The sequence below is a fragment of the Doryrhamphus excisus genome, chromosome 4 (genome assembly GCF_030265055.1).
Source record: "Doryrhamphus excisus isolate RoL2022-K1 chromosome 4, RoL_Dexc_1.0, whole genome shotgun sequence".
Lineage (NCBI taxonomy): Eukaryota > Metazoa > Chordata > Actinopteri > Syngnathiformes > Syngnathidae > Doryrhamphus > Doryrhamphus excisus.
In genome coordinates, this window is record NC_080469.1 from 13,531,912 (window position 1) to 13,820,269 (window position 288,358).

The following is a 288,358-nucleotide window of genomic DNA, read 5'->3' on the forward strand; positions in this document are numbered from 1 at the left end:
TGCAATACATCAAAAAACAGTACACTGCATAGTAGAGCTTGGGTGGCAGCAATAACAAACAAAGTGTTCCTTATATAAGAGGGAAGGTACACAATCCTCCTCATCTTATCTACGTGCACAATTTAAGACAGGATGTCTGGCAGAGATGAGTGGGCTGTATTTATGGCGCTGCTGTAAACATGACGGTTGAGCATTAGATCAGGGTTCAGAAAATTCACATACAAGACAAAGTATGACATTTTTTTTTTAATCGAGACTACTCAAACAGAAAATGATATGGCACTTACAGAGAAAATACTGAATATGATCATAATTTGGAATCACCTATGCAAGCACCATCCAGGTACTGCAAGTGTCTCCCTATGACAGGTACTATTTCATTGTCTGATTAAAAAGTATTACATCACACACGCTAAAGACATTACACAGGCTGTACAAAGTCATGCGTGTAAAAAATGTTTCTGGCGGGCGACTTTAACCAACTGTGTACACTCAAATGGTAGATGGGGCTTGCACACTAAGCAGAGAAGCCACGCTGACGGTGACCTCACCTTGGGTTTCTGCCATATAAATGATCAGGAAATCTGCCCATTCAAAAAATGTTTAAAATGATTCTAATCATACAGAACATACATGTATAATGAAGTTAAATGGACAAACGTGAATATTTACTAATTTTTGTACTCTTCATCATACCTGCCTCCACTGACTGCAGGTCACTGATTCAAGCTGATACTAGTCACAATCGCACTACACAGTAAATGATGATTTCAAACCGCAAATGTCCACTTGTGCAGGTCTGTGTCTCTTGCAGTTTGTCTTGTCACCTGGAAGCTCAAGCTGATCCTAGAACTGTACGACTTATGCACCAACCACAAGCACATCCCATTTGCATTATAGGGAACGTCAGCACTTTGGGGGTGGGAAACTTGATCACTGCAAAATAAGGGTTCCAATAAGTCCAAAAAAACACGTATACTGCATACAGTCAAACTGTACAAAAACAGTGCATTTACTATTCAGATATCGTCTGAGGTTCAGCTTGCAACATCCAATTTAGATGAGCTCTGATATGATTTGCTGAAGTCATTATTTCACAATGATAATCATGTCAGGCTTTTCCATTTGTGCATCATAATTGCGCATGGTGCCACAATGAAAAATGATGACTACATTATCGCTTATCTGCTCATCTGGATGTTCTAAACACACGTAGCGGGAGTTACAATGAACACTGCTCATTTTGTGTTTATCGACAGTCACAAAGTGGTCATACACAACATCTAGTGATGTTTACACAGGGAATGATGATCTCTGAATCTCAGTAAGTTGTAAACATTTCCACCCCCATGGCAGTGAGTACACTATACTGATTATATAACTTATATTGGTACAGGAAATGTGTAAAACCACACATATTTCCTTCTACAAGAGAAGGACAGACAAGACACCCGACAAATGTGACGCACCTGGCACTCATTGTTCTGAGCAGGAGTCTCCACTTCACCAGCTTGGCTGAGGGATGCTGCTCTGCTTGGCTGTGCTCCTCGAAGCATCACTGTTATGGATGCAGGGGCTTTCTGCCCTAATGACAACACACAAATACAAACACTCAGCACTAAATGTTATTTCACCATGACACAAAATTGCCTTTTTTGTTCAATGCAAGGCAAACTGATAACTTGACAAAAAAGAGAATCAATGCAAATGTGTAGGTTGTAGTTGAGTGGGAAAGAAATGCGGCCAATGCAATTGATGCAAACTGAAGATAAAGTCGGGGGAAACAACACAGAAGCAATTAACGACCAGGAAGATTCCAGTTTTTATTGTTACTTCAGGGACAAGTTGTGAAAGGTCAATACATCTTGGCATGTGTACTTTTTGGGATATTACATGCAGGTGATTCAGTGGAAGGTTTACAAAATATTATGGAATGATGAGGCAAATAAAAAAGAATAACAAACCAGACAACAAAAACATAATGACCAACTTGACACGCAATTATTCTCTATCATACAGTTTCATACATTTTCTACATAGACATAGTATGTAAAACCTAAGCCAGACTTTTTCAAATGCTGTGTGGCTGGCCTGTTATTTGACAACAGTCAAACATGCTACACACATACACACACACACGCTTTGTCATCAGAGCTGCCCTCTTACACAACCACGCTCATCTAGCATTTCCAGCAACAAAAGATGGAAAAAAACAAAAAAAACTCAGTTGTTCATCGCGGTCGTCGTGCTTTGGCAGTTCTAGACATACCAGCGGTCTGGTTGGTGATGTGGGCCAAGCCTGGCAAACTGCTGGCGAGCTTGGCCAGTCCACCATTTGTTAGGAGTTGGTGAATGGCGTTGGTTTTAGCTATACCCCCTGTCGTGACCACAGGCACCGCGCGGAGAAGAGTGCTGCTGCTGGTGGTCGAGACAGTGCTCAAGACCTGACCCTGGGGCTTGCCACAGAACACCTTAGGATGGAAAAAGCAGACAAAAATGAACTAAAATACAAAGTGCAGCATAAGTTGTTGCTGTGAAAGGGCCTATGCTTTTCAAGCTTGTGGCTCAATTGCTGCCATACCTGTGTGCTTCCTGTGTTGGCTTCTGCAGAGGGCAAGCTAGGTGTTTTGGTGACGATCTCCTGAAGACTGAAACTTAGGCCTTGAAGCAGACTGCTTGCGGAAGATGCTGCACACACACAAACAAAAGCAGTGAAACAATAAGAGATCAAACTATTCTATTCAAAAATAAAATGTCAAAATCTCAATCCCAGCCCATATGGCTGTGCGGACACGACAACCTCAAACACACAACACACACACACCACAAGTCCAAAGGGTAAAGTTTAGGACAAGTGACACACAGCGATGGCGCAAGAGGTCAATGACATTTGCTTAAATATGTTCAATCTCACTCCAAAATGGTCACAATTGCTCTTTGTGGTGGCGATGGTGAGGCAAGTGCGCGGCGGAGGCTAGAGCAGCACAGTTGAGAGTACAATTAAGCGTGCAGGGCGGGGGCAAGGCAGGGCAGAGATACCTTGGGCAGTAGCCGGAGCTTGCGCCTGGAATGGTGTGGACGACCCTGACACCATGCAAGGTTGCACGCTGTTGAAGGAGCTGGAGCCTGGGGACAGGGCACCAGACACCTCTGAGAGACTACCAGACCTGCAGTGACAGACATAACCACCAGTCTACTGAAGAGCCACCTCAGCAAGTGCTCTGTGGTCAAACTCTCAGCTCTCAAACTCTGTGCGCAACAGCCCCTCTGCACTAGACACACTCTTGTCCGACTAGGTGGAAGTGGGGCGTGGGTATGGTTAGGGGTTTAGTTTTACGCTGGTCATTATGGCCATGTATAGCTGGGCAGGCTAGCTTACCGCTGGCCTGTGAGAAGTCCAGAGAGCTCTTTGGCTCCAGCCACAGTCTGTCCCATTGATAATGCAAGAGGCTTTCCAGAGACCCCAACTGCAAAAGAGAGCATTGAATGTAATTCAAGTCTGATACGAATTTGGAACATTACTCACGTCTATATAAAAAGCAAATTGGTCAGAATTAGCAGGTTTACAAGACAAGATGTACCTATGACTATTTATATATATACACACACACACACATTTACATTTATTAGCTAACTATCAATTATTGGTAACTTAATATAGATTGCAGATTGCAATATAGTTTTTTACACTAAAGAACTACAGTTCCCATGATGCTTAGAGTGTAGAAGCAAAAAGCAGGTCCAGACTCTACTATAACACGTTTTGATAGAAGTCTTATGCAGCTATGGTGTTTTGATCTAACAAATCAGAATTACATGTAGACAGCGGATCACCGCATGATGGAGGAGTGGTTAGCATGTCGGGAGATCTGGAAGACCTGGATTTGAATCTCCGCTTGAGCATCTGTGTGGAGTTTGCATGTTCTCCCGGTGCGTGGGTTTTCTCCGGGTACTCCGGTTTCTTCCCACACTCTAAATTGTGCATAAGTATGAATGTGAGTGTGAATGGTTGTTGGTCTATATGTGCGATTGGCTGGCGACCGTAGGTGCCCAAAGACAGCTGGGATAGGCTCCAGCATACCTGCGACCCTAGAGTACAAGATAACTAACCTTCCTGTGCAGCTTGACTCATGCTGCCCCCTGCTGACTCGCTTTGGGAAACAATCGTGACCTTGATCTTGGCCCGCTTTGACGCTTTACTCTGTGTAGGACTTGGTGTTTGCCTCCTCTTGCCACGAGGCCTCATTTCATCTCTGTCCAATGCCTCCACCTGATCACTTGTCACTACAGAGCAGGACATGGATGGTTACTGATGTGACGGTACAGGGTGAACGAAAAGTGAAATAGCATTATCTGTCTGCCAAAATCAGTCAACAGAATATGTGCAAGTTAAAACAGAGTCAAAAGCAACAGTAAAATGTGGACAGCATACATACACAACAATAATAATAATATTTGAGTAAGGCTGCTTCAAGTACTGGGAGGGTACGCCTGGGTGAGATCAAGCAGTGGGTTACAGAGCGTATCTGTCATTTATGAAAGAGGTCTTCGTAGAAATGCATTTTATATACTTATTAAAATACACAAAAAAAACTTCAGACAAAAGATTGATTTTTTTAATGTATTTTTCAATTTTGAAAAAAGACTAAAAAAGATATTTAAAGACAGCTTTCTTTTATTTTTCATTCACATTTCAGCTTCTCTTTACATTTTGTCCTTTTGTTATTCTTTGATGAGGCATTTATTTGCTCCAGTGGATGACACGGAACATCTATTAAAGCGGTGGAAATCTGTTAAATTGCTTTGTCTGGATTTGACATATTTGTGTCAGTATGGAAACAATGGGGCCTGTGGACGCCAAAGAAAGGCGGGAAGAGAGACAGGACAGTGAGAAAAGGGGATAGGCTACTTACCAAAAATACAGGGAGGAGTACCTGGAGGAAGGTTTTTCCTCACAAGCATGTTTTGTTTCATAAAAGCAGCAAACTGAGCTGGAATGAATCGGAAAAAGAGGGGAAAGTAGGCCAGAGAGGGAAATTGAAGAAAGAGGAGAGACAAGAGTATTTCAGTCACGTTCCATCTTGCCCCATCAGATGTCGTGACATGATTCCCCCCCCCCCCAAATATTCATCTACAAATCACTTATACCCCTGTTTTCACACACCATCATGTCTCCTCAGCTACGCTACACGCTTTAATATTAAAAGATTAGTTTCAGGTTGTGAGGGGACGCTAGCTTTGCACATGCGTATGTGACTGTGTACTTCAGTGTTGGTCTTGTCTTACCTTGGGCCTGCTTGTGAGAGAGCACTGTGCCTGAGCGCTGCATGTGAGTCTTCAGGAGCTGTGTGGCTGTAATCAGACTGGACTTCTGAGCTGGTGAGAGACCAGCCTTGGGTTTTGGACTTGATGTGGGACTACTGCAGACACTGGACAGATCCTGTAGAAAAAAAAAAAGCAAAGATTGTGACACTGTTATTCTCAATGTGCGCTGATATGAAGGAGTGGAAAAAGCTACTTCAAACACAAATTATGGGCTGTTGTGTTTCTATATTATATTAATTGTGATGCAGACAAAAATGTGAATTAATCTATAAAAACTGCCACAAAGTGATAACTGACTGACCTCTGACCCCGATGGGGAGATGGGGACTCTCATAGCGGGCGAGGAAGGTCGTCCTCGCTCCATGTCAAAGGGGACTTCTCGTCGAGGCCTTCTCTTCTTCTCTGTGTCCATGTCTCTCGTCTCCCCTGAGCCATGGCTGTGGCTCTCTGCTCTTGTGAGGACGCCTGACAAGAAGTCTGCAATCTCATCCTGTTAAGCAACAACAAAAAAATATTTCTGTTTGGGTTTCCAGAGTTTTGTAGAAACATAAAACTGGAGAATAAGAGTAAAATATGGTTTTCAAGAACCGACCTGAATGCAGCGGTCAACCATTGTCTGCGTCAGTCCCTCGGATTTCATTTTGGCAGAATTGATTCTGCAGAGAGAATATTTATTGTTACCACCAAACGCCATACTTATTTTAGAGGTTATATACAGTATCAGATACCGTGACTCACCTGATGTTATCATCAGCTCCTCCCACCACCACCATGCTGTTATCTGCCCTCAGTTTCTCTCTGAACTCCTCCATTCCTTCGACGCTACACTGCAGTGCGTTTTGACCGACCACAAACAACACTGGAGTCTTCATGTCCAGCAGTGGGTCATCCACATCCTACAAGACAGTCCCACAATGACATCACAACTACTGACAACAAACCTTGGACAGCAAGGCATTAAAAATATACAATAAATTCTTTGAGGCCTTACCCCTCTTGGACCGTTGACTGTCAGCAGGGGGAAGCCGAGACAAACCACAGCGGTCAGATATTCCATGAGGGACACCTGTTGAAATGTTACTATTAAATCAGCTGATGATCTTTTCCATTTGTGTGGGAGCAAAACATGAAAATACGACAAAAGATAATAATGTCACAAATATACAGTAAGAATCCTTACATGACAAGCTATGAGCGCACCAGCGTTCCAACCAACCAAGATGATGGGTTTGTGGGGGAAGTGACTGTGAACCTGGGTGTGAAATTGATTGAAATAGGAAACATCAATACACAGCAGGAACATTTGACAGTGTTCCTTTTTTTTCCTGAGAAACAATATATTACCTGTGTAATAACCTTTCAACATGGAAACACAATATCATAGGGTCAACGTTAAAATATCCGAGTACATGTCAAAATGATGTAACTTATCCTACATTCTTAAATAGTAATAATTTAATCTTGAGTAGGAGCTTTTTGGTTTTCAAGCACATTCTTTCCATGCAAATAAACAGAAAATAGTGCAGCTACATGAAACCCCTAGTTTTAATGGCAGGTTTTCACATGACTATGCACTATTAAAATAAATCTCATGATAAACAGGAAACATTCTGAAAATAGAAACAATAAAGGCAGCAGAAATGGGCCTAAAACGCTATGCCAGCATAACAAATGAATAGCAACTCTACCTCAATGACCTTGGCCCTTACGGTTCCCAGCATGTGCTCCAGACACTGTGTGATGCCGATATTGGCCCCGCTGGTGACATGAGTGTGTATGGGGATGACCTGATATAGAAGTAACTGACATCAGCACTTTGAGAGAAAACAAGAACAGAATTGTTGGCATGGTATGTTATAGTATGCAAGTGTCACCTTTCCCAGACATGAAAGCTGCGACTGCCAGAATCTCATTCGCCGGGATGTCGACAGGGCCGGATTTGTTGGACTTGATGGTGCAATGAGGATGAGTGGTGACCCAGGGAGCTTGCTCTGAAACATGGTAGAATACAGGCAGATTTTGGAGTTTAAGCTCTAACAAACCACAAACTGAAATTAAACGGTCTTTCTTTGAAAGGTGGAATTTTACCGGTTTGTTTTGAGACAGAACCCCAACAGCTGGGTCCCAGGGACGTTTCAGTAACAATGACAGGGCCTCAGCACTGGGGGCACCCGTCTTTGCAGACGGCAGCAACATTCTGTCAATGAGTGAGGGCAACTTCCCAGATAGAGAGGAAAAAAAGCATCATAAATCCCAAATCTGAGACAGACAGTGGCCTATTCATCTGACATACCTTGCTTTTCAGAGTTTGCAGAACATCCAAGTAGGCTGCAAGCATGGCAAGACTCAGCGATTCAATTAGAATGGTATGTAACCACTGTGTCAGCTTGGTGTCCCAGTTAACGCTTGCTAAGGCATGCCGCACCTTTCTGGCACATTTGTCCACAGCTATTCTACGTAATATTGGCTCGTTGGGTGCCTGGGGAAGATCACACAACCATAAGGCAATGATGTTTTGAATTATTGTAATGCAAAGGCTGAATTATACTATTGCAAAGTCACTACGCCAGCCTTTCTGATGGCGTCATTGTCCATTTATAGCTATTCAGCAAAGGGCAAGAGCTTGATGCCAGGGTCATTGTTTTTCAACAATCCTCATCTGTTTGACTATCTATTTAGCTTCTGGTGTCGTAAAAAATAGCGACCGAAGTGACATCTACATTTAACTTAAGGCTTGCTGCTAAAAATGCATGTCCATGCAATCATGCTTTGTCTTGGGCCACCTATTCCACTCATGCTCTTCTGAAGTTGAGCATGGATGAGGGCAGTCACACTAGCCAAATGTGTCCGACTTCACATTACAAACTTACAACCGGTGACTTTGTGTTAAATTCTTCACATTAAAGCAGGGCAACTTACATTTTCATTTGCCAAGCGAGCTAGCCTCTCGATTTGAAGTGCTTTAAGGACTTTATTGAACAATTTGGTCTGAGCGACTGACCATGCCGTCCTGTAAGAACAATGATAATGTCAAAACGATTAACTTTGACAGGGAACCTGGATTGCTCGATGTGGTTGGCTTACTTGTTTATGTGCTCGTCCCAGTCATCAGGGGGTGGCGGACTATCCGCTACAGTTCGAGCAAAAAGAACATGTCGCTCACACTCTTTCATTACGCTCAGAGCTTTGTTGTTATCATACAGAGGCACCGGTTTGGGTGTGATTGTCTCCACATCTATTAAACCTTCAGAGTCTCTGCAAAAGAACACACATTATTGCAAGTAGATCAGTTTAAAAATAGAATCTGTACAGACTGAATGTGTAGACACTACGATAAGAACTCACGGTGAAACTTCAGGCTGTCGTCGAGGGGTGACAAAGAGCGTTCTGGTGGGACGGGCGCTGCTGGCATCTGGGTGAGCATTCCACGGTTTGGCGTAGCTATGGTCCAGACACACCAAATCCAGCTCCCTCTCATGAGCTGACAACTGGAAGAGCAAGGACGTAGCCATCTTTCTTGCCGAGATCTGGTAGTCCTTATCCCCACCACGATGCATCGTCCCGTTGGACCTAAACAATTTAGGTTTAAGAGCTACAGGGGAGGTACACTGATTATTAATAAGCACAGAATACATTTATTTCCGTTTTTATCGTTTTCAAAGCAAAATCACGTTACACGGCCGCCAACTCAGAATTGGTTTATTATCATCTAATTGACTTGCATGGCAATTGTTGATCGCTCATTCAGGTTTCTGTATCATTGCAGTAATACTTGAACAGGAATCGCACGAACACGTCCACAATTTATTAATTCAGAAGCAGGCAAGAGGCGAGAATGTGACTGATGTCTAAGCATAATTAACGGACATTTCAGTTATGTCATATATTTCTTTTCCGAAGCTTGCAGGTGCTTTGTGTCATACACTGAGCACCACCCGTGACTCTCATCAATCTCACGCCATATTTGAATGTTTTGTGAAGGCCGTGATGTCTTAAACGTACATATCGTGTAACGCATCTAATTAAATCGTTAAGATATGTCGAAAAAGACTTCACATTAGCGAGGAATGTACAAGCTTTGAGACTCCAGTGGTTGCAGCGGGTGGGTTGGCCTAGCATGCTAACGTTAGCTTTGTTAGCTACAAGCTAAAAGAAACACTATGTAGCTCACCTTTGGCTTTATCCACCCATTTGTTGCCGTTGCGGTTTAAAGTGTCGCTGTCTACCCAACGAGGATGAACAAACACATATTTATTCTCAATTAACTGAAGTTACATAAACTACATATGTAGTGCGTGTTCATGTCCCTTGTTTTTGTTGTGTGCACTGTTGCCAGGTAAGCGCTCCACCGCCCCCCTTGGGCTTCGTGTATAGAAATCGCCTAACTAAGCTGGGTGTGTAACAAAACTGGCAACCCAGGCTGTGGCGCGTTATTTAAGTGAATCGTGCACTTCTCGGCTGCAGTCTGGCTGCGCAATTCCGTGACTATCTGAGGCTTAACTTTGCCACACTACATTTAATTCATATTTAATTTATTGTCCAAGCCAAGTTTGCAAAGCCTGATTTCGCATTCAGGACATGAATAAAATAAAATATAAAAGCAGGACTAAACTAATCTGGTTGATATAATTCCGTCATAAATCCGTCAACAGCGACTCACTCCCCACTTCGTGTTCTGAGCCGAGTTCTAGTCTAGTCAAGAGTTTGGCTTCTCAAAACAATACCCCTTCAAAAGCACGATACTTTGCATCACAAAAATGCCTACTAGAAAAAAATCAGACCTGACAAATAGCTCGCTCTTTATATTCTGTCCATTGTTATGCACATTTGCTTCACCAGTTTCACCAGTGTTTACTGCCGTTATAGTGAAAGTAAACATGTCTGACTACAAAACAAGTAAGGACAACATTCCTTTGAGCGTGAAGCCAAAGGTGCTAATGGGCGGCACAAATGAGCTAGTTCTTACCTGTGGTACTGGAACAGCAGAACTACTCAAAACACGTCTCATCTTCTGTCCCCAGGACAGAGGAACATAATCAACATAACAAACAAATATCCAGCTTAAGAGTTAGACTGTGTACTTTTTCATACAGGGGAGTTGTAGCTTACACCTTTCATGACAGAGCAAATCTGTTTAGCATGTAAGGGCATTTAGATCAACAATACTATCTGCCTCAATGGCTGGACGGGACACACACACAAAAAAAGGCATTGTCTATTCTGCATCGTGAGACACTCTCCAACACAAACAAATAAAAAATAAAAATAAAATTGTGTGCTCCTCTGTAAAGAGACTTCAAAACATTTAGCTTCAAGTTCAATGGTTATTACTAGTGTGTGCAACTGGAGTTTTACCCCTGATGACAAAAATGGGAAAAAAAAGATAATAAAGGATATTATTTCCAAGTAATTGATCCATACAAACATCATGATTCAACCACAGAAACCAAAAAAAGAAATGAATGGATCGCAATTTTGCATAAATAGAACTCAAATGAAAAAGTAAACAACATGACCATTCAACAACTTCAGGTAAGACTGATTTATTTTTTAAATATATTGTTTTAATTATCTGTGGTGTCATGATTGTACTATTCACTCGCTTTGAAATGTGTACCTTCTGTCTGTATGGGAAACTAGATATGCTCCTTGTGGAGTAATGATGTGCCCAATGAACTTTAACTTCTTTTGTCAATGTCTTTCCTGCAAATGAATGTGTAATGTTTGTTTTCCCTCTTTTTTTCCCTTCTATTCCCTCTATTGACCTTCAGGAGGTGGTGACCACAAGGTGAACACCCTTAACTTGTCCCTATTTAATACCAAAGGCTTGAGGCAGAAGCTATAGTCGTTCACGTTAATCATTCGTGGCTTGATCATTTTCTTGTCTTAAATGAAACCAACAGCAACTATGGTAAGTTTATTTATTTTACAAATTTGGGATAGTAAGTTAACAGCTATGGTTTAAAATATGCTGATAGAAGGATGTATTTTTGTTCCTCTAAGACAACTTATCTGTGTCTGGCTTTGCTGCTATTTGCCCTGCTGCCACCATCACATGCAGCATGCAGCCGACGGTCGGTCAGAGGTAATAAAAAAATATATATATATTTGTTACCCTGCACACATGAAATAATGTTCTTTTCACATCTCATATTGTGAATGAAAAAGATAGCTTTCATTCAGTATGTTTGGAGAAAGATTACTGTTCTTTCTACCCTTGAAGCCGATGCGACACATTGCTTTGATGAGGCGGACAATAAGTGGTACCCCATTGGATCAAGTTGGAGGAACAGTGCCTGCATGGATTGCACTTGCGATGAATGTTGTGATGCGTAAGTCCAAAGGCCACACATGTCCAAGTCTTTCATTGTTTAAAATGTCTCTATGTTGATTGTGTGTCTATTGCTTATTGACAGGTATTCCACTCCCAGGCACTACCCTGAAGATTGTGTGTCAGTTTTTGACCGTGTGGCATGTAAATACAATGTTCACAAGAGGGATAACCCTAATGAACCATGTCCGATTTTCGGGTCAGTTGGGAAGTGATGAAGAAAACGACATCCTTCACTCAGCCTTTTATACATTTGCCACACAAAGAGCCAAGCTCACGGAAGGAGAACGTGTGATGTACTTACAAATGTATAAGGTGAAAAGTGGAAACAATAAAACATACAATACCATATCGAGTATTTTTGGGGAAATCTTTGATCATTTCATTTGATTGTGCTATGTTTTTGTCAATAATAAATGAATAAATTATTTAGCCCTGCAGGGGAAATAGCATGCAATGGAAAATAAGAACACAACCAAAAGTATAATATAAAAGGATCATATCTAAAATTTGTACAACATTTTTAAATATAAAATATTCAAAAGACAAAAAGTTGACAAAATATACATTTTAAATGGCATCAAAGAGGAACTCATGTACATTTAAGTTGAGGCTCAAACATAATATACTGTGCATTAGTTTAGCAGATTCATCTAACCTCCAGTTTCAAGACAAAAAAAAGTGTTGTAAGGTTTCAGAAGTGTTTCTAAGGTGGATGTCTCACATGTGGAGGAGAATCTGTTGGTTTTCATGACATCATTTTGACATGGGAATGTTGTTTGCCTATGCTATCTGCAATCTGTTGACTTGCCTTTTTGACTAGTTTAGGCATTTAAAAACACTAAATCAACAACGCCCTTTCAACTCACCTTGAATGTGTATTTGTACACTCAGTTTTGGTGAAACAAACCTGATAATGTGTCTTCTTACACCGGTTCTTATCAAAAAGACACAATACTATGATAGTCCTAATGGATCAAAAATGCTGTATTGCCTATAAAAACACAGCAAAATCAATGTCCTCATTCAGTCCTGAGTATATTGTGGCTTGCAGTTTATAAATCCAAAAGATCTGATGTTGTTTCAAGTCTTTAATTTTTCATTTCCATTTCCATCTGATGACTCAGATTGGGTGAGATTTTTAAAGGAGACCTATGATACTCATTTTTCAGTCCTTCATATTGAGTTGTGACTCCTACGGAGCAGCTATACACACAATAATCAGCACAGAAAGCGTTCTTGTTCTTCCAGAATCCCCACCTATTCCAGATGTATTTACCGTGCATCCGGAAAGTATTCACAGCGCTTCACTTTTTCCACATTTTGTCATGTTACAGCCTCATTCCAAATTGTATTAATTTAATCTCTTACCTCAAAATTCTACACAAAATACTTCATTATGACAATGTGAAAAAGTTTTTTTTTTTACTTTTTTGAATTTATTAAAAATAGAAAACTAAGAAATCACATTTACATAAGTATTCACAGCCTTTGCCATGAAGCTCAAAATTGAGCTCAGGTGCATCTTTTTTCCACTGATCATCCTTGAGATCTTTCTACAGCTTAATTGGAGTCCACCTGCAGTAAATTTAGCTGATTGGACATGATTTGGAGAGGCACACACCTGTCTATATAAGGTCCCACAGTTGACTGTGCATGTCAGAGCACAAACACCAAGCATGAAGTCAAAAGAACTGTCTGTAGACCTACGAGACAGGATTGTCTTGAGGCACAAATCTGGGGAAGGATACAGAAAAAATTCTGCTGCTTTGAAGGTCCCAATGAGCACAGTGGCCTCCATTATTCGTAAATGGAAGACGTTTGGAACCACCAGGACTCTTCCTAGAGCTGGCCGGCCTTCTAAACTGAGCGATCGGGGAAGAAGGGCCTTAGTCAGGGAGGTGACCAAGGCCCCGATGGTCACTCTGTCAGAGCTCCAGCGTTCCTCTGTGGAGAGAGGAGAGCCTTCCAGAAGGACAACCATCTCTGCAGCAATCCACCAATCAGGCCTGTATGGTAGAGTGGCCAGACGAAAGCCACTCCTTAGTAAAAGGAACATGGCAGCCCGTCTGGAATTTGCCAAAAAGCACCTGAATGACTCTCAGACCATGAGAAACAAAATTCTCTGGTCTGATGAGACAAAGATTGAACTCTTTGGTGTGAATGCCAGGCGCCATGTTTGGAGGAAACCAAGCACTGCTCATCACCAGGCCAATACCATCCCTACAGTGAAGCATGGTGGTGGCAGCATCATGCTGTGGGGATGTTTTTCAGCAGCAGGAACTGGCAGACTAGTCAGGATAGAAGGAAAAATGAATGCAGCAATATATAGAGATATCCTAGATGAAAACCTGCTCCAGAGCGCTCTTGACCTCAGGCTGGGGCGAAGGTTCATTTTTCAGCAGGACAACGACCCGAAGCACACAGCCAAGATCTCAAAAGATTGGCTTCAGAACCACTCCGTGAATGTCCTGGAGTGGCCCAGCCAGAGTCCAGACTTGAATCCGATCGAACATCTCTGGAGAGATCTGAAAATGGCTGTGCACAGACGTCTCCCATCCAACCTGATGGAGCTTGAGACTTATTGCAAAGAAGAATGGGCAAAACTGCCTAAAGATAGGTGTGCTAAACTTGTGGGATCATATTCAAAAAGACTTGAGGCTGTAATTGCTGCCAAAGGTGGATCAACAAAGTATTAAGCAAAGGCTGTGAATACTTATGTAAATGTGATTTTTTTTGTTTTCTATTTTTAATAAATTCAAAACATGTCAAAAAAACCTTTTTTCACATTGTCATAATGGAGTATTTTGTGTAGAATTTTGAGGTAAGAGATTAATTTAATACAGTTTGGAATGAGGCTGTAACATGACAAAATGTAGAAAAAGTGAAGCGCTGTGAATACTTTCCGGATGCACTGCATTAGGAGTTCAAGATGTCTCTCAAGTAGTGTCAGCATTTTAGCTTCTGTAACATGTAATGTTGTGGAATGATTGTGGTGGGAAATGGCTATTAGCAACCTCGCTCCTGTATGCACACTCTATAATGCTACACAGACAAGCACTTTTGTTCCATTACTTAAACAAAATAAACACAGTTAGAGCAAGCACTTACTGCTTGCTCATCTGACACTTCGCGACAACGTTGGAAAGGCGGTCGGGCTTCAGCAACAGTTCATGTTCATAAAACAGTCCAGTGTGAACTGCCATTGACAAGGATGTATTTCTATTCCTCTAAGGCAACGTATCTGTCTCTGGCTTTGTTGCTATGTGTGTGCTCTGTTGCCACTATATGCGGCATGCAGCCGATGGTCGGCCATAACAACAACAACATAGTAATAATCTAATGGTTTTCATGAGATCATTTTGATATGGGTTTGCCTATGCTATCTGGGATCAGTTGGGTTTGCCTTTTTGACTAGTTTAGGCATTTAAAAACACACAAAATCAACAAAACTAACCTTCAGTGTGTATTTGCACACTGAAGTTTCACAATTTTGGTGACGCAAGATATTATCTCACTTACCAGACAGACTAAAATCCGTATTCAAACGGGAAAGGTGCTTGATTCAGTGAAATCATGTTTGCACATACTTCAAAATCAATAACCTTTAACAGGAATATGGTAGAATGTAAATGTAATTATTATATAATGTTAATTATTTACTCTTATATAATGACCTTTTACTTTATGGTGCTAAATGCACAATTAAAATCTCTTTTTTGTACTCCAAACATGAGGATTGCTTACCTTAATAGCCGTTAACTTCTAACAACTGTAGCTCATACCTGGTGGTAACTTCTGACATACTAGCATGTATCCTTTGGCGACACACGCGCTGCTAAGATCACCACCACCAAAGTGAGACAAGAAACTCCTGTAGAGAGATGGATAAATATCACTGTAGTGAACAAGATTATGGAAGAATCACATGAAGCTTTCATGGTGGAATGCAAACTCTTGAAAGCCGTCAGAGAAAGATCTAAGTGATTAGGTGTTGTAATCACCAGGATGTTAAACATACTGTAGTTGTCATGGCGGAGCAGAGGTAACCATGGTGATAGGAGGCAGCAGTCAAGCCGCTGTTCTAGTTGATTGGTAGAGGATGAGACGTTGGACACAAGCTGGCAAGTGTTGACCTGTGAAGACAATCTGGCAAGCTGGCGTGCAAACAAAAGCGAATGGACAAAAACAGGCCATGAGAGTAAAAAATAAAAATAAAAAATATGACTTTTATTCACTTGCAAACGTGTTGCTGTTTCAGTGCTGGCATATCAAAATAAATAGGTGGCATGAGCTCAAAAAATAAAACAAACTCAAAAGCGTGATGAAAAGAACACAACAGGCCAGTGTAACATAAATGGTGAGCAATGCCCATACAATCGTTTTGATAACACAACACATGAAATCTTGCAGTAGTATGAGACCTGGGCCTCTTTAGTGACTGATACAAAAGTAAAGTGCTGGTGTGATACAGGTGGTTTGTCGTTGAGGCCAACAGATGAGTGAAGAAGCACTTTGAGAGAGACAGACCAGACCAACGTGGCAGTGCGCGGCAAACCTTAAGAGGAATGTTCTTTAATGGCGGCGCTCTGTGGTTACATTGAATGACGTGTTCATGTTTGTTTGTTTGTTTGTTTTGTGTGCACCTTTTTTTGTCTTTGTGGCCTGGTGGCAAAACAACACAACTATGCTCTAAACATCTGAGAATCTCTGTTGTGATGACAAAACGCACATTTCAAATTACAAAGCAAAAATCGAAAACAACAAATACACAGTATCATGTCTGCACCACAGACCTCCATTAAGACACCCCTGATGTAAAAAAAGGGATGCTTGGATAAATAAAAACAGATGAAATTACCACCGTTCATGTCTTTTTTGCTATACACAAACAAAGACATCCGGCGCTACACAATCAGTGGCCAGTTTAAAAGGCGGTTGGACCGGTCGACAATTAGTACCACCGTGTGTTCAAGGCCAAACAAGTCTCCATATGCCATCCACAACAACAAAAAAAGCTGTTTATTTTTTAAGTAATTAATGGGCGGAAATCTGCCGCCCTAATTCAACAACGCAGGAAGCGATGATGTCCAATCAAGTCTTTTGTTATGTGGCCATTCCCTGCTCCCATGCTGATCTGAGTAATACGTAGTGTAAACACCCACCACCAGAGGGCGACAGAGACCCACATGCACCTACAGACCCACACATGGCAAAGAAGCAAACCCGGGAAGCTTTTCTGATCTTTAAAGTTTTCTTGCCTTCATCCAGATGAACACAGCCGCCCCTTAGCAAATCGTGCATGGCAGCGAGAAATTTGGGTAAACAAAGCAAGATGGTGCTATATGATGGGGATGACAGGATGTTGGGTTAATCCCTCTTGCTATTTTGCTCCTTTCTTGGCCGCCGTGCTCCTCTTGGTTTGCCACAGGTGGTTGTGGATGGTCAGAGCGTCCACACTGACTGACACAGTCTTTGCGGGGATTACGGTGAATTGCTTGCGGTCCGAGCTGTACTTGTACAGCTTGTCGATCATTTTCTTGCTGATGCTTTTAGGCCCTGTGCCTGTCAGCTTGTGGATCTCCTCCGTGTCGGGGAAGTAGGAGTAGAGTGCCCGGAACTGGCAGCCACCATCGCGAAATAGAATCATCATGTGATTGGACTCGCACTTCTCCAACTCCTGAGGAGAAAGACCTCAGTTACCAAGGTGTAAGCAAATTGAATTGAAATCCAGGTAGGACTTAAGACATGTCATTGGACCTCGTTAAGAAGGGAACTGACCTCTAGGATCTGGTTCTTCTGCGGCTCATTGACTTTCCCAGCCAGACAGCAATGTGATATGGCGTTGTGGATGATTGGCTTGTTTGATTTGGCACTTGGCTCCTTGAAGAGTTTTGGGCCTGGGTAAGTAGAGCGGTTAACAATATTATATATTATATTATTTGTTATTACACAAATATATACAATAGGAAATTGGACAGAAATACAACAAAATAGAACAGGCTTATTCGACTGGTGGCCTGTTGGCCAAAATTGGTCCCCAAAAATGACATCGGACCGACCTGAAAGTTAATCTCTAAATAATTTTGCAACCAATTGACACTTAAAAAGAGCAGAGAGCTCTTGTCAAAAAATAATATCTTTGAATGGTCATAACTTTATTCATGACCATATGTGCTGTGTTTTGATGAAATCCTAGTCCAATATTGTTGTCTACAATACATATATATTGGATATAAACAAAGTGAAGCGTTTAGCTTTACAGCATGAACTAACCAGTGTACTCAGCCATAGAAGTGATGGAAGATGCAGTGGAGCCGTTGTCCCAGTCTCTTTCTGCAGCCCGACTGTTGTTACGACTTCCTGGAAACGACTCTACAGAATCACAGCTGAAACGTACACCAAGCAGACCGACTTTACTTGATGAGCAAAGACATACTATGTCGAAGTGTATATAAGGTGTGAGCAACTTACCGGTGGGAACCTGCCCCCCCTGAGTTGACGCTGTCAGCTTCATTGGTGGCAGCAGAGGCCAGCGACAGACTAGATCCTGACTGGGCTGTACTCAGGTTGTCCGCTAAAAACAGAACACATTTCCTTGATCAAATGGGGAAAATAACTATTTACAGATTTGATGGGACACAGAATCCGCTGTCATACTGAGAAAGTGAATGTTACCCTGAGTAGGAAGTTGTGGATGCCTTGGTTTTCTCATTAAACCAAACTAGTTGAGACTGAATTCACAGCGTCTATGCTGATTGCCGCAAAGTAGTGAACTATAATTTGCCTCAACAGCTCCACAAGGCAATTAACAAAGCAATAATTGTGTGATATGTTAGGCTACCGGGAAACCAATTGTGTCAGAGTTTGGCACAGTTCAAATGACATTCATCTTTACAATAAGACGTAGTGCACAGTACACACCAGCAAAGGTCGGTGTCTACCTATGGTGGATGGTAAAATGTCAAGATAAGATTAAAAGAAGATGTACTGAGGTAAAATATGAGCCAATCCTACGTGTCGAAGAAGAACACTTTGAGAAGTTCTCGCTGGAAGACTCCTCTCTGAAGACAGCCTTGGGTCTGTGCTTCTGCTTGGGTTTGGGTGTTTTGGGCTTCACAAGGCCTTGCTCCTCAAACATCTCTTGCTGCTTCCTCCGCAGGTATTCCTGCTTTATTAGCTCCCGCCGTGTTTTCTCTTCCTCTTTACGCATGCGGTCCTCCTCAGCCTTTCGCCTGGTGTTGATCAACCACATATAAAGTGAGCATTTTGTGTGCCAACATCAATAATCTGGATTGTGAAGAATTGCATAAAAAAACAAGATACCTGGCCTCATCTCGCTTGAGTTCAGATTCTGCTTCCAGCTGCTGTTTCCGCAGCCGAGCTTCCTCAGCTTTCTTCTGCTGCTTCAGCAAGAATGCTGCTCTCTTCTTGGCAAGCTCGTCCTCTGCTTTCTGCTCATCCTGGAACATGTACCACAGAACATGTACAACTGACCAATGTACTAGCTAAACCAAATGTTAATGGAAAATTGTAGTTTTCCTTACTAAATGTGTTTAATATGTACAAATGAACATACAAAGGCACGTTTCCCTACTTATAAGTAAAGTACAAAAAAAAATCCATGTACAGTGCACATGTAAAATGTTCAGCGACTGCGAGTTTTATTCTAGCTAATCAGAAGCCTGAAGGCACATTCTGGAGTAGGAATAATAACAACAGAGAAGATATGGGGAGCCACTGTTTGTGGGTTGATAGTTACGCGAAATTACACCTAAATATCATGACAATATCATCGTGTCCCCCAACCTTGTATTATATTAGTATATAGTATATAGTATTAGTATATAGTATAGTATTAGTAGTATACATTGTTAGCACAAGAGGCTGCAAATGGTATCACAACATGGATTTTGGGTGTGACCCATGTGACCCATCCCTAACATCAGGTCATTTTGTATTTCTATAGCGTCAATTTACCCCAAATGTGGTTGGTAAAGTACCTTGAAGAAGAAGCCCATGACTGACTTTTGCTCTCCGTCTCCATCTGTTGTTCCGTCACCAGCAGCCTCCTCTTCTTCGGGGTCCTTCAACTCTGACATATCCACCTCAATCAAGTGAGCTTTGCTGCGCTGCGCTTCCTCTGAGAGTATGTTCTCTTTCCCCGAGCCGTCTGAGGAGTTGAGCTGTGAGTCTCTCAGGGTGCTGGACATGCACTCATCAAATGACACTTCTGGAGCAGCCAGAGCAGTCAGGTCCACTCTTGTCGGTATTCGCACATTCGCCTCATCATGAAGCCTAAAGGCACCTCCCCGGGAGCCTGCTCTGCTGATCATCTCTCCTGCTGCAGGGTTTCTGAGGCTGTGAGTGTCGGGCTGCTCGTTTCTGGGGGACCTGCCCCCAGATGTCTGTCGTGAGTGTGTTTCGGGTCCACTCTGGGAGGGGGTCAGGGTCCTGGAGCTGTGCCGGCTTTGCTCCTTGCTTATTTTCAGCTCAGATGGTTTGGATCTGGCGCTTCGGCCTGAGTTCAGTTTGGGGGGTTTCCTCACAGGAGCGGTGCCACTGCCGGAGAGGTGCTCCACATAGTGAAAACTGGCTCCAGCCTTAGAGTCACTGTTTTTGTCAGTTGTGAGAGGCTGATGAGTAGCACCAGGAGGGGACTGCACATTTTGCTTCATCATCATCTCCTGCTGAAGGGACAGTTGCATCATCTGCTGCTGGATGTTGCCAATGGCTTCATGCAGCAGTTCGATAGAGCGGTTGCACTCATTGAGGTCCAACTCTTCTTCTACGTAGAAGCTGCCATTATTTCCCTTCTTGTCTGCTTCTGAGGCACCTGGGGTGGCGATTCCCTCCAGTTCTTTGTCCCCTCTCAGGGCATCAACACACATATCGTCTTTCGCTGATGATGTTCCTTTCCCTCCATTGAGCTCATCTTTGGATTGGTCCCCTTTAAGTGGGTTGGGTAACGTACCACCCTTGCCACCACCTTTCTTTACTATATGCAGGAATGCAGCCTTACCTAGCTTCTGCCTCTGCCGGGCTGACAGAACTTCCATCTTCTTCTTCTGATGCTCAATGGCACGTCGCTTCTCCTCCAGTTGCATACGCAGCTGGACAATTTCGGATGCAAGAACATTGGCACCTCCACTACCATCCCCAGTACGATTGCAACCTCCTAATGGCGAGGAAGGACTCTGGTCTCTTTTGAGCCTCCATGAAGAGGCCAGGGGCCCACTACTCTCTGAGCCATCTGGAGTGGTCCTTTGTGAACTGGAGGCACTGGAGCGTAGGTCATGGTTGCTGCCAAAGCGCTGCTGCTGGGCTTTACGCTCAGCAAAAGAGGTCATACGGATGCTTCCGCTGGCCACACTACTGGCCTGGGAGTAAGCGCTAAGGCAGGGGCTGGAGCGACCACTGCAGCCGTTCATGTCTTTGTCCTCATGCTCTTTGACATTCATGTCCTCCTGGAGTTTCGCAGATTCCTCCTCATTCTCTTCATTAAAGCTTTTTCTCGGCCAAGCGAGGTCTTTTGTGGTAACAGCCTCATCCAAATCCTCATCCTCCTCATCCAGGTCTTCTAGGTCTGCATCAAGAATTTGGCAAGGCTTTGTCTCCTCAGAATCTGAATGCAGGTAGAAGCCTCCCTCTGGCTCTTTTGATGAGGTGTCTACACTGCTGGTGGCACTGGGCCTGGCACCTGTCTGAGGCTGTGGAGGCTCCTCTGATAAGACAGCCTCCTCCTCACTCATAGAGGTAAAGGTTTGGTTAAGGATGAAGGGAATTTTCCTTGGAACTACAGAAGACGATCCATCTCCTCGGCGTAAAGAGCCTCTTCCTGACGGACAGGGCCCCTCTCCACTCTCCTCCTCCTTGTTTAGACATACAGACTTCTCTTTAGCTGGTTTCAGTACAGCAGGCATCAGCGGTTCTAGGTAAAAGCCTTCTGGTGTAGGTTGGGACTTTGTCTCGGGTTCTACTACTCCAGCTGCTTGGCTACCATCAAGTTGTTTAGCGACAGAAGCAGACTCCATCCTGGCGACTGCCACCAAAGATTCCTCTTCATGGTCAAGGTTGACTTTCCCCAACAGGCTGTGGCCATTAACTCTGCGCATCTGAGCTTGTGAGGATTGGTGAAGTGAAGTCTGGTGCTTTGGCGTGACATTGATGACATTGGATGCCAGGCTGTCTTTACTAATTGAGCGGGCCAAGCTAACACTGTCACCAGATGCAACATCAGCATCACTGTCTGCAGCTGAATGGCACATGAAGGGGCTCAGCGTGGACACAGGCCTGAAGAAAGAATGAGGTTCATCTTGCATTAAAATTATTTGTCAAGAAAGATAGATGGGTCTATGAGCTTCTTTTATTTACTAAATTTACTTAAGGATAAGGACGTGGGCCTCTTCATTGTTGACTTTCTGCAATATGATAATTTATATTTACCGCTGTCTCTTGTCGGGCCAAGCGACAACAGACCCTCGGGCCTGTTTGTCCATCTGTGTCAAGGAGTTGGAGCGGTTTCTTAGGCCTTAAAGTGAACAATATTAATCTTAAATATGATATGAAGAGGATGTTGATGCTGAAACATGCAATGTGAGGCTGTTACAAATGTCTTTACCCGCACTTTCATCCCCTTGATTCTTCTGCTGCCTCTGACGCAAAGGCAAAAGTGGGTGGGAAGGACTGAACGAGGGACCACCTCTGCTAAGGAAAACAAAAAACTAACTGCAATTACTTTATAACATTTTTTAAATCAATTGAGTATGGTATGATGCTACCTGTGACAGATTTCAGGGCTGCTCTGGTTTTCACCCGGACCGGCCAAGAAGCTGCGCTTGGTTGCATTAGAGATGGGCACTGATGGGCGGGTACTCTTTGGCTGAGCAATGGCTCGAGCTACAGGGATGAACATTGAAATATAGGCAAGTTGCATAAAAAAGCATTTTAAGATGCAACAATTGAGCAAACACACCATCTTTTGACTCTTGCAGATCTCTGGGAAGGACAAATTCTGGCTTGACGGTCTCAAACCACCAGAAGAGTTCAGCAATGAACACCATGACATTGTGCTGCAAAAAGTACCCATAATTATTAGTGATACCGGTGATGACGAGCTTTGTCTTCAGAGTTAATATTTTCAAATGCTTATATATAAAATCTTAAAAACAAAGCAAGTCATTATACCTTGAGCACAAGAGGTGAGTAAAGTATGTCCTCCGTCGTCAGATAGAAACTTTTATTCAGATACTCATTCGCAAACTCTCTGAGCAGGTGGATGTTGTACAGGCTATCAGCAATGGAGGGAACTTCCTTCAGGCAAATATCTGATCAGACAGGAAGAGAGTATATCAGATAAGAACATGACTCAACGACATATGCTGGGAGTAAATGTCAACTAGCAGGACAACAACAGTCATGTCAGGGATCTGTATGTTTTTATACGAGTCACCCAGCGTGTTCATTTGCATGTACGGCTTACCCTCCAACTTCATGAGGTCTGGGCAGTAGTAGTGGACGACTGTGAGCAATGCACCTCCATCACAAACATCTCTCATCAAATCCTCAAGAAGTGGAAAGAAGGGTAGATGGCGTCCAGAGGCATGCTCCCGACGATACCTTACCTGACCATAATATTAAGAAAATCTAATCAAATCAAATTATTACGCAAATCGGACAAATCCCCATAATACTAAGGGGAAACAAAATGAAACATCCAAAAAACAATGACCAGAGCCACAAAGCGCAGCTCATTTGTACTTGCATCTGACCTAGTCAAAGCACAGGTCACCCAAGAATATTTCACTTAAGTTGTGTCGCTAAAGTTAAGCATCAGTCAAGGTTCTCCCTAGGAATTTCAAATCACAATAATAATGTATTGGTTTAACTATTTGGACTGAATTTGAGGTTCATTTACTTCTCCAGGATGGAGCTAAATGAAGGCACAGTAACGTTACTTTAGAGAGAACCCTGAAGAGCAGGTTACTTATGGCGAGATGGAGGTGTTACAGTAAATAAAGAGTGGACGGTCAGTTTTTTTCAGTTAGTGAAGCAATCTGGTAGACTTAGGCAAAAAGAACCAGCAAAGCAGGGGGGGAAACTGAAGTGATCACTGGTGGCCCATGGAAAATGAGTGCAGTTTTAAGCAAAAAAACAAAACAAAACACAAACACAAAAATTCCTGACCACTGTAGCATTCAATTTTGATAGGTAGATAGATACATCTCCTTGACTTTACAATATTTACTTAACACTCACCTAATGAAAACTTGGGCTGCAGCATGCTTTGAGCCAGCATTTCAAATACACAAAGACAGCAGACACCAGGGATGGGCATCTAAGCAGAAAATATCACTCCAGTATATATAAAGTATATATAAATAAAGTATCTACCAATTGTAGTCATTACTCTCAGTGCAAATAAGTAAGAACCTATGTATGACGTCAACATTTTCACATGAAAATGCATAAGTCAACAAAGCAACTCTGGCCTGATGAGATGAGTTGTGACAGTGTGACCTGCTCTGAAGGAAACAATGTTTTTGCTTCAAAAAAGGTTGCAAAAATCCTGGCAGTCATGTAGTCAAATCCAAATCCACCGATTTGCTTCCAGACATGACCTACTACACAACACAACCCTTCCATGACTCCTATCAGTTATCGTTAACTGATTCAACCCATCCCTAGCAGCAATATGCAGAGTGAAAAGTGTGTGGGTCAGGAGAGTGAGATTAAGGAAGATGATAAAGCAGGTCAGTGAGGGGGTGCCTAGAACTGGGGTGCACTGCAAAGAAAAGGTGATGTGTAGAGGCAATGGGTTTCATAAAAGTCTAATTGAAGCAAGTACAAAAATAGAAAATTACACAATTTGCTTAAGCTTGAAATGAGATTGAACACATTGTTACATAAAGGAATGCCACAAAGCCATTCCAAAGCTCGCAATAACCTTGGAGGAGGATTATATGTGGAAAAAAAAAGTAAGAAGGAATCAGTTTTCTCCTCCTTGGCTACAAGCAGCACAGAATGAGCTTTGATGGGCCTGTGTGGTTTTGCGCACAAATAAACACAAAACTATGCGTGCAGTGAGGGGAGAGTATGGGGGGGGGGGGGGGGGGTGCTGGCTTCCAACTTACGGGGACTAGCTTCCAATACCATTTGGAGGGAGACTATCCAGTTTGCAGGGATAAGAGATGCAAGGAGGAATAAATGGGGAACAGGAGCAGAGATTAATAGGTCAAAGGTCATGGACAAAGGATAGGCTCTGCATCCATTTTACAGATAGAAACAGAAAAGGGTCACAGCAGAAAGCGTTATTAAGAAGAAACAAGTGGTAGGAGACCGTTTACCTTTTGGTGACTGGGGGATTCTAAAAGGTGGTGTTTGACTTTGTGCTCCTTTTCGGCTATTTCTCTCATCTTTGTGTTCACCTGCAGAAAATGTGAACAAGAACATGTGTCTAGAAAATGGAGTAATCTTATTAGGGTGAGTGATCATTCTTCATACCTTGTTGATCCAGAAAACCATAGCATCCTCCATGTCAAAGGGAAGCTCCTTGGAGGGATTGAAGGTAGAGAAGCGCTCCACAGAAGCCACCACTTTCTCAATGCTGATCATCTCCACTGTGTAAGCCATCATCAGGGCATCGATCATGGGAATGTGAGCACTCTGGATGAGTGAGGGATGAACATATGACAATTCTGTGCAACTGGAAACATTCTGTAAATGCGCTGTGTTGTGTTGTGTTGTGTTCAGGCTGACAGTGTAAGTAACAATCAAGCAGATGGCTGATTCTTACAAATAAACACTGTAGCCCTAATCAGGTGCGGAGGGGCTGTTTGCAGGAGTAGCTCAGTTTCTTTCAATGTTTCTTTGAAAATGCTATCCGTCAGCAAAGTGGGAGGGGCCTTCCATTAGCCATAGAGCAAGTGCTGTCCTGCACAAGATTTTCCATCTTGTCAACAGGCTTTGTGTGGCTGCAGGGATTACCGAGTCAGGCCACAAGCAAAAAGCACATCCCTGGCGTTCAAGCCTAACGTGACGAGGCCCATTCTATGGCACAGATGGTTTCCATGGTAACAAACAGGAAGGAAGATTGCCGAAAGCAACTGGGTTGGTGGTTAATGTTCATTCTAGCTGGTGTGAATTGGACATAGATCTCCATTTCATGAGACATGTCATTGTTATACATAAACAGGGTTTCCGCTACATGTAATGGATTGTGATGCAGTGCTACAGTAAAATAAAAGCTGCCACACCTTGGAAATGAGTTGTTTTTTCACGTGAAAACAAAGTTAAGTAATACATTGTATGAATGGGGATCTAGGCTACATCAGGGGTGTCCATTGGGAAAGTAGTCTGGGTCTCGTGTAACCTATGTCATATGACATGAGTCAGTCGACATTAAGCCCCCTCCTGATTCGTCCTCTGGTGGCAAAAAAAACAGTGCACAACAGATGTTGGCAGCCACACGTGGATAATGCAACATTAATCTTTATTATTCCAATTAAGGATAAACTAACTCAGCGGTAAGATGGCTATATCTGTAACAAAAGTTCAGTACAGTTTATGTACACAATTCTTGAGGAATTATGTGCCATTATCTTACTGCCATATTTATTTGAATTGTGAATTACATCAACTACTTTGATGACCTGTAAACCAGGAATGTGAAATACTAATCATTAATATTTAGTATAGTAGTTGCAAAGTTTAGCAATTAGATTGTATATGTGCTATATGTTTGATAGTAACAGATCATTTTGATTGTGTGCACGTCTACAATGTACATAAATACTCATACATTATTTATAAATATACTCTCTCTAAATATATATTTTCTCTATGTTCATAGTCTGAGCTACATCTTTGAGACATGGTCATTAAAAGTAGCCCACAGGCTGAAAAGGTGTGAGCATCTCTGTGCTATATCGATACATGTACAGCCTATTTACACATTGACCACAATTGGTTTGAAATAAAATATCAAATATCATAAAAATGTTTCACTGTGCATTATTTTGAAAAACCTGCACCAGAATCACTTTCTGCCCTGTTGGCGCTTGAAAGATTAGAATAGGAAGAAAAATCAGACAGAAACGTGTTTAAAGTGAATTGATGCCTTTCTTGCTCAAGCCTGTGAAAATAACCTGAATGTTGACATTATTACCCACAGTAAATTTAAATATTTAAAATAAAATTGCTGTCACGGTGACGTGGTAGTGTCACTACACAGCGGCAGCAGCCCACCATCACATCTTAAAAATAATCGTCGGGGAAACACTGATAAAATAAAGCATACTTGTTTTTTTATATCAGATGTCCTCTTACTAATGTCTTGTCTTTCCAAACTCACCATCTTGATGGGTACAGAAGCCAGGTCCTCCTCTGTTACGGCTGTGTCGTCACTCTCCACAACATAAATGCCCTTCCTGTCAAGAGATTGGATGACGGAGTGGTGCGACTGGAGAGACGCTGCCTGCTCTGTCTTGAGGATGAGGGCGCAGACACGACAGTAAAGCTCGCTGGACAGCAGCAGGTGGATGACAGGTGGCTTGATGTGTTCCTGGTCATACTGGTCTGTGTAGAAGGGATCCCTCAAGTCCTCTGGTATATGGTCTGCAATGACCAGACAAATGTTTAGACAATGCAACACATTAAAAAGTAACATAAAACAAACAAATAGCATTTGACATGACGTAATGCAATGCAATATTACTGCTCCAACTTGACAACCAACTACTGGAATGCAAACACGCTATAGCCTTGTGTGTAATCTTTGTTCAGTTTCAGTCAGTCAACATTTACACATGTAAGTTGCTACTTATTGCTTGAGAGAGCTCTTGGTCTGAAAACAGGCACCACAGCTGCTATGTTTAGCTTTATTAGCGATCCAAAGAACTAGAGGGACTCCAAGTACAAGAATAGACAATGACCTAAACAAGAGATTATGTACTCTAGATGTGAAGTTACCCAAACACAATGACCTAATAAGGAGCTGAGACAAAGCACTGGCCGTTTGCTATGCTAAAATCAAATGGGCAAACTAAACAGAAACTTTAAAGTAAGTCTGAAAAACCTTTCCAAATCCTTTCACCTCCCCAAACAGAACAGTGAGGGGAAAAATAACCTTGCTCCACTAAATGTGAGCGTGTCAGTAGCACTGCATAAGCCGAGTGTGTGTGACATGCTCTGTTCTGACGGGATAAAGGAAGCCCGCCGTCAGCAATCTCACATTCACAAAAGTACAGAGGCAGCTTCTCCCTGCATGTCCCCAAAAGCACTGTGGTATGGGGATGATAATGTGTAAGGGTGCACAGTCAATCAAAACAGTACCAAAATCCATACATGTATGTCATAAATACAAGGGATGACCTGATCCCATATAGATATCGGGCCGATATCGGCAAAATAACAACCAATTTGGAATTATATTGGCCTTCATCTCAGATCTTCGATATTGGCACTACTATACAAGCAGTGGGTTGCAGATGTTGCACGTGCATGTCTTTGTAGCAGCGACCAAAATACAGCCCATGTGATCACAACAGCAGTGTTTGCATGCGTGCTAACAAAGTAGCAAGTTAAAGCAGATACCTTAGCCCAAGCATCTACAATGGTAGATTAACTTAACTTGCCCGGCGCCTAACTCGCCTGGCGCTGCCTCCCAGTCTTAGTAAAGGTGTGTTCTCTGTCTCGCATCCATTGCTCTGAGACGGCCTGTTTACACCAATGTCAAGCGGTTGGAGTTCTTTTGTTAATCCTCCCGGAATGATGGCAAGCTCTGAATTCATTTGTGTCACTTGTTTTTTCAGTAGCGGTGAGATGGACACAATGTTGTTTTGCCTTACCTACCGGAGGTGTGGCAGACGCAAATGTACGTACTGTGCATGTTACGCAATAATTTCTGAATGGTTTATTGCTGCCAGCGTACGTATTACTTCCCTTAAAAATGTCAAATTAATAAATGTGATATTACAAAATCTGTCTCACGGGAAGACAGAAGCTAATAGTCTGTGAACTATGGCATGGCTCCTGTGAATGATAATACACTAGGGTAGGGCAATATGGACCTTAGCATATATCACAATATTTTTTAGGATGTATCATGATATGAGGATAGAAAACGATATTAAATCTAAATTCATCAATCATTCATCATATAAACAAACGAGGGCTTTGTGGGTTCTTGTGAATGTGATAATGAAAGGAGTCTAGACTGTTCACGTTTGACTTAATTCCACAGATGATGACAATGTGTGGCAGCTGCACCCTTCCCTCTCTGATCCCATTAGGAACTAGGTTGTGCAAGTGTAGCGCTTACTGGGATGATAGCATCAGCTAACACAAGAAGAGCTACATGCAGCAGCAGTTAGCACAAGCAGGATACAAAAACAAGGCTGTGATAAACCATGACAGGTACCCACACTGCCTGACAGCATGTCTGGCTGTCTGCCACTCAGGATGAGAGCAGCTGTGACAGCCTGAAGCCAGTTAGACAGGAAATAATTACATAAACATTTATATATCAATGCCATATTTAAAAGAACAAAATGAATACCTGAAACAAAAAAAAATCCTGCAGAGTTCTTCAATACCACATGACCTCCAACATCACAAGGCACAAAAAACTACAACGGAGCATTTTTGCTTGAATGTGTTGTTGCTGTTAAAAACAACAACAGCATAGACCTATTCCCAAACACCACAGGAACCACTGTGCAAAGTGCCATCCCAAGTGGGCCACTAAAGCTTGGAGGCTTTGCCCACCGAGGGCTCCTCAATTGATACATGATGTGCTTTTGTCCTCTATGCCTGAATCATTAGTGGACAGACCCGCCAAACACCTAAAATTTGTGTAAATTTCTGTGAGGATTTGTAAACTTGCTCAGTTTCCCTTTTTGCTTATGGTCGAAAAAAATCCAATACAAAACCAAAAGGCATCACATCAATCGATGTAAGAATGGGAAGAAAGTACGCAGTGTGGACTAGTGAGTCAAGGAGTACTAGTCACTGGCTAGTCATTCAATGTTACAATAGCAAAGATGAGGGGGGCTAGGATTTAATAAGCTTTGCTTCTTCCTCCTCCTACCGCACATGTGGATCTGTGAATTGAATTAGGTGATGTATTCCATTGTAACTTGATGCATGTTCAAATAAAATTAAACCATTACCATCACATCTCTTTCAGACAGTGAAAGGAAAACATGGCACTATAACCCCACCCAAAAGCTGTTGTGATGATGTGGTACAGGAGATGTGTGTGTGATGTTAATCCTGCGACTTTGTAGTGTTGATTAAAACTCTGCTCGGCAGTCAAGAAAAGACGTTGGTACGTCTGGGTAATGGATGGAATGTGTTATGTCAGCAATGGCACAGAAAAAGAACAGGTCAACACTCTCACAATAGCTTAATTTTCCATTTTAATTATTGGAATGTCATAGATATTCGATGAATGCTAATTCTGCGTCCTGTCACTGTGTACAGCTGCACAGTGATGTAACAGACAAGAGTACTGTGCCTGTAACTGCTTCGTATTGACGTTTGCATTAATGAGATAGCCAGCACAGTGAGGCAGCTCATTTTACACATCAGTTATTTTCTATTTATTTGAACTTCAACTCCTGCTAACCTATCCATCCATCCATCTGCTGGAGCCTATCCCAGCTGACATCGGGCAAGAGGCGGGGTACACACTGGACTGGCTGCTACCTTATCTTAAACCCAAATTTGAGTGAAACCGCATTGCCCACTTTAATACTTTAAGAGCCAAGGGGGGTTGCCAAATGTCAAGAGGGAATTAGCGTTGGCTTGAGTGCAATACTTATTTCCATGGATGCTGATGTTTCACCACAAAAGCTCAACACATTCTGCTGACTGTGAGGGGCTGTGAGAAGAACATTCCGATTGGTCGAACATAAACCTGATCCACACCAATGTAAAAACTCCTTGTCATATTATTGCTCATTTGCTTGGCTCACATGACACTATTCAACCAAATTTGTTCAAACAAATTAATCAACACATCAGTATGGTCAAAACGCAATCCATTCTAGGAAGCGCCAATTTGTTCGGATTTTGAAACTATTTTTGCAGGAACGTGCATTAGCAATGTTGTTGTCAACTAATGATAGAGATTTGGCAAATTAGCTATCATTATATGTATAGCTCAGGGGTCAGCAACCTTTACCATCAAAAGAGACATTTTGCCTCCTCTTCTGGCAAAGAAAAATATTCTGAAGCCACAAAACATTACACAGTTAATAAACGTGTAACATTTTAATCTTTTAAAAATTGTACCCGTTACCAGAATTGTAGAGTGCATGTGTAAGGCCTACTTTGAAATGAGTGAATGTCAGTTCAATTACTCACCAATGCCATAGGCTTTAGCAAACAACCATCGCAGGTTGGCAGCTATTTTCGCTCTGGCAGAGTCATACATCTCTAAGGGAATGACATCCATGGTACCTTCTGCAGAGCCAGTCAAGTCCACTTTCCTTCTGGTACTGTCCCCCGCACACAAATCAACATCCATCCTTTGGGGAGGTGGAACAGAGAGACAGTTATGTTAAAGTGAGGATACACACCACATGGTACGAGATGCAAATATTGAATTTGCTGAATTAGCTGTGAGTGTTTCGTCTGTGAATATTCAGTGCAAAATATCTTGTATGCTATAGGTACTATATAGGCCCAAAGTATGAGGCAGAAGACTTCGAGGGGAGCTCAGCAGCTTCAGAAAAATAAACATTTACAAACCTGCGACGCAAACGTCAGTTATGGGCGAGTCTTGGGTGAGCAGAAAACTCCATAAATTATTAATATTTTTTGTGGAGTAGGGGAGGCCCCAGCTGTATTATATTCTCTGAGAGGAGGCTCACTGTTCAACATGCTGCTTTATACATATACAAAACTACTGAGTGGGACAATATGCACGACTAACAACTAAAACCACAATAATACATATATTGTGACATGCATACCTCTCCGATTGTGTCATTCACAATTAACCAACTGCGAATGTGTGCAGCCCTTGTATGCAGGTGTTCCTAATAAAGTGAGTGTATAATTCAATTCTCTACACAGACAGACCTTGTTCATTGACCAGTTCGTTTAGAGCACTGACTATATGGCCAATGGTGTCTGTTAACTTATGTATGATAAGAGCAATGTCAAACAGTTGGCCTTGGCTAAGTTACTGCTACATTACCTGTAGCGTGAACTCAACCTAGTCTGTATTTCAGGATCGGAAGGTAGGTCATTGAGCAATCGGTCATTTCTGCTGGGCTTAAATAACTATAACTAAAGCATTTGCCCATGGCGTTAATTTAAAAATGTGCCTATTGCTATAGCTATAGCAGTTGGCTAGCAATGAATTAGCTAAAGCATGCATTCAAACACTGTATACAACGACCAATTGACGTCCGAGCTAACTGTAATACTAGTTAGCACGTACAACACCTCAAAATGTTCGCTAGCGAGAAACACTTTACCTGAAAAGGGTATCCGAGTCCAATTTCACTTCCACTGAGGCAAATAATCAACAAAGAACCCGCCGAGCTTCACAGTGGGCCACTGCGTTGAAAACAGCCCATTGCCAGCCGCACATCTTAGCCAGCTAATGATGCTAGCAGGGGCAGGCGAGTCAGGATGGTCTCCCAGCAACAACACACGATTCGCGGCCTTATTGACAACGGCTCCGCGGTAGAATTTCAGCTGAAAGAAAAAAACAGAGGCGCTGGACTGAAGAGGTGCGACTGACAATAAGATCCACTGGTGTAAAATATACGTCTGTATTAGACGCAACATGCCAGTTAACATTTATTCACATAGCTTGAAGACTGGGGTGAAGCAACGACAAACAGTAGGGCGTTCGCGCTCTGCTCCTAAAAAAACGTATCATAGCTGGTATGCGCATGCGTGATTACTTCAAAGACTCGGGAAACAACAATCTTTATATATAAACAGTATACTGTTTTTTTATTACGTCTATCACCTTGTTAGAATTAAAGATGCCTGATATTCGACAAAAAATCACCACTGTAAGACCTAAGAGTTCAAAGTTTCAGAATTTGATTAGGTAACCCATCCGACCACGAGAGGGCGTACTAGTAAAAAGTCGAGAACCACAAGGCCTGACATCATTTTGAGATGCCAATTTAATACGTTGTTATTATGTATTCAGTATTCATACATTCACCACACAGTCATTTTACCCCTATATTTATTATTCATAAATAAAGAATCTATCCATTATTGGAAGTGCAAGTGTAAACAATTGATGTTCCTTGGTATATTTTATTTCATTATAGCAAACAGCTTTATTGTCATGCAGTGCAACATGAATAAAATAAGAGGTGCATTGTTTCATGCCGAAACTTATCACATGGATGACCTCCTGATGTTTATTTATTTACCAGAACATTCTATAGCTTTGCTGTACTCGTGTTCGTTTGGCTGTTTTTGTATACAAGCTTGATTTAATTATAGCAAAATGTTTTTTTTCTTTGGTCCTGTCCAGTAATTGGGGCAGACAATGTTGTTCATCTCGATGTCCTTACGTGCTAAACAGATATTCTCTGTCAGGTAAGTTTGTTTAAAATGTTAATTAAACATTGCCTGTATTACATGACTTTGAGTACTGCAAAAACACTATTGTCAAAGATCCTCTATGACAGGAGTGCTCTGCCATTTTTAAAGACCTATTGCGTACATAATAAAATAAACATGATGACTGGAGGCGGCTGCATGCAGCTTTTATTTGTTCATGACCTTCAAGTTACCTGTCTTTCCATCGTTAGAAATTGAGTACAAAATGGATCTTCAGGAACATAAAAGAGGTGGTAAACAACATGCATGTTCCATTCATAGAAAGTATCACACATTCCTGATGAAAGTGTACAGTGTGTTCTTGGCGAGCTTGTATTATCAAAACATGCTTCTTTTTCCAAATCTTATTTCTTAAAACATGCCCATTGGGGTTTAACATGTAGACAGAAGCACAGCTGATATGGATCACTATGGAATGTTGGGAGGATTTCAGCTCCTCAGGTCCCAAAACATTTGTTCAAATGGACAAACGACAGAGTGGTGATGAGTTGGAGGTTAAAGGGTCATGCCATAATATTCCACAAGTCTTAGTGCAAAAATAGTCCTCTTTCACATCTCATCACAGGACAAACAGGGAAAGAGCGCATATAGAAAGTTATTATTTACACCGATGGGGGAGACCATTGTTCAAAAAAACGGACGATCAAAGTGCGGGGTCACAATAAATAACAAATAAGTCATCAATCCCGATGAATTCAAGTTAAAAATGCAGTGAAAATGTAAGAGCCTGACCGCGACAACCACTGCTAGTCAAGAGGCAAATAAACTCAAAGACATGCTCATCATTTTTAGCTAAGGGCTAAAGTGACTACAGGCATTCACAGATACTGTTAGGTGAACATAAAAGGTAATGACCACTGATGGCTAATAAAACAAGCTACATGTGGGTGTTTTTCTAGGAAACACGGGTATTTCAACATCTGAAATAGTTTTTGTTTTTTTAAGCTACTAAACTCTTAAAAGTTTGACAAAGTAATTAACGTGTAGGATTTGTGCTGACTAATAACCAATAAGCATATACTTTAAAACCTATTGACCCAAATATAAGACGACCCCTATTTACAAAACAGGTTTTGAAATATTTAAGGAAAAATCAATGTTTTTTCTTCTTTGATTACTATTATCATACAACTGGCGTCATAACTTATATCCCAGACAACCTCTGGGATACGTTTTTCTGCAAGTGACATGTATGTGTGTGTGAGTGCATGAAGAAAAGCTCCAAATTGCTTGGGGAGAAGTCATTGAGCACTACCTGTTGGTTTGCACGTATGACTCTCTGGACCCCTCTTCTTCAGTTTTGGAGGGGAAAAAAAAATCTTATATTTGGGTCAATGCGGTATGTTTGACGTTTTTTTCGTATAATACAGTGGAACCACAGAGTTGAACAGCAAGGTCAATGTAATCATCATCATGCATAACATAAGCATGATTAGCTTTTTTTGGTGATGCCATCACAGAAAGCTCCCAATTATGGGAAGAAGGTGCTAATGTTTTAATAACAGCTCATTTTAAATTAGTTCCTAAGTGCGGAAAAATACTTGTGAAATTATGATGTCAAACATCACAGATCACTTTCTGTTTATTGTTTCCTTTGAGAGGTTCCACTGTATTAGTTCGATTGACTAAAAGCTACAACTGTCTTAACAATGTCGGCCAAGCTCCTGGATAAATGGCACATAGTGTACTCAAAGGTATTTACAAACAAATAATGGCACAATTGCTGATTAAAACCTATTTGGAGGACACTTAAAATATTGAAATGAATGATTAATACTGACTTTAAAAAGCCTCCACCAAGGTGGCTGATAGAAACAGTCTTAATCGCTCCCCCCATTATTATATAAAGTGGCATTCATTCCAACAGCCAGCAGGGGACAGCAGACAGAAGTACGTAAACATTTTCACTACAGCTCTGTCATTTCAAGTCAAATACGGCAGCTGGTCGCCTCGGCAACCAGTCACAACAACAACAACCAAAATGGCCCTACCATGATGATGATAATGATGGCTATATCCACTTCTTTTATAGTCTGATGCCCCCACACAGATACTTGTGCTCATAAAGAAAGTGAAACCATGTGTACCACTAACCAAAGACATGAAAAAAAAGTTGATCATGTGATCACATGATAGCATGTTGACTGCCCTGATGCTTGGCCCAGGAACGCAAGGCACGAGGGCACAAAGTGTGTGTGAGTGTGTGTGCACTACAGAGTAAAACTAGTCTTAGACGACAACGTCCTCCAGTGTTAATTTGCTAAGTGAGCTGTGTTAGACATGAGGGTTGATGATGAGGCACTCTTCATGCGTCCTCCTGCAGCAGCTCTGTGGAATAGAAGCAGCAGAATGACACCAACAGTCCTGTGCGATGGTGGCTCTGAGGTCAAATGTAATACAGGAAGGAGCGGGGCTCATAGGTGAGTCTCGTTTCTGGTCTCTGAGCCAAAGCGCGTCTGGTTCCTGGTGCCTCGACTCTGGCCCACCTGTGACTCCTCTGGCATGTGGGCCAGTGGGTCAGACCGGATGATGTACCTGACGAAAGACAATAGTACTTTAGTCAGCATTTGTTTCAAAGACCATGGCCTTTTGGAGTCTGCAACATACAATATGGAAAATCAAAAGCCTCTGAGCTGGTCTAAAAAAGGCCACCAGGGTCTCTCTCACATTAATGGCTGTGGATGTAGCTTTTAATTAACTCCAATAAACGACAGTAGCTGCATAGGTATAAATGTGAGTGTGAATGGTTGTTTGTCTACGTATATGTGCCCTGTGATTGGCTGGCGACCAGTCCAGGGTGTACACCGCCTCTCGCCCGAACACAGCTGGGATAGGCTCCAGCACCCCTGCGACCCGAGTGACGATAAGCGGCACAAAAAATGAAATAATGGAGTAAATGAAGTTGTTATATATAAGATGAGTTAATCTTTGCAACTTTGACAAATAAACACTGTGATTATGACTATAGCATTTATGCTACATTTATGGACCATAACCAAAACCAGCAATGGTGAACTGAAGAGGTTCAGAGTTTCTTCTACTCCGACCAGTGGCATTTATTAACAGGTGTTTAGTATTAGAGGTGATGCGTATACAGCAGAATGAAATATTTGAGACGAATGACAGCCGAATGACTGACTTAGCAAAAGGCCACTATTTGAGAATGTGTATTTTTTTACATTTACTTGGTCATCATGTAATGGTAATGGTAATGGTAATATTTCATTTGAACATGCATCAGATTACAATTGAGTGCATCACATAATCGGTTCAGTTCCACATGTCCAAAAGGAGTAGGAAGAAGCAAAGCTTATTAAATCCTACCCCTCCATCTGGTACTTTTACAATCAGTAACTGTTACATTTGTTCACTTCCTGCTTTCCATAAAACATTTTAAGTTTTTTTCTTTTTTTTTATCTATAAATTTATTTTTTTTAAATAATGTTTAATAATGTACCTCGTACCGAAGTACGAGGTGATATGACCATACAATGACATAATGACACATGTAATTGTGATGTACTTCCAGTTACTAAAACGTTCAAATAATAATAATAAATCCTTGCCGCTTCTTACACAATATCATTGAGTTCCAACATGGTGTCTGGAGGCGGGTTGATGAGGACGTAGGACAGCGTGTTCTGGTGGTCGTTCATCTCGTCTGTGGATGAAAAACACAGTGAGAAGTTCAGGACAGCTCACAAGGCCCTTCCTTCGTCCTGTTTGCCACCCTCCTTTTCCAACTGAGGTACCACCAAAGCAACGACAACCATGTTTAATGATGAATAGTGACCTGAACAAATTACAATGAACATAACAAACAAACATAACTAGGAGTTGTTATTATTAAGGACATTAATCAGAACCACGAGTATCCCTAAAAATATTAATACAGGAATCCCACAAATGTATTTATTTATTTATATTTTATTGCCAGAAATGACAGCCTGTTAATAAATTGGTATTATCACCCAATAATGTAGTTTTACAGTATTATAGTGAGGGGGAGTTGGGTCATATAGCCAACAGAACACCAGTAAAAAATTTTTTGCATATTGTTTATGCTGGTTTAAATTGACAACTCAGTTTTATTTTTAATTTGATCCCCTATTTAAAATATATGTTATTATTTATTATATCGCTATTTTTTAAAGTGAAAACATTGAGGTGTGTTTGCTCTTTTGTGATAAGTAGGTCCCATGTGTCTCCATGACAACCCACCTGCTTGTGGCTCTTTACAAACATGGGGCAGGAGAGAGAGAAGGGCCAAGCGTTACTGATGGAAACTGTACCAAGGGCCGGGGCCATGCTGCCTGCTGGCCAAGTGGGGACAGCGGTGCATGCGCAGCTGCAAACATGCACGCAGCATCCGCAACCGCGCAGCGCAACACATCATCATCATCACCATCATCTCCATGGCATTCAAACACTGGACCGACGCGAGCTGGTGAGGCAGGTGGTTGCCATGCCGACAGACAGCCCCCATGGCGCCCCAGCGACATACACTCACGCACAAACATCAAGAGAACATGCTCCAGCATCCGTCAGACTGAACCAAACGTAACCACAGCGGTACGGTGGAGCAGGACGCATCATGAGTGTGAGAGTGGAAGATGCCAACTTGGATCAGGGTGTTCAAACTCAACAGCAACTATCTGCTAATCCACTTTATTATTAATGAAGCATGATTATAGTGTCAACTTACAGTACAAACAGTGGACAGAAAGGTGAGGCAATTGGTGACATACCATAGACAGAGTACATATCCCCACCCAGATGTGCCTTGTTTTTAGCTCTGAATGTTGTATTTTAATGTTCTTTTCTACTCTGTTTTCAGCTTTATTTTGTTTTTATCTCACTGTTAAGTGTATCCTGAAAAACAAATAAAATGCATTATTATTATTATTAGATGCAGGCTGCACGGTGGACTGGTGGTTAGCGCGCAGGCCACACAGCTAGAAGACCAGAGTTCAATACCGCCCTCGGGCACCTCTGTGTGGAGTTCTCCCCGTGCATACGTGGGTTTTCTCCGGGTACTCCGGTTTCCTCCCACATTCCAAAAACATGCTAGGCTAATTGGCGACTCCAAATTGTCCATAGGTATGAATGTGAGTGTGAATGGTTGTTTGTCTATATGTGCCCTGTGATTGGCTGGCAACCAGTCCAGGGTGTACCCCGCCTCTTGCCCGAAGACAGCTGAGATAGGCTCCAGCACGCCTGTGACTCTCGTAACTCTCGCCTGTGGGACAAAATGAATGAATTAATTATTGGATGCGACCCGAAAGCCCTCCTCAGCTGCATCCTCACTGGGCACACCGCTTCCTAGGCCTGATGTCAAGGTCCAGTGCATCTGTTTTTGAAGACTTCACCACCATAAGGGGACAAACATGAGTGCATAAGATGAAAGCAGTGTTCTGTCTTTGTTCAGATGAGATGAGAACGGTGTTGCACGCTGCAACTATTGACACTGCACTTGAGGTAAGTAAGTTTACTAAATAGCACAGAGTCACAAAAGGCAGTTCTTTTCTGCATGCAGCATTGTACTGGCAACACTGACGGCACTGGAACCATGTGGTGTAGAAAATGGATGGATGGACAAAGTTTGACAAATCAATAATGCATATAGACAAACACCAACATGACGCATCCGACCAGACATCTTCTTGGATACAAGAGTAAATTTGTCTAAAAATGTGGCTATGTTGACAAGAAAATTGTACATAAAACCACTACAAATCCAATGAGCCCGAGTAAGCCCGGATAAGCTTTCTGTAAACTGAGATTTGGGTTACCGTAGCAACAGTGCATCACTACTACCGGCCATGATATAAGCACATAAATGCGTCCTGAAGTGTGAAGGATGGATGATGGCTGCTGCTCGGTCAGTGTGTACACTAAATGTGAGATCCAAGATGGACACTTCACTCCACAGACATGATGCGTTCTGCTCCGGTCGAGAAGCCAAACTGACGCCCTGCGGAACCTCTACTTTTTTGGGACGCCACCTCACATTTGCATGATGCAGAGAAGGCCAGAGAGAGTGAGAGTGTGACAGAAGAGTAAGAGACTGGCTGCTGGTTGAATAACTCTAGCTGGAGACGCTTCACTCCCACACACACACATGCAGTACAATAGAGTGGATGGACCCGCTAACCTGACGGCCGGGTCCCGTCTGTATACGGCTGCTCTGATATGTCCTGCAACTCTGAGCAACGGTATTCATACTGTTAACTTCACCACACATTGTGAGTGAGAAGCAAATACATCTAGAAAAGGAGGATGCTGGTGAAAGGACGAGCTCCTTTCGCCACACACTGGGACATCACCAGTCACACGCTGCACACCAGTGACAAAGTGCACACACATTACCTTGCAAATATCCTAGATTTACTCGATTCATGACATCGCTTGCAGTGAGATTAGAAACATCCTCTACAAAGCCAGAAGGGGGGAAAATAGAAGAGTCAAGAGAGAGAAAAAGAAGGGAGGAAAAAGGAAACAAACCAATCAGGCAGGCAGCGAATGCATTTGCAGTTTTAGAAAATAAATATTCACCAAGGTGAGAAGATGCAAAAAGTCAAAGTACAAAACAATAAGAAGCCATGCTTTATTTAGTGTGCACAGAATCACTTCCAAATGATTCCCCTGTCACATTACGTTGATGCTCACTCAGGAGATCTGGAGCGTTTGGGCTTCTCCCTGGAAGCAGTGTGATTGAAACAGTACATATTGAATATTCACCCAGCGCCACACATCTGGATCATGATTCTGCTTTTTTTGGTTGTTGTTGTGGAAGCATGACTCGCAAGAACTGAAAATGTGAGCGGATGCAAATGCAAGCAAATGGAGAGGCGTGGCACACTCACATGTTGCAGGGTTTCTCCAGGTATCAATATACTGTGTAACTACTGTATTATTTTTTTTAAACATACATACTCATATGTATCTATTGTAATTTAAGATTATTATGCAGTCATTATTTACGATAGTTCTACTAAGTTTATTGTGTTCCCATGTTTTGACTTTGCATTAGTGCAAATAATACAATAAAGCCACCACAAGTGCTAAAACATGTTGTCCACTATAATAACTACAAGTTCTAATTGGGGAAATCAACTACTAAAATGGTGATAAAATTCAACTTCCTATTATGAAATGTAACTTTTCAACTGCGGACTACTATAAAGTATGTAGACCCGTGGAAACCCTGAGTGTGCATGACTGTGAATGATGGCATAAAATTGTGGAGACTTTGATGATATTGATGTAGGACTGCATGATGTAAATGGTCTTATATTATTATGACCGTGTTCGTGTTGTGTACCATTATAAGACACACAGTTGGAATGTCGGGGTGATGAGGTGGTACAAATAACACAAACTGAGATTGGAGTTCCTCTACAACACAGGAAAATAAGACTATTACATTGTGGGTGGAGCCAAAGCATCACCTGAATGAACTCTGTTAATTTATACGTATGTATGGTAAATATGAGTGGATTGAAAAATGTTCAATTACTCCAGGGACTATTGTGAAACCCATAGTTACTCTTAATATGACTAAAATGACTATTATCACATACAGTGGAACATGGTTGAACACAATAAGGCTGACCTTTGTTTTATTTTTGGCTTTCTAAACAATTTCCCGCATATAAAGTAATGGAAAAAGAAAGTCAAACTGTGCAGCCAATTTATCTTAACTGTTGGGAAGGTCACAACAACATCACATTTATTACCATTGTAACACAAGTGTAAAAAGAAGTTAAGCACTGCTTAAAAGCAATGAAACTACATTAAATGAATGCTGATGTTTCACACAATGCTATATACTGGGAGGTAGATGTTTAGTGTGATCTGAGACACACATTTTTGTCATAATTTTGGTCAAATTCAACCTCAGGAGGGTTCCACTGTATAGTGATGTTCGTAAATATATTTGTGTCATTGTCCACTTTTATAAACATTTATAACATTTAAACATTTTATAACATTTAAATGAAACTCCAATCTTAAATAACAAAACATAATTTTTGTCCTAATGTGAATTATGAATGACGATGTGTAAATAAAAGCAACACCATGCATTCATTAGATCACACATGTATAGAATATATGTGCTAAAAATGTGCTATAATTTCTATTTAAAGCAGTTGCTTGACTGACCGTATCCCACGGTGGGCAGGCCTAGGTGCTTCATACGGTTCTTGACCAGCTCAGATAGCTCCTGGCGCTCCGAGCGGCGGTAGAGGTTGAGGCGCTGCTGCGAGATGCGCTCTGCCCGACTGGAGGGCTTCGTGTTCTTCCTGCTCAGACGCCGCGCCCACTGCATACTCTTCTTCCTCAGCAGCGGGTGCTCCGACTGCTCGCTGGCGCTAGAGTTCCTGTGGGCTGTCTTTTCCTTCCAGGATTCTTTGCGGTCGCGATGCTCCTCCCCCTGCTCCACGTTGATCGAGACCTGAGACTGTGAGGCATAAGAACACACTATTTCTACTGCACTATTTAACCAACATAACCATGATGTAAAGTTCAATGCTTAGCCGGGTTGATATGGGGGGGAGGGGCAGTTTGATCTTACCTGCACATAACTGTCCTTGCACTGAAACAAGAGAGGAACAAACGCACATCCAAAAAAAAAGAAAAGATGGGTGCATACCAAGCAAATTATATATTAAAAAAAATAATTCCCAAAAGTGCATCACAATTTTTGGTAATACAAATGAAAATTTTGCAAGGGATGACAGCAAAAGTCAACACAAGCTATCAGGTGTCAGAGGTAACTTGCCTCCGAAGTTGAGAACATATGCGACTCTGTGCGGTAAATCCCGATGGGGATCTCAGCACTGGAGGAACAGAGCTTTTGGAAGAGTCTGCCGTATGTCCTGATCCACAGGTCCTCCTCCGTGATCTTCATCTGGAATGGGAGACAGTTGTGTCACTGCAGTGATTTAAACACCAACTGAGGATGCTGTATTATGTTCTACTTACAACGCACAGGTACCCAGAGCCTGGTGTTGTGTCCAGACCGAGAAGAAGCCGAGCAATAGCGATCATGTAGTCCTTCACAAATGACTGTCAAAGCAGAGGGAAAGGCTGCTGTGAAAAAAAGCTCAAGTACAGTTTAGTAATTTGGGAAACACAAAAGTGGCATTGAACATGACAGCCATGCTGACAATAGAGAAAATAGAAGATTTACTTGTATTTACTTTATATGTTACTACAAATATGATCCAAGAGGAGAAAACAAAACCTCTGTGGCAAAGCGGAGACTGTGAAGTATGATGATATCATACAATATAACAATATAAGCTAGTGTTTGTCTTATTTTTGTCTTTTCTAGCTGTGTATCCTCAAATGAGCATTGAGTGACCATCGGTGCTCGACCCAGCATACATGGAATTCTAATTGGAAGAGTCAAGGATGTAGTATGCAGTGCAAAAGGCTGTTATATTTCTCTTCACACACCCATAAACCATTGTTTGTTTGTCCTACCTGGTAGAGCAGTGTATCCAGCATGCTGATACTGAAGACCCTGCCTGCTGCGAATGGCAAGCGGAACATGAATGCTAAATTGGAGCCCTTATCTCGTTCTATCTATAAAAAAAAACAAGGGAAAAAATATATAGGTTAGTCTCCATCTGGTATGGTCCTTCTACAACAGGGGTCGCAAACACGCGGCCCGCGGGCCAAATGTAGTTTGAGGCCCCCGCCTTGATATGAAAGTTTAATGTTAGTGCGGCCACCGCAAGTTAGATATGGATGCTGTATGGTATCATGTACCCAGAAAAAAATATTACGTTTGATTAATGTTCATGTTAAAGGTTAAATAACTGTTAATAGTTATCCTATTATAAGTTTTTGGCTATTTAAGTCTAAAGGAAATAACTTGAAGGCTACCGAGTTTGCGAGTTAACATGTGTCTCAAGACCCTGCAGTTGCGCAATATGTTGTAAATAAAAAAAGTATAAATGTGACTATAGTCGTGTTTTGTCATGTCTACAGGGCTTTAATAAGGCTTTGTTAATTTTAATCTGAAAAAAATAATTTGTCTACCCACCAACTATATGTGGTTTCTTAAGTTTTTATTATTTGCCGTTTTATTATTATTATTTATTTATTTATTAGTGATTGATTGATTTTCTTTATTCTTGATTTGTTTATTTATTTTTCATCTTATTTTGTGCAGAACAATAAAAATTAAGATATTTGAGAACAGTGGAATGTTTTATCAGAGCTTTTATTGTAGAAAATCGGAACCAAAGCACTGAAAAAGTTTGTATATTTTTCTGTTTTTTTTTGTTTTTTTTTTGGAAAACCTGATGCGGCCCAGCCTTGCCCAGACCGGAGCTCCAGTGGCCCCCAGGTAAATTGAGTTTGAAACCCCTGTTCTACAATATGCTTGGCTTGCTCTATGTTGAGGTGGACGACTCACCTTCTCCAGCTTGGAAAGAGCAAGCGAGTAGCAGTCCTTTGCTCTGAACTGCATGAACCTCATGTTTGATGGATGTGTGAGCTCAGTAATGATGCTGAGGCTGGGGAACAGTCTTGACAATAACACATCACAAAGGTGAAGCCAAGCAGTGCGAAATAAAATACAGCACTGTCGTAACATTCTCTCTTCCTGCTACCTGAACATAGTCTGGACATTGACAATGGTCTTGGCGTCTGCCATGTAGTCTTCTTCAGCACTCATGGTACTTTCCTTGTCCACAACCACCAAGTTGTCAGCATAGATGATTCCACACTGCAGCAAGTTGTCCAAGCTGAGCCATTAAAAGAAGAAAAAAAAACCCTGCATCAATTTAACATAATTCAACTACATCAAATGATGATGAATTCTATAATTATTTCAACACACGAACATTATGTTTAAGATTAAATATCACCTTAGCTTTAAAAACTATGATAATTAGTTAGAAATGTTAGTGTAAAAAGTCAACATTCTGTTCGAAACATCACTGTATAACTCTGTAAAAGATAAAAACAACCATTCAAAAAGTTAATGGCTTCAGATTTTCACCATTAGCTGACGTCAGAATGGAGGTTTTGCTCTCAAAGAGCCATTAAGACTGAGTTCACTAACATCTTCCAATGACTGTGACTCAACCACGTACTTATCGATGGTGCCGGCCATGAAGTAAACCATTGGGAAGCAGCAAATGGCCTCTAAGAAGTGGTTGTCTGGCCTGCGGGAAACAGGAAACATCACTGGTTAGCATCCCACATGCATCACTACTGAACCCAGATAGAGATCATGACATCGTGGGATGGGATTTCCCAAAGTAAATTTGTAGGGATGGTAGCAGCGCGGTTGCTGATATATTATTAATTAGTCATGTATTATGTATTTCAAAATAAAGAGGGTCAGGATAGCAAGCAGTTGTATGACCATGACATCTTAAAAAAAAAAAAACTTACTGGTAGTCCAGAAGAAGCACAATAGGGTTGAGCTCCTTCCGGGGTCGATAGTATGCTCGCAGTGGGACAATGAAGTTGTACAAACCGTTGCCTGCTGTTTCTGCAGACACTATAATCAGTTTGTTCTTGAAGCCATACGCTTTGGCGTCTTCAAAGCTGTTGTGAGTACAGCCCTGTCATTAGATAGGAAGTGTTAATTCGACGGAGGTGCTACATGGTGTGTGTTTGTGTTCGTCCGTGTTAGAGGACACACCTTGTCCAAACGCAGGCAGCAAAATGGAGCTTTCTGTGGAAGGAGATGGCACAAGGTTGGAGAGCTCCCGATGTAGGGAGAGTTAGGGGGGTAGCCCTTCACAAAACTGCCAAGACATAAAAAGAACAATTTAATAGTACTATCAATTAACTATAACTTGCATCATAAAATGTAGACTTATCCGAACAAATATGCATAGAGGATATAGTCACCGTTTTGACTTTACTGTATTACTGCATCACTACCTAATCACCACAAGATGGCACTGTGGTACTTTCACGCACGTGCACGAGAACTACTCTACTGATGTATGACTTGGAAAGTGCTAAAGTAAAAAAATAAAATAAAATAAAAAGAAACCGACTCACTATACTTTGATTAACAAACAGGTTGGACTAATGAGATTTTATACACCTTGCAAAACATTTACTCTGATGTTTGCCCACCTAAATGAACAATTACAATCTATGGACACAATCAAAGAGCCATTAAATGTTCACTATTATGCAAAATGTATTTTTTAATCTAGTTCTAACAGTAATAGTCCCAAATGTCTGTTAATGACCACCAAACATGAGAAAAATCTTGTTAAAACATGACTGAAACGTTAGCGATTAGCTCACACAGCTATGCTAGCATTGCTAATGTTTGTGCCCTCCTGTGCCTCCTTAGTTATATGTTGTTGAAAACACAATCATGGGACGTCTGAGACCTATTTAAAATAGTTAAGATATGTGGCCTTTAAAACCTTAAAAAAATCATAGTAGTAATAGTTTGCAGTATGTTAGCATGAGTGATATTGGAAAGGTACGTGTGCAAGAATGGTGGTGACCTGCTGAAGCCTCATGACCACTGAGAGAGTGTATGGTGAACTACACACATGATGGAAAGTGCTGACCTCCCCTGCATGCCACACCATGTTCATCATTGTCACGTCCACCCCATTCACCATCATGACACACTGATTACATGTCAAGTTCATCTATCTCCCTTTACGGCCGGAGAGACATCAAGTAGGCGTGGGAACAGGTGACATCAATCCTTAAGAGAGTCCATTATGTTATAGCGAGGCCTATTCGGAGTGAATGATCAGACGCAGTGGCTGCATCACCGCAGCAGGATTTATTCACATCTCACACGGCATCACTTACTCAGACCCAACAGAACCCTCCTCGTCTGATTGATTGGTCTCATCCTCCGATTGGTCGCTGAGGAGGTCACAGGGAAGAATGGCAGAGGAGTCTGCGATTTCCAGGACTGGCGCGATGCTCGGCCTGCGGCTTCCTGCGCCGTTCTCCGTCGGCAAGGTCAGTTTGCCGGTTTCCTCCGGGGGATCGGGGTTCTGGAGGTCGATGGCCACAGTACCTGAATGCAACACAGAAGACCATATCTAGTAAATTGGATCCAAAGGGGGTTGGATAGTCTTTCAACAAGATGATACAGAGTATAGCATGTAGCATCGGCCTGCACCAAGGAGGTAATGATTTCATAACCTTAGGCTTTGCTTGTATGCAGCATCCTGTTGCAGTTTTTTTTTATCCTCTTACTCATTTCGTTTCAGCGGTTGTTGGTAAAATGCTTTATAAATAAAGTTGTTGTCATATGGTAAGGTAATTATAAACTCTTACTTTTGTTTATGCCAGGGGTTTTCAAAGTACATTCAGTCAAGACAAAAGAAGAATGTTTTGTGACATTTTCTGTTCATCCCTTATCATCCTAGGAACTAAAATCAATGCATATTGCCTTTCGACATAGCTTAGGCTAGCCTAGCAAGTCTTCCTTTCAAGTCGTTGGGAGTCTCCCACTTTGAAAGTGGGGTCAGAAACTAAAATTAAAATTCAAGTTCCATTAAAATCAAATCAAAAATGTTCCTCAAAGATGCAGAACTCTATTACACTTGATTTCAAACAAAAAGTACTACAACTACAAATAACCCCACACCAGTGTTGCTTGTGCACCTCAATTGTCCGCCTTTTTGTGCAAATCAGAAGCAGCATGACATGCATTTCCCAACAAATGTGCCACTGATATAACAAACCAGCCATTTTGTACAACGACGTGTGATATATGCACAACACATATATCAGATACGTACATGACATTGTTAATACCATCTGCTAAGTCGATTAGTACACTTGTGTAGAAGGTGATATGTCATGCACAAACTTACCATACGAAGTGGCCTGATCAACTTTTACAGGTCAAAGAAAAAAAAAGCACAACACAGTAAAGTCAGCCAGGAAAGTAAAAGAAACACGTAAGGAAAACAATCATGCACAACTGTTAGCATAAAGCGCTTGCAGCAGCCATTCAATGCCATTTCGAGTGAGTAGACATCAACATCTTTTCATGAGTCATGTACTGTATCATTCCTTCCTGCTCTCACCCATGCTGGCAATGATGCTGTGCACGGGCAGCCGGGAGGGGGCGTCGTATAGGCCGGTGACGGGCAGGCTCTTGTTGTGCTTCTCTTCCTGTTTGAAGATGAAAGCTGAGTTCTCCTCCTTGGTGATGTTGATGTAATAGCAGGTGTCGGTGGCAGCCATGATGTGACGGGGGCCGGGGTTTAACAGGATGCTCTTGTTGTCATCCCGCCTTACGCCGATCAGACAAACACCGTACCTGGCAGACAACCAGAAAACCGGTTTATTAATGCATGAGGTACTCCTGCAACAGAGGTGGATGAAACTCCTTTAAAAAAGCTTTATTATCTTTGTAAGGTAGTTGTAAATTATACAAATGTTGCATTGCATTTAATTTGACTGTGCATAAAGAGGTTTGTGGCGACTGTATAATCTGCTATATTGTACAATGTACACCCGTAGAGATTTTGCTTACTTCTTATGAGCATGGAAAGAGGCGTAAGTGAAGCTTTTCCCATCATACTCTCCAAAAAACTTGCTGTCACACAATCGAATGTGGTAGACTTCGTTCCCGGAGCAGCGTCCGTACATTCTTTGCCACTGCTCAGGTGACAACTGTCCTTCCCTGTAGAAGTAATAGCAGAACAATGGATCACATGGATTGATTTCTGTACAATAGTAAAGATGGGAAATTAAGTGCTACTATATATTCAGCAATCAGTTTTCTAAGTCATTTAATTAGCATTTCTGTTTAGTCCTGTCATGACAGCAGAAGTTATACGGTCTAGCTTTAGTGGACTGCAGATAAGATGTATCGGTCACCTTGTACAGACTGTGAGACCCAGCCAAATTTATAACCTAACTAACAAGGAACAGTGGATGGTTTGCGTTGACAAGATAACTGTATGATGTGTTAATACTCTGCTGATGCAATGAATATTTGCCATTGATCAACAATATATGTGCATAATAATGAGTGTGGCTTCTAAAAGACAAAACACTGGCAGGTACAGACTATAATCCTTACAAATATGTACAACTAATCACAGTTGTCAGAGCACACCAGTTAGTTAAGTTGCAGTTGACATGACATGAGCATTAGTTCCACCCCGCTTGTCCTCATTGGAACACAAAACAATGCAAGCAACAGCCCCCAGTGGGATAAGTTAAACAGTTGTATGTGAAACTCACTGTCCTCTGGAGGTGTGGACGAGGAGTGTGACGAGGGTGGACATGGCCGGGCACACGCAGTTCAGTGCAAGCATGGCGTATTTGAACTCCTCCTCACATACTACATGGTCTGTTTTAAATGGGATATTTTTGGTAGACATACATATATTAGATCTCAGGAATTGTTAAGCAAATATGTCAAGATTCTTGATAATTTAATTGAATGATGATGTCCCAAGACTTTTGCCCAAAAAGTGTAACAGAACCTTATGTACTGTACTTACCAGCAAATTTAACATGGAATTTGTTTTCCGGTTTGAGAATCTGGACATAGAGAGGACAGTTGGGAGCAAAGTCCTTTGCGGCCCAAGCTCTCAAAATAGTCTGATGATCCTGTGGGGGAACATTTTCATCAAATTGTAGTTAAAATCACAAACTTTTATTGAAAGACAAAATACTGCACATTAAAAGAATGCTAAAGGGGACCTATTGTGCTCACTTTCTACCCTTTGTATTGAGTTGTGGACTCCAACAGAGCAGCTACAAATGATAACCCGCAAAGAAAGCTTTCTAGATCTTCCAAAATCTGCACCTATTCCAGCTGTATTTCCTGTTTTAAATTATTCCACCCGCCCACTTCTGGGCACGCCCACTCTGTTGTGATTGGTCCCACTTGTACAGCTAACCATGCTGCCTGTTGGATGTTTGGGAAGTGAGTAGTTAAGTCATTTGATGCTTGACCGATGATGCATTTATGGGTGAGCAGAGGGATTTTGTATTCAATCCAGGATGAGAAAAAGCGCCAATGCAGTGATTTTAGGGTGGGAGTTCTGTGTTGATATTTATGGATTTTAGCAGTTTTTATTTATGGATATAATGTTTGGATGCCCTTGCCTGAGAGTCCATTGAAGGTGAACTAGAATATAGAAGAGGAGCGGATCAGGTGACGGGTGTTAACAAGGAGTTCCATGGTTTTGTAGCTGATAAGGTGGAGGACGTTATTGCTCATGAGTCTGAGCTACAGAGGGGTTTTGGGGCAGTTTTTATGTATAGTTATGTGTCATCGGAACAGCAGTGAAAAGACAACCCAAGTTTGTTGATGATGCGGACTTCAGCTCACGGAAGAGGAGGACGTATAGTGTATACCAGAAAATGACAAATACGGGTGTAACTTACAGCAGCAGTTCGGTCACCCTCGTTCCTGCTGCTGAGGATGAAACAGGCCTCAGCATCGTCCATTCTGTAGCATTGCAACACAGATGAAGGCAGAGTCAGCTGTACCTAAGACAGACTATAAGCTATATTCTGTAGAAGCTAAAACAAAGGTATTGCGGTTACTGTATATAGTATTTGTAAGGGATTATCGCTGGGTTTGCAATATTTGGTATGAAAAAATTAAGGTCGCAAATTTGTGTTAAATTATAAATATACTCACAAATATAACAAAACATTAAAAAACATACATTTCCATATTTTTGAGAGTTAGCAGCTACCCACTTGGCTCTCATCAGGTCCTGGTCTTTGAGAGCTGACCCTTGAAGATAGATGACCCTCTGAGACCATAGAGGTATCTGGAGGATACGGCGAACTTGAATGTCTATATCAGTTGGACACAGGATCACCACATAATAATCCTACAAAACAGAGGACCATAGGATCACTGACTTAAATAGTGTGTACAGTCCAAAGATCCAAAAAGACAAGATGTGTTCTCTCATGTATACCTGTAATCTGGGGTGAGCATAGAACTCATTGAGAAAATCCATCAGCAGGTCTATCTTCAGTGAGCTGACACACAACACCACATGCTTCTCTGTTTGTGCTCGGTGGCGACTGTAGTTTCCTCCCAGTTTTTGGCTCTCCATCCACAAGTAGGCTAGTTCTTCAAACTGAAACAACGAAAATCAAATACATCACAACAAAAGAAGCTTCGTAATAATGAATAGTACTTCTGTTCATTTCAACATTCTTACCTGCAACGGGAGCACCACCAGCGCCACACAGATGAGGATGACCACCAGCAGTTGCGAGGGCCAGATCTGTGGCGTAACATCTCCATAGCCCACAGTGGAGAAGGTAACGATGCAGAAGTAGAAGGAGTCAAACAAGGTCAAGTTCTTTCCAGCCCTCTCAAGGTGCTGGATGCCACATGCTCTGCAAAAACAAAAGAAGAACTAGGGCTCTCAATCGATTAAAATATTTGATCATGATTAATCACATTTCTTGTCCGCAGTTAACTCAAAATGAATCACATTTAACCAGAACCACAACCATAACCATTAACTATAATGAGTGGGGAAATCTCTTTGAGGGAAATTCGAGATTAGATGTGCAACTATAACAATAACTTGATCAATTTTTTTTGGATTTTTTGGATTTTGGAAATATGGGCCCATCCATCCATTTTCTACGCCGCTTATCCTCACTAGGGTTGCGGGGGTATGCCTATCCCAACTGACTTCAGGTGAGGAGCGGGGTACACCCTGGACTGGTTGCCAGCCAATCACAGGGCACATATAGACAAACAACCATTCATACTCAGATTCATACCTATGGACAATTTGGAGTCACCAATTAATCTAGCATGTTTTTGGAATGTGGGAGGAAACTGGAGTACCTGGAGAAAACCTATGCATGCACGGGGAGAACATGCAAATAGACAGAAATTATTAATTACATTAAAGTAAATTTTATTTGATTAAAATACTGTTACTATCAGTGAGAAATCCCCCAGTTTTTGAATGTCTAATATGAGCGGTGATTTGTCCTACTTTGTTTGATGGTCTTTGAACGCACCATCAACAGTTCTCCCGTGCACAGATGGATGTATTTTGGTTGTATAAATATACAACAAGAACCAACAAAAGAGAACAATAATTCACTTTGGTGAACATTAAAAAAAAACAATGTTAGACTGAGTACTTTATAAACTGAAAAAGATTTGTGTTCTTACCTTTTATTATTATTCTACCAGCCTTCTTTTGATACCTAAAGAAGTCTGGTATGTATATATAATCCTCCATGCTGACAGTAAAATTCATTCACTCATTCAGCAGAGCATGAAAATACATATCTTGACTGCATTTTCTGCTAGCACTAAGTGGTACAAAGTTCTCTTAAGTAGAATGACGATTCACTTACCCAGTGAAGACCAGACACAGTAAAGTGCAGATGAGGATAAACACCTGGTTGAACATGGCCGAGTGAGTCCTCTGAATGGCACGATGGAAATCATTCTAGGAGCAGGACACACAATCAGTTTATACAGTATGTGGGTATATCAATAATTATTGTTAATAGTTGTTCCTTTTAGTATGTACTGCATGTCTCCATCTCTCCGGCTTGTTCCTGTTCTAACTCCGAGTGCCAGTCTGCTTGGCACCAGACAAGGCCATCTGCTCAATGGCAGGAAGCACTTCCTCTAACAAGGACACCTCTGATTCTTATGACATGTTCTATCTACATAACAACCTGGATGACCATGTAGTATGATGTACTTCACATTAAACAAAAATACAGCTTACTGTTTCTTTTTGGGACGTATATAAGAACGTCAACATGAAAGCAGCCTGAGCTACTATGCTACTATGAATGATAATAAACGTAATATGGAAGTAGCAGTGTGCTAGGCGTTACTTGAAGCGTGTTAAATGATGACAAAGAGTCAGATAATGAGGCTTACACATTTGGAAGTGAGCCCTGAAAAAAGCTTTGGGTTACTCTGAACCCTGAGTTCTACTGATGTCAATGTGAGCCAGACTTTCTTATATGGGTTGTAAAGTGTCTGCACCCACTAAAAACAGACCAATGTATTTGGAAGTCATTGGGAGCGCTTGGGAGTGTGACCAATCACAGCGAAGTGGGTGTACCTAGAGGAGGGCCGGGGGTGGAGTAAATTAGACAGTTTAGGTGAAAGGCAGGAAATCCATGAAAACACTGCAGAAAGAGGTGCAGAATCTGGAAGATCAAAAAAGCTGTCTGTGAGGGTTATTGTGTGTAGCTGCTCTATAGGAGTCTCCAACTCAATATAAAGCGCCAAACAGAAGCATAATGGTGCTTTACACACTCTTCAAACCCTGCAATCCAACCTACTTTGGTGTTGCCAGCATCACTGTCAGTGAGTGACGTGTTGATTTTTTCAAGTTCAACTGTTGCCGTGGGCGTTAATAATCATTTGACATTTGATTGGAGTTTTGTCAGATTAAAACACGTACTGATGTTTCGGACTTGTCCAGAACCTTAATCGCTTTTATCATTAACATCATCAACGTTACCAATGGCAGGGTCTGTTTAGAGCAGGTGTCCGACTACAGTGCACCATGGCAGCCACAGCAGGTGGTTCCATACGCTCTAGGGTGTACCCCGCCTCTCGGCCGAAGGGGATAGGCGGCAAAGAAAATCACGGATGGCTAGAATTTCCTATTTATGTCTCTGGTGGGTGTGTCCTCTGTGGGAGATCACAGTTGGCTTGCTGTTGTTACTGTTGCCCAGCGTGAATGACCATCCTGCATAACAAGAGGTCGGTTTCCAGCCTGGTGGCAAAACAGCTCATTAGCGGCCACTCTTCCAGTGGAATGAGACAATCTCTGGGGAAGAGATGTCAGGACTTTGTTGTTCAAAGTGATGTAGTCATATAAAGTAACTTGCCATTTTTATTAACCAATAGGTCTAGTCTTTATTAAGAATTTATGGTCTGTTAAATTGCACTCCAACAAGCGGCTGGTGAAATATGCATTTCATATCAGCAAACAGAAGCCGCAGCTGGTTGCACACAGGGTTCTTTAAATTCAAAGACATGAACACACGTCTTGCTTCTGTCACCAAGCCTTCTAATCTCTATTCTAAACAAAGACTTAACTGGGCTAACTTGAACAAATGGTATTGGATGAGCGAGTACACCACTCTCTATATCTGTATCTGTTCACCCATCTGAATTATCTGTATACGTATCTGTCGCTGGAGTGGACGGGGCATAAACCAGAGGTGGGCGTGGTTTGACTGAAAATGGGTGGGATTTATATCAGTACATTATTTTAAGTCTGAAATTGACATGGATTGATCAGAAGGTGCAATATTTATTATTATTTCACGATATGTGTTCTGTGCATGTGTATAAGCGATCTGTAAGACTTTTGTAAGACTGAAGTTGGTGATGTGTGCATTCAAGCGAGGTTTGGAAAAAAAAAAACACCACCAGACACAATGAGTTGTTTGCAGCTCTCTTGTGAAATGCACCGCCTACAAAACAAGTTTAGGACGCGCATACTGCAACAGGTTGAGTGGGGTGTAATATACGACCATAGCCATACAGTGTTTGATGCCGGTAATGTGCAGGTATTCCTAATGTTGTGGCCAGTCAATGCGGCAGTCAATCAGTTATGTTACCACTGCCTGTGCAGTCGTTATAAACGAGTATCTGACACATCCCTAGTATTCACTGTGGAAAGCCAACTCATTTGCTGCCAGCATCAGAGGAACACACACGTATGTTGGTGGAACAATGTGTTTTGGTCTAAAACGTATACTTACAATCATATTTTCCAGGGCCCCTTTGGCTAACCAGCAGTTAAGAAAAACAGGAACAAATATATTTCTTAATGGAGGCCAGAAGATCTGAAAGGAAAAACAGAGTGATATTACGAGTCAATGCAACTGATCACCATCAAGAGAGCACGTGGGAGGTAAATCAGTCAGCTGTAGGCTATTTTCATCCTTCAGCTGAATAACAAATTGATTTTGAACAGAATAGGAAGGTGCCCCTTGTAACAAGCAACACCCAAGGAATGTCTAATCAATTAGTAAATTACTTACTGTGATAATAAATGGCACTGTATTGATCATCTCCAATATGAAGGATATCTGGAATATCTGCTCCCAAATGTTGCCCTGAAGAGGAAATTGATTAGATGTCAGCAACATTTATACTCACATTCCAATGTATGGTAGGAATAAAAACACCCCGCCTGTCATTATCATAAAGTTCACCAACAGAAAAAAACAACATGGGATCGATGAGGCGGAAAAGCTGAAACAAACAAAACGCACACAACCTTGCCAAGAAGTTACGCAGGTTCAGGGAAAATTCAAAAGTTAAATGAGTACTTAAGTTGTTGTAACTTGCTGTCAGAGACATTAAGGAACTGGACAAATATTGCCTGCACTTAAAAAACACAGTGCCCTCATGTCCAGCTTCTGAGCTCCGCGGCACTAGCGGTGCCTCTGACAAAGTGTGTCCGACAATGAGTGCTCCTTCTCGGGCAGGTGAGGTTGGAGGAGCACTAGCAGTGCCAAATCTTTGAATTCATACAAGTCTTCAGCAGCTCCTAAACACTCCTCAATTAGCTTGCCAAAAACGTTATTAATTTATTATCAACTCCTACAACCGCTATATTAGGTCACTAAACAGACTGTTTTGGCTGGAATCACAAATCCAAGGAAATACAGCTGGAAAAGGTGCAGATTCTGGAAGATCTAGAAAGTTTTCTGTGTGGCTTATTGTGTTCTTTACCTTGTAGCTGAGATATGTGATGAGCATGGTTTCCAAGAAACTGATTAAAGCCACTGTCACCTGAGATAGAGCACAAAATAAGATTGGTGAAAGCTTGGAAATGGCAAGACTTGCTGCTCTCTCCTTGAATCTAACAGTAAAAAAAGTAGATCCAATTCTAAAAATTGGGTACAAATTATATATACTCACTTGTATGCCCCACAAGGGATCAGGTCTGGTAACCCACAAAATCAACTTCCTTTTAAAAAGAGTGCATATGAAATCTAAAGTCAGTAGGGACAATGAGGCTTGGTCATTTTTTAAAAACAGGAACTTACCAGTGGATTTCTGGCGACTCTGTTGATGAATTTGGCCAGCTAGAGTTTCTAAAGATTGTACTGTGGTTCAAAAATAGAAAATCAAAATTATTGATTCCCATGAATCAATAATATAAATAGATTAATGGTGTGGTGAATGACGCAACTCTCACCATGGATTGCCATTGGTGTCATTGGGGTTGTCCAGGGTGACTCTCACTGTGTAGAGGACACAGGTGAGAATCTTCAGGGAGAAATTGAAAAGGCGGATCCTCAAACCTGTGGAAAGACAACATTTTCTGTAACGACTAATTTTCCTCAAGACAGCAGATTCCAAATCCTGAAAGAATAACACAGAATAACACCAGAGCTTTCCTGGGATGAATACTGCAGCGCTGCACTTGCAAAAATTAAAGGGATAGTTTGGATTTTTTGACATGAAGTTGTGTGACCCCCATCAGCAGCATAGTGTATCAACGGTGACTTACCCCCACTTAGTCTAGTGCGCCAAGTTCTGGTCTGGTTTGGTGTTGAAGAAAGTAGTTGAGGCTAGTTGGTGGGTTCAGAAAAGCAAAACCGCTGGACACAACAAAGTGAGACCTTACAATCACTCTGTGTTGTTTTCTTCTCTTCCTTAGTATCAATGTGTGCTCCGTATGTGTTTCACAGTGCTCTCACTTTAGCTGTCTTGCGTCGCAACATTCTTAATCCCCACATGTAAAAACTGTGACCAAACTGACCAGAACTCGGCTCATGGGATGGAATGGACTAAAAGTCACTGTTGATGCACTACACTTTCTTTACCAGAGGCACAGTCTAAAATTAAAATTTAACAAGCAAACTAAAATCCACCCTCTGCCATCTCTGTGTGGAGTTTGCATGTTCTCCTCGTGCATGCGTGGGTTTTCTCCCGTACTCCGGTTTCCTCCCACATTCCAAAAACATGCTAGGTTAATTGGCCACTCCAAAGTGTCCATATGTATGAATGTGAGTGTGAATGGTTGTTTGTCTATATGTGCCCTGTGATTGGCTGGCGACCAGTCCAGGGTGTATCCTGCCTCTCGCCTGAAGACAGCTGGGATAGGCTCCAGCACCCCGTGACCCTTGTGAGGAAAAGCGGTAGAAAATGAAAGAATGAATGAAGAAAAAACCCCCCAAAAAAGTCATAATAGAAAGTCTAGTCTCGTCTAATAGAATCTGCAGTAATTTTGCAAAAATTAATGTAAAATATTAAGAGAAAAAAATTCTAACGTGAAAAAGCTGCTGAAAAAGCTTAATTTTTTGATTATATGGCCCTGGTGGAAAAAGTTTGGATGCATCTGTTCATGAGAAACTTTGCTGTAATTGCTCGAGGGAGGTGCTAGCTCCACGTGTTATCATCAATGTTAAAATGATCTGACACAAGCCACAATGTTACCTGCTGAGCATTGATAGGGAGCAACCTGCCCCTGCAGCAAAGTGACATTTTCATTTAATTCTGTTATCTTTCTTAATAGTGGTGTCACAACACTGACAGGAAAAAAAAAGAGAACAAGCCCAAATGGACAGCGATGGTCTGCTCATCCTTGTATTTCCTCATTAGAAAAATCTGCAGCTTGCCACTTTCAATGTGAGGCCTAATAAGAGAGTTAATGTAATCACCAAAACCACATCTGAACAGAAATTGGATATATCATCAGTGAGTGTACTTTCCTGCACAATACTCTGCTCATCAGTTCCGAGCATCTTACCATTTGCATGATCAGATATTGGTGGTGTAGTGCTGGGTGTACTTACTTGACCTTTGGTTTTTGATGAAGAAAAGCTTCAGCCTCTCCTTGAAGGTGTTTTCGTTTACGTAGAACTCCACCTGAACCCTGCGGGAACAGTCACATTCTCTCTGAAATGTTTATATTCATAAAAAGTTGGTAAGTGAAGCATGTCAGGATGCCGAGTGTTCACAACACAACTTCCATTTCTTCCTGTACTCCCCAAATACCCTAAAACTGACATGGCATCAGTGCAGACAGCAGCTGAGCTACAATCACGTAAATTAACCCCAAACATTTCTCCTGTTTACAGTATGATTACTATGCTAGCCACAAATTGCATTGATATATAATAATATACCTCCTAGATATGGTTTTTAAGATTATTAGTGCATCATATAAACTTACACATTAGCATCAGGGGAGTTCCTGAATGGTGCTACTGTCACATAAATGTGAAAATGCTTAATGTCGGCCAAAAATATGTATACTTTGCCTAAACATGCATTTGTTTTTGACTAATAAAATGCTGCCGTCAACCACAAACCAGTGATGATTTATTAATACATTTTGAAAAGGTGCAAATTCCAAACTCAATGTGACAAAGGACGACTGTAGTATTTTTTTTAATTACTTTTTAAGTCCTTGGGGACTCATTCTACCTCTCTTTCTTTACCTCTTGCGGGTTTCACAATAAGGTTGCCCAGAGGAGTTAGGTTGGTAGCGTAGTAAGTCTGCTTGGTGTAGACCAACTTCCCAAAGCTGACATCATGTTATTCTTCTTCTTTTAAAAATCAATGCATATGAAACAGCATCCATAAATGAAGGCTGAAGGGAAAGCACCTGGTGGACCAAATGACCATTTAAGCTGGGATGATGATATCGTAGGTAGCTCAAATGAATACCGATTATGTAACGTAGTGTCCTTATGTCGTTAATGAACACAGAGGGAGTTATTAAAGGAACACAGAGCTGACAAAAAGAATACGTGAGGGCACAACAGAGCTGTGGAGAAGATGAGTGAGCGGAAGGGCAATTGCAGCCGCCGACATAAGGAGTCTGAGTAGGAGGAAGGTAATAAGAAATGCAGCATCCCCCCGCTAATTCCCCCCTTGCATCTGAGTGGGTCGGTCGCCATGGATACAGCTTCCAGAGCAGGAAATGCTAAATCACGTGTCTGTGCACTTTCAAAACAAGGAATTAACCTCAAGATGACATGCTCTAACCCACAGTCACCATTATCACAGTCACACAAACACATCGCTGTGGGTAAGGCATGAGAACAATCAGAGGCATGGACTTTGCTTGATTACATGATGGCAGAGATTTGCAGGTGAGTCAGAGGATCAATAATTGATATGCTCCGGGTGGTCTCTGATGAAAACAGATGTCACATCGGACACAGGTGAGAGTGGGTCAATGTTTACCCAGCTTGCCTACAGCGGCGTGAATGTTCTTAGACAACACGCTACAACTTGTAATGCGACTCCAAAATAAACCCACATCTAATAATAATTGCTGTGATGTCACACTTTGTTTGAACTGGCTTATACACTGCGCCTCGTGTTTGTTTGTCTGCGTTGCTGTGTGGGCGGGTGAGATGAGAGTAGTAGCACAATGCCTCCAACAATAAAACAGCGCTTATTGTTGTGTTATGTTTCAAATGGGCTATCAGCAATAGGATGCATCAATGTGCTTATTGGCTGTACAGCTGAGAGTGACAGAATGGGCTGGAGCCAGAGGCAATCAAACGCACTTGGTAGGAATAGAACGGAGTGAAAAAAATCTATATAGCGAAACCCTGATGCTGAGCCTTTATCCTGGTCTGCACCAAAAATGAAGATTATTTCTTTACATTCCCTAACTATTCACACACTTCTATGTGTAACAAACAAATCACAATTAATCTTAGATATTCCTTGATGGAGGTAAATACCTCATTGTGAATACACCAGCAGGGATTTTGTCCATCATCCCGAAATTGTTATTGCTGAGAATGTATTTTATTTACATCTCACAGTTGCCATCGTGTTCACAATTACCGCAGTAATTAAGGAGTCCGACTGCTGCTGTTAACAGCCACTGTCTCACAGCAAGACATCACAATTCGGCATGATCACAAATTGAATCATCTCACAGTGCCTTGTATGCAGTATAGAATAAAGTTTCATAGAAACATTTGCAGGCACTGGAAGTCACCCTAAAACTACGCCTTTCTATCATGAATATTCACTAGGCTGTATTGTCGTTTGTCATGTTCAGAAACTGGCCTAAGTCCACACAAGAAGCAAAAATACTGAAGAGGGAACTGCATAGGTTTGCTATAATCATCAAGAATGGAGTTGGTTGTCCAGCGGCTAAAGGAAAAATCAACAAAGATTAATTTCAGAACATAGAAAACACAAGAAGCAAGGAGCTCTGGTGAAGGTCCAAACACTACAAGGAACACAAAATGCTATATTTCTGTTTTTCTCAAATGGTGGGGAGGCCGCCCCCCCGGGGATGAGAGGCAGAATATACTTTCAGTGTTACTGCAGACCTGCCAACATCTACAAATGTATTGCACTCAACATGCAATTTTACTCTTGAATATGCTTGTATGCTTCACAGCTCTCCGTTCTGTTGCATTTTCATGGTTTCCGTTTTGAGTTCAGTCTGTACAGACCACATAAATAAATATACATTATCAGTTTCTCAATAGTATATTAAATCTTTCACAGGGTGGCGTGGAAACATTTCTGTCCCCTGGGGAGGAGGGCATGACAGAAAATAATTGAGAACCACTGCTGTATTTATGCATGCTGACAAACTTTAGAGTAGTTTCTTCTTGATGATTCAGCATTTAAAAGCTGACTGATATAATGCAGTCTTCTGTGAAGCCTTTTAGACTCAAAGGAATGTGCAGATGTAGCACCAAAGTGGATGTGGGAAATTTCTATGACATCTCCATACATCAAGTGGCAACTGGCACTGGGATGACACCAGACTGGCACACCAGTGCTTCCTGTTGACCATTGCAAATATGAAAATCTCGAAAAAAGACTTGAGAATGTCCTTGTTTTTCTTGCTATGACTAACAAACTAACATACTGTAGATCCTTAAACACAGAGGAAATAAAAGATTGGTCGCAGCCTTTCATAGTGTTGTGCCAGTAGCACAGACATGCCATTGTCCATCCATCCAATTTCTATGACACTTATCCTCACTAGGTTAGCCGGGGTATGCTGAAGCCTATCCCAGCTGACTTCTCGTGAAAGGCTGGTTGCCAGCCAATCGCAAGGCATTGCTCCTTCTGATAAATGACATACATGGTCGTCAGACTCGCTTGCTACCTGCTAACAATGCACTTAGCGCACTAGTTTATTGAAATGATTACGACAGCTTTCCCGAAGGCTTTGGATTATGAACATGGAATAAAAACCTGATTGCTTCCTGTGATGTTTAATGACAGCTGAGGCTTTTATCTGCTGGTAACCACAGGAAATACTTAAGTGAGATATCAGGTGTTTGGGTGGCGCTTGTTGCAAAAGAACAAACTCACTGCAGCAGATGGGTTAAAATATTTATGGGACGGATTCTAATTGTTTCTGGGCTTCACTGAGAAAATAAGGTGTCAACAACCTCTGCAAAGCATTTTACTGAATCAGCACAAGACTAGAGATGGCAGTAATGCGTGTACATCAACATGCTTATAGGCCAGGCCTTGCTATGTCCCCACGGATGAAAATCCATTTTCCAACAGTAGCACAGGATTGTAAACACATAAATATTAACTACATGGTTAATGATTGGTGTGACTACATCACATGAAGAACCCCTCCCAGACCCTGCTTCCTTTATGTATGACCGTATAATCTTAGCATGCACAATGTACACACCTACAATATATGTTTTACCAGTGTGTCATATACAGGGTTATATTGGCAGTAGTGATATATGGATCCGAAGACAGACAAGTCAACAAGCCATTAATGATACATCAGCTGCCTTTTCACCATTTGCTGTAGTGTGATTCTCCCTGGAGGTGTTGCCACAACAACTGTTGAAAAGGTAGCCATAAATGCAATATGGAACAGTATCATTGCCCAGGTGAATGATTATAAAACCACCAAACATGGTTGTGACGGTACTGTGTAATGTAAACAGTGCCACATGTGCTTTAGTGTTGTTTTCCCAAACCATCCTTTGTGCCGTAAAGACTGGAAGACAAAACCCATGCCATGCAAGCATGATGCCGCCTGAGACTTACTGGGCATTGGTTGAGTCCATACTGTACTCCTCCTGATACCTGGATGCAGCACACATGGACACAGATAGGCGTGGGTTAGGAAAGCAAAAAAAGAGGAAGGAAATGAGGAGAAAAGAAGAGAAAAAGATTCCACAGCACATTGCTTATGTTGGCTTGGCATCAAGTATCAACAAATGACGATTGATGCCGATGAGGAGAAAGACGAATAGATGCTATACTTTATGCAAACCATGGGAGACCAGTGGAGACACCTTGAACAAATATCATCTATTTAGAAATACGCAATTCTTCATTCACATTCACACTAATTGCAGATTGCAAATAGGCTGTTTTCCTACAGAGAACACACCTCATTCAAGTAAAATGTACAGTATCATGTACCACTGTTCAAAAAGCCCACTATTTGTACATTTTTATGTTGTTATGTTTCACTGACAAATGTTTTTATTCAACTGATGAGATTTTTCGCAGCGACACTGTAAGCATGTAGGTAAATACATAACTTCTACACCGAGATGCATTCAATTTGTTCATGCACTGTATACTTTGAAAAGGTTGTGAGGTATTTTGAAGCGAGAAAGGGGAGGGTTCTGGAGCTGAATAAATATATTGCAATAGTGAACTGAAATCGGAGGGGGATGCCATTGTCAAGTTAGCAGGAGTGCCTGGAACGGTAGGTTATAGCTGTGTGTGACAAATAGACATATTGATGGGCTTATTAATCACTGAAGGGATTAATAACAACAAGGATCCACTCTATTGCAAAAAGGTGATCGTCTGCAGTAAAGGCTGCTTTGTGTAAAGGTTTCTGAGAGAAAGTCAATGCCATTGCTGCATTCACGCCTTTCTAAATGGGCTAATGGAACGTCCATTAAAGCCAGGGAGACCTGCATATTCTATTAATCAAACATTTTGCCATTTCAACAAGTAAATTACTCAAGCCACAGCGATTAAAGTTGTGGTTATGTAGTTATGACCAAAAGCTGCTTTTAGTGAAGTTCCAGCGGCATAAAAACAAGGGATGGTTATGGAGTACATACTGTAGCAACAACAATGTCTCTGAGCTTACTGGTGGTAATTTGACAGCACTTCCTTTTGCAATAAATATGCTATCTGGCTGCAAAAGCATTAGCAGTGGAGACGTTGACAATCAGAAATGATGTCCACATTAGAGCACGTATTACGATTAAGATTATATAAGATAAGATTACCGTTGCATGTCCATCACATACAGTATCAAATCAAATGTTGATATGACCGAGACATTTAACAAAGGATATGATGCTCACCTCTGTGCAGCCGATGTAAAATCCCATATGGGAACTGAGCGAGCAAGACAACAAGTGGAAAGCATCACTTTGGAAGCATGCTTTCAACCACATTCTCTGCAATGGACTGACTGATGTGAAGAGGGAGGGCGTTGGGCACATGGGCATTATCTCAGCAGCAATTTGAAGGTGAAATGGGATTTGTAGTTTAACTCACAAGATTGCCACTTCATATTTTCTCTTCAGCTAGAGATTGATGCAAAAAAAATCTCATCTGTCAGTGGGTGATTCTCCTAAAAAGGGTTCCAGAGTCGCTACCGTCACTTCGAGGGGCATGACGCACACACTACAGCTACTATATACAAATAAAAATATAATGCAAACACTTTGAATAAACAGGAGAAACTGTCAGATAGTTTCTTAGGGTCAGTTGTGTATAAACACGATCTGATAAAAATGTCAGCCAGTTTGCGCGTCGCCATTTTGTGACATGTAAAAGTATGTCAGACATAAGGATTGTGAATGATGGTCAAAATACCCCCAAAAGTGCAGTTCCCCTATTATAACATGCGTTAATAAATGCATATAAGATGCATTTTGTTTATACAATTTGTGTATTGTTTCAAAAGATGACAATTACAAATAATGGAAATTTTAAAAAAGTGGGTCACGACTAAATCCCGGGTTGAGACCACATTTGAACCCCTGAATTACAACATATTTTAATGTAAATGTTACATTTGAGATTCATCCATCCATCCATTCTATGCCGCTTATCCTCACTAGGGTCGGGCAGGTACGCTAGAGCCTATCCCAGCTGACTAGGGGCACCCCCCAATCGGCATAAGACGGATGATGTGAGACTAGTAGTGTAAAAATATTTGTGCCAATAGTTTCTAAGAAGCTATGACATCTTTAAAATGTCATAGCTGTGTTTTACTTTTTTCCCTGTGTGGTCTGCTACATATCCCATTTCTCCAAAACATTCACACTTTTTTAAAATACACTTAAAGGGGACCTATTATGCTCATTTTTTGACCCTTTGTATTGAGTTGTTGACTCCAATAGAGCAGCTACACACAATAACCAGCACAAAAAACGTTATTTCAGCTGTATTTCCTTGGATTTGTGCTTACTGCCAAAACGGTCTGTTTTAATTTATTCCACCCACGGCCCAACTCCCGGGGCACCCAATCCGCTGTGATTGGTCACACGCCCCAAAGTGCTTCCTAACTTTGAACAAACCCCACTTTTGAATAAAGTAGGTATAGGACTCGATAATGGATGAATAAAGTCTTTGGCGAGCTAATTGAAAAGTGTTTAGGAGCTATTGGCAGCTCATGATCTACTGGCTGGAGACCCCTGACATACCGTGTGTGAAGAGTGGCAGGATTTACTATCCACTGGAAATATGTCAACATAGCCATAATTGTCTCAATATCTTGCAACACAAGTGAGTACCAAGACTGTTGTTGTTGTTTCGCCGACAGTTAAGCATGACGGTGGCACTGTCACAGTCTGAGGCTACAAGAGTGCTACCTGCACTAGGGAGCTGTGGTTCATTTAGGGACACATTTCAACATGTACTGTCTCATTCTGATGCACTGAATGATCCCCCTCCCCTTCTGGAAAAACTGCGCTGCAGTTTCAAGATCATTAGTGCATTGCTGAGGAAGCTGAATCTAATGGATTAGCCAAGTATGCATCCATACATGAACCCAACTGAGCCCCTGTGGGACATCTGCAAGAGGAGAGAAGATGGAGATGTGTGAGAAGATGTGTCTGGCATCCACCACCTCCACCCGTGATGACATTATGGAGGAGTGGAAGAGGATTCCAGTAACAACTAGTGCAGCCCTGGTGAATTCCAGATGCCCAAGGAGATTAAGTGCATACAGTAATTATTGACACTTTGGACATGGTCACTGTGAGTACACACTTTTGTGTGATATTTGCAACAATTTGCATCTGTATTTGCAAGAAGGAGCACTGACACTTCTGTTTCTCTAGTTAGAACAACCCAGGGTGGCATTATCCAGGGGGTGCCACAGAGGGGGAATGCTCAGCGCTCACCAAATCCTCATTGAGTCAGCACATGGCAGACGGGCACTCTCTACAGGTGTGATACTCACACCCCCAAACATGATCAAACATCTACCACGTGATGTGGAGGAAAACAAAGAAGTTTTGCAAGGGGGTGGGTGCCGCTGGACCCCACCCTTCAGGTTAATTAGAAGGTCAAATTTGAACATACAACAGTAATTGCTCAAAAATAGGAATTGGATTAGCCTTGGCTGCTAATTGGGTGACGGAAGGAGATGCTGATAATCGTGATGTTCATTTGTCTACAAAATATGGAAAAGACAAAATCAAAGCCAACAGGTGCACAATCTACAAAGAAGATACAGGTGTGTAGGTATAGCATCACTTTATGTACGCCAAATTATGGAATGTATATGATCAAAGAAAGATGACTTGGTGGTCACTATTTAGACTAACTGCTGTTCATTTGTTTTCTTGAATGAGAGTTTTAATTGTGTAAATGTGGATTTGAGTCAAATGCAATTCAAGGGAAACTTGAGCTTGTGAAACCAGCACCTTTCAGTATTTGGGAAAACGTTGAGGTTTGTTGTGGTGGGTAGAAGGGGAGTTGGGGGGGGGGGGGGGGGTCTGTCCAGGGTTCTGCCTCATTCAAGCCAGAACCGCCACTGATGTAATGTGATTAGATGTTGGGTTAACTGAGTGAATCACTGCAGCATTAAAAAAACAGAACAGATATCGAGATATGAAAGCTATTAAGCAGTAAATGCTCAGCCGATCTGTAAATAAACTGTTCTACTGCAGCACCAGAGTTGTGCAGTGCTCTCTGTAAAGCTGCCAAATGAAAGGACTACATTTCTGTTTTCAGCCAAACTAGCCTTAAATACCTTGCGGGAAACATGACCCAATTACTTAGCTGTTGTACATATACTGTAGCTATATACAGCATATACAATATTGTGTTTTTATTGTAGTTGTCAGTTGGTGCATTAGTGTTCTTAATCACATAATTCAGTCTTTGGTATATGTCAGCATGATCCCCTATGGTTTGCATTTTCTACTTGCATGTGTCTAAAATTCCTTTTTATGCAGACAATGCATTAAATTCTTGCAGGAATGCCGCATCTGTGGAATTATGTAATCAATGACCTCAGACATTAAATATACAGACTCTCCTATGATGCCGAATGAGCGAGACAAACAATGAATGACTGTAGGTGTATTTGCAATCTGTCATGAAATTGACTCATAGAGAGGCTGGCAAGGCGTTTTTGATGAGCCCATATGCTCCTCCGTGCGTAACGACCGTGGCACTTGCTACTTAAGTGTCCGCGGGAAATCAACCTCATCGAGCGGAAAGATTATATGGTGATGAAATATCGATCACCTTACAACTTTTGCCACTGGCTATCTGCGAGGAAAAAAAACGACGTATACGTGCATCGATGAGTTGGCGAACGCTGCATGGTGGTAGAGGAAACATGCGGCTCGACGCGGCTTTACTGCAGCTCTATACCTTTGGCCGACATCGCTCCCAAACGAGCCCACGGTCCTCAGAAGGTTCGGGGAAGAATGCACCCAGGTGGGCTCCGGAGTTTTCCGCACTTCGGTCTTCACGTCTGGGTCGATCTCCGAGGGTGAGGGTGTCAGCTTGGCTCCCGCCATGGCTCTTTATAAACACCCCCCTTGGGTGCTGCCTCCCGCAGACGGCGAGCAGGTTTCCTCCTCCGGGCACCTACACCGGCTCGGTCAGCGCATCTTCGGCTCACTCAAGCCGCAAGGACGCATAGAACGAGGGGCTTCCTTGCTGTTGAATCAGCGGATCTCCTTCTTCCGTTAGGCTGAGGGGAGCTCCAGCTTGCCTCCTGCTTGTCGAGAGCTTCACCATCCTTGATGGAAGAGCGCCGTCTCTTTGCGCCGTCACGATGTAACGTCAAAGCTCTCAACCAACGACTCTCTCCAGCATCTTACATCACTTGCAACTTGCGTACATGTAATTGTTATCTAAATATTCTGCGAAAGTGGCGAATATAGAACCGATTAGAAACGATGCTTTAAGAAGATCGACTCTTAACTGCAGCACACTTTTCCCCAATCAATATAATCTTGTCAATTTTCAAAAATGCGTTTTCTTCACTAAGCACCTACTCACCTAGCTCTTAAATTATTCAGCCTCTCAGAGTATTGTTGTGATAGCTCACAGAAAAAAACAGCCATAGTCAAATGAGCAGGTGGCCTCTTCAGTATGTACCTGCAGCTTTCATAGTGTTGCCATGCAAACGTGTTTGAGAAGGAGGCCACCTGTCATATGTTAACCATTGTATTACTTAAAAGGGGACACTTCTTAAGGCTTCTTAAGTAATGGAATATCAATATAGTAATGCTGACTTCATACAGTTACATGATTATTGGTTTTATCATACCAAAAGTTGGTGCCATGCTACTGAATAGTATGCATTACTTGTTTTAAAGACAAAATGTCACTGTGGTAAAAAGTCACTTTTAGAGTCCAAAGACCAGAAGCTAGGCAGGAAACTCTAGATAATTAGCTGCCACCAATGTGAGGCAGAGTGACAGTCAGGCAATTGGGTAAACTAAGATGCCAGAAAATGATGCCAATGAGTTTGGTGCAATCAGTGATCAATCACGCTGGCATCGATTGGCAGCTCTTGTCAATTGACTCCACATTTTATGTGGATTTATGGCACAGCACGTCACAGGCTGCTGTATGGAATTCTACAAACCTCTTCGATCATGTCATGTGTGCTCTGTGATGTTTGCAACATTAGTTTCTCATCTTTGCCAGTGCGGTGGCCCGCAATAATTCAAGACGTTAAGGGGTTACCTTTTCGTGGTACAGACTGATCTGTAGCTGATGTGTTGTTGTTTCCTCATTAAATGGAGGTTGTATTAGCAATACCAAAGCTACTTGGTTATTATGGAGACGTTGGACCCGAAAATCCCGAAATCCTGCCCCATCCTCCACACAAATTGGGGGACATACGCCTCGAAGCAGATCCCTCGCTCGACAATTACATGGGCAATTGCCCAGGGCGCCATTCTCTGCTGATACTGTACTCAGCGCTCAACATATCCTCAAGTCAGCTCATATGTATGACAGATAGGCGCCCTCTCCAGGTGTGATACTCAAACCCAATCAATCATCCACTATGTAATGTGGATCAAACCAAATGAGTATTGATGAGGTGGTTTTAAAAAATTGGGAAATTCCGACACTAATTGCTCCAAAATGAACTGGCTAGCCACCAGTCCAGGGTGTACCCTGCCTTTGGCCCGAAGTCAGCATACCCCCTCAACCCAAATGAGGACAAGCGGCATAGAAAATGTGTGGATGGATAAAACACATTTAATCGTTTATATTATATTATCTGAATTTTATCAGCGACCGAGAGTCTCAAACATGTTATTTCACTATGAAAATGTGAAATAAAAAGGAGGGAATTGTGAGTTGGTTTAGCCTTGACTGCTAGTTGAGTGATGGGGGGATGAAGATAAGAGGCGTTAATTTGTGTCAACAAAACATGTAAAGGACAAAGTCAAAGCCGTCAGGCACACAATTTAGAAAGAAGAAAAGGAGAAATGGTCCAAAGATACAAAGGTATGGAGCGACAGTATCACATTATGTATGTGTTTTGTAAAATGAATTTGTGTCGATGGGGGAGCAGTGTGTGTGTGGTTGGAGGTGGTGGGAGTAGGGTTGGAGGTTTAGGGGGGGACCCAGGGCATCATTCAAGCCAAAACTGGGGCATTCGAAAACCGAGGTTGCACTGTAAACATCTGCATTGTGAGTGCAACTAAACGATACAGGTGAATAAGAAGGACATATGATTTTGCTAATATCAATGGAACACTGGTCATTGCCCTTGAACAGAATGAATGAGCAATTTACTCTTCTGGATGAGAGAGGGACCTGAGGGAGGGAGCTTGTTTCTAAAGATGCTGTGAAGGCTAAATGTTGATGACTGCTAAAAATATGCCTACATCAAGCATAAATGTGGTTTGTGTGGTTTAAACAATTAATAAGTCAGCCAATGTAAGACACCAACTACTGTACATCATGACGTGTTGTTTATGTGCAAGAAAGGAAATGAGGGAAGAACACGGACTCATGAGATGATGAAGATGCAGCCAAGGTGCAGAGATGACATGCACCGATTGGAGCAGAGAGACATTTAGTGGTTAGATGGGGAACTACAGATTCATAGGTCTCCCTAGTCTAGCATATTATTGAAAATACTCTCCATTGGTTTATGCATTCTACAGCTAATGACACAGATGGCAGTAGAGCCTCGGTTTTTGCACTACAACCAGCATGCAGCAACAATCAAAGGAAACTGTATTCATAAATGAAGTACCAAATTAGAGATCCATATTACATATATAATCTGAGTATGGTTTGCAATCTTGCATTAAGCATTACAAGTTATTGTTTAATTTATATTCTGCATATTTAAATATGATACAATGATACTGTTGGTTCATTACTCCTGTATTTACTATTAATTGCTTAATCACCTATGCCCAATCTCTTTATTCCTTCATATTTAGCATTTTCTATTCATTTATACTACTTATTCATAACTTTGTTACTTGTTACTACTTATTTCTTTTCCTTCATCACTGAGGAAGTTATACATATCTATTGCAATAAAGTCTCCATCTATCCATGTCTGCTAACATCTTAAACGTAGTGAGAATGGATTTTCAGTAATAGACATGGAGATGGAGCACGATTAAATAAGATTAGCTTCCTCCAACTCCTTTTTGGAAAGAATGCAATCCACAAGTGTAATATGTGCTGTTACTTAACGTAACGTGTTAAGTATGTCCGAAACAAACACACCTTTACCTTTACTGATTACACAAAGACAAACAATTCCTTGTTATAGAGTCAGAGCACATTCATATCCATGCATATCTATGACAAAAATATCTTTGTGCTACCAGGTTCACATTTCAACTTGTCAAATTGTGTGATGGATGTGTTGGGGACCTTGAGTTCATATTACATTGGCTCAGATGATTATAAAATACTATGTGTGTTTATTATCTACAGTGATTTTTTTTTAGCTATAATTTCCAAGCAAAAGCCTCCCTTGATAGAGCTGTGATGGGGCCAATAATCTCAACGCAATCTGCGCTCCCCGCAAAGCGCCACAATCATGCTGAAGCTACATGCTCCGTGCAGCAGATGGGCGCTGAGAGCTGTGATGATGCCTCTTCTGTCAAAACATATTAAGGCAGCGAGCTGGCGCTGCTGTGGGCGAGCAGCAGAAGTCTCGGCAATGCCACTGGCGAGCTTGCACACGACACAAACACACGCACATGAACAAACACACACCTCGCTCCCACAGTGCGCACACAGGGAGGTTTATATGTACTGTTGTTTGTGACTGCTGTTAGCCAGCGGCCATTGCGTGCAAAATGCGCCACTGGTTGTATATCGGTTGTAACTTCATGTTCTCTTCAGAAATTGAAAACGCCAAGGAAGGAATGTTTAATCAAAATATAACTTCCCCATGTCGATGACAGTTTCCAAGTGTAACTGTTTGCATCTTCAAACAAAACATCAATTACAAGCCAAGTGTAGATAGCAACCATTCTCCTATTTACACCTGTGGACAATCGATAGTTCCCAACCTAATATACATGTTTTGGGACTATTGCTGTACCTGTAAACCCACAAAAGTATGGGGAGATCGTGCAAACTCCACAAGAGAGATCCAAGCTGAGATGCCGGTAAGAGTCACAGATCATAAACGGCCAAGGGCGCACTTTGGACACCCAGGGTTTATGGGAAAAGCCAAATCGATTGACTTTTAGCTCCTGCGGTAAGAGGGAAGTATCAAGATATAAGAGCAGAAAACGATGCTTATATACACACAATTCTGATTATTGAAGAAACATAAGTTGCATGGAAGAGTCCAAGCAAACAGGTTGTGATAAAAGTCACATGACTGGTAGGCACGTGACCTGACTGCCACCAGGCTTTTGCTAAAATCCACCCATGTGCAATTAACAAGAGAGGATTTATTGATTATAGGCCATTTTCCTGATTGCTTTTTGCTGGCAAAACTCAGATAAAACACATCATAGAGTATTTGAGGCATAAGTGATAACTGATGATGAGAATGTGGAGAGAGGTTCGGTGCAAACTCCTTTAATCTCCCACTGTTATGACTGAATAATTCTCCTAGTGACACTGCATACCTTAAACAAAACCGGAACCCCCTCCCAATAACCTCATTCAAATCCTTCTACCATCACAGCTGCTCATCACAAATCTGAAAAGCAAACACCTGTGAAGCTAATGAGGCAGGCAAAACAAATCACAAGGCTTAAGAATAAACACAGGAGGGATTCCCTGAGAAAAGATGCAATAGCTCAAAAGAAAAACACTCTATAATCTTATTTTTCTCTGAGCATCTCTTTTAATAGTTATCCCTGGAGCTTACTTTTAATTGTCTGCCCTGTATGAGCCCTGTGTGCTCAGTCACCATAATGTTCCAGATCATTTCCTGGAATGCACTGGTAGAGGGCAGAAAGGCTTAAATTGAGCAGCTTACTTATGCTAATACTTGCATGCGACGAGGAATTGAGCTCTCACTTCCATTACTATATTCTAACTCCAGTTAGCGCTGACTGATTTGTGACACCACGTAACTCTGCAGAATGTGAGAAAACATGAACATGTTTGGCGCCTGTACTTTGCCAATAATCATCAAAGCGAGAGCACATCACAGACAAACAGTCACTCTCAAGTCGAGTGCCCCCTCCCTACCACCCCTCCACCCCCACCACACCCCTTAAGTGTTGCCCACCCACTCGGTGCTGATGCTGGTGACTAACGGCCATCAGTGGTCCAAAGTGCAGACTCGGTTAAGTGGAACTGTGTGTGTCCCTGATAACAACACTCGGTCTGTCAAACGCAGCAGAATTGTGTGTGAAGAGGATTTTGGAAACCCTTAGTGTGAAATGAGGAAATGTGTCATTCTACAGTCATGTGGTGATGTCCTAATTTTTTCACAACTGCAAGGAAGCCAACTCTTCTACTCCTGAACCGCTGCAGACAAAAGGGTAAACATTTGGCAAAACATGCACTCTGATATTACAGCACTCTGTTGCTGTAATATCATTTTTCAGTCTATTACACCACAGAAGGAGGCGTTATCAAAGGCCAAAGTGTGACCCCATAAAATCGGACTGACGTGAAATTTATTACACAGCTTAATGCGCTCTACAAAACACTCACTCCAACTTTAGGGTGGTTAGCAGAATCACCATGAAATTGACTGACAATATCTTTGTGGGGACGGGGTTGCGATATTCATTGTACAACTTTGAGGATAGCTGTATTACATATATGCTAACATGGCTTTTAAAACATTCTGAGCACAACTTGTAGAGATCCCCACAGATTTTTCTGTTCACAGAATTTCACCAAACTGTATATTGCTAACAAACTTCAAATTCTATTGCTATCGACAAGTTACATGCATGATGAATGACACACAGAAACACAGAGAACTCCACCAAGGCTGAATATTCCTAGTTTGATCAAAACCAGAGAGGAAATTTGCATATATTATGCCTAAATTTTGTTAATTCTTTAGAAGTTGGACCCGTTGTGCACTGCACTGCATCCATAACCTGACATAGTATTGTATGGGAGTCGTGTGTGTATGTTGGGGGGTGGGTGGGTGGGCGGTGGTTCGGTTCCAGAGAGGGAAAGGTGGCAGATTTAGATTCAGCCTGAGGCGTTTATTTGTTTCAAGCGGCACTAAACAGAGAAATGGCATCCTGAATGCCAATATTTCTGAACATATGGTATTGCTATATTGTCACGATTGTGGAGATCATTCATCATTGTGATACCCGAAGCAATATGATATGGCAAATTGAGTGAACAGGGGAATGATTTTCTGTGGAAAACCTGAAGAAGAAAAGTGCTTTATTAGTCTCTGGAGGGAAAATTCAAATAGTTAATTGTGTTGTTTTGAGCATTCTACAGTCCAGCAACAGCAACCAGTCCTAAATCAAACTGTCATGCATTGGCCTTAATTGGGAATAAAACCAACCAGCCATCCCCAAGCAAGATATCTTCACACTGAAATTGCTCTCTAAAATAAAACCACTGAAGCTAATGAAGTATTCTGTCCTTTCAGAACAGCCACTAAACATGTGCAGCAAATGGGCTGATTCGAGCCCCCCTCTGAGATAAAGCTCTTCACTACATGGTAGAAAATGTTTCATTGCTGGGTCACCCGTTCTGGACACCTCGTCTTGACTCACAGGGAGGCGTTAAGAGGTGATTTAGTGACCAATTAACACTGTGCACATTCTGTTGACGTTGTTCCATCTGCATGCTGTCTCAATTGCATGGCGAGAAAAACAACAAGATCAGACAGAGGAAAAGACTGATAGAAGCAATTTTCCCCCCTGCAGCTCTTTGTGTTTTCTACCGTCTAGATGTATAAGAGGCTTGCTTCTATTTCCGATGGTTACTGAGACGAGCCTCCTCTTTGCTGGCTGACATGCTGAGAAATAAACCCACACACTCTCCAAGGTATAATCAGAGCCGCACAGGTGCACACACACACACACAATACTCGGCCTGATGGCACACACAAATACATCACTTGTGAGACACTCACACAGTCCTCAAACAGACTCTGGAGGTAATGACAAATGTGGACCGAGATTCCCCCTAGAACCCCTACACCCACACAACAACACCATAACACACATTCAATTATCCCGTCCACTTAGCAAAAGTGGCTAAAACCAGGCTTTCCCAACCGGAAACACCCACAATTATGCTCACTACAGCACTCCATTTTCATCCCGGAACTCCACTTGAGAAGCTGTGCTCATGGCTCACACTTACAAAATTCCTCATTTCTTGGCACTATAGTTCATCTTCCGAATGCTATTTTAGCACCTATTTCATTAAGCAGCTCTGCCCTCCTTGCTAACCCCCCCACCCCTCCCCGATTCCTCTGATTAGTCGATTGCTGAAAGATTGCGTTTCGTGGGTGTTCTGAGCCTCGAGCTGATGACTGTATGTGATGATGATGTAGCTGATGACAGGCTGACGTTGCTTAAACCGAAAAATAGCATTAACAGCAGCCCTAATTTAAAAAAAAAACATTTATTATTATAGCTATTCTAATTTTTTTTTACACACATTTAACCTCATTACTTTATTTTGGTCAGGGTTTATATGAGAATTTGACTTCATACACAACTGAACAAATACAAGATAAACTCCAAAAACAACCCTCAATTTAGATTTTTGCAGCTTGCTGGGCAAATCCACTAAAAGCCTTCAAATTATTCCTAGACGGAAACATTAACCTTTAATTGAAGACCTAGGGGGCTAAACGCTGATCAAGTCAATATGAATTACAAATAGGCAGAGTAAAAAAAATAAAAAGCTAATCTCATGATACCTCCGGTAAGTGAGCATTTTAAGGATTAAAATGAAAGTGTTTTGCTTTTTCATGATCACACCACAGAAGGGTACCAGTGATGGCAAAGAGCATAAATGATGTATACTAACCATAAAAGGAAATAATTGCAGTCCTGGTGGCTGAGTGCAATATGGCTAAAGCAACAAAACGTCAACATCACAAAAAACATGTATGTTGTAATGTCAGCTCTGTTCAGTCTTTACGTAAAAAGACACACACAGTCTTCTGCTGACGTCAATGTGATCCAGACTTTCTTATATGGGCTGCAGATAGCCTGCACTCAGTAAACACGGACCTATGTATCCTCGGAATCACTTGGGAGTGTGACCAATCACATCCGATTGGGCGTACTTAGATGAGGGCCTGGGGTGGAGTAAATTAAACAGACCGTTTGGGTCGGAAGCAGGAAGTCCGTGGAAACACTGCAGAATCTGGAGATTGAGAAAGCTTTCTGTGCAGGTTATCATATGGAGCTGCTCTATTGGAGTACACAACTCAATACAAAGTGCCAAAAATGAGCATAATAGGTCCCCTTTACTAGAATCTTACATGGACAACGTCATTTTAAATCTGGGCCATATGAGGGTGTTGATAGAACCAAGGTTATTTGTGCCACTGCAAACCTCGAGTCTGAAGCATCATGATGCCAGCAAATCAAACACCCAAACAAACAGTGGGGTTGTCAGTCAATAACTCACACATAAACCTTGTCAACCTTAGCTCAGATGAGTGAGACATGAGACACTTTTCTTCATTGGAGTTCAACAGCTGCCGTGATCCAAGCAGAAGCAGGGTTAAGAGCATGTGAAAGAAGTAGTGGCTTATAGTCCAGAATTTATGGTATGTGATGCATTGATAAAACTGCCTCCTAGCAATATTTTATGCTAAGTAAATTATCTTTACTGCTTGAATACTTCAAACCCCGGCTGTTCATTGTTTCAATGTGCTATATGACAAACGAAGCAGACCCCATAGGCCATCAAGGCAGTGGGGGGGACATTGTGTATCTCCCTCTGGGGTCTAATTTGTTTTCAGGCTTTTCACTCACTCACTCACAAGGCTTCAGCACAGGAAATAATCAAGATCAGAAAGCATGAGGATGCGGTGACGGATCAACTAATGGCAGGTCCCCAAAGCCTAGTGACATCATCTGCTATGCCATCTATGGCAGTGTTGTTGTGCATTTCATGAGTGTGTAAGCGCTTTTGCAATTTACAGCTGTTATTTGTTTTGGAGACACATCAGCTGCTATGTGAATGCACACAAGATGTAAACACATGCACGCATTAAGGCATTTGGGTGTTGGTAGCTGGGAAATAATCCCAAATTGGCCATTGTGTATGACTCAGGAAAAACAGAGGGGTGGAACTTTGATGCAGACAAATAGACTCTGGCACTCACAGGTATAAGATGCAAACAATGAGTCTAATGTCATTTCTGCTATGTTTTTATTTAAACCTTTGGTTCTGTTTTTTAAATCAAGAGCCTGGGTAAAACTGGGAGTTTCATACATAAAACATTGCCGCACTGCAGTGTAATACATCCCTGAACTCCGAGGGAAAGCACAACAAACAGTGCATGCGTGTGGTGGGGAAAAGTGGTAAAATATTGGACTGCAACATTAACTGTTATGTGCACAGCAGGGGGCCTTTGAAAATGACAAAAGATGGTGACGAAGCAAATGTCGCACATGACATGTCATCCATGGAGTAGCGGTATTAATCTCCCGTTCATAGATGGAATGGACCAACGAGCTAATTGCATGGCACAAAAACTCAGACAGTGGTATTGATTTATTGCTGAAATATTGCTGCCGCTGCGGGCAACTGGGGGCCTGAGGTGGGGAAGATAACATAGACAATGTGCTGCCTGGTGGATTTAGTGATTCAATTATAATTCAAACCTATAAAGAGGAAACAGTGATGCAAAGGGGACAGACATTTACAAGGCAGTATTGTGCCTCACTTGTACTATAGCATAGCATGAGATTATCAGCATCTGACCACATTTGTAGAATTTCTTTTCTCAACAATATGTATGACTAACTAGTAGACCTAGTGCAGTCCCGTTATATACGTATGTCATGCTATGCTTCCTTCCATGTTGGTAAACAAAGCCATGGGCCATCAGACATTATAACTTCTGTGCTTTACAAATGGCCAAAAAGGTTTAGAGCACCAACCGTAAGGTAAGCAGTTTGATTGATTATTATTATGAACTCAGATTGGTAACATAGCACCGCTGGTGTAGTGGAGCTCAAGAGAAGTCGGACGTGTGGCAACCTCTCCTGCCCAAGGGATAGTGCTCATTGTCGGACACACTTTGGTCAAAGATGCCATTAGTGCGGTGGAGCTCAAAAGCCCGACGTGAGGGCGCTGTGTGGATGCACAGCGTGTCCGAAATGAATGAATCTTTCCCGCAAGTAAGCACAGCTTCTGGCTCCAGCAACAGTTTGGCAGATATTTCACATTAATGTTCACCAAATACAATAACTTCTTCCTGAGCTTGTTTCGCAAATAGAGAAGCAGAGCTTGGGGAAGGGCAGAGAGCTTATCGGCTTACAGCCACGCCCATATAAGAAAGTCCACTCCTCTGTCTATCACAAATGGGCAGTTTTACCACACCTTCTGAAACCGAGCGTATTGAGCCATCCCAAACTTCTTTCAGGGCTCACTTTCAAATGCGCACAACTCATTACCTGAAACTTTGTCATCGTTTAACATGGGAATGCAACATTCTGACTACATTTATAGGTCAGAAATGTGCTAAAAAGTGCAAAAAATCACAATTGGTCCCCTGTAAATGTCAAAGAAGTCTGGAAATAAATGAACCAATGGGAAAACAAAATCTAAACGACAAATGCAGAAGGTGTAAGATTCATGTCAGAGAACTTGACGTCTTGGGACATTGATGGAGTCTTATCAATTTTCATTTGACCCCAATTACTAATATAAATCAACACCCTTGTTCATGTAAACCCTTCTCATGAAAAAGCAAAACACATTCCCAGAATTCTGTGCATTCTGGGGTCCCATGAGACTATGATTGAAATTTAGTACAACTTGAGGGAATACCTTAAACCTTTGATTGAATCCAACATTGTACATTCTCAAGGCCATTTGACTTTTGAGGTTCCACTCCATGTTAACTTTAACAAAAACAGTGTTTCCTCTAAAAAGTTGTGCTAATTCCCCTCATGGTGGCTTTAGTTTTAATGTTGCTGGTTGGCAAAGCAATAGAAAGTCTATGGTCCATTTGGTCTACGGCAGATTTGCAATGATCCTTCCCAGCTTTATTTCAGCACCATGGAGAGAGCCAGACGCTGGGCTAATTCTTTCCTCTTCTAGGCATCTTGTAACATCTGCTGGCCTGCCTGTCAAACCATAGCAATAATTTAACCCTTAGGAGGCTCCCAAATGCTCAGGCGACTGCAGTGCAATTGAAGTCTATGGGAAGGAGCTGGAAATGTATTCATACGCACACACACACACAAACACCCTTCTACACCACTATGTACATCTGTGCAATACTTTGTTTTTTACATTCAGTATAGTTACTCCAGACTCCATTCACTGTGCAATATCTGATCAACCTCCATGTGCAATATTAAGGGCTCTAAATGCAATATACTAAGTTCTATGTGAAGTATTTCCATAATGCCTCATATTAACTCACTAGCAAGATCTCAGTGTATAGACTGGTCATATATCTCATCTCGTCTCATATTATCTACATACTGTATTGTATATAACTCTGGAAAAAACTGTTGATTTTGTTAATACTTGGGTTGTTTATATTGTTTATTTTTCTATATTGTGTATTTTGTACTGCTTAACTGATTCTGTACTCTTGCTGCTGTGCAATGCAAATTTCCCCACTGAGGGACGAATAAAGACATATCTTAATCTCTTAATCTTAATATTAACACACGGATACAGGCTTCAAGAAAGACTCTCTTATAAGAGCTTTTTACACTACCTGTCATCATTCTGAAACGTCTGGTCCCCAAGCAGGAGGTCCCTGAAGCGGTAGCGAGGTGGAAGGGGAGGCACCTCTGTATCCACTTCTGCCATCTTAAGAGCTGCAATGTCCAGAATAACGCCCGAGTTGCTGCTGTTGTTTCTCTGTAGGGACTCAGTAGAGGGCCTGCGGGATGACAAAGAAGAATCATCTGCTCGTCATCATGCTCATGTTGTACTGAGGACAAATACATCACAAGGGCATGTTGATGAAAATTGAAAAAACAAACAAAACAAAACATAAAAAATCACCATTCATGGAAATCTGGAGTCAATAAAGTTATGTGACAAATACATAATGTGTGCAATACAAGAGGTATTCAAAAAGACAGACCTCTGACATGAAATCATGATGTACAGATGCTATTTTAATTTGTCCAGTAGATATAGAAGAGAAGAATTCCAATTATGCGCATAAATGTCACAATTCCAATAATTATTCATCAATTAGGAAAGCGTATGTAAATTTACAAAAAAAGGCACAGTGTAACAGGAATAATGTGTTTTTTTTTAAGATGTATTTTTATTTTTTGTGTTTTTGGAATCTTTGTGCTCCCAAATAGTCCTTCACAAACTTCCTTCACTTTGCAAACTTAATTGTAGTACAGGCAAATGTGCATATAACAACAAAATATGAACGAAAGTGTATAGAGACTGACACGATATTTATACTTACAACTTTATACTATTACTTTATATTATTTATACTTTATACTATTTATACTTGTAATTACAATGAATGTAACAAACAGAGAGAAGTGAAACTGCAGACGCTAAAGATGCCAAGACCATACATGTACTACATATCAGCATCAACCGCTACAAACTCTTAATACTATTACGTGTTTTTTGTGATTAACATGAATGGAAATCAAGTGCATTGGGTATATTACCTGTCGCCATGGGAACTCGATGATCGGCGTGGAGGGCTCATGGCTGCCTCTTGTGGGGCATTCGGTGAGGGAAAGCGTGAGATACAATTCAAAGAGAGTTCACACTTATTAAACATGCACTTATTTCAGAAAATCAGTGTAATGTGATCACAACTCCTGCTTTTGCAAGCATTACAGCTCAGCTAAGCAGTACACTGTTTTTTTAATGTTAGTGTGCTAACGTTTTATTACCTTTGCCACCCTCTGTTCTGTTTCCTTTGGTATTTCCTTTAAAGCAGGATAACATACATGTTAGGTTAATTGCAGACTCTAAATTGTCCACAGATGTGAATGTGACTGTGAATGGTTGTTTGTCTATACATATCCTGTGATTGACTGGGAATCAGTCAGGAGTCTATCCAGCCTCTCATCCAAAGTTGCCTGGAATAGGCTCCAGCTAACCCGTGACCCTGATCAGGATAATCTGTAGAAAATGTGTTTTCTTTCCATTCCAACGTAATGCGGTTCATTCTAGTGTGTGAGTGTACTTTAGTGAATCCTTGCTTACAAAAAGCGTTAGATGACCAGCCATGTGATTTATGCATCTGGGCACTCTGTTTGGATTCCTCTCTAAAGCCTGTAACAGTGGGAACAATAGGTTGGTGGGTAATACAACCCTTTTGTGTATGTGTGTGCATACACATAGCACAGCGTGGGCAGCCTTGAGTGGGCCTAATAGCACCCGGGGACACGCTCTTCCCGATTGACTGTGAAAGTACAAACCCTGAGATGACACAAAAATGCTGGCGAGGAAGGGTGAGAGGATGGATGGACATACTATAAAAGTCACCCTTTAAGAATTTGATTGTAGATTATTAATCAAATCTGCTGTTAGTTCAGTTTCAATTAGTTGATGGTCCAAAGAAGTACAGCACCACTTGTAGGAACACACGGACCTTCAATATACCACAACTTCACCAAACGGTATTATTATCTTCAACAAACAACTGGCATAGAGACAGGTGTTCAGAACATTCAAAGATCCTCCCGTTCCATTAAAAACTTAAAATAACAATTAAGACCAACTTTCCTTGTAGTCCACATCAAGGAAATTTAGTAAAATATGAGTGCATCTGGATTGGAACACGACAGTCAGAGTGTACGATGTGCGCTCTACTTTACTTTACCTCTACTAAGAACACAGCTGCAAGATACAGATGACTGCAAGCCCTTTAGCCAGAAAAGTGAACTGGCCCTTCTGTGGATTAAAAGGCCATGACTTCTGAGAAGAAAAATAATGGATGTGGCACAACTGAAAATAACTGTGCTTAATGGAGGGAGTGCGGCAGATTTAGGGCAAAGGGGCAAATGGAGCAAGGGGAAAAGTAACATGGAGGGGAGATAAAAATTTAGCAAGAATTGTTTTGTAGATGGAAACTACAAGCAACAATAATGAGGTCGCTAAAGTTGCTTTGTAGTATTTACAAATATGTAAGATAATGTAATATTTAGATATAATGTGTCACAAAAATTAGTACACTCACAATTCAGCAAGCATTTCTATTATATATTTGCCATACAAAATAAATTTAAATTGCAAAGTAATCAGTGCACAACTTTAGCAGTATACGATGATCCCTCAATTATCATGGTTCACTGGTTCCAGACCTGACCATGATAAATGAATTACTGCAAAGTAGACCTCGCATACGCCTAAGCATACACTGATTGATCAGCACTGATTTAGTTTCATACACTGAATGTGTATGCTGTCAGCTATTAGAAAAACATCTGTATCGGCAGGTAATTTTTTTTTTTAACGATTAGTAATCGGCCAGAAAATTGTATAGTAAACCTCAGATATATCGGACTCGGATATATCGGAAATTCGCTCCCAACGGACAGATAAAAAAGAACCAATTTTTCTGTAATGCATTCCCAATAAAAATTCATTGCATATATCGGATTTTTTATAACGGATTTCGCCTATTTCGGACAAAATCTCCAGTCCCGTTCCAATGCATTTCCATCAAATTTCCCTCGCATATATCGGGTGGCCGCATCGTGGCGCTCCGATTCGCCGAATCGTGACAGGCCGCTATACGACGTCATTTGCAGCGTTTGCAGCGTTGCCTGCGCGTCCAGGTACATTGGAAACATAGTCAAGGAAGTGCCTTTTTATAACGGATAAAATCCGATTTACGCATATACCGGATATAAATCCGATATATGCGTAAAACGGACATTTTCCGGTATACGCATATAGCGGATTTCGCTTATATCGGACAAAACCAGTGGGAACAATTGAATCCGATATATCCGAGGTTTACTGTAATAAGTGCATACTTAGTAGACCTTCTAAATGCATGTTGTATCATTATTAGAGCTCTATAGACATGAAATAACACCCCTACAGTCACCTTTACAAACATATCACCCAATATAGTAGAGTAAATAAGCCATTTAAGACATTTATTGCAACTGTGTGTTGCAATAAATGTGTTCCCTTGGGAATTGAGTAGTGGAACAAACAGGAAGTGACTTGGTGCGAACAAAAGTAGACAAAAGCGGTACAATGTTTCGCAAACATAAAGCCATGTCCAAAACCAAAATAAAAATGCTGCAAAACACACACAAAAAACACAAATAGCCCCCCTGTTTAAAATTAGAGGTGTAACCATTCCTTTTAACGATTGAATAAATATTAAAATATGGGTTTGCCAATAATGAAAAAATGGTTCATTTAGAACGATCCGATCCAAAACGACTCTTTAAATCAATTCTATAACTTTTTAGCCAAAACTTCAACCTGTCTGACTGTGAAAAAAATACCTTGATACTGGACAGTGCAGGTGACGTTTCCTAGATTCCTGTTGCTTTTTTAAAGGAAATGCATTCACATTTTTGGTACATCAAGTATAACCATAATGTGATTAATTCTACTGTATCTGATACAATGTAACAGGAACTTTAATTTGATACCGCATTCACAGATTGTAATAAAATTTCATCTGCAGATAGATATTAAAGTAACTTTATAGCCTACATATATTTTTTCTTGCTCCAAAGCTCAGATCCAAGAGTTTGAAAGTTTTCAAAGCACTTCTATGACTCGATGTGGTCCAACACTCAAATACATACAAACCCTGGCGATGACATTATAGACAGACTGAAACGAGTGTAGTGTCTGAGGTGTAGGCCATCTGTAGTAAAAAAAAACTCATGAAGTTGTGTCAACAACAAAACCACAACAGTCACCTTTGCATGACATCATCCGTGCGCCCCACTCAATAGGTATGACTACTCAACTTGAATAATGTTGAACGTCTTTATCATTAAAAGTGCTAAAAAAACACACACACGTCCATATAAAGCCTTTAAGATTTCATATGTTACAATATTATAGCAACCATTTTTTTTTAAATTAGTGTTTACCAAATTTCTCGTCTTCAGCTTCCTTCTGGTCATATCACTCATGTCTTGATGTCCATATGACATGCTGTACAAGCTGTACACAGACTACTCTAACTTCAATCATTTCTAGAGTATTGTCCATTGAGAGGATGCTTGCTGAAATGTTGAGTGTGCTCACATTTTGGTCGATACTGTACATAAACGATTATAAAGTGATGACCAAATTTTAACTATGAAGCTACTTGAGAAGACTGAACTAGTGATAATGGTTCAATATATATCATAAATAACACCTATCTTACACAACTACACCATAACACACATAAGTCGGAGCACTACAGCAATAACCTAACATAAAAATGCTAACACCGGTTACCTGCCTGCGTTCCCGTCCCTAACCGCGGTCCCATCAGCGTAAACGTGCTTTACGGTGTTCCTTACGTAACAGCGGGACTGTCCCACCATTGTGTCCGATACAAAGCCGTGTCATGTCCATAAAATCGGGCATTCAAAGCAAACAAAACGCGACATGTGTGAATGCAGAGGACACTGCGTCTCGGGCAAGCTAGCTCACAAGGTGGAGATTTAGCACACACAAAAAAAACTAGTCCAAGGTTTCTTCAGCTTCTGATTGGCTGAAGCGACGTCAAAATAGATTTACAGTACACCTGACAGCTAATTTACATATCAATGCGCCAGCCTAACAACCTTGCAGCAATGCGGAGTGACACGCGTGTCCCTTAGCAACAACTTTGTTAGCTAGTTCACAGACTACATTACCCAACGTCCCTTCTAACATTCCTTTATATCTGTTTAAAATAAACTCCTGCACCAATACGACTGCTTCTTAGACACACCGTCTGGTGAGGATATTTTTACTGTCAGCATCACCATCTTTCCAGTGGACGCGCAAGATGAGGAGGAGGAGGAAGGCGCTCATCCATCAACCTGGAAGCGCCTATAGGTAATTCGCCATCTACCGGCCAACCACGAATCAGTGGCTGGAAAGTTGTCACATAACAGAATTAGGTAAGTGAATACTCATATTCCTCACTCACTGTTGTGTTCCAGAAAACGCAACAGATGAGACTACATTTTTGATTAAAAAATAATAATAATAACACACATCTACAGTTTAATAGTAGTATTATACTGTGAATAGATAATATGTGAATGGATAATAGTAGTATCCATTCACATACGTATATTCAATTGCAAACATGCAACTTGTAGCACATACAATACACTATTTTTCCATTTTACTACATACCTGCAGCAGGTCTATCCTCCACCATCTGTCTCACAATGGACCCCCTCAAGTTGAAAAACACATTCATTGTACACACTCACAGTGAGGGGGGGAGCGGTACTGGATGGCGACTGTGTCTCCAGAAAAGCTGTTTGCGGCTCGGTGTCTTGTATTCCTTGTGCTCAGCCAGCCTCACCGCGTTTCAGCCCATTATCCTCGAGGGGGGAAAGAGCTCGGAGCGTCATCGTTTTAAAGCCCACACAGCCACTTATGCTGTACCATTTCACTCACTCACTCTCCTCATCTCACTGTAGATCTTCAGATTTGCACAAAAACTTGATCATTTTGATTGAACCTTGTCTTTATGTTTATACAAGGAAAATCACAGAGAAGCACAGATGCAGTATGATGGTAAAGAACAGTGTTTTTACAATACAATCCCTGTATCAGGTATCTTTTTTCTGTAAAGTCATTTCTCCTTCTGGGACAACTTGATTTATTGTTTTTCCCTTATGAAATCATTGAAATGGAATTTATCTGTTCCAGGGTCGAACTGTCACCATCGCTGTACAGAGAATGATTTAAGTCACAATGTAACATTCGTAATGGGCGTCCAAGTGTACAAATGTGATCATTGTTCAAATAGTTATGTTTATGTAGAGCATCTTTCTCCCTTTTTCATCCAGTGTTGCTGTTCTGTATTCATGGTACAGACTTGGAATGGGGCAATTACCACTGTCTGATTGTATACATTGGCATAATATCTCATTATCTGATTGAGGGATGCTCTTTTGCTGTGTGAAATCATACAGAGTTCTGTCAGTATATGACTTGTGTGGCTTTACTGTGTCAATTATGCAGGATTTCTGTGTAAAAAAGGCTACAGACATGCTAAAACTGCAAAAACAAAAAAGTAATCGAGTAGTTTATCTTTTGATGCTGAGGTCCAAAGTGTTGCATGTTACATGTGATGTGACCTTAAAAGATGTTTCGCCTCTCAAGGGCTTCATCAGTTCATGCTCAAAGACTAGGTGGGACACACATCAATCAGACTAGATAGGACAGTTTGACCCCAGTGTGACATCATGACTTGGTATATTATATACAGTGTATTTGTCAAATAATGTAATCACCCTTATTTCTAACATGTACTTTATATGCAATTACATCGCAGTTTGGCAGGTCGGACCCGTGGTTGGGGACCCCTGAATTGCAGCAATAATTCATCATTCATGGCAAAACTGAGTATTTGATTAGTTTTGTCGTACTATTAACAGGTTAACTTCTTTTTACACTTGCATGGCAGTTCAGAATGTTGAAATCTTACTTTACAATGCCATTAACATTAATGAAAGTTTTTTTGATGATGAAATGTGGAACATTATTATTATTATTTCTATTATCTACTATGAGATAAATTCCATTATTTTGGACCTGAGTGGTTCTACTGTAGTTACATTAGGCACAAAACACTTTTTCCTCTTTCATATTGTACTATATGCATGTATGGCTCACCTCCAAAAGACCCCTTTTTCTATGCAAGCAGAGGTGGTAAAAATAGTAAAAGGTAACCTTTTAGCCTTTAATGTGCTTTAATTCAATGCGTGGAGTTGTTTTGTACCAGCAGTTTACTAATGCAGCTCATTTTTTTGAGCGAACTCTTCAATTATTCACTCATTATGCTGCTGGGGCTGAAGTGTATCACAGTGTGTCCTGGAGTGAGACACAGACATCCATTAGGCTATCTTTCTTTATCAGTACTGTCCCCCTCATGGAATAATGCTCCATTGTTGGGTCTCAGCAAAGCACAACCACTTTGCCTCCTGGATGCTTGCGCTTCATACTTCCAAAGTGTCTAAAAACAGACCAGAGATGGGAAACAGTCAGAGAGTAAGGCACTCAGATCCAGTGAGCAGCCTTAAGGCTTATATAGGAGCCTTGCATGAGCTGGGCATATGAATCACAAAGTCATTCTGTCTCGCCGCTAGGCTCGCTCTCTGTTTTGATTTAAATGTCATTGAAAGTAGTGGTGAAGTTTGCTGCATCACAATAGAAGGAGTTACATGCAATACATGTATGTCGTTGTGTTTTTAAAGTACTGGATACAATATAATATATATACCTGCACAATCCAATGAGGAGGGCTCTATCAAATAATCTATCTCTACCGAAGTAATTCATTTAACAATGTTTATGCTGGTGGTTACGGTGGTATAAAACTGCAATGTATCATAATGAGTGACAGAAGAGGGGGAGTTTATATTGGTTTATATTCACTCATTCATTCATTCATTTTCTACCGCTTATCCTCACGAGGGTGGCGGGGGTGGTGGAGCCTATCCCAGCTGTCTTAGGGCGAGAGGCAGGGTACACCCTGGACTGGTCGCCAGCCAATCACAGGGCACATATAGACAAACAACCATTCACACTCACATTCATACCTATGGACAAATTGGAGTCACCAATTAACCTTGCATGTTTTATTTTTTGAATGTGGGAGGAAACCGGAATACCCGGAGAAAACCCACGCATGCACGGGGAGAACATGCAAACTCCACACAGAGATGGCCGAGGGTGGAATTGAACCCTGGTCTCCTAGCTGTGAGGTCTGCGCGCTAACCACTCGACCTACGTGCAGCCCACTAGTTTATATTATAAACTAAAAACAACTTCAGGAGCATAGATTCTCCTCTTACCTCCATGTGTTGCTTTCATTATTGTAAACTTCTATTGTTTTTAAATCAGTGACACCGTCAGAACCCCCAGCGGCCAGCAAAGCACCCTCAAACACCACAAGGGACACCTTAAACACACCACATGAGAGTCTTAACTAACAATAATGTTTCCTCCACCACATTTTATAGGTGGTAAAACAATAAAAACAGAGGCCCCATGTGCATCCACTCACATTGTCTCTCTTGCTTCTCAAGCGTTTGACAGGAGTCCACCTGATGGTGTCCGGGTTGAAGCGCTCCACTGTGCACAGATTCAAGCCGAGGTCGTCTTTGCCCCCGGCCACGTAGATGTGCCCAAGGTACACGGTGCAGCCTGCGTTCTCTCTGGGAGTGGACATATGGCCACATATTGACCAGGTGCCATCTTCAGGGTTGTATTTCTCCACTGTGAAAAATTAAGAAAGCATATACAGTATTAGTATAGATTATACATAACACGCCTGCTTCACACCGGCCCGCACTAGGGTTTGAACACAAGATGTTCCTATGGGAGTCGAGAGCACTGACCGCTCAGCTAAAAGCCTGGACTGTCAGTCAAACATTCAGCGCAGCTCTTAAAGCATAGGGAGTGATGCCTGGCTAGCATCTGTCGCATAGAGAAAAAATATGATATTAAGATGGCTGCACTGGGGCGGCACGGCGGTTGAGTGGTTAGCGCGCACAGCTAGGAGACCAGGGTTCAATTCCACCCTCCACCCTCGGCCATTTCTGTGTGGAGTTTGCATGTTCTCCGGTTTCCTCCCACATTCCAAAAACATGCTAGGTTAATTGGCGACTCCAAATTGTCCATAGGTATGAATGTGAGTGTGAATGGTTGTTTGTCTATATGTGCCCTGTGATTGGCTGGCGACCAGTCCAGGGTGTACCCCGCCTCTCGCCCGAAGACGGCTGGTATAGGCTCCAGCACGCCCCGCGACCCTCGTGAGGATAAGCGCTAAAAAATGAATGAATGAATGAATGAAGATAGATTATTATAGAGATAATATCAGTTTGGGCTATGTTCACGATGTCATACATACTAGCTACTTCTCAAATACAATAATGCAGCTAAAATATTTAAAATTCCTCCCAAATAGGCAAAAATACAACGCTATTCATGTTTCTAATCTTTATCTTTAAATGAAAAAAAGCAGACCATGAACTTGACCTAAATAGGCTGTGGGAAATCTATGGGCCTGCACTTCTCAGAGACAGAAATAGTCAAAATGGGTGGCAGCAGGACATACTAACTCCCGTCTATCTTTGGCAAAGTCAGAGGCTATTTGTGTGTGTATGTATGTGAGATTGTGTCTGTGTGACCGTGACCAAAAGCTGTCAAACTATGCAGATGTGTTGTAAAGTACAAAATAATAACGTTAGATGGCTTTTGGCATCCATTCTTTAGAAACCTCAAAATCATTGCAAAGTATCTGCTGTACCTCCAGCCATATTCCAGATGTCAATGGGTCGTGTGTGTCCAGTCGTTCCTCGCCACATTGCTCGATCACGGTTTTTCAAACATAGTAATTAATAATTCGTGCTGTTTAGTGGTTGAATATGGCCTATTTATATATACATGCATATAATATGCATATTGAAGCAAATATTATGTATTTTCACCTAAATTTATCTTTGTGAGTAGACCTGTCAGGATATCAGATATTTCGATAATTGTAGTACAAAGTATCATCAATATTCAATATGATCGCAGCATTTTTTGAGACAATGTTTTTCATTCATTTTAGTCGTGAGAGGTGTCATTCACATTTGAACCAGTGTACCGATTACATGTGTGATACATTAGCTCGACAGACTGTTTTCTTTATATTGACCGACCAAACATTGACTGTCGGTACAAGGGTAGCGCTGCCCGAGCACCTCCATCTGTACTTTTTGTTCACGTATTCTGGCTCATTATCCTGTAAGCTAGTACATTTGTTGTCCAGTCACATATTGTACCTGAGTTGAGCGTCAAATCGCCATCATTGCCTCCAATCACATACAAGCGATCATTCAGCACAGAGGCCACAGCTCTGTTGCGTCTCGTCAGCATCGGCACTTGCTTGCTCCATGCGTTCATTTTTGGATCGTACCTGCAGCGACAAAACAAAGAACACAACACCTTTTCACCACCTACTTTGTTAGTCATCACCATGTGATTTTTATGTCTTCAACTCTGTTATATAAGGTGCTTTTAAGGAAAGTCAGAGAGAATAGTCTGGTAACAGCTGCACCCACATAAATGACACAGTCTTTAATAATAATAATATTGAATTTGATGTACAGTTTATTAACACAGTCCCACAGTACCTCTCCACAGTATTCATGGCGGTAATCCCATCATGTCCTCCAATAGCATACAAGTATCCGTCCATCGCCACCACGCACACTCCACTGCGGGGGCTATCCAAGGGTGCTACATCTGCACTCCAGCTGTCTGCATCTGGGTCATACCTGCCAGGGTAGGGGTCAGGGTGTCGAAGGGTTGATAGGGAGACAAAATCAGTTGTTCTCTTATTCTTTTTGATGAAGTTCTCTGGGCTGCACGGCGGACGAGTGGTTAGCGTGCAGACCTCACAGCTAGGAAACCCGGGTTAAATTCCACCTTCAGCCATCTCTGTGTGGAGTTTGCATGTTCTCCCCGTGCATGCGTGGGTTTTCTCCGGGTACTCCGGTTTCCTCCCACATTCCAAAAACATGCTAGGTTAATTGTTGACTCCAAATTGTCCATAGGCATGAATGTGAGTGTGAATGGTTGTTTGTCTATATGTGCCCTGTGTTTGGCTGGTGACCAGTCCAGAGTGTACCTAGTGTGCCTCGTGAGGATAAGTGGTAGAAAATGAATGAATTTCTCTTTCAGTGCTTTAGAGTAGGGTTTTGTTCGTGCAGCTGTGAGAGTAATTTCCACTCAGTCACCCCAAGATTGACTGGCAAGAATTTTGCCCCATGGACAACTAGGATAAGCTCTAGAAAACAGAGCTTAAAGTGTCAGGAAACCCAATGGTCTGTCTCATTACACTTCTGTTCATTTGGCAAAGTTTGGTAGAGATGGAGTCATGCAAGCCTTTACGATGCCACCACAGCACTGCAATCTGCCTTCAGGGATAAGTACAGCTCAGATGATGGCAGGCTGGAGTGGGTTTTTCCCAACAGTGGGGTCATCAATGCTCATTTCGTCAAGAAGTGCCTCTCTGTGGGAACTGGAGAGTAGCCAACTCCTTTGAACTATCTAATAGTGTGGGTGGCTCCCACACTATCAGATAGTATCAGATAGTGATGACCTTATAGTCAATATAAATGTGTGTGTGTGTCCTTGTACTCGTGTCCCTAAAAACTCATGTTGAGTACAGGGTCACAAATAATTTCTGCCTTAACGCTGACCTCTGGTGTTCAGTAACATGTATAGCAACAGCCATGTTTCTTTGTTTTTGTACAGGATATTGAAGGAGGATGGGACTTGAGGGAAGTGTGACGACATTAAAGGAATTGAATATGATGAATGTTTGAAGCATGCAACCCTATTTTTAAAGAGGGCCTATTATGCATTTCCACTTTTCTGACCTATAAATGTTGTTAGAATGTATTCTCGTGTTAAACAATGCCAAAGTTTCAGATAATGAGGTTTGCACATTTGGAAGTTGGTCCAGAAAGAAGTTTGGGATGGCTCTGAACGGTCGCTTTCAGAGAGTCTTTTATAAAATTAAACTACTAAACTAAACTAAAAAGTAAGTCAGAGGTCTCCAACCAGTAGCTCCTAATCACTTTTAAAGTACCTCTCCAAAGGGTTTATTCATTTATTATGCACTCCTATACTGACAAAATTAGAAAGTGGGGTTCGGCAGTTCGGCAGTCCCTGGGAGCATTTGGGAGTGTGACCAATCACAGGCTGTGGGCGGAATAAATTAAAACAGACTGTTCTGGAAAGCCAAGGAAATACAGCTGGAATAGTTGAAGATTTTTGAAAAGCAGCAGCTTACCTCTCTACATTGCTGTAACACCTGACGTTGTCCTCTCCACCGACTGCATAGATCTTGCCATCCAGGGTCCCCACAGCCATGTTGCCACGCGGATTAACCATATGAGCGGCTGTCCTCCACTCGTTAAACTCAGTAGAGAACTGTTCGACCAGACAAGAGGGATCATCCTTTGTCCATCCACCCACTGTTAAACAAAACAGCAAATGTTTTATTACATTTGTCAATAATGATACAAAGCAAAACTAAACAAAAACAAAGGGACATCAGACAGTTTTAAACAATACAAACATAAACTACTCTGAAATTAGTACACCAATATTATATATTATTATATATATGGTTTAATAGTAGATGTAACATTTATCCACACCTTTTATACAGAACTCTGGTGTTAACACTTCACCCCTGAGTCCTATAGCATTGAGCAATGCATTTCAAACAGAAACTGCAAGGCCTCAATTAGGGCTCTAATAATATGCAGGAAATTGCTGTGTTCAATTTTGTCCCTTAATTCTGTGTTGGTTTACAGAACTGAACCATGGAAAAATTGGGAAAAAATGCCTGGCTAGTGACATTTAAACACGAATGTGGCAAGCTGTATTGACTGGTTGCCATGGTGACCCCCAGGAAAGCACTGTTATGAAGTGAAACCAACATACCGGCAAGTCTCTGGAGCTCGGCTACTAGGCTAGAAACAGATTTATTATTTGTAACAACTATCACTTTGTTTTTATGAAGGTGTTGGAGAGAGCATTCTGACAAAATGTAGCGCCAGGTGCTCCTCTCATCAGGATGAAGCTGAATGTCTCCCTCAATGGAAACTAGCCAGCTGGCGCCATCATGACATTAACCTGTGTTGAACTCCCTCCTATATAGTGTATATATGTCTGGGATACAGTATTTCACTCATTCGTAAAAAATACAATAGTTCAGTTTCACTGACCCATAAACATCATCTCAGTGACGACATCCTTCTGGGGTAGTTTACTTTGTGGTGTGCTGTGGCAGGGAGTACCACCTTTGCCATCCTTGATCACCATGTCACGAGATTGTGGCTCCTTGATGGCTGCCCTGCAGAGACAAAAGCTTATGAATGACACAGTAAGCAATGATTCAACAACTGTGAAACAATTCTGTTTTTAAAAGGTAATACTGTTCAGTTTCATCACAGAGGTATTAAGTGTTTATTATTGTGGTTGTAGTTTGCAGTGTTGTGGAACGACTCAGTATCCTTTTAATATTTTGCTCACAAAATTAACTCATTCAGTTCCGGACATTTTTCAAAAGCCTTCCCTCTCTGGACCGGCCATTTTTGATGATTTTGACAGATTTTTCAAGGCCCACAGAATATTGTGTTCTTGGGCTATATACACATGGTATATACCAAACGAAAGATTAGACTCTCATCTTCCATCAGAAAGCCTTTTTCCGTTCTTTAGTTATCGGCAGAACATTGGTAAGTTTCAGCAAAATATCAGCCGTCAACAAAATCATAAATTTCACTTTGACACAAATTTTGCCATCTATATTTAGCTACAATGTCTAAACACACCACAACATAAACAAAACTAAAAATGGTTGTTTTATGTAAAAAATGCCATTATTTACATATCAAAACATGCAAATATGATCCAGTGCAATTATACACAGCTGGAAATTCCAAAGGTGATCAAAACATTTTATAATAATAATAATAATAGTTAAAAAAATCACGACAATATATTTTATTTCATTATGGATAAAAAGTGCATACGGGACTTCATTAAATTAAAGCCTAACCCCAAGAAAGTAAAGTAAAAGAAGCTCAAAAAGCATGCTACATAACTTAATCATTCTGAAAGCCGAAGATAATAAATAAATTCTCTTTTAGATTACCGTCTGTAGAGTTGCAATTCATTTAAAGTCAAGGTGATTTTGTTCATTTGCTCTTCTATTGACATCATACTTCCATTCCATTAGTATGTACAATAAAAACTGGAGTCCCTTACCCTTGCTCATTGTACACGCCCATGTTTATCTCCTCAATATGTTGCTCAGGGTCAACAGGGTGTTCACAGCACCTTCAGTCTGCACCTCTGCCCACAGTCCAACACAGTTTTGTACCCAGAGTAACCTAGCAAAAAAAAACCTCCCCTCTAAACAACACTGCCCACCCCAAGTGATTCACTCCACATCACCGCAGTTTGAAACCTGAGACTCCTCCAACACATTTGAATTGTCAACTGTCACACTGTAGAAATTGTTGACATGCTTTCACATTTAGATAAGACTTCATCTGTTGCTTCGACACTATGGTGAGTTTAGACCAGGGATGGTCTAAAGGGATGTCCTTGAAGGTCTCTTTTACACTATGCCGGGTCTAAGCTACAAAGTAATAATAGGAACACACTGAAAAGAAAAATAAAATGTCGTGTCTTCCTGGATTAAGATAAGGACAGTTTGGGAGCTTGTCAAGTTACATATTTATAATTTACCATTTAAATTTAAATAATGTGGTTTTTCAGTCATCCCTCATTCTATTGCAATTACAGTAAAGTCTCGTTATATCGATATTGTCGGGAGTCGGAAAAAATATCGATATAACTGACTGTCGATATATCCGATCCTGCGCCGAACTGCATTAAAAGTGGGCAATAATGCACTCGACATTGTTCTATAGTATAGAACAATGTCGAGCAGCTTAAATCAATCTTTGCTTAAGGATTTCAATACCAAAAAAGAACACGGCGAACGGCTGCTTCCAGTCAACTTTATTTTTCACACTTCCACCACCAGAGCACAGCACACACACCGATTCCCGCACTTCCTGGTTCACAGGTCATGCTCAACCCGCCCCACATAGCTGGCCAAAACACATGCCTGCAACAGAAGAACCAAGTGCGTTCATGGTTTCTCTCGTGTGTATAGATTCTATACACACGAGATAAACCACGAACGCCAGCATGTACATATGAAAAACAGTGATTATTGCAAGCGATAAAAAGATATCTGAATACAACACAATTAAATACATGTATTTGTACGCTTGTGTCTTCGTTAGGAATAGGTGTGTATGCTATGTCAGTTGGCTCTTCTGTTGCAGGCATGTGTTTGGCCAGCTATGTGGGGCGGGTTGAGCATGACCTGTGAACCAGGAAGTGCGGGAATCAGCGTGTGTGCTGTGCTCTGGTGGTGGAAGTGTGAAAAATAAAGTTGACTGTTCGCCGTGTTCTTTTTTGGTATTGAAATCCTTAAGCAAAGATTGATTTAAGCTGCTTTTGTATCGATATAAGCAGACCAAATTGGCTGGCGGGAGATGAAAAGGGCATCGTAGTAACCAGATTATCATAATAACCGGGTATCGTACTAACGGAACTAATTATATCATAAAAGACTAGAAATTTGCCGGGAAATGAAAATAGTATCGTAATAAGCAGTACTTCGATATAACCGATATCGATATAACGAGACTTTACTGTATTTGCAACCGTGACAAGTGAAATTCCTTCTGTATAAATTTAGGATTTTTAAAGCATAGAAAACCTGTTTATGACCTGCTAAATATGGGTTTTAACATTATTAGACACCTTTGGACATAGAATAACACCCTCATAGTCAGCTTTACACAGCCTTGAATAAAACTCGTCATGTGTGTTGCAATAAAAGTGTTCCGGCTGTGTGAACAGGAAGTGACGTTTGGAGTTTTAGTTGGCCACAACAGTAGCCCACATTATTACTATGACTTTTTCTTTTCCTTTTTTTCTGTTGACTGAAAATTACGTTCATGGCATGAGCTCCGATGTTGCTGATATTGTCAACAGGAACTGGGATCGGCGAGACTCCCTGAAATGAATTGAAAATGTACAATCATAGAATATGAGCTTGAAGAGGAGTGTCTCTGAGATCCATGAGGAAAATAGAGCTCCGTGCAAAGATATTGATAAGGTACTACAGAATGATAACGCTGCCTTGTGTGACCAAATGCAGGTAAATAATATTTATTCTGCGCAATAACAGCAGCAGAAGGAAAAGCAACTCAGGTAGCAGACAGACAAACGACAATGATCCCACACAAGGAGAAGCACACACCTGAACTAAATACACACAGAAATTAGGGACAAGTGGGGGTGACTATGGCAACTAAGGAAGACAGGGCAAAACAGGAAGTTAAATACAAAATAAGAGAGTCCAGAACGGAAACCAAAGCCCAGAAGGTAACTCAAACAACCGGCGTGACAACTATCATGGTATTTAAACACATCCCCAAAACATGCGTGCTAGGTTAATTGGCAACTGTAAATTGTCCATAGGTATGAATGTGAGTGTGAATGGTTGTTTGTCTATATGTGCCCTGTGATTGGCTGGCAACCATTCCCGGGTGTACCCTGCCTCTCGCTCAAATACAGTTGGGATAGGCTCCAGCATACCTGCGACCCTCGTTGCCAAAATAGACCCAAAATAGATGGGTGGATGGATTTAAATTGTCGTAACTTCCTCCCTCCCGTATGGAGCCCCTGGCCAATAGCATAAATTATGTCCCATAATTTAGGTCCATAAATTAGGTAACATAATAAATACTTGGAGAGATTTACATGTGACGATTTCACTCCAGGATGATGGGTATCGCAGTCAGAGATACTGTAGATGCAAGTTGACATCAAAATTTGACAACAAAAGGGACTTGTATTCACAAGGACATTGCTGCTATTTCCCTGCAGATTTTGGATCAAAACAATCTAAGTTCTGGCAGGTCTGGCAAATTATGATACATACTGATTTCATATATATTTCTACATTTTGTCATTAAATGTTTTGCATTATTAAATGAGGATGGAGGGAAGGGGGGCGTTACTGTTATTAAAATAAATTTTGCAGTGATTTCATAATTCTTAATTATAAAAAAAACTACATGCAAACATAACCTGACTAGGGACAAAAATATTAACGCCATTTCTTCTCTGGCTGACTTATTCTTTCAGCCTTCAGCTAGATCTGTCAGTTGACAGTGGATGAATGACAATGACTCACATTTGAAGGCGTTTAAAAAAGCTAATAATGCGTGTTTCCAAAGTATGCAAAAGAACTTAAACCTAGCAGTTATTGAGTCATTCTGTCAAGCGTCTATTACCATTTTAGGTAAGATAGTTTTTTTCAGCTGTAAGTCTGGTCTCTCTTACCCAAATCTGTCAGCTACTATTTGTCATTTTGAAGTTTGTATGACAACCTGCTTTGCATCACAGAAAGCCGAGTTATATCTGTTCTGTGGAAACACCATCAATGACTCATCTCATGGTGGTCAAGACTCTACTGAGATGCCTTATTATCCTCTACGTCGATGAAGCTTGTTCAAATACTGTATATGATAAACTCTATATAGTCTAGGACATTAAACAACATACCGTGGGGCAATACATTTGAAGTAAAACTGACCTTGATGTACCAGGATACAGGATACAAAAAGATACAGTAGATCCCTATGATTTTCCAGCAAGAAGTGGCAGAGATTTTCCCCTGGGTCGCCTCTCTGAGATGATCCAAGTTTGCCCTCCCTGAATCAACACCAAAACACTTTGGCTGGCAACTTTCATTTGGTCACTTTATGAGCCCTTTACCCACCCTCTCGGACACATTCAACTGTAAAAGGCCTAATTTTCCAGAGGTCAAGGGGTTTATTGAAGGTTGGGAGCATAAAAGAACTGCTGACAGGCAGCAGCTGCTTCATATTAAGTGACTTTGGTCCTCAACGATATAGAAACATTGAAACTGTACAATTTTTATTGTTAACATTTGATTTAATCACTTTTAATAACTCCAGGCTGTCACTTAGCTATTTTCAAATGTGGTCTTTTTAAAGATGTAGTATAAATACATTAAAAGCACAAATGAAGTTCAAGGCAAGCTGCTGATCATGCACAGAAGCTGGTGCAAAGTAGCTGATAGATATTTTATGAGAACAGGTGGATGGTCCATTTTTGTCCCTGCAACTGCCTATTTCATCATGTTAAATGATGTAAGCTATCAGGGTCGGTCTCCTGAAAGGGGTGACGACACTCTGAGGGCCGTGATGCACAGACTACAGTGATTTGCAGCTATAACCAAAAAAAATTATACAGAGAACACATTCAATAAACAGGGGAAACGTTGTTGAATAGTAATAACAATGAACAACGAACCGGCCGCACCAATCATGTTACATTTTGATCGATGCCAAACCATGACCCTGTATCGAACGGTTCGATACAGATACACATATTGTTCCCTCCCTGATAGTAAAGTAATAAGGCCAGTCCTGTGTGTGATATGCATATTTAAGCAAATTGTACTTATTCCTGGCCTAAAGTAAGCCTTTTCAAGCATAAAAATGGCTAAATAACCGTACTAAATGCTCGAGCAGGGGTTTTATTTAGGTCTTACAGGGAATTATTTACTCTTATTCAGTAGACTATATTGGGTAATACAAGTAAGGCATAAGGGGCTGCACGACGTTCGAGTGGTTAGCACGCAGGCCTCACAGCTAGGAGACCGGAGTTCAATTCCACCCTCGGCCATCTCTGTGTGGAGTTTGCATATTCTCGCCAAGCATGCGTGGGTTCTGTCCGAAGACTCTGGTTTCCACCCAGGAATTAATTCCTCCCAGGTTAATTGGTGACTCCAAATTGCCCATAGGTATGAATGTGAGTGTGAATGGTTGTTTGTCTATATGTGCCCTGTGATTGGCTGGCGACCAGTCCAGGGTGTACCCCGCCTCTCGCCCGAAGACAGCTGGGATAGGCTCCAGCACCCCTGCGACCCTCGTGAGGATAAGCGGTAGAAAATGAATGAATGAAAAGTAAGACATAAGGCAGTATGCAGGAAGTACGTTGTCCAGAAAAAAACAATAACAAGGAACTGCAAAGAAGCTTATTTATATCTATTATGTCTTATTCCTCTTATTATATCTACTATATTGTATAATACAAATGTAAAGGTGATTATGAGAGTGTTGTTTCATATCTTGTTTCATATGTTTCTATGCCATCACAATGAAAATACGTGCTTATCGTGGTTGGATCTGAAACCAATTACCGGTAACCGTGATAAACAAGGGATTACTGTACATCATGTTTGCATTATCGCTTATGGGGGAAAGAATTCAAATTGTACTCCTAGAAACAATTGGGATTCAGAGTCTGTGAGCCAATTTTAAGATAACTGTATCACGATCAGGAGCACTGCCAGGAATTCCGGACCCCATGAAAAAAAACACTTTGGGTCACCACATCTCTCAGGTATTTAACTAATTTAGTTATTGATTTTTAGTGCACCCTCAACCTTAATAAGCACCAGCTGTACCATTACATTACCAGGGACTGACAGGTGAGTGGGTAAATTCTGACATTCTGTCAATATTTCTGGCAATGAGAGCAACATCATCTCTTTTTTCCTTTCGTGTCCGTGCTCTATGCCTTACAGCAGGGATGTGCATCCTTTGCACATTTGCCTAGTATGCACCCCCTTGTTTAAAACGGGGGCTCCCATGGATCTTGTAAAGAGGGCCGTCCTTGACTGTAATCCAACTAAATATCCTATGTATTACTGTGCAGGAAGCAACCGTCATGAATCATTTTTCATTTAATGGCAGTAAATGTAGCTTCAATAGCATATTACACATATTAACCTCAAAAGTTAAGCCTTGGGGAGTTTGCCAGGAGCCACATACTGTATGTATGAATGGAAGACTTTCCATCAAGTGTTGAATCTTTTTATACGTGTGTTAATAATGCACGAGAGATTGTCAACATTCAATCGAAAAAAGTCGCGAGGTGAGACAAGAATATGCATTTAAAACCCTCCCTACTCACATGATGTCAAGAAGTGGACGCCATCATCAATTTAAAGAGGAACAAGTGATGTAATGTGTCTAACAGTATGGCGGTCATGTGAGGCACATGGGAGCTTTAAGGTGTCTCACATACCAGAGAGCTGCCAGCTAGTGGTCCAGCCAATGAAACTCTAGACTTTCTTCAGCTGTCCACACAGCCGACTCGCCAACTGTATTTCATAACAATAAAGCGTGGCGCCAATGTAAGTGATCTTCAAACTTAACATGTCATGAAAAAGTCATTCCCTGGAATGTATCAGGTGGCGGCGGACAGTGAATGCTGCTTTAGTATTTGGGTTGCTGGGGGATTTTGGCAGACTCGTTAGGTGGGGGAGAAGAGTTTCCCCATAGAAAGCTGTGTTGACGTAAGTGTTTACTCGTGTTTACTCATGTATTGTATGCAATGAACTGAAACAACGTACAACACAGATTTACAGCATTGGCCTTTTTAATTTATCAGGATTCATTCCCCACCATTGCAGGCGCTGCTGAATAATTGAAGGACTTTAATGAAGAAGGCAGTATGAAAAACATAAGTGATTATTTCTAAGACAAGCATGTCTGTCCCTGGCCATCCCGCAGTGTTGCTTCATATGGCGAGATCGTGACAATATAAATGTAGCTGTGGCCTTCAACAACCTTTTATCACACCCACACACCATGCGCTGCACATTTTAAAAGGTAAGCAAAGTGCTGATGGAGAGATTCTAAACTGTATGAAGAAGTAAGACCATTGCAGGCAGAGACATGACCAATGACTAGTGGCATTTTATACTTTATGGATACCAAAATCCACTTTGTAGGCTGTATATCAAAAAGCACATGCTCGCTGTTACTTGCTTTTTACATTCCTCCAATGACAATGAAAGAAAAATAACTCAGAAATCTAATAAAATTGCAGTTGTCTACCACAGGAAAATCACATTTTTAATCTTAATCTCTCTGTACTATTTGAAACCCGGTATCATATAAGAAGTCCAATAATGTTGGATGGTAAAGTTAATAGTATTGTCTCTTGTTGAGCTTTAGAAAGTGTTTGACTGTAAGTATTTAATGCTTATTATAGATGTTACATGTAACATACATCTTAGATGTGTATTGAATTGTTTTATTTTTATAATATTTGGAGGTGTTTGAAAAAGGCATGTCATATTGCTAATGCTCATCCCTAGCACCCATATATGATTAGCATCAAGCTGGGGCATTTGTTTAGATGTATTATGTTTATATTGAGTGACATATTATTTAGTATCTTCTCTAAGTTATGATTGACATGCTTTATTTCTGTATGTTCAGTTCACAAAGCAGTTATTGATGCATTTTTTTGCGCGTTGCCCTGCTGAAAAAGATGCTGGTCTTTGCTGGTCTATGCTGGTTTAGCTGGTGGACCATGCTGGTGTATGCTGGTTTATGCTGAGGGACCAGCATAGACCAGCACTGACCAACATCATTTCCATGCTGCTCTCCAGACCAGCAGACCAGTACAAAAACACAACATGTACTGGTCTGGAGAATACCCTAATGTCCTCCTTCAGTACATCCATAAACCCCCTCTTTGGTCTTCCTCTTCGCCTCCTATCTGGCAGCTCTAGACGCAGCATCCCTCTACCAATATATTCACTATCTCTCCTCTGGACATGTCCCAACCATCTCAGTCTGGCCTCTCTGACTTTATCTCCAAGGCCTCTAACATGTAATGTCCCTCTGATCTACTCCTTCCTGATCCTATCCATCCTGGTCACTCCCGATGAGAACCTCAACATCCTCATCTCTGCTACCTGCTTCCTGTCTTTTTCCTTAGTGGTACTGTCTCTAGACCAAACAACATGGCTGGTCTCACCACAGTCTTGTATACCTTTCCTTTCATTTTAGCTGAAACTCTTCTATCGCACATCACACCTGACACTTATCTCCACCCGTTCCATTCAAATTATGTCCATTTCCATTATTCATTCATTCATTAATTTTCTACCGCTTATCCTCACAAGGGTCGCGGGGGTGCTGGAGCCTATCCTAGATGTCTTCGGTGAGAGGAGGGGTACACCCTGGACTGGTCGCCAGCCAATCACAGGGCACATATAGACAAACAACCATTCACACTCACATTCATACCTACGGACAATTTGGAGTCACCAATTAACCTAGCATGTTTTTGGAATGTGGGAGGAAACCGGAGTACACAGAGAAAACCCACGCAAGCACGGGGAGAACATGCAAACTCCACACAGAGATGGCTGAGGGTAGGATTGAACTAGGGTCTTGACTGCCGTGCAGCCCCATTTCCATTATTTATTGGCTAATTCCACAATGTGTTAATGAGGAAATCGTAGGGCTCTATGATTGCACTTGCTTGCAATCTTGCGTCACTGTGGTTCTGCCATTTCTGGTTACCCTTAACCAAAAGGTTAAGATTTGGACCAAAAATTTGGTCCTGGTCTTTTTGGTTCAGACTGGCCCCCAGTTAGGAGCCTACTTGTATGTGGTCAGGGTTGGGATCAAACCTGCATCTGAGATGGTGCAGCACACATCGTTACCCCAATAGAGACTGAGAGGAGGATGGGTGAATTCTACCATTTACATACAAATACAAATAAATACAAAAGCAGACTAGCCACACATAATTACTTCATTTTTGCAAATACAGTGCATTAAAAAAAGTTTCCTGTAATACACTAAACTAAACTAGCTCCAAATGTCCTTGTTGTCATGAGTTGGCTGATATAGACTCAGTGATTGTGTGACCTGCATTCCAAATGAGATCTTTTCAGGTTGCAAAGCTGAAAGTAGTAAAAAAAAAAAAAATCTGTAACTGACACAAACTCCCAGGGTAAACTGATATTGAGGTCATGCCCAGGTAAAAGGAACCCAGAGGCACCGTAAAACTCACAGCTCTCTACGACTTCACTTGATGACGATCCGGACATATGATCCGGGATGAACCTAAACACATCTTCACAGGAGTAGGGACTTACAGATGGCAATTTGTCATTTAACCTCTTATCACCATGCAGTCTTCATTTCCATCGTCATCAATCAGTATAATTTAGACTTTGAACACTTTGCCCATCCAAATAAAAGACAAATGTTGAAGTTATTTCTTCCAAATATAGGTTGATAGTATGGATTGTATGTCACAACAAGCCTCAAAACAGCAATCTATTTTCAATACTGCTTATCCTGTCAGTCAAATCCAGCTAAATTAAGGTGAAAGGCACACTAAAGTCTGGACAAGTCGCTGGGAGACTGTAAACAAGAAATACAGAAGGAATTGCTGCACAAAAGTCGACTATGTGAAGCACTACACCATCAATGTGGTCATCATATGGAACCAGTCATGCCTAGTCAAATAAATTATTACTTATTTGCTAGTCCAATATCCTATACAGTATATGTCAAGACAGGATGTGTTGTTGCAATACTAATCTTGCCCAATGCTAAAGTCAATGCTGTTGCTCAGTCGGCTGCATCTGCACATCAGAATACAGCGAATGCAGGTGGGGGCCCCAGCAGCGGTGGACAAACCCGCTTTCTATTCAGTTTTTCAGTTAATACTGTGAGAAGACTAGAAATAAATGCATTGTGAATTATGTACAAAACTTGAGTTGTGGATATCAGCATTTTGTGCATGTTCTGGTAAAACAAGCCTATTGACTTTGTTTGGCTTGAAGTAAGCTATGAAAATAAATGTTTGTAGCTCTTTGTAGCTATTTTCATTTTGTAAAAGGAGCTCTCACAAGAAAAAAACCTTGGTTACTCAGGTGTGATGTGTGATAGAAGAGTTTCAGCTAAAATGAAAGGAAAGGTATCCAAAACTGTGGTGAGACCAGCCATGTTCTTTGGTCTAGAGACAGTGCCACTGAGGAAAATACAAGAAACAGAACTGGAGGTAGCAGAGATGAGGATGCTGAGGTTCTCATTGGGAGTGACCAGGATGGATAGGATCAAGAACAAGTACATCAGAAGAACATTACATGTTAGGGATCTTGGAGATAAAGTCAGAGAGGCCAGACTGAGATGGTCGGGACATGTCCAGAGGAGAGATAGAAATTTTCCGGAAAAGTAAGGAAAGGTATAGAAGCACGTAGAGCTAGGTTTAGTTCTTGTTAAGGGTGTTCACGTTGAACACATTTCTGAAACAACTGCGACGTTACAATGCAAACAGCTGGATGTTGTTTTGATATATTTTTTCCAGTTTCAAGAAATAAATATCATAAATAAATAAAATAAATAAATTTGTAAATTAAAATTTATTACCACATAAACACACACAAAAGTATAGCAAATGGGTACCATTGAGTATTGGCAGGGTGTTGGCAGTTCCATCCATTCATCATTTATAATTATTTCACATTGTTTTTCTGCAAATAAAATGATGATTATTGTCTAGAAAATGTATTTTAAGATATATTAAAAGGGACCTACTATGCTCATTTTCTTTGTATTAATTGAATGAATGAATGAATGAATGTATTAAGTTCAAATGAATGATGTCAGTTTTCATTGGTGGTTTATTGTCCTTGATACAACACTGATATCCAAAAAGTCCAACTTGTCAACAAATGCAGTGGCTAATTGAAATTCTACTATGACAACTAATACCTGTATTGATATTTTGTCCTATCTTATTTATTCCTCCAAACAGTGATATTGGAAAAGACCAGCAAACAATAAAACATGACTCAAAGAAGGAAAGCATTTCCGTATTTTTTTTTTAAACAGAGCTGTGACCCTGATGAGTAAATCTCTCTATCATCCGCTCAGACCTTGAAGAATATATTTTTTTAAAAAAGGTAGGTGTTGTGTGAGGATGCCACAGAGTGACAAATGGAGACACCCACAGAGGCAGACCTTCATGTCAGATCCAACTCCTGCCTGTAAAACCCTCAAGCGAGGATTTACTGAAGATTCCACTTCACCTTGAACACAGTCACTATTTCCTGTCTTGACACCGCCAAGATTACCTGTTCTGATATTATCGTCTGACGACACTCCGGAACCTTTTTCCATCTTTACTTTAGGGTCAATTCCAATGACTTTCATCAGAGTGGAAAAAACGTCCTAGCAGGGCTGAAGTTTGTTGTTCCATCATTTTGGATTCAAAGTTAAAAGGGGCTATATCGACAACATTCCACATTTTCCACAATTTCCTGCGCAAGAATGGATTTTTGCCACTGACCACAACCAAAACAAAAAAAAATAGCCGGTAAAAACACGTTTCAGCACCCACTCATTCTTTCTTTTCCACAGCTCCATCTGAGATTTCACAGAAACAAGCCTGTCCCGGGGCTGTAAAAAGGTTGCGGACCACTACTCTTGTGTAGATTTAAAACTGGTTATAATGTAACTTTCACTCAAAGACTTTTCTACAGTAAAGTTAGATTATTAAGTGTGTGATGATGGATTTCCCCCAGATGTGCCATCATGCATTGCCTGGGTATATTAGCTTCATGTCCACCCAAGGGGAAGAAGGGTAGAGGTCAGCTGTCAGAAAAATAATTCTCACTGTGACAAAAATGAAATGTGACATGGTGCCACACTTCTTGCAGATAGGTGGTGTGTGCGCATGTGTGTTTGCAGATGATTAATTGCTTAAGTGTGAAAATTGATGTGAAATAAGAGTTGGTTCCCTCCCAACTGTCACTTTCCAGCTCTCAGAAAATGTACAGTAATTCTTTGGTGTTATGTAATTATACTTTTGATCTTCAATTCATAACCATTAAATGGAAAGTGACAATTATTTAGGTCTATAGGAATCAAGTGAGTCCATGCAGCTTGTTTTTAGTTCATATAGTTGGATCATTGAACAGTGCAAATACAGCATGTGCATTGTGATATGATAATAATCAGTCTTCTTCTACCCTCTAGTGGTGAAACTGTGTTACTGTGTTCATGCCATAGGACACAACTAAATGAAAAAATATTTCAATACAAAATGTGTTTTGAATTAACATAAGATATATGAAAAATAGATGAATTTCATTCATTTATTTTCTGTGCTGCTTATTCCTCTTTATTGCGGGGGTATGCTAGAGACTACCACAGCTGACCTTGGGCAAACAACCATTCACACTCACATTCCTACCTATGGACAACCTTCCCTCGCTCGTGAACAAGACTCCAAAATACTTGAACTCCACTACCTTTTTTGAATCCACCCTTTTTCAACCAAGAACCATCGTCTCAGATGTGGAGGTGCTGAGTCTCATCCCAGAAGCCTCACACTCAGCTGCCAACCGCCCCAGTAAATGCTATAGGTAACAGCCCAATGAGGCCATCAGGACCGCATCGTCTGCAAATAGCAGAGTCAAGATCCTAAAGCCCCCAAACTGGACTCCCTCAACACCTTGGCTGCACCCAGAAATTCTGTCCATAAAAATTATGAACTGAATCGGTGACAAAAGGCAGCCTTGGCGGAGGCCAGCTTTCACCAGAAACAGGCACGACTTCCTGCTGGTTGTACAAGGAGCAAATGGTACATAGTAGTGTGACACCAATCCCGTACTCCTGGAACACACCCCACAGGACACTGCGAGGGGCATGGTTGAATGACTTTTCCAAGTCCACAAAGCACTTGTAGACCAGTTGGACAAACTCCAATGTATCCTCCAGTTACCTTACAAGGGTGTGGAGCTGGTACAGTATTCCACAACCGGAACAAAAACCACATCTCTTGTAGTCGAGGTTCGACTACCGGTCATATCCTGGAATAGACTTTCCGAGGGAGGCTGAGGAGTGTTATCACCCTATAGTTGGAACACACCTGTCAATCCAGATGTGACGTCTGGGCTTACACAATGTAGCTCGACCCATACATGCAGGTGCAGGGAAAATGTCTATTTTTATTAATAATACTACCCCTTGGCCCTTCACTTACTCCTTAACCCTCGGTTTTGCATTTTGTCTGTTTTCTGAGAATTATACATAGTCCACCAATAATTGACATGGTGAGATATATTTATTGTATTCATCATACAGTATGGACGGTCAGGAAGTGAAGATTTAAACATGGCCATGTGTGGGCAGCACACTTCATTTAGCTTTTGGAATCTAACCTTGGCAATCTATTTTTTACTCTATATTTGTTTTTAGCATGGGCTGCAGGGTGATGTAGTGATTAGCACGCAGGCCACACAGCTAGGAGGAGAACATCTATTCCAAAAACATGCTAGGTTAATTGGCTACTCCAAATTGTCCATAGGTATGAATGTGAGTGTGAATGGTTGTTTGTCTATATGTGCCCTGTGATTGACTGGCGACCAGTCCAGGGTGTACCCTGCCTCTCGCCCAAAGACAGCTGGGATAGGCTCCAGCAACCCCGCGACCCTCGTGAGGATAAGCGGTAGAAAATGAATGAATTAATGAATTAATGTTTTTAGCATGCTAATTGTGTTCATATGTAGCAATACAATGTGGTATCTGTCATAGCAAAGGTAATTACAGCAACCTAGTGGCGGCACTTGTGTTTTTTCCTGAGGGAAAATAAATTAGGTGTCCATTTGGGGTATACTGTTTATTTATTAAGAGGAATACAAACTTGGCAACTCATTCGGGTATTAATTAGCATTCTGTCACACAGATGATGAATTACAGTAGAGTTGGACCAACAACGCATAAACAGTACGTTAAAGGTTAAAGGTCAGGCTTGATCAAATGAGAACGTGTCAGTTTCTCAGGTGTCACTTGTTAGAGAACAAGAGAAGTGGTAGTATCGCATCACATGGAAGGATAACCTGACAAGACAACAGGTAAGATCTCTGGCTTGGGTCTTTGGTTTTACAGCAAAACGGGTTGAAAAGTTACTTAAACCACCTAAACCATATTTTGTGGTCGAAACGGCATTTAAGGCATTGATTGAGTTGAACCTCTTTGTTCTAAAAATACAATAGGGGTCTCAAACACGCGGCCTGCAGGCCAAATGTGGCCCGCAGGACACTACTTTGAGTTTAATGTTAGTGCGGCCCGCGCAAGTTTGATATGGATGCTGTATGGTATCATGTACCCAGAAAAAATTATTATGTTTGATTAATGTTCATGTTAAAGGTTAAATAACTGTTAATAGTTATCCTCCCTATCCGTGTGGAAGTGGTAAGTTTTTGGCTATTTAAGTTTAAAGGAAATAACTTGAAGGCTACCATTTAGGTCGCTAGCTCTCTAGTTTGCGAGTTAGCATGTGTCTCCAGACCCTGCAGTTGCGCAATATGTTGTAAATAAAAAGAGTATAAATGTGACTATAGTCATGTTTTGTCATGTCTACAGGGCTCTAATAATGCTTTGTTAATTTTAGTCTGGAAAAAATAATTTGTCTACCCACCAACTATATGTATGTGGTTTCTTAAGTTTTTATTATTTGCCGTTTTATTATTATATTTATTTATCACTGATTGATTGATTTTCTTTATTCTTGATTTGTTTATTTATTTTTCATCTTATTTTGTGTAGAAAAATAAAAAGTAAGATATTTGAGAACAGTGGAATGTTTTATCAGAGCTTTTCTTGTAGAAAATAGGAACCAAAGCGAAGTTTTTAAAAATGTTTTGTTTTTAATAAATGTGTTTTTTTTTTTTGGAAAACCTGATGCGGCCCAGTCTCACCCAGACCCGAGCTCCAGTGGCCCCCAAGTAAATTGAGTTTGAGACCCCTGCATTAAGGGCTGCCATATCTCTTCCTACACTTATAACTCCTGGATCTTACTTTGGTTTCCACTCAGCAAAAATTGGGTCTATTCATGCACTAATTGTTGAGGAGGGAAAGGTTTTAGGGGCCATTACGACAACCTTCATGGCAAGGAGATTATGACTTATCCTGCTTTTCCTGCCATCTATTGGCCATCTGAGGTGCACTCATGCATAAACTGAACACTAATCTGCAAGCTGACTATCTCACAGAGGTAATCAGCCAAACAGATGACAGTGATTGGGTTACAGCCTGTAATTCACCAATGGGCCTCTGGAGGAAACAATGGAGGCGTGTTAGCATGCAGTGGAAAATTAAAGATCATTTTAACCCTGTTTACCTTTGGCTTTATTTGCTCTTTATTATTGAATGAGTAAGACAGAGACGCAAATATGAGAAGGTCGCAGTTCAGTCACTGTGCAAGTCTATTTAATTGAATCCGACTGCTTCTGTTTGTTTTTTGAGCTTTGTATTCTGATATTAACTTGAATTTAGACATTCAGCTGTGAGTGTGTGAAGAAAATAACTTTCCTTAAGAGAAGAGATTTAATAACAAAATTGGGAATCCCTCATTGTAGACAACCATAATGTATCCTGCAGGTTTTGTAGACATAATAGTACATATGTAGATGTATATACCAGAGTTGTAGACACAAGTGACATGGATTTGAGTCAGGCTTCAGTCACAATTTTGATGACTTTGGACTCAACGTCAGGTTTGTTTGTTGTTGTACTGACTAGATCCTGAATGCTATGACTCTTTTTGTTGGAAAGAAAATTAGAATCCAGTATTGCCAGCGACTCAACAAAGCCAAAAAGTCAAAAAATATTGAAATATGTAGTATTCTGGTCACTAGGCATCAGTAATTTTACATTGACGAGACATGACGTTATATTACATTACCTTGGAGTCAACCATGGCATGTCAAACATGGTGTAGGGAAAAAAGTTATCCTCCCATTCCGTGTGGAAGTGGTAGGTTTTTGGCTTCTTGTCTTTCTTCCCCACTCCCATTTGAAACTCTTTCTGAAGTTTAAATAATAATCAAATTAGAGAATGAAGGTTTTCTATGCTCTAACTACAAAAAAAAAAAAATCTTAATATTGAATTCTATTTTGCGGAAATATAGCGGTTGTGTCTGGAATCAATCAGAATGTCTTTTGACAGGGCCAAGCCCTATTAACCTCTTTAAGCGATTATCATTGATTGCAGCTAAGAGGTTCTTGACTGCATAAATAATTAGTTTGACATCACTAACTGGATGGACCGACAGGACAACGGGTAAGTCCAAGGAGGTCAATGTTGATCAAAGAATTGTAGATTGGAGAAAATCTCAGTGAACTTTGCGTCTTCAGTTCAAAAGGAGGACTTCCCTACTGAGATACTGCTAATAGTGTTTTTCCTCTTGTCACCCTTGTATCAGTTGCCCTAATATGATGTAATGGAGTCATATCACAAGGAATCACTAAGGAAAATCAGGAGAATAAGCCAAACTCTCCTGCAGGATCTCCTTTCAATTCACAGTGGAGGCACAACTACTGCTGTAAGTGTTTACTTTCATTCAATTACCTGAATGAACCTGAATTAAGTTAGGTCAGGTCGGGAACTTAGTCCTTAGGTCACATGTGTCAATGTAAGGCCGAAGCACTGCAAGTTTTCTCTCCAACCAGTTTCTCCTGCAGGTGATTTAATTGATGAGCTCCTTCCCTCAAATGGAGGTGGTGTTGATCAGTAATGAATAATGAATATAATCGTTTGACTTTATGTGCCCTGTGATTGGCTGGCGACCAGACTGCATACCCCCATGACCATGGGGTTACACTTACAGTTTCGTACAATTTCTCCCAGTACACACATCAACAAAAATGAAGGCAATGCAATAGAAGAGCCAGTCATGATCTGAGAACTAACACCAAGTATGTATTTAAATGAAGAAAACTCCTGCTAGTGACTCCTGAACCTTTGATATTACAATCTAGTCCAAATGAGCACTAGAGCATTCGTGTGATAAATTGCCCATTTGTCCTGCATGTGTTCACACAGCTGGACAATCCCATAGTGCATTCTTCTAAAGCTGACAGAGATGACATTTACCTACCAGCCATCCCCAGAAAGACCTCAAGCCTTACGTCAGTCAGAGGGAGTCTGAGTCAGTCCTGTCCTTATCTCTACCACCACAAGAGAAGTGGATCCTTCTCTTCTGTCGGCTCTCACAGAGCTGGAGGTCACAGGAACAAACAGGTAGAAATCATAATTTCCATTGAAAATGACACTGGGCAGATATTTTCCATTCTTCTCATAGAGCTACCTGAATGTGCAAAGAGACGCGAAGAAGTCCAACGTCACTGTGACCATGACATACCTAGGTCAAGGTCACAGGGTATTGCGGATGGGGTCAATACCCGATGAACTTAAAGTGCTCCAGCAAGTCAACGGAGGGGAGAATATCTGCGTCTTTAAGGGCTTGGTGACTCCAGGAGGTAGGAGCCTATGTCAGAAAAAGTGTCTTTTGGGTTGTAATGTGGAATCAGTGGAAGCTCGGTTTTTAAAGTTTTGTGTTTTGTAGAAACATGGCTTTAGTGCATAAAATGAGGTTGAAAACATCGAATGAGGCGACTCCAGATGATACACCGCAAAAAATTTTCAAAATTTCAAGAAAGTAAAAAAGTTCCATTTTAAGCAACCGTTTCTTATTTTTTCCCTAAAAAGTAAATATATCTTATCTAGCAATTTTCACATGAGAAAAACAATCTTATATTAAGAATGTATAGCTAGCCAATTCTTATGAAGATATTTTTTGCCAGAAATTAGACCTTTTTTCTGATAACAAGCTAAAAACCTCATTTTGATTATTCTTCAACAACATATTAAGAACATTTATCTTAAATTGAGACTAAAACTGGTTTCTAAACTTTCGAAATTTAAGAATGGACTCACACAGAACTTACATCAATTTATAAACTTTATTTTCAGGGAAAATAATGAGACAATAATATACAATGTACCATCAGTAAGAAAGCTTACCCTTGTAACATATGTTTGTAAATATACAGATTTGTTTGTAAATATACAGATTTACAAAAATCTGTTGCCATTCACGGGCTGTTTCTGAGGGGATTACTGATCATGAAATAATACTTTCCTATTCATTTTCCCCTTTTTTACTTCCAGACCAGTTCAAGTTCGTCTCTCAGAGACATAAAGGTTTTCCCTTCAGCGCTTCTTTGTATGTTAATGGTATCACGGTGGCCCGTATCAGCTCCTGCTGCGAGTACCGCTATGCACCCGGCTTCCAACAGGGCAAGAAAAGCTGCTTCAAGTTGTCCTGGCTGGCTGGTGGGATGCCCTGCCACAGGTTTCATTTAAGCCTACTACCAACTGAAAATTGCGTGTCAATGCAATGTGAAGATGGAGAAAGGGATGTAAACTGCATGACATAAGAGAATAATGTATACAACCATGATGAAAGCCCATTTTGTCATTCTTCTCAGATGTACAAGTCTTCGAAGCAAATACAGCTCCTGCCAGAAACTTAACGACAACACAAAGGACAGCTTAGTTTTCCCTCTGGTGAAGCGCTCTGGCAATGGTACAAAGCACAAAAATGAATGCTTCCATTTCTTCCTAAAGCTTATTCATCTTATGTTCTTTAACATTAGACCCAATCATTCATATCTAACTTTAATTTTTCTCCAAGTCCCTATTACAAGCCCAGTGGAAACATGTCCATCATCTCCTTTGTTCTTCCCAACGAAACCTCTGAATAAATCAGCGAGGAGGACAAGAAGACGCGTCAAGGACAGCAGCGGTGTATCCACAGACAGTGAGGGCCCCCGGGCTGCTGTGACTACAGAGACCTCCAAGAAGAAGCGGCACAAGGGTCAAACTAAACAGAGCAAAGACAAGACAGCTACAAGCACCAGAGGGGAAGAGAGTGCTGAGGTTTCCCAAGGGTCAACCGTGACCCAAAAATATGAGGGCCAAACTTCATCTGCCAGACAGGAAAATATAGAAACAACCGGTAATCCAGAGAAGCTAAACACAAACAAAACAGGCAAAGTTCTTGGTGAGACCTGACTTTAACCTTCATCTACACAATACATTCATTCACAACAATACAGCAGGACAGAAAAAAAACATTCATCTCTATGTGCTTTGTCAATTTAATTGTCATTGTGAGGATATAATATCAAAGAACAACAGTATTTTTTTGTTTTTCAAGGCTCATTACAGGATGAGGAAGCACTGACTAAGCAGAAGTGGGAGAAGCAGAGGGAGTCAAATGGGAAAAGCAGAAATGGGGATAAACTGAAAGACTTCTATGAAGAATGCTTGCAGATGAGCGCCGCGCTGGAGAAGGGCCCAAACAAGCACTCTTGGTTCCAATCAAACTGTGAGCAAAGGAACTGTAGCCCAGCTTGGACACTGGGATTTACATAATAGGCAGTGAAAGATAAATGTCCAACAAAAGACACAATACTACTAGTACTTGGGGTCAACAGTTCAGAACAATGGAGATTGTGAAAAGGAGGTGAAGAAGCGTGTGCAGGCAGGATGGAATGGGTGGAGAAAAGTGTCAGTGATAGAAGAGTTTCAGATAAAATGAAAGGAAAGGTATACAGCCATGTTGTTTGGACTAGAGACATTGCCACTAAGGAAAAGACAGGAAGATGAACTGGAGGTAGCAGAGATGAGAATGTTGAGGTTCTCATTGGGAGTGACCAGGATAGAAAGGATCAGAATGAGTACATCAGAGGGACATTACATGTTAGAGACTTTGGAGATAAAGTCAGAGAGGCCATATTGAGATGGTTGGGACATGTCCAGAGGAGAGATAGTGAATATATTGGTCGAAGGATGCTGCGTTTAGAGCTGCCAGGTTGGAGGCGTGGAGGAAGACCAAAGAGGAGGTTTATGGATGCACTGAAGGAGGACATGAGGGTAGTTGGTAGACAGAAGACAGGCGTTGGATGGAGATTGATTTGCTGTGGCGACCCCTGAAAGGAAAAGACGAAACAGAAAGAAGAAGAAGAAAGGACACAAAACTGTAATCAAAGGACACCTCAAAATCTTGTGAGGCCTCGGTTCAGTCAGCATTTTTTTTCAGATAACTGGGATAGGCTCCAGCATGTCTGTGACCCTTGTGAGGATAAGCAGTACAGAAAATGGATGGATGGAGATACTTTGGGTCCCAGCCAAATACTCCATAAATCTCAAGATTGTGTGCTCGGAAAATCTACCTTATTCTCCTCTTGGACAAAACTCTGTGAATTGCAATTAATTTCACTTAATAATGTTAATAATAATGCATAAAGGGGCGGCACGGCGGTCGAGTGGTTAGCGCACAGACCTCACAGCTAGGAGACCAGGGTTCAATTCCACCCTCGGCCATCTCTGTGTGGAGTTTGCATGTTCTCCCCGTGCATGCGTGGGTTTTCTCCGGGTACTCCGGTTTCCTCCCACATTCCAAAAACATGCTAGGTTAATTGGCGACTCCAAATTGTCCATAGGTATGAATGTGAGTGTGAATGGTTGTTTGTCTCTATGTGCCCTGTGATTGGCTGGCGACCAGTCCAGGGTATACCCTGCCTCTCGCCTGAAGACAGCTGGGATAGGCTCCAGCATCCCCCGCGACCCTCATGAGGAAAAGCGGTAGAAAATGAATGAATGAATGAATAATGCATAAAGTTCCTCCTCAAATACCAAATGAGTTCCCCAGAAGTGCCCCCAAAAATTGCATTTAACTTTAGTGGTTTAACTGTATTTGCATTGTGACATTAACATAAATATTATCACACCTAGGTGTTTTTGTTGTTTTATGCAAAGTGTTGCAGAGGCGTCGACTCCATAAGAGGCTGTCATTTGGCCCCAAAGCGCCAAGCTCAGATGTGGAGCTGAGTGCAGAAAGTGACAGTGTCTTGCAAACTGATGGAGAGCTAGATGAAAAGGAGGACAAGGAGGAGGAGAAGGCCGGTGAAGAAGAATCAGCTCATAAACAAAACCTTCAAGCTCAGGTGGGGGTCACAGTCAAATTTTTGGCTACATCATTTTAGCCACATGCTACAACAGAAATGACTCATAATTGTTGCTTTCGTTCTAAAAAAAAAGATGAAATGGAGGAGTGTGTTCACAGATTTTGTAATTATGGACTCTCTGCATAAAATCCATTAAGCCCGCTCCCTAAAACACTAGTGGCATTGAAAGGATGGAAAAATAGGGCTTCATATTTCTTGCATCAATAGGGGGCAGTATATTAATATAAAACAAAAATACCAAAATCATGACTGCAGCCCATACAGCAGGTTTAATGAAGATTTAAAGATAGGGGTTCTTTTCATTTTTGATGGGAATGTATTATTAATGTATTCAAATGATACACATTTTTGCTTACTGATTTCAACTTGAAAACCTTCCAGATGTACTTGTAACTGTAAAAAAAAGTGCCTTCCTTTTGGGCTTTGTTACCATAGCTGGACGCCATGATCACAGTGCTGAGCAAAACTGATGAGGTGGAGCAGCTGGTTCTGAGGAACACTGACCTGACAGACGACCTTCTGCTAACTTTGGCGGAGGCCGTGAAAAGCAGCCCGTCTGAGGTCACGCTGCTCAACCTCAACCTGAACCTCATCGGCCCGTACGGCGCTCACATTCTTCTGGACGTCCTGAGGGTAAAGCCTCAGATCAGAGGATTACAGTAAGCGTTGACATGGCAAAATTCTATCAAGTTTAAGTCAGAAATGTCCAGAATGATAGAATTGCGATTTCTAAAAAAACCTTTATCTTGGCTCGCCGCCTTTGTACTCGGCACAAGACCAGAGAGTAGTGTGCTATGACATTTTAGAACAACCTCAGGCTATAACATTATGCACAACCACTCTAGACTAGATTCAGCATCTGCTTGAGGACACCTAATTATTACGTATAATCAGTGTGAATATGATTTTTGTGGGTTCTCATTAGCTGCTGTGGTTGTACTGAATGTTGTAGCTGATTAAGAAGGATGAATTAAATCAACATCTGTCCATCAATTCCAGCAAAATGGGTAGTGGAGCCAGTTGCCAAGCAATCCGACTATAGAATGTCAAAAATGGTTTTAGTTCAGTCTTAGCATTAAGTATTATACTGTATTTCTTGCATACGGTTGTCAGGAGAAAGTATCAGGTGTCTTTATGTGTTAAGGCATTTATAATGGGATAGGCCTTAAGTTGTACAAATGCATTTTATAGTGAATGTTGAAATGTTGTTGCTTTTACTCCGGAATTGCACATAGAACAGCACTTTCATTTTCACTACCGATGTGTAGTTGTTTCCTTTAGAACAGAGACCACAACATCAGGAAATAAGCACAACTAATTACTACTAATTACTGTGTGCTTGAGAGACAGCTTAACACTACTACCTCTTTTTTCTTCTCCTTCAGTTTGTTTGGAAACCGATTGCGTGACCACGGAGTTCTGACACTTCTGAGTGGGATAGCAGAACTGCAAGAGCAAACATCAAGAGTCGCCGATGCCATCCAACAGGCAGAACTCGTCCCCTCTGAGCAGCACTTCCTCCTACAGGAGGCAGTGCCTAACTTCACCACTGGGAGGAGATCTTTCAAAGTATTTACACTTTTAGAACTGGACCTCGGGGGTAACAACCTAAGCGGGGATGGCGTGAAGGTGGTCGCATCCTACATGACGCATCACTCGCATCTGCAGTACTTAGGGTTGGCTCAGACCGGAGGTGCAGACCTGGCGTCATGGAAAGAACTTTTCCAAAGCCTTAAAGGAAACAGCTCGCTGACACAGATCATTCTAGATGAGAACAACCTTGGTGACCCCGGGGTCAGGCTGCTGGCCGACGTACTGAAAGTGAACGCCAGTCTGCAGACGGTGGATTTGGACGGGAATGGCATCAGCGACGTTGGAGGAAACGACCTGATGGCGGCTTTGCTTTGCAGGGACCGATTTCCATTGAGGCACCTGAGCCTTGCCGAGAACAACATCAGCACTGGACTCATGAGTAGGATACAGGAAGAGGTGAAATATAAATGAAATCAGGGACTACATATCACGAGAACCAGCATACAAAGCAAAAACCTGCTAACCTTTAGAGGATAAAACTGACTCATTTGACCTTTAAAACAAGCACACAAAGGTTACCTGTGTCTCATATCTGGATGGACCTTTTACAAAATGTTGCCTCTTCACAGAGGAAGCGTGGGCGTTACGCGCTAAATACATTCCTAAAGACATCGCCTTGTTTGTTTACTTCCTCACTTTACTTTTTTCCTCATCAGTGGATCCCCGTGAGTCCACACCTCGACCCCCGTCATATATTCAAGAATAATCCTCTTCTCATGACAAGAAAAAAAGACCACAACCACAGTGACTCATTCCACCCACAGAAATCACAAATCACAAGAGATGACTAACCAGCAACTTTCCCACCCCCTCCTCACAGTAGCCATCATCAGATCCGTGTTACGAACAGCCAAGGCAAGCATGCTCATTTGGTCCCCTGGTCTCTTTATGTGTGCAAGACAGTGCTTCCATTGAGGAGGAAAAAAACAGGGGGGAAAATGTCTGAATTTTGGGGGCTGTCACTTCATTCATTGTTCTGCTGTGATCAAAGCTTGTCAAAGCGGTAATTATCTCCTCGTCTCAGGGACGCCAGCAGTGAGTCTGCTGAAATCAATCCTTCGTATATTCTATCTGAAAGTCTTTGAGGGTCCCTTGCTGTGGAACGCAGATAAAGATGTTCTCCGAGGATGACAGATAAATGAGGCCCGGCTCACCTGGAGATAACATCTGTAGAAGTTGTCCTCATGTGTCATGTGTAAATGAACAATTAAAACTCCACATTGCGTGACTTAGGTTTGCAAAGTCCATTTTGTCATCACAACAATGCAATGAGGTGTTTATTGCCTTGTTCATTGCCCATCTACAAGGATCCCCATAGTTCTATTTGTGCCACACAAACTGGTCACTGAGCTGTAATTTACATTCTCCGATGATAACGCTGTATATATTACAACGGGCAAAAGTTACCCCACTGTCCACCCATGAGGGGGGGATCTTTACCTGAAAACAAATCTTCCTCCACTTGCTTCTAGCTTGTTTAGGTCCAAAAACACGATCGTCAGTGCGGTGCTCCATTTAACCTTTCAGACCTTGTAGGCTGCTGTGCTGCATCTTTTTGCTTCTTTAAAGGTCCCATATTGTCCCATTTTGTAACCATTTTAAATAAACCATACGGATCCCAGAAATGTATCATTATCACTGGAGGAGGATTAGGAATCGCTTGAGTAAGAAAGAGTAGACATGCTAGCCGCTAAGCAGAATATAAAGTAGCAAAAACAGAAGAATAACTCCTTAGAAAAACAAAATAATGAAATATTTAGCATGGCCTGTTTATTGTATTCAAAGTGATTAATCAGTCAATTAATTTTTAATTAGTCTATGAATTGGATGTGTTTAGTGTGTTGAGGGTCAATGTTTTTGTTTGTTAAGTGTTTGCGGTGCGTTTGATGCGACTAGCTCAGGAGGTGTCTGACACGGAGAGTCCCACAAAGTCGGCATATTTGTTTACAAGACATGTTTACATCCCCCCTCTCACCCCACAGTACAGTATGGGTAAATTTATCAAATTTATCAGTGTTATATTTTAATGCATCCCTTAATTTGATTAGGGATTATTGTTTCTGTTGTGAGATTATTCAAATCTGCAATAAAAGACTGCTGTTCTGGCTTTCAAGTCTGGTGCTTTTGTGTCACAGAGAATATGACCTTAACATTAGGGACATGTGTAGAATACTACATATAACCATTTTCAATGAGTCTTCTGAATGCCTTATTTTTGTAATTAAGTTAATTGAGCAATATTTATTCTTAATTTAAGCAGAAATATGTAAATGTGCTTAAATAAGCATGTTATTTATTAATAATAAGCTGTAATGAACCATGAAGCATGATATTGCCAGAATAAGATTAAAACATAATGTACCATAAATAGTTTTGTGCTTTGTTGATGTTATTTCGAGCCCTGCTTGTGAGAAACATATGGCTATTTACCTACAAACGCATCCTACGTCAAACAGAACTTCAGGAGCTCATGGAGACTACACCAAAATTAACACCAAAGCGAGCAGAAACAGGAGGTTTTTTTCTTTGTTCATGTGAACACAGGCTCACACGGTGTGCAACACAAATAGATTGTGGCATATTTGCGTACAGTGGACCCTTTTACACCCACACTGAAACGTGTGTTGTGTAAGGATAGGAGAGGATCAAGCTGGACAAAGCATTGCACCTCCTGTTCAGGTCCATTTAGGTCCAATATGATTTGTTTGTTTCTTCCCTATTAATAAAACATAACTATATTTTTTGCAGCATAGCCAGCAAGGGTTGTTTTTTTGCCTTTAGATTGAGATAAAAGCTTTGACACACTGCAGAATTTTGTGCTGTATCATTAGAATTACCGGGTGCGGCTTTGAAGGAAGAAGCTTATCGGTTTTAAACTGAAGCCTTTGTTAGAAGATTTGGATCAGTAAACAGTGAAGAACAGGAGGCTGGAAAAGGCTTGGCTGAGCATGGAAGTGTGGCTCTGTCCAGATGTGTGAGACCTCGACACAACAGATAGACTTTTCACCAGCGGTGCGACAAAATATCGAAATATCCAACTATCCCAATGTTTTACCCTACAATGGATTCAAATTGGATTAAAATAAAAGTTATTATAATATAGCCGCTATAAATAACTCTTGAGTTGAATCGTTTTACATACCATCCTTCTTCAAGACTGGCAGAAAGTCGGGTGGAACGTGTGCCGCAGAAGAAGTCACAGAAGAAGAAAACTCAAACAACGCCGCAACCGAGGATGTCAGCAGCAAAGTTAAACAGAAAGTTTCGACAGCACAGTAAAATCTAAAGTGTGGACTGGGGTTTATAGAATGGATGCATGGACTTTGCAGGATTTTGCAAGAAGTGTGTCATGGAAATAAGACACATGTCATAAGAAAATAAGAATGCCGCTCCAAATAACATCAAAACAGAAACTTTTAAACCGATACAAAACACGACGGCCGTATTTGCAGTCCAAGTTAAACACTATCCTCATGTGGTATATCATTATGCTGTCTACACACGTAATAAAGAACCACAACATCATTAGCATTAGCGTGAGACACCTACGTTATTGATTGCCAACAGCTCGCCAAAGGGTCTCTATTGCCTCTATTGAATGACAAATGACCACAACATAGCATAAAGACAATGACCTCACAGTTTGAGTGGAGATCTGCTTTGGAAATAAAGTACATTGAAAATAAAGTACATTGAAAAGTACATTTAAAGTACATTTAATTGTAAGTTGAGAGAAACTTATAAATGCATCCTGGTAATACAAAATGCTACTGACATTTTGTTAATGTTCTGGCATCACAAGCTTAATGCGTTTTCTTTTGTTTGAAATAAGCTATGAAAATAAATGTTACAAAAAAAAGAGTTCTGGTAGCTCTCGGCTGTTCTCATTTTGAAAAAGTAGCTCTCATTGGAAAAAATGTTGGAGGCGAGAGTCCTGGGCTAAGCTATGATATTTTACTTGTAGTATTTTGTGAGAATGACTGTCAAGGGCATTCACGAGCTACAGCTTGTACTTGGGGACACCCATGTAAGGAAGTCACTCGCTGGATGGAGCTGGTGACTTCTCACAAGGCTCATTGTGAAGTCACAGTGAGCCGGTGTTAGAAAAAACTCTCTGAAACGGAGCATTCAGAGCCATCTCAAACTTGTTTCAGGGCTCGGTGAGAAGTTCATTCATTCATTCATTCATTTTCTACTGCTTTTTCCTCACAAGGGTCGCGGGGGTGCTGGAGCCTATCCCAGCTGTCTTGGGGCGAGAGGCGGGGTACACCCTGGACTGGTCGCCAGCCAATCACAGGGCACATATAGACAAACAACCATTCACACTCACATTCATACCTATGGACAATTTGGAGTCACCAATTAACCTAGCATGTTTTTGGAATGTGGGAGGAAACCGGAGTACCCGGAGAAAACCCACGCATGCACGGGGAGAACATGCAAACGCCACACAGAGATGGCCGAGGGTGGAATTGAACCCTGGTCTCCTAGCTGTGAGGTCTGCGTGCTAACCACTCGACTGCCGTGCAGCCTCGGTGAGAAGTTGTTAAACATTACTTGGTAACGGTAATACGCCATTCACAAGGGATATACTCGACATGTGAAACCGTAGCAGAAATTCAGTCATTATGATTTGGATTTTGGAGCATTTCAAAAGAATTGTGTAAAATATGCATCCACTCCAAGTTTGGTACAAATGTAAGATGTAAAATGATATGGAACGCAAAAGTCAATACACAACTAGAGTGCAATGCCACATGGCCACATACGTGACGAGCCATTGTGACGACAGTGAATGAAGACTTGGAGTTAGTTTCGCTAACAATGGCCCCCGCTGCTGTTTGACATTTGGCAGGATGGTGAGCTTTTCAATATGGATTATTCATCAGCAGTTTGATCCTCCGCACAAATGTCAACGCAACAATGCTTCTGTCTTGGCAGCAGCTTCCGTCTCCCCACGGATCTGCGGGGGTGTGAGCACTTGGCAATAACGACCTTGTCTAATGCTGCTTTCGGACTTATGCTTTCCAATTTATTATAACAAATCCTCATTGCTAACATTTTATAGCGGAAAGAAATTAGAACTTTTACTCACTTGGGCCCAGTGCAGGAAATGTAAAAAGCCTCAGGTGACTGATTGCTATAATAGACGTAAGAGTGTGCAGCTTCACACCAAATCAAGCCACGGACCCAAACATAATCATACCCGCCAATCAACAAGAAATACCCTGCTATTTTGTCATCATTCTTATAGATTTCATCGCCCCTTCCTCTCCATCATTTATCCTTAGTGGTGTTATGTAGCTAAATAGGAAGACATACTGTAGCTCTTAGAGTGATGCAGTACACCACCACAAACTACACCATTATAATATACACAATATCTTAATAATAAATGTATTGTTAAATTGCCATGAGGCAACCCCTCTTTTTCTTTACCTGTTTCTTTAGACTAAAAAAATAAAATTTTACTACAATGAACAGTCAACATTCTATTCTATGTCAAACTCACTTGGTAGGTTCAGAATTCTTAGCTGCTCAACAATTGCTTGATGACTCTGCTACCCTGATAACCATTGTTTTAAAGTTTTCAAGTTGTGTTGAAGTTGCATCTGTGTGAGGGACAGGAAGAAAAGCTCTGACTTGTTTGGGGTGGATTCGTTTGGCGCCATCCACCATCCGCCAACCCCCCAAACTTGACTTTTTGGGGGTGGGAGGTTGGGTATGCCCATAATGCGCCTCTTCAAACTGAGCAGGATTATCTTTATAAAAACACACTTGTTAAACTTGTTTATATAACACAGGCTTACTGTGACATCACACTGAGCCGGACTTCCTTATATCCGTTTCCCTCTCTCAGCTCTGCTGTTTGTCGAAAATTTAACCATGTTAGCATGGAACTAACGCGAATGGCTTCCAGGAAATATTTGTAGAGGTTTGAACTTAAGATAAGATAAGATATGCCTTTATTCGTCCCTCAGTGGGGAAATTTGCATTGCACAGCAGCAAGAGTACAGAATCAGTTAAGCAGTACAAAATACACAATATAAAAAAATAAACAATATAAACAACCCAAGTATTAACAAAATCAACAGTTTTTCCCAGAGTTATATACAATACAGTATGTAGATAATATGAAACAAGATGAGATATATGACCAACTTGCTACAGAGGCAAACATCAGGCAGAAGTGGTTGGAGTTTCAGATTCCTGATCAGCAAGAAAAAAAAATATAAGACTGTTTTGGGAACATGAGCGAAGCTGTACTATCTGAAGCTCGATGGCTTTCCAACGGTACTTGGTCATGTTAAAGAGTCGGACGTGCAATAAACAATTATTGGTGTTCTAACTGTGTTTATTTTATGTAAGTCAGCGGTTGTCTGTGTAGCATTGTAGAGTGTGCATACAAGGAGTCTTCTTACCTGCATGCGTTCGAATTAAAAACTCATGAATGTCTGTTGTTGCTAACAGCCTTTTTCACTACACTTGGCGGATCTTTTTTAAGCACAGGGAGTCCCGCAAAAAGCGTGTAATGGCCACATTTTTACTACCAATGTTGTGTCAAGATCATGTGCATTCAATAAACGCGGATGTATGTATGTTACCACTCTTTGAGTTCATACATGGTAAGTCAGGGGTCTCCAACCTGTAGCCAATGAGCTACAAGCAGCTCCTAGACACTTTTCAAGTTGCTCTTTATTCATTTATTATCAACTTCTATATCAAAAAAATTAGAATTCTGTAGTAGTTTGGAAGTTCTCGGGATGTCGTTTGGATGTGTGACCAATCACAGCGGAATGGGTGCCCGGAAGAGTGCCATGGGTGAAAAAAATTAAAACAGACCATTTGGAAAGCAGGAATAGGTGCAGATTCTGAAGGATCTACAAAGCTTTCTGTGTGAGTTATCGTGTGTAGCAACTCTAGGGCTGAAAATGAGCATAATAACTCCCCTTTAAATACTTTAAATACCAGCTGTCCATATTGTTATAGTGCAATACATAGGATACATTTTAATTTGACTGTGTTTTGTTAGTATTCCCAAAGATCCAATTTAGCACCTTTTCGGCATTTTAATGTCACTATTTCCAGCTGATTTTCTTCAAACCACCAAGTGATTATTGTCCTATGTCAGACCAAAACTCCAATGATTTTAAATGAGGTGACTCTAGACGCTTAGAGCAGCTCAGGTCAAATGTCAGACCAGTCTGACCAGCAATTTTCCTGAAACTGCACAGGTATGACAATGCGACCATTAAAGGAGTATTAAATACATGAAAAACCAATAAAACATTTTACCATCAGTTACATTGATAGCAAAGAACACTATTTCACTACGTCCTCGCATCAACAAAGACACCATAGTAATGTTAAATTTCCTGTCGGAACGTATGGAATGACTAAACAGAGCGCCGAGGGCATGATCTTATTGGAGCCAGCTGTTCCTCGGCTTGGACGAAGGCTGCTGCAATCAGATGGCCCCAATTCCCAGAGACAGACAAAAGGCTGTGTGTGTTTATAGGACGAGAATTTCAATCATCACTGCAGTACACCAGAAGATTGTTCTCTTGTGTCTTAATTCACAAATGTCGACTAAAATGAATGTAAACAGACAGAAACAAGAAAGGCATTGTGGTCTGCATATCAATAGTAAGGTTTCCTAGATAAGAAGGGTTTTTATTCACATTGTTATATGTATAAAAATGTACGACAACTACAACTGATATGATGGCACTATGCCACGTTTCAAGGGTGGTTATGGTCTGTAACCATAAATGGAAAATAACTGGAGTGTTTGGGAGCATTGTAGCAAGACACCGCAAAGTACTGTATAATACTAAAGTCACAATTGACCAACCTGTGTCAAGTGTCTTGAGATTGGACTCAAAAAGTAGAGTATCATCACATAAATGTAATAATTATGAAATCTTCCTTGTTATAAGCAGCTCCACAAAGTGTTGTTGACTATTGTGTGAATGATGTGGTACTATTCTTGCATTCTGAGGCCAGGGGATGGAGGGGATGAAATTTAAAGCATCCTTGCTCTATTAACAACCATATTGGCCTGCATATAAAACATGGGTCATCTCAGATCTTGAGAAAGAGTGGTGTCATATTCAGGGTTGTCTTGCATTTGGTTCAATACCATAACTAACCAAGACATAAAAACAGTAAAATAACACAGGTAATAATGTCATTATCGTAATATCTGGCAATGTGTAGGATGAATAATGTGTCCTGCAAGGGAATCCTCTCTCCAGACTGCTGACAGGCATCATAACACGTGCAGTATGTTGTCAGCTGACTCCAATTACCCACCAAAAGTCTGCAGTCCAAACAACCACAGGACATCTCCACACACCTGCTATTGGTTATGGGCGAGGAGGATAGACAAAGGATGGTGTTCACATGGAAGAAAAATTAGCTATCAAATAAACTTGGATCTCTATTGAAAAGTTATTCCCCGTAGAACTCACTTTTGGTTTTCGTCAATGGGATTTGGGCTGGGACTGGACTGGTAGGTGTCGGAATTAGAGGTCAAGATGATCCCACAGGCCAACATTAAAAGAGCTGTCAAGACAAGGACCACCGTGATGATAAACATGTGACCACAAACCGCCTCAAATGACAGCAGGAAACACATGCTAAATACATTTTGTAACCTGCATGTCAACTATAGCGATACACCATCCACGTTGTATTGTACTGTTTGCCGGAAATGTCAGTGATGCACAGCTTTTCCATGTATTAAGAATTCTACAATAACTGCATATTGCTATATTTTGACTGATTTTTCAAGGCACACAGGATATTTCGTTTTATGGCTTTATAGCACGGAACCTACTAAAAGAAAGATAGACTGATAGAAATGTTTCTACCTTTTTCTGTTCTTTTGTAATCAGCAGTAGAACATAGGTAAATTTCAGAAAATATCAGTTCCTGACTAAAACAGGGAGAAAAACAGCTTTTTCAGATAAGATAAATTTCAAACATAACTTTTACTTTGAGACAAATTTCCTGCTTTTGTGACAGCTCAAATATTTAAATTACAACAAAAATAACACAAAAGGGGTTGTTTTACATCAAAATAACAATTTATTTACAAATATACGTGTATGCATGTGTTCAAATGCCATTCTTCTACAGTGCGTAACCTTCTGCACGCTACACTGCTCCATGCTCTTTGGCTTTGTCCTTGCTATTGATTGTGTTTTTACCTGCAAATGATGTTGCTTTGTGGACATGTTTATAGCTTCAACTACTCTAAAAGTGACATACTTTAGTGTGCATCTTGTAAAAAAAAACAAACGTAAAGACATATGAATCGGGCATTAATGTTTCAATCTAGCACTAACACTGAGAAATGTTCCCAAAAAAGATTCCCAAGTGGTCTGCTCATTCTTCAGTGAAGTTAGTCCTGATATGAGCACATACTTTCAAGATGATTACAACTGTTGCATCGACTCTACTCCGCTTATCAGTCTTGGGGTCTTGGGTCTTGCAGACCAAGAAACACAGCCACATGTTTTGGCGGTGTTGTTTCAAGGTGACAACTTTCCTACTAGGCCAGACAGAGAGGACAACGAGGGGACGGGTCGTGTGAATGAAGTTGCAAGCGGTTGAATTGGCGCTCTGTTGTTGGGTTCCCCCCTCTTGGACACTATCAAGGCGAGTCGATGAGAACTTCTCCATGCAGAGGAATTTCACAGCACATGACTGGGCTGCGCTCGCCTGCAACACATCTCTGTCACTGCGGTGAGAACAGACGTGTTCCGGAAGAAAGCTACCATAAATAGGCGGCCAATGTGTTGACACCTCATGAGCTCATTTTTGAACCGTGGTGTCAGATGGAATATGGGACCTCCCGCTAAGCGTAGACATGCACATTTGTCTGTCAAATGGATCACAATTGTAAATGATGTGTCAAAGCTGTTTTATCTTAAGTGGATTTCATTAAAATACATCTGCTGCAATTTGCACTTTCACCCACCACTGACAATTGTATCCTGCAGCATAAATTACAATGACTAATTAACGCTATGTGTCAGAAATGATTCATTTCATTATTCATTTTTTTCTGCTCAGTGTTTCTTTTCAAATATTTATTTGAGCATGACACAGTGACCACAGTGGACACTTTGGGGGAAACTGTGGTTTTGTGGTACAGGATGTAGAATGTGTAATGGGGTTTGTACAGTAACTCCATATAAGACATTCTACAGACACTTACGAAGAAACAGTGTCACTTTCCCAATTGTTCGGGGCATATTTGCATGTGACTGAGCTTGCTATGATATGTTGTGATACACTGACCAACGCAATAGTCACTGATTAATTATATTGCATTCCAGTTTGAATGTTATTTCTGAAATTGACATTTGTGTAATGATTTTTCATTGCAATGGTTATACAATGGTTATTCATTCATTAATTTTTTACCGCTTACCGCTCACAAGGGTGAGGGTGCTGGAGCCTATCCCAGCTGTCTTCGGGCGAGAGGCGGGGTACACCCTGGAATGGTCGCCAGCCAATCACAGGGCACATATAGACAAACAACCATTCACACTCACATTCATACCTATGGACAATTTGGAGTCACCAATTAACCTGGCATGTTTTTGGAATGTGGGAGGAAACCGGAGTACCTGGAGAAAACCCACGCATGTACGGGGAGAACATGCAAACTCCACACAGAGATAACCGAGGGTGGAATTGAACTCGGGTCTCCTAGCTGTGAGGCCTGCGCGTTAACCACTAGGAAGCCATGCAGCCCACAATGCTTATTATTTCTAATATTCATTCATTCATTCATTTTCTACTGCTTATCCTCACGAGGGTTGCGGGGGTGCTGGAGCCTATCCCAGCTGTCTTCGGGCGAGAGGCGGGGTACATCCTGAACTGGTTGGCAGCCAATCACAGAGCACATATAGACAAACAACCATTCACACTCACATTCATACCTATGGACAATTTGGAATCGCCAGTTAACCTAGCATGTTTCTAGCATGAAACTGGAGTACCTGGAGAAAACCCACGCATGCACGGGGAGAACATGCAAACTCCACACAAAGATGGCCAAGGGTGGAATTGAACTCGGGTCTCCTAGCTGTGAGGCCTGCGCGTTAACCACTAGGAAGCCATGCAGCCCACAATGGTTATTATTTCTAATATTTTATATATTTTTAAAAATTATTTTTAGAGTATTTTATTATTATATTATAGTTTTGTATGCTGGTTTGCATAAAATGTTTTTCTACCAATGTAGTGATCATTTTTATAATTTTTTTTTTATAAAAATGATGATTCCCATCTCTATTGTAAAAACCACTTGACCCGAGGTAACCTGTTCAGTTGACTAGATAAAGATGTGTGCTGGGGGTATCCATAAGTGGAGTGCTTTTGGGGCTTTATTACACTGTCAGTATCCTTAAAAATGCTCTTTGAGGCCATGGGAAGCCTCCAAAGACACTTAAATCTGCACTTACACATGCAAGAGGAGCTTCAACAGCCCCCCAGCAGCAGCTTGAGGAGGCTGCACACACAGCCTGCAATGAGAGAGGACACACCTTCAGTCCCCGCTGCAGCTCCACAGCGACAGAGGGGAGATTTTTGGGGAAGTTTGCACACTCACAACATAATCCCCCCCCACCCCCTTCCGCCCCCCAAACACCCACAAAGCCGGCGTGACTGTGACCCAAAAGACGCACAGCAGAGAGGACTGGGAGAAAGGCGCACGCAGGTGGAAGTTGACCATGGCACTACAGCTGTAACGCCGGTTTACAACTTTTTTTGAATTATTTTTTTTTTACAAGTTTGGAGTTTTGTTGCTTAATCGGAATGGAAAGACCTCCTATGCATCATCCGGACAGGAAAGAACCCCAGCAAGAGAGAATGAAGTAACCGCTATGGAGACGGACAATGTCCCGCACTCCGAACTCAAAGGAGTCGGGGGGTGAGTTGAATATTTATCACTTTGCATCTTACTGTCGTCGGCATGGGGGCTTCATTCATGCGTTATTGACAGTGCATACGAGTGGTGTATAATTAGAACGAAGTGCATATATATGTATATATTACAACGTCATATGTGAGAAAGTTGTGTTTTCTCAGCCAAACACTGAGTTTGTTTTAAAAAAGAAAATGTATGAGAGGAGGAGACAGTCGTGCTTATCACTCCTCCCACGCTGTGCACCATCTTCAGTTTATTGGCTGCATGCAAGCCCAATGGCAGGAGGAGGAGAAATCCAATAACACAAAAATGTTGCATCATATCCCCCCCCTTGCTTGCTTGTGTACAGTACATACAGTGTAAAGGGGGATGTGGTGCACACCCATTTCTTTTTGTTTTAATATCTTAAGTTTGTCCTGAGAGGGATTTAACAGCAACTGAGTGCCTTTCAGCAGCAGGTTTAAGGAAAAACCACAAATGTAATAAACTAGCAGTATTACAAGCCACACACGACCACATTATCAGATACGAGAGTGTAAAAAGAGTGTGAAAACAACAACGCCGTAATCACCCGGCAGCAAATAGAGATCAGTCCTCTCATAAAAGATTACTTTTAAGAGGAGGAAAATTATGAAACTACTATTATAACAAACAAAACAACTAAACAGTTAATTAGATGTAGTGTATTTCTATGTGGACTATTCTCAATAGAAGTTATGTCAAGCCACTTAACACATGGAGTATATCTAGAACCTCTATGACACACAGAAAACCAATGGAACCCCACATGAGCAAGCACTTTGGTGACAGAGGCAAGGAAAAACTGACATATTGTGAATGTGCTTGGACCCACTTAACACCTAAAGTTAAGCTCAAGAAAAGCAATCGCTCCTCACCAGTTCTACAGTGGAAGCTGCTTATTTCAACCACGTTATTTGGCACTTTATTTGTGACATTTGCCAGAAACGAATGGGGGATATGATGGGTGATTTTTTCTTTAACCTACAGCTTGTTGACATTGTTTTGTTATGCTCAGTTTTGTTAGCCTGTTCATACAGGAAAATTGGGGGATTGGCTATGTAATAGGCCAAAACTTAATATCATTAATAACTCAAAAACGAAAGCAGCACAAACAAAATGGTGCTACTTTGGTTCAATTCGGAGCATGTTGGGGGGCTGGGTGACCTTTGGTTAAACTGTAATAACATTGTATTAACTCTGTAATAATTCAAAAACAGCACAAAACAGCACAAATCGAGCACAAAAAAATTGCCCTACTTTGGTTCAATTCAGAGCATGTTAGGGTGGCTGGCTGACCTTTGGTTGACCTATGTTATAAACAATAACTCAAAAACGAAAGCAGCACAAAAGTTATTTTTACCTGGACAAAACAGCACAACCATATAAGACTATTTGACCAGACTTTTGAGTGAGTTGTGGGGCCAAGTGGGTCTACTTTGGGTCCCTTGAAAAGAACCAGGACTTATTCTTTCACCCTCAGCTGGGATAAGCTCCACAATGTGCTCTACAATACACCCTTGTAACTTCAGGGTGGTTGGCCAAATCACCACAAAATTTGGTACACATTGTTAGGGGACTGACAGTCATGTGTGTATAAAATTTTTAACCAAAAAAGATTGGTTAAAAAAACATGGCTGCCATCGTAGCACAGGCGGGACATTGACCATTTTTCTAATAACTTCTAATAAAACTTTGAGCATATCTGTATTACATGCATTCTAGCATGTCTCCAAATGCATTTTGACCACATCTCACGAGAGGCACCAGAACCACTAAAGTCATTTATAGTAGGTATCAATTGTGTATCAATTGTGTGTCTTTGTGTGGTATCCCTGGTTGGATTCCTTTTTACAGTTAAATGTTTTTTTTTTCAATTCCTAGGAGAGTCCTGATTCTTTGGACCATATTGTGTTGCACCTGCTCATTCAGACTGGCACAGGCACAAGGTGAGTCATTTTAGTACAAAGACAAGCACACGTTTCAATGTGAAAAAACACAATAAGCACAGTAAGATTATGTGCAAATAACGACACGATTAATTTACATAAGGATTTACAATTTTCAGGCGACTTTTATGGCATGTTGATGACAAAAATACTGTAGCTGTAAGTACCCCCATGCAGAATCTCAACAGGGAACCACAGGTTACACTAATGAAAGTAATCCTGAGATTATCTTTGACTAAGGAGATCAGTATATGCATTCCCACAGTTTTACATACAGTGGTACCTCAGAATTTGTTCCAAAAGATTCAACAAAAAACCATAATGTACGAAAACCGAGGCAATGTTTTCCATAGGAAATAACATGCAGAAAACAATGCAAAATAATTCCAAATGAGGAATAAGTGTTTCCTCACCTTCTTGAACAAAATACTGGGGCTTGCAAATTTCTTTGACCCCATGGTGGGTTATTTAGCAGCCATAATGAGAGTGAGTCAACAAAACGTAGAGTACTTTGTTTGAGCAAGCAATTTAGTGAACAATACAGTACAGGACGAGGCTGCACGGCATACTAGTGGTTAGCGCGCAGGCCTCAGAGCTAGGAAACCCAAGTTCGATTCCACGCTCGGCCATCTCTGTATGGAGTTTGCATGTTCTCCCCGTGCATGCGTGGGTTTTCTCCGGGAACTCCGGTTTCCTCCCACATTCCAAAAACATGCTAGGTTAATTGGTGACTCCAAATTGTCCATAGGTATGAATGTGAGTGTGAATGGTTGTTTGTCTATATGTGCCCTGTGATTGGCTGGCGACCATTCCAGGGTGCACCCTGCCTCTCACCCAAAGATAGCTGGGATAGGCTCCGATATACCTGCGACCCTCGTGAGGATAAGCGGCATAGAAAACAAATGGAGGATGGACAGTACAAGTGGTCAAAATACAATGATGTTTTAAAGAAAAAAAATTAGTATCACTTGCAGTATTCTGATTTCTTTTGCATCAGCAGGAGGTGAAAAGAAGCCTGAGGCTGTCAGCCTCCATTAATATGCAGCAAAACTGTGAAAGTAGATCATAAATCATGGAATTATAGTCTTGTTTGAATATTAACAATTCAACTGCGTGCAAGACATTTTCTTCTCAGTTTCTTTTTGGTGTGTATTTTTAATGTGAGGGATTCTTTGATAGGGAATCTGAGTCCCCGCTGTCTGCACACCCTGACTTAGTAGGGTTTCCCTTCTCCTCCAGTGTCTACATTTGTTTCTTCTCTGCTCGACTCTTAATTCATTATTAAACCAGCTTCCCTGTTGCATTTTATGGAGTGAAAAAAAAGCCCTCATGTTTGCCATCTTTATGTAAGCTGAGTTTCGCCGCTGCACGTACTGAAAGGATTAACACACATTATCCAGGATGAGCTGATTGGCCCTCGATGATTTTCCGACCTCTTGAAGCTAAACACAGCTCCTTTGTTTGACAGTGCCACACTGCAGCTCCATAAAGGGGACTTTCCAACTTTTTATGTCAGCCTTTCTAATAGAAACAGATTTTTTTAAAATTCAGATTTAAAATTGAAATCAGACTTCAGTTTTGTTCTGTAGGATGCCAGGCAGTACTTTTAAAAACATCATAACCTTTGTGATACTAATATGTCTTCAATTTCTTGCATAATGGAAAAAGCCAACATTTAGAGATATGATGAAATATGGCTCGAATTAAACACCAACACAAAGCTGTGCAGCAGTATGCAGCTGAAAACACCCATATATGTCAAAATTACCCACATTTCCCTCCCAAGCAGCACTAAAAGACACTAAATTGTCTGCTGTATATCTTCATGAAGTTAGTGTCATAGCTATCATCTTTAAAGTTCTGAGCGATAATAGCGCTCTTAAAACACCACCGCTGTCTTCTCCAGGGACCTGTTCAGCCTGCATTTCCAACATTGGTCTTAATGGAGACTGATCTAACAACTGCACAATTTGCAGCAAATCAACCTGAACCCTTAAATGAATTTCATTTGTTGCCCTACAAGGGGAAACTTCACAATGACTGTGTTCCCTTTGTTTGTTTATTACCTTTGGGAAATTGGAAAGCCTCGCTGTTTATAGGGAAGAATGCCACTGGAAAAGGAAAAAGGAAAAACATGGTAATGAGTGACAATCATAGAACTGTAAGGGAAACTTACGAGTGCAAAGCAATGGCAAAGTGATACATACGTATATGCTGTATGTACATATGCTGTCCAGTGCATATACACGTCAAACCAGTCAATGCATCAATATCATTGTGTTTAAGACACAGTGAATAAACAGAAATTAACTCTTAAAGCCATTTTTTGTGTGCCTCATTAGATGTCTGGGTTTTGGAAAAAAAAAACCTATACCGGCAATTGTTTATTTAATTAGATCGCAAAGACGAAAATAAATAATAATAATAGCTATAATAATAATAATAATAATAGCTATTCCTGAAATTTGACCGCTCATTATATGCCGCACGGTGGGTGCGTGGTTAGCATGTAGTCCACATAGTCAGGAGATTGAGAAGACCTGGGTTCGAATCTCTGTGTGGAGTTTGCATGGACTCCGGTTTCCTTCCACATTCCAAAAACATGCTAGGTTAATTGGTGACTCCAAATTGTCCATAGGTATGAATGTGAGTGTGAATGGTTGTTTGTCTGTATGTGCCCTGTGATTTGCTGGCGACCAGTCCAGGTTGTACCCCGTCTCTCGACCAAAGACAGCCGGGATAGGCTCCAACATACCCGTGAGCCTAGTGTGGATAAGCAGCATAGAAAGTGGATGGATGGATATTACACAATAGAGCCACAACAGAACCAATGCTGTCATAGTGGTAAGGAACATTAATACCAATAATGGATTTATTGCAAACTACAGTATGGCAAGTGGAAGACGCATGAGTTTCAAGCTGAGTTGCACAGACAACATTTGAAAGCGCATGCAGAGGGAAATGAGTGGTCAGCACTCATGATACTTCACAATAAAAACAATATCAGGAGGTTTTCTACAGCCACAGCAGTTACTTCAGATGCTTTTTGACCTGGTGTGAATTGATGGCTGTTATAGACAATGCACTCAGTAAGTGAATAGAAGCGCTAATTGGAGCATTAATTCATTTATGATAAGAGTCCACTGGGCCAGCGCCAGTTGGTGCCAGTTCGCGCCAGTGCAATTTGCTGTGGTGCCTAGTGTCGCCAATAAAGTGCCTACTGGCGTGCAGTGGCTCAAACTGCCTCCCAACTGGCTCATAGTGGCCTGTAATGGCGGCAAAAATTGAGTTTGCTTGTTTCAAACAACATTGTTGTTTCAAAATGTTTAAAGTCTTCGTCATGCCACTTGCATCAAGCAAATGCCGCAAAGTGTACACCAAGTGGAACCAAATGTCGCAAACAATGCGCCTATTGGAATCCACTGGAATGTAATGGCGCAAGCCAAATTGCGCCAATGATGCTTGGAGTCCACTGGGCCGGCGCCAGTTCACGCCAAAGATTATGTGATTGGTGCGTAGGGGCTTGCTGTGGCGCCGAATAACGGCAACATGGCAACATGCCGAGCGAACATTAATTCGGAGCAACAGTGATCCTCTACGCACCAATCACATAATCTTTGGCGCGAACTGGCACCAACTTGCGCCTGCCCAGTGGACTCTTAGCATTAGATTTGCAGCATCTCAAACATACATTTTGTTCTATGTAACAGAAAAATAAAAGCTTTTGTAATATTTTATCTGTTTGCTATCACTGACATTTCCCCTCTGTGTCTCTGAAGATGTAGATATTCTTCAGCAGCTGGGTCTCACTGTGCAAAGGGCAGGCGGGGGGTCAACACCGTGGCGCTCTCGATCCATCCCTAACGGCATCATCCCCTTCAAGTCTGGCATCATACTCACCCCCAGGGCACGCATCCAGGTCCCTCTGAGCACCGTCATTCCCGCTTCCTACACCTCCACCGCCAATCTCTCCCTGATTCTCTGTCTGTCTGTTCACCGCATCAACAGTGCCTTTCTTTTCTCTGTTGTGTCCAAGAGAAGAAAAGTACAGCTTGGTGTGCAGTTCATACCGGGTCAGGTCCTGGTCCACGTGGGCCACAGGAACTCTGTCACATTCGACTATGATGTTCACGATGGCCGGTGGCACAGTCTGGGCTTGGAAATCCGAGGACTCCGAGTGACCTTATACACCTCTTGTGGGAACAGAAGTCTTCATGCATATTTGCATACCAAGAAAGAGGAGATGCTGGATCTGGAGGGCTCATTCCTACTGGGCAAAACCAACCACAATGCGGTGCCATTTGAAGGTGCCATTTGCCAGTTTGACATTTATCCGTCGGCTGAGGCTGCTCAGAACTATTGTGATTACATTAAGAAACATTGCAGAGAAGCTGACACATACCGGCCTATTTTGGCACCCCTGCTACCTCTAGTAACGACAGACCCAAACATGACTCATATAACTGCACTGGCATCAACAGAGTTATCTTTAAAGATCCCGAATCCTACTTCACGACCAGCTCAGGAACCCATTATTGCGTGGAATGATACATCAGTGCAAGAGGACCATGCAGGGTTTGAAAAACCGTTAAAGTCTCAAACTGTAACGACACCCCTTTGGATCAGTGCAACTCCACCTCAACAGAAACAACCTTTCCAAGCAGCAGACAACACAACACAAAGCAATAGCAGCACTCTTGTTGGGAAAGGATTAACAGATTTACCATCCTCTACAAGACCATCAGAGACCACAGTCCAGACCACCACTGACTCCCCTTCCACATCCTACCTTCTTCAGAATGAACACACAGGAACTGCAAAGAAACCCAACCCCAAAAGAACTCAGGATGTCAAAACCACACCGATTACTCCCATCACTCCTGCAGCCTTAGATGACTTGCAAACGTTTGACCTGGACCCGACCTACGTCTCCCTGCTGGCGTTACCCCCTGGACTTAAGGGAGAACGAGGACCTCCGGTGAGTATGATGACAATAGATCACTTTAAAAAACTTTGAGCAAGAGTTCCCGGTACAGTTTGTGTTTGTGTGATACATGATTGAGATTAATTAGGCCATTTCACAAATTTTGGCTGCCGTGTGCCTGCAGACTAATTTCCTAATATGACTTTGGATCACATTCATAAGCAAGACTGAGCTGATGGCTGCTGATGCGGATATCGAACATGTCTCTTGGGTTTGGCTGTGTTGATAGGTCACAATCACAATTTCTGCTTTCCTTACTTTAGGTCATTTTTGTCCAACTACATCATAATATTCTTTGTTTACCTTTGCAGCTGTGCTAGGAACAGGCTTATATTTGACCAGTTTATTACCTTCAGTCAGTAGAGACTGTTATTGAGGTGATAGCTTCTTTTAAAAGGCACAATTAACCTCTTAAACTAAAAACAGACTTGTGTATCCCTTTTAGCCATGCTAGCAACATTGTTCCAGGCTTTCCAGTTTGTGCACACGACGAGTCCCTTACAGAAACCTCAACTTATGTTTGAACGGCAAAAAAATAAAAAATAATTTCATTAATAAGGGACCTTTAATTCAGTAAGAATTGCCTTTTAAATCCACCTTTCTCTGTGTAGTGGGATTAGCAGTTGGCTGCGTCAGCATGTTTAACTTTGACATTAACAAGCTTGTTGCGGTCTCCCTCACTGTCTCTCTGGTGAACACAAAATGCTTACATGCATTTTCCATTGTTAAGGAGACCTTCCATGCATTAGCACATGTTTGACCCAACTCAGAGAAAGGGGTTGCAATAAATCTTTCCTGCTGTGGTGGTGAAGAAAACCACAGCTCTTCAAGCCACTCAGTACTCTTTCGATGAGAGCTGAAAGTCATTTTTGTGGTGAAGGTCACTTTCTTGATGGGTTTTAGTCTTTTGATTAAGGTGGGGTTACGTTCAGGTTTGACGGACCATTATTATCTTACCACATGTTTTGATTGACCAATTTTATATATTTTTAAGTTCATGCACCTGCTTCTTACTGCATCACTGGTATTAATGCTGGCTGGGCAGTTTGCTCCTTAGTGCTATTACAGTATTGGTACTGTTGCTGCTGCTAACAATTAAGTTGTTGTTCTGTATATAATTTTAGAAATAACAGCCTCTTTGCAATTATCATGTTTGTCCATGTAAAACCCCGTCCTTTTTGAAGGTTAGGTATAATTTCATTTTTATTTTATCGATATCAGCAATAAGCGACAATTTTGTCCCGTATGATAAAGCACTATCTCCAGCTACTGACCTGAAATTAATATTACAGTGGTTTTACTTATTTGAGGAGATGAGAGAGATGAGCATGCTCAGGTTCTCATTGGGAGTGACCAGGATGGATAGGATCAAGAATGAGTACATCAGAGGGAAATTACATGTTAGAAGCCTTGGAGATAAAGTCAGAGAGGCCAGACTGAGATGGTTCGGACATGTCCAGAGGAGAGATAGTGAATATATTAGTAGAAGGATTGTCACGGTTCGGCATGCGGGTGTTGCGGTGCGACCCCAGGATGCAGAGATGAAGCGAATGGTGCAGGTAAAAGCTTAGCTTTTATTTTCGAAACAGGCGAATGCAGCACTGTCATACAACACGTAGCAATGAACAAAGAACAAACAATGCACCAACGAAAGGCAAACGCACCCGGCTGAACTAAATAAGACAATCAAATTACAAACAGGTGCGCGTAGAAGGGGAAAGTAAAAGTGACGGGACACAGAACAGACCAACACAGGAAATACTACAAAATAAGAGCAGGAACTAAGGCCAAGAGGAAAACTAAGAGCTGTCACGAGGGGGTGCAGCCCAATCGTGACAGTGATGCTGCTAAGAGGATGGCCAAAGAGGAGATTTATGGATGTAGTGACAGAAGACATGAGTGTAGTTTGTGTGAGAGAGACAGATGCCGAAGACAGGGTTGGATGGAAGCGATTGATTTGTTGGGGCGACCCCTAAAGGGAAAAGTCGATATAGAGAAAGAAGAAGAAGAAGTAACCGCCCCTAAATTTCTCTTCTCTCGTGTTACATGATGTAACAAACCAACTAAAGTCTCATAAGAACAGGCTCTATTGTGTAATTTCAGGAGCCAAGGGAAACTAACTAACAGAGCTAACATTTCAAGAGCATTCATGTTCCTCAGATCCCTCATTAGTTTTGACCTTTTAGAGCTCTGCTAATCCATGTATGAAATTGTTTTAAAGCTGGCCAATGCCCTTCATTAAAGTGAGCTGCCTCGTCTGGTCAATATGTCACAAATGAACTTTACTGGTTTAATAATATCACTTGCCTGGCAGTATTTTGCTGTCCGTGTTTAACAGTTGTTGTGGAAAAAATTTCTATCATCCTAAGTAGGATAGAGAATGCCTGAAATAAATACATAGCTCTGGCAGTTTTTATTACCTTTGCAAAACAAAGGGGTCAGACAACACACAGTATGCATGGCGGTCTGTAGGTGTCTGGCCAAGAGTGGTCTCTTGGCGGGAACTTTTATACTCCATAGCATGCAAATGAATTACATTACAATAGAAAAGAGACATTCATGTCACTCCCCCAATGCCACCCTCATGTATGGGGGTTAGTCTACACACCCAATCTTCTGGCACCGTTTGTCACACCCATGCGAGAGAACCTCCTAGGGTCAACCATTTGGTGGGACCTCTTGATGTCCCCTGTCCCATGAAGGTAAAGCTTTGATCAAAGAATGACCTCCTCCGACACTGCCCCTAACCCCAGGTTACAGATAGCCTCCTGCTGTGCCACCATCTTTGAAGGGACAGCAGGATGTGCTCGGATGCAAATGTCGAAGCTCTTCAAAAGGCAATAAAGTAATTCACACAATGTGTAACCTAAGTTATACCTGTGAAATATAAAATTTTCCATCACACTCCTCCCTTTTGATTATTAATTAATCACGAATTACAGTACATTTACAGATAAACAAACATCAGATCAGGGTTGTCAGTAAATTAATCATCATGAAAGTTAGGAATGTGGAAAACTGTGTTATAATGTGTTCAATTGTTGTGATAGATGGTGCAGGTGTTGATCGACAGTCAGTTCATTTTGATATTTGGTGTCTGCCATGTGATTGGTTGGCAGTCAGTGCATCCTCTTGCCCAAAGTCAACCGGGATAGGCTCCAGCCTACCCGCAATCCCAGTGAGAATAAGCGACATGGGAAAAAGACGAATGGATGTCCAGGTGTCTTAAAGTGTTTGTCTTCAACTTTTGTGGTAGATGCTGTCCGTATGACATCAACGATGTGGTAAACATGATGTGTATGATTTGAGATGTTAGATTGGCGAATCATGTCAAAGTCCTTGTGCCTCTTTTGATGGCTTGCTGTTGTTCTACCATGTTGTATTCAATCAGTCAGTCAGCCAGCCAGTCCTCTTGATTGAAGCACTCGTTCTTAGGTTGCCGGAGTTTGCGGTGCAAACTCGTGGACTCCATCCAAACACGCAGTTGAGAAGGTTGAGTGCGTCATGGACATTTCTTCCATTCTGTTTAGGTAGTGTCTTTCTGTCTTGACCGATCTGTGTGCAGGTCTCTCATATGACCACGCTGACAGTGGAGTCTTCCCTCTGCTGGAACTCCAACACGTCCTCTCCATGGCCCCCAGGGCCAACAGATGTCAGGTCAATCGACACCCACCAAGAACATAGAAAAAATTAATGAGCAACACAACATTTTACATCTACGTGATACATGTCTGATGTGTTCTCTACACATGACTAATCTCGAGAGCAGTAGGCAACCATCATGTAGTGTCTGACTGAATACTGACACTTTGTTCATATTTTGGCCATTGACGTTGATTGTAAATAAGCCTTAAAATTTTCTAATCGTCAGGAGAAAGCCCGCGTAAGCATGAGGAGAACATGAAACTCCACACAGAAAGGTTCTCAAACCTTCTTGCTGTGAGACAGCAGTGCTAACCACTCTGCCATCATGCCACCAATATCTATTTTAACTTTAATTTTAACATCCAGCTCTGCATTTAAGTTTTTGCCAAACAACACAAGGTTTCACTGAATTTAAACCAACACACCATCTGGTCTGAATTTGCATTAAGATGGACATTGTCACACTGTAGTAGTGTTCCTTGCTCACAGCTGGAAATTTGGGTTTCAATGGACCATTTGCTCTCATTAGCATGACCATTGGCACTATGGAAGGCAAAGTACCAAATACAGTAGTATAGTAAAGAAAAAACAAGATACAGTAACTTACCAAAGTCTTCAGTGTGTTGTGCAATCAATGGAGTGTCAATGACACTGTTGATCACTGATCATTATCAACCTCTAATGTTAGAACTCATACCTACCACCTTTGTTTCACTCACTTTGGTTTTGGAGAAAACAATTCTAGCAAAAAAAATAATATATCATGTCCAATTCTTAACAATGATTACTCAACAAAATGACAATCTCCCCCCTTTTGACACATGTACTTCCCATGTGTCAACTTCCAAAAGCATTGGCAGTTCCCTGTAAAATCAAATGATGGTTATCTGAAAACAGTAATCTGTGAAGCTGGACACATCAAACAAAAGTTCAACAATTCAAACTGTGGATCCTGAAGAAGTGTCCTGTGGAACAAACTGAAGTTAAAATGATGACACACCCTGCTCGGTGTGTGAATGACTTCAAGTGTTACAGTGTTAATGTTAGTACATGTTAGTACTGTTAAACAGTTTTAAACAAAAAAGATGTCATGTTTCGGCCACATATGACATTTGTCTTCTCCTCCTCCAGGAGAATGTGCTTTCCTAATGTGGAACAATGAAGGTTAGGCTGGAATAGTTCATAGTAGTTGATGTCTCTCCACAACACAAGAACAACCCTGAAAGAACAATCACATTTAAATTTCAGTCAATTTAAATTTTAGTCACAGTCCACTGTCCCCCTGAAGAACCCTGCTGTCGGTGTGTCGCACTCATAGTCGTCATGTCAGGATGTCATTTGCAACACTTAAAAGGTCCAAGTTCCTTTGAAAGTCGGATTGTCCTAATTTACAAGGCCTTTTTTGGAATAGCTAATTTTTAGATGAAGGTTCTGCATACCCTAAATTAACTATCTACATTTTAGCAGATTTAATTTATGCCTATTGATGCTAAAAGAGCAGAACAGCCTAATATGTTCTTTGCAAGTGTCTATTAGTAAACTAATCATTGGGTTTGTTCTGTATTGCAATACATTTGTTTCCTTTTTCCAAAGTGATGGTCAGAGATGGCTTCAGCCTCACATTCACTCTCACACAGACAAACAAAACAACACAACAATGAAAAACCAGCTGGACAGTCCTTTCTGAGTGTATTTTTGCCGAAAACACTTTTCAAAAAATTCAATTTAGGACTGTAATAAATTAACAAATTGTTTGTGCATTCCCAATCGAATGTAAAATAGCATGCTTGTACAAAAAAGGCCCACATTATTCCATTTGTCACTGTGTCTCTTTTAGATAGAGACCCAAGAGGAATGGAATCATTGACGTCAAAAAAACGGTACCTGAGTAACCCAAATGTGCATCAAGGCAGCACTTATGCCCAGGACAAAATATTTGTGAGATAAACATTCCCCTAACAGCTATCCCTATGTCAATATCTTTTATCAAATTTCTCATCACCATAGAAAGGTATGATGTGCATTGAAGACCTTGCAGAGCATCAATTTGCATTAATTGTGTGTGTGTGTGTGTATGTATGCGTGCGTGTGAGAAAGTACATTCTTAACCTCCTCCACCAGTTGAGCACTCATGTCAACAGTTTGCATCTTCCTTTGATATGCATACAGCTGATTGGCCTCTTGCTTCACCAAAGTGTGAACATCAGGGTCAGTTTTTACACCTTCACCTCCATCTGAATTAGAAAATAGGCCATTTGGTCCTTTGCACCATATGCCAACAAACTTAATTTTTGAAGTTGAATTTTCTCTTAAACAGAAAATCCAATGGTGACTTGTCTTTGGTCCACTTCACCTGATTGGCCAACAAAGTCAACATAATTGCCATTCAACTTTGGAGAGGTTAGGAATTTGTCACTCTTAGTGAGTGTGTTTCATCAGAGTCGAAAGGAAAAGAAATGACCTTACTAAGTCGTCTTATAGCATATTCTAAAAGAGAGAAGTAGATCATATCCTACATAGTTATCAGCAAGAGGGGCTGATTTAAGCCAAGACTCTAAACAAAAGGAAGAAAAGGACAGAGCATGTAGATGTGTATGTGTGTGTGTGTGTTACTGTCAACTTCAGTATCATCCTTGGCATCAGATGAGTCAGAGTAGCCATGATCCCATCACGCCCCACCTCCTTGCTTCTTTCCACCATGTTTGTTAAGAAAGTCCTCCATCAAGTCTTTGGTCCAAAGTCTCCTTTTGCTGCACATGCCAGGGTCATATTGCTGTTCCAGTCTCTCCTCTGGATGTCCTCCTTGCAGGTGGCCATTTGGTGCCACCCATGGATTCTGGTGCTTGGCTTGTCCTTGCATCAAAGGTGTGATCCATCCGGTCAAAAGTGTGATCCATCCAGTTCTAAGTCGGTCACATTCTGTTTTAGTGGCTGGTGATGTGATTGTCGTCACCGTGAACACCATGTCAGCAAACGTCTTCAGAACTCTTCAGTTGTCAGGGAAAGTGGGACAACTTCACTAAACACAAGCAGGGCTGTTATGGCCTCCCCACACGCCTTCCTTACACCATTGTCCCACTCATGGTCTCCACCATCAGTCACAGGATACTTGCTAAGCATCCGTTTGGATACGAGCGACAATGCATGTCTGGAAGGGATCGTTTGCAGTTAGAACACAGCTCATGTGTTGGATCTTCTTCAGGTCTTGGTGAAGATGAAACTGGACATAATGGCATGGCTGATGATATTGGACTCATCGTGCATGTTGTTGTATCAGGATGTTGTTGTCAGGTTGTTGGCAGAGCAAGGGTGGAGGTGTGCGATCAAGATCATGGTCCACTCTGAGACACTGAGGCACTGTAGGAGAAAGAGAAGGAAGACCTATTCTGAGAAGTCTTGTCTGTTCTTTTCATGTCAGTGTGTGTTGCAGATCTTCATCATCTATGTAACGATCATCATTACAAGTCTTAGTTGCAAGCAGTGCTCTCTGCTCTCAATGGTTTTTAGCCTTTTTCATTTTTTTTTCAAACATTCCATGTCCTAAACAAAATTCTTGAATGCTCTTTGATTTTCTCTCAAATAATTATTTTTCTTTTAAACAATGCAATGTGATTTTTTTTTTCCTTATCACCACTTTTCCCAACAAAAATCTCATTTATCTATTTTGTTTAACTCACTTTCTCTTGTTCTCAAAAGTTCCCCATATTAGTGTTTTTTTTTATGCATGCTTTCCTCATTTTTTTTTCTTTACCTATAGTTGCTTGTTTACCAGATTTCCCATATTTACAGATGTCACTCGGTTGTGCACAATTCCCTTAAGACAAGGTCGTCACCCCGAATCCGTGTTGTTCCTTCGGCACAATCCACGACAAAGCCGAGCTGTATCCAATGAATAATGCGTAAACCACTCTTTATCACTTCAAGATTTTGTTCGCATTAATGTATATCCAATATACAATTGTGCATGATTCACTCCTATTGTCTAATCTATTACTATCTATTAATCTATTACTGAGGTCTCATTAGCACAAAACAGCTACAAGCGCAACTCACTCTTTGTTATTACAGAGGTCTTGTTCGCCCAATGGTGCGCGACTCACTCACAATTTTTTTGGTTTATTTTTTATATTATTGAGGTCTTGTCCGCCCATACCATGCGTAACTCACTCAATGTTGTTACTGAGCTCTTATTAGCATGAAAGTATACCCAGTATACTCTGATACGCGATTCACTCATGTTCCAGAGATCTTATCCGTACCGACAAGTGACCAAATGTGCATATGGGAAACACTACAACACTTACATATAAACATGCAACTAATGCTCAAATATAGTAATTATTTCAGGATTCTCACCATCAAAAAAACGTAGTTCCACTCTTGATAAGAGATTCCAGTGGTGATGGTCTGGAGTCCTGGACGGTCAGCCCTGAAAATCTCTGAATGTCAATGACAGAGAGGCTGGAGGAAAAAAATAATTCCAGGATGATCAGTCGCTGTCCGCCACAGGTCCAGATCCAATCAGCCAAGGAATCCCACTTCTGACACCAAATTGTTGTGGAAAAAATTTCTATCATCCTAAGTAGGATAGAGAATGCCTGAAATAAATACATAGCTCTGGCAGTTTTTATTACCTTTGCAAAACAAAGGGGTCAGACAACACACAGTATGCATGGCGGTCTGTAGGTGTCTGGCCAAGAGTGGTCTCTTGGCGGGAACTTTTATACTCCATAGCATGCAAATGAATTACATTACAATAGAAAAGAGACATTCATGTCACTCCCCCAATGCCACCCTCATGTATGGGGGTTAGTCTACACACCCAATCTTCTGGCACCGTTTGTCACACCCATGCGAGAGAACCTCCTAGGGTCAACCATTTGGTGGGACCTCTTGATGTCCCCTGTCCCATGAAGGTAAAGCTTTGATCAAAGAATGACCTCCTCCGACACTGCCCCTAACCCCAGGTTACAGATAGCCTCCTGCTGTGCCACCATCTTTGAAGGGACAGCAGGATGTGCTCGGATGCAAATGTCGAAGCTCTTCAAAAGGCAATAAAGTAATTCACACAATGTGTAACCTAAGTTATACCTGTGAAATATAAAATTTTCCATCACACAGTGTTTAAATTACTTTAAATACTTGATTTGACATACAATAAAATCCAACATGAATACAACTCTTGTTACATGCTTTTAGAGTTACATTCATAGACTCATTAAAGACTATAAAAATGTATTTATTGATGACATGATTCTTTCCAGGGTTTTCAAGGACTTCCGGGAATGCCAGGAAAGCAAGGAAAGAGGGGACCACGGGTGAGTGTGTTCTCCTGACAAACCTTTCTGAACAAATAGTTTTCTCACATCCATTTTGTGTTTACTAATTTACCAAATTACCACTGATCATGCTTTGTTTATTGAGGAAAATATGTACATATTAGGGGTGCAATGATATATAAATTCACGGTTCGGTTCATTTGGATACGTTTGTGTTATGGTTATACTTTTTATCATCAATAAAATCATCAACGGCAACCGAAAAAAAGCATATTTGCAGAAAAAAACATTAGTTCTAATAAATATTTCAGTATTCCACCCCAAAAAAGGCACCTTTTTGTATGACTTACAGTATGTACTTCAATAGTAGGTATGAACACTACCTGCCCAAGAGCCTTTGTGCCCCGTGTGAGACCTCAGCCGGTGCAGGCTGTTAGAGCCTAATCCCTTTCAGCAGTGAAGAAAGAATGCTTTGTCCCCATCGTATTAAAGGCATTTAAAGACCTACTTGTCTGGGGTTCAGCAGGTCTTTGCTGTGGCACACCAATAACCTATTTAAGTTCATTCATCATTCAACACCACAGACACAAATTTAGCACAGTGACACTCAGACTATTACTTATATAATTTTCCATGAGAAGCGTGCAAGAAATTAGAAAGATTAGGAATAATGACCTCACAGCAAGTCCTCTTTTTCAAGTAAAAAAAATTTTTTTTTTATAAACTTTCTACTTTAAAAAGAGAGACAGGCAGTAATTTCATTGTGAGTGTATTCACAATGTACTCACAGTGTACTCAACATGCCATTATTGGAAACACTTTTTTTGCACTTTTGACACCTGGCTAAGCACTCGTCTCAGCGTCATTCACAGGTGTCACAGTCCTAGCTCTCAATTTCACGACAAAGTCTAAACAAGATGCTGGTTTGCCATAGGCATTTTTTAGCTGAGGACTGGAGTACACATCTTGTGCTGGAAGACACAGCCATCCCAAGGAGAGCCAAGATTGTAAGTGTTGTCACTGGAGCTATGCTGCTGTTGGTGAAAGGAACATAAGTATGTGTATCAATGCGCCGAGAAAATACATTTTGGTAGTGTTTTAAATAATCAAAATAACATACTGTATATGTTATTATGATATACATGTTATCATCAGTGTATGTGTAAATGCATGATCACAGCATGTATATCATGTTAGAGGCTTTTTTTTAGAAGGCTTCATTGTTGAAATACTCTAGGTTGGTCCCAATGAGGTGCATTGTTAGCTAGCTCATATTAACTCGTTTTCGGGCCTTATAATGCAAAGAAAAGGATTCATGTTTCACATAAGGATTGTGAATTGTGGGCAAAATTCCAAAAAAAGTGCAGTTCTGTTTTTAAGTTCAGTCTATAGAGCACAGATACTGTCAATGAATAGATATTATCAGTTTCTCAATAGTATTTTAAAAATGGGGGGGGGGGGGGTGAAAACATTTTGTGTGCAAAATATACAAAATTACAGGCAATGAACCGATTAAACCAAAAAATTTAACACACAGTTTTTTCAGCTGTTTCTGCAACATGTTAGAGGCTCTTTTTAGAAGGCTTCATTGTCGAAATACTCTAGGTTGGTCCCAATGAGGTGCATTGCTAGCTCATATTAACTCGTTTTCTGGCCTTATAATGCAAAGAAAAGGATTCATGTTTTACATAAGATTGTGAATGGTGGGCAAAATTCCAAAAAAAGTGCAGTTCTGATTTTAAGTTCAGTCTATAGAGCACAGATACTGTCAATGAATAGATATTATCAGTCTCTCAATAGTATATTAAAAATAGGGGGGGGGGGGGGACATTTTGTGTGCAAAATATACAAAATTACAGGCGTTTGCAATGAACCGATTAAACCAAAAAAATTGAACGCACAGTTTTTTCAGCTGTTTCTGCAAATTCGACACAAAATACCACTAAATAGTCACCGCTTGAATAGTCACCGATTACTACATTTATTTTTGGTCTTTTTGAATGAAGTATTTTGAGTGCAGCAGTTGGATGGTAGAAATATTAGCACAATAGCACAACAAAGTAACATATTTAAAGAATGTAGCAAAAAAAAAGATTTATTAGCCTTCATATAGTAGTGTATCTGTATTAAGCGATTATTTAGCAACTCAGGTCTGTGGAAATAACAGTTAGGTGGACATCAATAGCACAGTGGAGGTGTTAGTGGGTCTGTTGTGCACTAATGGCCCATAAAAACAGTAGTCATACACGTGTCCCTCCTGTAAAAGTCATTGGTACACATTGTAAATGTGCTCACGGTTTCAACCTGCAGGTGCCCTTTTGTCTGCAAGTGTATGTGTGCTCAGCTAAATGTCTAATTGTGTCTCCATTGCAAGCAACAATGACTCATTTTTATAATGATCTTGTCATCAGAGTAGGCTGCTGCACCATCAGCAATTTGTACCTCCCTTTTTGTGCTCCTTTACTGCTGCTCATAATGGCTTCCATACGTTCTAATATGGAGCAAAAAGGGGAATTCATAGCAACTAGAGTCTGTGGATGAGCTTCTGTTAAGTGTCTCCATATGCCCAGCGCCTACGTAGGGAAAGAAAGGTCTCCGTCTGAAGGCGAAAAGGAGCAGGAGGTTCTTTGACTTCGCCCCACAAGCTGAAATGTAGAGTCAGATCAAAAACAGAGACATGGAACGGATCACCAGGTGGAATCTGATCCCTTACGTTCACCTCCAGTGCAAAGCTTTTCACAACCTTTGGAAAGCCTGCATAAGTCAAAGAACGGGCAGAAGATACAGTAGCATCCTGCTCCGGCCTTTGAACATGTTTTAATGCTTTAAGGTTTTCCCGGCTCAGCAATTCTTGGACACAAGAATTCTTTATGACACTTTATTTTTCCAGGCGACCCCCTCTTTCTAGCTTGCATTAATTTACGATCCTATCAACGATGAAATGTATTTTCACTACTGCCCACCTGCTCTGATTTGCTTTTCTAAAGCATTTGGCGTGGATATCCCTAAGAAGCAGGTTTTAAATCACATGCCTACAGTTTGTGGGACAAAGCCAATGGACGGGGAAGGAGAGGAATATGATGTGATGGATGAGTGGCCTTCACATTGTGGGACCTCATTTACCCGTGGAAAAGTGCATGGAAAAGGAAAATAACCTCCATATGTCATAACGTGGGGAGGCAGGAGAGACATGCAGGAGACACATGAGGTCTTACAGAGCACCCATACACAAACAGAAGGGCCCTGGAGCTGTGTCCTGACTCTCCAGGCAGTGCTTTAGGTAACGTTTGAACACGCTTAACTCATTCAATCCCAGCCATTTTTCAAAAGCTGTCTCGGCTTTGTTGTTGGGCTATATACTATACACATGGTATATACCAAAAGAAAGACTGGACTCTCATCTTTCATTACAAAAAACTGTTTTTACCTTTTCTCGTTCTTTACTAACCAGCAGTAGAACATAGGTAAGTTCCAGCAAAATATCAGATCGCTACAAAAAAGGGAGAAGAATGGCTTTTCATTTTGACTCAAATTTAGCCATTTATATTTAGCCAAAATGTCTAAAAAACCATGCCACAACATAAACAACAAAACAATTGTTGTTTACACACGACTACATTAACTATTTACAAATTTCACATTTGCAACTGGAGTGTGTGTGCACGTGTTTGCATGAGCGTGCACACGTGTGCATGCATTAAAATTTTCCTTCAATGAGTAACTTCATGGTAAAATGCCTTTTCATTTCCTGGTTGTTGAGGAGCATGTATTTCTATGGAAGACATACACGAAAAAAATGCACATCTGCCACCTTTTGGATGTTTTTTGGCATAAAAATGCACCATACATGATCTCTTCTATTGTGGAGTTGCATCATCACCTCTTTGCCTCTGGCACAAAAGAACATAAAAGATGTATACATTTTCTTTGTCTTTGGGAGCAAGCGGTCGGCTTGAAAAAAAAACAAAAAACATATAAATTGGTAGCTAACTGTTATGTAATAACCGAACCACCATAAAATGTAAAAACTGATCTTTCAAAGCATATTTATATGTTTGTCAACATTACAAACCATGATAAGTGATTTTTTTGTGAGGTGGAATTCCTTATTTTAAAATTAATGAATGAATTAATTAATTTTCTTCCGCCTATCATCATGAGGGTCGCGGGGGTGCTGTAGCCTATCCCAGCTGTCTGGGAGGCGGGGTACACCCTGGACTGGTGCCAGCCAATCACAGGGCACATACAGACAAACAACCATTCACACTCACATTAATACCTATGGACAATTTGGAGTCGCCATTTAACCTAGCATGTTTGTGGAATGTGGGAAGAAACAGGAGTACCCGGAGAAAAAATGTGGGAAGAAACCGGAGTACCCGGAGAAAACCCACGTATGCACTGGGAGAACATGCAAACTCCACACAGAGATGGTCGAGGGGGGCTTTAATATACATATTTTTTTTGTTTTTACTAATAATGGGTGGTATTCAACCACGAAACATTGTTATTCATTCACTCATGTACAGAAATCCGAACCACAAAGTGGTGAGGCACGACTTTATAGTGCTTTGTATCGTGCTGTCAGATGATACTGACGCAAATGACAAGCACTTCTTGTTGTTGGTCTTAATCACATTTCTCTGGTTTCAGGGTCCAGTTGGCCCACATGGAAACCCTGGTCGGCCTGGCCCTCCTGGAATGAAGGTACAATATTAAGTACTTTGGCATCTTACCTCTTTTTAGGTAAGATAATAATGACCAAAGGGCAAAATGGACAGGCAATTTCAGTTTAGTGGTTCACATAGTTGACTTTTATACAGCTTAGTATCAGGCAAATTCCCACTCAGCCACGCTGTGATGAGACTAGCGATCAGTTTAATCATTGATCGTACTGGTTTAGTTCTGAGGTTGTCTGGTTGTGAAAGAATGAATCACTACAGGATTAGCATTTAAATTATTACAAAATGCAATTAACAAGATCTACAATAATGTGAATAAAAACATTTCACATGTTGAGCATATGAGTGAAAAAGTCCACTCTCTTCTTTTACTCTGAGCAACTCTTCCCACCTCTTAAAAATTATTTTTGGGAGAAGAGAGCAGTCTCAAGAGCGGCCGACTAATTTACAATAGCTTGACATCAGCATATGTTCCAGCTTTGATTTGTTGAGCGAGCAGCTTGCTAAGAAAAATATGTCAAGCAGATGTCACTCGTCTATATGTTATGCTATCCCGGAATGAGAAGTGTTTCCATGTCAGGTTAACCTATTAAAATGCAGTCGTTTTTTAACATTTTCCAACATGTGTGCCCACATGGTCGTAAATGTGTCACGGCATAAGTTAACATGCAGTCGAGCCGAACCAATCCAGCTTGACTCAAACTTAAAAAGATGGACGTTTGTTTTGCTTACGTTATCTGATCTGAATGTAATGGTGATAAATTGTGACAAGTTGAATTTCAGTCACTAACTACTCTCTCAAATTTACTGTGGAAACACAGAAGAAAATTGAGATGAATGAGGTTTTAGAATAGGACTTTGTGTCAAAAAACAAATCACGTCTTTGGGTTGAAATCTTCACATAATTTTGTGCAAATCCGCTCCTGGTTCTGTTAAGCAACCAGACATGCAGAGAATTCTCACAAAGTTCGTCTGTGGCCAATTCTTGGCTGACATGAAGGAAGCGATACACTGCAGGTGTCAAGTTGTTCCACCTTTGATTGAACTGCTTGCGTCAACGATGCCCCACATACTCCTTAAAAAAGGAGTTCACCAAATGCAATCTTTTTCATTCCAAGCCAGCCAATCATGTCACTTTCCCCCCATGGAGCTCTTGTGCAGGCTGTTTTCTCACTGGTGTGATTAGACACCAAACACTGACCCAGAATGCACAGAGCAGTCCCGTACAGTACTGCCCAAAAAGGGAGAAGAATGTTTGCAGTTGCTCCTCTCCGGCTTGGTGTAAACCGAGTTCCTGGAGGGCATAAATGGGCCGCAAGCCTGTGCAAATACACCAACGAGAAGGATGAGCTCATTACTTGCTGATTGTGTGAACGTAAACAAAGTGTCTATGGGTAATGTATAAAAAGACTGTTTCTTTTGTAGGGACAAAAAGGTGATCCCGGTGTGTCCCTTGGTGAAGCCCCAAAAGGACAAAAAGTATGCATTCCCATCCTCTGTGAGCTTTTATTTGCACACATAATGGTGTATTGACCGCCTTTGTCTTTGCAGGGAGAGCCTGGTGTCACAGGCCTCGTTGGACCGCCTGGCCAACATGGGCGAAAGGTACAAGGCAATCTGTTTTGTCTCACAATCTGTTTATGTTTGCACATGTAGTTAAGTCTAGCCTAGCAGGAAGTCATCTGTAAGATGTTACAGGCGCATATGTGTGATATCTTTCAGCAGTCATTCAAATATCAAGCCTCTTTGCTCTAATCTGGAATGCATATTCAAGAGCCAAAAAGTAGATGTTCGGCTGTTGCTTGGAGAGCGGCCTAACGTAACGCAGGCGTCCGGGAGCACACCTGTGTTCTGGATTCACTGCAGTTTGTACATCTGCCATCCAGATTAAAGCTCATGTTATGACTTGATGATGCAGCGTACACTCACTCCATAGAAGGATCACTTATAATACAGAAACATACATTCTAAGTGATTTTCAGTGTTAGCCTTTCCCACAGCTTATCCATTGATTTGTTTCCCAAATGGATAGCTAGGAGGTTGTAAACTCGAGCACCTGCTTTGACACAAGGAGGTGAAACGACTCCTGTGTATACTTGTGGTTTAATGTGTATCATACATCATGAACTACATTCTGCAATTTTTTTCCCACTGAAAACAAGTAAGAGTACCAGTGAGCGTTTAACGTTTTTTTCTTTATGCTTCACTAATAATGTTTTTCGTCAAGCATCTTAGTTCAGCATTCCTTGAATGCATAGCTGTGTGCTGTGAGACAAAAACGTCGGGAATACACAAGTTAATATATGATTGTAAGTCATTACTGGAAGCACTGACCAGGCTAAGGGCTGTCCATCTGTTCATCTTGCATTATCAATCATACACACACATTTTAAGTTCAAGTGTATGACGCATATTTGTGTGTGAGTGTGTGTCGCAAGTGAACATCGACAAATGAAGAGACAAGGGGAGGGTTCAGAAGCTGAATCTTGTCTAATAATTATTTAATTATTTAATTAATTAATTATTTAATTAAACATGGAAATTACATGAAAGTGACGAAAGAGTATGTAAAATGTTTCTAAAATCTACAATAATTACGTAAATATTTTTTAAATCAGTGAAAAGATACTCATGCAACAAATAAAAATGTGTTGTAAAACAATATTTTCCCAGTATTATGTGGTAACTCACAAAAGTGAGTAGAGTCAACAACACTATATCTCCTCAAATGATAATACTATAGAAATTATGCTCAGATATACTTTTGAGTAGTTAATATACAGCTTGTATTGGAGTATAGGAGATTCACTATCCACTCAAAATAAGTCAACACACGACCACTCTTGTCGGACTAAAGTAGCTGGTAACACAAGGGATTATGTCTGACAGTGAGTAAGTGTCAAGTGTCATGTTATCTAGCACTCAATTCACCAGAGTTGCCGGAATCCTCTTCCACTCCTCCATGATGACATCACTGGTGGAGCAGATGAATTTTAGTCATTGGATTCTTGGCCACATCATCACCATCACCTCCCTCAGCAAGGTATTAAGATATGCCTTTATTCGTCCCTCAGTGGGAAAATTTGTAATTTAATTGATTTAATTAATTGTCATCTAAAACAGGGGTTCTTAACCTTTTTGAGGTTGAGGCCCAATTTTTTCCAGTGCAGAGTGGCCTGGGGGCCCATTAAATATTAACACTGTATAGATTTAATTGATCTTATTAATTTGTTTTCAATAATAAATCAAATCCAATCACAGTTTAACAAGCTCACAAGTTAAAACCAGATGTTGCTCTTCCTTCATTTACAAAGCCATACTTGATGAAGTCAGGATTGTACTTACATAAAAATGTAGTCTTTTGGCGGGGACTGGCACCACTTGTCTTCATTTTTTGTTTTAAAAACGTATCCATTGCTAGTTGTAGTTGAACGTCTTCTTCTGATCTTCTGTTAGCTTGTTAAACAACTGACTGACACATTACCCCCACCATCTGGTCGGAAGCTACACTGTAACTGAGCGTGTCATGGATAACGTATAGTAGCATAGCGGCTAGCATATCTCTGGTGTGTTCAGTTTATAAACTACTACGCAGTCCCACGGCCCTTGTCGCCCACTGGTGCAAGACTCCTAGACTTTTGCGGCCCTACAGGTGGCGCTTGAGGCCCAAATTTGGGCTGTGGCCCTGTGGTTAATAATCACTGATCTAGGGTTTGTGTTTCATTATGTTGCTAAAATGTCATGCGACCCAGTTCCTTAAGAAAGGGCATCATTCTGCTTCACAGTGATACAGTACATGTTGGAATTCATGTTTCCCTTAATGAACCGCAACTCTCCAGCACCGGCAGCAATCATGCAGCCACAGCCCATGCCACTGCCACTACCATGCTTATAATTATATAGCTATTTAGACAATAATGGCTGTGTGTTGACTCACTTTTAGTGGATGGTACAGTAAGTTTTTTTCTATAGTATTGACCCTTAGGGAAATGGTTCCTGAAATGTGAGTGGTGCACTACAGTATCAGTATAATGCAAGACCAGAGGTCTCAAACTCAATTTACCTGGGGGCCACTGGAGCTATGGTCTGGGCAAGGCTGGGTTTTCAAAAAAAAACAAATAAACGCATTTATTAAAAACAGAAAAATATACAAACTTTTTCAGTGCTTTGGTTCCGATTTTCTACAATAAAAGCTCTGATAAAACATTCCACTGTTCTCAAATATCTTAATTTTTATTTTTCTGCACAAAATAAGATGAAAAATAAATGAACAAATCAAGAATAAAGAAAATCAATCAATCAGTAATAAATAAATATAATAATAATAATAAAACGGCAAATAATAAAAACTTAAGAATACATATAGTTGGTGGGTAGACAAATTATTTTTTTTAGATTAAAATTAACAAAGCATTATTAGAGCCCTGTAGACATGACAAAACACGACTATAGTCACATTTATACTTTTTTTATTTAGAACATATTGTGCAACTGACACATGCTAACTCGCAAACTAGAGAGCTAGCGAACTAAACGGTAGTTTAGGTAGCTTAACTTAAATAGCCAAAAACTTACCACTTCCACACAGATAGGGAGGATAACTATTAACAGTTATTAACCTTTAACATGAACATTAATCAAACGTAATAATTTTTTCTGGGTACATGATACCATACAGCATCCATATCAAACTTGCACGGGCGGCACTAACATTAAACTTTCATATCAAAGCGGGGGCCTCACATTTGGCCCGCGGGCCGCGTGTTTGAGACCCCTGGTATAGACGCTCTAGAAAGCCCTGCCCTGCTGTACAACTGTTCCCACTAAAATTTCTGTCAGCTTCTATATAGCCTTCTTGTATGTGCCACCAAAGATCCCAAATCCTATAAGTGGGGCTCATTCAAGCTACCTAAATTACCCCTGGGTACAATAATGGTCAACACAAAGAAATGAATGTGTCCCCATTGCTCTTAATTGGCTCCAGGTGGCATATTATGTCCATTAACTGCACACAATGTCAATGTAAAACCTTTCACAAACTCATTTTGTAACCTCTTAGAAATGGCAAGCATCTTAGGACTCAAGTTGTTGATATCCATCTGGTGGTATCCGCTTTCCATGCAGGGAGGACCCGCCCTGAATGCATTCTATCGCTTTATGCAACAGTATCTCCTGAAAGTTACAACAAACTGTATATCATTATTAAGACTTATTGAGATACTTTTCATTTGCCATTACTTCATTAGAATTAAGCGCAAATCCATTTGAATATGTGAGCTCTAGGAAGCTTCCTTGTGAGTGTACGCTAGAAGATCACTTCAAGGTTAGGGATTCTGTGGGGAAAACCCACATGCACATGAACAGGCATTAAATACTATACAGGGTAGTGTATTTGTGAATGTGTTATGCAATCACACAATAGGAAAAATCATCTGGTTCTTTCAAGGCTCTCTTCTTTCCTCATGAGTCATAGAACATGGTGTCATGGGAAAACGCTGATATACTTCCTGATAATTTATGGTAATATCTTGCTGGGCGTAGTCGGACAATCTGGCTGGAGTCGGTACACATCTGGGTTAAACCTTTCACACACGCTACATGTTGCAACTGCAAATGTGTACTCGTTTGCATCCAGTGAATTAAAGAGATGCAGGCAGCCTGGCTTAGCTCAAGGCCACCAGACACCTCATTGCACACAGATGGATGCATTACTAACTCCAAATCATCTGGGTCACACTGTTAAGGCAAAAAAAAGCCCTTATACAGCACTTTATACTAAAATATCAGAACAATATTGCCATTAAATCAGTTTGTATTAACATATGGTCACTTATAGATCAATGTACTATATTAGCATGGATTAAATTGTGTGTCGATTTTATACTGCTGTATTATTTGTTGATGATTTTTTTTATTTTTGTGACAGTTTGAGTCGGTTTGTGTCGGTTATCATTACAGGAAGACTGCACTTTTGTTTTAAATTTTGCTGCCCATCATCCACAATCCTTCAGTGAAACACATGTATTTCCCTTATTTGTGCATTGCAACAAAATAAAATGAGTTCTTATGAGCTAGCTAACAATTCACATCATTGGGAGGTATATATTTTGACTTGAAGCCCTCTAAAAAAACCTGTAAAAACATTTCATCGTTTGATATATATGCTGTGATCATGGAAAAACAAGTCTATTGATGATAACATGTAATACTTACAGTACCCCGCCATATTTTAAACATTCTATGAACTTTCCTGGGCACATTGATTTCACATAGCTCATATAGCTAACATGATTTCCGTCAACAACAGCAGCATAGAAATAAAATTTAAATTGAGAGTTGGGTATCCGCTCTTCTGTTCCATCTGTGACGCTGAGACAAGTGGCTAGCAAGGCGTTGTGTTACTCTGCCATGTAAATAGTAAATAGTAGTTTTTCATGTTAGCTGCTACAATAATAATATCTCTGTAGGTCAGTTGTGTAAATGGTACAATGTTGGCTTTTCTTTTTAGTTTTTTTTGTTCAGGCTTTAGCGTCAAAATAGGTAGGTCCCATGGTGTACATTGTTAGCTAGCTTATACCAACTCATTTTCTCTTGTTGGCAAGCCCAGAAAAGGGGAATAAGTGTGTTTTCATGTTTCACATAAGGATTGTGAATCCCAAATTTTGAAAGAAAAGTACAGTTTTCCTTTAAGAACTTGCAATGAGTGATTACATTATAATACGTTGCATGCATGTGTGAAGTTTGCCCAAGCACAGTACGACTGTAGTATGCTATAAATAAATATAATACCACTCAGTAGACTTCATACCTTGGCCAAGGTTGAACTGCTAGAAGAAAGTGGTTCTCTTAATTTAAAAAAGTAAATTATTCTATCATTTATCAGCAGATAAAGGTCAAGAGTCACTCTCTGGTCTCTTGTCAAAGCAGCTACGAAAAATGATGACCTACCGCAGCTTTGCAGACATCTTTTTTGCTGATATCTTAATTATTTTTTGGCTTACTTGCCAAAGGAAGTCCCTCCGTGACTCCAGGGAATGTCAAGTTTGCCTGGGAGTCTCAGTAAAGTGAGTGTGCACTTGAAACTGACACTCCAAGGCGTATCTGGATGGCTGTGCTTTTTTCTTTCTTTTACATCTTCATCCAGCTCTGATGGTGGAGCGCTGCAAGAACTGCTCGGCTCGGTATGAAGTGTGCAGCTCCCAAGGTTCTTTATTTGTGGTGTAATAACAAGCTCACCACTTTTATTTGCTGATTCCGCTGTCTCTGTAAAAGAAGAAGATGTGGGAGATTTACCAAGAGGGAATACATTCTTGTTAAATGGAAAATCCATGGAAAGAACATCTTACTTTTTGTCTGCCTACTGCCAACTGTTTCTTGATATGACCTTGTTGTTTGGTTTGTCTCAGCTTGGAGAGGAGAATAAGGAGGACGCACAAAGCATTGCATTAAGACTCCAACATGACAAACAACATCACAACTAGGACCTTGACATTGAAAACATGACTGTAATGATCGATTGATTGATTATTGAAAATTTGGCCAGTCGTGTGGAATTGAATGTTGATTAATTGCATCTTAAAGCTACAATCAACCAGCAGAGACGCTCATCATTTATCACCATGATGCCAGCAATGGGAGGTTGAGCATTGACTTCAGACTTTTTCTGCAATTGATCAAATTTGGGGATGATCCGGATCACCATCTGGATCCGGGTTAGGACCATTTTCACCATTTGTACATATCACTGTACAAAAAACAAACAAAAAAATGGTCATAGCACTTGGAAAAAAAAACAATACAGGACAAGTTTCCAACAGGTTCTACTAAAAGATCAAAGATACAGAATATGAATATGAAAAAAGGGAGCCTTTGGAATTTTCATCATAGGCAGAGAACAAATGAAGGTATAAACATGCAGCAAGGAATGTAAATATGTAAGTCTAATATTTATGGTGTAAATCACAATATGGGGGGAACTATGGAGCTTGGCAGATGTCTGTGCTCTCAGAGTGCTTTTCTTGGTGAACATTCATATATGTATGTGTTCATCCACAATGAATGACAATGCAGTTGGCAAATATGTATGATGGGGTCTGTGTGCTATTCTGTGTCAAAAGTAACTGTGCAATACTGTAATAATAGTAGGAATATTGCTTACTTTTTATTTCCTTTTTCATACTCTTCCAGTGACAAATTTGCATTAATTAATTTGCTACGTATTTTTTTTTCAACCTGACTGCTTGCTCCCAATGATGGATTTGTACGTCTTCTACATTTTTTTGTGCAAGAGGCAGAAAGAGGTAATGATGCAACTCCACAATAGAAGAGATTGTCTCATGCAGTTTTAAGTTGAAAAAACAGCCACTATGTGGCAGAGTGCATTTATCAGAGCGCTCCGCAACAACCATTCATACCAATGGACAATTTAGAGTGGCCAATTGAACATGCATGTTTTGGAAACGTTGGAGGAAACTGGAGTACCTGGAAAAAAACCCAAGCAAGGAAATTCGAACCCGGGTCTTCCAGACTGTGTGGCCAACATGCTAACCACATTTACAGCATATTACACATGCTAACAATATTGAAATGTGCCTTCAAATCTGTAAAAAATAATCAAAAATGACCAGTACCAAGAGGGACATCTTTTGAAAAATTACTGGAATTGAATATCACAAAGCAAGATTTCCATTGATTTTAGAGGATATTCAATCCAGAAGGGGTCTGAAAGTCCCGCACATGTATTTATCATCAGTGCTCTTTTCTTTTTCTTTTTCTTTCATCAGAACATACCAACATTTGTGAACTCTAAAGAACTTTACAAAATAGTAAACGATTGTTTCTTGATCCACAGGGACAAAAAGGTCATCCTGGTCCTGCTGGTCTGCCTGGTGAACCTGTGAGTAACCCTGTCTTTTGTTTGAAACAGTGGCTGAGAAGCACAAATGTTTTAATATATACAGAAAAAAATAATTACCTGAACAGCCCTTATCACAACATTTTTACAATGTATTTTTTGTATACACTTTTCTCACGCTGCTTCCCGTACTGTTTGTAAAAGTATGTTTAAACATTAAAACATAAGACTCAGCAGAGAGAAGTGTTGGTCGCCTGCGTGTCTTTTATTTATAGATACAAAACAGGACACCAGAGGGAATATTAACCTAGAAACATCAGCTATCAGTTGTTGAGGAATCTTGGCGGAAGAGAGAGAGCTTGAGATTGTTGGCATACACACAAGTGGGCTAAATGCTTTGGACGCTGGAGGCTATTTGCAGTACTCCTCCACAAATCTTGTGAACTCTCTTTGCTAATTAGTGTTCAACTTCCTGTCTCATCCGGCTTTTTCCACAGTGGATGCAGATATCAACAACGCCCTGAATGGCCTGAATATTTAGATGCCTTTATTTTGATGAATACTTCTTTTTGCTTGTTTAGTTTATATGCTAATTTTGAATGTAGTGCAGCTATAAACCTGCATGTCTAAAAAAAAATATTAGCTGGCCCGTTAAAATCCCATTGAAATGCACACTTGTCTTATTAAATAGGGGGCAATGCTAGTTTTAGACACATTATTTTCCCATAAAACCAACTCATTAGTGACAAAGATGACATCCTCTCTGTCCCTATGCAGCAGTAATATCTAATTGCGTGTCTGTACCATAAACTTGAAATACCTTTTGACTGCTACATTGATCACTATTTTATTTATCAACGAATGCAGCTTTGACTACTATTTGTTTGCAACTTGTCTTCCAATTGCTCAGTTCACATTTTGTGTGGCTTATCAATTATTCAGATATAATATCCCATTATTTGTGCTGCAGCTATGGCAAGGTAACGGTACAAACAGCCTGCAATTTCTTACATATGCCTTCTTTAACGAAGCTGTTGCCTTGATTTATGCATTGTTTGTTATGTTTTAGTGATTCATTGTAAATTAAGGTTCACTTGTGATGTTTTTTGAGAGTTTTATTGCTCCAGTTTTTTATATTCAATATCAAGGGTCCCCAACCACCGGTTCACTGGAAGCTTTCAGGTCCAATGTATGAAAAACGTAATAAAATACATTTGTAAATAACTGCATAGATTTGTATGTAAATGCATGTCAATTTTGGAAATATGGGTAAAATATGGGTAAATCTTTTTTAACAAAATAATATAAAGTTACAAATCCCATAGTTTTTACATGTGGTTTTCACCCAGGTTTAGAGACAGCTACTTCCCCCTGGCCATCAGACTGCTCAATGCCAAATAAGCCCCTCTACCTGCCCACATGCACAACCAAAACTTTAAATTATTGTTATTTATTCTAAATTATTTAAATTATTTGTACAAATTACTGTTTACGCTGTACATTGTTGTTCATATTTCATGTAATCTATTTATTCTCCACATTATTATTTATTATTTATTATTTATTATTTATTATTGATTATTGATTATTGATTATTGATTATTGATTATTGATTATTGATTATTGATTATTGATTATTACACGGGAGCCAGGCAACGACATGTCGTTGGCAGTTTCACTGCTGTGTTATTGTGCAATGACAATAAAGAAAGTCTATGTCTATGTCTACGTATGTAGGTTGTTGTTTGCGAGTTCCACTTTGTTTGACGGTCATTAAATGCACCGTTGTGTATATGTGCTAATTTTCTCCCACGCTGCACAGATAGACTATTATACTGTATTTTTACCATTTTTCTTTCACCATATATTTGGTCTCAAATGCTGATACGATGTGGGAATGCATACAGGTACAGTAAGATTAGATGAAGTTATCTTCATCTAATATGCAGTTGCAGAGTGCTAATATGCATATTGGTGCACTGTGTGCAAAATATGCTCATTTTTACAATATTTAATGATCAGAACAGTACAGGATGACATATATTTCTATGTACTAACAGCTCCAAGTGGACTAAATGAACAAAAATCCCACATAAGTCTAATATACTGTATGTTTGTCTCACACTAGTCTCTTTAATAGTCGCAGAATCATTTGTATGTTATTATGAGCAATGAGGGGGGTACTTCACTGTATTTTCCAGCATACATAAATGTAGAATAACTGTAGATCTGAATTAAGAGCAGGAAGTGAATGATAAGAACATCCGCTTCATGTTTTTCTTTAGCTTCCTGTTTATTTTCACATACACGCATTATTAAGCCTTTTTTGTGATGTTCGGAGCGTCACTGAATGCATCTCCCGCACCTCTAACATGTTATTAACTATTTAATATTATTATCATGATTTAAAATATGTGTGCCCTGTGATTGGCTGGTGACCAGTCCAGGGTGTATCCCAACTCTCGCCCCGAAGTCAGCTGGGATCGGCTCCAACCTTCCCCCCGTGACCCTATGGATGGATGGATTAAAATAAGATGATTATTATTATATTATGCTTATATTATGCTGTGGTGTCTGGTGAGAAACCAACAGTATGTGCCATGATCAACAACAAATGGAGTGTGTGCCTCAAGCAACACTCACTCGGCTAAACAACACACCATGCTACTACTTGCTTCTTTCTTCATAACCGTGGTGTGTTTTTATTATGATAAGACTTCCTGCCCATCCCCTTACTTCAATTCATGAGCCTCCGACTAAAACCCCATGTGCTTTCAATAAGATGATACTTCCTTTCTTACCCTTCTTCCGTGCGCCTTTCAGTGCTGATCTTTGTACCATTCATTCTCTCCACAGGGGGAAAGGGGTGCTGACGGAAACCTCGGGGTCAAAGGTTATCCTGGCAGGCAGGTGCAGTAAATCTAGTGTTGCAGTGCTGGTTGAACAGGGCCACACACTCACTCACCCGAACATGCACTTACATGAAGGATGTAAATTATTATGTATTGTGCTAACTTTTCAAAACAAGTTCAACTGCTGCAACAGTACGGTGTAGATTATTATTACATTTGGTGATTAATCATAGTAACCATATTTCTTAGTTGCAGACATATGTCTGAGCGGCGGCTTGCGTCATTTCCGATGTTCGGATGAGCAGTAAACTTTTCAATAGAGCCTCAAACAATTCATATTTTTGTACAATGGTTGGCAGATAAACGTGAATAACGGTGCATGCTGTTTAAATTATTACTCCCAATTTTTTGTACAATTCTTTTTACATTTCAGTGTTTAATTTCATACACATTTTGAGTTCCAACAATGAGTCCAAGCAATTCATTCACTGGTGCCTATTTATTGGGCGGCGCTGCAAAGATGTCAGCCTCCCTTCGGGCTTTGGGCTCCTCTTGCTCCCTGGTGGACAGAGGCAGCATTCCAGTGCCATCCATTCGTTTTCAATGCCGCTTGTCCTCAAATGAAATGTTTTGCAATGCATTATGGTAAAATGTTAAAGTAATTGTTCCACATTTTAAACCCGTATTGGTACTTGTTTGTATATTATCTTAGGAACTCAGTGCACATATGCAACATTCAAGAAATAAAAAATAATTGTGTGTATTTTTGCTTGAAATACATGCAATGCATTTCAATAAATTAATGTTATAATAAGTAACAGTCATTTTTTTTATAAAAGAGACTAAAAGTAAAAGCAGAGGCTAAAAAAGTTGTTAAGAGGACGAGGACCAAATCAATAGGTCAGACCATCCAGACCCAGTCAGAAGTCAAAGATGTTGAGAGGTTTCTCACCGGTTAAACTACGCTTGACCTTTTCTAAAGGCAGACAACTGTTTCTGCTGTCTGGGTGTTTCAGGATATATGCGAGTTCACTCACAGGTCTTCCTGTTTGCCTCCTATGAGCACTTATTATGTCAAAAGTCGGACAACCGCGGGTGGGTTGCTTACTGGTTGGTGATGGATGAGGATTTACCACCCTCTACCACATTGTGCAGGCTGTGAATCAGCAGTATGGTACTCCAACTAAACTGGTCGGGAGTTGTGATGCATTCACTGACATTGAGTCTGAAAAAAAATCAATGCACATGCTGTTGAGTGCCCCATCCCAGAAAATCCTTATTTTTACAGTTGGATCAAGCTGTTAAATGCCTCCCAATGAGGTTTATAGTTGTTTGTTTGCCAAGCTGTGTGATTTTATGTGGAGAATACAGGTCACTTGTGCACATTTTGGGTGCTTACTTACTTGAAGTAAGAACAGAAATTATAGTGCATCCTTTGATTTAAACAAATTTATGGTGCTAGTAGTCTGGTCAGGATTTGATTAACTGATCGGTATATGTTCTTCAGCTACATTGTGACTGGTTTCGCTGAATGTAGAGACTAAACCGTCATTGGCCGTCACTGTTCAGGCAATCAGATGTCAATCACTGCATGTGGGGTCAGTGATGATGCAACCACGGTCATTACAGTCATAAATCATGTAGCTATGGTCTGTATTACTCTTTTTGAGAACAATCCCTAGTTCCTTAGATCTGAATTTGAGATAAATGGTTGCGTTTTTTTCTCCTGCCATTACTACAACAAATCACTGTTTTTCCAACTCACATGATTTCAGTTTGCTGATTGGACTTTTTGACGTAACTTTGTCCTCTATTCGGGCTTGGTACCGGCACTAGAGATTTCCTAAGGCCTCTTTCATGCATGAGATCCTGCAAAAATTGTTGCATGAGAGCCGTAATGGTAGATCCTGAATTTATTTGTCAGTGCTTGTCACAGCAAGAACTCTCTGAAAAAGCAGTGGAAAAAGACAATGTTTAAATACAGTGTGAAGTAGGCTTAAGCGTGTTGATGAGTTGAGTCTGTGTTGTCCCTTCTGGGATGAAGACAAGTTAACAAGTTAACAAATAATATTGTATTGGTTATCTATACCAATACAATATGCAGTTTGTGGATAAGATACAATAGATATATACAAAAATATATATATATATTTTTTGGGATGGATATATCTCAAGTACCTACTACAACATGTCTTTAACTTCACCCCCCATCCCTGGCCTCCTTTTGGAAAACCACAATATGGCCCCTATAAACAAATGTCATTAACACACACTCCATCATCTACTTGCATTGGAATGCTAAGGATTCTCCAAAGGACGTCTGTAGTATACTGTGGAGTTATCCGTAAACATATATCTCTAGTTCAGACAGGCTTTAATTTATATTTATCTCAAATTAGTATTAATATTATCAAACTAAGCACAAATGACCACACTAACACCCAACTTGTCTTTTTTTGTTGTGCATTCAGGGTTTACCCGGGCCTGTAGGCCAACCAGGGCCAAAAGGAGTTGAGGTGAGTTGAATGTTGGCACAAAATACATTCATACTAAGTGCTAAGTATATCTTTATGCATACTCAAAATTGGACCTTTGTCTTTAAAACCATATGCTGAATCCACAATCACTTGACCAGGACCATTCATCATTTGTTCTGTTTTATTCTGAGTGATGTCACTCACTGTATATGCTGCTATGCTATGATATTTTTGGTAATTTTTGGTCTGTTTCTCCATAAGCAGGTTGGACAGTGAGGGCTTCAGAGATCCCTGATGCAAGAGTATGTGCCCTTGGACTACATCGTGGAAGCCAGCACCATGCAGTCCATGGGCATATACACTGGCCTCAGGGCCTAGCTCCTCGACAACATAATCTGACTTGAAAACATTATCTTACTTGTGATGTTGGATCCTTCACTCTTCTCTTTACTCTTCTAATCTCTTTAGGGGCACATTGGCCTCCCTGGGTTCTATGGCCTTCCTGGTCCTGATGGAGAGAGAGTGAGTGTCAGTCACAAAGGGATTACATTAAATAGACAAACGGTGGAACCTTGGTTAGCATCATTCATTTGTTCCAGAATGGCGGAACAGAACCAAAACGTAATGTTAATACAATTAATCAATTCCAGAAAGACAAACATCTTAACATTTTTAAAGTTACTAATAAATGATTTTACCTTCATTGAAATGATTGTTCCCAAAGACATCAACCACGACCACCTTCTTGTTTTGCCATCTGTATTATCTGTGTGTGTGAGACTTATTGGTTTCAGGAACACCGCAGATGAGGTGTGCAAGCGCATTGCGTATAAACCTATAAATCAACCTATAAATGTTGTTACACTGTTGTATTCTCGTGTTAAATGATGCCAAAGCATCATCAGATAATGATGTTTGGAAGTGAGCCCTGAACAAAGTTTGGGTTGGCTCTGAATACTCGGTTTCAGAGAGTTTTTTTTTCAAACATTGCCATCCAGCCAGTGGCTTCCTTATATGGGCGTGCCTGGGGACAAGCTGTACACACTGAGTGGGATCAATCACAGCAGAGTGGGCATGCCCGGAGGCGGGCCGTGGGTGGAATAAATTAATATAGATATAGATCGTTTTGGAAGTCCAAGGAAATACAGCTAGAATAGGTACAGATTCTGGAAGATCTCTTAAGCTTTCTATGTGGGTTATTGTGTGTAACTGCTCTACAGGACTCAACTCAATACAAAAGGCCGAAAATGGCCAAAACAAGCCGCCTTGATACCAAAAAAAAAAAGTTTCAAGTGCCAGAATTGTGATAAAGAGTGTGAGAAACACTTTTGAAATTATTTAATACCTGTATCTGTTTTTTATAGCTTTGGTATTTACTATTCAGTGAGTGAAAACATGCTGTCATTTTATCCTTGCAAGCGCTACCATTTGCATACTTGAATATTAATAACAACATGTAATTTAAAAATAAGAGAGTAGCCTGAGGGATTTGTTTGTAAAAATTTAACGAGTCACTCTTTTTTCTTTTTTTTTTACCAGGGAATTCCGGGCGTTCATGGGAAGAAGGGCGAGATGGGTAGGCCGGTAAAGTTTTCTCTCAACAAACTTCTCCTCACAAAAGTGATTCATCCTCATCCATGGACCCTCATTTTAATAAAAGCAAGATATTACAGCATAATAATAACATGCAAAAACAACGAGAGTGCCATTCATCAAGGGAGAATGAATGTGATTTGTATTGTATTATTATTCTGCCTATTGTTTTATGTGATAAAAATGATGGTCCTGCAGTGCTAAAACACTTAAGGAAACGCAAGACCCCGCACTTTTTTGTGCATGTGCATGTTTTACTAATATAAAGTGTCAGTTGTGGTCTTGGCTCTTCGGCGCACCGAGCCACACACCAGGCAAAGTCTCTCGACAATGGCGCCTGAAAGTCAACTTTCCGTCCGTGAGGGCTTTTACATGGAAAATTCTGATACTGTTCATAAGCTCTTGTGTCAATCTGATACGTCCCAGAAGACCAGTCTGGTCGGACGTTTCGACATGAACATGGCAGCCAAAAGTACGCTCATCGAAGCCTTGTCATGACAAAATAATTTCTCTCTCTTGCAGAAAAGTGAGCTCAGTCACTACACATAATGTTTTTATTTTTTTCGTCTCTGAGTCAGCAGATCCAAAAGGCCTGCACATAAAATGCAATTGTATACAAATGTGTCCACAAATCCACAAAGGCTAAATCCATGCTGAAATATCAATTGTTAATTTTGCTAATTAAGTATGCAAATAAGAAACTGGTTAAAGTTTCTGAGATGAATCTTTTCATTTAAAGTTTCACCCTGCATGTGTTTCTGATCAAACCAAGATATTTATTGGCATTTCTGGAAAGAGGCAACATTTTCCACATTTCCTGTGGGCTTCGTGTTGCACCAATTACTGCTTATTACTTCGTCCTCATCAGCCAAATGTTCCACATCAGATGTATTTCGAAATAAATTCAACCTCTGTCTGCTAAAAGAGCACAACACCTTCTCTGTTATCATCTTCTTTACCCAAGGTGCTCGTCCCTTTCGCGTTGACCTTGGCATGCTGACAAGCACACGATGTATGCATCCTTATGTCTTTTGTTCTGCCTTCATAATGGAATGAGCAGCACCAGGCGCGAAGAAAAAAAAGCCTCAGTAAGCACTTTGTGGGCCAAGAAGCTTAATTCGACCATGTGGGCAGGTTCTGGTGGTTTTTCGGGTCTGCAGGCTGATGTGCACGCTATTGGAATTTCCTGCCAGTCTCCCCGGAATGAAGCGTGGGGAGCGTGTCTGATGGGATTTGCTGAGAGTTAATTTGCAAACTTCTAAACACTTATGTGATTTGGTTTCATGCACAAACCGCATAATATGCAAATAAAGAAAGAAGACAATAACAACATGCTTGTTTAAAAGACGCCACTCTGTTCCTCTCTACTTATGTAACTTACCTTGTCTGTCTGCCCAGGGGTTTCCTGGCGACTTTGGAGAGAGAGGACCACCTGGTCCGGATGGCAACCCTGTAAGTCATAATAATAATAATGATGATGATGATGCACAAAGCTTTATATTGTGAAGTGAAACAATAGGAGAGCAGGGGCAAAAGGAAATACTGTAATAGGGCCACTCAAAGTAAAGGAAGCAACCATCCCAATAAATATCGGTTACACTTCTTGGTACTTCTTCTTTAAAGTAGTCACTATTACATTGTAAAAAGGAGCATGATCCACTCAAATGGGAAACTGGGTCACATGGCAGTTTCCCAAATGACAACAAGATCAAACACACCACCAAGATAACAAGGAAGACCTGAACACATCTGAGCACCTGTGGGGGCATCATTAAAAGGAAGGTGGAGGGGGTTACTACTGTTCCATGGGAAATGGTATCAGAAGCATTAAGGAGCCACAAGGATGATTGGAACAACATATTTTTGGAAAACATGTATAGTGTCAGGTTGCATGGCGTTCAAGTGGTTAGCGCGCAGGCCACACAACTAGGACACCCGAGTTCAATTTCACCCTCGTCCATCTCTGTGTGGAGTTTGCTTGTGTGGGTTTTCTCCGGGTACTCCACATATTTTATGTTTTGTACTTCCGTGAGATCCATATAATGTATAATTTTTTAATTATGCACTTTTAAGCAAGACCAACAATTTTAGAATATACCGAATTTATTATTTTTAAATAACATTGTTATACTGAAGGGGCGGTCAAGTGGTTAGCGCGCAGACCTCACGGCTAGGAGACCAGGGTTCAATCCCACCCTCGGTCATCTCTGTGTGGAGTTTGCATGTTCTCCTCGTGCATGCATGGGTTTTCTCTGGGTACTCCGGTTTCTTCCCACATTCCAAAAACATGCAAGGTTAATTGGTGACTCCAAATTGTCCATAGGTATGAATGTGAGTGTGAATGGTTGTTTGTCTATATGTGCCCTGTGATTGGCTGGCGACCAGTCCAGGGTGTACCGAAGACAGCTAGGATAGGCTCCAGCACGCCTGCGGCCCTTGTGAGGATAAGCGGTAGAAAATGAATGAATGAAAGGATGTGCCCACTATGAAGGACCTTTGACCCCAAGAGTCCAGAACATGGACCTGCCAGAAACTGGCACTGATCAGTGTGTGGGATTTTCATCCCAATAGATGTGGGTTCAAAGTTGAGGGTTCCATGACAACATAGCGGACTGTACCACATTCCCCCTGTTGCAGTCGTAGTTCATTATTGTGTCCTCTGCGCTGTTGAAGGAGCCCCCTTCATCCAGCATTCCAATTTCGGTGACCCAACAGGATCTGTTAGATCATCATGTGACCTCAGTGAGCCTCCCCTTGCACCCTGAGGTGTTGTTTCCTGTCCGGTGTAGGAAGTAGATGTGTCACATTCGGCTGCCTTCATCTCCTGTCGTCCCGTAGAGAAAGAGAGGAGGTGACAGGAAGGCTGTGCTGGGCTGCCAACCATCCCCTCTGTTAGCCGTATAGCACAGAGAGGACAGGACATGGCATGTGTTTGCCGGGTTGATAACCTGGACAACAGAAGTCTCTGTGTGCTGAGTGCCAAGTGCTCAGTAAGCGTGCTCAAAACTGAAATGAGAAACCTCCACAGAAATAGAGTGGATTAACTTGCATTTCTTCGGATCCATCTCATTTCCATCTCTTCTCTTCAGGGTGACCTTGGAGCTCCTGGCCCATGTGGAGTCCCTGGTCTTCTTGTGAGTGGCTCCTCAGCTAATTTAACACTTGGTATTTGCACTTCGCATTTTATTATCTTTTCTTTTTGTGTGTCCTTGATAAAGGGCGACATGGGCCCTGTTGGTGATATGGGCTTACCAGGAACTCCAGGACTCATGGTAAACACCGTGACTGCTCTTCACAGTGATTTGGTATGAAAAGAACACATTTTGGCTTCTTAGTTCTTAAGCGTTTTTCTTTTTATTTCAAAGGGAGTACCTGGAAACCTTGGTGAACCAGGACTGAAAGGTGATAAGGTGATCTGCATATGTACTTCTCAGAGTATTATCCCTAGACCAGCAGTTACACTAGCCTTAGACTTAATGCTTGCATTATTTGGTGTAGCGGTCAATAGCCAAAAAGTACACTTGTAGGAATGGAATATTTACTGGTAATTGTTACGTCTCTAAATCAGGTATAGGGGACCTATGGCTCGGGAGCCAGACATGACTTTCCTCTTTCCAAAAACAATAACATTTGTAAAGTACTTCCAAAAAGCAGAATCACCAGAAAGCGAAGCTAACACTATGAAACATAAAGCAGGGAGGTGCTGCACACAGGTGTGATCTGGATAACAATCTGGCAACAGGTCTGAGTGGCAGGGCTTAAATACTTCCCATGAAATTGCTTGCAGGTCAGTGATGTGGTTCTTCCATCCCAGACAAATTGTACTGCAATAAACGGAAGATAGATGGAAGTAAAGCAGCGCCACAGCACATGACACCGCACTCACTAAATTTAGAGAAAAAACTAATTTGTGCAGATATAAACCGCACCGGAATAAAGGCCGCACATGACCACATCATAAAATGGCATATTGTGGTATGCAGAAGTATGTGAGGACCAGATAGGAACCTCTTTATTTGACAGGAACCAATAATGAGGTTTGAAAAAGATAATGATGAGCTTGTCAACCCATTGAAAAAAGTTTGTCTATATTGCACTGCGTCCATTAATCAAATACTCTGATTTCAAATTCTGCAGAGCAAACCCTTTTAATGAAGAAGCCCCCCCCCCAAAAAAATGAAAAATGCGGTATATGGTGCAAAACCATTCAGCACCAGAAGTCATATTAATGGTAAAAAGTATTTTATTTATTATTAGATAGCTTCAGTATAACATTCATTCATTCATTCATTTTCTACTGTCCAGCTGTCTTCGGGCGAGAGGCGGGGTACACCCTGGACTGGTCACCAGCCAATCACAGGGCACATATAGACAAACAACCATTCACACTCACATTTATACCTATGGACAATTTGGAGTTGCCAATTAACCTAGCATGTTTTTGGAATGTGGGAGGAAACCGGAGTACCCGGAGAAAACCCATGCATGCACGGGGAGAACATGCAAACTCCACACAGAGATGGCCGAGGGTGGGATTGAACCCTGGTCTCCTAGCCGTGAGGTCTGCGCACTAACCACTTGACCACCATGCAGCCCCTTCAGTATAACAATGTTATTTAAAAATAATAAATTCAGTATATTCTAAAATTGTTGGTCTTGCTTAAAAGTGCATAATTAAAAAAAATATAGATTATATGGATTTCATGGAAGTACAAAATATAAAATATGTGGCTTTCATAGCTCTTTTAGCCAAAAAGGTTCCCGACCCCTGCTCTAGATGCCAACTAAACAGCCTTTCATGTCACGAATATGTTTTAAAAGCCATACAATAGTACATAAACCTGGGCTCTGGCCAAACAAAAAAACTTAAATGACCAATAAACATTGGCTTTGACATGCAGTCGTAAAAACATTTGGCTACTGCAACTCCAGTTGTACAATTTCTCAATTGGCTGCATTGCCTATGTATTGCATAGGAGCCTTGAGTTCCAACTGAACTTATGTTGTATTTTTATTTTTTTGTTTCATTGTTGCTGTAATATATGTCATGTATTTTTTTTGCAATCTCAGGGGGATATTGGCTTGCCAGGAGAGCCAGGTGAGGGGGGCTTCAAAGGTGACAAGGTATGTTTATCCAATGGGAGTTAATAGTTCAGTCGCCATCTTTTGTTGTTTGTTGATCTGCTTACTACAATGTTGTATTTGGTTTGTTTCACAGGGCATGCAGGGGTCACCCGGGCCAACAGGACCTTTTGGAAATCCAGGACTACAGGTGACTCCTATAATTCAGTTTTCTTCACATTAATTCCAACAGCTTGAAGTATATTGAAAGACACCGTGTCAACCACAGATATAACTTTAGTAATTATCTTTCCCCTTAAGGGTCAACCTGGTGAAAGAGGCCCTGATGGTTCAGCCGGCCCTCCTGGCCTTGAGGTGGGCTGAATAAAATCATAAATGTAATAGTCTCATAGGGATGACACCGTGGTTCCTCTTACAGGGTTTCCCTGGTGACATTGGCCCACCAGGTCAAAATGGCCCGAAAGGACCAAAGGTTGGCAGTCTTTAAAAATGCCCCATAATGTAAAAAAAAAAGTTAATGTTAATGTTGTCACTAACAGGGGAAGCAAGGAACTCGAGGTTTGCCTGGGCCACAAGGAACATCTGGACTACAGGTAAGAGCATTCTTCCTCTATATCAGTGGGTTAATGGCTTCCATTTACATTTGCAATTGTTCTCCAAAAGGGGGATGAGGGGCCGGTTGGACCAGCTGGGCCACCAGGACATGAGGTGAGTGCTAATTGAATAAAACCAATCCAAAACCAACCCACCAATCTATATTCTGTCATGCTTATCATTCGATGGTAGGGACAGGACAGACTGTACGGTTTTTATGCGTGTTTTCTTTTAATTTTGCGGTGTATTCTCTGTGTCACTTTGACTTTGTGTTCAGGGCAGGCCTGGGAGGCAAGGATTCCCCGGAATTACAGGCCCAGACGGACTCAAGGTCAGTTGCACAGAGCCGATTACCATCCTGGACCTAACATTATTTCCTGTGCTCTCCTTTATGATAATGTATCATCACTATATATGTATGTGAATTGGATGTTAATTCTGCTTTAACACAGAGGGGATTCACAAATTTAACACATTTTATGTCTGATGTGCTAATTGGATCCTTATCTGTAGGGTGAGACAGGGATAACCGGAGAGGTTGGGAATCTTGGCGACAGGGTAAGTTGCTATACTCTTTTCTGTATCTCTGCATGTTTCTGTTTTAGTTTGCAAAGCGTTGAGAAATACAAAAAGTGCTACACAGTGTAGTGCGATTAAGCCACCCTTGTCTTTTTACCCTCAGGGTCTGCCTGGCTTCATCGGGGCTGCCGGGGAGATGGGCCTTGCCGGAGAAATGGTTTGATTGGTTTCTATTTGTTATGGCCAATGTGGCACAAAAACGTTTTTTTTTACATTATTATATGTACTGTACTGTATATTCCTGTGATATTGGGACACATTGGAATCTGCCTGGCCACAAGTAGCCATGCCAAATTGTTGTGACCAAAAACATGATAAAGAACAAAAAATTGGATAAAGGCTAAATGTTTTTGTGAGTTAAAGATATATATGTTACTATCACGGTGTGTACTTCCACAGGGTGATCGTGGGAAGACAGGTACTCCCGGGCCTCCAGGGGAAACAGGGCTGATGGTAAGCATTGGTTAACACTGATGTCCTTGTTAATGAAACATTGCAGTACACTAATGTTGTTCTCTCAGGGTCACACTGGAATACCTGGAGAGACGGGGCCACCAGGGACACAAGGGATCCCAGTAAGTCAGCTCACCTTCATTGTCACAGGGCCGAGCAGTGCATGTAATATGGCTAGTTAAATAGAAGCCTATCAGAAATGTCATTCATCGCTGTCCTCGCCCTCCTCCTGGGAACTAAAACAACTAAAGCAGGGGTCTCAAACTCACTTTACTTGGGGGCCACTGGAGCTAGGGTCTGGGTCGCATCAGGTTTTCCCAAAAAAAAACAAAAAAATGCATTTATTAAAAACAAAACAATTTAAAAAACTTCGCTTTGGTTCCAATTTTCTACAAGAAAAGCTCTGATAAAACATTCCACTGTTCTCAAATATCTTACTTTTTATTTTTCTACACAAAATAAGATGAAAAGTAAATAAACAAATCAAGAATAAAGAAAATCAATCAATCAGTAATAAATAAATAAATATAATAATAATAATAAAACGGCAAATAATAAAAACTTAAGAAACCACATATAGTTGGTGGGTAGACAAATTATTTTTTTCAGATTAAAATTAACAAAGCATTATTAGAGCCATGTAGACATGACAAAACACGACTATAGTCACATTTATACTCTTTTTATTTACAACATATTGCGCAACTGCAGGGTCTTGAGACACATGCTAACTCGCAAACTAGAGAGCTAGCGACCTAAACGGTAGCCTTCAAGTCCTTTAAACTTAAATAGCCAAAAACTTACCACTTCCACACGGATAGGGAGGATAACTTTTAACAATTATTTAACCTTTAACATGAACATTAATCAAACTTAATATTTTTTTCTGGGTACATGATACCATACAGCATCCATATCAAACTTGTGATTCTCAAATCAAATACACTACTTTTCAGAAAATCTACTCTGCACTTTAAGTGTATTTGCAAAAAGTATCAATATCAGATCACCATCGGTGATTGCGGGAATTTTACTCTATATCGAATAGGAAAATAAATCAGTGGTATCACACATCACTAATGATCAAGGCGCACACAAAGCAAAAAAGATGTTGCGAGACCAGAACGTGACAACAAATCAGCTACATCACTGTAGAACCCTGAGAAAAAAGTAGCGACTTGAAATTACGACTACGCCATTTACACGATCCCGATTTTGCATAATACTTTCTCCTCACAGAATACGGAAGACTAAAGTTTGGTGGGAAATTAAATCAAAGCCCCCATTAGGAAGGAGACACCACAAGTATTAAAATATATTTTACTGCTTTAGTAAACTAATGTGCTATGTTTTGTTTTTAAATCAGACTTGACTTCCCACAAATAGTAAATACACATGGCCATGTTTTACATAGTCAACGATGTACTTCTTGTCATGTTATTGATATTTTTAGGGACCTCCAGGCTTGAGGGGATCAAGTGGAGTCAGAGGATCCAAAGGCATGGAGGTAAATCGAACTATATTGATAAGGTACAGATACACCACATTTATTTTTTCAACCAAATACTATTGATGGTGGACTGCAAGGTGGACGAGTGGTTAGCATGTTGGCCACACAGTCAAGCGATTGGGAGATCGGGTTCGATTATCCGCTTGGGCATCTCTGTGTGGAGTTTGCATGTTATCCCCATGCATGCGTGGGTTTTCCAAAAACATGATGTTGGGTTAACTGACGAATCCAAATTGTTCATAGGTGTGACCGTGAATGGTGACCTGTGATTGGCTGGCGATCGGTATCGTAGCTGCATAGTATTGACCCAAATGGCACCACACTTTATGACCAATCACATGCGGGAGACGCTCTCGTCATTCTCATCACAGAGCAGTCTGAGATCCATTTTGTTCGCACCCGAGGCATCACTACCAAATAGAGCTGCTTAAAAATACTATAGAGAGATTGCAGCAATTTTTATACATATAATACTGATTACGCTATAATCAACATGGACACTGCTGAAGCATATAGTGGCCCCCCAAAAAAGAACATATCTCACAGGACTTGTGGTGTGGTTTGAATTTCATTTCAGTTCATTGACTTTGACAGAACTGACTTTATCTCATTGAGATAGTCCTTCATCTATGGAGAGACTGTTGGACTGAATGAACAATTGAAGATGAATTCAAGTATAATGAAGGCATTTCATTTTGTAAATGAGTTTAACACGCCTCCCTTGATATCACAAATGTAATATCTGATTATAGCAGAATATTACATTCAGGCCTTGGAAAACAGAATTAAATACCCATCTCCTTATTACAGTCTGATGGAAATCCTCATTAACAGAATGAGCATGGCAAGGTTTATCAGCGATTATATGACGCTCATAAATGAAGAGGAGCATTTAAAGAGGCTATTTGTATCGGTCTTATTTCTTGGTTTTTCAGCTATTTTACTTCAGTGGTATTCCAATACACAACAAAAATCAACTTAGAGCAATTTTCCAATAAACGCTAATTGGCTTTTTGTGACACTTAGTATAAAATCAAAAGCAACATAAACAAGGGATGTCGTCCGTTTTTTTTTTGTCCAATCAGATTCCAGTTTCTATGTTTTGACGAGGTCCCAGATTTCAGATTTAGCTCACAATGCCAGCCGACAGACGATAACATCAGCATTTTTCCATCCACTGACTGGTTGATGGCTGAACTCCAAGTTACAAGTGCACTTGAACAGCACAGTGCTTAATCGATCCTGTCACGACACAAAGAAATGAGACAGACATGGTATTGTTTATCGTTCTGTAATAATCCTAGTGCAATCACGCAAAGACACTAATATAATTATCCTGAGCATCGATCAGAGCTAATTTACAGCTAAATATTTACTAAATAACCACAGTGGGGACAATGCATTGTGGGATACACCTTAATAAATATCAATAAAGCTGAGAGAACGACTCTCCAAAATCAAGATTCATTGTTGTCACTCAGTGACTCATAATTTGAAACATCAGTCAGCAGGATGTAAAAGTCCAATCACAGCTGTTTTGTTTCCTTCAGGGTCCGAGGGGTCCTGACGGTGCACTGGGGGTAGACGGGGCCGCTGGACTGAAGGTGAGAACATTAAAAGTAATCATAAAAAAGTTATCACATTGCTGATTAAAGTGTCGGACTCTCTGCTGGTGACTCTACTTTGCATTTCAAGTTCCATTTGGAGAGTTCCTCCAGCTCTTTAATTGGATACATCAGTTCTGTCCCTGCTGTGGAAAGTTTGGAGAAACATCTTGTCTATCAAAGACAAATAAATCTTAAAAAAAATAGTCATAAATAACATGAGTACTTTTATGCCAGTTTTGTTTTTGTGTCTGTAATTATTTTTAACATCTGAAAAACTTTTTGGACACTCTTGTCTTAGATGAATAAAATACAAGTGATCCTCGAATCAAAGAGTCCTAAAATATTGATGGTGCTGTTTGTTAGTGTTTTTTGGCGTCTGCAGCATTTTATCTATGGGGAATTTTTCTTTTTTTTTTTTTTTAACTCACTTGCAGATCTATTCTTTGCAGGGCCCTGATGGTCCGCCAGGAAAGTCAGGCCTCCCTGGTGATATGGCAAGTAACAAATAAATAATTAAGGTGTTTTTCCTATGGTTGACAAGTCTATCATGCAGTTATTTTAATCTTGAATAAGGAGCTAATTAAAGTAACAAATTGTCTACCTGACCAACCAATATAAAAGATAGGTGCCACATGCTAATTGCATAACGAAGTTAGGATAAATATGTATTTTTAAATGAAGAATTCATCCATACATGATATAAAAGGACATAAGGGTAGACTAATAACAAGTGAACTTTACAGTATTTGTCTCATTGTGTTGTTCTGCTGCAGGGAAAGCTCGGCGAGCCCGGTGAAGCTGGGCAGACAGGATTTCCAGTAAGCGACGAGAGCATAGTTGCAATTAATTAAAAAATAAAATAAAATCATTAATCATCCTCTCTTATTTTAGGGTGTCCAAGGGCCCTCCGGCCCACCAGGGGGGAAAGGAATTGCTGGGGACACAGTGAGTCATATTATTATTATTACTGGTCGCAGGCTGCAACCATTAATGCTGCACTTCGGGTAAAGAACTTTACTAAAAATAATATAATTGTCAGTTTTTCTTTATGCTATATCAATATTTTTACTTTTTATTTGAGAATTGTATTTATTGGAGAACTACTAGCCAGTAGATTGAATATTAATGCATTTGGGAAGAAAAAAGTTGTTCTCTTTATGCACATCATAATGCACCCATACCATATCCCAATTACAAAGGTATGGACTGGACAATAACTGTGCCAATTCATAATAATATAGAGCACAGAATGGTTGAGGGCACCAAGTGAAAGGTCCCTACCAAAAAACAGTTATTGCCTACATTAAACTAGTTTTCATTACACAGTCGAATCACGTCATGAAAAAGGAAATCATCCTTTTCTGTGCATTTTTGGCATCCAAATGAAAAAGCAAAACAAGTGTATGTTAGTCTGTTGATGCCATCCCGTCTGCTGAGGCTTACCCTTATAACTGTAGGGAGCAACAGGACCTACAGGCTTGAGTGGCCCAACGGGGGACATGGGACCAACTGTGAGTCCGATCACACTATTAAAATTAGAACCTGTAGCATCCCTTCCTTATGGCGGTCTTTGTTTCTGACAGGGGTTACCCGGAAAGACTGGCGAGAGAGGACTGTCTGGTGAATCTGGAGAGAAAGTAAATTGATTTTAATGAACTTATGGTTTTGTGATATTGTTTACATGTGGACCAGTAGTTTGAAACATTTACATCAAAATATAATATTAGAGTTGCATTGAATGGGAAACTGCAGCAATTTATAATAATCTATACATAAGACAAACTCATTTGCAGGGTGACATAGGTGCACTTGGCAACACAGGACAGCAGGGTTTAACTGGCCAGAGAGTAAGTATTCATACTGTTACAGATGGGAAATATTAGTTGCACATAATCCATAACATAAATGACTATTTTCCCCATAAGGGTGAAGAAGGAATGGATGGAGAGGCTGGGCCAAGTGGACCTGATGGTATTAAGGTGAAAGCATGGAACTTCCATCAATCCATTTTCCATACCACTTATCCTCACTTGGGTTGCAGGGTATGCTGGACCCTATCTCAGCTGTCTTGGGGCGAGAGGACTGGTCGCCAGCCAATCACAGGGCACATATAGACAAACAACCATTCACACTCACATTCATACCTATGGACAATTTGGAGTCTCCAATTAACCTAGCGCTAACCACGTGTACACCATGCAACCCAGCATGGAACTTAATTTACATAACATATTGTAAAAATACCTAATCCAAAAATTCCATTTTATTCCAAGAAGTTTCCGCATGGCTTGATTCCATCCAATAAATATGCGGATACTCACAAGTTCAGCATCAATAAGAGCGAATACATTTCTCTAAGAAATGACTGTGGAGATCTGTGGAGATACTTTTGTCATTCTTTCTACTTTTATGATGATCTCTTCAGGGTGAAAAGGGTGATTCTGGTCCGGAGGGTTCCAAAGGAGAAACAGGTGAAATGGGCCACAAAGGGGAGGAAGGACCCAGTGGGCCTCCAGGTCTGTCAGGAGTGAGGGTGAGCATCTTGTCAGTCAATTCCATTGACTTGTCCCGATGAATGGTCCTGTTATGTCTACTTAAACTCATCTTCATTCAAAAGGGTCAAGAGGGTAAACCAGGCAAAGTTGGTGAAAGAGGAAAACCAGGAGGCAAGGTGTGTACACTCGTCACTTTTTGTTCTGTGATTGACTACTTCTTTGGTCACTTGCTAGAGATGCTCACAAAGTGTTGTACAAACTGTACTGACGGTCACTGAAGTGATTACTTGTTGCATTTCACCAGGGGACAAAAGGTCACCAAGGTCACCTGGGAGAAAGTGGGCCAGTCGGTAAACATGGGCCGCTAGGGTTTGTTGGACTGAAGGGAGCAAGAGGGGCGATTGGACCCGTGGTAAGGCATCCTTTAGCTTTAGAGCACTTTTGGACTGACAGACTTAATTCCGTTTTTGGTGAAAATTACCTAAATGTGGATTATTTCCCGAGGGTGCTCCTGGAAGAATGGGCCAACAGGGAAACCCGGGAATATCAGGCTATGAGGTAACGATTTTGTGATGAGAAAACACTTTTCTGCTTCAGGGAGTGTATCAATAAATCAATGCAGTCCTACAATCACACATTGTTTATATTTATTATCATGCAGAATGAACAATTTGTGAACAATACAAATAAAAAAAACATGTTTTGAAAATCCTTGAAATAAATAAAGCACTTTTTTTTTTTTACTTAAATTGACTTAAAGACATCTTCACAGTACACACATAGTTCTACTGCAAGTACAGCACTTTGTACTAAGTTATAAGATACCTAATATTTCTGTCAAATCACACCAGACTAAGTTGTAATTTTTGGTTATCCGGGAGCCATTTGTGGCCTACAGCTCTTTATTTTTATTGCACCAAAAATATAAAACTTAACATGGCTTGCATAAGAACATTACAAGAGAGGATTATTATTGTGTTATGTTGGATTTTATTCCATTCTGTATTTGGACTAAATGAAATTGCTGACTTTGAGCGAATTTCGATGTGTTTTTTCTTTGTATTAGGGTCACAGAGGACTGCAAGGATCACAAGGACCACCTGGACCTAAAGGTGAAAAGGTACATTGTGACATAGTGTATTTGTCAAGCATTACAGTTATCCTTTCTTGATTAGTGGTACGATCTACGACACGTCATTGTCAATGTGTTGCTTAAGTGCAATCAGTATCAAATTGACTATTTTAGTCACAACTGAGCGAATACAAATATTCCTGTTTACCGGAAAAGAAGCAGGACTACACAATAAACGAGATAACAGTCCACAACTAATTTGCATATTTGGAGGGAGAGGGAAAGAGGGCGAGCCATCTGGATATGCATTGTGTATTTCATAGAATTGTTTATTAATCAAGATCATTTGAAATAGAGTTACTCTGGAGCCAGAAAAGGCAGCTGATAAGATAAATCCACTAAAATATGTGAAGCGCAGTCCTGGCTCGTGTCAGTTTTTCCTGGCCTCTTGCAATTCCTAATTGTCATCTTGATTTTGTAATCATGTTCTCCTTGTTTCGTTGTGACACGTGTGAAACACATGACTGGTAAAACCATTCACACGTCTGTTATTGTTCAATTAATCCAATAAAGACGCAAATGTCAGACATTGACTCATCAGCATGGGTTTTAGCGCTTGGAATGACGAAATCACCTGTGTAATTAAGTGGATGTTGTGTTGAAGTAAGAATTACAGCTACAATTTAATGTTGCCTCTAGGGGTAATCTGTGTTTTATTGTCTGTGTGTTGCTTTTTAGGGTGAACAGGGGGAGGACAGCAAAGTCGAAGGTCCACCAGGTCGCCAAGGTGACAGAGTGAGTTTCTTTTGTGTTCTTGCTCCTCGGTGGGTACTGGCATTGATAGGCATAGCCTGTGACACGTCACATTTTAGGGACGATGTTTCATTCTCACGATAAAAAGGAACAAAGTGAACGTCAACACAAGACAGGTTGCATACTTTTATCTGGTCAAATGTACAAAAAATACTGGTATTGTCCATGGTGCCAGCCAGGATGAACTACCTCTCGCAGTTCAGCTTAATTTCCGAAAGTGGTGTACTATTGGTCAGATAAACAAACATGGCGGTGTACGAGACTGTACGAGAGGATGTACAGTGATTATAGTGAAGATTTGAGCAACGTGTCAATCATTTTTGAGGAGGAATAGGAGATAAATAGAGAACTTAAGCCTTAAGACAAAGAGATGAAGACTGGTCACCTTCAAAACACAGAATGGTAAGTGTAAATTACTGCTGAGTTGCTTATCTTTCAATTATTGTTTTAAATTGGCAATGTTGTCAAAAAACTTCCTCCTTTGGAAAAGAACACCGTATCGCTCAGATAGTGTGAACATCCAGCAGCAACACAACATTTTGGTTTGACTATTATGTTGATGAAAATTATACTGAACCTAGTGGATGATCTACTTTGAGAAGTGTTTGTTTGCTCTGCTTTAGCTGAGAGGTGTTACCCAGATGATGTCACTTCCATAAACGAGGATGAGCTGTGAGCTAGTTTGTCATGACTGGCACCATGGACTATAAATGTAATTTTTGCGAATTTGGCATTCACTTTAAAAATTTAACAATGTGAACATAATTACAAACAATATATAACATATTTAAGCTCATAAATCATGTCAGGGTCCCTTTAAATCAGGGGTCTCAAACTCAATTTACCTGGGGGCCACTGGAGCTAGGGTCTGGGCGAGGCTGGGCTGCATCAGGTTTGCCAAAAAAAAAAAAAAAACGCATTTATTAAAAACAGAAAAATGAATAAACTTTGCTTTGGTTCCGATTTTCTACAAGAAAAGCTCTGATAAAACATTCCACTGTTCTCAAATATCTTATTTTTTATTTTTCTACACAAAATAAGATGAAAAATAAATAAACAAATCAAGAATAAAGAAAATCAATCAATCATTAATAAATAAATATAATAATAATAATAAAACGGCAAATAATAAAAACTTAAAAACTCGCAAATTAGAGAGCTAGCGACCTAAACGGTAGCCTCCAAGTTATTTCCTTTAAACTAAGCCAAAAACTTACCACTTCCACACGGATAGGGAGGATAACTATTAACAGTTATAACAGTTATTTAACCTTTAACATGAACATTAATCAAACGTAATAATTTTTTCTGGGTACATGATACCATACAGCATCCATATCAAACTTGCGCGGGCCGCACTAACATTAAACTTTCATATCAAGGCGGGGGCCTAAACTAGCGTCCTGCGGGCCACATTTGGCCCACGGGCCGCGTGTTTGAGACCCCTGCTTTAAATCTATAAATCATCTTTGCATTGTTTGTAAAAGTAATCCCTACATTCTTTGATTTTCATGAAAGAAAGGAAAATGGCAAATACTTTTTAATTCATTCGTTTGCCACTTTGCAGCAGCTTGAGAAAAATAAAGAAATCCTTTAAAACACGGTACTTCTAGCTTTGTTCAAGCTGAGTCTTTCAAATGAAAAGTGTCACTATGGAGTAGGGAGACCCAAGGCCCACTGCCCCATACTTTCTTGTGTTTTCCATTGCAGGGTCCTCCTGGGAACAGAGGTGATAGAGGAGAGGCAGGTGACCCCGGATATATTGTAAGTGAATACATTTTCCATCTTCCTTAGTGGCCACGGAGCCAAATGTTTTAAGCAAATGCTCTGCATAGTGTAATGTAGAAAATGACATTTTCCAGGGTCTGGTAGGTGTTGATGGAGATAGAGGTAGACCTGGTGCCTCCGGACTTCCTGTGAGTGTCCTTTTGTTTGTTTTAAAGCTATGCAAAGCTTCGGTTTAACTTTTCCTAACAGTCACAATCATTTCAGGGACATCCTGGGCCCAAAGGACAGCAAGGACTGAAAGGGTCCCAAGGTGAACAAGTAAGGACTGAACATTCTAAAACTCGAACATGCACTCAAGCTAGGTTAATGGTTAATGCAGCATTAACGTTCTGTGTTTCAGGGACAGAAAGGAAAATCTGGGGTGAGAGGAACACCCGGGACCAAAGGACCACCAGTGAGTTGGATGGATGCTCACTCTCATGCTCTATTATGTGTATCAAATCAGTTACATGTCATTCATAAGAAATAGTAGCTTGGGGTATATATACTTGAAGTATTTATTGTTTTTGCAAAGGGTCCAGAAGGACCCTCTGGCCCACGAGGCATTACTGGCAAGGAGGGTCCCCAGGGGCTTCCTGGAATGGATGGACTGCCTGGTAAAGATGGAAGCAAAGGCACTAAGGTAAAGCACTGTGATTAATTAGTTTGACAATGGTTCACCAGTCATATTTTTGCATTTAGGGTGAGCAGGGAGAGGATGGAGAAGTGGGCTTAGACGGGAAACCTGGGCAGCAGGGTAAAAATGGTGAGACGGGGCTTCCTGGTGATCAAGGCTCCCTTGGACCAAAGGTAAAAAAACGATTTTAATGGATAGGTTTGGAGTGAATGATGGATTGTTTGGTGTCATGGGTGAAAGCCAAAAAGTCAACACTTTTGTGTACGTTCTGCAGGGTGAAAGTGGTCTCCCGGGCCAAACTGGAAATCCTGGGAAGAGAGGGGCCCTTGGTGGAATGGGCTTGATGGGAGTACAAGGAACTAAAGGCTCCAAAGGACAACCAGTGAGCATTTTTTAATTAATATCAACAATTTTCCAGTTATTGGGCAGATTTAATAACCCTAGTCCTTTTGCATCAGGGTGACATTGGCGAACGAGGATTTCCAGGGGTGTTAGGTCTTTTTGGGCCAAAGGTATGATACCATCGATATGTGTGCAGCATTTTTAACGGTCAAAAGTTTGAACTGAGGTTCTGTTCTCTTTGGGATGAACTGGTAAACATTTAACTATTGTTGTTACTAGGGGTGTATATCAGCGAATTTCAGCTAGTATCAGATTATATCAGTCTGCATTTAAAATATAAAAATATCTGATACAAGCAGTCCATTCCAGGCTTTACGTGAGTACTTCTATCCAGCAGCAGCCCTTGTATTCCGCATGCAGAACCCAAAAGATCTGCTAGCGTGCTATCTACAAGATGTGCTAGCGTGTTTAGCAGCGAGTAGGAGTGATGTTAGCCATTTGGCTGTATTTTTTTATTGAGGTCTGAAAAAGACATTTCAGCTAAGTACAAACCTTGTCATGCCCAAGTTTCCCGTGCTGGAAAAAAACAAGGACATTTAGTAAAACCAACCTCATTGGGAGCTTTGTTTTTTGTGTGCGTAGCTTTAATGCTAATTAGCTGTTTTTGTCCAAGGCCGGCTCCAACAAGCACTAATACACACTTTATCCACTTTGTCCATGTACACTTGAACGCTGTACTTTCCCAATATAATAGATGCCATATATCACATAAAACAACGCAACATTAAAGAAGAGGACATGAGGAAGCAAACATTAGCAACACGAGCATAGCTATCTGAGCTACTGTGCTAACATTACAATCACATTTTAACAACACCACCATGCAAGGTTAGCGTAGTCACTGAAGAAAAGCAAAACTTACAGTTCCCACATCTGTAGTTGACTACTTGGATAGTTGGCAGAGCTCCAATCCTCATTTAAGATGCGTAGCGAAACCCGCCTTTTGTCATTTTTACAAAGCTGTCCTCTGTAAAGTGGTGGCCGTAAACACAGAGTGGCTTCATCTAGCTATTGGTGTTACTACATCCACGAGGAAGGAGATTGTTCCTCCATGACTTCATGAAAACTCAGAAAAATGTGAATTCTGCATAATGCTAAGCGTGGGTCTTTGTAGGGACCCCAAGGAGAAATGGGTCCAGCAGGCATTCTGGGACCAAGAGGACCCAGAGGACTGATGGTAAGTGATGGCTACATCTCCCAAAATTCCACATCAGTGCATTATTGGCTCTCCATCAACTGTGTTTATTACTGTCCAGGGAATGGAAGGAGCTTTGGGCCCTGTTGGCATCATCGGCCCCATCGGCCATCCTGTATGTATCTCATATAACAACCTGTCTGCACACTTTTATACAGTCTCTGTGCAATGACCCTCTTGCTTTCACTGTGTCAGGGACTACAAGGTGACAAAGGAAGTCGAGGGGAGACGGTGCGTGACAAAGTTTTGACAAATCCCTTTCTTTCTGAACCGTGAGTGGTGGATAGAATGCTTAGTGGGGAGACTGCTTATGGATCAGTTTGCGCTGCCCTTTGACACTATTGTCCTCCTCTGTGACAATATCCACAATGACACTCCAATGGTGGCGGCTCCAAAAGCTTCACAATCCTAAAATGCAACTATCATAATGTGTCAAATGAGATTGTAAAATACTATTATTGCTAGGGATGCTCCGATCAGGGTTTTATGCAGCTGTTTATACCGATCATATGGCTTAATTATACATTTTCAATGTATTTATGATATTGGCCAGTGGAGCCACAAAGGGGGACTGCCAGGGGGCCCAAAAACTAAGTAATTGCTAATAAAATTAGTACCCCACAATATAGTTTTTGTGTCATGTGCTGGCAGTTAAGTCCCACATGGCCGCCATGATTGTTGTGTGTGTATGTGAAGGAAAGTGGGAGGAAAATGGGAGGACTACACTACATCGCTGCAGTCGTGCTAGCCACAGGTGATTGTTTTTGTAATCGGCGTTAAAATGCGAGATTTCGTTTTTTCATGGAAACGTGAGATTTCATGGAAATCAGTCAGTACTGATCGGTGTCCGATGGATCAGAGCATCCCTAGTTTATAGTAACAAATATATTTACAATTTTTTTTTCATCCCGAACAGGGGTTTCCAGGACCAAGGGTAAGCTATAACATATCATATTACAGAACACAACTTAACTATAGTCTAATATAATAATTTAATAATTGGATTTCTAAGGGCTCTCCAGGTCCTCGTGGACCACCAGGACCACCAGTAAGTTTGCATGTTGTACATAATAACTTACATTACTCAATGTTATGTGATGCAGAAATGACATACTTTTTTCTTATAGGGTCACCCCAGTTCTACTGTTTCTCTTGTAAGTATATATATGTAACATATATTTTTGTGATAAACATAAGGTATATGGTCCTGATCATGTGGGTTTATCTGATTTTTTATAGAAAAGTGAGGCCCTTGGTGCTGCTTTTCAAGTCATCATTGATTCCCATGCTGCATTGAGGCCAGAGGTGATGTGAAATTCACAACGTTATTCCCAAAAAATTCTTTTAGGAGACTGACATAGTTTTTGTCGTTGTTATGACACTATCATGTCTTTCATAATAACAGCATATCTGTATAATACACTACTAAACTGTCACCTATTATCATTTCCTCTAAATAGATGGGGGGATCACATGGTTCTACTGCCTTATGGTGTCCATTTTAATTATAGTTTACGTTACAAAATATGGATTCTGTTCTGTAATGTCATTTTGGCCAAACATAATAAACATAATAATAGCAAGTCTTATGTTCAAAGCTGAATTACCAGAATATGGCGCTTCCCATGCTGGACCAGGGCACAGAGATCTTCAGGACTTTGCAGCATCTCAGCACTCTAATCCACAGTCTTAAGAACCCGCTGGGGACCCGCAACAATCCTGCCCGGATCTGCAGAGACCTCTACAACTGTGAGCAAAGGATGTATGATGGTAGGGACACAATAGCAAGCAAAATATATTTGCAGCATCATTTTTCAAAGCCTTTCATTCTGTTCTCCCTAGTAAAGAACAGCCTGTCACTGCTTTTTCAGCCACTTACTGGGTCGACCCAAACCTCGGCTGTGCCGCAGACTCTGTTGAGGTGACATGCAACTTCACTGCTGGAGGACAGACTTGCCTGAAACCTGTCACTGTGTCCAAGGTTGTAATACATTTCATATTTAACCAATGCCATTTGAGGTATAAGTCAATGCACGGTGAAGAGAAACTGTGGCTCAACAAGCGTGCAACCAACAGAGAAATACATTCAGGTTTAAATCCTCTGATTTTACAGCTGGAGATGGGAGTGAGTCGCATCCAGATGAACTTCATCCACCTCTTGAGCACAGAGGCTGTTCAGCACATCACGGTCCACTGCTTTAACACACCTGTGTGGGCTGCAGGACCCTCACTGCGAGTCTGCAGTCAGGCTTTGAGCTTTAAGACCTGGACAGGGGAGAAGATCCAAGCAGGCGATCTTCTGGAACCACTTGTACCCCGAGACGACTGCTGGGTATGTATGCATCACTGTTTTTACTGCGCAGGTTCAAATCTAACAAAAACAAGTCTTCATTCTTTCTGGTTGTTTGGCTCTTACCATCGTTTAATGATTTTTGTTGTTAGTACTGCTTTGGAGCTAAGCACCTTATTTAAAGGAGGTCATACCAAGCTGTGATTGCAATAATTGTAACGCACACCTTTAATCATAATTAATTTAGATTAATTATATACTGTATTACCATTATAAAGTATAAAGTCTTTAAATGTTTTACATTTTACCTGAAAAACATCTTACAACTTACATTGTAGCAATATTTTAAAGAATTTTTATATGTGTAGTATGTAATAATATACATACTTATTCTTTGTTTTTCCGGATTGAAATGCAAAACTAATATCTGGACATTTGCAGTATCATAAATTCAGTCAGTTTTCTGAAACAACAAATTCATTGTATTTTCAACATGAAACTAAATTTCATCAAATATAAATTATTTGTGATTGGCTGGCGACCAGTCCAGGGTGTACCCCGCCCCTTGCCCAAAAACAGCTGGGATAGGCTCCAGCATACCCGCCACCCTAGTGAGGATAAGCGGCATAGAAAATGGATGGATGGATACATTGTTTGCATATTTTGCAAAAATGAAAAACTATAAAAATGATCAATAAAAATTGACATTTTGAGATATAGTACTGTATAGACGAGGGGTCACTGTAAGATTTTAGTTGTAAAAATGGCCTCTTACTAGCCCGGGATAGCCATAGCCTCTGAAACGCACACAAGACCATGGACTTGAGAGCGCTTTCATGTTTATTTTACCAGACAGTCCAGCAGTATTTCCCCCAGCACACACAACAGGCCTCCTCACCAACAATTCACCCAGCCCCTTTTACCCGTGAAGGGCCAACCATAGTTCCCCAATGAGAGGGTGAGGCAATTTATCTAAAAGGTACCCTATTTACATTTTCAACACCCTTCCTTTAGGTTACAAAAACCTTTCAATATTACTACACTTAAGTTCCAATTTCTGTATACAGTTTAACCACTATATTACATTTAACTACCTTTAGCCAGAAACTACCCAGTTAACCCCCCCTCCTCCAGGTGACACTTGGGAGAGTCCAATCAAGGTGATATGCATCTGGCCTGCACTCCATGTTTGTGCCCTGACCAATCACCTCAAAGAAAGGACAAATTGATGAGAAATTAGGAACAAAACCAATGACTTCTATTTGACTACCTAAAGTGTCAATTAAACAACTTAAATGGCAAACAAATATAATCTAAGTACTAACCAGAATGTATGTGTAAATAATAAAAGTCAGCTATATACACAAATAGGAAACATGACAGTGTGTAGGTGGGGCATACACCTGATCAGTGAGGGAGGATTGGAAGCTCCCTCACAGTCACCAACATGGGAGCTCCACCCCACGAGCGCCCCCCAGCCTGCTTTTCATTCAGATTTTCAGTTCTATTCAGATTTTTCAGAAACACAAAATGACTTGTGGATACTTGGTATCAGCTTCTCTGGGTACTCCGGTTTCCTCCCACATACCAAAAACATGTTTGGTTAATTGATGATGTGTGAGTGTGAATGGTTGTTTGTTGTTTGCCCTGTGTTTGACTGGTGACCAATTCAGGGTGCACCTAACGTCACCTGGGATAGGCTCCAACATGGAAAAATGGCATAGAAAATTGTTGACCCCAGGTATATAGTATAGGTGGGGTAACATTGTATAAATACATAACTTTGTATGTTTCTAAATCTGAAATAAAATAGGTTTTCCTCTTTCCGATAAAAAAAAACAACTTAAAGAGATAAACAGTATCTATTATGATGATAAATTGTTGCTTTGATTTGCAGATTAAAGATGGCCGCTGGCGTCAGACCCATTTTGTGTTTCATACTCAGGAGCCAAATCTGCTCCCCATCGTGGATGTGTCCAACCTGCCAACCACAGAGCCTGGATCACGCTATCACCTTGAGGTTGGACCAGCATGCTTCCTATAGAGCTCTAAGAGGCTTTTGACTGTGGACTATGGGGACTTGCATTGACTCTCCCAAAGATTATGCTTGGACTGCAGAAACAAGAGCGGCAATATTGAAGACTTCTGGCACTGATCCGCCTTTGGAATAAAATGACTGTGTTTCCTCACTAGAGACTTGTTTGCTATCCAAGCTCTGAATTCCATGGATGGAAATAATATGAACATTTCATTGTTTTGGCTTTGACCATCAAACTCTCTTGTACAAAAATAATGAAGGTACATTTATTAATACAATATTAGTTGAATGTATTATTTATATTTGTGTATGTACTGTATGTTAAATATAAAGTGCAATAGCTGTTACCGTGTGCCTCATATCACTCATTCAGGTCCTATGTGCAGAGATCCCAGCTTCAGATGTCTTCACACATAGACCTAAGTGTGAAGGTACTACCTCGTACTGCGACTCTCCTCTCACAGTGCTCCATGTGCAGTACATTCACTGGCAACTGCATTGGGTACACATCCACACTCTAATACAATCCAATGAGAGATTAACTGGATATACATATAAATTCACTCAGAAAGATAATCAGCTTTGAGTGACACTGTCAGAGATGAGTTTGTAATATTTTGCAATATTAATTTACACACAATGCAGTGCATGCACTGCAAAGTACAACCACAATCATAATTTTTTTTTAAATATCCATCAAATGGAAATTCAGATTCCTCACAAATGTGGAGCAGGTCGAATTCGATCGAGCAGCTGTACCTAATGTTGAGGCCGGTGTATGAAAAGGAGGTGATACCTGGTGCTGCAAGTTTTCTGTACTTAAAAGAAATACTCGACAATATAAACAGGCTGGCCAAACTCTGTTCAATAAATGATATTTTTAAAAATGTACACTACTTAATCATTATTTGTCATGTATTTTGGGTATGAGTTGCTATTTAAGAAAAACATGATTATGGAATCTGGGATGTGCTTTAATATTTGTATGTAAAAAAATTATCGTGGGCACATAGCATTGCGTCCCCCGTCAATGGGAAGGTTGACTCCGGTAATGAAACTGGCAGCGTCAGATGCCAGGAAGGCAATACTTTGGGCCACCTCGTCTACTGTGCCCGGTCGGCCCAATGCGTGGGTCTGCTTGCATTTGTCAAGGAACTGAAAGAAGAAGAAACAATAATTACTGTATGGATTTGCATAGTATAGTAAAGACGAATCATCCGACTAAGAATTACATTCAATTCCATAATATTGGGTCCCTGCACCGAGTCAGTCAAAATCATCAATCTGAATCAAATGAATCACAGTTTTCAGATTAATTAATCATAATTTATGATTGATGGTGTTGGAATTGCTCTGCTGTTGATTTTTTAGACATTGCCATTTTTGACAACCCAAGTGGGAATACAACAAAATGACAATATTACTTATGTATTTACCTGGGCATATTGATCCTCATTCAGCCCTGCTCTTTTGTGCACTTCTGTGACAATCACACCAGGACTGAAAGAGAAGCATAAAGATCAACAACTGTCCACTCTGATAGTTTGTATTAACATAAGATTATTAAACATACCACACAGAGTTTACTCTAACTTGCTTTGATGCCAGTTCTGAAATGAAAAGCATTTTAAAAAACTTTTCTTTGTGTACTTGTTCTTTATTGGGTGCATTGTTTGATAAAACTGCTGACTCACCCAGAGCGACACAGCGTGTGAATTGGTCAATTGCAGACTTGGACATACAATAGGCCAGGACACCAGGGAACTGCAAAGAGAATAGACTGCAGTGAGTTGGGATGCTTCATAACTACAATCGTAAAGTTACTACATGCTGACCAGATACTTCATTAGGTACACTTGCACAATCCTGTGTTACAAGTATCTAAAATTCTACCTTTAAAAAGACAATATTGTTTTTTTTTTGGTTACAATGTCAAAAGGTGCTCATTTAACTATTAACAATATGTTACAATAGTAGAGAAATAGTACAGCTCCATCCATCCACTTTCTATCCCGCTTATCTTCATTAGGTTCATGGGGGTATGGTGGAGCTGATTAGAGGGAGAGGCGGGGTACACCCTGGACTGGTCGCCAGCCAATCACAGGGCACATATAGACAAACAACCATTCACACTCAACATTCATACCTATGGACAATTTGGAGTCGCCAATTAACCTAGCATGTTTTTGGAATGGGGGAGGAAACCGGAGTACCTGGAATACGCAAACTCCACACAGAGAGGCCCAAAGTCTTCCCGACTCTTCCTGACTGTGTGGCCAACATGCTAACCACTCAGCGTGAACTCCTCCACCTGGAGCAAGACATCACTCCCAACCTGGGGGGTTCCGACTGAGAACCATTGCCTCGGATTTGGAGGTGCCGAATCTCATCCCAGAAGCTTCACACTCAGCTTCCCTCTCGTTCACAGGGGATGACTCCAAACATGGAGGCATCGAGTCGGGCGGCTATTAATAAGTCCAGCAATCCTGGAGGATTTTGGTTCCAGAACCCAAACTATGAGTCCATCAATGTCTAGTCTGATTGTCTTAATCTCTCATAGAAGCTTAGACACCTTCCACACCAGAGAACTATTCCATGTTCCAAGAACCAGATATGGTCGCAGAGGACAGGTCAGTTTGGCTTGGTTTGATGAAGGTCCATAATACATTTTCATTAGATTGTGCAGGTGTACCTAGTAGTGAGGATATACTGTTTATAGAAGAGGATGGGGGCACATCCACACCGATCTCTGTCCATTGATGCTGGATACATTGACGATGGAGCCTTTGGTATTAACCAGGTGGGGCACACACAGTTGAGTCAGATGGTACACAGATCTAGAAACCAACAACAATTAGGCCTAACTGCCAGTTCTGGATATAAATAAGCACTGGCACGTCTCCATGACGATACAGACCTGACGTTGATATTCATGACCTTGTCGTACGTCGCCAGGTCTGACGTCTCAATGCCACCCAAAGCTAAGATACCAGCGTTGTTCACCAGGACGTCCAGTCGGTCAAAGTGTGCGATGACATCCTCCACCATCTTCTTCACTGCGTCCTCATCAGTCAGGTCAGCAGGTACAAGCAGGGGCTACACATTTACAAATCAAAGAAACAATGCATCAAACGGGTATAGGTAGTAATAGGACTAGTGGTGCATGAATACCTCAGCTCCCGCACCACACTCCGCGCACTCTTTGGCGACTTTCTTCAGATTTTCTACATCTCTACCATTGAGAGCAAGTACTGCTCCCATCTGAGCAAATAGAATGGACGTACCCGCACCGATCCCAGAGCTGGCACCTGTGATCAAGCATACCTTTCCCTTCAGGGAAGACACCTGAAACACAACAACATTGGTGACATATTTCCTGCAGGGATTGACTGTAGCATTGACCATTACTGTTTGTGCTATCACTGGGCAGTCTACAGGGCTCCAGACTAACTTTTTGACTAGGACTACAGTGACCCCCAATGTGTTTCCAGTAGCAGACATGAACTGATAAGTATGGATGTTACGATTTGCTATTATGATTCAAATCAAATCAAATCAACTTTATTTGTATAGCACTTTTCCTGCAAAGACATGCAACACAAAGTGCTTTACATAATTAAAACAATTACCACAATCAAAAGGAAACAAAAGAAAGCCCCTCATTCCCACCCTCCATACTAGACACACCCACACACACAATCACACACAGTAGAGAGACATGGCATGGCACTGAGGATCAAGGAAATGCCACCTTTGGGGCCGTCCACACTGGGAGGAGCTGCAGGCCGTGCCATTGGGGGACCAATACCTGGGCCCCCCTACTCCGACAGTCGGGCGGACCCCCACATTAAAGGGAGGAACCCCCAGCCGGCCGGGTCGAAGGGACCCAAGGATGGCACCCCCTCAGCAGACCCGACAGCCCCCAGTGTGGAGGACCCCCCTGAGGAAACACTGGAGTTAAAAGCTGAAGACTTCAAATATTGAATGTAATATTGAATGTAAGCAATTATTTGGTCAAAAGTAGAGTAAAATGGACTGAAAAGTTGTTTTGTTTTTAGCAATTCACTTTCAAAACTAGCACCACTTTGATACACAAGCAGGCATTATGCCACTTTGATACTCCAGTATCAAAATAGAACTGCTTCAGACACTGAGGACGGAGTGGAACTGAATCCTACAACAATCCATTGAAACAATCCATTCAAAGACCGATGCTGTACTGCAAATGCCAATGCTTCAAATAGCACTTGTTGCCTTGTTAAACACTGAACTATTCCAGTTTTATTACATTTCAAACAAGTGGTCTGCTACTTTTGCGTTTTAGTATATTTACATGAACTCTTACAAGCCTATCATCGGGCATGCGGGTGTTCTGTCCGGGGATAGCTGGGAAAAGCAAAAAGGCAACCCCCCCCCAAAAAGGCATAGAAGCGAACAGTTACTTACTTTACAAGCATCGCCTGAAGCCATGTGCGTTATTGGTGTGTGTAAAATGTGTGAGATTTACCCTCAGCAAATTCGATAACGTTACTCTCCTTGTACTTTGTCAAGGCTAGTGGTGGGCGGATCGATCCAAATATCGATATCCCAGCCTTGGTATCAATATCGCTCGATGTTAATGTAAAAATATCGATGATTAAATTGCTTTCCTGCCCACCCGCAGCGGTTTCATTCAATATGCAACCTGTTGTTGTGGAGAGATCATTTTGTAGGCTTTGTTCATTTAAGAAAAGTGATATTTTTTTACAAACTTTAATAAAGTTTTTTTTTATTTACATATAAACTCTGACGAAATTATTTCCTGAATTTTAACTGATTAATAATCTCAAAGGCAAATCACAAAAAAGGTCATAAAAATTCATTCAGATTTAGATTATTTTTTAAAAGGTTTGTCATCAATATCAGCGATCCTGGCCATGTATTTATTTGGTATTGGATCGATACCAAACCTAGCGGTATCGCACACAACTAGTCAGGACAAGACACCGGGTGTAACTCAGCATCGAGCTCTGATTGGATTACATTGTATGACGTCAGGCGTGATGTCAGGAATATTTTTTTCCTGTTTGGGATGTAATACAGCATAACCCTCAACAGCCAGAAAATATACTCATTATTTACGTGTTTGTGCACCTAATTATTTTATTAAATACATAATTTACGAATGTTTTATCAGAAAAACAGCCTTCACAAGATATGATTGTATAATTTTTGTATTGACTTTTATTAGATTGTGTATGAGTTACACACGTCTTTACAGATAAATAGTACAGTACTAGAACTAATTTTTTAAAATATGTTGTCTCATGCTGCGCGAGGACATTGTTTCTAATATCTGAGATAAAGGCAAACAACACTGTTTATGCACAATCCCATTTATTTTAAAGTTTATTGACATTAGGATTTTTTTTTTATTCAAGCCTATTCTCTACTGCATCGATGACACCAAAATATTTATGCTGAAAATAGCCTGCAACAATAATGAAAATCCCATAATTAACTATAACTACAGTTCACTATACTACTGCTATAACATGGTTATGAATATAATGTATATTTTTTCTTAAGTCTTGTACTAATTTATTTTAAGGGGTTAAAATATGAAACATTTTTGCAGAATAATGAAGTGAAATTGTGTAATAATTTTAAAAAGGCAGCTTAATGACCAACATTTTATTCAGTACAAAACTTTTCAAATGTACAGAGTTTATCAATCTAAATGAATGTGGAGAATATCACTTTGCTATTTTCTTTTTAATTGAACAACATCATCTCCCTGTTTTGTTAATTTTTTTTGCTCAAATATGCAAGCTATCCAGCAAAAGGGTTGGCATGAATGGTTACATCTTTAATCCGAGTTTCAGTCAATGGTCGGAATGTCTTTTCGTGTACAGGAAGTTTCTCCAGCTCATCCAGCGATTCCAAGCCATCGATGATCCTAAAATTGAATGACTGACATTTAAGATCAAGATACAGCTATAACATGATGTACTGGTATTATGTACTGTACATACTTTCCAAACACAGTGTACTTCATGTCCAAATGTGGCTGTTTGGCATAGGTGAAGAAAAACTGAGATCCGTTTGTGTTGGGACCATTGTTTGCCATGGAGACCACTCCTCTAACATTATGCTGAAACAGCAAACAAGAGTAACTTTTTACACATGCAAAGCAGAGGAAAATTAGAAAGAGTCCCACAAACCTTTAAATGTTCGCTGAACTCATCTTCAAACTTGCGTCCCCATATACTTGTCCCTCCTTTGCCAGTGCCTATGAGATTGAATATAAAGGGACGGAGGAAATGAATAACGCAGAGTATGGGACGATAAACTGTAACTAAATGTAATCATCTACCTGTTGGGTCTCCAGTTTGCACCATGAAGCCTTTAATGTTGCGATGGAAGATGCAGCCTTTATAGAAGCCACTGGCACACAGAGCGAGGAAGTTCTTTAAAAATAAAACAATGAACATATGCATTTAGACAGGAAACATACTTTTTAATCTACTGCAAACGCTTAAATTCAGTGTTAAATTATAGTGATTCCATTGTCTTTCTTTTGCTGTGCTGTCATTTTTACATTTACCTGTAGCTGTCAGTATGATGCAGCGCAATAATAAATATATTGTTGCAATAATATCTGAGCATTATTATATGCTTCGAATATGCGATACTGTAATCTCACGCGACGTAAATGAAGAAAAAGTGTCGTGAATGCGTTAGAAACCGTTCACAGTACCCTTATGTCGCCGTAAAATAAAGGATGCAATTCCAGGTAACCATGTGTTAAGACTTTTGCTCACCTCGCATGATTTCGGTGCACGTTCACAAAATAATTCAATCTTGACGTCTCCTAAATCTGTGTGAAGAGTAACAGCCTGCAGAAATAATAACAACGTTAGACAGGCACTACTTCGAGAAACAGCGATAATGGGTCACTCGAGCCAAATCATACAATAACAACATAAATGACTTGTAAATATCTTAACCACAGCTCAAAATGAAATTATAAATATTTTTTGTTTTGTAATAGATTGCTTTCATTAGCTACTTGCATTGTTACATTGCAGCAAGTTACCATTTCAAACGCAGTGACGATGAGTACGTCCGTGAAATATGTCCGTGCGAATACAAGCTTCGTTTCCAAAGTTGGTTCCGGTGAAACTACTGTTTCAAGATAAATAAGCATGTTATAGTCCAATAATACACATTCAAAAACACAGGCTTTTAGATTTTATCAATGAAATAAGTTTATTTTTAATCTGTTGTACTGTATCACGCACACACGTACACTTCACAAAAACACATCTAACCAGCAGTCAAGAAAAAGTTGTAGGTATACTAAAGAGAACTACAGTAATAAAATGAAAGGCGATTGAGTGTCTCTTGGATTCCTGAGTAGCGTCCCAAACGTTAAAGAAAGAAAAAATATAAGATACACATTATAAAGTGAAGAAATTATATTAAAAAAGCGGAAAACACAAAAATGTAGAAATATTAAAAATAAAAACATAGAAAAACAAGAAGTGAAATTAACAATTACTATATTGTTTTAATGTAAAATTTAAAATAAGCTACAAGATCAAGGTAGCAAGAAAGCAAGGTGCCATGCAGCTAAGGTTTAAGTAATTGTGTACAAATGAAGGTAATTCAAGCATCTTATTTCATTTCCTTTTTGTGTGCACTTTATTGGAACAGTACATTGAAAAAATTCTGGGTTGGAACTAATACTCCTGCCTCATCATTCATCAAAAATCTAAATTCATCACTGTTGGTATTAGACATTTTAAATTGGTTAAGTTGAAGGGAGTTCTGTTTTTCTTTTGTCTAATAGTAACATTTTATTTAAAGTCAGCGGGATCAAGACTATAACCAAAGCATTCTAAATGTACTTGACTACTGCCCTTTATATTATTGTACTAATAAATACCACAATTTGACATTTTAGTTGGATATTTGTGCTGTAATCCTGTCACTGCATGTTGCTTGTCCTGATTTTAACTGCACAGAAAAAGGTTACCCAGGAGAAAAAAAATACAAAAATTCAAATTCTGCATGACTTGAGATGCACCAAATGGAAACAGAAGATAGACTTGAAGTCACCCTTTTTTGTATTATTGCATAATTTCATTTTAATCTTTCATTAAAGTCATTCGACAAGCGTCAGATTTTTTTTATTTGTACAAAATTTGAACTCCATTAGCGATTTTTCATTTCACACACCTCAAACTCTCTCATTACCAAAAACTATTACATTAACAAATATCTAAGCATACTCTTGAGTAATAACAGCTCTTAAGTTTCTATTTAACAGTGAAAGGAACACACATCAACAAAACTCATTCACCAATCACATACTTCCAGTTAGCTCCAATTGATTGATCAATGCTGCACAAAAAAAAAACCAAATACACAAAAACTTTGTTCTGTTTCAGCCATGATTATTTGAGGCCAAGTAGTCTTCCACACAAGCTTCAATAGGTGGTCAAATATAAAAAGTATCAGAAGCCACAGTCAAAAATGAAAACAGCAACATTACAAATAGCAAAACAGAAGGAGTGACCTGTCGTTAAGGCAAACTGGTCAAATATTAACATACCTAATCACCCTTTTTTTGGTCAGTTGATGAATCTGTGGTATGGTAAGTTTTTAACGCCTCCGCTGTTTAAAAACAAGTCCAATTCTTGAGCTCACACCAATTGTGTGTTTCAGGTGAACATGTACTATGACACAACTTTATCCCCTCACAAAAATGTGTTCATTTGGGTGTTCTGAATTGTTCTGTTACATATTTTTTTAAACAGTGACATTCTACTCCGATTTTTTCCAAAAAAAAACCCAGGAATTAGACCATGCCCCTACCTATTACTGCACATAGACCCTTTCAGAGGACTTGTAATCATGCACTCAAACACATTTTCTCATATATTAATTACTTTGGATGATACAAACATTTTTCTAAATTATTTTAAGCTCAAAGGCCCTCAGAGGGAACTAATGGCGCTCTCAATGGGAAAACAAACAACAGTATAGACAGGTGACATGGAATTGACACAAGACAGTATTTTGTCAACTTAAATGATTGTCAATATGACTGTATACGCTTGTAAGTATATTCAACATATAACGTGATATAATGAGCTTAATGTTCAAATATTGTGATCTGCTTGATAATGTCCTTAAAATGATCCGCTCTTTGTCCATCTTTTTTTTATGCAATTAGGAAATAATAAAAGGACCATGTAGAGTCATCTTGGCATCTCTTTGATTCCCTGACATGATACTTCCAAGAAAACATAAGAACGTCCCACTTTAGTGCTATTGAATTATAAAAACTGCCCATTTTATCTTCACTCTGTTGGCCTATCTTGTTGCATACTTACTTACATTGTCCATCATTGAGATGCATAACATGTAAACAAACATCACAATGGCACCGCTTGTCCAAGTTCCCTTTGGGATTATTAAAGTGTTATCTTATTATTGCTAAAAAGCCTCATTAGTGAGTCTGTGGCCAACCTTTAAAAAAACGGGGAAGCTATGAGCTAGTAAAAACAAAACTCTGCCAAACTGGGGAATCGTTCCCAGTCCATACTGGCTCAACATGACACCATGCCATCTCAGCGCATGAGGTGGTCGGGGTTGGTTCCTCCTTCCTCCTATGACAGGTTGCAAGTTAGCGAGTATTGATTAACTCACAGCCGGGTTCAAATCTGTTCTTTGTCCGTTCTCCACAACTGTTCTTTGACCTCAGTCGGCAGGGTGTTAAAGAGGTCCTCCTCCACAACGAGACCAGTCCTCTTAAGCTGCCGACACTCGGCCAGCTCCACGGGAAGACACTCCATACGGTTGCCTCTCAGCTCGAGTTGCGTCAGCCCGGTCAGCTCTCCAAAGCGTGATGGCAGAGACTGCAAGCAGTTGTTTCCCAGGTTCAATGTGCGCAGTTTCTTGCACTGGAACAACTCATTGGGCAGGCTCTCAATCTTCATTTGAAAGTGGTTGGGAGGGGAAGAGATTGAGAAATGAGAAAGATTAGAAAGATAAAAGTAGAAATGCACCACCATAATGTATCAGACTAGACATCGTACAATTGTTTGAGGAAGGTAACCTGTGCGACAGCGCAATCACCTTACAACAATAAAGTACTAATGCCCATCATCCATTTTCTATGCCAAAAATCCACATTAGGGTCACAGGGTGTACTGGAGCCTATCCCAGCTGACTTCAGGCGAGTGGCAGGGTATACCCTGGATTGGTTGCCATACAAGTTAATCTTGGTAAAGAAAATAACATTGTTGTAAAATCCAGTTTTTGTCATCTTTGTCTTATCTAAATCATCGAGTGGTTAGCGCGCATTCCTCACAGTTAGGAGACCCGAGTTCAATTCCACTCTCGGTGTGGGGTTTGCATGTTCTCCTCATGCATGCGTGGGTTTTCTCCGGGTATTCCGGTTTCCTCCCACATTCCAAAAACATGCTAGGTTAATTGGCCCCTCCAAATTGTCCATAGGTATGAATGTGAGTGTGAATGGTTGTTTGTCTATATGTGCCCTGTGATTGACTGGCAACCAGTCCAGGGCGTACCCCGCCTCTCGCCCTAAGACAGCTGGGGTAGGCTCCAGCACCCCCGCGACCCTCATGAGGATAAGCGGATGACTTTATGAGGTCAGTATATTTGCTTCCAGTTAGCCCTGAACTCTGCCACATGGAACAGAACTGAAAGACTCGGTGCAAACTGGGTTTAAATAGGACTGTAACTGGTGAGTTACTTACTCTATTGGCGGTCACTGCGAGGTACTGAAGGTTCTGCAGGGAGCCAATGTCAGCCGGGATATTGGTTAAGTTGTTATGGCTCAGGTCCAGGAAGCGAAGCTTGCGACAATAAAACAACTGTCCGGGAATCTTCTCGATTTTGTTTCTGTTCAGGTACAGTTTCTCCAAGTTGATCAGCGTGCCGATCTGAATGGGAATGTAGGCGATCTGATTATACCAGAGTTTAAGGCAGACCAGCCTGTGAAGGTGCTGGAAACTGATGATCTCCTCAATGGTCTTTAGGTTGTTGTCCTTCAAGTCAATCTCCTGCAAGTTGTGCAGGCTGAAGATGGAGTGTGGTATTCGCTCGAGATCACAGCGAATCAGCTCCAGTTCGGTCAGATTGACCATTTTCTTCAGACTGTTGAGCACCATGAGCTTGGTACCTTCATTGTTAACGGACAGCTTCTGGAGATGCATGCCAACGTCAGTCACCACCTGAGGCAGCTTGGTGAGATTGCTCTTTAGACGAAGCACCTTGAGTCTCTTGAGTTCCCGCAGCCCGTCGATGACAATGTAGCGGTTGTTCTCAGCGCTCAGATTCCCAGTTAGATGGAGCTCACTAAGATTCTTCAAACTGTAAATCCACAAAGGAATCTCTTTGATGTCTGTGAATTTGATGTGAAGTGACTTCAAATTCTCTCTCAAGAAAGCCAACGCTGGAGCCTCAATCTTAGCCGGCGTGTGGTAAAGCCACATCTCTCGCAGGTTGACGAGCTGAGCGATGATCGGCGGGATAGTCACATCTGGTATAAGCTCCAGTTTGAGAACCTCCAGCTCCATCATATCAAATACTGTGTCCGGAATGCCGCTGAGCATGAAAAGGTGCAGCTCTAGCTTCTCCTGTGAGTTCTTGGTTATCCTCTGCCTGAGCTTGTCTAGAGTCCACTCGTTGTTGAGGTTAAGCTGCCTCAATTTATTTTCACTTACTTCCGAAAGAAACACGGCAAAGCGCTTGGAGTAAAGAGGATCATACTGATCTATCATGTGCAACATGAATGCAAAGTCATTCTTAACATCGGGTATGTCGCTGTAGCTGCTCTCTTCTCGTATCGACTCAAAGGAATACTTCTTGAGGGAACGTCGCAGCATCCAGCACAAGGTGTACATGCAGATCAATCCATAAACCACCACTAAGCTAATGTAGAAACAGGCCAAGATTTTAAAAAGTGTAGCCAATGGATGAGCACAGCGATAAACACTGTAACCCGTCAGACTCTCTATATCGACATTACAGTCGACGCTGAACTTGATGTCATTGACGTAATACCCTGTATAGCATATTATCAAAATGAATTTGATGACCTTGATAATAGTCTGGCGGATGTACAGTCTGTACACAATGTCTCCTTCTTCCACGTGTATTCGGAACTTTTTCACCTTTTCAAAGAGCGCTTTTGCCTGCTCGCCTTCTTTCTTGTCCAAAACTCCTGTTTCTGTTCGATCTACAATTCCCTGCTCAAGGCGCGTCTTTGTCCTCTGGAGCATAGGAACACTCGCTTCCACATCTTCACTGATGACGGACTCCTTGTGCTCCATCGAGCCGTTCATTTTCATTGGTTTTGGATCACTCTCTTCAACGACCGTCTCCGACAGAGCTCTAGTGGTCCATGGTGAGTCAAAGCACTTCAGTAAGATGGACACAAAGTGCTCTAGTTTGGAGCTCGTCCGAGGAAACTTGAACCAAAAGTTGCTACAGGCTAGGAAAATAAGTGTGTGTAGTAACACCAGGTAAGGGAAATACTTGGCAAACCAGTGCAACCTTGTCTCGTAACACACAGCATCTACATAGTTGTACTGGTGTCGGTCCAAATCATACTGGATTCCTTTGGGCTCCCATGAAAAAGATGACGTAAACGTGGAATTTAAGTTCTTCTTGCAAGTTTGATCCACCACCCATTTGCACGGCAAGCATATCATCTTGTCCTGGGTGACTTGCAGGGTCCCCCCAAACACAGAGATCATGAGCATTACGATCGAGATGTAATCGGTGAACACGTCCCACCATGGTTTCAGGATACGGTAGGCTGGCTGTGTGTCCACAAAGTACCGCAGTTCAGTGATGGGGATCATGGTTTATCTGAGAGAAAAAGCACATATTTCAGTACAATGAAATCCACCTGACTGCTAATTCAGTATTTGCCATACAACACAGTTTTTACATAGCGATGCATCACTCCAAACTAACAAACATTTGAATGCACCAGAAGGTTAATTCATAGACTTAATGGCCAGGATGCTATTGTTTAAACAGGACCAATTAATCTCTTAAATGTGGTGTCATAACAGCTTTCCAGCCTAAAATCAGTCAATTAAATATGAAGTGTAATTTTATGTATCTTCGTTGAGTCTTCAATCACATTGATTTGCATAATGGCATTTTTCCCTACCAAGAAACCAAACAAAAAATATCCCAGTTCGACATCTATCACTTGTGGTGCTGATGGACATGAACAAGAGAGACACAACCAGACACCACAGCACAACCAGAAATGGAATTTCCTTGATCGATTATGGGAGGAATCTGTTTTTTTTTGTTTTTTTAAAGGGGGGAGTCAAACTCCTTTTCCCAAGCCAGTGTCGTACTGAGCAGGATAATGCTGCATAAACAACATACTGTAGAGAAGTGGATAACAGAACATGCATTACAATCCACCCATCCATTTTCAATGCCGCTTGTCCCCACTAGGGTCGCGGAGGTATGCCAGAGCCTTTCGTCAGCTGACTTTTGGCGAAAGGTGGGGTACACCTTGGACTGGTCGCCGTCCAATCACAGGGCACATATAGACAGCCATTTACACCTGTGGACAATTTTGAGCATAAAATGTACCTCAAAATTCAAATGCCCCGAAGTGTGCACTTTAGAATTATCATTATTTTTCTTTAAGAATTCACATTGAAGGTTTTTGAGGAGAAACAGGCCTCACAGTTCACAAAATCAATTTTAGCAACTGCTAAAATTACCGAACAGATGGCTGGCTATTAACTTAATTTGACATTTGGATGAAAATATTTTTTATGGAGGTTTATGAGGTTTTATGGTGGCAACGGTTTAATTAGTTTTAAACTGTGTTTAGCCTTCAATACAGAAAATGTAAATCATAATTTGTATCTGGCAGTGGGGACATAAAAAAAATACTTTGATAAATTACACAGACACTGGCACATACATTATATATATATATATATATATATTTAGCAATTATTGTAGGTATTTTTGTTCCCTAAGGAATGGGCATTTGACTTAAAATTCCGTGAATGATGGATGTATAAACTGACATAGCTGACATCATACTGTTCTATCCCAAACTAGTTGCGACTGAATCCTCGGTGTCTCTGCATTTCAATCAATTGTTTTGTCAATTCAATCCTATACATGCCTCAGCACACACACAGACACACACACACACACACACACGTGAATGCTGTAACATCTGAACTTAAAATTAAAATCTGAGAATTTATTGTACTTACACATCTTTTGTCGATGTTGTGCATCAACGCCAGATGAAACCATTTGAACCAACTTCTCGGCTCGCGTGTGTGCGGCACGCCCAGCATGCAAGCTTGAGAAGGGACTCTAAAGATGCTGTTCCGTTTTGGCACATTTAACCCAAACAACACGAGGGCCAGACAAGCCACTTTGCTCGCGAGCCCTCTATTCTTAGCCATTTCCGTTAATAATACCCAGAGTATTGTCTGTGGGGGCCTTGAGAAGCGCCTCCCTCGACCTTCAGGAGAAGATCCTGTTTACTTTATAGAAAGTACTGTCTCCAACCAGTTGTCTCTCAGGAATACTCTACTGTCACCTTTTCCCTCACCTCCTCAACACACCTACCCTTAGACAATAAGAGTCAGGCGCCGGCATTCATCACAGCATGTACTTTGTTAGGAAACTAAAACGGGGACGCCAAGTCTGCTCCTGGGGCCAGCCAAGCAGATTTATACTGGCACAACTTCAGACCACCCGTCACATTGCAGTGTCATAAAAATCATGAGCTTGGCCATAATATAACTCACCGGTTTCACTGTGTTATCTGGGCTCCAGTGCTTGTTGTTGTTGCTGGTGGACAAGCCACTTTCTGTGCGTCCATGAGTGCTCATGGACCATAGCCCCTCTCGTTGCCATGGGGTTGAAAACTGGGAAACGAATAGCCATTTTACTTATCTGACATTGATTGACACATGCTATTAAATGAAGATGAAGTAAATAAAGTTTAGCATGTAGTATGTGATGCACTATGTGATTGAACCTCTTAACGAGTGCGTGCGGAGTAGGACAATCCATCCAACATCGTCGGTAACTGTTAGCATGGAAGGTTTAGCGAAACAAACAATAATCCAGTCATTCAATACTTATATTACTATAAATAGACACGAAGCATACACATAACAAAAATACTGTCCACGAGCTCATTAGAATGACCATCTTTCGCCTGGGTGGTCTGAGCTAGTGAGCTAACAAGCTACATGTTTACCACCCGGCTCTTTGTGTCATCGGGACTTGCGTCCTTGCACCCGGTTATTCGTAATGACAAGATGTGTGAAAACACTTCGAATTGTCGACTTACTGTTTTTGAATACGTATATTTAAATCCAGCGCCACGGGAAGCATATAGTTGCCTATTAGTTGCGTTCTGTTTTCGCTAGCGGCTAATAGCAATAGCCACTGTTTTCCAAATCCCAGCACCTTCGAGACAGTTCAGTCCACTGCCGTTAGATGGCACTAGCGTGTGTATTAAGCGTAGAAGAAGAAACCACTTCCTAGTGATGTAGTGTGTGTCGTTTTGATGTTAAACTAGCTTCAAGAATGGTGTTTTAATTTCTGAAATGATGCCATTTAACTTTTTGAGAATGGGCTCTTATTGTAAATTGGTGAACGCAAGGTGGATCATGACAAGTCGTTTCGGAGCTGTTACATGTTCCGCCCACTGTATGGCTATGAACCCAGCAACGAAGGACACATGGATCAACAAGACGAACTTTGCACTCTCTGGAATGAAAACACAGCGGATTTGCTACTTCAATAAAGTGACATCATTGAGAAGTTACTGCACGGGAGAAATTAAACTCAACTGCTGGAGGTGTAAAGTACCTCTTGACAAATCACCTGCATTCTTCTGCTCGTCATGCAATGTAGTACAGCCGCCTGAAGAAGGCGTATCTTTTTTCAAGATCATGGCCTGGTGAGCATCTTTCCACCTTAATCCTATACATGGCATATCATCTACGTTTGTAAACAAATAGCAAAATACTAACATGTATTCTTTCTTTTTTAGTGACTTCACATTTGCACTGGACATTAAAGCACTGCAGAAAAGATACTTGCTGCTCCAACGCTCCCTGCATCCAGACAATTTCAGCCAGAAATCTGTGGTAGGCTTATGAGTGCATAAAACAGAGCATATTCTTTCTATATGTATTTTCTATTTATGTATTTTATCTGATGCCTTGCTGGGTGGGCACTTACCACACAAAATACTCAGTGAGGCTAGCAATGAAGTTTGTGTGATTATTGTTTAACCAGACATTTTATTAGGTGCTCATGCGTCTGGAGATATTCAATACATGATCCAATTACAAAGACAGTGATGCTTAGTGTTAATTGACATAATCAGAGGGGTATATATTACAGCTGCAACGATTAATTGATGAATTGATTATCCAACTAAAAGACAACTATTTTGGTAATCGATTAATCGTTTTATTTAAAAATGTACTTTAAATATCCTAATTTCAGCCTCTCAAATGTGACTATTTTTAATTTCTTGAGTCATCCATGAAAACATACCTATTATCTTTGTGTTTCAGGCAAAACAGGATAGTCACACACATCAGCTTTGACTTTGGAAAAGAGCAATCTGCATTTATGCCTCTTTCTGATATCTTGCGAAGGAAACCACTGCAGATATGTAGGTGTATAGCATGCGTAAGAACATTCCTACGCAAACTATGGGATTTATCCATAAATGCGTACATCCGTTTTCTATGCCGCTTATCCTCATTAGGGCCGCGGTTATGCTGGAGCCTATCCCAGCAGTCTTTGGGCGAGAGACGTGGGCCTACATTTATGCAAAATCTGTTATCATGTGTACACACCAACCCAACGGGTTCAACAGTGAAACTACAAATAGCTATGGCTGTACCGTGAATATTTGGTGTCTTCTCTTCCTCGCCCTCTTTGCTGTGATTTTGGGGAGCGGAAAAGTCCATCCATGCATTTTTAAAGGGATTGCTGCTAAGAGGCGGAAATTAAATTTCTTCTATAAAAATCAGATTTGATTAATTGTTTGTGACGTTAACTTACGTGACAATACAGGTAATTATAATAACAGTACAGTATTATGAGTAAGATTTACATCTGTTTGTCATGACCCTCTTTATTGTCCAGTACGTACATGCACGCTTTTATCCTGTCACAGTGGATGCACCAAACACACAAACATGACATAGCAGAAGGAGGACTGCAGCTCATTTTTTCTTTTTTTCTCAAAGGCTTAATCCCTAAACACTCGGCCTGTAATACAGGGACTGTATGCAGCTGGGTTCCTCCAGCTGCCTGGAGCCCACCAACATTTGAATCTATTGCAAACTGCCTCTCTGACACTGACTGTGTGGGTGTGTGTGTGTACCAGACATTGGTAAGTGACAGCCATGAACAGCCATTTAATGGGGCTGAATGAAACACATGACAATTTTTATGCAGTTTAATTTGTATATATTTTTTTAAATATAGTCTGTTCTTTTAAACCGTTATCGGTAATGGTAACTAGCCAGTGGTGGTGTTTTTTTTTTGTTGTTTCAAAAATGTAATTTGGAGTGAGTTGCATACAAATTAAAAACTGTCATGAGGGGATATGATATACAGTAATCCTTTGCTTATCCCGACCATAAGCGAGTTTTCAAGAAGTGGGATTCCTTCTTTAAAAATGGAATATTTTCGTAGTTAGAGCATAGAAAACCTGTTTCTGACCTTCTAAACATGTGTTTTGACATTATTATAGCCCTGTGGACATGAAATAACGCCTATATTGTAACCTTTACTTTCATATTACAAAATACAGTAGATCCATCAGAGAAAATAATTCATATAAGACATAAAATGTGTTTTGGATGTGTGGACAGGAAGCGGCGTTGGGTGTTTTGACCAACCACAAATCAGCATGATTTATTAATTAACATATTTTGGAAAAATCATGATAAAGTGTAGCTGTAGATAGATTGAGTGGGGAAAAAAACTTGCTCATCTGGTGTGGAAGTGGTAAGCTTTTTTGCTTCCTTCTTCCCCACTTTGTTTGAAATACTTTAAGTTTAGAATAAGTAACTTGTAGAGACTAACTAGTTAGCTCAATATCCTGGAATGCTAGCGACGGCTGTTTCTTATATCCCTGCAGTGATCCCGCAGCCTGCATAATGTGGTATAAACAAAGAATAATAGGCAGTTGTTGTCCAAGGAATTGCTCCGCTGGGAGTAATGCATTATGGGTAGAAGTTAAAATAGTTGTTGTTTGTTATTTTAAACTCATACTTCTATATACTATATATATATATATATATATATATATATATATATATATATATATATATATATATATATATATATATATACGTATATATATATATATATATATATATATATATATATATATATATATATATATATATACGTATATTTCCTAGCTACGTTTTGAGTGTTAAGTTCTTGTGTGATGATGTTAGAGTTATTTATAAGATGACACATATAGAGTATTTCCCTAGCTTGTGATGGGCTTCTGAGAGCCACAGAATTTGAACGATTATTCATAGTTCTGAAGTATAGGTGATGTCACAAGATTACAACCTAGTTAGTCGTGCCATAATTAGCCGTGCTGCTGTATAACCAGCAGAGTTCAAAGCTTAAGGAAAAAGTAGCGCCTTACACACCAGAAATTAAGGCACGTCTATTTGAAAAGGCTTTCTACTTGTATATTTTTGATTAATTTTTCTTGTTTCTTAAAAAAAAAAATGGTAGAATTTCTTTTTGTGCTAAACTCAGTACCATCTAATGTACAAACAGTGGACTGAAAGGAAAAGCTCAAACTCCTCGTCTTACTTACAATGCAGCGACAGCTGGCGGGGATGTAAAAGCAAATCCCAATAGTGAGCTCAAAAATGTCACTGAAAGAAATACGCTCTGCCCCAGAGTCCCGAGCAGTTAAAATGTTTAAATGTGTTTTTTTGTTTTTGTTTTTTTTTTCTGCAAAATGGTAAATAGACAACCAAATGTGCCCTTGTGGATCATTAAAGGGAAAGTGCTTGAGTGTAGCAGAATAGGCATTGTGAGCAAGAGAAGGAGCAGAGGTGTGTTGCTTTGCACATCATTTATCGTCTACGCTGGGACAGAAAAGAACAATGCACACAACATAGTCCCAATCTGCAAAGAAAAGACGAGGAAACTGAAATGGTTTCTTTACGCTTAGCCTCAGCGGTATTGTTTGGGTTATTTTATTCATACGCCCCTCTGGCCATTTTTTTAAATTAGATATCTTCCAACCTCAGGGGTCTGCATTGGCATATAGAACAGGCATTACTTATACAAGGCAGCCATCTACTGCATCGGTTGTTATTACAGAAACAGCTCAACACGACCGGCCCAATGGTGAGACTATTGATTTTCACAAAGAACTGACAGACTGCATACACCTGCAAAACGCACACACACCTGCCAACAACATATTTTCCATTCTGTCTTGTTTTAGTGCCTCTGCATACTTTTCACCGTGCATTTCAAAAGAATACCTCGACTTCACTCTCCTAATGGTTACGACTTGCTTTTATATAAACCTGGCTGGCAAATTGTAAACATTTTAGAAGTGTTATTTTCTGTCTGAAGGATTTCTACACAAAAATAGTCAGCATTTTCTTTGGCTTTTTTGTTTTGTTTTTTTAATGACACTGAAAAATGGTTCTCTTGATGGCTAAGAGGAGGAAAGTGATGATGACCAAAGAACTGGAAATGGACATGCAATGTGTGAGTTTTACCATAGTGCAGTAAATACAGTGGAACGTGTTCTTTTTTTACAGTGAATGTAATAATCTACGGTATGATGTGTATTAGTACTACTGATTTTACAGTCAATGTTCAGAAAATATTTTTGATTTTTAAATGTATTTTTCCGTACTAAATTCACATAAATCCAATAAAAAGACATTGATTTGGATTTGATTTAAAATGAAAATACCGTACAAATTAGTAGTTCCTCTGTAACTACAATGTAAATATACAGACACATCATCTCTATTACTGTATGTGTGAATAGCGATGGGCTAAGATTAGACTTGAAATGTTCTTTTTCAGGAAGAACAGGAGTATTCAGAACATCAGTCAGCCCTTGTCAACAAAGCCTACAAGACACTGCTGAAGCCTTTGAGTCGCGGCCTTTATATGGTGTGTTCAAACTCCCTGATCATCTGTCTAAAAGATGTCGGTATGTTGTCATGTCACTGTCGAGTGTAAAGACACACCCTCATTGTCTCGTGTTCCAGTTGGAGCTGAAGGGGATGCGCATCGACGAGGGCACAGATTCTGGGGCGGATGCTGAATTTCTGATGGAGCTGATGGAGATCAATGAAGCACTGGAAGAGGCGCGGACCCCAGAAGAAGCCGATAAGATCAGTCGAGACACAAAAGGTAAACAAATTACTCCGTGTCTGCACAGTTTATTGAGTCTCTCATGGAGACATGATCTTTGATCCTCAATTTGTACAGATAATGCATTATAGCTGTCTGTTAGGGCAGCTCAGGCACAGAACCTTGACAGCCCCAAATCGACAAGCAAGACCATAAAATTAAAAAACAAAACATCAGTGGCACTTGAAAATGTGTTATTCAGCCATTTTGCATACACAGCAATGTCATGCCAGAAATAATTGCTAAAAGATTGTATTATGGAACAAAATGGTGCGAATTTGTATAACCAGGTTGGTTGTACAAAAAGCCAAAGAAAAAGCAATATAGACTTGTGAAGTTAATCATTCAAGATGCTTACGGAGCTGAAGTCTCCAAATATTTGCTGAGATCTTTCATGCACAAGGTAAAACTATGGATTTTTGCTGAACATTAGAACATTTTTCTCCAAAATTTAGTTCAAATTCCAAATTGCGTGCACCTCAACAGCATTCAAAGTTTTCTTCTGCATCTCCTGTGTTGTACTTGCTCCATATGCAGACACACTCTGATGCAATCTGTGGTTTGCTAGAAAATAATTGGTCCATTTCATGAACATGTGCAGACGTTGAACTTGTCGCATCCTCTTTGCTTTCAGGGAAACTTTTAGGTTTGACAGAGAAGATAGACGCCGCCCTCCGTGCAGGTAAGACATCAAGAAGTCCTTTTGAAACCTCCTCCTCCACATTCCTCCCACTCAGTGCGTGCTAGTTTTGTAATCTATGATGAAGCTTTGAGTGGCTGAATGAGTCACCAGTTGAACCAACCTTTTTGTGCTCTGTCTCTTGCTTCCTTTTTTTTCTGGCAGGAGAGCTTCAAGCTGCCAAAGCATTGCTTGCCCAAATGAAATACTTCTCAAACATCGAGGAGAAAGTTAAGGAGAAACTTTCTGACTTTATGTAATTTCTTTGTCACTTTGTTTTCAGCCACTTCACTGAAGCATCATGATGGAACTGAACTGAGGTTTTAATAAATACGGTATACCATGACTTTATATGTTATACCTTATTCCTGAGCAACATCTCCATTCATTAAATAACAAAAATCTGTAATTACGTCTCATTGAAATGCTATTTGGAGTCTCTATGGCTACTAACAGGATTTAACGTCAGTTCCTCAGGTTTCCTTTAGGTGGAGACAGTACACCTGTGCAGCCTCAGCATTGTACATGCTGTACAGACTTCATATGAGGCCAGTGGGAAGTCCTTTATTGCGGCAGACAACCTTTTGAATAATTCATGGCAGCTTCGTATGTGGCATTAACGCTATGATAATCAGGAAGACCTGCTGAATGACGATTACTGGATGAGCCACAGATCTGTGTGATTTCCGCCATATAAAATGTGCATCATAATGAAAATTGATACACTTTTGTAGAAGAATGTTCATAACCTGTAATTACTGTGCAAATTGGGGTTTAAATTGCACCAAAGTGGCTAATACAAGGACTGTTGCCTAATCTGATGAAGGACTAGAAACATTATATCATGTGATCATGTGGTATTTGCCACACAACGTCCTGTGCAGCACATTTTACACACATTTTTAGTCTGAATCCTGTTAGGATGCAGCACAGGTTGCTGTAACATTCAGCTGTAACACATCCTGAGCGGATGATTAAGTTTGCAACAACATTGTCATGTGTGTCTGAAGCTGTTTGGGCTTTTTCATTGTTGGATCACAGGATCCCTTTACACACATGGCAGGACAATGAATTTAATAGGGACTCTCCCCACCCACCAGGAACCATTTATTATTCATGTGGTAATCAGAAGTCATCCCCGGCGTCTTTAAATTAATGAGAAAATGTGATTGACCAACACCGAGGCCGCTGCCATCTCCCAGAACTATTTGAAAATTGAGTTTGAAAGACACGTAAGTGAAGAACTCACTCTGTAGTCAGCTTGGGAAATTGACTTGGATGAAGGGCTTGGCAACGTGACTAGTACATACATGTGATTACGATGTAGCTGCATGGCTCTGCATCACCATTTCATTTATTTAGATTACAGTGTAGTACACACGTCTGTTTGAGGAGTCATCCATCTACTTCTGCTTATCCTTAACCCTAACCTCTAACCCTAATTGTAATGAGGTCCACCATTAGTTCGGGATTCGTGTTTATGATGAGATTCGATTGAGCGGTTGGCCAGGAAAATACTTCCCCACACAAAGGTTCCTTCTCACCATGACCGCATTTCATCCACATTATGTTCATTTCCGCAAGATTGCGTGTTTAACAGTATAGTGGCCAATTACATCTGCAATTCTGCGGAAATCATACTGCCCTACTTTCCCAATCTGGATGACCAGGAACCGGAAGTCAGCCCGTCCCTTTTACGATTCACATGTTTCGGGATAAAAAAGAAAAAAATATTATTATTCTTGTAATGTTTTGACTTCCATGTTTAGCCCTTATGCTAAGAGTCCACTGGGCCAGTGCCAGTTCGCGCCAATGCAATTTGCTGTGGCGCCTCGTCTCGACAATAAGGTGCCATGCAGTGGCTCTAACTGCCTCCCAACTGACTCATGGTGACTCATAACGGTGGCAAAAATTGAGTTTGGCGGCAAGAAAATTTCAAAATGTTTAAAATCTTAGTTGCGCCACTTGCATTTGGCACGAAGTGTCCACCAAGTGGAACCAAATGTCACAAACAATCCGCCTATTGGAATCCACTGGAATGTAATAGCGTGAGCCAAGTTGCGCCAAGGATGCTAGGAGTCCACTGGGCCGGCGCCAGTTTACACCAAAGATTACGTGATTGGCGTGAAGTGGCTCGCTGTGGCACCGAATAACGGCAACATGGCAACAGGCCGAGCGAACATTAATTCGATGGACTCTTAGCATAACACTAGTTCTTGCTAATATTTTTGGGGGGATGTTATTTACGAGCCCAAAGTCCCTTTTCACTTTTGGCAAATACATCCATCCATTCATTCATTCATTTTCTACCGCTTTTTCCTCACGAGGGTCGTGTGAGGTGCTGGAGCCTATCCCAGCTGTCTTCGTGCGAGAGGCAGGGTACACCCTGGACTGGTCGCCAGCCAATCACAGGGCACATATAGACAAACAACCATTCACACTCACATTCATACCTATGGACAATTTGGAGTCGCCAATTAACCTAGCAGGTTTTTGGAATGTGGGACGAAACCGAAGTACCCGGAGAAAACCCACACATGCACGGGGAGAACATGCAAACTCCACACAGAGATGGCGGAGGGTGGAATTGAACCCTGGTCTAGCTGTGAGGTCTGCGTGCTAACCACTCGACCGCTGTGCCGCCCTACATCCATCCAATTGTGTCTATTTGTCTTTAATAAATGCTTTTTTTCAATTTTTGAATCAGAAATGATCAAATAATATTGGAGCTCTGAAAATTGGATTTCTTAGATTACAAATTTATAGTCTCTCCAATCCCACTTCCTTGCAACTCTCATTTCATCTGTATTAATGAAAAAAAGCAACTTAGAACAAATACTGAGTAGGAACATGCATCGTGAAGTGAGGAAATGACCTTATCCAAGCTAAATGGCTTTACAGTATAACTTAAATAATGACTACACAACAATTTTTATGCGCTTGTAGCTTGGTGCTTAAAGTTGTTTGCAGTAGCTTCATTAATGGTGCACGTCGTAATAGCAGTGAATAATATGGACTTAACATATTGAGACTAATGTGTTCCTTTGCCATACAAGCTGATCATAGTCGCATTAAGCCTGCGAGTGAACCACTCAAGACAGTAGCAATGCCTTTGACATAAACCCATCATAGTTATTCCTCATTATATACTTTGATGCTTAGAATTCCATCTGGATCTTCGGTGATGGTTACAGCACACCCAGTGACATATCATTAAGATCATTAAGTTCCTCGCCACTCAGCTGGTGCCATCAGTCCACACACCCACCTGCATGCTGTGTGTACTGATGTCACGCCTGGAAGTCCAGCCATTATAATCTACCATTATCGGGTTTCCCTCCCAGCTGCAGTCCATGTTTTTATGTTGCTCTCATCCCCCAAAGAAGACACGTCATTGCCTTTCAGTCAAACTGATCTATCTACAGCGGTGAATGTTTGAAATCCTTTTGGTTGTTTGATGCAATTTAGGATTGGATAGCAAAACTTAAAGACTGTGCAAATGTCTCTTCACACCGCATAATTTTTCAGACCGATGGAAATGAACATACTATTTCTTAACAGATATAGTGTGCAGTGGGGACAGATCGGTCAGAATACTATAACACAATTATCATATTGACTCAAATATAAGATGATAAAAACATAATACCATCAGCAAAACTCATTGTCTGTTCTTTGCCAATTGCTAACAACCATTTGAGACACTTTTTATCCAGCGGGTCTCTGTGTCGTGGCTACATTTCACCAGGCCACCAGTGTGTGTTACCGACAGGAAGAAAACCTCTGGCTCACTTGAGAAGAAGTCATTTGGCGGCACCTGAACTAGCTGTGTGGCCTGTGTGCTAACCACTTGTCCACCGTGCAGCCCACTAATGAGTAAGTTCAGTGTAAATAATGGATGGGAGCTACGGCTACTGAAGTTTATTCATATGCAGTCAAGACACCTTTTCAACGCAAACAACACACTTCTGGCCTTCAAAAGAAGGACTCTGTTGGCTACATCCTGTTTATGACAAAATATGGGTGTCATAAAAAATATAGTTTACACCAGCAAACAAAGTATACTAGTGAGAAGTGATAACATTAGCCAGTGTACTTTTCATAGACAAATCCATGTGGTTGGCTGACATTCGCTCCGTGTGGTGCAGCTCTGGCTACGGTGGATGAGTCGATAGAGTTTTGGCCACATAGTCAGGAGATCGGGAAGATCTCCGCTTGGGCATCTCTTTGTGGAGTTTGTATGTAATCCCTGTGCATGTGAGGGTTTTCTCTAGGGACTCCGGTTTCCTCCCACATTCCAAAAACATGCTAGGTTAATTGGCGACTCCAAATTGTCCATAGGTATGAATGTGAGTGTGAATGGTTGTTTGTCTATATGTGCCCTGTGATTGGCTGGCGACCAGTCCAGGGGGTACCCTGTCTCTCCCCTGAAGATAGCTGGGATAGGCTCCAGCACCCCCGCGACCCTTGTGAGGATAAGCGGTAGAAAATGAATGAATGAATGAATGAATGAAGTCAGCTGGGATAGGCCCCAGCATAAGCGGTATAGAAAATGGATGGATGGACATTAACCTTCCTCTTGTGTTAGCTTTCTGGTATCATATATACGTATATTTTTTTTAACAGATCGGTTTTGATCCATGTATTAAATCAGCTATAAAATACACTAAAAACAATAAGTTACCATCAAATTTACTTTCATGTCTTGGTTACCTTCTTAGGCTTCCTCATCCATGCAAATGTTGACTTTAATACTTTTGGTGTGGGCATGTAGGCCTTTTTTTGTCACTATAACCCCTCGATTTCAATTTCCAAAAATGGTAAAATGAACTTCTAAAGAATCAAATTAATAAATTGAAGGTTCTTTTGTTACCTGGCTATTACTGAGGAATATAGAACATATCTCTTAAATCAATTAGTTTTATTTATTTTCTAATTTTAGTATTAGTCGCTAAAGAAACATCTATGGTGTTCGGGTCAGTTTTGACCCATTTATATTAATTTCAAGAAAAGGTAGAAAAAGTTATTGTTTTCAGCAACAGAACTTTAGTATAAACTGAACCAGATCTTGGTTCACTGTACGTTTGCCATTTTTTCCATGATCCAAATTGTAAATGTGAAATCAGCCAGTCAAATGAGTGAATTCACCTCACACGTCTTGACCTTGTTTTTCTGCTGGTATACTGGAAAACCGGTCAAAATGACAATCCCCTGAAGCTTACATGAGAAGAGGCTAATTGTACACTTATGATTTCAGTTTTGGCTCAAAATATTGCTTTATAGTCATATTATTATAACCGGGTCGAAACCGACCCTAACAATACAGTGGTCATAATTTCAACCAGACCATTTTTAAATTTAGTACAAATTATTTTTTTGGTTTTATTTTGTTGAAATAGAGTTTCCTGACAAAGTCAAAAAGCCTTGATGCAATAAACAAATGTTATGTTATGTTCTTTTTATGCATTAAAATGTAAAACGGGTCGGTGCCGACCCTAACACAAGAGGAGGGTTAACATGAAACAAATCATGGAGTCCAAAAATAATTCTAGTTAGCTCCCTCATTGAAACCATGGGCCATGAAAGCATTGTAATTGTAATTGTTAGGAACCACATTCCAAACAAGGAATCACAATGGGAATTGTTCTAATTGAAATGATGCCCAACCCTAACAAACATCCTATGTTCATGTGTTGTTGGGCAGATGTGATTGATCCCTATGAATTCTGCCTGGCAACATCTGTCAGGGTCTGGTCTCTGTCCCAACAGATTATATTGCATTGTACTTAACTCTCAAGAGAATAGGCTGTATGGAGCCACCTTGGGATGGATTGACATTTAACTTGTGGGACATTACATTAATGCAAAGTCAGCTAAAATACGTACAAAATCATATTCTTCATGAGGCCCAAATCCAAAGACTTTTTTGGCCACAAGTCTCAACCCAAGTGGCTATCGTGTCCAAGTGGCAGACTTGGAGGCCTCTGTGTGCAAAACAAGACGAGGAAGTGAGTGTCTGCGTGGGTGACTAATCCGCTCTCTGCCAGCCAGCCAGCGCTGAAAAGCATCCATTATCATATTTATTACCCTGAGCACACACGCTTTGATGAAGCCCAGGGTTTCTTTTATTTGAATTTTTCCTGTTTTTTGTTTTGAGTATTTGGGTCATATTTAGTGGGGGTGAAATAGCCCTGTGAGCCATCATTTTCCTTTGTTGGAGTTAATATTTGAATGTGCATTTAATGTGTGCCTGGCTTGACTTTACTTGGAGGATTGGGGATTTGTCTCTGAATTTGTACGACTGTATTAGACATTTTGTAGTTTGTGCTGCACTTCTAGCACATTTTAAAACATTACTCTCTCAATATCAGAGAAATAAGGATTACACATCACATTTAGAATTTTCATTCTATCACTGTTTGTTTTTTTCAAACTATATTAATTAACTCATTCAATTTTTTTTTTTCAAAAGATCTCGTCGATCTCGGTACCGGACATTTTTGATGATTTTGACAGATTTCCAAGGCGCACAGAATATTGTGTCCTCGGGCTATATAGACACGGTATATACCAAAAGAAAGATTCGACTCATCTTTTTGTGTTCTTTAGTAATCAGCAGTAGAACATGAGGTGGTTTCAGCAAAATATCAGTTCTCAACCAAAAAACGGAGGAAAAGGGCTTTTGGTGAAAAGATACATTCATTCATTCATTTTCTACCGCTTATCCTCGGGTCGCGGAGGTGCTGCAGCAAGAGGTGGGGTACACCCTGGACTGGTTGGCAGCCAATCACAGGGCACATATAGACAAACAACCATTCACACTCACATTCATACCTATGGACAATTTGGAGTCGCCAATTAACCTAGCATGTTTTTGGAATGTGGGAGGAAACCGGAGTACCCGGAGAAAACCCACGCATGCACAGGGAGAACATGCAAACTCAACACAGAGATGGCCACGGGTGGAATTAAACTCGGGTCTCCTAGCTGTGAGGCCTGTATGCTAACCACTCGACTGCCATGCAGCCTGAAAAGATACATTTCACTTTGACCCTCCCAGTGGATGGAAGTGGATGTAGAGTCGCTTCTCTTAGTTTATACTCTCTTTCATGATAATAGTGATGTTATTTAGTGTCAACAAAACATGGAAAAGAAAAGTCAAAGCCAACATGTACTGTACACAATTTAGAATGAGGAGGCGATACGGACCAAAGATAAAGTTATCGCGCTATAGCATCACTTTCTGTACGCCACATTATGGAAGGAATTAGATTAAACACACTTGCGTTACTTTGTGGCTATAAACTAACTGCTGTTCATTTGTTTTCTTGAAGGAGATTTTCGTGACTGTTTTTCACTATTCAGCAGGCTTGGAGAATGTGTCACATTTACATTTCATGACAGTCTAATCGAAGTAGTAAAGTACATAGAAAATTGTTCTTTACAGTTTTGATCCACACGGCCATTTTTGACATGAATATAAGACAGCCATTCTTTTTCAGATAAGTAGATTAACTTCATTAAAAAGGAAAAAAAATCTGTCTTAGCATTAAAACATCAACAGCTGTTTTCAGAAAAATATTTTTAAGACAAAAAAAAATCGCTTATAAATCATACTTTCAATATCATGGAAATAACAAATGTTGGACATGTCAGGTGTCTGAGCTCCACTGGACCAACGGTGCCTCTGACAAAGTAGGTCCAACAATGAGTGCTCCTCCTTGAGACTAGGTTACCACACGTCCGGCTTCTCCGGCGGTGCTACGTTACCACTCTGAATTCATAAACGTTAAGTCAGGGGTCTCCAGTAATGGTGGGCAGATCGATTCAAATAACGACAATATCGATCCCAATGTTGGTATCAATATTGATCGTTACCAACGTAAAAAGATCGATACTTGGGCTCCAGTTGGTTTCCAAGATGCAACCTGGCTGTGTGAAAATCCATGTTACTTGAACAAATAATTAGTTTTAATTGATCATTTTTGATCATTTTGTATAGGCTTTGTTAATTTAAGAAGAAAAAACAGAAAGACGTTGAATGCTCCCTAGTGATTTTGTGCATTTTAGCAGTATCACACACCACTGCCTCCAGCTAGTAAATCATGAGCTGCCACTAGCTTCTTAACACTTTTCAATAGGTTCTCCAAAGACTTTATTCATTTATTATCAACACCTATATCCACTATATTAGAAAGTGGGGTTCGTTTGTAGTTAGTAAGTATATTGCAAGCGCGGTTTCTGGACTGGATCAGGACTGGAGCTGTACTGTCGTCAATGTGAGCCCGGCGTGAAGATCTTAGTATGTTCCTCATTAAAAAAAAAAATCTATCCACCCTCCTTCATTTTATCCATTCTATCCGTCCCCCCATGTGTGCCCCAGTGTTGTCTGAGATTATTGGATGAAGCTCTGCAGGTTATATCTGGTGGGACCTTGCTTTTAAGACCCACAAACCATCGAAAAGCTTGTCTCTCTAGATCGATTTCTCTATCTTTGGTATCTTTTGGGGATCTGTTAAGAGTTGCAAGTAGGCGGATGGTGTCTCCCCAAATTGATGTTTTGAGAGCAAGTAAGGGTGGATATTATCATTATATGAGGCTGCTGTTGGTATAAAAAAGTAAAGCAAAAAACAACAAAAAAAAACAGCATGAAGTGTTCAGAGGCTTCGGCACAAGAAGTAACAACACACAAGTAATGTTTTATTTACACTGACACCTGGTGTGTGCTGTAGGTTTCTGCTGCTTGTGTGATATGATACACTGCATAATAGGAAATGGGAAACCAGGTGCCACAAAAACTATTTCTTATTTCCCAACATTCATACATTGGCCTGGGAGATTGCCTCCATTCTGTGCTCATCTTTCACAACGCATTCTCATCTTCACTGAAGAATCAGCTCATCATAACAATGGAATTTAAATATCAAATTCATTTCAGAGAGCTTATTTTTTCAGTATTAAATGTACAGCATTGACAAAGTAGTCCTGCATTATTGTAGTTAATGTGTGGTAATTTGACAGTTGAACAATAGATCTCTTATCATTATTGTCGTATACAGTGGTGTAAACAGCGTAGCAAGATTGAACGATTCAGCTGTATAATGGAGCTTATTATTACAATATTGTCTTAATGATGCAGTCCTTGGTGGCTTCACGTTTTAAATTTTGTTGCTTCACTGTAAAGCTTTTTTCAAAAATATCTGATTAATAAATCATGTTTTGTGCCGCTGCGAATGGAAAGTGGTTAGCGCACAAGCCACACAGCTAGGAGACACAAGTTCAATTCCCCACTCTGTCATCTCTACTCTGGGTACTCCGGTTTCCTCCCACATTCCAAAAACATGCTAGGTTAATTGGTGACTCCAAATTGTCCATAGGTATGAATGTGAGTGTGAATGGTTGTTTGTCTATATGTGCCCTGTGATTGGCTGGCGACCAGTCCAGGGTGTACTTCGCCTCTCGCCCGAAGACAGTTGGGATAGGCTCCAGCAAGCAACCTAAGTGAGGCTAAGAAAATGGATGGATGTTTTGTGCCTGAATACAGCTTGCTATTCGTCAAAAATATGCACATTGAAGCCAATTCTACATATATTACTAATTTCAGCGTTATCAAGCATAAAATGGGTAAATGGACTGAAATACAAATATAAGGTATTCAGAAGATGTGTTTCAAATACAATATTTAGTATTCTAGACAGGCCACTAGGTGTCAGTAATGTTACTTTAATGTTTGGTAAGAGGACCTAGCACCGGAATACATTTACAACAACACACAAGTCTTATTTGTGACTTAAATGGCTTATTTTCTGTTATTTTCTATAAATATGTTAGTGTTGTAAACAGGTTTTCTAGGCATTAACTCCAAAATATGTAATTTTTGTGGAAATCGGGTTGGGTCTTGAACCAGTGAACCACGACAAATGAAGTATGACTAAACTGCAAACTACAACCACAATAATAAACATATTGTGAAATGAATACAGCTATGAGTGATGAAAACCTGGTTCTTGAATTGGATCTTTTTCACTGACATAGTGAGTTAGTACATTGCAAACTTAGTCACATTTCTGCATAATGAAATACTCGTGGAAAACCGTCAAACATCTCAAATCTTGCATACGTTGTTGTCAGTGTTCAATAAGGCCCGCCCCTTCCCTTGTTGTTATGAATACTAATGTCCTACTGCAGGTGAGCCTGACAGGAAAGAAGGTTGCATTGTTGTGCAAGCCAACAAGCAACTCTAAAAATAACATTCTTCTTTCATTGTTTTTTAATACACTACATGAATATAGCAAAAACAGCCCTTGCCTTTACATTAACTCGACTCAGCATACCTGTGATTTTCTCCCCACTGCATTTTTTCCTGCAGCATTAAGGCAGTCTGCAGCCTCACTAATGAGTCTGTTAGCCTAGCAAACAAAAAAAATCAAGCAAACGTTCGCCTCTCTCGCACCGCCCATATCTCACATCACAACCACTCTCATTACTCTGCGCATCCCACCCAAGTTCAGCAACAATCTAACCTTTTTTTTCTGCTGCAGCTGTTTCTATGACAACGCGGGCCGGGGCTCCCTGCTGCAACTTTCAAAGCAAGATAAAAACACAGAAGGTAGATAATGGATTTGATTGATCTGACTTCTCTCCACTGGAAGTGATATCAGGAGTGAGGTGTGGCTCTTTAATCTGACAAAGTATAATACCTTGTGTTTTCAAGTAATGGCTGTCTTCTGTTAGATTTTCAACAGTAATAGATGTGTGTATAACACTGAAGAGCAATATCCATGTAAATCACTTCTCCAAGGAAGGGATCCAGATCTGTTGTGTTATTTCTCTCAGCAGGTATTGGATGTGTGCCTTTTATGAAACTTGGGTCAGAACCGACTAAACCCGGGCCCATTCTCTGCCTCGCTATCCTTATTGCAGTCGACAGAACGATGACCACGTAATTCAATCCTGTCACCAGATCAAATTGAGGCCCTTGAGAGTGTGGCGCCGCTGACCCTCAGGCTCCACTCGCCAAGATCCTGTCAGCGGGCCACCTCACTGCTGCCTCATGCTGAAAATGAAACGTTTCTGTAATCCAAATTCTGGGAAATAAGCAACTAGGAGGTGATGCGTGCTGCCAGGCTGATGCTCCGTCCTCTCGAAATTAATCACTTTCGTCCCTGTCGTTTGGCATCAACCAGGAGACATTTGTCTTTGAGCCCCTGTCAGTAATTTGGCAATGACAGTTGCTCTCATTAATTCACTGCTTGCATGTCTGCCAGGAGAGCAGCAGAGTTCAGACACATCAACAGATTGATGGTGCTCGTATCCTGTGATTCCGTGGCCTTCAAACTTCACATGATTATAGGCTGGTGTTGAAAAGTCAATACAGATAAATGACACTCTCCAAAATGTGATTATATGTATGAATCATTGTTTGGACACATCCACTGAAGCACCGTTAAAACGCTGGTATGTGTTTTGGAGAAGTTGCAGACTTATTACAGTGGGTCTAGCTTTTGGAACGGACCCAAAGTGGTAAAATTTGGAGTTTGACCGACATTTTCTGCAACATTTTACATTAAAAAGTTGGAGCTCAAAGCAGCATCACACATGGAATCACATGGAATGTCAGCAATTCTCATTAGAGTTCAGCTCACACATTCACAAGTTTGTTGTTTAAAGACTTAAAGCTAAAAGACCACACAAGTAATCAATTACCATATTGACCCTAATCTAAGATGGTATTTTTCCCTTGAAACATTTAAAAAAAAAAGCTTTTTATATATTTTGAAGATTTATACATTCAAAAAAACATTAGGCAGCAAAGGTTTTCTTCCTGTCACTCACACAGAACAGTGACTTGGAGAGATGCAGCCGTGAAAAAAAAACACTGGAAAAAAGTGCCTCAAAAGTTGTTAGCAAGTTAATAAAGAGGATGGTCGAATGGTTAAGAAATGCAATATCCGGTTTAATAGTAATGTACAACATTTTGTCTTATTATTCTGTTTGTGTCTTAAAGATATTTTCCCAAAAAGGCGTCTTGAAGAAGATGGGTTGTCTTATATTTAGCATCATCTTATATTTGGACCAATATGGTACATTCCGTACGCTTGCCAATGCGTTTTTCAGGAATCTGTAAAGTGTGACTAGTTTTACTTTATTTTAGTTTTATTTTATTGTGGTTAACTTCCATTTATTTTTTGATGACACAACCGACATCTGAGCAAATTCTCAGAATATTTTAATCTACAGTTTTATTCTCTTTTCATTTGATAGCTCTGTGTAGCTGCACACTTAACTCAACTATAGTTAACTTGTAGTAACTCAAGGCTGAGATTAATTCCCTGTTTGGGTGCACTGGATGTTTGCAGGAATCACCAACTTCACATAGTTTATTAAGAAAAAGTCTTATAGATGACTTACACACAGTAAAAAAAAAAAACAAACATAGCAACTTTTGATCAATCCATGTCAATTTCAGAAATCCAATTTCCAGTCTCCGCTGAAAATACAACAAATCAGTGCCTCCTCGTTTTGAGTAAATGTTTGTTTTCGTCAAATCAGCAGTTCAAGGCAGTTTTTCATCTACTCTAGAATGAAGCAGGCAGTGTCTTTAAGCCTCCCAGACACTTTCACAGTAAATGTTGATGCCAGCAGCATGTTGTCCTACTCAGACCGATGTCAACTGGTCTGTTACATCTGCCCGCACAAGCCAAATATCCTCTTTAATTCCATCAGTGTTTGAATTCGGCTGCTTAAAAATCCTTTCCACATGCTCCAAAAGTCTTTTAGCATTTTGATATAGATTTCTCTTCCCCTCTCAGCTATGCCAGGACAGGGAATCTAGTGTTGAACGCCAGCAAGTGGAACACTTAAAAATGGAGGGAGAGAGAGCTGTGAAGATACGGCTAATGGCACTAATGGGGAGACTAATCCAATTACAGCTATTGTATTACATAAAATTTGAATTTTACCCTTTAATAAGGTATTACCATGGGATGGAGGGTGGGGGGCACAGTGCAGCAGGGTAACCATGGTTACAGCCAGAAACCCACACACAAGTTCAAGAGTCAATAAAATATCCTCCTCCTCTCACATCAACTGGGAAGTATACTTGTCACGCGGTGAAAACACATGAGTCACGCAGGTTAAAGCTACACCATCACTTGATGCTATTGATGATGGATAGGTGAATGATATTTTCTTAAACAGGCTGCAAATGAGCAAGTAAAAAAATGGAAGACAGATGTCTTACTGAGGTTTCCTGACAGGGGAAAGCAGATAAAACAAGATGAGGATACTGAAGTGGGGAAACTCTGATAAGCCAGATGAGACCATCTGCTACAAAAATCATATTTCCCATGAGCAGCTCTGTCAAAAACACTGCAGGACTAGGCAGAAACACACTGAAAAACAAGCCAGGTGCCTGTACTGAAACTGGAAGAAACAGCTCAATTTGGGCTGACCAAATGTCCTGTTTTGACAGGACATGTCTTGTTTTCGCATTCTGTCCTGGCTGTGCTGTTTTTTTGTTTGTGTGTGTTTTGTTTTTTTGGGGGGGTGGTATGATGATGATTTTCACTGATCCATTAAATTGAATTAATATTTGTTTATTCATTCATTCCGTTTTTTCCTCACGAGGGTCGCGGGGGGTGCTGGAGCCTATCCCAGCTGTCTTCGGGCGAGAGGCGGGGTACACCCTGGACTGGTGGCCAGCCAATCACAGGGCACATATAGACAAACAACCATTCACACTCACATTCATACCTATGGACAATTTGGAGTCGCCAATTAACCTAGCATGTTTTTGGAATGTGGGAGGAAACCGTAGTACCCGGAGAAAACCAATTAATATTTGTTAATATAGTTCATATTATTTAACAGTATAATTCGATTATAAGCTAATGTAATTTAACAATGATTTTAGTTATTGTGCAGTAACACTTGAATAGGCTGATTTTCCTATTAAAAGAGACATTATTATTCAAATTATTCATTCATTCATTCATTCATTTTCTACCGCTTTTTCCTCACGAGGGTCGCGGGGGTGCTGGAGCCTATCTCAGCTGTCTTTGGGCGAGAGGCGGGGTACACCCTGGACTGGTCGCCAGCCAATCACAGGGCACATATAGACAACCATTCACACTCACATTCATACCTATGGACAATTTGGAGTCGCCAATTAACCTAGCATGTTTTTGGAATGTGGGAGGAAACCGGAGTACCCGGAGAAAACCCACACATGCATGGGGAGAACATGCAAACTCCACACAGAGATGGCCGAGGGTGGAATTGAACCCTGGTCTCCTAGCTGTGAGGTCTGCACGCTAACCACTCGACCGCCGTGCCGCCCTCAAATTATTTTATTCACATTTTTATTTTTGCAACTATGAAAGAGATATTTTAAAGCATAATAGAATATGTTGAATAATCTGAATTTGTCATACAGTTTTATATCCAAAATGTGGGGATACTTTAAATGTAATTAAATTATAAGGCATTATAATATTAAGTTATAAGTACACACTTCAACTATCATACTGCCCTGATTTTTGGTGATCAAAACATGGTCACACACATTTTTGCAAAACTCAGAACCAATGTGACAAAACTGTGATAATTCGAGTATTGGTCGTGTAGTGTTTCACATAGTAGCTGCAATTCATGCAGATGGACTAGTGTCCATTGTATTGTTCACATTTGTCCTGTGATTGACTTAGAATTGTGGGATTTTTGTTTGTTTTTTTTTTTTTACATAAAAAACAGAAAGTGTTATGTAAAGAGTTGATATTTGCAGTGCTGACCCTTCTTTTCCAGTTCACCATAACACCATAACACTGTCAATTCATTTCTGGGCCACATCCTGACTGATGGCAACCCATTAATGCATAATCAATGCGAGTAGTTTGTCAGAATTTGCAGGTTCTTGTTTGTCCACCCGCCTCTTGAGGACTGAAGTCCTCCAAAGGGATTAAGGTCAGAGGAATGTGAATGATTTTGTTCCCAGAGCCAGTTAGTTATCACTTTTGCCTCATGACAATAAGGTGCTTCATCATGCTGGAAAAAAAAACATTGGTTGTCACCAAACTGTTGCTTGGGAGAAGTTGCACTCGGAGGATGTTTTGCTTCCATTCTTTATTCATGGCTGTTCTTGACACCGGACTGATGTTAGCGCTCACCTTTTCTTCTGTGGACAAGCTTTTTTCCCCAGATGCCTCAAACAATTGGAACATTGATTCATCAGAAAAGGAGCCGAGTCTCTGTATCTTTTGCCAATACCAGTCTGTCCCTGATATTTTTCCTGGAGAGAAGTGGCTTTTTTTGCTGCCCTCTTTGACACCAGGCCATCTTCCAAAAGCCTCTGTGCGAACACATGCACTCACACCGGACTACTGCCATTCCTGAGCAAGCGTTGCACTGATAGCGCCCCGATCCCGCAGCCAAATTAGCTTTTAGAGACTGGCTTGACGCTTGCTGGACTTTCTTGGGTGCCTTTCTTCACAACAATGGAATCAAATTAGCATGTCATTACTTCAATTCTTCATTTGTTCTTGTCAACACTCTCACCTATGTTGCCAGAGAATCATTAACATGATGTCAGCTGGTTCTTTTGTGGAAGGGCTCAAATGAAGTGGAAATTGTGTTTTTGCTCATTTTTGGTGCTTTGTATTGAGTTGTGGACTCTGCTTGGGCATCTCTGTGTGGAGTTTGCATGTTCTCCCCATGCATGCGTGGGTTTTCTCCGGGTACTCCGGTTTCCTCCCACATTCCAAAAACATGCTAGGTTAATTGGCGACTCCAAATTGTCCATAGGTATGAATGTGAGTGTGAATGGTTGTTTGTCTATATGTGCCCTGTGATTGGCTGGCGACCAGTCCAGGGTGTACGAAGTCAGCTGGGATAGTCTCCAGCGTACCTACCTTAGTGTGGATAAGCGGCATAGAAAATGGATGGATGTTTTTTTTTATTTTTTTTATTAAAAAATCCATTTTATTATTGTCTTAATATTAACCCAAACAGTTCTAACCTGGACTCTTGACAGTCCAGTCCAGTTACCATATTAAAAAGAATTTAAAGTATTTAACATACAGCACATACATATTTTACATTTTTGTGCAACCTTGCAAGTTTTGGATACAAGCCTGATAATATATTTGAATGGATTATTAAATATTCAACAAGGTTAACAGGCCTAATGTCTGGATGTGAGAACATGAGAGAAATTAATTTGTTCCAGTTTATGCACTCAAATATTTACACTCCCTCTTTCAGCTCTTCTGGGACTGATATAAAAAAAAGAGGCAACCACCCGTCTACGCTTTATTAAAATTTAGATGATTGAACATTCCTATTTATTTGATCCTGGAGGACTTGTTGGAAAGTACATAAATTTAAAACTTGGTACCGGACCCTTGATTTTATTACACAATTACATATGGCCACTTAAGCCACATAATTGCATTTATTGTGTTCTTTAATTACTTCCATAATTGAGTGCAGTTGCTACACAGGGACACAAACATTTGGGTTGGTCCTAACTTACGGCCATCTAGCCGCTTTACAAGGCCCGCATGGTTGTTTTTAAGATTGTATACAAAACGGTTTGGTACACAATTCACTGGAATGATTAAAATTTAACAGTCTCAGTCACACATAAACTCAGGAGCTCTCTATCGTAGCCCAGCTTCTGTAACAAGCCATTTCCAGCTGTGTTTGAGCATGCAGCATTAAGACTTTAAAGAGAGCTTCCTTGCTTTTCCTCTTGTGTCTTTCAAAATTCATCAGTCTCAAACAGTTGCATAAAACTCACTCAAAACATAAAATTCACCTCAAGAAACAAGCACGGATGACGGCATCAATGACTCATCACTCTGACTGCTAAAAATCACTTTCAACCTCTCATGGAATACAGCAAAAGTCATACTTCCCATTAAGTAGAGATTAGTAATTCAATATCTCCTGACCAATTATCTTACAAAATGGAATAGTTTCAGTGGTTATATTGGCTACATAGTCAGGAGATCAGGAAGACCTGGCTTCGATTCTCTGTGTGCATGTTTGCAAGTTCTCCCAGTGTGTGGGTTTTCTCCGGGTACTCCGCTTTCCTCCCACATTCCAAAAACATGCTAGGTTAATTGGTGACTCCAAATTGTCCATAGGTATGAATGTGAGTGTGAATGGTTGTGTGTCTATATGTGCCCTGTGATTGGCTGGCGACCAGTCCAGGGTGTCCCCCGCCTCTCGCCCGAAGACAGCTGGGATAGGCTCCAGCATACCCTTGTGACCCTTGTGAGGACAAGCGGCATAGAAAATGGATGTAATATTTTCACAGTTAGAGCACAGAACTGCTGAGGTTCTCATTGGGAGTGACCGGGATGGATAGGATCAGGAACAAGTACATCAGAGGCACATTACATGTTACAGGCCTTGGCGATAAAGTCAATGAGGACACATTGAGATGGTTCGGCCATGTCTAGAGGAGAGATAGTGAATATATTGGTAGAAGGATGCTGCGTTTAGAGCTGCCAGGTTGGAGGCGTAAAGATGCAGATGTAGAAGACAGGGTTGGATGGAGGCCATTGATTTGTTGTGGCGACTCCTGAAGGGAAAAGCTAAAAGAGAAAGAAGAAGAAGTAGGCCATAATCAACCATGAAACAGTGATAATTTATTAATTAATGCATTTTTGAAAAATGATAGAGCAAGGCAGCTATATTTGACTGTAATCGTGAAATGAGGAATTTTTGTTACATAGTACTTCACAGCAGCTAGTGAACACTCCTGCCAATTTTTTGCTGGATTCCTAACACTTTTATCATTTTATTTATATGTCTCTCACTTGTCATGATGAGCGCTTCTGCACAGAGACCTGTGTGCTGACCTTATCAGAGATGTTTGCTGAATTCATGTGCCATCTTGGCCTTCTTTTTGGTTGCGGCTTCCCTCTGTTAACGATGCATCAGCCCTGCCAGAGCTGTCGCAATCTCCTTTGACTGTATGGTGGTGATTCACACGAGTGGGCCATTAGGAAATTGATGTTTTCATGACCCTGTGAGGTGGAGAGCGAGTGGGTTGAAAGTCGAGGCTGTTTGTTGCGCGACGCAGGCGGTTCTAACAGCTTGTGTCCACGCTCCTGTATGCGATCATGCAACAAGATTGGGACAGATCTCTCAGTTTGTTGTGTTTACAGAAAGTTTGCCTTCCATGCGAATTGTACAAAAAAAAAATACATTCATTTATTATTAATGACAAAACAAGAGCTGTTTCGATGTAGCTGATGCTTCTCTTTACATGGATAAACCCTCTGACAAGGATTCAATTCTCCATCACTTGTTTGGCCACTGCTGTTAGGCATTCAGCATGTTAAGAGCTCAGAGAAAACACTTAGTCCTTGTGAGGAAGGATGTGTTGTTTACAAAATGCTTTTAAGGATACGTTTTTTTGGGGGGGGGTTTTGCCTTTGGTCCAAGGAGCTTGGAGCACCACTCTCTGATCTTTTCTATTTAAATACTTTAAAAGGGCATCTTTAGCTCGATGTGTTTCATTCATTCAAGCTTCTCTTCATGTTTCATTTTAACACAATTTTCTGCTTCTTGCCTGATGGCTTCGCCTAGCTGCAGACACGTCTCACATTCAGCACCACGTTTCCTCGCTGGTAGTCCTTCCCCCTACTGCTTGCCTCCGAGCCCCCTGTTGAGAGCAGAGGTTTTCAATGAAGCCGACAGGGAGAGGGGTCAGCGAGTTGGGGCAAGTTAACACGGGAGACGCCTATATTGAGATCCTCAACAGCTTTAGTCTTCTCTTGTACCCCTCTTTCACCATCTTGCGTTGTAAAGGCATGTCTGGGTTCCGCCTCAGGGAGCTATTCTCCTTCTATCAAGCCCACTGCCATGGAAGTTATGTGTAATTTCAGGGTCTGTTAACAGTGGGAGTTCAGGTGTGCATACAGAGCTCAGCTGTCATCAGACCTGGAGCAGAAACACACCTAACACGGATTCCTTTATTTGGGTCTTCTTTGCATGTATTTTGTACAATATGACAAAACTATCACTTCACCCAGACTTGGGCAAACTACTGCCCTATTCTATTATGCTTTTATTGAGAAAATTTTGGCCTTTCCATTAATTTCATGGTTTTAGTCACTGCATCTACAGGACCGGACTCGTTTAACCAGTATTTCAAATGTTTGTCCCAAAATCATTGGCCATCCTGTGAGAGCTCTTTCTATACACTGCGGTCAACAAATAACCCGGACTGCATACAGGATTCTACAGGACCCATCCCACGCGCTACACCCCGTGTTTGAGTGGCTTCCATCAGGTCGGAGACTAAGATGCCCACGATGTAGAACACAAAGGAGGAGAGCTACCTTTGTCTCTACAGCAGTCCGGCTTCTGAACTTGGACCCCTCCCTATCCAAATTTCGCACAACCTCCATTTAGCTTGTTATACTTTTTAATTACTATTTATTCTCTTGGGCACATGTGTGTTTAGTAGTGTCTGCTCTTTTACTTGTCCTTGTCTGCTTTCTACATTTTTATTCCATAGGCTGCTCTCTGTGTCCTTTAAATTGCCCCTCGGGGATAAATAAAGTGTTTTTTGAACTTTGAACTTTGAACTCAGACCATATCCTTTTTGTTATATCCTGGCCCACTGGACTTTCCAAATTATATTTGAAAAAAAATGATGTTATAGCTGACGATATGATTTGCAAAGCTATTGTTAAATTACTGTTGGTTTCGGAACCGAGAGTCTTTGCTCTCAGTTCATTACAGTAATTATAGGGACTGCATCACAGCAGCTCCAGTAAGACGAGGCAAAGATATGAAGCAAAGTGTGCGAGGGTCTGTGTAAAGAGAAGACAGTGCAAGATGTTTTCACAAAAGTGATATTTTATCAGACATTTGGGTGTTTTTTACCCTTTGCGGTTGTGTTTCACCATGATTGTTACAATTTTACTGTGTGTTGTTTGATTGCAAAATATGTCGAGGAGGTTGTAGAAGTAAACAAGTAACATTCACAAACACAAAAAGTGCAGTCTGTCGCGGTTGCATACATCTCTATTTACACAATTAACATTTTCAGTCAAGAAAATGTTAATTGACACCAAGTAACTAGTAATTAGCTTATTTGATCATACACACTCTACGTATGATGTGGTGTACACAAAGTGCTGATGCAATAGCGCCATGCTTTTATCTTTGGCCTGATTCTCCTATCCTTCCTAAATTGACTCTTTTGTTGACAAAATTTATGACATTGAACAAGCAGTCAAGGCTAAACCTCAAAAAGTCATATTGACTCACAGTTTGCTCCTTTTTATTTCACAATTTAGTAGTGAAATAACTCTTGAGACTCTTGGACTTGAGACTCTGCATTATAATCAATACAATATAATATTAATAAACTTCAGTTTTCAAAGTTATTTGTCAGGTATGAATGTGAGTGTGAATGGTTGTTTGTCTATATGTGCCCTGTGATTGGCTGGTGACCAGTCCAGGGTGTACCCCGCCTCTCGCCCGAAGACAGCTGGGATAGGCTCCAGCATAACCCATGCTACGTGACTGCATTTGGCATTTCTCCAGTCTTGGCAGAGGTCATGCATGCCCACAATGTAGATGTGACATAAAGACTGTCATCACTTCATGATAACCACCAACTTGCATAATAGAAATGAATAAACTCCAAATAATTCACAAAGCCAAAGTTCATCTAGCACATGTGCAACTTGTATAGATGTGTAATATAAATAATGCAATTGCTACTCTCACCAGTCATCATCTTGCACAATAACAATAAATACAGAGAACTAAATGAACAAAACAAAGTGAACAAACTTATTATTATACAGTTGTATAGTGAAATGATGGCATAGGTAAAATATCCAAGTGTGAATGCACTCTCTTTGACATTTGTCACCCCCTCTATATTCTCCACCCCAAAGGTCCCACCAACTACCCCACTCACCACACTGCTGCTGCTGAGTTGTTTATCTCCGATATAGGTCACTTGAAAGCAGACATAAACAAACCCCAAAAAGGATATAGGCATCAAATAGGAAGAAATAGTGATGAATGATAAAGACTGAGGCAATGAATGAAATGTGGAAGAGAGTTCAGAGGAGTCAGAGCAGCCAAAATCGATATTTATACAGCATTGCGAGACGATCCAGATGCAGTAATTAAATTGGGGTGTCATATTTCATTTCATTACTGGGCCATGCTTCCATGCAAATAACCCAAAAGGCTCTTCTTCCTTTCTTTGCTGCGTTTCATTGCTTTCATGACTGGAGAGAATGGAGCTGGGAAGGGGAAATTACAGCATTTCTTCAGTATTCATGAGCTTATTGTCAGGAACTTAGACAGAATTGGAGTGTAATTCAGCAGAGTGTGTGTGTGAATGTGTGTGTGTGTGTGTTTGATACAGATAGTGTGTCTCAGAGGCGCTGTAGCCGTTTAACACTCCAACTGAGTGCAGGGGAGGGGGGAACAAATCAATCTAATTTGAATAATGATCTGAGAAATGAGACGAGGCTGTCGCCGGAACGCAACATTGTCCCGCCTACTCACCAGTTTGGGACCCGCAAGAATGAATAACTTGTATTAAGGAGAGATGTCGCAGTGGGACACACATATTTCGAGTCAGACTCTCTGGAGTAACCAATCCGCCTCCTTAACAGAAATATGATTTACAAGTTGAATAATCGCCTGGCTGGGTTAATTACATTACACAGGAAATGGGATGGAACCTTTGGAAGCTTGTAAATCCTGCTGCCCTCAGTGTTTACTGTAAATATTCACTATTGCTGCACTCTGCTCTGCTTGCAAATGGAAGCTGGTAATGGAACAACAAAACACAGCTGTTCTCCGCATAGCCAATTAAAAGTTTCCCTTCCATATATTCTGCCTTTCAGGGATGGATCTCCTTTGTGCCTTTTTAATCTTCTGTGCAATAAAAATGTGATGTTAGAAAAGAGAATCCAAAGCAAAGCATCTTTTCTTTATCTTTTCTCCTCTTGGTCAGTGCTGTATGCCGTCCATACACAGTCAGGGTAAGATGACCCTGACCCTGGGGAGCGCTGATTCCACACAAGCGATGAAAAGCCTCTGGAATGGTGCCATGTTGAGGGCACCGGGCTCTGCCAATGGCATGTGAAGAGCAGCCAATAGGAATAAAAACATTAAAGTATAACAGCGGAAAGAACAACAGCTGGCCTCTGTGTGTTGTGTTCCAGTGCCAGTGCCCAACGGGAAATAAGATGTAGGTTTATGGAAGTTACTGTTTGTGTTCTTGTGAGCGCCAGTGTAAACATACCCAAACACAAAGTTAATATCAAAGATGTTTTTTAAAAATTATTTTTTACTCCGGCAAAGCAACATTACAACAACATCACGCAAGCACACGTTTTTCAAACAAGCCCAACTAACTTGAATCATATTCATTCATTCATTTTCTACCGCTTTTTCCTCACGAGGGTCACGGGGGTGCTGGAGCCTATCCCAGCTGTCTTCGGGCGAGAGGCGGGGTACACCCTGGACTGGTCGCCAGTCAATCACAGGGCACATATAGACAAACAACCATTCACACTCACATTCATACCTATGGACAATTTGGAGTGGCCAATTAATCTAGCATGTTTTTGGAATGTGGGAGGAACTGGGAGGTACTGGGAGAAAACCCACGCATGCACGGGGAGAACATGCAAACTCCACACAGAGATGGCCGAGGGTAGACTTGAACCCTGGTCTCCTAGCTGTGAGGTCTGCGCGCTAACTTGAATCATATGAATGGAAAAATTGTCATATTGTATAAGAGTGTTTGTCCATCATTACAGTTGTATAGTTGCAGCAATGCTATAACCATATTTCGTTATTCCTCTGTCTTTCTATGAAATACAGATGGAAAACACACACAAAATAGAATTAAATTGTAAAAGCAACACCAAATGTTGCTGATGTCACATAAGATGATACCTCATGAGACCTCAGTTCTGTGGGCATAAAAGAATCGACTCTGCACATTTAAAATCTTTGGTTTTTTTTGCTTTGACAAGGGTGTTAGGAGAGGAAGGTGAGAAGTAAATTGACTCAAACTCAAGAAGTAAGACTCCAGCTTCTCACTGCATCACATCATTTGTTGTTATAGTCAAGATAAAATTTTATTGCTTTGTGTGTTGACATGGTGACACATCAACGTTAAATATGTTTTGTAGCAGTTCACTTCTTTTTACATTTGTATGACATACAGTACGTACCCTTAATGTCCGCCACGCCTTCGGGGCTGCAAAACAACATCTATCACTATCTCTCCGGCAGGCCGGATTTAAATGCTTGGTGGGCCATATGTGGCCCCGGGGCCGTAGTTTGCATACCCCTGGTGTAAATTACGAGTGGCGTGAGAGCGATGTATGAAAGACCGTGAACACAGCGGCAAACACCATGTATCAATGGATTGCGGATGTTTGGGATAAGATATCTATATGTGATCCGAGCTTTCGCAAAAGCCAGCATCATTGCGGAACAGCCACCTGACAAAAAGACTGACTCCGACAATGATGAGAGGGAACCCAACATGTTTGATGGTGAATTTGCCCAGCTGTTCAATTCAGCGACAAAAGATGAGGACTTTGATGGATTTTTGTTAAATGTACTGCAAAAAAGATCAGTGAGGATAATCCATAATGCCACGTATAGACAACATACAAATTCTAAAACAAACAAACAAAACAAACCATGCTGATTTAGTACATTTTCAAACAGCCAACATAATGTAAAAGCTAATAATAACTTATTACCCAAACATGTCATAGAATAATTTTCTACAATAGAAAAGAAATATGATCTAAGGAGAAAACTAAACTTGAGACACTATGCAAGAACACCAAAAACTCACAACATTTCATTTATGGAACAGATTGCCAAATTCAAGAAACAAGTATTGAACTTGGTTTGTATCTCCATCTTTTCCATCTTTCCATCTATGTATTAAAACAATCACATATGGAATACAGGAAGTGAAACACGTAGGTTTAAATTACATCTGCTTCTTCCTACTTCTTTTGGACACGAGGAAATGTGATTTGAATTATGTGATGTATTCCATTGTGACTTGTATTCATGTTCACATAAAATTAAACCATTACCATTAAACCGTACTTTTAGAATGTGCTGCGGGCCAATAAAAAAAAAATAGCTGTGGGCCACAAAAGGGTCCCTGGGCCACTCTTCGGACATCGTTATTCTAGTTCAACCCAAAGGGTTTCGATTTGTGTTTTTCTACACTAAACTTTTCCAAACACTCTTAACCAATCAGTCTCAAAGAGTCCCCACAAAGCTGGATCCATATATTACAATTGTACAACGTGGGGCTGCACGGCGAACGAGTGGTTAGCACGCAGGCCACACAGCCAGGAGACCCGAGTTCGATCCCACCCGCCGCCATCTTTATGTGGAATTTGCATGTTCTCCCCGTGCATGCGTGGGTTTTCCTCGGGTACTCTGGTTTCCGCCCACATTCCAAAAACATGCTAGATTAATTGGTGACTCCAAATTGTCCATAGATATGAATTTGAGTGTGAATGGTTGTTTGTCTACATGTGCCCTGTGATTGGCTGGCAACCAGTCCAGGGTGTACCCTGCCTTTCACCCGAAGACAGCTGGGATAGGCTCCAGCACCCCCACGACCCTCGTGAGGAAAAAGCGGTAGAAAATGAATGAATGAATGAATGTACAAAACGTCTTTTTAATTAATTAACTAATTAAATGGAAAATATTTGTCCATACAGTGTAGCTATACTGTCTATTTTGCTTATTGAATGGAAGCCCTTTTCTGTAATGGTGTTTGCTACAAAGGGTCTGCAACAGCATATTCAACGGATAAGGACTGTTGATTATGTGCTTGAAAAGGGAGTGGAATCACTGTATGACACACACAAACCCAATGCAAGGCGAGTGTCCAAATCCCCAATTACTCTTCCTGCAATCCACAGTGAATACTATTAAAAGAAAAAAAAACCCCTAAAACCATAATTCTGCTATCTGCATGTTATACTGTACACATTGCTGCAAACAAACCCTAGATGGCACTGAAGACCCAGTGGATTATTCCCCCTGTGTGTGTGTGTGTGTGTGTGTGTGTGCACACCTTGCAGATTCAATTATTCATAATAATTCATAATCCAGTGCAAATATGGTGTGGATTTTCAACATGGTCTTCCTCGTTCTCCCAGTTGTTTATTATTTATTATGCCACAACTCACAATGTTTGGGTGGAAGAGAATGCCGGCTTGCAATAATGTCATTGCGTGGGTGTGGTAATTATATACTGATATAAAAACACAAGCATGTATTGGCTGTGTATACACATTATGTCAGTGATAGTCAAGGTGTGCAGTATGGTTTTACCCGCAAGTGACATAAATCTCAAATATTGCATCTGGCCTGCATGCAATAAATGTATGTCAATATACTATATTATCAGATAAGTTCTGCAATTATTGTCTCTTTTTAGAGGCAATCAGTCTAGACACTTATTCATTGCAAGCGTGAGTCACACAATAAATACATTTATTGATCATCACAACCCATCATACATCTTCAGGTTATTTGCACAGATTTTCAGTGAGTCTCTTTTTTAAAATGTATAAAGATTGATTGCTTGAGATAGTTTTCCCATATAAACATGACTGACCATTTCTAATGTCTTTTTTTTGGAAAACTGAAGAACGTGGAGTCGACAAATTATACATAAACTCAAAACTAGAGGGTCAAAACTGTCAGTCAGAACACCTAAAATTGTTTTGCATAATTATTAAACACATAATTGATACGCAAGTGTAAGAAGAGGTGTTAACAAAACATGAAGGGATAAACAAAACAATATAATTCATTTACATGCATAGAGCATCTCACAACAGGTAGTAATACCCAATCACCACCAGTTACCCAAGGGAGGGGATGATCTCTTTCACAATGTTGCGGTACATGTTGGAATTCATGTTTTCCCAAATGAATCACAGCTCCCCAGTGCTAGAAGCACTCGTGTAGCACCAGACCATGACTCTATGACCCCGATGCTTGACTGGGGGCAAGATACAATATCACTCATTGTGTTGCCAGCGATTTAGACAATAATAGTTGTGTCTTGAGTGACTGATGATCAAGTGTTTGACAGGTGACGAGTTCAGGGTGTAGTCTGACTTGTAGTCTTGTGGTCTGACGTCGGCTGGGATAGACTCCACTCTGTAGAAAATGAAGAGAAGGACGGCTGGATCACAAAAGTGCCTCCTACTCCAAAAAATCAGACATCACAACCGCTCTGCGTTACTATCTCTCCCGTCGTATCATTGCACGTCCATTGTTGTGTACTGTACATGTTCCACAGTGTTTACATGTGCGGATGAGATGCGATAAGAGAGTCTCGCTTATTGTTTTGAATAGCCAAACTCTTTACTGAAGTGGCCACACCAACTAAACAAAACTACCTTCCTCATTACCGAAATCTGACCAGAACTTGGCCTATGGAACAAAGTGGGGGGTAAGTCACTGTTGATGCACTACACTGCTGATGGGGATGTCACAACTGTCAAAAATCAGAAGGATCCCTTTAACATACTGTACATCAGGGCAGTGATTTTCAACAAAGTGTGCCGTGAGAAATCGTCAGGTGTGCCGTGAGGAATTATTAAATATCACTTTACTTAATTAACATGTATTAATAATTTTCTTTTTTTTGCAAATATTATGTCATTGTCGTGTGTCATTGGTGTAAAGACTGGCAGAGCAATGTAATAGTCGTCCGTGTGGCTGATTGCCTCCTCTAATAGACTTAGTGATGCACGTGAGAGGTAGTGGTGACATGTTGTAACATTGTTGGATAAATTAGTATGCGGATCAAAAGGATCTGCTGTGGCGAGTCCGTAATCAGGCAAAAACTGAAAGAAGCAAATAATGTTGGTTATTGGTGTGCCGCAAAATTTTTCCAATGTAAAAAAATGTGCCGTGGCTCAAAAAAGGTTGAAAAACACTGCATCAGGGGTTCCCACACCTTACATTAAATGACTAAGCCCACAAGATTTACCTCCTGCTACAAACATGGAAATATATATTTAGTATATCTAAAAATATTAGTATTAGTAAATATTAGTAATATGCAGACATTTTTTCACCATTGAACATACCAGTCAAAATGGTCCACCCGTACTATAAAAAAACTGGAAAACATAATATCAAAATAGCATATGTAAACTTCATTATATGCACAGCACTACATCCAACTATACACTCCTGTTCTACAAATTTATAGCCACTTTGGTTTTGGACATGGGTCATGGGTTACATGGGATACTTAGATGATGTTTGAGAAATGCATTTTGAGCACAAAATAAAGCTACAGAAGATAGAGCTAATTTTAATGACTGTGATACTCGCGCCAATATGATGATTATTATTAAAGACAACATGAAAAGATATGCTAATTAAAAAAAGACTGATGCCTATGCAAATATGTCCCATCAGTGACCCCTGTATATATATATCGTTAGAGAACTGGCTTGTGGCTTACTTACATTATGGTTAAAATGGGGTGCCAATAAAATTCTAGAAACAAGCTGATTACTGCAATAGTAATGCTCTCACACACATATCTAACTTCCTGCTTTCCCAAGTGTCGAATCATTTCAGTTCCTTGCCGGAGCCATGTATTTAACCAAGCCATCACAGCAAGTAAGTAACGCCGTCTGTATCTATCATCCTCCCTACTTCCATAAAAATGTTCACCTCAGCAGCCATCGTTCAACGCTAAGAGGCTTTGTGTTCGCTCTTAGTTTTCTTGGGATTCATTCTATTTTTTTTCATGTGCAAAATCTTCAGAGTACTCAAACTGACCGACTGAGAAGAAAATCTTAAATAACCGTGTCTCTTCCAATTATGAGCCGCTAAGGTTTTAATGGTAGAAATTCATATGTACATATCTGCTTCAAATACCGTTCTTAAGTCTCTAAGTCAAGAAAGAGTTAGAAGAGGCCTTAATCACTACGGTTCAGACACAACTCCAGAAGGGATCCTGCAGGAATGTTCAGGTTGGGTTCAGGTTCTGGTTTGTGGGGGCCCTTAGTGATTAAGAGATTTGTAACCCTGAGATGGTCCACAAAGATGCAAAAGTCGATAATGATAACACACAATATCAACGCTATCCCACAAAATAGACCTGTATTAAAAAAGGGAAAATGAAGATGAATCAAGTCCTTGTCTGAGCCCACAAGCATGTGTGGAGGTTGTGCTTTATCTTCGTAGTGCACCTGAACACAACGCCCAAGTCAAAGAAAAAGTAAAAACACAAAGATGTCACTTGAAGTACAAAGTAAAAAAGGAAAACATTATATGGAGCATTTATGTGTCATCTATTAACTCTATCAAAGACCCCCTTTACTTTATACACATTGATTTCAGAATTAAATCCTTACTCTGTGTTCCATACTGGAAATAAAGCATTAAAGAGCCAAATTATTTAATTGGAGTACAGCAGTGGGAGGCTTCACACGGCAGATAGTCCACTGAGAAAGTGTCAAAAATTTCGTCTAACACCAGAAATGAGTAAAAACTCAAATTGTTATCCACTGAAAAATAAGAGAGGCTGGCTAATCAGCCAATGTTTTCTTTTTTTTGTCCTTTCATAAACCACCTCATTCGTTCACTACATTTTGTGAATTTAAATATATGACTGTGGCAAAGCTGTGTGGAAGAAGACATGGCAACCAGCCGCAAAACGCACTTCCTTGTTGCTGGCTGTCGCTACATGTAGGCTGAAGATAAGAACCAGGCTGGCTGGAGGGAGGGAGAACGACAGATTGGAGAGGAAGAAGGAGGAGATGAAGTAAGATACGCTGAAGAAAGACGTACACAGAAGTATGTGGGAATGTGAGAGGTAGTAAATCCAGCCAGGAGAGATTTAGTCAGAGGAGAAAAAGCAGATGCGGTACAATAGTTAATGTGTGCTGTGGTGTTTTGGACTCAAGCTCATTTAAATACATCCAGCTGTTGAAACACAACACTGTTGTCTGTTGCAATTGTGATCAAAACTATTGTCAATTAGAGATAATAATAAATAGCATTACAGGTTGGACTCATGCTGTCCTGTCACTTCTGTCTGCTGCTTCTCTCTGCGGTGTGTTCCTGCGGTGGAGGCACCAGGTTACACATCTGCTATGATTTGCTCTCCTATACCCTGCCTTGGCAGTAGTTGGACATGGGACTGTCTTCTGTGCAGCGTTTTATGCTCTTGCTCTGCCGACTTGTTATTCTTGTCCCTCACCCTTTTGCCCAGTGCAATCAGTACGTTAGTTACTTACTCATGTTCTCATAGCCAAATTTTTGGAACCTAACTTAACCTAATTGGATTAAGCATCAACATATACCATAAATTCCTCTGTAAAAAACACATTTGTACAAATATAGAGTCCAGAGGGAGGCCGATGTCATTGCAGTGCCTCAACTACAGCAGTGCTGAGACACAATGCACTATGGGACACCCCCCCATTTTAACCTCATATTGGTACATGTTTATAGATTTATCCAGTTTATCTTTTGTGTGTTAAGTTGCTGTGTGATGAGTTTAATAAGACTACACCATGAGTCAGACTCTTATATTGTTGTACTGTTTTATATAATGACCTTCTCCAATTTCCAGTGGGTTGACAAGCTTGTTGTTGTTGTCATGTTTAGGCATGGTCGTGACCCTGGGATTCAGAGACAGGAGCTGTATTAAATCTTGCATACAGCCATTAGTAGTTGCAGTAACTCACAATAGCAGGAGCTTCCTTCCAAAGTGGCCAAAAACAGCAACAATAGCTAATTAAAACTGCAAGCAGTGATGAGCGGGCTCGAGCACCCCGACGCGGTCGGGGGTACGCGCGGGTCGGGGGTACACGCGGGTCGGGGGCGCGCGCGTGTTCGGACGGGCGCGCGGACACACCGTACGAAAAACCGCAACGATGGGATAAGCGGTAAGGGAGTTACGGCACTTGCAATTTTCCGCCCGGAGGGGGCGACGCCGGCGGCGAGGCTGGTGCGCGGTCACGTCCGGTCCGGCGCCCCGAACCGCCATAAAAAAATTTGCGACGATCGGACCGTGCGGTAGGTACTTGCGGCGGATATACGTTTCCGCCTGTCGGTGGCGCTATACAGTCTATGCGCCCACACGGTAACGGACCGGAGGGTACCCCGAACCACCAGAAAAAATTAGGTGCCGATCCGACCGTGCGGAAGGAAGTTACGGCTGATATACATTTCCACCAGTTGGTGGCGCTATAGCGTATGTACACACACTGTCATAGACTAAAGGGTACCCCGAACCACCAGAAAAAAATTCGGGCAGATCCGACCATGTGGGAGGAAGTTACGGCAGATATACATTTCCACCGGTTGGTGGCGCTATAGAGTCTATGGACACGCAGATTCAAAGAGTGGAGGGTGACCCGACCGACCAAAAAAAATTTAGAGACGATCCGACCATGTGGAAGGAAGTTACGGCTATATACATTTCCACCAGTTGGTGGCGCTATAGAGTCTATGTATACACACAGTCATCGACCAGAGGGTACCCCGAACCACCAGAAAAAATTTGGGACCGATCCGACCATGTGGAAGGAAGTTACAGCTGATATACATATCCACCAGTTGGAGGCGCTATAGCGTATGTACACACACTGTCATAGACCAGAGGGTACCCCGAACCACCAGAAAAAAATTCGGGCAGATCCGACCATCTGGGAGAACGTTACGGCAGATATAAATTTCCACCAGTTGGTGGTGCTATACAGTCTATGTACACACACAGTCATAGACCAGAGGGTACCCCAAACCACCAGAAAAAATTTGGGGCCGATGCGACCATGTGGAAGGAAGTTACAGCTGATATACATTTCCACCAGTTGGTGGCGCTATAGTGTATGTACACACACAGTCATAGACCAAAGGGTACCCCAAACCACCAGAAAAAAAATTTGGGCAGATCGGACCAAGTGGGAGGAAGTGACGGCAGATATACATTTTCACCAGTTGGTGGCGCTATAGAGTCTATGTACACACAGTATAACAGACCAGAGATTGACCCAACACACCAAAAAAATTTCAAGACAATCTGACCATGAATCAGGAAGTTATGGCAGATATACATTTCCACCAGTTGGTGGCACTATAGAGTCCATATACACACACAGTCACAGACTGGAGGGTGACCGAACCCACCCAAAAAATTAGGAGACGATCCGACCATGCGTGAGGAAGTTACAGCAGATATACATTTCCACCAGTTGGTGGCGCTGTGTTTTGAACATGGGTTCTGGAGCGTTAGGTGCGTCCTGTCATGATAGACTTCTCCACCGAAAATCATAGTGATACGTGCAACGGGTGGCGAGGGATAATGATTTGAAACTTCTAGGTGGCGCTAGTGTGTCAATTTAGATTGGTGTCACATGGGAGCACCACCAGGGCGCTCAGGCCTGGATTCTGACCTTACGTGTAAGATTTCAGCAGCCTGTGACCTTCTGCGGGCGAAATATGAGCCTTCGATGGTCAATGGCGAAGGCTGACCATTCGCCGTGGCCACGCCCACCACATGTGCTTTACACACATCACAGTCCATCAACTGACATCATCAGTCTGTCAGTCAAACTGTGTATTGACTTTGATGTACATTGCTTCAAGGCAAGGCCAGACACCAGGCAGGGCCAGATAAGGTAAAAGTTAAGGTTAAAGTAAAAGTTTGGTGGCGTGCCACGCCCACATCATAAGTAGCAGCCCAAAATCCTTCGCAATTTAACGTGGGCCATCCGTCTAGTGTCCGTTGATGCTACAACGGACTCATTCGGTCAAACCCCCTAGGAGGAGTTCGTCGAGATACGACCCCTACATCCTCCCCCAAATGGCCGCCGCCACCTAAAATGGCCGACTTCCTGTTGGTTTTTGAACATGGGTTCTTGAGACTTTTTTGTGCGTCCTGTCACGAGTGATGTCTCCTCCGAAAATCATGCCCATACGTGCAACGGGAGGCGAGGGATAATTATTTTAAAACTTGTAGGTGGCGCTAGTGAGTCAATTTGGCTTGGTTTCAAATGGGGGCCCCACCAGGGCCCTCAGGCCTGGAATCTGCCCCCCCTTATGAGTTTTCAAGCACATGCGACCTTCTGCGGGCGAATGATGACCCTTTCTTTGTAAACGGCGAGGCCTGAGCATTCGCCGCCAGGCCACGCCCACCACGTGCGCTTTTCCTGCATCATGGTCCATCAACAGGCTTCACCAGGCTGTCAGGCAGTGACCTTGTGACCTCGGTGTTCATCTGATGAATCTCCTGCCAGAAAAGGCCTCATGTAGATGACACGCCTTTAGCCTGTCGCCAATAGGTGGCGCTGCGACGAAATCAGGAAGTGACCTACGGGGACCTTCGGGGCGGGGCCATGATCACATGTACCAAGTATGATGAAGATCTGACCATGTGGAGGCAAGTTATTCACGTCTACAGTTACGCTCAGCGTGCAAGGCCCGGGCAGATGAAAAAGGGCAAAATTTGGGGGCGTGCCACGCCCACATCGTATGGAATATCCCAAAATCCTTCGCAATTTAACGTCGGCCAGCCGTCTAGTGTCCGTTGATGCAACAACGGACTCATTCGGTCAAACCCCCTAGGAGGAGTTCGTCGAGATACGACCCCAACTTCTGGCCCGAAAAAGGCCGGCGCCATCCAAAATGGCCGACTTCCTGTTCGTTTTACAATATGGGTTCTTGAGACTTTTTGGTCCGTCCTGTCACGATAGACGTCTCCACAAAGTTTCGTGACGATAGGTGAAACTGGTGTCGGGGGCCAATTTTTTCAAAAATAAAAGGTGGCGCTAGAGAGTCAATTTTGGAACATTGTTTTCGGGACCCCCACCAGATCGAAATTTTCGGCAGACCTGACGCGCTTGCAAAATTTGGTGAGTTTTCGGGCATGTTCAGGCCCTCAAAATGGCCGTCGAATCGGCAGAATAATAATAATAATAATAATAATAATAATAATAATTAAAACTGCAAGCAGTGATGAGCGGGCTCGAGCACCCCGACGCGGTCGGGGGTACGCGCGGGTCGGGGGTACACGCGGGTCGGGGGCGCGCGCGTGTTCGGACGGGCGCGCGGACACACCGTACGAAAAACCGCAACGATGGGATAAGCGGTAAGGGAGTTACGGCACTTGCAATTTTCCGCCCGGAGGGGGCGACGCCGGCGGCGAGGCTGGTGCGCGGTCACGTCCGGTCCGGCGCCCCGAACCGCCATAAAAAAATTTGCGACGATCGGACCGTGCGGTAGGTACTTGCGGCGGATATACGTTTCCGCCTGTCGGTGGCGCTATACAGTCTATGCGCCCACACGGTAACGGACCGGAGGGTACCCCGAACCACCAGAAAAAATTAGGTGCCGATCCGACCCTGCGGAAGGAAGTTACGGCTGATATACATTTCCACCAGTTGGTGGCGCTATAGCGTATGTACACACACTGTCATAGACTAAAGGGTACCCCGAACCACCAGAAAAAAATTCGGGCAGATCCGACCATGTGGGAGGAAGTTACGGCAGATATACATTTCCACCGGTTGGTGGCGCTATAGAGTCTATGTATACACACAGTCATCGACCAGAGGGTACCCCGAACCACCAGAAAAAATTTGGGACCGATCCGACCATGTGGAAGGAAGTTACAGCTGATATACATATCCACCAGTTGGAGGCGCTATAGCGTATGTACACACACTGTCATAGACCAGAGGGTACCCCGAACCACCAGAAAAAAATTCGGGCAGATCCGACCATCTGGGAGAACGTTACGGCAGATATAAATTTCCACCAGTTGGTGGTGCTATACAGTCTATGTACACACACAGTCATAGACCAGAGGGTACCCCAAACCACCAGAAAAAATTTGGGGCCGATGCGACCATGTGGAAGGAAGTTACAGCTGATATACATTTCCACCAGTTGGTGGCGCTATAGTGTATGTACACACACAGTCATAGACCAAAGGGTACCCCAAACCACCAGAAAAAAATTTGGGCAGATCGGACCAAGTGGGAGGAAGTGACGGCAGATATACATTTTCACCAGTTGGTGGCGCTATAGAGTCTATGTACACACAGTATAACAGACCAGAGATTGACCCAACACACCAAAAAAATTTCAAGACAATCTGACCATGAATCAGGAAGTTATGGCAGATATACATTTCCACCAGTTGGTGGCACTATAGAGTCCATATACACACACAGTCACAGACTGGAGGGTGACCGAACCCACCCAAAAAATTAGGAGACGATCCGACCATGCGTGAGGAAGTTACAGCAGATATACATTTCCACCAGTTGGTGGCGCTGTGTTTTGAACATGGGTTCTGGAGCGTTAGGTGCGTCCTGTCATGATAGACTTCTCCACCGAAAATCATAGTGATACGTGCAACGGGTGGCGAGGGATAATGATTTGAAACTTCTAGGTGGCGCTAGTGTGTCAATTTAGATTGGTGTCACATGGGAGCACCACCAGGGCGCTCAGGCCTGGATTCTGACCTTACGTGTAAGATTTCAGCAGCCTGTGACCTTCTGCGGGCGAAATATGAGCCTTCGATGGTCAATGGCGAAGGCTGACCATTCGCCGTGGCCACGCCCACCACATGTGCTTTACACACATCACAGTCTATCAACTGACATCATCAGTCTGTCAGTCAAACTGTGTATTCACTTTGATGTACATTGCTTCAAGGCAAGGCCAGACACCAGGCAGGGCCAGATAAGGTAAAAGTTAAGGTTAAAGTAAAAGTTTGGTGGCGTGCCACGCCCACATCATAAGTAGCAGCCCAAAATCCTTCGCAATTTAACGTGGGCCATCCGTCTAGTGTCCGTTGATGCTACAACGGACTCATTCGGTCAAACCCCCTAGGAGGAGTTCGTCGAGATACGACCCCTACATCCTCCCCCAAATGGCCGCCGCCACCTAAAATGGCCGACTTCCTGTTGGTTTTTGAACATGGGTTCTTGAGACTTTTTTGTGCGTCCTGTCACGAGTGATGTCTCCTCCGAAAATCATGCCCATACGTGCAACGGGAGGCGAGGGATAATTATTTTAAAACTTGTAGGTGGCGCTAGTGAGTCAATTTGGCTTGGTTTCAAATGGGGGCCCCACCAGGGCCCTCAGGCCTGGAATCTGCCCCCCCTTATGAGTTTTCAAGCACATGCGACCTTCTGCGGGCGAATGATGACCCTTTCTTTGTAAACGGCGAGGCCTGAGCATTCGCCGCCAGGCCACGCCCACCACGTGCGCTTTTCCTGCATCATGGTCCATCAACAGGCTTCACCAGGCTGTCAGGCAGTGACCTTGTGACCTCGGTGTTCATCTGATGAATCTCCTGCCAGAAAAGGCCTCATGTAGATGACACGCCTTTAGCCTGTCGCCAATAGGTGGCGCTGCGACGAAATCAGGAAGTGACCTACGGGGACCTTCGGGGCGGGGCCATGATCACATGTACCAAGTATGATGAAGATCTGACCATGTGGAGGCAAGTTATTCACGTCTACAGTTACGCTCAGCGTGCAAGGCCCGGGCAGATGAAAAAGGGCAAAATTTGGGGGCGTGCCACGCCCACATCGTATGGAATATCCCAAAATCCTTCGCAATTTAACGTCGGCCAGCCGTCTAGTGTCCGTTGATGCAACAACGGACTCATTCGGTCAAACCCCCTAGGAGGAGTTCGTCGAGATACGACCCCAACTTCTGGCCCGAAAAAGGCCGGCGCCATCCAAAATGGCCGACTTCCTGTTCGTTTTACAATATGGGTTCTTGAGACTTTTTGGTCCGTCCTGTCACGATAGACGTCTCCACAAAGTTTCGTGACGATAGGTGAAACTGGTGTCGGGGGCCAATTTTTTCAAAAATAAAAGGTGGCGCTAGAGAGTCAATTTTGGAACATTGTTTTCGGGACCCCCACCAGATCGAAATTTTCGGCAGACCTGACGCGCTTGCAAAATTTGGTGAGTTTTCGGGCATGTTCAGGCCCTCAAAATGGCCGTCGAATCGGCAGAATAATAATAATAATAATAATTAAAACTGCAAGCAGTGATGAGCGGGCTCGAGCACCCCGACGCGGTCGGGGGTACGCGCGGGTCGGGGGTACACGCGGGTCGGGGGCGCGCGCATGTTCGGACGGGCGCGCGGACGCACCGTACGAAAAACCGCAACGATGGGATAAGCGGTAAGGGAGTTATGGCACTTGCAATTTTCCGCCCGGAGGGGGCGACGCCGGCGGCGAGGCTGGTGCGCGGTCACGTCTCGTCCGGCGCCCCGAACCGCCATAAAAAAATTCACGACGATCGGACCGTGCGGTAGGTACTTGCGGCGGATATACGTTTCCGCCTGTGGGTGGCGCTATACAGTCTATGCGTCCACACGGTAACGGACCGGAGGGTACCCCGAACCACCAGAAAAAATTAGGTGCCGATCCGACCGTGCGGAAGGAAGTTACGGCTGATATACATTTCCACCAGTTGGTGGCGCTATAGCGTATGTACACACACTGTCATAGACCAAAGGGTACCCCGAACCACCAGAAAAAAATTCGGGCAGATCCGACCATGTGGGAGGAAGTTACGGCAGATATACATTTCCACCAGTTGGTGGCGCTCTAGAGTCTATGGACACGCAGATTCAAAGAGTGGAGGGTGACCCGACCGACCCACAAAAATTTAGAGACGATCCGACCATGTGGAAGGAAGTTACGGCTATATACATTTCCACCAGTTGGTGGCGCTATAGAGTCTATGTATACACACAGTCATAGACCAGAGGGTACCCCGAACCACCAGAAAAAATTTGGGACCGATCCGACCATGTGGAAGGAAGTTACAGCTGATATACATATCCACCAGTTGGTGGCGCTATAGAGTCTATGGACACGCAGATTCAAAGAGTGGAGGGTGACCCGACCGACCAAAAAAAATTTAGAGACGATCCGACCATGTGGAAGGAAGCTATGGCTGTATACATTTCCGCCAGTTGGTGGCGCTATAGAGTGTATGTACACACCCAGTCACAGAGTGGAGGGTGACCCAACCCAGCAAAAAAAATTTGGGACCGATCCGACCATGTGGAAGGAAGTTACAGCTGATATACATTTCCACCAGTTGGTGGCGCTATAGCGTATGTACACACACTGTCATAGACCAGAGGATACCTTGAACCACCAGGAAAAAATTCGGGCAGATCCGACCATGTGGGAGAAAGTTACGGCAGATATACATTTCCACCAGTTGGTGGCGCTATACAGTCTATGTACACACACAGTCATAGACCAGAGGGTACCCCAAACCGCCAGAGAAAATTTGGTGCCGATCCGACCATGTGGAAGGAAGTTACAGCTGATATACATTTCCACCAGTTGTGGCGCTATAGAGTCTATGTACACACAGTATAACAGACCAGAGATTGACCCAACACACCAAAAAAATTTCAAGACAATCTGACCATGAATCAGGAAGTTATGGCAGATATACATTTCCACCAGTTGGTGGCGCTATAGAGTCCATATACACACACAGTCACAGACTGGAGGGTGACCGAACCCACCCAAAAAAATTAGGAGACGATCCGACCATGCGTGAGGAAGTTACAGCAGATATACATTTCCACCAGTTGGTGGCGCTGTGTTTTGAACATGGGTTCTGGAGCGTTAGGTGCGTCCTGTCATGATAGACTTCTCCACCGAAAATCATAGTGATACGTGCAACGGGTGGCGAGGGATAATGAATTGAAACTTCTAGGTGGCGCTAGTGTGTCAATTTAGATTGGTGTCAAATGGGAGCACCACCAGGGCGCTCAGGCCTGGATTCTGACCTTACGTGTAAGATTTCAGCAGCCTGTGACCTTCTGCGGGTGAAATATGAGCCTTCGATGGTCAATGGCGAAGGCTGACCATTCGCCGTGGCCACGCCCACCACATGTGCTTTACACACATCACAGTCCATCAACTGACATCATCAGTCTGTCAGTCAAACTGTGTATTGACTTTGATGTACATTGCTTCAAGGCAAGGCCAGACACCAGGCTGGGCCAGATAAGGTAAAAGTTAAGGTTAAAGTAAAAGTTTGGTGGCGTGCCACGCCCACATCCTAAGTAGCAGCCCAAAATCCTTCGCAATTTAACGTGGGCCATCCGTCTAGTGTCCGTTGATGCTACAACGGACTCATTCGGTCAAACCCCCTAGGAGGAGTTCGTCGAGATACGACCCCTACATCCTCCCCCAAATGGCCGCCGCCACCTAAAATGGCCGACTTCCTGTTGGTTTTCGAACATGGGTTCTTGAGACTTTTTTGTGCGTCCTGTCACGAGTGATGTCTCCTCCGAAAATCATGCCCATACGTGCAACGGGAGGCGAGGGATAATTATTTTAAAACTTGTAGGTGGCGCTAGTGAGTCAATTTGGCTTGGTTTCAAATGGGGGCCCCACCAGGGCCCTCAGGCCTGGAATTTGCCCCCCCTTATGAGTTTTCAAGCACATGCGACCTTCTGCGGGCGAATGATGACCCTTTATTTGTAAACGGCGAGGCCTGAGCATTCGCCGCCAGGCCACGCCCACCACGTGCGCTTTTCCTGCATCATGGTCCATCAACAGGCTTCACCAGGCTGTCAGGCAGTGACCTTGTGACCTCGGTGTTCATCTGATGAATCTCCTGCCAGAAAAGGCCTCATGTAGATGACACGCCTTTAGCCTGTCGCCAATAGGTGGCGCTGCGACGAAATCAGGAAGTGACCTAAGGGGACGTTCGGGACGGGGCCATGATCACATGTACCAAGTATGATGAAGATCTGACCACGTGGAGCCAAGTTATTCACGTCTACAGTTACGCTCAGCGTGCAAGGCCCGGGCAGATGAAAAAGGGCAAAATTTGGGGGCGTGCCACGCCCACATCGTATGGAATATCCCAAAATCCTTCGCAATTTAACGTCGGCCATCCGTCTAGTGTCCGTTGATGCTACAACGGACTCATTCGGTCAAACCCCCTAGGAGGAGTTCGTCGAGATACGACCCCAACTTCTGGGCCGAAAAAGGCCGCCGCCATCCAAAATGGCCGACTTCCTGTTCGTTTTCCAATATGGGTTCTTGAGACTTTTTGGTCCGTCCTGTCATGATAGACGTCTCCACCAAGTTTCGTGACGATCGGTGAAACTGGTGGCGGGGGCTAATTTTTTTTAAAATTCAAGGTGGCGCTAGAGAGCCAATTTTGGAACATTATATTTGAAAGCCATAAAATATAAAATTTTTCGCCAGACCTGATGGGCTCAGCAAATTTGGTGAGTTTTCGGGCATGTTGAGGCCCCCAAAAAGGCCGACGGTTGGCAGAATAATAATAATAATAATAATAATAATAATAATAATAATAATAATAAACATTACGATTACAATAGGGCTTTCGCACTGGTCAGTGCTCGAGCCCTAATAATTAAAACTGCAAGCAGTGATGAGCGGGCTCGAGCACCCCGACGCGGTCGGGGCTACGCGCGGGTCGGGGGTACGCGCGGGTCGGGGGCGCGCGCGTGTTCGGACCAGTTGGTGGCGCTATAGAGTCTATGTACACACACAGTCATAGACCAGAGGGTACCCCAAACCACCAGAAAAAATTTGGGACAGATCCGACTATGTGGAAGGAAGTCACGGACGATATACATTTTCAACAGTTGGTGGCGCTATAGAGTCTATGTACACACCCAGTCACAGAGTGGAGGGTGACCTAACCCAGCAAAAAAAAATTTGGGACCGATCCGACCATGTGGAAGGAAGTTACAGCTGATATACATTTCCACCAGTTGGTGGCGCTATACAGTCTATGGAGACGCAGATTCAAAGAGTGGAGGGTGACCCGACCGACCCAAAAAATTTTTAGAGACGATCCGACCATGTGGAAGGAAGTTACGGCTATATACATTTCCACCAGTTGATGGCGCTATAGAGTCGATATACACAAAGAGTCATAGACCAGAGGGTACCCCAAACCACCAGAAAAAATTTGGGACCGATCCGACCATGTGGAAGGAAGTTACGGCAGATATACATTTTCACCAGTTGGTGGCGCTATAGAGTCTACGTACACACACAGTCATAGACCAGAGGGTACCCCAAACCACCAGAAAAAATGTGGGGCCGATCCGACCATGTGGAAGGAAGTTACAGCTGTTATACATTTCTACCAGTTGGTGGCGCTATAGCGTATGTACACACACTGTCATAGACCAGAGGGTACCCTGAACCACTGGAAAAAAATTCGGGCAGATCCGACCATGTGGGAGGAAGTTACGGCAGATATACATTTCCACCAGTTGGTGGCGCTATAGAGTCTATGGACACGCAGATTCAAAGTGTGGAGGGTGACCCGGCCGACCAAAAAAAATTTAGAGACGATCGGACCATGTGGAAGGAAGTTACAGCTATATACATTTCCACCAGTTGGTGGCGCTATAGAGTCTATGTACACAAAGAGTCATAGACCAGAGGGTACCCCAAACCACCAGAAAAAATTTGGGACCGATCCGACCATGTGGAAGGAAGTTACAGTTGATATACATTTCCATCAGTTGGTGGCGCTATAGCGTATGTACACACACTGTCATAGACCAAAGGGTAACCCGAACCACCAGAAAAAAATTCGGGCAGATCCGACCATGTGGGAGAAAGTTACGGCAGATATACATTTCCACCAGTTGGTGGCGCTATAGAGTCTATGGACACGCAGATACAAAGAGTGGAGGGTGACCCGACCGACCAAAAAAAATTTAGAGACGATCCGACCATGTGGAAGGAAGTTACGGCTATATACATTTCCACCAGTTGGTGGCGCTATAGAGTCTATGTATACACACAGTCATAGACCAGAGGGTACCCCGAACCACCAGAAAAAATTTGGGACCGATCCGACCATGTGGAAGGAAGTTACAGCTGATATACATATCCACCAGTTGGTGGCGCTATAGTGTATGTACACACACAGTCATAGACCAGAGGGTACCCCAAACCACCAGAAAAAAATTTGGGCAGATCGGACCAAGTGGGAGGAAGTGACGGCAGATATACATTTTCACCAGTTGGTGGCGCTATAGAGTCTATGTACACACCCAGTCATAGACTGGAGGGTATCCCAAACCACCAGAAAAAATTGGGGGCAGATCCGACCATGTGGAAGGAAGTTACAGCTGATATACATTGCCACCAATAGGTGGTGCTATACAGTCTATGTACACACAGTATAACAGACCAGAGATTGACCCAACACACCAAAAAAAATTTCAAGACAATCTGACCATGAATCAGGAAGTTAATGCAGATATACATTTCCACCAGTTGGTGGCGCCATAGAGTCCATATACACACACAGTCACAGACTGGAGGGTGACCGAACCCACCCAAAAAAATTTGGAGACGATCCGACCATGCGTGAGGAAGTTACAGCAGATATACATTTCCACCAGTTGGTGGCGCTGTGTTTTGAACATGGGTTCTGGAGCGTTAGGTGCGTCCTGTCATGATAGACTTCTCCACCGAAAATCATAGTGATACGTGCAACGGGTGGCGAGGGATAATGAATTGAAACTTCTAGGTGGCGCTAGTGTGTCAATTTAGATTGGTGTCACATGGGAGCACCACCAGGGCGCTCAGGCCTGGATTCTGACCTTACGTGTAAGATTTCAGCAGCCTGTGACCTTCTGCGGGCAAACTATGAGCCTTCGATGGTCAATGGCGAAGGCTGACCATTCGCCGTGGCCACGCCCACCACATGTGCTTTACACACATCACAGTCCATCAACTGACATCATCAGTCTGTCAGTCAAACTGTGTATTGACTTTGATGTACATTGCTTCAAGGCAAGGCCAGACACCAGGCAGGGCCAGATAAGGTAAAAGTTAAGGTTAAAGTAAAAGTTTGGTGGCGTGCCACGCCCACATCCTAAGTAGCAGCCCAAAATCCTTCGCAATTTAACGTGGGCCATCCGTCTAGTGTCCGTTGATGCTACAACGGACTCATTCGGTCAAACCCGCTAGGAGGAGTTCGTCGAGATACGACCCCTACATCCTCCCCCAAATGGCCGCCGCCACCTAAAATGGCCGACTTCCTGTTGGTTTTAGAACATGGGTTCTTGAGACTTTTTTGTGCGTCCTGTCACGAGTGATGTCTCCTCCGAAAATCATGCCTATACGTGCAACGGGAGGCGAGGGATAATTATTTTAAAACTTGTAGGTGGCGCTAGTGAGTCAATTTGGCTTGGTTTCAAATGGGGGCCTCACCAGGGCCCTCAGGCTTGGAATCTGCCCCCCCTTATGAGTTTTCAAGCACATGCGACCTTCTGCGAGCGAATGATGACCCTTTCTTTGTAAACGGCGAGGCCTGAGCATTCGCCGCCAGGCCACGCCCACCACGTGCGCTTTTCCTGCATCATGGTCCATCAACAGGCTTCACCAGGCTGTCAGGCAGTGACCTTGTGACCTCGGTGTTCATCTGATGAATCTCCTGCCAGAAAAGGCCTCATGTAGATGACACGCCTGTAGCCTGTCGCCAATAGGTGGCGCTGCGACGAAATCAGGAAGTGACCTACGGGGACATTCGGGGCGGGGCCATGATCACATGTACCAAGTATGATGAAGATCTGACCACGTGGAGCCAAGTTATTCACGTCTACAGTTACGCTCAGCGTGCAAGGCCCGGACAGATGAAAAAGGGCAAAATTTGGGGGCGTGCCACGCCCACATCGTATGGAATATCCCAAAATCCTTCGCAATTTAACGTCGGCCATCCGTCTAGTGTCCGTTGATGCAACAACGGACTCATTCGGTCAAACCCCCTAGGAGGAGTTCGTCGAGATACGACCCCAACTTCTGGCCCGAAAAAGGCCGGCGCCATCCAAAATGGCCGACTTCCTGTTCGTTTTCCAATATGGGTTCTTGAGACTTTTTAGTCCGTCCTGTCACGATAGACGTCTCCACCAAGTTTCGTGACGATAGGTGAAACTGGTGTCGGGGGCCAATTTTTTTTAAATTTCAAGGTGGCGCTAGAGAGCCAATTTTGGAACATTATATTTGAAACCCATAAAATATCAAATTTTTCGCCAGACCTGATGCGCTCAGCAAATTTGGTGAGTTTTCGGGCATGTTCAGGCCCTCAAAATGGCCGTCCTTTTGTCAGAATAATAATAATAATAATAATAATAATAATAATAATTAAAACTGCAAGCAGTGATGAGCGGGCTCGAGCACCCCGACGCGGTCGGGGGTACGCGCGGGTCGGGGGTACATGTGGGTCGGGGGCGCACGCGTGTCCGGACGGGCGCGCGGACGCGCCGTTCGAAAAACTGTGGCGATGGGATAAGCGGTAAGGGAGTTACGGCACTTGCAATTTTCCGCCAGGAGGGGGCGACGCCGGCGGCGAGGCGGGTGCGCGGTCACGTCCCGTCCGACGCCCCGAACCGCCATAAGAAAATTCGCGACAATCGGACCGTGCGGTAGGTACTTGCGGCGGATATACGTTTCCGCCTGTGGGTGGCGCTATACAGTCTATGAGCCCACACGGTAACGGACCGGAGGGTACCCCGAACCACCAGAAAAAATTAGGTGCCGATCCGACCGTGCGGAAGGAAGTTACGGCTGATATACATTTCCACCAGTTGGTGGCGCTATAGCATATGTACACACACTGTCATAGACCAGAGGGTACCCCGAACCACCGGAAAAAAATTCGGGCAGATCCGACCATGTGGGAGGAAGTTACGGCAGATATACATTTCCACCAGTTGGTGGCGCTATAGAGTCTATGTACACACACAGTCATAGACCAGAGGGTACCCCAAACCACCAGAAAAAATTTGGGGCCGATATGACCATGTGGAAGGAAGTTACAGCTGATATACATTTCTACCAGTTGGTGGCGCTATAGCGTATGTACACACACTGTCATAGACCAGAGGGTACCCTGAACCACCGGAAAAAAATTCGGGCAGATCCGACCATGTGGGAGGAAGTTACGGCAGATATACATTTCCACCAGTTGGTGGCGCTATAGAGTCTATGGACACGCAGATTCAAAGAGTGGAGGGTGACCCGACTGACCAAAAAAAATTTAGAGACGATCAGACCATGTGGAAGGAAGTTACAGCTATATACATTTCCACCAGTTGGTGGCGCTATAGAGTCTATGTACACACACAGTCATAGACCAGAGGGTACCCCAAACCACCAGAAAAAATTAGGGGCCGATCCGACCATGTGGAAGGAAGTTACAGCTGATATACATTTCCACCAATTGGTGGCGCTATACAGTCTATGTACACACAGTATAACAGACCAGAGATTGACCCAACACACCAAAAAAAAAATCAAGACAATCTGACCATGAATCAGGAAGTTACGGCATATATACATTTCCACCAGTTGGTGGCGCTGTGTTTTGAACATGGGTTCTGGAGCGTTAGGTGCGTCCTGTCATGATAGACGTCTCCACCGAAAATCATAGTGATACGTGCAACGGGTGGCGAGGGATAATGAATTGAAACTTCTAGGTGGCGCTAGTGTGTCAATTTAGATTGGTGTCACATGGGAGCACCACCAGGGCGCTCAGGCCTGGATTCTGACCTTACGTGTAAGATTTCAGCAGCCTGTGACCTTCTGCGGGCAAAATATGAGCCTTCGATGGTCAATGGCGAAGGCTGACCATTCGCCGTGGCCACGCCCACCACATGTGCTTTACACACATCACAGTCCATCGACTGACATCATCAGTCTGTCAGTCAAACTGTGTATTGACTTTGATGTACATTGCTTCAAGGCAAGGCCAGACACCAGGCAGGGCCAGATAAGGTAAAAGTTAAGGTTAAAGTAAAAGTTTGGTGGCGTGCCACGCCCACATCCCAAGTAGCAGCCCAAAATCCTTCGCAATTTAACGTGGGCCATCCGTCTAGTGTCCGTTGATGCTACAACGGACTCATTCGGTCAAACCCCCTAGGAGGAGTTCGTCGAGATACGACCCCTACATCCTCCCCCAAATGGCCGCCGCCACCTAAAATGGCCGACTTCCTGTTGGTTTTTGAACATGGGTTCTTGAGACTTTTTTGTGCGTCCTGTCACGAGTGATGTCTCCTCCGAAAATCATGCCCATACGTGCAACGGGAGGCGAGGGATAATTATTTTAAAACTTGTAGGTGGCGCTAGTGAGTCAATTTGGCTTGGTTTCAAATGGGGGCCCCACCAGGGCCCTCAGGCCTGGAATCTGACCCCCCTTATGAGTTTTCAAGCACATGCGACCTTCTGCGGGCGAATGATGACCCTTTCTTTGTAAACGGCGAGGCCTGAGCATTCGCCGCCAGGCCACGCCCACCACGTGCGCTTTTCCTGCATCATGGTCCATCAACAGGCTTCACCAGGCTGTCAGGCAGTGACCTTGTGACCTCGGTGTTCATCTGATGAATCTCCTGCCAGAAAAGTCCTCATGTAGATGACACGCCTTTAGCCTGTCGCCGATAGGTGGCGCTGCGACGAAATCAGGAAGTGACCTACGGGGACGTTTGGGGCGGGGCCATGATCACATGTACCAAGTATGATGAAGATCTGACCACGTGGAGCCAAGTTATTCACGTCTACAGTTACGCTCAGCGTGCAAGGCCCGGACAGATGAAAAAGGGCAAAATTTGGGGGCGTGCCACGCCCACATCGTATGGAATATCCCAAAATCCTTCGCAATTTAACGTGGGCCATCCGTCTAGTGTCCGTTGATGCAACAACGGACTCATTCGGTCAAACCCCCTAGGAGGAGTTCGTCGAGATACGACCCCAACTTCTGGCCCGAAAAAGGCCGGCGCCATCCAAAATGGCCGACTTCCTGTTCGTTTTCCAAAATGGGTTCTTGAGACTTTTTGGTCCGTCCTGTCACGATAGACATCTCCACCAAGTTTCGTGACGATCGGTGAAAGTGGTGGCGGGGGCTAATTTTTTTAAAAATTCAAGGTGGCGCTAGAGAGCCAATTTTGGAACATTATATTTGAAACCCATAAAATATAAAATTTTTCGCCAGACCTGATGCGCTCGTCAAATTTGGTGAGTTTTCGGGCATGTTGAGGCCCTCAAAAAGGCCGACGGTTGGCAGAATAATAATAATAATAATAAACATTAAAACTGCAAGCAGTGATGAGCGGGCTCGAGCACCCCGACGCGGTCGGGGGTACGCGCGGGTCGGGGGTACGCGCGGCTCGGGGGCGCGCGCGTGTCCGGACGGGCGCGCGGACGGGCGCGCGGACGCGCCGTATGAAAAACCGCGGCGATGGGATAAGCGGTAAGGGAGTTATGGCACTTGCAATTTTCTGCCAGGAGGGGGCGACGCCGGCGGCGAGGCTGGTGCGCGGACACGTCCCGTCCGGCGCCCCGAACCGCCATAAAAAAATTCGCGACGATCGGACCGTGCGGTAGGTACTTGCGGTGGATATACGTTTCCGCCTGTGGGTGGCGCTATACAGTCTATGCGCCCACACGGTAACGGACCGGAGGGTACCCCGAACGACCAGAAAAAATTAGGTGCCGATCCGACCGTGCGGAAGGAAGTTACGGCTGATATACATTTCCACCAGTTGGTGGCGCTATAGCGTATGTACACACACTGTCATCGACCAGAGGGTACCCCGAACCACCGGAAAAAAATTCGGGCAGATCCGACCATGTGGGAGGAAGTTACGGCAGATATACATTTCCACCAGTTGGTGGCGCTATAGAGTCTATGGACACGCAGATTCAAAGAGTGGAGGGTGACCCGACCGACCAAAAAAATTTTAGAGATGATCCGACCATGTGGAAGGAAGTTACGGCTATATACATATCCACCAGTTGGTGGCGCTATAGCGTATGTACACACACTGTCATAGACCAGAGGGTACCCCGAACCACCAGAAAAAAATTGGGGCAGATCCGACCATGTGGGAAAAAGTTACGGCAGATATAAATTTCCACCAGTTGGTGGTGCTATAGAGTCTATGTATACACACAGTCATAGACCAGAGGGTACCCCGAACCACCAGAAAAAATTTGGGACCGATCCGACCATGTGGAAGGAAGTTACAGCTGATATACATATCCACCAGTTGGTGGCGCTATAGCGTATGTACACACACTGTCATAGACCAGAGGGTACCCCGAACCACCAGAAAAAAATTGGGGCAGATCCGACCATGTGGGAGAAAGTTACGGCAGATATAAATTTCCACCAGTTGGTGGTGCTATACAGTCTATGTACACACACAGTCATAGACCAGAGGGTACCCCAAACCACCAGAAAAAATTTGGGGCCGATGCGACCATGTGGAAGGAAGTTACAGCTGATATACATTGCCACCAATAGGTGGTGCTATACAGTCTATGTACACACAGTATAACAGACCAGAGATTGACCCAACACACCAAAAAAAAATTCAAGACAATCTGACCATGAATCAGGAAGTTATGGCAGATATACATTTCCACCAGTTGGTGGCGCTGTGTTTTGAACATGGGTTCTGGAGCGTTAGGTGCGTCCTGTCATGATGGACTTCTCCACCGAAAATCATAGTGATACGTGCAACGGGTGGCGAGGGATAATGAATTGAAACTTCTAGGTGGCGCTAGTGTGTCAATTTAGATTGGTGTCACATGGGAGCACCACCAGGGCGCTCAGGCCTGGATTCTGACCTTACGTGTAAGATTTCAGCAGCCTGTGACCTTCTGCGGGCAAAATATGAGCCTTCGATGGTCAATGGCGAAGGCTGACCATTCGCCGTGGCCACGCCCACCACATGTGCTTTACACACATCACAGTCCATCAACTGACATCATCAGTCTGTCAGTCAAACTGTGTATTGACTTTGATGTACATTGCTTCAAGGCAAGGCCAGACACCAGGCAGGGCCAGATAAGGTAAAAGTTAAGGTTAAAGTAAAAGTTTGGTGGCGTGCCACGCCCACATCCTAAGTAGCAGCCCAAAATCCTTCGCAATTTAACGTGGGCAATCCGTCTAGTGTCCGTTGATGCTACAACGGACTCATTCGGTCAAACCCCCTAGGAGGAGTTCGTCGAGATACGACCCCTACATCCTCCACCAAATGGCCGCCGCCACCTAAAATGGCGGACTTCCTGTTGGTTTTTGAACATGGGTTCTTGAGACTTTTTTGTGCGTCCTGTCACGAGTGATGTCTCCTCCGAAAATCATGACCATACGTGCAACGGGATGCGAGGGATAATTATTTTAAAACTTGTAGGTGGCGCTAGTGAGTCAATTTGGCTTGGTTTCAAATGGGGGCCCCACCAGGGCCCTCAGGCCTGGAATCTGCCCCCCCTTATGAGTTTTCAAGCACATGCGACCTTCTGCGGGCGAATGATGACCCTTTCTTTGTAAACGGCGAGGCCTGAGCATTCGCCGCCAGGCCACGCCCACCACGTGCGCTTTTCCTGCATCATGGTCCATCAACAGGCTTCACCAGGCTGTCAGGCAGTGACCTTGTGACCTCGGTGTTCATCTGATGAATCTCCTGCCAGAAAAGGCCTCATGTAGATGACACGCCTTTAGCCTGTCGCCAATAGGTGGCGCTGCTACGAAATCAGGAAGTGACCTACGGGGACCTTCGGGGCGGGGCCATGATCACATGTACCAAGTATGATGAAGATCTGACCACGTGGAGCCAAGTTATTCACGTCTACAGTTACGCTCAGCGTGCAAGGCCCGGACAGATGAAAAAGGGCAAAATTTGGGGGCGTGCCACGCCCACATCGTATGGAATATCCTAAAATCCTTCGCAATTTAACGTCGGCCATCCGTCTAGTGTCCGTTGATGCAACAACGGACTCATTCGGTCAAACCCCCTAGGAGGAGTTCGTCGAGATACGACCCCAACTTCTGGGCCGAAAAAGGCCGCCGCCATCCAAAATGGCCGACTTCGTGTGCATTTTCCAATATGGGTTCTTGAGACTTTTTGGTCCGTCCTGTCACGATAGACGTCTCCACCAAGTTTCGTGACGATCGGTGAAACTGGTGGCGGGGGCTAATTTTTTTTAAAATTCAAGGTGGCGCTAGAGAGCCAATTTTGGAACATTATATTTGAAACCCATAAAATATAAAATTTTTCGCCAGACCTGATGCGCTCGCCAAATTTGGTGAGTTTTCGGGCATGTTGAGGCCCTCAAAAAGGCCGACGGTTGGCAGAATAATAATAATAATAATAATAATAATAATAATAAACATTACGATTACAATAGGGCTTTCGCACTGGTCAGTGCTCGAGCCCTAATTACGATTACAATAGGGCTTTCGCACTGGTCAGTGCTCGAGCCCTAATTAAAACTGCAAGCAGTGATGAGCGGGCTCGAGCACCCCGACGCGGTCGGGGGTACGCGCGGGTCGGGGGTACACGCGGGTCGAGGGCGCGCGCGTGTTCAGACGGGCGCGCGGACGCACCGTACGAAAAACCGCAACGATGGGATAAGCGGTAAGGGAGTTACGGCACTTGCAATTTTCCGCCCGGAGGGGGCGACGCCGGCGGCGAGGCTGGTGCGCGGTCACGTCCCGTCCGGCGCCCCGAACCGCCATAAAAAATTTGCGACGATCGGACCATGCGGTAGGTACTTGCGGCGGATATACGTTTCCGCCTGTGGGTGGCGCTATACAGTCTATGCGCCCACACGGTAACGGACCGGAGGGTACCCCGAACCACCAGAAAAAATTAGGTGCCGATCCGACTGTGCAGAAGGAAGTTACGGCTGATATACATTTCCACCAGTTGGTGGCGCTATAGCGTATGTACACACACTGTCATAGACCAAAGGGTAACCCGAACCACCAGAAAAAAATTCGGGCAGATCCGACCATGTGGGAGGAAGTTACGGCAGATATACATTTCCACCAGTTGGTGGCGCTATAGAGTCTATGGACACGCAGATTCAAAGAGTGGAGGGTGACCCGACCGACCAAAAAAAATTTAGAGACGATCCGACCATGTGGAAGGAAGTTACGGCTATATACATTTCCACCAGTTGGTGGCGCTATAGAGTCTATGTATACACACAGTCATAGACCAGAGGGTACCCCGAACCACCAGAAAAAATTTGGGACCGATCCGACCATGTGGAAGGAAGTTACAGCTGATATACATTGCCACCAATAGGTGGTGCTATACAGTCTATGTACACACAGCATAACAGACCAGAGATTGACCCAACACACCAAAAAAAATTTCAAGACAATCTGACCATGAATCAGGAAGTTATGGCAGATATACATTTCCACCAGTTGGTGGCGCTGTGTTTTGAACATGGGTTCTGGAGCGTTAGGTGCGTCCTGTCATGATAGACTTCTCCACCGAAAATCATAGTGATACGTGCAACGGGTGGCGAGGGATAATGATTTGAAACTTCTAGGTGGCGCTAGTGTGTCAATTTAGATTGGTGTCACATGGGAGCACCACCAGGGCGCTCAGGCCTGGATTCTGACCTTACGTGTAAGATTTCAGCAGCCTGTGACCTTCTGCGGGCAAAATATGAGCCTTCGATGGTCAATGGCGAAGGCTGACCATTCGCCGTGGCCACGCCCACCACATGTGCTTTACACACATCATAGTCCATCGACTGACATCATCAGTCTGTCAGTCAAACTGTGTATTGACTTTGATGTACATTGCTTCAAGGCAAGGCCAGACACCAGGCAGGGCCAGATAAGGTAAAAGTTAAGGTTAAAGTAAAAGTTTGGTGGCGTGCCACGCCCACATCCTAAGTAGCAGCCCAAAATCCTTCGCAATTTAACGTGGGCCATCCGTCTAGTGTCCGTTGATGCTACAACGGACTCATTCGGTCAAACCCTCTAGGAGGAGTTCGTCGAGATACGACCCCTACATCCTCCCCCAAATGGCCGCCGCCACCTAAAATGGCCGACTTCCTGTTGGTTTTTGAACATGGGTTCTTGAGACTTTTTTGTGCGTCCTGTCACGAGTGATGTCTCCTCCGAAAATCATGCCTATACGTGCAACGGGAGGCGAGGGATAATTATTTTAAAACTTGTAGGTGGCGCTAGTGAGTCAATTTGGCTTGGTTTCAAATGGGGGCCCCACCAGGGCCCTCAGGCCTGGAATCTGACCCCCCTTATGAGTTTTCAAGCACATGCGACCTTCTGCGGGCGAATGATGACCCTTTCTTTGTAAACGGCGAGGCCTGAGCATTCGCCGCCAGGCCACGCCCACCACGTGCGCTTTTCCTGCATCATGGTCCATCAACAGGCTTCACCAGGCTGTCAGGCAGTGACCTTGTGACCTCGGTGTTCATCTGATGAATCTCCTGCCAGAAAAGGCCTCATGTAGATGACACGCCTTTAGCCTGTCGCCAATAGGTGGCGCTGCGACAAAATCAGGAAGTGACCTACGGGGACCTTCGGGGCGGGGCCATGATCACATGTACCAAGTATGATGAAGATCTGACCACGTGGAGCCAAGTTATTCACGTCTACAGTTACGCTCAGCGTGCAAGGCCCGGACAGATGAAAAAGGGCAAAATTTGGGGGCGTGCCACGCCCACATCGTACGGAATATCCCAAAATCCTTCGCAATTTAACGTCGGCCATCCGTCTAGTGTCCGTTGACGCAACAACGGACTCATTCGGTCAAACCCCCTAGGAGGAGTTCGTCGAGATACGACCCCAACTTCTGGCCCGAAAAAGGCCGCCGCCATCCAAAATGGCCGACTTCCTGTTCGTTTTCCAATATGGGTTCTTGAGACTTTTTGGTCCGTCCTGTCACGATAGACGTCTCCACCAAGTTTCGTGACGATAGGTTAAACTGGTGGCGGGGGCCAATTTTTTCCAAATTAAAAGGTGGCGCTAGAGAGCCAAATTTGGAACATGATATTTGGGACCCCTAAAATATCAAATTTTTCGCCAGACCTGACGCGCCTGCAAAAATTGGTGAGTTTTGGGGCATGTTAAGGCCCCCAAAAAGGCGATCATTTCGGGAGAATAATAATAATAATAATAATAAACATTACGATTACAATAGGGCTTTCGCACTGGTCAGTGCTCGAGCCCTAATTACGATTACAATAGGGCTTTCGCACTGGTCAGTGCTCGAGCCCTAATTAAAACTGCAAGCAGTGATGAGCGGGCTCGAGCACCCCGACGCGGTCGGGGGTACGCGCGGGTCGGGGGTACACGCGGGTCGGGGGCGCGCGCATGTTCGGACGGGCGCGCGGACGCACCATACGAAAAACCGCAACGATGGGATAAGCGGTAAGGGAGTTACGGCACTTGCAATTTTCCGCCCGGAGGGGGCGATGCCGGCGGCGAGGCTGGTGCGCGGTCACGTCCCGTCCGGCGCCCCGAACCGCCATAAAAAAATTCACGACGATCGGACCGTGCGGTAGGTACTTGCGGCGGATATACGTTTCCGCCTGTGGGTGGCGCTATACAGTCTATGCGTCCACACGGTAACGGACCGGAAGGGTACCCCGAACCACCAGAAAAAATTAGGTGCCGATCCGACCGTGCGGAAGGAAGTTACGGCAGATATACATTTCCACCAGTTGGTGGCGCTATAGCGTATGTACACACACTGTCATAGACCAAAGGGTACCCCGAACCACCAGAAAAAAATTCGGGCAGATCCGACCATGTGGGAGGAAGTTACGGCCGATATACATTTCCACCAGTTGGTGGCGCTCTAGAGTCTATGGACACGCAGATTCAAAGAGTGGAGGGTGACCCGACCGACCCAAAAAAATTTAGAGACGATCCGACCATGTGGAAGGAAGTTACGGCTATATACATTTCCACCAGTTGGTGGCGCTATAGAGTCTATGTATACACACAGTCATAGACCAGAGGGTACCCCGAACCACCAGAAAAAAATTCGGGCAGATCCGACCATGTGGGAGAAAGTTACGGCAGATCTAAATTTCCACCAGTTGGTGGTGCTATACAGTCTATGTACACACACAGTCATAGACCAGAGGGTACCCCAAACCACCAGAAAAAATTTGGGGCCGATGCGACCATGTGGAAGGAAGTTACAGCTGATATACATTTCCACCAGTTGGTGGCGCTATAGTGTATGTACACACACAGTCATAGACCAGAGGGTACCCCAAACCACCAGAAAAAAATTTGGGCAGATCGGACCAAGTGGGAGGAAGTGACGGCAGATATACATTTTCACCAGTTGGTGGCGCTATAGAGTCTATGTACACACCCAGTCATAGACTGGAGGGTATCCCAAACCACCAGAAAAAATTTGGGTCAGATCCGACCATGTGGAAGGAAGTTACAGCTGATATACATTGCCACCAATAGGTGGTGCTATACAGTCTATGTACACACAGTATAACAGACCAGAGATTGACCCAACACACCAAAAAAAATTTCAAGACAATCTGACCATGAATCAGGAAGTTATGGCAGATATACATTTCCACCAGTTGGTGGCGCTATAGAGTCCATATACACACACAGTCACAGACTGGAGGGTGATCGAACCCACCCAAAAAAATTAGGAGACGATCCGACCATGCGTGAGGAAGTTACAGCAGATATACATTTCCACCAGTTGGTGGCGCTGTGTTTTGAACATGGGTTCTGGAGCGTTAGGTGCGTCCTGTCATGATAGACTTCTCCACCGAAAATCATAGTGATACGTGCAACGGGTGGCGAGGGATAATGAACTGAAACTTCTAGGTGGCGCTAGTGTGTCAATTTAGATTGGTGTCACATGGGAGCACCACCAGGGCGCTCAGGCCTGGATTCTGACCTTACGTGTAAGATTTCAGCAGCCTGTGACCTTCTGCGGGCGAAATATGAGCCTTCGATGGTCAATGGCGAAGGCTGACCATTCGCCGTGGCCACGCCCACCACATGTGCTTTACACACATCACAGTCCATCAACTGACATCATCAGTCTGTCAGTCAAACTGTGTATTGACTTTGATGTACATTGCTTCAAGGCAAGGCCAGACACCAGGCAGGGCCAGATAAGGTAAAAGTTAAGGTTAAAGTAAAAGTTTGGTGGCGTGCCACGCCCACATCCTAAGTAGCAGCCCAAAATCCTTCGCAATTTAACGTGGGCCATCCGTCTAGTGTCCGTTGATGCTACAACGGACTCATTCGGTCAAACCCCCTAGGAGGAGTTCGTCGAGATACGACCCCTACATCCTCCCCCAAATGGCCGCCGCCACCTAAAATGGCCGACTTCCTGTTGGTTTTTGAACATGGGTTCTTGAGACTTTTTTGTGCGTCCTGTCACGAGTGATGTCTCCTCCGAAAATCATGCCCATACGTGCAACGGGAGGCGAGGGATAATTATTTTAAAACTTGTAGGTGGCGCTAGTGAGTCAATTTGGCTTGGTTTCAAATGGGGGCCCCACCAGGGCCCTCAGGCCTGGAATCTGCCCCCCCTTATGAGTTTTCAAGCACATGCGACCTTCTGCGGGCGAATGATGACCCTTTCTTTGTAAACGGCGAGGCCTGAGCATTCGCCGCCAGGCCACGCCCACCACGTGAGCTTTTCCTGCATCATGGTCCATCAACAGGCTTCACCAGGCTGTCAGGCAGTGACCTTGTGACCTCGGTGTTCATCTGATGAATCTCCTGCCAGAAAAGGCCTCATGTAGATGACACGCCTTTAGCCTGTCGCCAATAGGTGGCGCTGCGACGAAATCAGGAAGTGACCTACGGGGACCTTCGGGGCGGGGCCATGATCACATGTACCAAGTATGATGAAGATCTGACCATGTGGAGGCAAGTTATTCACGTCTACAGTTACGCTCAGCGTGCAAGGCCCGGGCAGATGAAAAAGGGCAAAATTTGGGGGCGTGCCACGCCCACATCGTACGGAATATCCCAAAATCCTTCGCAATTTAACGTCGGCCAGCCGTCTAGTGTCCGTTGATGCAACAACGGACTCATTCGGTCAAACCCCCTAGGAGGAGTTCGTCGAGATACGACCCCAACTTCTGGCCCGAAAAAGGCCGGCGCCATCCAAAATGGCCGACTTCCTGTTCGTTTTACAATATGGGTTCTTGAGACTTTTTGGTCCGTCCTGTCACGGTAGACGTCTCCACAAAGTTTCGTGACGATAGGTGAAACTGGTGTCGGGGGCCAATTTTTTCAAAAATAAAAGGTGGCGCTAGAGAGTCAATTTTGGAACATTGTTTTCGGGACCCCCACCAGATCGAAATTTTCGGCAGACCTGACGCGCTTGCAAAATTTGGTGAGTTTTCGGGCATGTTCAGGCCCTCAAAAAGGCCGTCGAATCGGCAGAATAATAATAATAATAATAATTAAAACTGCGAGCAGTGATGAGCGGGCTCGAGCACCCCGACGCGGTCGGGGGTACGCGCGGGTCGGGGGTACGCGCGGGTTGGGGGCGCGCGCGTGTCCGGGCGGACGCGCCGTACGAAAAACCGCGGCGATGGGATAAGCGGTAAGGGAGTTACGGCACTTGCAATTTTCCGCCAGGAGGGGGCGACGCCGGTGGCGAGGCGGGTGCGCGGTCACGTCCCGTCCGGCGCCCCGAACCGCCATAAAAAAATTTGCGACGATTGGACCGTGCAGTAGGTACTTGCGACGGATATACGTTTCCGCCTGTGGGTGGCGCTATACAGTCTATGCGCCCACACGGTAATGGAATGGAGGGTACCCCGAACCACCAGAAAAAATTAGGTGCCGATCCGACCGTGCGGAAGGAAGTTACGGCTGATATACATTTCCACCAGTTGGTGGCGCTATAGCGTATGTACACACACTGTCATAGACCAGAGGGTACCCCGAACCGCCAGAAAAAAATTCGGGCAGATCCGACCATGTGGGAAGAAGTTACGGCAGATATACATTTCCACCAGTTGGTGGCGCTATAGAGTCTATGGACACGCAGATCCAAAGAGTGGAGGGTGACCCGACCGACCAAAAAAAATTTAGAGACGATCCGACCATGTGGAAGGAAGTTACGGCTATATACATTTCCACCAGTTGGTGGCGCTATAGAGTCTATGTATACACACAGTCATAGACCAGAGGGTACCCCGAACCACAAGAAAAAATTTGGGACTGATCCGACCATGTAAAAGGAAGTTACAACTGATATACATTTCCACCAGTTGGAGGCGCTATAGCGTATGTACACACATTGTCATAGACCAGAGGGTACCCCGAACCACCAGAAAAAAATTCGGGCAGATCCGACCATGTGGGAGAAAGTTACGGCAGATATACATTTCCACCAGTTGGTGGCGCTATACAGTCTATGTACACACACAATCATAGACCAGAGGGTACCCCAAACCACCAGAAAAAATTTGGGGCCGATGCGACCATGTGGAAGGAAGTTACAGCTGATATACATTTCCACCAGTTGGTGGCGCTATAGTGTATGTACACACACTGTCATAGACCAGAGGGTACCCCAAACCACCAGAAAAAAATTTGGACAGATCGGACCAAGTGAGAGGAAGTTACGGCAGATATACATTTTCACCAGTTGGTGGTGCTATAGAGTCTATGTACACACACAGTCACAGACTGGAGGGTACCCCAAACCACCAGAAAAAAATTTGGGCAGATCGGACCAAGTTAGAGGAAGTTACGGCAGATATACATTTCCACCAGTTGGTGGCGCTGTGTTTTGAACATGGGTTCTGGAGCATTAGGTGCGTCCTGTCATGATAGACGTCTCCACCGAAAATCATAGTGATACGTGCCACGGGTGGCGAGGGATAATGAATTGAAACTTCTAGGTGGCGCTAGTGAGTCAATTTAGATTGGTGTCACATGGGAGCACCACCAGGGCGCTCAGGCCTGGATTATGACCTTACGTGTAAGATTTCAGCAGCTTGTGACCTTCTGCGGGCAAAATATGAGCCTTCGATGGTCAATGGCGAAGGCTGACCATTCGCCGTGGCCACGCCCACCACATGTGCTTTACACACATCATAGTCCATCGACTGACATCATCAGTCTGTCAGTCAAACTGTGTATTGACTTTGATGTACATTGCTTCAATGCAAGGCCAGACACCAGGCAGGGCCAGATAAGGTAAAAGTTAAGGTTAAAGTAAAAGTTTGGTGGCGTGCCACGCCCACATCCTAAGTAGCAGCCCAAAATCCTTCGCAATTTAACGTGGGCCATCCGTCTAGTGTCCGTTGATGCTACAACGGACTCATTCGGTCAAACCCCCTAGGAGGAGTTCGTCGAGATACGACCCCTACATCCTCCCCCAAATGGCCGCCGCCACCTAAAATGGCCGACTTCCTGTTGGTTTTCGAACATGGGTTCTTGAGACTTTTTTGTGCGTCCTGTCACGAGTGATGTCTCCTCCGAAAATCATGCCCATACGTGCAACGGGAGGCGAGGGATAATTATTTTAAAACTTGTAGGTGGCGCTAGTGAGTCAATTTGGCTTGGTTTCAAATGGGGGCCCCACCAGGGCCCTCAGGCCTGGAATTTGCCCCCCCTTATGAGTTTTCAAGCACATGCGACCTTCTGCAGGCGAATGATGACCCTTTCTTTGTAAACGGCGAGGCCTGAGCATTCGCCGCCAGGCCACGCCCACCACGTGCGCTTTTCCTGCATCATGGTCCATCAACAGGCTTCACCAGGCTGTCAGGCAGTGACCTTGTGACCTCGGTGTTCATCTGATGAATCTCCTGCCAGAAAAGGCCTCATGTAGATGACACGCCTTTAGCCTGTCGCCAATAGGTGGCGCTGCGACGAAATCAGGAAGTGACCTACGGGGACCTTCGGGGCGGGGCCATGATCACATGTACCAAGTATGATGAAGATCTGACCATGTGGAGGCAAGTTATTCACGTCTACAGTTACGCTCAGCGTGCAAGGCCCGGACAGATGAAAAAGGGCAAAATTTGGGGGCGTGCCACGCCCACATCGTACGGAATATCCCAAAATCCTTCGCAATTTAACGTCGGCCATCCGTCTAGTGTCCGTTGATGCAACAACGGACTCATTCGGTCAAACCCCCTAGGAGGAGTTCGTCGAGATACGACCCCAACTTCTGGCCCGAAAAAGGCCGGCGCCATCCAAAATGGCCGACTTCCTGTTTGTTTTCCAATATGGGTTCTTGAGACTTTTTGGTCCGTCCTGTCACGATAGACGTCTCCACCAAGTTTCGTGACGATCGGTGAAAGTGGTGGCGGGGGCTAATTTTTTTTAAAATTCAAGGTGGCGCTAGAGAGGCAATTTTGGAACATTATATTTGAAACCCATAAAATATCAAATTTTTCGCCAGACCTGATGCGCTCGCCAAATTTGGTGAGTTTTCGGGCATGTTCAGGCCCTCAAAAAGGCCGTCATTTCGTCAGAATAATAATAATAATAATAAACATTACGATTACAATAGGGCTTTCGCACTGGTCAGTGCTCGAGCCCTAAAAAGAAACGGAACGATTACAATAGGGCTTTCGCACTGGTCAGTGCTCGAGCCCTAATAATAAACATTACGATTACAATAGGGCTTTCGCACTGGTCAGTGCTCGAGCCCTAATAATAATAATAATAATTAAAACTGCAAGCAGTGATGAGCGGGCTCGAGCACCCCGACGCGGTCGGGGGTACGCGCGGGTCAGGGGTACACGCGGGTCGGGGGCACGCGCATGTTCGGACGGGCGCGCGGACGCACCGTACGAAAAACCGCAACGATGGGATAAGCGGTAAGGGAGTTACGGCACTTGCAATTTTCCGCCCGGAGGGGGCGACGCCGGCGGCAAGGCTGGTGCGCGGTCACGTCCCGTCCGGCGCCCCGAACCGCCATAAAAAAATTCACGACGATTGGACCGTGCGGTAGGTACTTGCGGCGGATATACGTTTCCGCCTGTGGGTGGCGCTATACAGTCTATGCGTCCACATGGTAACGGACCGGAGGGTACCCCGAACCACCAGAAAAAATTAGGTGCCGATCCGACCGTGCGGAAGGAAGTTACGGCTGATATACATTTCCACCAGTTGGTGGCGCTATAGCGTATGTACACACACTGTCATAGACCAAAGGGTACCCCGAACCACCAGAAAAAAATTCGGGCAGATCCGACCATGTGGGAGGAAGTTACGGCAGATATACATTTCCACCAGTTGGTGGCGCTCTAGAGTCTATGGACACGCAGATTCAAAGAGTGGAGGGTAACCCGACCGACCCAAAAAAATTTAGAGACGATCCGACCATTTGGAAGGAAGTTACGGCTATATACATTTCCACCAGTTGGTGGCGCTATAGAGTCTATGTATACACACAGTCATAGACCAGAGGGTACCCCGAACCACCAGAAAAAATTTGGGACCGATCCGACCATGTGGAAGGAAGTTACAGCTGATATACATATCCACCAGTTGGAGGCGCTATAGCGTATGTACACACACTGTCATAGACCAGAGGGTACCCCGAACCACCAGAAAAAAATTCGGGCAGATCTGACCATGTGGGAGAAAGTTACGGCAGATATAAATTTCCACCAGTTGGTGGTGCTATACAGTCTATGTACACACACAGTCATAGACCAGAGGGTACCCCAAACCACCAGAAAAAATTTGGGGCCGATGCGACCATGTGGAAGGAAGTTACAGCTGATATACATTTCCACCAGTTGGTGGCGCTATAGTGTATGTACACACACAGTCATAGACCAGAGGGTACCCCAAACCACCAGAAAATAATTTGGGCAGATCGGACCAAGTGGGAGGAAGTGACGGCAGATATACATTTTCACCAGTTGGTGGCGCTATAGAGTCTATGTACACACCCAGTCATAGACTGGAGGGTATCCCAAACCACCAGAAAAAATTTGGGGCAGATCCGACCATGTGGAAGGAAGTTACAGCTGATATACATTGCCACCAATAGGTGGTGCTATACAGTCTATGTACACACAGTATAACAGACCAGAGATTGACCCAACACACCAAAAAAAAATTCAAGACAATCTGACCATGAATCAGGAAGTTATGGCAGATATACATTTCCACCAGTTGGTGGCGCTATAGAGTCCATATACACACACAGTCACAGACTGGAGGGTGACCGAACCCACCCAAAAAAATTAGGAGACGATCCGACCATGCGTGAGGAAGTTACAGCAGATATACATTTCCACCAGTTGGTGGCGCTGTGTTTTGAACATGGGTTCTGGAGCGTTAGGTGCGTCCTGTCATGATAGACGTCTCCACCGAAAATCATAGTGATACGTGCAACGGGTGGCGAGGGATAATGAATTGAAACTTCTAGGTGGCGCTAGTGTGTCAATTTAGATTGGTGTCACATGGGAGCACCACCAGGGCGCTCAGGCCTGGATTCTGACCTTACGTGTAAGATTTCAGCAGCCTGTGACCTTCTGCGGGCAAAATATGAGCCTTCGATGGTCAATGGCGAAGGCCGACCATTCGCCGTGGCCACGCCCACCACATGTGCTTTACACACATCACAGTCCATCAACTGACATCATCAGTCTGTCAGTCAAACTGTGTATTGACTTTGATGTACATTGCTTCAAGGCAAGGCCAGACACCAGGCAGGGCCAGATAAGGTAAAAGTTAAGGTTAAAGTAAAAGTTTGGTGGCGTGCCACGCCCACATCCTAAGTAGCAGCCCAAAATCCTTCGCAATTTAACGTGGGCCATCCGTCTAGTGTCCGTTGATGCTACAACGGACTCATTCGGTCAAACCGCCTAGGAGGAGTTCGTCGAGATACGACCCCTACATCCTCCCCCAAATGGCCGCCGCCACCTAAAATGGCGGACTTCCTGTTGGTTTTTGAACATGGGTTCTTGAGACTTTTTTGTGCGTCCTGTCACGAGTGATGTCTCCTCCGAAAATCATGCCCATACGTGCAACGGGAGGCGAGGGATAATTATTTTAAAACTCGTAGGTGGCGCTAGTGAGTCAATTTGGCTTGGTTTCAAATGGGGGCCCCACCAGGGCCCTCAGGCCTGGAATCTGCCCCCCCTTATGAGTTTTCAAGCACATGCGACCTTCTGCGGGCGAATGATGACCCTTTCTTTGTAAACGGCGAGGCCTGAGCATTCGCCGCCAGGCCACGCCCACCACATGCGCTTTTCCAGCATCATGGTCCATCAACAGGCTTCACCAGGCTGTCAGGCAGTGACCTTGTGACCTCGGTGTTCATCTGATGAATCTCCTGCCAGAAAAGGCCTCATGTAGATGACACGCCTTTAGCCTGTCGCCAATAGGTGGCGCTGCGACGAAATCAGGAAGTGACCTACGGGGACCTTCGGGGCGGGAACATGATCACATGTACCAAGTATGATGAAGATCTGACCACGTGGAGCCAAGTTATTCACGTCTACAGTTACGCTCAGCGTGCAAGGCCCAGACAGATGAAAAAGGGCAAAATTTGGGGGCGTGCCACGCCCACATCCTATGGAATATCCCAAAATCCTTCGCAATTTAACGTGGGCCATCCGTCTAGTGTCCGTTGATGCAACAACGGACTCATTCGGTCAAACCCCCTAGGAGGAGTTCGTCGAGATACGACCCCAACTTCTGGCCCGAAAAAGGCCGGCGCCATCCAAAATGGCCGACTTCCTGTTCGTTTTCCAATATGGGTTCTTGAGACTTTTTGGTCCGTCCTGTCACGATAGACGTCTCCACCGAGTTTCGTGACGATCGGTGAAAGTGGTGGCGGGGGCTAATTTTTTTTAAAATTCAAGGTGGCGCTAGAGAGCCAATTTTGGAACATTATATTTGAAACCCATAAAATATCAAATTTTTCGGCAGACCTGATGCGCTCAGCAAATTTGGTGAGTTTTCGGGCATGTTGAGGCCCTCAAAAAGGCCGACGGTTGGCAGAATAATAATAATAATAATAATAATAATAATAATAATAAACATTACGATTACAATAGGGCTTTCGCACTGGTCAGTGCTCGAGCCCTAATAATAATAATAATAATAATTAAAACTGCAAGCAGTGATGAGCGGGCTCGAGCACCCCGACGCGGTCGGGGGTACGCGCGGGTCGGGGGTACGCGCGGGTCGGGGGCGCGCGCGTGTTCGGACGGGCGCGCGGACGCACCGTACGGAAAACCGCAACGATGGGATAAGCGGTAAGGGAGTTACGGCACTTGCAATTTTCCGCCCGGAGGGGGCGACGCCGGCGGCGAGGCTGGTGCGCGGTCACGTCCCGTCCGGTGCCCCGAACCGCCATAAAAAAATTCACGACGATCGGACCGTGCGGTAGGTACTTGCGGCGGATATACGTTTCCGCCTGTGGGTGGCGCTATACAGTCTATGCGTCCACACGGTAACGGACCGGAGGGTACCCCGAACCACCAGAAAAAATTAGGTGCCGATCCGACCGTGCGGAAGGAAGTTACGGCTGATATACATTTCCACCAGTTGGTGGCGCTATAGCGTATGTACACACACTGTCATAGACCAAAGGGTACCCCGAACCACCAGAAAAAAATTCGGGCAGATCCGACCATGTGGGACGAAGTTACGGCAGATATACATTTCCACCAGTTGGTGGCGCTCTAGAGTCTATGGACACGCAGATTCAAAGAGTGGAGGGTGACCCGACCGACCCAAAAAAATTTAGAGACGATCCGACCATGTGAAAGGAAGTTACGGCTATATACATTTCCACCAGTTGGTGGCGCTATAGAGTCTATGTATACACACAGTCATAGACCAGAGGGTACCCCGAACCACCAGAAAAAATTTGGGACCGATCCGACCATGTGGAAGGAAGTTACAGCTGATATACATATCCACCAGTTGGAGGCGCTATAGCGTATGTACACACACTGTCATAGACCAGAGGGTACCCCGAACAACCAGAAAAAAATTTGGGTCCGATGCGACCATGTGGAAGGAAGTTACAGCTGATATACATTTCCACCAGTTGGTGGCGCTATAGTGTATGTACACACACAGTCATAGACCTGAGGGTACCCCAAACCACCAGAAAAAAATTTGGGCAGATCGGACCAAGTGGGAGGAAGTGACGGCAGATATACATTTTCACCAGTTGGTGGCGCTAGAGAGTCTATGTATACACACAGTCATAGACCAGAGGGTACCCCGAACCACCAAAAAAAATTTAGAGACGATGCGACCATGTGGAAGGAAGTTATGGCTATATACATTTCCACCAGTTGGTGGCGCTAGAGAGTCTATGTATACACACAGTCATAGACCAGAGGGTACCCCGAACCACCAAAAAAAATTTAGAGACGATGCGACCATGTGGAAGGAAGTTATGGCTATATACATTTCCACCAGTTGGTGGCGCTATAGAGTATATGTATACACAAAGTCATAGACCAGAGGGTACCCCGAAACACCAGAAAAAATTTGGGGCAGATCCAACCATGTGGGAGAAAGTTACGGCAGATATACATTTCCACCAGTTGGTGGCGCTATACAGTCTATGTACACACACAGTCATAGACCAGAGGGTACCCCAAACCACCACAAAAAATTTGGGGCTGATGCGACCATGTGGAAGGAAGTTACAGCTGATATACATTTCCACCAGTTGGTGGCGCTATAGTGTATGTACACACACAGTCATAGACCAGAGGGTACCCCAAACCACCAGAAAAAAATTTGGGCAGATCGGACCAAGTGGGAGGAAGTTACGGCAGATATACATTTTCACCAGTTGGTGGCGCTATAGAGTCTATGTACACACCCAGTCATAGACCGGAGGGTATCCCAAACCACCAGAAAAAATTGGGGGCAGATCCGACCATGTGGAAGGAAGTTACATCTGATATACATTTCCACCAGTTGTGGCGCTATAGAGTCGATGTACACACACAGTCACAGACTGGAGGGTGACCGAACCCACCCAAAGAAAATTGGAGACGATCCGACCATGTGGAAGGAAGTTACAGGTGATATACATTTCCACCAGTTGGTGGCGCTGTGTTTTGAACATGGGTTCTGGAGCGTTAGGTGCGTCCTGTCATGATAGACGTCTCCACCGAAAATCATAGTGATACGTGCCACGGGTGGCGAGGGATAATGAATTGAAACTTCTAGGTGGCGCTAGTGTGTCAATTTAGATTGGTGTCACATGGGAGCACCACCAGGGCGCTCAGGCCTGGATTATGACCTTACGTGTAAGATTTCAGCAGCCTGTGACCTTCTGCGGGCAAAATATGAGCCTTCGATGGTCAATGGCGAAGGCTGACCATTCGCCGTGGCCACGCCCACCACATGTGCTTTACACACATCACAGTCCATCGACTGACATCATCAGTCTGTCGGTCAAACTGTGTATTGACTTTGATGTACATTGCTTCAAGGCAAGGCCAGACACCAGGCAGGGCCAGATAAGGTAAAAGTTAAGGTTAAAGTAAAAGTTTGGTGGCGTGCCACGCCCACATCCTAAGTAGCAGCCCAAAATCCTTCGCAATTTAACGTGGGCCATCCGTCTAGTGTCCGTTGATGCTACAACGGACTCATTCGGTCAAACCCCCTAGGAGGAGTTCGTCGAGATACATCCTCCCCCAAATGGCCGCCGCCACCTAAAATGGCCGACTTCCTGTTGGTTTTTGAACATGGGTTCTTGAGACTTTTTTGTGCGTCCTGTCACGAGTGATGTCTCCTCCGAAAATCATGCCCATACGTGCAACGGGAGGCGAGGGATAATTATTTTAAAACTTGTAGGTGGCGCTAGTGAGTCAATTTGGCTTGGTTTCAAATGGGGGCCCCACCAGGGCCCTCAGGCCTGGAATCTGCCCCCCCTTATGAGTTTTCAAGCACATGCGACCTTCTGCGGGCGAATGATGACCCTTTCTTTGTAAACGGCGAGGCCTGAGCATTCGCCGCCAGGCCACGCCCACCACGTGCGCTTTTCCTGCATCATGGTCCATCAACAGGCTTCACCAGGCTTTCAGGCAGTGACCTTGTGACCTCGGTGTTCATCTGATGAATCTCCTGCCAGAAAAGGCCTCATGTAGATCACACGCCTTTAGCCTGTCGCCAATAGGTGGCGCTGCGACGAAATCAGGAAGTGACCTACGGGGACCTTCGGGGCGGGGCCATGATCACATGTACCAAGTATGATGAAAATCTGGCCACGTGGAGCCAAGTTATTCACGTCTACAGTTACGCTCAGCGTGCAAGGCCCGGACAGATGAAAAAGGGCAAAATTTGGGGGCGTGCCACGCCCACATCGTATGGAATATCCCAAAATCCTTCGCAATTTAACGTCAGCCATCCGTCTAGTGTCCGTTGATGCAACAACGGACTCATTCGGTCAAACCCCCTAGGAGGAGTTCGTCGAGATACGACCCCAACTTCTGGCCCGAAAAAGGCCGGCGCCATCCAAAATGGCCGACTTCCTGTTCGTTTTCCAATATGGGTTCTTGAGACTTTTTGGTCCGTCCTGTCACGATAGACGTCTCCACCAAGTTTCGTGACGATCGGTGAAACTGGTGGCGGGGGCTAATTTTTTTTAAAATTCAAGGTGGCGCTAGAGAGCCAATTTTGGAACATTATATTTGTAACCCATAAAATATCAAATTTTTCGCCAGACCTGATGCGCTCGCCAAATTTGGTGAGTTTTCGGGCATGTTAAGGCCCTCAAAATGGCGCTCAAAGGCGCGGAAGAATAATAATAATAATTAAAACTGCAAGCAGTGATGAGCGGGCTCGAGCACCCCGACGCGGTCGGGGGTACGCGCGGGTCGGGGGTACGCGCGGGTCGGGGGCGCGCGCGTGTTCGGACGGGCGCGCGGACGCACCGTACGGAAAACCGCAACGATGGGATAAGCGGTAAGGGAGTTACGGCACTTGCAATTTTCCGCCCGGAGGGGGCGACGCCGGCGGCGAGGCTGGTGCGCGGTCACGTCCCGTCCGGTGCCCCGAACCGCCATAAAAAAATTCACGACGATCGGACCGTGCGGTAGGTACTTGCGGCGGATATACGTTTCCGCCTGTGGGTGGCGCTATACAGTCTATGCGTCCACACGGTAACGGACCGGAGGGTACCCCGAACCACCAGAAAAAATTAGGTGCCGATCCGACCGTGCGGAAGGAAGTTACGGCTGATATACATTTCCACCAGTTGGTGGCGCTATAGCGTATGTACACACACTGTCATAGACCAAAGGGTACCCCGAACCACCAGAAAAAAATTCGGGCAGATCCGACCATGTGGGACGAAGTTACGGCAGATATACATTTCCACCAGTTGGTGGCGCTCTAGAGTCTATGGACACGCAGATTCAAAGAGTGGAGGGTGACCCGACCGACCCAAAAAAATTTAGAGACGATCCGACCATGTGAAAGGAAGTTACGGCTATATACATTTCCACCAGTTGGTGGCGCTATAGAGTCTATGTATACACACAGTCATAGACCAGAGGGTACCCCGAACCATCAGAAAAAATTTGGGACCGATCCGACCATGTGGAAGGAAGTTACAGCTGATATACATATCCACCAGTTGGAGGCGCTATAGCGTATGTACACACACTGTCATAGACCAGAGGGTACCCCAAACAACCAGAAAAAAATTTGGGTCCGATGCGACCATGTGGAAGGAAGTTACAGCTGATATACATTTCCACCAGTTGGTGGCGCTATAGTGTATGTACACACACAGTCATAGACCAGAGGGTACCCCAAACCACCAGAAAAAAATTTGGGCAGATCGGATCAAGTGGGAGGAAGTGACGACAGATATACATTTTCACCAGTTGGTGGCGCTAGAGAGTCTATGTATACACACAGTCATAGACCAGAGGGTACCCCGAACCACCAAAAAAAATTTAGAGACGATGCGACCATGTGGAAGGAAGTTATGGCTATATACATTTCCACCAGTTGGTGGCGCTAGAGAGTCTATGTATACACACAGTCATAGACCAGAGGGTACCCCGAACCACCAAAAAAAATTTAGAGACGATGCGACCATGTGGAAGGAAGTTATGGCTATATACATTTCCACCAGTTGGTGGCGCTATAGAGTATATGTATACACAAAGTCATAGACCAGAGGGTACCCCGAAACACCAGAAAAAATTTGGGGCAGATCCGACCATGTGGGAGAAAGTTACGGCAGATATACATTTCCACCAGTTGGTGGCGCTATACAGTCTATGTACACACACAGTCATAGACCAGAGGGTACCCCAAACCACCACAAAAAATTTGGGGCTGATGCGACCATGTGGAAGGAAGTTACAGCTGATATACATTTCCACCAGTTGGTGGCGCTATAGTGTATGTACACACACAGTCATAGACCAGAGGGTACCCCAAACCACCAGAAAAAAATTTGGGCAGATCGGACCAAGTGGGAGGAAGTTACGGCAGATATACATTTTCACCAGTTGGTGGCGCTATAGAGTCTATGTACACACCCAGTCATAGACCGGAGGGTATCCCAAACCACCAGAAAAAATTGGGGGCAGATCCGACCATGTGGAAGGAAGTTACAGCTGATATACATTTCCACCAGTTGTGGCGCTATAGAGTCGATGTACACACACAGTCACAGACTGGAGGGTGACCGAACCCACCCAAAGAAAATTGGAGACGATCCGACCATGTGGAAGGAAGTTACAGGTGATATACATTTCCACCAGTTGGTGGCGCTGTGTTTTGAACATGGGTTCTGGAGCGTGAGGTGCGTCCTGTCATGATAGACGTCTCCACCGAAAATCATAGTGATACGTGCCACGGGTGGCGAGGGATAATGAATTGAAACTTCTAGGTGGCGCTAGTGTGTCAATTTAGATTGGTGTCACATGGGAGCACCACCAGGGCGCTCAGGCCTGGATTATGAAATTACGTGTAAGATTTCAGCAGCCTGTGACCTTCTGCGGGCAAAATATGAGAGTTCGATGGTCAATGGCGAAGGCTGACCATTCGCCGTGGCCACGCCCACCACATGTGCTTTACACACATCATAGTCCATCAACTGACATCATCAGTCTGTCGGTCAAACTGTGTATTGACTTTGATGTACATTGCTTCAAGGCAAGGCCAGACACCAGGCAGGGCCAGATAAGGTAAAAGTTAAGGTTAAAGTAAAAGTTTGGTGGCGTGCCACGCCCACATCCTAAGTAGCAGCCCAAAATCCTTCGCAATTTAACGTGGGCCATCCGTCTAGTGTCCGTTGATGCTACAACGGACTCATTCGGTCAAACCCCCTAGGAGGAGTTCGTCGAGATACATCCTCCCCCAAATGGCCGCCGCCACCTAAAATGGCCGACTTCCTGTTGGTTTTTGAACATGGGTTCTTGAGACTTTTTTGTGCGTCCTGTCACGAGTGATGTCTCCTCCGAAAATCATGCCCATACGTGCAACGGGAGGCGAGGGATAATTATTTTAAAACTTGTAGGTGGCGCTAGTGAGTCAATTTGGCTTGGTTTCAAATGGGGGCCCCACCAGGGCCCTCAGGCCTGGAATCTGCCCCCCCTTATGAGTTTTCAAGCACATGCGACCTTCTGCGGGCGAATGATGACCCTTTCTTTGTAAACGGCGAGGCCTGAGCATTCGCCGCCAGGCCACGCCCACCACGTGCGCTTTTCCTGCATCATGGTCCATCAACAGGCTTCACCAGGCTGTCAGGCAGTGACCTTGTGACCTCGGTGTTCATCTGATGAATCTCCTGCCAGAAAAGGCCTCATGTAGATGACACGCATTTAGCCTGTCGCCAATAGGTGGCGCTGCGACGAAATCAGGAAGTGACCTACGGGGACATTCGGGGCGGGGCCATGATCACATGTACCAAGTATGATGAAGATCTGACCACGTGGAGCCAAGTTATTCACGTCTACAGTTACGCTCAGCGTGCAAGGCCCGGACAGATGAAAAAGGGCAAAATTTGGGGGCGTGCCACACCCACATCGTATGGAATATCCCAAAATCCTTCGCAATTTAACGTCGGCCATCCGTCTAGTGTCCGTTGATGCAACAACGGACTCATTCGGTCAAACCCCCTAGGAGGAGTTCGTCGAGATACGACCCCAACTTCTGGCCCGAAAAAGGCCGTCGCCATCCAAAATGGCCGACTTCCTGTTCGTTTTCCAATATGGGTTCTTGAGACTTTTTGGTCCGTCCTGTCACGATAGACGTCTCCACCAAGTTTCGTGACGATCGGTGAAACTGGTGGCGGGGGCTAATTTTTTTTAAAATTCAAGGTGGCGCTAGAGAGCCAATTTTGGAACATTATATTTGTAACCCATAAAATATCAAATTTTTCGCCAGACCTGATGCGCTCGCCAAATTTGGTGAGTTTTCGGGCATGTTAAGGCCCTCAAAATGGCGCTCAAAGGCGCGGAAGAATAATAATAATAATAATAATAAAAAGAAACGGAACGATTACAATAGGGCTTTCGCACTGGTCAGTGCTCGAGCCCTAATAATAAGAAAAAGAAACGGAACGATTACAATAGGGCTTTCGCACTGGTCAGTGCTCGAGCCCTAATAATAAACATTACGATTACAATAGGGCTTTCGCACTGGTCAGTGCTCGAGCCCTAATAAACATTACGATTACAATAGGGCTTTCGCACTGGTCAGTGCTCGAGCCCTAATAATAATAAACATTACGATTACAATAGGGCTTTCGCACTGGTCAGTGCTCGAGCCCTAATAAACATTACGATTACAATAGGGCTTTCGCACTGGTCAGTGCTCGAGCCCTAATAATAATAATAATAAACATTACGATTACAATAGGGCTTTCGCACTGGTCAGTGCTCGAGCCCTAAATAGTTGCAGGCAGCATCAAACATTCTAAGGAGACAAGCGTCCAAAGCCAACAAGAACTTCACAATGAACCAGCAAATGAAAAAAGACACACCCTCTCCTGAAGAAGCCAACTAATTACAAATCAGAACCAGCTGTGACTCTCAGCTTCCATAGAAATGAGGTATAGGGGACTGAAAATTGCACAAAACAGGAAGTGCTTGTAAAATAAAACATGAAATAAGAAGAACCAACACACGGTGTTGAACAAGACACACCGAGCATGACAGCTATGGGTACACTGATAGCCCCTTGCCAAAGAAAGAGCTACCACTGACACGGAGGCGGCGCAGTATTTAAACAATTAGTAGTAGTTCCAAAGTGAAGGGGCGGTCACAAGATTAGAATTTAGCTGCAGTGTGCAAATACACTTTGCGCATCTAATTATGTGTACATTAGTTGAATGTGTAGATAGATGACATTGATGTGATTTTGAAGACACTTATTGCATTTCATTCATTCATTTTGTAACACTTATCCTCACGAGGGTGCTGGAGCTGTCTTTGGGTGAGAGGCGGGGTACACCCTGGACAGCCAATCACAGGGTACATATAGACCCCATGTCTCAAACACGTGACCCGCCGGCCAAATGCGGCCCAGTCTCACCCAGACCCTCGCTCCAGTGGCCCCCAAGTAAATTGAGTTTGAGACCCCTGATATAGACAAACAAACATTCACACTCACATTCAAGACATAATTCTCAGTTTATGGGATTGGCACCCAAAAATGGAAATTTCTGTGTTTCTCAGCATGAATTAATCATGTAATCCATATGTACCAACGTCAAGTGATTGGTGTATGGACGATACCATATAGAAGTCTACGGCCATGCTTTTATTCTTGTACATAAATGTGGCAGGCCAGTAGTTAGCATTTTGGTTCCACAATCAGGAGATCCAGGGTTCGTATCTCTGTAAAGTTGACCGTAACTTAACAAGCGTGGGAAAATGTGGGCCAGAGGCTGACAAGGATTGAGAGGCCCAATTAGGAGAGTGATCACAGTGACCATGAGTTTGCACTAAACTTCAAATGAAACTTTGAACTTAAATTTGACCTGCTGTGTTTGGATATTGTTTGGAAGAAAGCACAAAGAAAGCTTTGTTGACAGAAGAATCAACAAAGACAGCTATTTTTTTGTTTGATACAATTTCAGAGCCACATGTGGTCGACAACTCATTACAATGGAAGTTCATTTTTAACACTTGCTCGGGATACTCAATATGGTTTCACTTCTGAAGAGAACTGTAAACTGTCAAAACAAAGCCACCTTTAATGCATCACAGACAATGATAAGTTAAACTTTATCCAGGAGGAGACAAAGACCAGTAAGAAAGCGGGCCAGCAAAGAGCCAAGACAAAGCATCCGGGTAAGCTAATGTTAGCATTTGTATTTGCTGTGTCATTTTGACCTTTGTACCTTGTATCTATTTTTGATAGTGGCCATCACAAGTAGGTGCCGTGCTGTGAAAAGGGAACTTTATCCCTAATGACAATATTTATTCATAGTTTTCTTGCCTGACGATAATAAGGAACATTATCATTCAAAATGAAAAAGATGGCCGCTGCAAACATGAGCCAACCAAACTTTGCTTCAAACTTTATTCTAATGATATTTTCAAAATGATTCATGATACTAAATTCAGCAGACTGTCTTAGACAGACACTTTTAGGGAAAAAACAAGATATAATGATGATGCTGATATCGCAGCCATACATCCTGACAGTTTTCAAAAATGTTTCGACAGAGGCATCTCTGACTAATGCTTTGAACTCTTGGAATGACGGCAAGCTCAAGAAAAACAGCAGACAACTTAAAGCTTTGGGTTGAGAAAAAGGTTGCTATGCTGATTCTTCCTCTCCGAGGAGCCGCTGCAACGATGAAGATTAGACATGAGATGTGACGCTATAAGCTGCCAAAAAGGTTCTTTGGACTGGAGCATTTACTCACCGTTTTGAGAGTCAAGCTAGGAAATGTTCAAGTGGTAGCTTAGAAGATGTTCTACTACTGATTATTAAAGAACAGAAAAAGGTAGAAACAAACTTTTTGATTCTGATGAAAGATGAAAGACTAACCTTTCTTTTGGTATTTATCATGTCTATATAGCCCTAGAACACAATATTCTGTGTACCTTGAAAAATCTGTCAAAATCATCAAAAATGGCCGGTACCAAAAAGGGACAGCTTTTGAAAAATAGCTGGGCAGATTACACAAGAGCTCCCTGCTAACTTTCTGGCACAGTTGGGCCTGGGAAGAAGGAAATAATTCCTGGATATAGATATGGTTTTCACAACTATTACAGTGAAACTTACAGCAGTTCATCTGGAAATTCTATGCAAAAACCATGGCTCAAAAACGGATGGGTATAAAACCATGTTATGTGTTATGCAAAACTCCAGCAAATTCTCAAGCTCAAAAATCTGACCGCAGTCAAAGAGATAAGGTCATCATTTTGCCTTTGCCATCCCGACAGTGTGAACTGACAGAAAATGACATTGAATCCATATTTTTGCCAATATTTTAAAGGCTGCGTCTTAAACTTCTGATCAGCTGATGAACAATTTCACTTTTACCGTGGTCAAGTGGTTAGTGCGCAGCCCGCACAGCTAGGAGACCTGGGTCTCAGACATCTCTGTGTGGAGTTTGCATGTTCTCCCCATAGTACGTACGTTTTCTACGGGTACTCCGGTTTCCTCCCACATTCTATATGTGCGATCTATCTATCTATCTATCTATCTATCTATCTATACCTGCGACCCTCGTGAGGATAAGCAGTAGAAAATGGATGGATGTATAGTTGCTTGCAATAAATTGTCTACCCATATTTTTTTGTCTCATTCCCATTTCTTTTTGTTTTGTGAATACATTCACCTCCAAGGCACACACACAGTAATGTCCGCATGTAAATTTTAACCTACAGTTTTCATACCGCTCTCGTATTCTCATGGATTTTTTAAATGGGTGTTTGACCTCAGAGGTGCTACTGTATCAATGGTGTGTAATTTAGTGCTGAAACTAAATAGGATAGTTGGCCTTGGTGGAGGTCTGCCCTCTTACAACTACCAGTCAAGGCAGTTCTGTTTGTTGGTACTTTTTGTGTATACAACTTTATAAGATTGCGTCTAATAGCATGATTGAAGCCTCCAGGGCAAAAACAATAACACACAGGGATTCTGTAAATGTATGTATTAGGCATTAAGAGAACAATACCACACATTTCCTTTGCTGTTCATCACTGCAATCAGGGTGTAGCATTGCTGTTGACAGTCTGCAGTGACATTGCGACACACTGTGCGTGTGTGTGTGTGTGAGTGCATTACACAGCTGACAGGAAATGTGCTCCTGTGTGTCCTCGGTGGGGGTCCAGAAAGCACTGGCACACATCAGCAGCATCACTGCGGGGACAAAAACATGTGAGGGACGTAATGTATGTTTTTTCCTCCAAGTATGACGGTGTGGTTCAAGGATTTTGCAAGCAAATATGCACAAATAAGTACTTCCTGTCACTTGAAGTAATATATCCGACCTGCATCTGGATCACGGTGTGCTCATCTTTGTACCATGCACATCCGTCTCAGGTTCGTTCAGTGATGTGCGGTTAGGGGAGACAGGTAAGGCACAGCCTGTCATAATGAAAAATTAAACCAGCAAATAATAACAAAAGAAATATTATCTGTCAGTTGAACTGTGGTAGAAAGGTATTTTCTGATTCCGATGGGTTCATTGTAGACTTAACTATATTGAAACTATACTGAAAATATGAATTGCTCGGAAATGCAATTAAGTACACATCCATTTCTATCTACTCTTTCTTTTGTTCCAACCTAATAAATGAGGCAGGTGGTCAGTATGCCATCTTTTTAGAAGACAGGGGAACATGTTACCCAACAGCACTTCAATAGAGCAGTGCTTCTCAAATAGTGTGGCGGCTGCCCCTGTAGGGTTATATGACAAAAAATAATTGAAAACCACTAAACTAGAGGTACAGTACATGACACGATCTGATCTTTGAAGTATCTTGACTCTTTTGTATCACATCCTACATCATCCTATAAATCTAAATGATTAGTCATGAAATATGACTGATATTGTTGTGTTGAAAGGAGGAGACATTTATAGTAAAACAGATTGAACTATTGAACTATAACTAATACACATTAAAAGAGACAGAACATTCTTTAAGAAGATAATGTTAATTTCAAAACAATGAACCTAAATACAAAATGTTTAGTATGTAGAAATTGATAGCTAAAATGTCATATAGGACAATTTTAAATTTTATTCTAATACCTAATGGGTTCAAAAGAAGATGTATCAAAAATTCTGTCGTGATAAAGATAACAAAGCTTCTCATGTCTTTATCACGTATCAAGTGTTGCCCGTGCCTGCTTGTTCAAAAAGGTACATCACAGCAGTCGCATTTTGCAGCATCTGTAACGCCAACCATGTGATTCCAACATCTGGGCCGACCAGCCATGCTTGTTAAGAACATCTGTGCTCTATTTACAGTCCAGAGTGGGAACTCATTGCAATGTAAAGCATCAATGTTATGTTTGATGCTTTCATTGTTTTTATATACAGTACTGTATGTAGATCCTGATTTTTTACAGTGACTGTTTTCCTTTAAGGGCTATATGACACAATGGTAGATTTTGAGCGGCGTCTTTGAGATGATATTAGTCAATGAAAACATGTAAAACCTAAAACAAAATGCAGTTTTTAAATGAAATATTGTATCATTAAGGGATAAAAAAAATCCAAACCCAAAAGGTCCTGTGTGAAAATAGATGTGTATAAATTAAAGTGCTATTTTGGTATAACGTCTTCGTGTCTGTTTGGTTTATACTGACTCCATTTTTCGGGACTCTCCACTTTTTCCTATGTCAAGGGAAGTATACTTTACACAGCATATTGGACACAGATTAACATTTTTCCTTGCAGTGCCCGAGGCAAAAAAAACATTTTTGCCTCCTAACCTGTAGACCCCCAGTCCAGTATTAAGCCCCACCGCCCCCATCCTTAGTGAGACAAACAAATTCGACACTGTATGTATCAAACCATATTAGGCGTGTTTGTGTCATGCATTCTTGTTTCCGAGGGGAGGGGGCGAGGATCTGCTTCAGGATGTCACAGTACATGTTGGACTTCATACTCTGAGTGAACCGCGGTTCCCCGTGCCAGCAACAGTCATGCAGCCCCAGGTCATAATGCTACCACCATCATGCTTGACTGCAGACAAGACACTATTATCTTGGTTCTCACTTTTGTGACCAGACATTTAGACAATAATGTCTGTGTTTGGAGTCATTTTCAGTGCATAGTAAATTTATGAGTATATTTACTAGGGTTAGATGATATTTTTTAATATACTGGTACTTATTCCAATGATAAGAAAATTACTTATACCGGTATAAATGATAAACGTAAACAAGCCGAGTGGATGACTGCATGCATAAATAAAATCAATCAAATGCTGTCATCGTGAGGAGGAATGTTTGTGTGGGGAAGTATTTACTCGACGGACCACTCAATCGGTGTACAAAATCACCATAAACACTAAGCTGTCTTCGCCCAAACTAAATAGCTTTAAATGTCAATAAACACGGCAAAGATTGGCGGAACTTCGGAGCGGGAATGGAAGCTTGCAGGGTTAGATTAGTTTGGCATGCTAGTGTGGTTGTGTGCACGACTCGGGCTGGATGACTATCTTCACCGCTTCAATGCAAGGAGTGTTTATGATGCTTGATGATGTGCAGGTTCGGAGTGGAAAAAGCATAGTAGATTCTTGTACCGGACTTGTCAATACATTCAACGTACAGTGGACACACACTACTGTGTCAACAAAAGACTGTCATAAAAATATCTACAGTACATATGCAGTTGGAATTGCATGGGTGACATCCCATTAGAAAAGTTAGTAACATTTTAATTCCTAATTGCAACTGTTATTTCTTAAAAATGTTGAAAAAGTCAGAACACAGATGAATATAAAGCTAACCTTGCCTTCCCACTCCGACTGAACACGCTCCGGTGTCTTTGAACACGATTGCTGACGGTGTGAATATTTAAACGGGTTGTGCTCATTCACCTAAATCAAGGCCACATGCTCGGGTGCGAGGTGGACTACTGGGAGCACGGTGGATCATTGTAGTGTTTGTCTGCCACTCAGCTCAGAGAGCAAAGCCAAATACTCAGGTAACCTTCAAAGATCCTGTTGTTATTCACTCACTTTATTGCTGATCTCTATGCAAACAGCATGTGAGCGTTATTCTCATATTTCCTATAAACTGCGTTGTTTTTCCCCCCTCTAACAATACTTGACCCAGTGTAAGGTCATTTGATGTTTTTTTTTTGTCTTTCAGTTCGTCAATTTACACCCTGCATGCCTGCATGCTTATAGTCTGACCAAAGAGGACATCTGGGGAGACAAAATCACATGTCACTGACTTTACCATGATGTATTGACAAAGCAGCGACACCAATGGCAATGCAGCGTCAAACTCAATCAACTTCTACACACAACAGAGGCGAAGGTGACTTTGAGTAAATATGCTGAGATGAATATAAGGTGGTTGCAAGTGATTAAGAAAAAGATGCCCATAGCATATACTGTATTAGTTCTCCATAACCTCTTATAATATAATATAATAGTCCAACTGAAAAGAAAGTTATAAAAAATATGAGGAAAAAACATATGTATTGTGAAAAAAAGTATACATTTTTAGTACATGTTTCACATTCCCACAAAATTTATTCTTATGATTTTTAGGACTTATTTTCCTCTTAATTCTGTTATCTCAGAAAAAGAAAATGTAGAAACATCTTTTGTCTTTTGCAAAACTTTTTCTTGTAAAGTTTAGATTTTATTCTCATAATATTTTGACTTTATTTTTCTGTTAAGATTTTCTAAATATACTGCATACATTTTTAACATACAGTCGTCCCTCGCTACGTCGCGAAGGATTGTAGAGTTAAGAACAGGATTGCCGACTTTGACAGTGAAGTATGGAATGGAGTCCGCCATGATAGAGTGCAAGAGAGGTGGGCGGAGCTAGGAGAACAATGGCGTACAATGTATTAATTAGCGCTGAACTGAGTATAAAATAAAATTATATGTTGTTATGTGTTATTCTTTTCAGTGGTTCCAACACTTAACAACCAACATACACAATAATAATAAATCATAATTGTACTACATAATGTACTCTCCGGGTACTCCGGTTTCCTCCCACATTCCAAAAACATGCTAGGTTAATTGGCGACTCCAAATTGTCCATAGGTATGAATGTGAGTGTGAATGGTTGTTTGTCTATATGTGCCCTGTGATTTGCTGGCGACCAGTCCAGGATGTACCCCGCCCCCCTCGCACTAAGTCAGCTGGGATGGGCATACCCCCACGACCGTAATGAGGATAAGCAGCATAGAAAATGGATGAATAGACCCAGAGCAACAAATTAGTTGTTTTGGGGGAACCTGAAAAATGACTAATCTGGTCTTTTGGACTGGCAGTTAATGGCTGAGCAGTGTGCTGAGGGCATGTTTTCAATGCAAATTTTCTGGATTCTGCACCCTAAAATGGTGGCCAAACCCGCCCAGGGCATTATACGATAGAGGATGCCAAGTTGGCTCTCCTGTTGTATAATCTCTTTGGTTTGAACATCGTTTCCTCACTCATGGTTTTTAGAAAGTCATTCAATTAATAAATGACTACAGACCATTATTAGTCAAAAATATATATTATGGTTATAAGTTATATGTAGTATATATATAGTATTTTGGCCACTAGACATCAGTATTTTTTCACGAGATTAGATTACTTTCACACTGCATGGAGTCAGCCATGGCATGTCGGACATGACATACGGTAATTCTCCTCCGATTCCTTGTGGAAGTGGTAAAGTGTTGGCTTCTTTGTCTTTCTTCCCCAATATTAAATGTATTAATATTGACTCATACTTTGCAGATAATCACTTATCTGACTTGGGTCTGGAACCAATTCACCACAACAAACGAGAAACGACTGTGAATATGTTTATATGTATGATTAAATATTGAGCTGAAACTGCTGCTCTTGATGTGTTTATTTTTATCTGCTACCTTAATAAAAAAGAACCCTACAAAATAGGGAGTATATTCCACATGATATTTACAAGTATAGTCTAAAGTACAACCATTTCTAACAGGCATAGCAAAAGGCAGCAAGTGTCACGTTATTAAATTATAAAAAAAATACAGTTTGTGTATTCATAGAATAAATTACTGTTATGTTAAACATGTATTTCAAATAAATATTAGCTGTAAACAAACTATAACATCAATGTAAACAAACTAAACAAGGCATCATGATATTCATTATGGACTATTTGGCTAGAACAACACCAGCATGGGCACACACTAGCAGATTGTGTGCCATATTTCCGAGGGGCTTTTGTCCAATGGTCGCTGAAATTGTTCAGCGGGCTGATGAGTCCTTGTTGTATATGTGTGTGCAATGTGTGTGATGAGCCTTTGCTTGAACCCACACCTCTTGTTATAATTCCATTTGCATGAAGTGGCTCATTTATACAAAATTGTTTAGAGCAGCTTTTTTGTTCTTTGTGAGAATCAGAGTTGCGGTAGTTAAAATAAGCAGTTTATTGAGGCTATGCCACCGTGATAAAAATATTTTGATATGATCATTTAAGTACTATTAAGAGACATCCATTCAGAAAGTGGCAATGTTGAATAATGCTGCAATTCATATAACACTTATCAAGGGTCCCCGAGTTGTAATACATAGAGACTGAAACAGCAGGCAGGTATTAAAGATACAGTATCTGACAGGCCAAGTGATACAACCAAGACAACAACACTTTCAAGCAGATAAAATGACACCACGTTCTGTCATGTGTCTGCATCTTATCTCAGTGTTACATTTTAAAAGTGATGCAGTGGAAGCATGTGCTTGTAAATAGACACACTGTGCTTGTCCTTCAGAGCCTAGAGTCGTCCTGCTTGCCGGCATAATTCATCCACGTTGTCGTCTGATTTACGAAGTGTCGCCGACGGGCAATCAGGGTGGCGCCTTTATCTCTACCTTGTCTGGTGAAATGAATTCCAAATGGCATGCTGCCCAGTTGTTTGTCAGTGCATTTATTATTGCTGACAACTGCAAAGCCCATTTTAAACAAATATAAATCCGTGGAAAACAATCGTGGGAGCGTGATGCAGTGTAACCTTTTGAAATATCAGCGAGGCCATCACAATATGTAGCAGATGATTTCCTCCCCCCACTTGTAATGTAGAAAGTGATGGCGACGTAAGTCATCTTGCAATGTACTCTTGTAATGTCACTTGCATGAAATATACCTGGGTGAGCATGCAGGTGTCTTTACAGCAACACATCGGCTCACCAACACAGACTCACAACCTGAGGAAGTAATGAGCGGAAGGCTACAATTCATTTTGGGCCAATGGAAATGTGTGCAATGGATAACCCTTGATTGGACTTTACAGCAATGGATCATGCATACATGCATTAAAATTTATCTTCAGAATTTAGTAATACTGTACAATACACTTCTATTGCGCTACCATGCTTGGAAAAGGTGGGAACCGGGCTTGGCACAATAGCACATGGATGGTCACACAACAAAGACATTTTATATGCTCAATGGGATGGCTCCTCCTACCAATTAATAATACAGTGAAGGAATGGTTGATAGAAAAGGAGTTTTAAACCTACAGCAATTTGCTGACATTGTTTCCCACCATAGGCACACACAAAGCGGTTGTGGGGGGGTGGATCTGGGCCGTGAAGACACACGCAACCCAGCCACAGAGATGATAGACATATTGCGCTGTCATGTGTGTCAGTTTTTACGTCTGAATGTTTTATTTGAGGGGGACAAGCTATTTATTCAAGAGGCTGTTACACCCCCCACAGACTAACGTAGAGATGGTCCCAATCTTTATTCTTAGCGTGATCTGAAGATGGAGTACATACAAGGACGATGAGGAGGGGATCCCAAGAATATACCATCTAATGAATGCAGGTGGCTCACAAGCATGATGCCTGGATTAGCCTGCTGCTGTGTTTAATGTGACTGTCAGGAACCGAGGTGGTCGACACGGTGATGGACATTGTGGCTTCTGATGCACAGTCCAGTGGGCCCTGCCCCATTTAATAATTCACTGAGTCAGGAATGTTTCATTAATGGAGTGTTGTATTACGATGTGATAGTAAATTAGTGCGGCAGGCTAACAGTTGAGAGGGAAGCATACAACAATAAAACTAGAATAAGAAAAATACTAGAATTCTGGATTCATTTATCATTATATCTTAACACAACCGATCGAAAACAGATGGCAAGCCCACAGAGCTTGGGTTCTGTTCAAGGTTTCTTCAGCAGAGGGAGTTTTTCCTTGCCTCCAGTTGCTTCTCTGCTTTTCATTTAAGAACGTGTCCTCCATGTGTAAAGTGCCATGAGATAACTGTTGATGTGATTTGGCACAGCATAAATAAATTGCTTGATAACTTCTTGAATATTTACAACTGACTAAGATAACTATGACCTCAGAGACTTCAGTGACTCCAGAAGAACTGAGGAGGACTTTTGAAGTAGTTCACACAGGGAGGAGTTGAAGGTAGTGGGTGGGTCAACAATACAAAAAAACAGTGTTTTTTCCAGCAGGTGATCATGTTCCATCCCATTTCCTGCTGGGAGTCAAGACCGTCTCCTCAAAACTTTGCAGCAGGAGGCTGTGTGTTTCCAGTATGCAACATCACTTATTTTATCACCATTTTTCAGTGCCAGTGTTAGAAAACCTTTTTACGGTCCTTCTGAGCTTAACTTGTTGGCTTGCAAGGAGATCTGACTTCTGACCCACACTTTATCTCACATTTTTCCCCTCACAATGAATATTGAATGCCTAAATCCTCTATACGTCTCGCAAGGGGGAAATTCAAGTAATACTCTGAGGGGTGATGTCAGAGTGGGATTAACAGCTTTAAGAATAATGGTGTTACTTATCGTTTTCCAGGAATTGGCAATCTAATAACGTTCAAATGTTACAACACAGATCAGGAGCTAAGTGTTTTTTTTCTTGATTGTCCTTGATACAAGTAATGGTGATTGGTTAAAAAGGTAGAGTACAATTTCATTGTAAGACAAATCAATGCCCGACTCACAAGCATACTTGATGCAACAATGGCGAATCAGTTAAAACTGGCATATTCCGGATGGAAGTACTTCAATGTCATTGTTGTAAAAGCGGCCCGATTTACCATTAGGCAAAGTCAATTGCTTTCGGCTCAGATTTTCAGGGGCTCCAATACATCTCATAAAAACTGACATTTTTTCCTTTGAATGTAAAGTGCATATTAGTGTTGTAGTCAAACCCGTTGATGAGCATGGTTTGAAAATAAAAATAAAGCTGAGTTACCCCAGCTTTATTTTGTTTATTTATTTATTTTTATTTTATTTTCTTTCTTTATTTTTTTATCAAAACCTTTTTCCACAGTCACAACAAATCGATTCAAATCACAAAGAAACATCCATCCCTACCCTTTACTGATTGGTGGAAGTAACTAATACTGTAACTATAACCTTTGTATTGATTTGTGGACTCCTATAGAGCAGTTCCACACAATAACCCACACAAAGCTTTCTAGATGTTTAAAAATCTGCACCTATTCCAATTGTATTTCCTTGGATTCTGTGTTTTCGACCAAAATGGTCTGTTTTAATTTATGTCTCCAGGAATATCCATTCTGCTGTGGTTCCCAAGTGCTCCCAAGGACTTCTGGACAACTACCAAACTGAACTTTATAAGAGTTTACTCAAGTACATGTACTGGGTTTGGTAGCCTTGGCGGGTCGTCCTTTTTTACACTTTTTGGAAGGTGATCTTGTACACATATTTGCTCTCCAAAGTTCTTGACTGTTCCCATTATCATTGAATCATTGAATTGCATTATCATTACATTATCATTGAAATGCTAGTTTTAGCCCTGGTTTAGTTCTGTCTTGATCCCTGTTAAGTCCTAGTTTTAGACCTGGTTTTATCTATGGTTCGGTCCTCGTTTAGAAACCTAAAATAATTTAACTTGTAACACTTTTTTTAATGAACAACCCTTTGGAGAG

General features: G+C 42.0%; 10 protein-coding genes across 43 annotated transcripts; 3 read left to right on the top strand and 7 right to left on the bottom strand.

Moving 5' to 3' along the window:
- Window positions 1-329: 329 nt before the first annotated feature.
- kansl3 (KAT8 regulatory NSL complex subunit 3) lies at window positions 330-9,689 on the bottom strand. Of its 3 annotated transcripts, XM_058071569.1 has the most exons (21): window positions 9,497-9,689; window positions 8,671-8,917; window positions 8,410-8,580; window positions 8,245-8,335; window positions 7,619-7,804; window positions 7,414-7,542; window positions 7,200-7,316; window positions 7,014-7,112; window positions 6,506-6,577; window positions 6,317-6,391; window positions 6,064-6,221; window positions 5,918-5,981; window positions 5,627-5,815; window positions 5,287-5,440; window positions 4,111-4,284; window positions 3,380-3,467; window positions 3,040-3,167; window positions 2,582-2,688; window positions 2,270-2,471; window positions 1,470-1,585; window positions 330-936 (listed from the first exon to the last, which is right to left on the bottom strand). In XM_058071569.1, the coding sequence occupies exons 2-21, from the start codon at window positions 8,880-8,882 to the stop codon at window positions 934-936; spliced, it is 2,535 nt and encodes an 844-aa protein (XP_057927552.1). In that variant the 5' UTR covers window positions 8,883-8,917; window positions 9,497-9,689; the 3' UTR covers window positions 330-933. The 3 variants fall into 3 exon arrangements, with proteins under 3 accessions (XP_057927552.1, XP_057927549.1, XP_057927550.1); XM_058071566.1 differs by lacking the exons at window positions 330-936; window positions 1,470-1,585 and adding an exon at window positions 4,914-4,991 and having other exon boundaries at window positions 1,811-2,471; window positions 9,497-9,688; XM_058071567.1 differs by lacking the exons at window positions 330-936; window positions 1,470-1,585; window positions 3,040-3,167 and adding an exon at window positions 4,914-4,991 and having other exon boundaries at window positions 2,324-2,471; window positions 9,497-9,686.
- Window positions 9,690-11,082: 1,393 nt separating this feature from the next.
- On the top strand, window positions 11,083-12,007 carry LOC131128590 (beta-microseminoprotein). Its single transcript, XM_058071570.1, has 4 exons — window positions 11,083-11,236; window positions 11,329-11,410; window positions 11,549-11,657; window positions 11,742-12,007. The coding sequence occupies exons 1-4, from the start codon at window positions 11,216-11,218 to the stop codon at window positions 11,869-11,871; spliced, it is 342 nt and encodes a 113-aa protein (XP_057927553.1). The 5' UTR covers window positions 11,083-11,215; the 3' UTR covers window positions 11,872-12,007.
- Window positions 12,008-15,865: 3,858 nt separating this feature from the next.
- On the bottom strand, window positions 15,866-32,542 carry LOC131128338 (calmodulin-regulated spectrin-associated protein 1-B-like). Of its 3 annotated transcripts, none has more exons than XM_058071087.1 (19): window positions 32,146-32,542; window positions 31,025-31,188; window positions 27,009-27,271; window positions 25,160-25,321; window positions 25,003-25,083; window positions 24,790-24,822; window positions 23,139-23,280; window positions 22,844-22,983; window positions 22,632-22,728; window positions 22,438-22,555; window positions 22,278-22,360; window positions 22,103-22,187; window positions 19,660-21,949; window positions 18,983-19,119; window positions 18,674-18,891; window positions 18,131-18,233; window positions 17,933-18,045; window positions 17,438-17,556; window positions 15,866-17,336 (listed from the first exon to the last, which is right to left on the bottom strand). In XM_058071087.1, the coding sequence occupies exons 2-19, from the start codon at window positions 31,185-31,187 to the stop codon at window positions 17,040-17,042; spliced, it is 4,644 nt and encodes a 1,547-aa protein (XP_057927070.1). In that variant the 5' UTR covers window position 31,188; window positions 32,146-32,542; the 3' UTR covers window positions 15,866-17,039. The 3 variants fall into 3 exon arrangements, with proteins under 3 accessions (XP_057927070.1, XP_057927069.1, XP_057927071.1); XM_058071086.1 differs by having other exon boundaries at window positions 22,278-22,363; XM_058071088.1 differs by lacking the exon at window positions 24,790-24,822 and having other exon boundaries at window positions 22,278-22,363.
- A 410-nt stretch (window positions 32,543-32,952) lies between these two features.
- On the bottom strand, window positions 32,953-83,833 carry LOC131127929 (potassium channel subfamily T member 1-like). Of its 24 annotated transcripts, none has more exons than XM_058070315.1 (38): window positions 82,752-83,620; window positions 80,149-80,219; window positions 79,214-79,249; window positions 78,983-79,031; window positions 78,049-78,216; window positions 61,269-61,307; window positions 57,047-57,126; window positions 55,444-55,549; window positions 55,292-55,351; window positions 55,164-55,212; window positions 54,975-55,034; window positions 54,278-54,352; window positions 53,996-54,079; window positions 51,608-51,702; window positions 50,440-50,620; window positions 50,191-50,355; window positions 49,964-50,100; window positions 49,643-49,706; window positions 48,751-48,859; window positions 48,488-48,596; window positions 47,772-47,921; window positions 47,320-47,555; window positions 47,104-47,124; window positions 46,085-46,298; window positions 44,934-45,039; window positions 44,681-44,853; window positions 44,377-44,448; window positions 43,891-44,025; window positions 43,695-43,806; window positions 42,755-42,856; window positions 42,251-42,334; window positions 42,048-42,176; window positions 41,841-41,861; window positions 41,429-41,726; window positions 39,632-39,694; window positions 39,417-39,467; window positions 36,839-36,923; window positions 32,953-35,797 (listed from the first exon to the last, which is right to left on the bottom strand). In XM_058070315.1, the coding sequence occupies exons 1-38, from the start codon at window positions 82,838-82,840 to the stop codon at window positions 35,677-35,679; spliced, it is 3,999 nt and encodes a 1,332-aa protein (XP_057926298.1). In that variant the 5' UTR covers window positions 82,841-83,620; the 3' UTR covers window positions 32,953-35,676. The 24 variants fall into 24 exon arrangements, 23 of the variants coding, with proteins under 23 accessions (XP_057926298.1, XP_057926296.1, XP_057926303.1 ...); XM_058070313.1 differs by having other exon boundaries at window positions 80,149-80,243; XM_058070320.1 differs by lacking the exons at window positions 80,149-80,219; window positions 82,752-83,620 and adding an exon at window positions 83,646-83,833.
- Window positions 83,834-85,294: 1,461 nt separating this feature from the next.
- si:ch73-29c22.1 (kelch-like protein 20) lies at window positions 85,295-92,479 on the bottom strand. The gene is made up of 8 exons (XM_058069981.1): window positions 92,304-92,479; window positions 91,259-91,386; window positions 90,316-90,499; window positions 88,649-88,792; window positions 88,298-88,431; window positions 86,533-86,744; window positions 86,321-86,427; window positions 85,295-85,337 (listed from the first exon to the last, which is right to left on the bottom strand). The coding sequence occupies exons 1-8, from the start codon at window positions 92,324-92,326 to the stop codon at window positions 85,295-85,297; spliced, it is 975 nt and encodes a 324-aa protein (XP_057925964.1). The 5' UTR covers window positions 92,327-92,479.
- A 33,687-nt stretch (window positions 92,480-126,166) lies between these two features.
- Window positions 126,167-186,161, top strand: LOC131128272 (collagen alpha-1(XXVII) chain B-like). Of its 6 annotated transcripts, XM_058070967.1 has the most exons (61): window positions 126,167-126,406; window positions 128,306-128,370; window positions 132,150-133,348; window positions 142,264-142,317; window positions 146,932-146,985; window positions 148,386-148,439; window positions 148,512-148,565; window positions 155,812-155,856; window positions 158,671-158,724; window positions 161,138-161,182; window positions 161,612-161,665; window positions 162,683-162,727; window positions 164,135-164,188; window positions 165,826-165,870; window positions 165,955-166,008; window positions 166,102-166,146; window positions 167,807-167,860; window positions 167,955-168,008; window positions 168,119-168,172; window positions 168,237-168,290; window positions 168,358-168,411; window positions 168,482-168,526; window positions 168,690-168,743; window positions 168,926-168,970; window positions 169,095-169,148; window positions 169,391-169,444; window positions 169,513-169,566; window positions 170,898-170,951; window positions 172,505-172,558; window positions 172,996-173,055; window positions 173,335-173,379; window positions 173,453-173,506; window positions 174,019-174,072; window positions 174,145-174,198; window positions 174,355-174,408; window positions 174,487-174,540; window positions 174,987-175,094; window positions 175,179-175,232; window positions 175,361-175,468; window positions 175,561-175,614; window positions 176,123-176,176; window positions 176,867-176,923; window positions 178,652-178,705; window positions 178,804-178,857; window positions 178,934-178,987; window positions 179,070-179,123; window positions 179,244-179,351; window positions 179,411-179,518; window positions 179,620-179,727; window positions 179,804-179,857; window positions 180,862-180,924; window positions 181,004-181,057; window positions 181,138-181,173; window positions 181,859-181,876; window positions 181,955-181,990; window positions 182,070-182,096; window positions 182,182-182,247; window positions 182,541-182,712; window positions 182,814-182,923; window positions 183,056-183,274; window positions 185,130-186,161. In XM_058070967.1, the coding sequence occupies exons 1-61, from the start codon at window positions 126,360-126,362 to the stop codon at window positions 185,274-185,276; spliced, it is 5,004 nt and encodes a 1,667-aa protein (XP_057926950.1). In that variant the 5' UTR covers window positions 126,167-126,359; the 3' UTR covers window positions 185,277-186,161. The 6 variants fall into 6 exon arrangements, with proteins under 6 accessions (XP_057926950.1, XP_057926944.1, XP_057926946.1 ...); XM_058070961.1 differs by having other exon boundaries at window positions 182,814-183,274; XM_058070963.1 differs by having other exon boundaries at window positions 182,580-182,712; window positions 182,814-183,274.
- Window positions 186,042-189,871, bottom strand: zgc:101858 (uncharacterized protein LOC449555 homolog). The gene is made up of 8 exons (XM_058070968.1): window positions 189,717-189,871; window positions 188,442-188,615; window positions 188,188-188,366; window positions 188,014-188,107; window positions 186,965-187,034; window positions 186,844-186,880; window positions 186,707-186,770; window positions 186,042-186,425 (listed from the first exon to the last, which is right to left on the bottom strand). Exons 1-8 carry the CDS (start codon window positions 189,738-189,740, stop codon window positions 186,267-186,269), a joined length of 801 nt encoding a protein of 266 aa, XP_057926951.1. The 5' UTR covers window positions 189,741-189,871; the 3' UTR covers window positions 186,042-186,266.
- Window positions 189,872-190,928: 1,057 nt separating this feature from the next.
- ppil3 (peptidylprolyl isomerase (cyclophilin)-like 3) lies at window positions 190,929-200,185 on the bottom strand. Of its 2 annotated transcripts, none has more exons than XM_058071218.1 (6): window positions 200,102-200,185; window positions 192,074-192,148; window positions 191,626-191,719; window positions 191,474-191,541; window positions 191,285-191,403; window positions 190,929-191,208 (listed from the first exon to the last, which is right to left on the bottom strand). In XM_058071218.1, exons 1-6 carry the CDS (start codon window positions 200,183-200,185, stop codon window positions 191,082-191,084), a joined length of 567 nt encoding a protein of 188 aa, XP_057927201.1. In that variant the 3' UTR covers window positions 190,929-191,081. The 2 variants fall into 2 exon arrangements, with proteins under 2 accessions (XP_057927201.1, XP_057927200.1); XM_058071217.1 differs by lacking the exon at window positions 200,102-200,185 and adding an exon at window positions 192,349-192,474.
- On the bottom strand, window positions 193,429-200,682 carry lrrc8ab (leucine rich repeat containing 8 VRAC subunit Ab). Its single transcript, XM_058071215.1, has 4 exons — window positions 200,653-200,682; window positions 200,102-200,221; window positions 196,043-198,161; window positions 193,429-195,253 (listed from the first exon to the last, which is right to left on the bottom strand). Exons 3-4 carry the CDS (start codon window positions 198,152-198,154, stop codon window positions 194,978-194,980), a joined length of 2,388 nt encoding a protein of 795 aa, XP_057927198.1. The 5' UTR covers window positions 198,155-198,161; window positions 200,102-200,221; window positions 200,653-200,682; the 3' UTR covers window positions 193,429-194,977.
- Window positions 200,683-200,788: 106 nt separating this feature from the next.
- hscb (HscB mitochondrial iron-sulfur cluster cochaperone) lies at window positions 200,789-206,809 on the top strand. The gene is made up of 6 exons (XM_058071216.1): window positions 200,789-201,267; window positions 201,361-201,457; window positions 205,419-205,508; window positions 205,607-205,751; window positions 206,386-206,433; window positions 206,596-206,809. Exons 1-6 carry the CDS (start codon window positions 200,912-200,914, stop codon window positions 206,688-206,690), a joined length of 831 nt encoding a protein of 276 aa, XP_057927199.1. The 5' UTR covers window positions 200,789-200,911; the 3' UTR covers window positions 206,691-206,809.
- The last annotated feature ends 81,549 nt before the right edge of the window (window positions 206,810-288,358 follow it).

Excerpts from the sequence above, each read along its gene's own strand:
- kansl3 (XM_058071569.1), bottom strand. The coding sequence starts at position 8,882 with ATGCATCGTGGTGGGGATAAGGACTACCAGATCTCGGCAAGAAAGATG. Across the intron at positions 8,336-8,409 it reads TGGGACGAGCACATAAACAA|GACGGCATGGTCAGTCGCTC; the intron begins GTAAGCCAACCA and ends TTGTTCTTACAG. Across the intron at positions 4,285-5,286 it reads CTCTCACAAGCAGGCCCAAG|TGACAAGTGATCAGGTGGAG; the intron begins GTAAGACAAGAC and ends CCTGCTCTGTAG.
- LOC131128590 (XM_058071570.1), top strand. The coding sequence starts at position 11,216 with ATGAAACCAACAGCAACTATG. Across the intron at positions 11,237-11,328 it reads TGAAACCAACAGCAACTATG|ACAACTTATCTGTGTCTGGC; the intron begins GTAAGTTTATTT and ends TGTTCCTCTAAG. Across the intron at positions 11,658-11,741 it reads TGCGATGAATGTTGTGATGC|GTATTCCACTCCCAGGCACT; the intron begins GTAAGTCCAAAG and ends GCTTATTGACAG.
- LOC131128338 (XM_058071086.1), bottom strand. The coding sequence starts at position 31,187 with ATGGATGTTGATTTGTGTGCGGGGGACAGTACCAGAAGGAAAGTGGAC. Across the intron at positions 22,729-22,843 it reads ACTCACCTCTTGTGCTCAAG|CACAATGTCATGGTGTTCAT; the intron begins GTATAATGACTT and ends TACTTTTTGCAG. Across the intron at positions 22,364-22,437 it reads AGCCCTGAAATCTGTCACAG|CAGAGGTGGTCCCTCGTTCA; the intron begins GTAGCATCATAC and ends TGTTTTCCTTAG.
- LOC131127929 (XM_058070309.1), bottom strand. The coding sequence starts at position 80,353 with ATGTTACTTTTCCCCTTGCTCCATTTGCCCCTTTGCCCTAAATCTGCC. Across the intron at positions 46,299-47,103 it reads TGATCAGGCCACTTCGTATG|GTACTGTGGCCATCGACCTC; the intron begins GTAAGTTTGTGC and ends TGTTGCATTCAG. Across the intron at positions 39,468-39,631 it reads AAATCTAGGATATTTGCAAG|AGTTGCAGGACATATCAGAG; the intron begins GTAATGTGTGTG and ends ACCGTTGCTCAG.
- si:ch73-29c22.1 (XM_058069981.1), bottom strand. The coding sequence starts at position 92,326 with ATGGGCGTGTACAATGAGCAAGG. Across the intron at positions 90,500-91,258 it reads CACTGAGATGATGTTTATGG|TGGGTGGATGGACAAAGGAT; the intron begins GTCAGTGAAACT and ends TTTGTTTAACAG. Across the intron at positions 86,745-88,297 it reads CGATTTGACGCTCAACTCAG|TGGAGAAATACAACCCTGAA; the intron begins GTACAATATGTG and ends AATTTTTCACAG.
- LOC131128272 (XM_058070961.1), top strand. The coding sequence starts at position 126,360 with ATGGAGACGGACAATGTCCCGCACTCCGAACTCAAAGGAGTCGGGGG. Across the intron at positions 161,666-162,682 it reads CTGGTCCTGATGGAGAGAGA|GGAATTCCGGGCGTTCATGG; the intron begins GTGAGTGTCAGT and ends TTTTTTTACCAG. Across the intron at positions 175,095-175,178 it reads CAGGTCTGTCAGGAGTGAGG|GGTCAAGAGGGTAAACCAGG; the intron begins GTGAGCATCTTG and ends TTCATTCAAAAG.
- zgc:101858 (XM_058070968.1), bottom strand. The coding sequence starts at position 189,740 with ATGGCTTCAGGCGATGCTTGTAAA. Across the intron at positions 188,616-189,716 it reads CTTCAGGCGATGCTTGTAAA|GTGTCTTCCCTGAAGGGAAA; the intron begins GTAAGTAACTGT and ends GTTGTGTTTCAG. Across the intron at positions 188,108-188,187 it reads GTCATGAATATCAACGTCAG|ATCTGTGTACCATCTGACTC; the intron begins GTCTGTATCGTC and ends GTTGGTTTCTAG.
- ppil3 (XM_058071217.1), bottom strand. The coding sequence starts at position 192,459 with ATGCTTATTTATCTTGAAACAGTAGTTTCACCGGAACCAACTTTGGAA. Across the intron at positions 191,542-191,625 it reads GCAAACTGGAGACCCAACAG|GCACTGGCAAAGGAGGGACA; the intron begins GTAGATGATTAC and ends TCAATCTCATAG. Across the intron at positions 191,404-191,473 it reads AGTTCAGCGAACATTTAAAG|CATAATGTTAGAGGAGTGGT; the intron begins GTTTGTGGGACT and ends TTGCTGTTTCAG.
- lrrc8ab (XM_058071215.1), bottom strand. The coding sequence starts at position 198,154 with ATGATCCCCATCACTGAACTGCGGTACTTTGTGGACACACAGCCAGCC. Across the intron at positions 195,254-196,042 it reads TCGCAGTGACCGCCAATAGA|ATTGAGAGCCTGCCCAATGA; the intron begins GTAAGTAACTCA and ends TTTCAAATGAAG.
- hscb (XM_058071216.1), top strand. The coding sequence starts at position 200,912 with ATGATGCCATTTAACTTTTTGAGAATGGGCTCTTATTGTAAATTGGTG. Across the intron at positions 201,268-201,360 it reads TTTTTCAAGATCATGGCCTG|TGACTTCACATTTGCACTGG; the intron begins GTGAGCATCTTT and ends TTTCTTTTTTAG. Across the intron at positions 205,752-206,385 it reads GATCAGTCGAGACACAAAAG|GGAAACTTTTAGGTTTGACA; the intron begins GTAAACAAATTA and ends CTTTGCTTTCAG.